This window comes from Rattus norvegicus, chromosome 9 (assembly GCF_036323735.1).
Source record: "Rattus norvegicus strain BN/NHsdMcwi chromosome 9, GRCr8, whole genome shotgun sequence".
Lineage (NCBI taxonomy): Eukaryota > Metazoa > Chordata > Mammalia > Rodentia > Muridae > Rattus > Rattus norvegicus.
The window spans coordinates 91,262,088-91,550,445 of NC_086027.1; the positions used below are offsets into that span (position 1 = coordinate 91,262,088).

The 288,358-nt window shown below is 43.5% G+C and overlaps 5 protein-coding genes and 3 long non-coding RNA genes across 39 annotated transcripts; 4 read left to right on the forward strand and 4 right to left on the reverse strand.

Annotated features, from left to right (window-relative positions):
- Positions 1 to 15,053: 15,053 nt before the first annotated feature.
- Positions 15,054 to 54,296, forward strand: LOC120094721 (uncharacterized). Of its 2 annotated transcripts, none has more exons than XR_005489243.2 (3): positions 15,054 to 15,255; positions 17,316 to 17,373; positions 49,178 to 54,296. It is a non-coding gene; the product is annotated as an uncharacterized LOC120094721 (long non-coding RNA). The 2 variants fall into 2 exon arrangements; XR_005489242.2 differs by lacking the exon at positions 49,178 to 54,296 and adding an exon at positions 45,283 to 46,655.
- Col4a4 (collagen type IV alpha 4 chain) lies at positions 19,237 to 61,490 on the reverse strand. Its single transcript, NM_001008332.1, has 7 exons — positions 61,401 to 61,490; positions 47,745 to 47,901; positions 46,177 to 46,219; positions 40,609 to 40,686; positions 23,389 to 23,523; positions 20,675 to 20,719; positions 19,237 to 19,840 (listed from the first exon to the last, which is right to left on the reverse strand). The coding sequence occupies exons 2-7, from the start codon at positions 47,789 to 47,791 to the stop codon at positions 19,709 to 19,711; spliced, it is 480 nt and encodes a 159-aa protein (NP_001008333.1). The 5' UTR covers positions 47,792 to 47,901; positions 61,401 to 61,490; the 3' UTR covers positions 19,237 to 19,708.
- Positions 61,491 to 61,902: 412 nt separating this feature from the next.
- Positions 61,903 to 191,001, forward strand: Col4a3 (collagen type IV alpha 3 chain). Of its 3 annotated transcripts, NM_001413988.1 has the most exons (52): positions 61,903 to 62,144; positions 117,453 to 117,509; positions 118,879 to 118,968; positions 122,574 to 122,618; positions 123,873 to 123,917; positions 124,853 to 124,915; positions 125,536 to 125,589; positions 126,311 to 126,337; positions 127,207 to 127,284; positions 128,968 to 129,030; positions 129,140 to 129,175; positions 130,859 to 130,900; positions 131,066 to 131,143; positions 133,599 to 133,661; positions 134,174 to 134,233; positions 135,514 to 135,558; positions 136,195 to 136,248; positions 137,888 to 137,929; positions 139,689 to 139,776; positions 140,075 to 140,110; positions 141,664 to 141,828; positions 142,309 to 142,401; positions 142,750 to 142,845; positions 143,878 to 143,948; positions 145,098 to 145,280; positions 146,403 to 146,571; positions 148,356 to 148,448; positions 149,052 to 149,153; positions 151,103 to 151,200; positions 151,637 to 151,787; positions 152,101 to 152,214; positions 153,227 to 153,394; positions 154,663 to 154,752; positions 155,085 to 155,219; positions 160,838 to 160,936; positions 161,747 to 161,836; positions 162,155 to 162,294; positions 164,255 to 164,381; positions 166,423 to 166,503; positions 166,835 to 166,933; positions 167,860 to 167,907; positions 170,649 to 170,834; positions 171,331 to 171,461; positions 175,616 to 175,688; positions 177,790 to 177,861; positions 177,949 to 178,074; positions 179,062 to 179,160; positions 184,541 to 184,753; positions 185,292 to 185,469; positions 185,592 to 185,706; positions 187,062 to 187,234; positions 187,850 to 191,001. In NM_001413988.1, the coding sequence occupies exons 1-52, from the start codon at positions 62,058 to 62,060 to the stop codon at positions 187,932 to 187,934; spliced, it is 5,016 nt and encodes a 1,671-aa protein (NP_001400917.1). In that variant the 5' UTR covers positions 61,903 to 62,057; the 3' UTR covers positions 187,935 to 191,001. The 3 variants fall into 3 exon arrangements, 2 of the variants coding, with proteins under 2 accessions (NP_001400917.1, XP_038939825.1); XR_005488938.2 differs by lacking the exons at positions 171,331 to 171,461; positions 175,616 to 175,688; positions 177,790 to 177,861; ... (5 more) ...; positions 187,062 to 187,234; positions 187,850 to 191,001 and having other exon boundaries at positions 62,008 to 62,144; positions 166,835 to 166,982; positions 170,649 to 170,738; XM_039083897.2 differs by lacking the exons at positions 61,903 to 62,144; positions 117,453 to 117,509; positions 118,879 to 118,968; ... (19 more) ...; positions 142,750 to 142,845; positions 143,878 to 143,948 and having other exon boundaries at positions 145,143 to 145,280; positions 146,403 to 146,575; positions 187,850 to 191,000.
- Positions 191,002 to 193,843: 2,842 nt separating this feature from the next.
- Mff (mitochondrial fission factor) lies at positions 193,844 to 222,084 on the forward strand. Of its 29 annotated transcripts, XM_063267014.1 has the most exons (12): positions 194,002 to 194,039; positions 196,170 to 196,274; positions 197,027 to 197,196; positions 198,202 to 198,422; positions 200,055 to 200,224; positions 205,097 to 205,185; positions 206,751 to 206,825; positions 211,379 to 211,537; positions 215,065 to 215,097; positions 216,652 to 216,711; positions 220,250 to 220,334; positions 221,263 to 222,080. In XM_063267014.1, the coding sequence occupies exons 3-12, from the start codon at positions 197,159 to 197,161 to the stop codon at positions 221,392 to 221,394; spliced, it is 1,062 nt and encodes a 353-aa protein (XP_063123084.1). In that variant the 5' UTR covers positions 194,002 to 194,039; positions 196,170 to 196,274; positions 197,027 to 197,158; the 3' UTR covers positions 221,395 to 222,080. The 29 variants fall into 29 exon arrangements, with proteins under 29 accessions (NP_001258213.1, NP_001263330.1, NP_001034104.1 ...); XM_006245206.3 differs by lacking the exon at positions 215,065 to 215,097 and having other exon boundaries at positions 194,003 to 194,039; XM_063267015.1 differs by lacking the exon at positions 206,751 to 206,825 and having other exon boundaries at positions 194,003 to 194,039.
- A 2,675-nt stretch (positions 222,085 to 224,759) lies between these two features.
- On the reverse strand, positions 224,760 to 238,658 carry Tm4sf20 (transmembrane 4 L six family member 20). Its single transcript, NM_001109618.1, has 4 exons — positions 238,429 to 238,658; positions 232,814 to 232,879; positions 228,069 to 228,220; positions 224,760 to 225,849 (listed from the first exon to the last, which is right to left on the reverse strand). Exons 1-4 carry the CDS (start codon positions 238,609 to 238,611, stop codon positions 225,570 to 225,572), a joined length of 681 nt encoding a protein of 226 aa, NP_001103088.1. The 5' UTR covers positions 238,612 to 238,658; the 3' UTR covers positions 224,760 to 225,569.
- On the forward strand, positions 226,221 to 234,672 carry LOC120094722 (uncharacterized). The gene is made up of 2 exons (XR_005489244.2): positions 226,221 to 229,638; positions 232,856 to 234,672. It is a non-coding gene; the product is annotated as an uncharacterized LOC120094722 (long non-coding RNA).
- Positions 238,659 to 242,293: 3,635 nt separating the features above from the next.
- LOC134480597 (small cysteine and glycine repeat-containing protein 6-like) lies at positions 242,294 to 242,728 on the reverse strand. The gene is made up of 2 exons (XM_063268163.1): positions 242,650 to 242,728; positions 242,294 to 242,562 (listed from the first exon to the last, which is right to left on the reverse strand). Exons 1-2 carry the CDS (start codon positions 242,726 to 242,728, stop codon positions 242,294 to 242,296), a joined length of 348 nt encoding a protein of 115 aa, XP_063124233.1.
- A 17,218-nt stretch (positions 242,729 to 259,946) lies between these two features.
- On the reverse strand, positions 259,947 to 267,111 carry LOC120094723 (uncharacterized). Its single transcript, XR_005489245.2, has 3 exons — positions 266,990 to 267,111; positions 265,098 to 265,183; positions 259,947 to 260,549 (listed from the first exon to the last, which is right to left on the reverse strand). It is a non-coding gene; the product is annotated as an uncharacterized LOC120094723 (long non-coding RNA).
- Positions 267,112 to 288,358: the final 21,247 nt, after the last annotated feature.

The window sequence follows — 288,358 nt, forward strand, 5'->3', positions numbered from 1 at the left end:
GTGGACTCTAACATAATTAAACTCATAGAAGGAAGAGAAAAATGGCCGTTGTTAGGGAAGAAGGAAGTGAGGAGTATGGACGTGTTGAACCAGGGGACAGAGTTTCCGGTGAGCTGACTAAATCATGGAGATCCACTGTATAGCATGCAGATGGTGGTGAACGAGCCACACTGCGTACTGGAAATCACCAAGAGGACGTTTTTGCCTGTGTCTGGATTACTTTACTCAACATTATGTCTACCAGGTTCATCCCTTAACAGCAAAATCTCGTTGGCAATTTGTTGACACTCGTATTAAGTTCTTAGATTTCTTAGGTGAAGTGTGGTGATTTTGACAATATTAATCCTTCCAATTCATGAGCATGGTATCTTTTCACATTATACTATATTCTTTAATTTCTTTTTTTTAATCTTTTGAATTTTTATTGCAGTCATTTACATCTGGCTCTTCCCCCTCACCTCCCATTCCAAGAGGAGAGATGTTAAATTAAAATCCTCCTTCCATCCACATGTAGACACACATGCACATGAAGCAATAATGAGAGTGCAGGCATGGCCAGTGTGTTAATCCACTAGACCTGGCTGTGTGCAGGACATTGAGCTGTCTACTTTACACAGACACAGTTTTAGATCCATGGGAAGTCAACTAAGCTTCAGAGGGAGAGAGAGAGGAGGTGAGGCTTGGGATATGCAAACAGAAGAATCACAGTTTGAGGCTAGCCTGGGCTACAGAGAGTTGTAAAGAGTATTGACTGGGAATAGTTTACTGCCTTTCACTATACTATGTAACAAGGCCACTATACTATGTAACTTGATCCAAATAAAATCAGACCAAAAGCCCTAATTTTTCTCAAGACTGAATGCTAGCTAAAAAACAGGAGTCATGCCAGAATAATCTGAATAAATTGTATTAAAGAAAAAGAAGAGCGGGATACAGGAAATAATAATAATAACAACAACAATAACAATAACAAAGTTGAGACAGGAGAGATGGCTCAGTGTTAAAGAACACTTGATGCTTTTCAAAGGACCAGAGTTTCTAGAACTCACACCAAGTGGCTCACCAACGCCTATAACTCCAGCTACAGGGGACCAAACATCCTCTTCTGACCGCTGAGAGCACACACACTTACACACAAATAAATGATAAAAAATCTTTTAAAACTTGACTATCCCATATACCAAGAAGCATTTCTGCCTTTGAAAGAAGCTGCAAGTGGAAACACACACAGGAATTGAGGATCATGGTTTCTTACCTTTCTCCCATTCTTTAGGTTTACTGGGACCAACATATTTCACTTATTTGAAAGTACTATGTTTTTCAATCATTCCACCCTACTAACTCATAAAATTGATCCTAGCAAATCTATTGGATAAAATATCTGCTCTCTTAATCATCTATGTAGGAGAGATCTTTTTTTAAAAGCTCTTCTAGGCACACACACACACACACACACACACACACACACACGCAAATAATGACTGTGTGTGTAACTAATGTGTTCATTTGCTGGATTGCAGAGATCACTCCACTATGCCATCTATGGTAGGGCAGATGCAGATAGCATCAGTAGCAGTAATGGCAGCCCATACACTGATTCTTTACTGCACATCAGGTTGGATCCTAAATCCTGTACACATACCACATCTTCTAATCCTAACAAGATCCCACCATGGTATAGATGGTAAAACGGAGGTACAGGGAGGCACAGCAAATGTCCAAGAAAACACAGTACTTTGTAGAGAGTATTGACTGGAAATAGTTTACTGCCTTTCACTATACTATGTAGCAAGGCCACTATACCATGTAACTTGATCCAACTGCAAGTGTCTGCATCTGAAACCCACTTGGTCCATGCTAGATACAGTGGGTAGCTGTTAAAGAAAACAGTCCTATGTACCCTGGTATACTGACAGCAAAGGGAAGCGCCTCTGTGACTTGGATGTCATCTATCTTCCTACCCTTCCTGACCTGCCAGAACTCTCCACAGTTGTTAAATAGCCCAAGTATTACCTGTTTCTTTGTCCCATACCAGGAACAATACCCAACCCTCTTCAACAGAGGCAATGGACTAGAATATATGACACATCTAGCTTGGCCACCCGACAGCATCACACAGAATCAATTAAGTAGGCTAGTAATAACTTGGTCTTTTTTTTTAAGAGTAAAAGAATGGAATAGAAAATAGAGCATGTCATGTCCCAAAATTATCCTGTGAAGTTTGAATTTTAACAAGTGTAGATATGTGTACACACTTGCATAATGGGATATGGATGCAATGCAAAATAAAATGTATGTCTCGCTACGGCCCATATTCAGATTCAAAAGTCACTGGGTTAACTAGATTTCTGTGAATATGTGTCTCTGTGCAAACGAGGGGGGTCTCATGCAGGTATGTGTGTATGCATGTGGAGGCCAGAGTTCAGCTGGAGGATGTGCCCATTTCGTTTGAGACAGGATTCCTTACTGGCCTGGAACTCAACAGTTTAGCAAGGTTGTCTGGCCAGTGAGCCCCAGGGATCATCCTGTCTCTGCCTCACCAGCCCTAGAATTCTAAGAGTGTATCTCCATGCCTGAGCAGGAACTGTGGATTGAATGAACTCCGTCCCTCTTGCTTGTATGAGAAACAGTTTCCTGACTGAGCCACGTTTCCAGCACAGGATTAATTTATTTTTCCAAAGGAATTAAGGACATCACTGTATATTTGAATATGTTGTTCCCAGTAGGTTTTGATTTCAATCTACTGGAGATATGATTTTCTTATAAACAAGCCCCAAAGGAGAAAGCTAAGACTGGAGTTCAATGTTTTCTGACCAAGAGAGTACTTTGCCTGGCTTATATAACCTTGGGTCTTTTAAACCCTGACTGCAGTTTCCTTCTATCTGACTATCCATACAAGGCTTTTTGACATTGCTGTTGTCAGACCCTAAAAAAGGAAGAAGCTTTATTTGTGGAGAAGTGAACAAGAAGTTGGTGGCTAGTGGTTAAGTAGCTTACCAAACTTCTTACACGTCCGGTAAATACGAGAGTCACTGACTGGGCAAAATATTTACTCAAGTCCATTCTTCTGGGTTCACAGAATAGAAAAAGGCTTCAAGGAGCTGAAGGGGTTTGCAACCCCATAGGAAGAACAACAATATCAACCGAACAGACCACCCAGAGCTCCCAGGGACTAAACCACCAACTGAAGAGTACACATGGAAGGACCCATGGCTCCAGCCGCATATGTAGCAGAGGATGGCCTTGTTGGACATCAATGGGAGGAGAGACCCTTGGACCTGTGAAGGCTTGATGCTGCAGTATAGGGGAATGCCAGGGTTGGGAGGCAGAAACGGTAGTGGGGAACACACTCATAGAAGCAAGGGAAGGGGAAATGGGATACGGGGTTTCCAGAGGGGAAACTGGGAAAGGGCATAACATTTGAAATGTAAATAAATAAAATATCCAATTTTTAAAAAAGAAAAAGGCTTTAAACTCCTATTCCTGATCTCACTGGAATATTGACCAGCACAAAGGGGTCCTTGGTCCTAGTGGCATCAAGATGCTTCCCTAGGCTTCTGTCAAATGACCTATGCCTTCCTTGATTGCCTTTTTCTTTGGGTGGAGGAGGAAGAGCCTTCACTTTAAGTAAGGTTTTATCAAAGGTTTTTTAAAATCATTATTTATGCCTCTCACATAGACTATTAGGGCCTAGGTAGATGGATGAAATTTTGTAAGTAGATATCAACTAAGAGAATCTTCCAGAACAATTGTACTACTAAGTAAATACTTCAGTCCTAGCCAAAGTTTTGAATCCTTTCTGCAAGTACAACTCTGATGGAAGGCCTGTCACACAAATGCTTGCTTCGTGACAGTTCTGATTGATGGAGATAGTGTGAGTTCGTGCATGTGTATGTGCATATGCGTATAAAAAGGAATGTATATTCCTCCCCTTGGTTAGTTTGAATTTGAACACATTAAAAACCCGGGGCTGTTGCTATGACAGCAGAGCTTATCGTTGTGGGCCTGGTGTGGACATAGGTTACTGTCTTTCATAAACCCTCTTAAGGATACCTCCTGATCATCTAGAAATGAGCATTGCAGCTGGTGTGCATAGGTACAATGCAGGAGATCCACCATAGCACATGGTACATTCATACCTGGACAAGTTTCCCCTGGTCTGCCTGGGAGCCCTGGAGGACCCGGTAATCCAACATCTCCAATCTCTCCATAGTGGCCAGGGGGCCCTGGGTCCCCTGGAACTCCTGACAGAGGCAACAACAGATGTAATTAGACAAATGCCCGCACACATCTTGAAATTCGGGAATCTTTGTGAGTCTTGGTAAAGTCCAAGTAGGAGACAGGTCAGCAGTGTCTTGACACATTTAAAATGGGAGATGTCAGACTAGGGCCCCTTGTCTCCTCTGCAAACACACAAGCCTTGAGCATAGTTCTCTGACATTGATTTAGGCTTCTCCTTTTACACGCATCTTGGGAGACGTTAGTCAAATGACCTTACATGCCCCTCTTTAACAGTTTAAAAAAAAAAACCTCTACTTTCTGAACGTTTAAATAATAAAAAACCCCACCACACAGTTACATTCTAAAATAAAATTTGATGTCATGTGCCAATGGGACATAAACCAGGACCCAAGGTTCTCCCTCGATATTGAGCAACATCGTCACAGTAACTTAGGGCTTGAAGCTGAAGTGTCCCTCGTGCGTGTGAACACTCCAGCTCTGGTTGGGGTCACTGGCTTTGGAGGTTGCCGAATCTTTAAGGGGCAAGGTGGCGCACATCTTTAATTCCAGCACTCAGGAGACAGAGGCAAGTGGACCTCTGCATTCTAGGCCAGTCTGGAATATAGAGCAAGTTCCAGAACAACAGGGGCTACACAAAGAAACCCTGTCTCAAAACACCACCAAGAGGGAGAGGGAGAAGGAGTGGGAAACGGGGGAGGGAGAGGGAGAGGGAGAGGGAAAAGGAGGAGGGAGAGGGAAAAGGAAGAGGGAGAGGGAGAGGGAGTGGGAGAGGGAAAAGGAGGAGGGGGAGGGAAAGGGGGAGAGGGAGAGGGAGAGGGAGAAGGAAAGGGGGAGGGGGAGAGGGAGAGGGAGAGGGAGTGGGAGAGGGAGAGGGAGAGGGAGAGGGGGAGGGAAAGGGGGAGGGAGAGGGAAAGGGAGAGGGAGAGGGAGAGGGAGAAGGAGTGGGAAACGGGGGAGGGAGAGGGAGAGGGAGAGGGAGAGGGAGAAGGAGTGGGAAACGGGGGAGGGAGAGGGAGAGAGAGTGGGAGAGGGGGAGGGGGAGGGAAAGGGGGAGGGGGAGGGAGAGGGAGAGGGAGAGGGAGGGGACCAAGATGGTGGAAGCAAAACATAAGGGAAGAAACTTTGAAGAAGTACACAGCCTATGCCTGGTTTACGTTACTATCAGCTTTCTAGAATGGTTGTGTTATGCAGAGCTCTGCCAAAGCCTGCCCCATCACAGAGTTTCCTGACCACGCCTTCCCTAGCATCGCAGAACCATGAGCCAAAAGAAACCTGCCAGGGATTTTGTCACAGCGATGAGAAAAGTAACTAAATATCAATATTAATGTTTTTATCCTCCCCGGCGTGCAAGTTACAGGAATACTGGACCAAACTAATTTTTTTCTGGACCCGTCTAGTCCATTTTGGTATAAATTCTGGAGGAACTAGATTGAACACAAACCTTTGAGTGGTGGAGCTGGAGTTACCAAAATGCCTGGTGGTCCCGGGTTCCCGCGATCTCCAGGATCCCCCTGAAATCATTCATTTATTTACTTTCCTTGGAAATAAAGACCCTTCCTGGCATTAAGCTAAGGTTGGAATGCTGCGGGCACTTTCATAGGGGAAGTGAAGACAACTGGCTGAGTAGAGAAGTGAGGCGGTCAGGGAGTTCCAGAAGGAACCACACTGCACCTGGCCTCTCACCTCTCACAAGTAAACAATGGAGGGACAAAGCTACAGTGAAAGAAAAGCCATTGACTGCAGCAAAATTATTACAACGTGACCCTAGCTGAAGGATCGCGTGAGTTGCCCGGTTTCTTAGCAATACTTTGGACATAGGATCTAGCGAGGCAATCCAGAACAAACGTTTATTCACCTTGTAAGACCTGAATCTGCATTTCATTATAGCAGCAAAATGCTGTCTCTCCTTTAATCATGCCCCCTGAGAAGCTGGGCTTGCCCTGAGCAAACACTGAGTGTCAGGTCCCAGAAGTTAGAAAACAAAGGAAAATATGCTACAACGCTACAAAAGCAGATGATCTCAAGTCACATGATCTCGTGAGTGCTTTGAAACTCCCATTATTATCAACTTGCAAAAGAATTGCTTCTCAAATATAAGCATAACTGTGCTTCGTGTGCTACTTATAATAAGGGCATGAAAATATACCACTCATACATCATACACAGTGTGCATTAAAATAATATTTCTAGTATTACATCTGTCATCCTTTGAGAGTTGCTTTGTTTGGTTATTTGGAATAGTCTAAAACCTTAATTTGATAACAGAATAATCTAAAAAAAATTTCTGGCATTGGCTCGTGTTTTTACCTTTGGACCACGAAGTCCGAACAGCCCAGGATCTCCAGCCGCTCCTTGTATCCCCTAGAAACAACCACAGACAGGCTTCAAACAGCTCACTGTAGCGGGCTGACAGCCCCTCACTCCCATCTAATGTGACCAGCACACACTCACGGAGACTCTGGGCATGGGCATGGATTGTATCAGTTCTGTAACTCAGTCTCAAAAATCAACAACACAATCCTGTACACTCAGTGGTTCTCAACCTTCCTAATGCTGTGACCCTTTAATACAGTTCCTCATGTTGTGGTGATCCCTCACCCCCAGCCATAAAAATCATCGTCATTGCCACTTCATAACTATAATCTTGCTACTGTTATGAACCATAATATAAATATTTTTGGAGACAGGGTTTTGCCAAAGAGGTCATGACCCACAGATTGAGAACCACTGCGTGATTCATCAAACGAAAGAAATCTGAGCCGGGTGTGTAACACACACTTGTAATCCTAGCACTTAAGATGGAATGGAGATCATATCAGGGGCTCAGGGTTCAAGACCTATCTCAGAAAACCCAATAGGGGACCCGAAGGGACAGTGTAGTGGTGTGGAGCATGTATGACTCTCGCACAGGGCTGGAGTCAGACTCCTAGAAGCCTTGTTGGGTGGCTCACAAAAGACAACTGCTGATGCATATATTTTTAAATTATATAAATATATGTTTAGATAAGTGATATCGTTTAAAGTTTATAAATACATGTTTAGACAAATTACATAAATATAATTGTAAAATATAACATTTTCTATAGTATATAAATTTTATAAAAGTATTATAAACATACAATTAAACTATCTATAAATTAGATATATAATAAATATTTTTCTAAAAACTAAAACAAACAAAAAAAATATACACTTGGTTTAAATGAAAATGGCCCCCATAGACTCGTACGGAAGGCATTATTGGAGATATGGCCCTGTCGAAGTAGGTGTGGCCTTGTCACTGTGGGTTGGCTTGGAGATTTCAAGGCTCTTTTCTTTCTGCTGGGGATTTGAATATAGAATTCTCAGCTACCTCTTCAGAACCATGTCTGCCTGCTGCCACACTTCCTGCCATGATGATAATGGTCTATAAGTCTCTAACTATAAGCCAGCCCTGATTAAATGTTTTCCTTTTTAAGAGTTGCATGGTTATGGTGTCTCCTCACAGCAATAAAACCCTCACTAAGTCAGGATGAAGTGACTCAATGGGTAAATGTTCTTGCCACAAAGCCTGAGGGTCTATCTCCAGAACTCAAGCAACAGAGAAGAGAACAGACTCTCTCAAATTGTCCTCTGAGCTTCATGCGTACACACATGCATGTGCACGAGTGCACACGCACACACACTCACAGACACATCACAAATAAAATAAGTAAGTGTAGTAAAAATTAATTTAAGCGCTAAAAAAATCCCAAAGAATTCATCTGTCTTTCCGATCCCTGTCAGCATTCACAAACAACAGTACCGCTTCTCCACGGCGCTAAGCCCCCTTCACTGTTGAAAACACGTTTGTTACTTCTGCTGGGATGTTTACTTACCTTAAATCCTGGAAAACCTGGAGATCCATGGGAACCAGGCTCACCCTAATAATTACAGAAAATCCACAAGCAGAATCCCAACGTCAGGCATGGTGTTTTCAATCTTGGTTAACCTTGTTGTACTGTTACGCAGTTTGATATGCATTAATATGTAGTGGAGTAATAAAAGGACATCTCAACAGGCACTGATATTCAACAGAACAAAATGAGATAAACATAAAATGGGTTCACACGGACTTCTGCCACTTGCCATTCTCCTTGATCTTTTAGTCCTATTCAAAAAATTCACGTTTAATTAAGACTGTGCTTGCTTTGGCTATTTCTATTCTTCCCGTTTAAATTATTTAGCATGAAGCTAGCACCAGGTCGGATATCTTTAAAATCTACAGTGCATTCATTTGCATGGGAATGAGCACTTACCCTGTGCAACCTTAACAAGAAGAAATGGCACAAAAGCCAATAATGGACCGTTCAGTACTAAAACGAGAGTTATCTAAGCCTACTGGAAATTGGCATCCCCGGGGATCCCACGGGGCATGCCATTACTGACATGTGTGAGATAACATCTAGAGGCTGACATGGTGCTTCCCTGCTAGGCATCCTTACATAGACACCTAATTTATGAAATAGGTTTAAACTAACAAGCACACGCACATACCAGACTGACACTGAGCTAACAGGCACAGCGAGGACGCTGTCACCCACCTCCCCCACCTCTCCTATCGTGTGCACGCTTGTTATATCTAAATGACATGAATGGGAACACACCACCCCCCAGCTCTTGGGCAAAATAGATTACTGTACGTGGGGCAGTCTCTGCGTTTTAGCTCACGGGAATGCAGGCATAGTCTGCCAAGTGTGTGAACCAGTAATGCTTCCAAACCCACAGATGCTTAGGGCTTAGGATCCTTACCCGGGGTCCTGGGAACCCAGGGATACCTTTCTCTCCTTTGACGCCGATACCAGGCTCTCCCTTTAAAAGATGACAGTGTTAGAAGGGTTTAAGGAACAACATTCGCTTAGTCTGGAAAGCAACAACAAAATGAGAAGCAAAAACGTTGGCAACAGCTTAAAGAGAGCAACTTCCTTAGAATGGAGGTCTATAAGATTCTAATGGAAAACTCCAGTAGTAAATGCTGGCTGTTAAACTAATGATAAAGCCACACAAAAACAATTAGGTGAAAATACTACCTTGCGTCCTGGAGGTCCTGGGGACCCAATCCTTCCAGGAACTCCTTTTACACCCTAAAAATTATGATTGACATAATGTGATTACATAGTATTCATTGAATTCCATACATCTCATAAGTCATTTCTTTGGACAACCGGTTTCTCATTAGACTTGTTTTGTTTTAAGTAAGGGGTCAAGTCAGCAGCTATGACCTGAGTACGTCCTTATCCCCGGCATTATTTGGGTCAGTGCGAGATGCATATGAAGCACAGAAGAGAGCTATGGAACCAGACTGCAGATCCAAGGTTAGCAACATGGCTATTGAGAGAACTAGCTTGTTGTGGGAAGGTAGGAGGATGTAAGCCATCATTTACAAACAACTTAGACTATGCATCGGGCATTGGGAATGCCTATTTCGGAGGTGGATAGATAAATTACTATTTCCCCAAAGTCTATCAGATTTCCAGCTCTACCCAATGTGTCAGCTTTTTCAGTTCCCAACAGGCAAAGCCCACTCCTGATACTGAAAGGACAACTGGATTCCCCATGGTCTTTGCTGTCCACACATCAGAACAGCACTCTGAGGTGCTGTGTTCTGGAGGACTTAGCTCAGCCCGTGCTGGGTCTACCACTCAGCAGCCGAGAGAACCTGAGGACACTGTAAGGCTCTGAGCCTCATCACCGGACGGAAGCGTGAGCTTCAGACAATTGAGGCAGCCTCGAGATTCGCATGCTGGGCCAAGGGAGCTCAGCCTTGCACAGGGAAAGATTCCTATTGTGCTTCACGGGGTGACTTGGAAGTGACTGGGTCTTACCTTTTCTCCTTTATAGACACCCAAATCAGGTGGCTGTACCAACAGGGTGGGTCCAAGAGGGCCATGCTGGCCAACTTCACCCTTTGAAAACACGGAGAAGATAGGAATTTCACTATAACTTGTGCTTTGAAGCACAGAAATTTTCATCCTCAAATAATACAGTCTTTCTAATCCCATGCATCCTAAATTGAAAATAAAAATAGTGGGAAATATATTATGCAATGAAAAATTATATTTATTGTTTCTTATGAAATATGGCTTGAAACAAAATTTTAAAAATAAAATGATCCATAATGTTGCTATCCAGGGATAACCTGCTGAAGACATTTGGGGGAGTGCTTTGTGGTGTTTATTTATGAATGGCATGCACACAATGTGTGCGCACACACACACATGCCTGTTCATATACAAGTGGGCAGCAGCTTGTTAAATTCAGTTGTAAAACTATAATCAAGATGAACACTATACATCTGTCATCTAAGCAAATAAGGTGGTGAGGCAGGAGAATCACAAGTTTGAAGCTAGCATGGACTGCCTAGTACAGGTCTGTGTTTCTGATAGCTGGTATTTCTTTATTAAGGATTATCGCTTCAAGTTTACTGAACATAGTGTGACTAAGAATCCCGACTCTGCTCAGACACTAGGAATGTTTAAGGCTGTTTGTCTTGCATCCTGCCAGCTAACAGTGTTATGCATTGACTGCATCATTTTGCAAATAAATGATTGAACAAATACACAAACAGCACAGGGGGAGCAATGTGCACTGTTAATGGTAACCATTCTTCGCCTCATAGCTGAGGTCCAAATGCAACCTATACAGACCTACCAAAAGGAAGCATCTTCAAAACTGGGCCACTACTATCTTCTCATATTATAAAAAGTATCACATAGTTAGCATGGTCAAACCTGCTACAAAGAGAAGCCGGAAGAATAAAGCGTAAAAGATCCACAGTCACATCTCCCACAATACTTAGTAACAAACACGAAGGGTGCTGTTTCCATTTCTATTGTTTTATTTTTATTTTTAGACAATGCTGCGAGTAGCCCAGTGTGTCTCAATTGTTAGGCAGCCAAAGAGTAAAATGGTCTTGAAATCTTAATCCTCCTATCTCTACTTTGCTAATGCTGGGGTTAAAGGTACAGACCACCTTGTTCAACTTTTCTAAGAAAGGGAGAGGGTTGACCCTCTCAAGGACTGGGACTGCAGGCATGAGGACTGGGACTGCAGGCGTGCATCCCCATGTCTGACAGAAATACTCTTCATCCTCTCTTTTACAAACTAGTATGTCCAGCTCTGTAAAGGGCTGTTACAGTAACTAAAGCAGAGGAACCGGTTCCCAAGCGTATACTGGCAGTCACGCTCTCTCATGGTTCCAGCTCCAGCGGGCTATAGAACAAGCACTAATTATCTCAGCGGTTCCACACTGCCCCCGTCTACTTTCTGACCCACAGTCTGTGAGCCATTCCAGCATGGAACCCTGTGAGTCTGCCCTGCCCTCACTCACAGCTCTCTTGGCTGGTTTCCATCACGTCAAGCATACGTATTCCAATTCCATGGCAGGCCAGTGCATCTGGCCACCCACTCTCTTGAACTCAATTAGGTTGCTACATGAAAGAACACATCACATGATATCCTCTGCTCCAATTGATAAGATATAATTTGCCCATCTAGATAACACAAAATCCTGTACACACCCTTAAGAGTAGTCATAACGACCTGTAACTATGCACAGAGGAGAATCTTAACATCTGCCGACATGTTCTCTCAGCTGCCTTCCTCTCGCTCTGGCCTCCTCTGCCTCTCTAAAACTTTTTTCCTGCCCATCCTTCCTTCTTGCCCAATGACAGGCCTCGCTCTGTCCTGTACCTGCCTTCACCTGCATAATGACATCAACCTGCAGCTGGCCTTTATGTTTGATATCATATCGTGATCATTTCCTACAATGAAGTCTTCCTCTGTATTTCCAACTCCTGTTAAACAACTGCGTTGTAACTTAATCGCTATGAGACTCCATGTCAGCAAGGCACATCTTGCTAATGTTAACCCTAACCCCGCCATGGAGTAGATGCTCAAGAGCTGTTTCTCCAGTGTCCTGAAAGAGCAGCCTACCTCCTGTTGGGTCTTCAACTGAAATCCAGAGAAGCCACCACCTTAAATCACTTTCCTAGAGCATGCCACCCATGAAGTTACTTTCCTAACCCTCATATTACGTTTTGTCAGAACTGTGATTTTTACAGCTAAGGGTAAGATGATTCAGCAAACAGAAGTTATGAGCTGTGAGGTTTGACAGTGTCTACACAATAAATACAACTGATCACTCTAGTCTCTATGACTGGGAAAGGCACATGTCCTAACATCCATTCTTCTGCACAAGGAACCCTTACCGGTTCTCCCTTTTGCCCTTTCAGTCCCATGGCAGGATCTCCCTGAAAGGAAAAGATTATAAGTCAAATTGCTTTTTAGTTTTAAAAGGGCAATGACAAGCAATTAAAACTTTTAGCCATGCAACTCAGGAAGGTTTATTTAAGTGGGAAGACTCCTAAGAGAGAATCTGTGACTGACACTGTCGGTGATCTCACCCTTGGGTGGGCGCTTATAATGTACGCATTCAGAACTTACCTTCATCCCAGGGCTCCCAGGATGACCTATAGGTCCCTAAATCAATGGGAAAAAAAGTCAACTGTAGTCATAGTCATCAGAACATCTCCCTAGGTCGCCCAAGTTTTAATTAGGAAACGCTTTTGATTGTAAGGTTCATTCCACTGCTCTTGTTCTCATGAGGAAGAGAAGCATTTGATCTCATGTGAGTAAGGGGAAAAACTGTAGTTACCAGAGACTGAAAAGGCTGAGTAGGAAGAGGGGTGTGAAAGAAGTGCTAGGAGATGATACCGCAGATACTGTTAGTAAAAAGAATTTGAGTTCTAGTGGGCACAGTGAGGTGACAGTCAACAAGTCACTTTACAAAATGACTAGCAAGGATGCCAATGCTTCCAAGATGAAGGAATGATGGGTGTTACAGGTGATGATCATGCTAGCTATCCTGCTTTGATCACTGCACATTAAGCATATGTGTCCAAATATCATCCTGTACCTCATGAATACATACAATTATGTGTATGTACAAGTATGTGTGTGCACATGTGGTGTAGATGTGTGTGTGTGTGTGTGTGTGTGTGTGTGTGTGTGTGTGTGTGTGTGTAAAATCTAAAATCTGGGGCTCACTCATTAGGCTAGGGCAGAGAGCCCCAGAGTTCCACCCGTGTCTATTTCCCTGGGACTGGAATTAGAAGCATGTACTGCAAAGCTTGGATCTTTTATGTGGGTTCTGGGATAGAACTCAAGTTCTCAGGCTCATGTGGAAAGCTCTCTCTTTGGCTCTGTGCGTACTGTTATGGGTCACCAACAATGAGAAGGACACACAGTACACTTTTAAACATGGATGGGCTATCTTTCTGTGTGGACAGCGGCTTCTTCTGGGAACCTGTGCATCAAGATAGGTTCCTGCCAATTAAGGTGGTTGATCAGCCTGACCCGAGGATGCAGTTTTTGTGTTACTGCTGCACTGTTGGCTACAGAGGGACAGCATCAACAGCTATACTCACTGCTAGCCCTGGGGTACCCGCATGCCCCATGGGCCCTGTTGATCCTTGTGCACCCCTAGATCCCTAGAGAGGAAGAGAAAGAAAGAGATCAGCACGTTTACTGTGAAAACCGCAATTACTGTTCACAGAAAAGGTGGCATGTGAGCCCAAGTAGATAGAAAACCTGCAAAACAGCCCATCCCCCTCACATATGGTCAGTGAGGAGTTAGCACCAGGCCAATACAGATGACACACTCTGTTGTAGGGCTCCCTTCAGGTCAAGAGAACAATCAACACCCCACAAACAAATCTCGTAGTCATAAAAACCACAAACAAGAGAACTTCATTAGCTCTTCCCAATTTCAACACAACTTTATGCATATCAAGATGTCTTTTCAAATATTAGTCTTGGGTAATGTGCATATTTAAAGATATTTTTATTTATGCCTATGACCATTTGCCTGCACGTATGTCTGTGTACCTCATACATACAGAGGCCAGAAGAGAGCACTGAATTCCCTAGATCTAGAGTCTTAAACAGTTATGACCTCCATGTGGGTGCTGGGAACAAAGACCGGCTCCTCTGAAAGAAGAGCAAATCCTTTTAACCACTAAGCCATCTCTCCTGCCCCTGTATTTAAATATTAATGTGTTCGTACTCTTAAAAATATGACTTAGGAGACCAAAGTGAGTAAAACACTATCCCCAGCTCAGGATCAAGATGATCCAGACTTAAGTAATTATCTGTAAGCCAGCATCATGGCATACCATCACCAGCACAGGGTAGGGATGATGGCTGGGCAATCCTGGGAAGGTGGAGAGAGCAGCTCCCTGCTCTCCAGCTCACATCAAAAGACTTCTGAGTGTGAAGCTCTGCCCTCTTTAGGGGGTGAACTGGCATTTGTTGTAACGGTGACATCAAGAGCATCTCATTTATTGCGTGGAACCAAGCTTCTGCACAGTTGGCCGGGGAGAGTGACACTATGGCTGGCTGGGAGCCACAACACAGAATCGCAGGTTAACTGCTGGGAGGCAAAACTGCTTTCACTTTCAATCTCATAGACACTGATAAACTAGAAAGGCTAACGTGATCACTGAAATACAAACTCCAGAGAGATGAAAGTGGGGTAAAATAGCAATGAACAGTTACTAACTTGGCAGGTAAAAATGTGCAGAAGTGGCACAAAATTCCATTTGCTATAATTATGTAGGAGGAGATGTGTGTGTGTGAGTGTGTGATATATATATATATATATATATATATACATATATATATATATGTGTGTGTATTTCTAAAAGTTAATTTCCCACAGGTCTGCAAGAGCTTAGCAATGCTAAATGATTATGACCAGACAATGCGTGTGTGGGCATGGCATAAGAGGCAGCTTGCTGGGTTCAGCAAATGGGTAAACTGGAGAACCACAGCACATGGACTCAACACCCTGCTCCTAGTAATATGAAATTCTTAATGTTTGACAAGCAATCACATTTTTATTCTATACTACATGGGTCCCACAGGTGCTGTAGCTGGTCCTGTTGGGTTTTGAAGAGAAAATGGATGCCCACGGTCTTCTCGGGAGACTTACTGGTAAGCCGAGTGGTCCTGGGTCCCCACGGTCTCCCTGCAATGACATCATTATACTGTTTTACAAGAGGAGGACATTTTTCTAGGACACAGATGACTCCAAGGGAGGGAAGGACAGATCTGTACTAGGCCAGGCAGGTAGCCTATGCACTTTGTCACTATTGAGACACCAACCGCGCAAGGGCTCTGTGGAATGGCTTTCTTTCTTTATTCTCTGTCTAATGGAGGCCAGAACAAGGCTGGCGGAGTCAGAACATAGAAGAAAGAAGTGGGTTGCATTTCTGCTCATCTTACCACAGCATCTTGTTGTAAAATTCCTGTTTCCTCCCACTACACCCACCATCTCTGATCTAGGCCTCACCTGACCTTGCTCTAGAACGTAGTTCTCAACCTGTAGGTCTTGACCCTTTGGGGGTCACATATCAGTTCCTGCATATCAGACATTTACACTACAATTCATAAGAGTAGCAAAATTCCAGCTATGAAGTACCAACAGAATGGTTTTATGGTTGGGGGGGGGGTCACCCCAACACGAGGAACTGTATTAAAGGGTCGAAGCATTAGGAAGTTTGAGAACCACTTCTCTAGAGTGACAGGAAGGGATCGCAAGGAGAGCCCCTCCCTGCCAGGGCTTCCAGATCTAACAGCCAGCTTTGTGTTGACATTTGACTGCTTTGCATGACGATCAGTGTGTATATGCTCTTAGATGCAAGCTCTTTCTGAACACAAGCTACACTTAAGGTACAATCTAAGATCTTATCCATGGTTAAGTATTGTCATTTCTGTGGTATTAGTCTCACATTGCTGTTCAACCAAAGCCCCCTCGAGGTTCTCAGAGCCCTGCTATTCTCCATAGTAACTGACTATCTGGCCCAAGTAACAATGACGATGAGCCCAAGGGACCTTGAAATGGATGTGTCCTTCTAATTCTGATGTGTAGGAGGCAAGGCCATCTGCAGCCATAGGGACAAAGGCTCATGCCTTTCGACAAGAGGAACAGAGCCATCTTGTTGTGTGAGGTTAATGGGGGGGAAAATCAGTACATTCAATAATACTTTGTAAGAAATCCCTGCCTGCGTGTTCCCTATTGGGAAAATGGCTTTCCTAAACCCACAATGGCTGTAAGACTCACCTGAGTACCTTTAACGCCACCGGAAATGTACACCGATCTTCCTTTTTCTCCATTTTCCCCAGGCTGACCCTGAGAAGGAGACATTCACTTAGGAAAAAAATTTTCAATATTTTCTCTTCTATATGAAATATTAGTCACCAGTAAAAAGCACTGTAGCCATTTCACTGGGGTGGACTTATGGTTTCCCTGATTGTCATTGGCCGGAGGTCCAAGGTTCTCATACACCTCTTCTCAGCATTCAGTTAGGCAGACCACTCACTAACGGTCAGTGAGTTTCTAATTATGGGGCAGAAAGACTACTCTTTTCTCATACTATAACACAAGCCATTATTCTTAAAAATTAAGTAATTTTGCAATTTAATTACTTTACCCATGTCGGTATTTGTATTAAAGAAGAGCTTATATTATTTTGTAAGACCAAATTTCAAACTTTTCAGCAGCTCCCCTTTTGTGAAGCCGCTCCCATTTTGTTTGTTTGGTCAGTTGGCTAACTGGCTGGTTTTTGAGACAAGGAACCACTATGCAGCACTGGCTGACACGGAATTAGCAATTTAGGTTAGGCTGCTCTGGAGCTCACAGGGAGCTGCCTGCCTCAGCCTCCCTACCAAGTGCTGGGATTAAAGACATGTGTATGTCGGCACTGTTTAAAGCATTTTTTAGCCAGTAAATGAAATAGCTCAATGAATTCCATTGTCATTCTCCTATAGCACAACTTAAAAATCCCAGCTCATATCTCACATGCATTAACTTGCTTGCATCAACCCAGGATTTCTGCCTTCTTCGTATTATCAAGCTCAGAGAAGGAATGTGAATTTCCAAGTTGATCCCACTCACAAAAGGGCTTGCCTTGGTTTCCAGGGGGAGACACTCAGTAGCTTCCTAGCAAGTCATTATCAACGGTCTCCTTGACTAATCAGCTTTGCTTTCTCAGGTAGCTGTGTCTTCCTACGGATTCAGCCTGTGCGGATTTCAGTTCCACACCGAGTCAGGTCAGTTACTGAGTTAAATGGAAATGAACTGAATCGTTGCACAAAGGTTAGAGCGGAAACTTGGAGACAGACTGCTTGTCTGGCAAACCTGGGTTTGATCGACAGATTTAAATAAATAGATAGATAGATAGATAGATAGATAGATAGATAGATAGATAGATAGATAGATGGATGGATGGATGGATGGATGGATGGATGGATGGATGGACAAACAAACAAATAAGTAAATAAGTAAATAAATAAAACCTTCACTGCTAGCTCCTTGATCCACAAATCATTTCGTGGATATCAGACTGCTCATGACCAGTGACAAATCATGTCATGTGTTTCGAAGCTTACCGTGACTGAGCATGGCAGAAGCCTGCCGTGATTGATCACCGCACTTCTCGGTCCATTTCTAATTTCTTTTTTATTTTAATGTATTATTAGCATATATTAATTATGCATAATAAGGGCTTTTTGTCCTGACATTTTTATACATGTGCATAAGGTATCTCATTCATAAGTCACCCAGTTTCTCGTGGCTCCCTTCCACTTCTGCTGGTCTCCCTCTTCCCATGTAGTGTCCCTTTGCTGTTGTATAATTTTGTGTGACCCAGTGAGTTTCAGTAAGGTGGTCTACAGGAACATGGGTGGGCGTGTGTCTGCAGGAGTGGACGGAACATCTTTCATTCAGACATGTGTATGTACACACATAGGGAACAGCATAGCAAACAGGTATGCTGCTTCCTTTTCTCTGACATATAAACCCAAGTGACATTTTATAAAAATGGCTTCTTGAGAGAGGGAATTAGTCTTCGAAGATGAAAGGGAAAGAAACACAAGAGAGGCATTTGCAATGTTGTCAGTGAAACTCAGGTAGGGTGTAGGTGGAGTTGGAGAAATCATGGCCGCCGCAGCACGTAGGGAAGATGGAGTCAAGCACAGAGACATAGTGACTGTGATGGAGATATTTCTCAGAAATGAAAACTGGCCCAAACATAGAAAGAGCATGACATTTTGTCACAGGATGAAAAAAAGGTTAATTTGGTATTATATATTACATGATAGGGAAAAAGAAAATCCCATTCAAAACAGCCTAGAAAATTTTTTTCTTCTAACTATACAACTCAACGCTTTGGTTCTCAATGCTTCAAATCACAAAACACTACAAAAATATTTGTTCCATTTTTTTCACTTATACATTTATAAGTGACAGCAAATTTTTAACAGATTAATGAAATACTAAAAGATCACAAGACAGTAGTAACTTTCCCCATCAGTGGCTGAGTTGCTTTGGGAAGCTTTAGCATTCTGGACAGCCCACTTTACAGGCAGGGGGTCAGAAGAGATAAAGGAAAGAATGCTGCTTAACAAAGGGACATCCCAACCCTGCTATGGCAAAGCTGCCCCTGAGAGCCCCTGCCTTCTGAAATGCCTGACTCAGTAGAAGCAGAAAGAGCTTCCTCTGCGTGTGTGCATTCCTCTCACTGCACGGGAACTCCAAGGAGGGAGTGCTTGCTTGAGAACCTTAACCCACAGATGATTTATACATGAAGGTGCCAGCCTGGAATTCTCTCTGAGTCCTAAGTTCAGACCAGTTCTCCTTCAGTCCAGAGCACAGGGAAGATACACGAAGACAATATGGAAGGCTCTGGAAGTGCTAATAAGTAACCTCTTGGGACGGTTTAAAAAGAAATATTTAAATAGCAAAGGAGAAAAAGCTGAAGTACAGGCAGAGAAAGTCAAGTTGTTTCTTAAGGGAAAGAATGTATTTATTTATTTCTATTATTTATTTATCTAGTATACATATTTAAATTTTTTATATTTTATAAATTACATGTTATATAGAAGATCTATAAAGCGTATAAATTATAATTTAGATAAATAGTAATTTTATTTTTTATTTAAAATTTTCTCAATTTTTATTAGTTCTTTGAGAATTCCATACAGTGCATTTTGACTCAGGCAAAACCATATCTGATTTTTACTCAAGTAAGACAGCTGGAAAGGTGGGTGGTGGAAATAAGAGATGTCCCTTGCTGAAACTATCTTTAAATACAAATTCGCCCTGAATGGTGGGGTTGTAAGATTTGGTAAACTACCTCCTCCTTTAACTCCTTGATGAAGCCAGTTAGTTCACACCCCTTCTTAATACCCTCAGTATCTTCCCTTTCCACCGCCCATGAAGCCCCTAAATGCTCTGGTTCTGCCCACCTCGTCTCCCCCTCCCCCAAGCACCCAGTTTAGTTGTCCTGCTGCAGGCAGGCAAAGGTGCAGTGAGGCCATTCCCGAGTAGACCAGCCAGTTCCTGCTGTACATAAAGTCTTTTCACTCAGGACCACTCTAGACTGTGCTAATGGTGTCTTACAGGGGGGCCGCCAGGGCCAGGAGCTCCTCTCTCTCCTGGATAGCCCGGATCACCTCGTGAGCCATTGTAGCCGTCCATACCAGGTTTGCCTCTGGGTCCAGGAGGCCCTGGGTGACCCTGGGGAGGACAAAACTGTGATTGACATATTTCTGCAAGAAAACCCCAGCATGCACCACCAACTACAGACACCATGACCCACTTGTTTACTTGTTTCATTCTGTGAGGCACCCCAAAAGTGCTACCTGGTAAGATTACAGTTTTAATCCATTGCAATGTCCATTGCAAGTTAATTTAGCATGAGTTATTCTCCTGCTTCGGAGGCATCTGCTGCATTCTAAAGCTCCCCAAACCCTGCTTTCCTTTTTCACTGGCCTTCTGGTCTGTGTGACTCTCAAAAAGTTACTCGAAAAACTGAGACACATCAGAAAATAAGGCTTCTCTTATGAGCGGGCACACATCTCATTCTAGAGCACACTGTGCGCGATGTGACAGGAATATTTACTGTCTATTTTGGGCTTGATTTCTTCCTCACTAATTTGTTTGAAGACTTTGCTCTTTGTGTAAAATGTTTTGGGTTGAGACTTATTACACAAGATTGAAGAATGAGCACTCTGATGATTTTACAAAATTTAAGAGTAAGAACTAATCATATATATTTTTTGAATATCTATCTTTCAGGGGCTTTGTTTATGATGGTGTTTGTTTTCCTTTTTCTTTTTTCTTTTAAGACAGGTTCTCATTATGCAAACTACTGGATGGCCTCAAATGCATAATACCTCTGCCTCAGCCTCCCAAGTACTTAGATGCCGTGTGTGTGTGTGTGTGTGTGTGTGTGTGTGTGTGTGTGTGTGTGTGTGTGCATGTGCGCACCACACTCTGTTTCCCTTTAAAGCTTCCAGTGACTGCTTCTTCTTTTCTTAAAACAATGGAGCAAAGTGTGAGGACACTTACAGGTACACCATCCACGCCTGGAAATCCGGGCACACCAGTTGGACCCTAATTCCAAAAATATAAAACAAAGATATAAACATGACTATAGACAGGCAAATCCATTTACTTGGAACTATTAACAGTTAGTGATTCCAAACCAAAAGCCCTTCACAGTCACTGTCACATGCTGTTCACTGATTGGTCAAGACCCCAACGTTTGAAAAGCATCCTTTCACCCTCTGTTTGATAGACCTAGGAAGGCAACTTGGCAGAATGAATTAAATATTTGGCATGCTGCCAAACTCCTCAGACTCCTTCCCAGGACACCAGGGCTTTAATGTGAACAGCAGCAACTGACAGAACTACATCCTAGCTTATACGGGGTTATGAAATAATTTCATATTTCCAACAGGAAATAAGCTAAGGTTTGACACACAGAATGGCATACATATTCCATGGTATTTTCTCAAGACAGAAATGTGGGTTCAGAAATTAACACAGGATGCTCTCTAGGATAAAAGGTCCGGCCTGGCACACATAATGCTCCATTTGGGTTGTTCAGAAAGCAGACGAACCCTTAGCAGTCTTCCCCAGGCACATTTAGAGGATTACAGAAATGTTCTAGAAGGGCCTGCTCCTCGGGAGATGGGCTGAGATAAAGACGCAGGACTCTGTGTCTTAGTTTTCGACCATGTGCAGTTGTGCAGTACCCTGAGCCTGAGTGTTATAAAGAGATGGGTGGAATAATTTGGCCTTTAACGAGACAATGTCCTTTTCCTTCCCAGAATCCCACAGTGAAGCAGCTTACCAGGCTAGGGTCGTGCAGCTTCACAAATCTGCCCAGTGCCTTAAATTATTCAGAATCGTGGCTTTCTATCTTCCTCTTCGCCAAGCATGCTTCTAATGCTTTAGGCTTCCCCAACAATTTCAGTTTCTTTCTTTCTTTTTTTTTTTAATTAATTTGAGTATTTCTTATGTACATTTCGAGTGTTATTCCCTTTCCCGGTTTCCGGGCAAACATCCCCCTCCCCCCTCCCCTTCCTTATGGGTGTTCCCCTCCCCACCCTCCCCCCATTGCCGCCCTCCCCCCAACAGTCTAGTTCACTGGGGGTTCAGTCTTAGCAGGACCCAGGGCTTCCCCTTCCACTGGTGCTCTTACTAGGATATTCATTGCTACCTATGAGGTCAGAGTCCAGGGTCAGTCCATGTATAGTCTTTAGGTAGTGGCTTAGTCCCTGGAAGCTCTGGTTGCTTGGCATTGTTGTACATATGGGGTCTCGAGTCCCTTCAAGCTCTTCCAGTCCTTTCTCTGATTCCTTCAACGGGGTCCTATTCTCAGTTCAGTGGTTTGCTGCTGGCATTCGCCTCTGTATTTGCTGTATTCTGGCTGTGTCTCTCAGGAGCGATCTACATCCGGCTCCTGTCAGTCTGCACTTCTTTGCTTCATCCATCTTGTCTAATTGGGTGACTGTATATGTATGGGCCACATGTGGGGCAGGCTCTGAATGGGTGTTCCTTCAGTCTCCGTTTTAATCTTTGCCTCTCTCTTCCCTGCCAAGGGTATTCTTGTTCCCCTTTTAAAGAAGGAGTGAAGCATTCACATTTTGATCATCCGTCTTGAGTTTCATTTGTTCTAGGCATCTAGGGTAATTCAAGCATTTGGGCTAATAGCCACTTATCAATGAGTGCATACCATGTATGTCTTTCTGTGATTGGGTTAGCTCACTCAGAATGATATTTTCCAGTTCCAACCATTTGCCTATGAATTTCATAAAGTCATTGTTTTTGATAGCTGAGTAATATTCCATTGTGTAGATGTACCACATTTTCTGTATCCATTCCTCTGTTGAAGGGCATCTGGGTTCTTTCCAGCTTCTGGCTATTATAAATAAGGCTGCGATGAACATAGTGGAGCACGTGTCTTTTTTATATGTTGGGGCATCTTTTGGGTATATGCCCAAGAGAGGTATAGCTGGATCCTCAGGCAGTTCAATGTCCAATTTTCTGAGGAACCTCCAGACTGATTTCCAGAATGGTTGTACCAGTCTGCAACCCCACCAACAATGGAGGAGTGTTCCTCTTTTTCCACATCCTGGCCAGCATCTGCTGTCACCTGAGTTTTTGATCTTAGCCATTCTCACTGGTGTGAGGTGAAATCTCAGGGTTGTTTTGATTTGCATTTCCCTTATGACTAAAGATGTTGAACATTTCTTTAGGTGTTTCTCAGCCATTCGGCATTGCTCAGCTGTGAATTCTTTGTTTACCTTTGAACTCCATTTTTTAATAGGGTTATTTGTCTCCCTGCAGTCTAACTTCTTGAGATCTTTGTATAGTTTTGATATAAGGCCTCTATCTGTTGTAGGATTGGTAAAGATCTTTTCCCAATCGGTTGGTTGCCGTTTTGTCCTAATCACAATGTCCTTTGCCTTACAGAAGCTTTGCAACAACTTCAGTTTCTTTCATCTTTCCCCAAACTTCTCTTGCCTTTCTGCCATGTGTCTCACCTCCATGTCCATCCCCCATGCCTCTGTCCTTCCAGGTCAGCTTAGCTGCATGGGTCTCCCCCTTCGTTCTCTCTCTGACTCCTTTGGGCAGCTACAGAGATTTACAGCTCCCCTATCCAGGACCAAAGTTTTCTTTTAAACACCAATATTATCCTCAGACTTTAAAACAGGCAAGCAAATAAACAAGCCCTGAGCACTAGAGACTGGTAGGACGCAAAATGACTCACTCACCTTGTCTCCTTTCTCTCCTGGTGGTCCAGGCAGGCCGCTGTCACCTCTCAGTCCTTTTTCTCCTGGAATCCCAATGGGTCCTGGGGGTCCCAAGGGCCCTATTGGTCCCTGTGGTCCCAGTGGTCCTGGGTGACCCTGAAATGGAAAGGAGACCCAAAGAAGCTGTGAATAGTGATTCTAACACAGGCATGCCCTGTGAGTACAGAAAAATCAGAACACTAAAGCTGAGCAAATTCTAATAGAATCTCGGCTATTACAAGTAGTGTGTATAGCATTGCCTTTTCAAGCGGATTTAAAGCTCTGTGATAAGTGTCTATTGTTGTGTGTGTGCACATAAATGTAAGTGTGCACGTATGCATGTGTGTATGCATTCATGTGTGAATGTGTCCATGTATGTGTGTGCAAGTGTGTGCATATGTGCATATGTGTGTATGTATATAATGTTTGCAAATATGGGTAGATTAAAGCTCTATTATTTTCCCACTGCCAATTACATTTGTAGGTCTTGAGATGGCTTATGAATTATAGAACTAAAAATATCAAATCCTTGCTGAGTGAGGAACATGGTACGCATGGAGGAGAAGTGCCTGCTGTACTTGAAAGAGGCAATGCCTTTTATGCTTGTTGCTGCCCTCCTCCTATGCCCCTGTGCAGTTCATGATTTTGAACTTGGAAAAAATAATTGTATCAAAATATAATTTTGATTTTTCAGAAGTCCAATCGTTAATGTCTTTATAAAATTATCAGCCTATGGCAACAAAGAAGCTATTAGAATGGACTCAGAAATATAGACTCAGTTTGTCCAAATGACACCGTGTCTCAACGTCCTGTCCATGGGGTGGCCAATGTACTCAGCTTGCTTTGCCACCGCATAGCTCAGCGTGTGTTATGTCTCGTTAGAATTATAACATTCCTCAGATTCATTCAAAGTTGGGCTACAGGGTTTTGTGATTCTTCAAATTTTCTAAAATCCATTAAGAAAAGAGTAGTTTAGAGCCTCTTGCCCCCAACATCACTCACAACTTCATCTTTTAAAAATGAACATCTTAGCTGGGAGGTGGTGGCACATACCTCTAATCCCAGCAACTGGGAAGCAGAGGCAGGTGGATCTTGGTGAATTCGAGACCAGCCTGGTCTACAGAATGAGTTCCAGGACAGTCAGAGCTACACAGTGAAACCCTGTCTCAAGAAGCAAACAAACAAACAAGCAAATAAATAAATATTTAAAAATCATTTTATTGCAGTATGTGTCTGTGTGTATACGTGTGTGTGTCTGTGTGTGTGTGTGTGTGTGTGTGTGTGTGTGTGTAACATGTATGCCCCAGAGATGTGTGTCAAGGTTGGAGTCACCTCCCCACCTCTAACATGCAAGTCCCAGGGATAGAACTGAGGGTATCAGGTTTGACAGTAAATGACTTAACACTGAGCCATCTTACTGCTCTCTAACTGCATTCGATGATCAAATATGTCTTGCTATGAGGTCAGAAAAGTTTGATAAATTTCAGCCACTACATGCTAAGATCATGTCTCTTAGATTTCTAGAACAAATGCAGGATGGTCTTAGAGATATACAGCATTCTGGGGAAAATATTTCTTGCAGAGTCCTAGCCATATAAATACTCTGAAATACCCCAAATCAAGATGTTAGCCCCATTCGTTTTGGGTACCTTGTCTTGTGTGATCCCATGAAGGAAGTATTGTGTGCTGGCAATTGGGAGGAAGGGGGAGCCCTTCTAATAACCAGATGCTCCCCTAAAGCAAGCTAGTCCTACCAGACTAGCACATAGCCATAAATGCCTGAATACCTTACATAATCACACAGGAGAGCACGCCAGTGGGAAGAAGGTGCAGCTGGGACCCAACTGTTTCCACACTTGAACCCTGCTTAGATAGTGATGTGACTTAGGCAGGCCCAGCTAAGCAGAGGGAGATGGCACAAAAGATTGAACTGGGACCTGGTGAGGCAGCCACAATGATTCAAGACAATATCATTTGGATAACAGGAAAAACAGAGTTGTGAACATCCAGGAGCCTGAGACAGGGTGAACACATTGTGTGACTTCTAACAAGGAAGCACAATTTAGAGCCACTCACCTGAGCTACTAAGTATAGAGAAAACATGGAAGGCAAGCAGCCTGGTAGGTAGCAGAGAGAGAGAGAGAGAGAGAGAGAGAGAGAGAGAGAGAGAGAGAGAGAGAGAGAGAGCGCAGTGAGTGATGTAGGTAAGAAAGGCAGCCCAGGAAGAAAGAAAAGGAAGATATTCATCCTTGGTCAACAGCTAGAAGAGCCCTTGACAGGAGGGCACGGGTCAGTTGCCCAGCCTTGGGCTGAGAGAACCAGGGCAAGTCTACCCTGAAGATGAGGTGTTGACGGAGGGATGAGGATGTGGACAGCTAAACTCCCCTGAGCAAATGCGAGTCTTCAGTGAGGGTCTGAGGAGAATGTGCCACGCTGACGGCATTTACAAACAGCCATTAGAGAGAGCAAAACAGGTGCACTCTGACTGGCAGAGAACATGAGGAAGACAGTGACTAAGGGTCCAGGCAGAATGTTCTGAAAGCACAAGGCCACACTTACTGGCTGTGTGTCCTTGAGTACGTTTTTTTCTTCTAAAAATATCTCATCAGCATATATTAATTATGTATAATAATGGGCTTCATTCAGACCTTTCTGGACTATATCCCTAACCTCTCTCAAGCACGGCAGCATCTTTGTCAATAGCTTAGAGCGAAAACAAATAAAACCTGTAAAGCTGTCTAAGAGAATACCCGTTGGGGTAAATGCTATCCACCGTTATGGTACACGATTGTGACAAATGTAAAGCTGTTTAAGAGAGTACCCGTTGGGGTAAATGCTATCCACCGTTATGGTGCACGATTGTGACAAAATGTGTAAATGACAAAAACAAGCCACAGAACGGTATGACATATGCTCCCAACCCTCAAGAAACAGGGCAGAGCCAATGGCTCCCTATCTGTTTACAAACGAAGGCTTCTAGAATGGTATGCAAGCTAAGGAGAGGCTAAATACAAGCCAGGGCCATGTCACCTCCTGGTGCATCCTATGATCAGCACCCGTGACCTTTGTAATAGAGATGAAGTGTCATCTCTGTGTCACGATTGGGTCACTAGCTCCACAGCATTACTGACAACCTTTAACACCTACCCAGGAGGTGCAGCTGAAAACTGTTCCTTATGTGAATTTCCCTTTTTCTTCATGTTCCCCATCCTCTACATAAAGGCTACAGTTGATTGAGAATTAGCAAAGCTTGGAATTGCTAAGAATCCTGGTGTGTGTGTGTGGTGTGTGGTGTGTGTGTGTGTGTGTGTGTGTGTGTGGTATGTGGTGTGTGGTGTGTGTGGTGTGTGTGTGTGTGTGTGTGTGGTATGTGGTGTGCGGTGTGTGGTGTGTGTGTGTGTGTGTGTGTGTGTGGTATGTGGTGTGCGGTGTGTGATGTGTGGTGTGTGTGTGTGTGTGTGTGTGTGGTGTGTGGTGTGTGTGTGTGTGTGTGTGTGTGGTATGTGGTGTGTGGTGTGTGATGTGTGGTGTGTGGTGTTTGTGTGGTGTGTGGTGTGTGTGTGTGGTATGTGGTGTGTGGTGTGTGATGTGTGGTGTGTGGTGTGTGGTGTGTGTGTGTCTGGTGTGTGTGTGTGTGTGTGTGTGTGAGAGAGAGAGAGAGAGAGAGAGAGAGAGAGAGAGAGAGAGAGAGAGAGACCAAATAGTGGCAGTGATAAAGCAGAACTGTGAAACTTTGGGAACGTGGGAAGGTAGATCAATTTACAGTGGACAGCATGTACATCCCAGACCATGACCTGAAAGGACCTTCTTACCCTCTGTCAATTAATCTTATATCTAATATTAACCTTTAAATGAGACTGAATGACAGACATTTAAACGTTCTCTTTCTTTCCTAAGTATGAGAATCAGAAAACAGTTGCTATTATGGCAAGTTTGGAATTAAAGTGCCTCTCCATCCTGTAAGCAATTTGTACATCGCCTCCCAGTGATCTTCTCTGAGTACAGTGCTTTACGACAATGTGTTATTGAGAACACAGCGAGAGGAAAGCTCACATAAAAGGGAAACTAAGAAAAAGACGGAAGACGGCCAATTAACTGGCCATAAATCTCTTCAATGTGATTCATTTCAAACACGCAACCCTGAATCCAGTAAGCTAATGGGACTTTGCTGAGGCAAAAACGGGGGTGGGGGAGTGGAAATGTTTAACACCGTGGTAAGTCTGATGGAATTCCATTTAGTATGCTGTGGGAATGGGTCCTGATTAGAGAAAGAACCATAAAAATACTTTGAAAACAAACAGCAGACCAGAAAAGAGCTGTTTGTATTACCGAGGGAAAGCCAACCTTCCTCCAAGGTCCCCCTGCCCTGACCTGGGCATGCGCACCGACTTCTGGCCTTTCCCGGGAATCTCTTGTTTTCAAAGCTTTGAGCATTCGGTCTATACTCACGGATGAGGACCCTCCCTTCCTCAAAGTTGACAGTCTCTCAAAGTTCCCATGGAAAGACCACCTCACCCTGACCTCCAGCCCTTGCCCTTGAAAATAAAATGTCTTCCCAGGGTGCCAAAGAACACGCTCACCCATTTCCACCAACCTCTTACCCGTGCCCTCCCTCTAACCCTACACTCACTGAACCGAGACCTCCTGGGAGACAGAACATAGGTGTCCACGGCTGTGCTGGCAAGAAAGATGGATTGGTCAGCCTTTTGTTACTACAATTACACTACCCAGAGGCAGAGTGACTTATAAAGAAAGAAGCTGGGCTGAGGAAGGGGCTCGATGGTAGAGCACACACCGGGCATACGTGAGGTTTATTCTCCAGTATCACCAAGAAGAAAACCCCCAAAACAAACAAACAAAAACAAAAGATGAAACAAAGGACAGAACATTTTATTTGGGCTCATAATTATGGAAGTACAAGCAAATTATAAATGCCATGTTATAGGCTCTGTCCAGAGGCTAGGAAGCTATGCCACACAGTGAGTGATTGAGTAGGGGGCAGTTTCTTCCTCATCCTCAATTAGCCATCCAGATCAATCATGGGAGCTCCGCTCTAATACTCTAAGCTATTCAATTGACAGAGGCCCCACCTCTGAGCATTACGGTAATCGTACATTTCTTAATACCCCTTCATACAACTAACACATGGCTTTGGGGAGTGAGCCCCAGCATGAGTTTGGGGGAGAGAAAACACACTCAGACGATAACCGCAGAGGACAAAAATTGTTTCACAAAATAAGGTGAGCCCTGCCCCACCTCAAGGAAAGATGGGTGCAATTACTTCCTTGTAGCCCCAAACCACTGTCCCCAGAACACTGGCTTTCAGGACATCTGTAAAGTGCTGAGACCCTTCCATGGAGCTCTGTACTCTGGAGTACCACGCCACCTGCTGAGCAGCAGGCCAACTGCGAGCCTGCTGCAGTCTTAGCAAACTGCTGGCCGTGAGCCACTAGACCTGGATTCCGACCTCCCCACACAGCCACTTTGTAAGTGGAAAACTCACATAAAATGTGGAATGTCCCCTTTTGAAAAATGAACTTAATGACTTCGTTTTCAGTGCTTTTTAATATTATTGGTTATTTTATTATACGATAAAATTTTCTAAAAGAAGCACATTAAACCTTGGGTGACTGCACTAAGTCTGTCTAAAAGCTGCTCACAAAAAAAGAACCCCAGACGTTCGTCTTTGAAATGGTGGTCTGCCATTTCACTCAATTAGACTAAATAATTTATCTGTGGTAATACAGAAAGAATTTCTATTTTCATTAAATCTGTTCACATAAAAACGGGTTCAGGGAAAAAGGCCTCCTTGTAAGTAATATTGAGGCTTGCTTATCTCTAAGGTTCTCATAGAATAGACGGAGTGAAGAGAGAAAACTAATGGTTCACGAAAGTTAGTTTTCAAAACTAGAAAATGAATCATCCCAAGACTTTCCATACATATATTTATATATATAATATTTATATATAAATAATATGTATTTATATAAATACTATTTACATATAAATAATATGTATTTATATATAAATACCATTTATATATAAATAATATATATATATTTATATATAAAATTATTTATTTATAAATTTATATATATTTATATAAATATATAAAATATTTCTCCATCTCTATCTGTATCTGAATCTCTATCTCTCTCTTTCTATGTATACCTGATTCTAAGCCCTAATCCCCACTCACCAACCATGACATGATTAAACTAGGTTCTACACAGAGTCCTGCAACTGAGTTTCAGATTGAACAGCTGTGTGCAGAACTTACTCTGTGGTTTGTGATTTTCATTATAAGACAGTGATGTCACTGGGTGCAGAATCAAATGACAATCACTTTGACCCTGGGCAAGTTGGGTCCACCTTGTAAAACCACCAGGTCGCCTCCTTCCCTCTACTCCAGGGCCAAGCTGACATGGGTCATCAGAAGGGTCCTTCCAGCAGCCCAGGCTCCTGGCTCTGCTGCTCAAAGGAGGGAGATCAGAGCCCTCGCAGCGTCTCTCAGAGCTCAGGACATTTTTTTAGGACTCTGTCCCTGGTTAACTAAGTTAGGAGTAAGAAAATCACGTTTGTTTTGCAAGGTAGAAGATGGTCAAAAGATGCAAAATTATATCTTTCTAAGGAACACAAATCAAAATTTCAAGTTAGCTTTTTTTTTGGCTGCCCCTGACCTGGCTACTCTGAGACTGGAACCCATGAGGGGTGATCAAAACCACAGCACTCTTGTGATTTTTAGCAGTTTAGTTGCAAACTGATGACTACAAACATATATATGGGCGAAGGAGATGGATCACCCTGTAAGGTCCTTACTATGCAAGCGTGGGGACCTGCTAAGCTCCAGAGCCTGTTTTAAAGCTGAGGTGGGAAGGCATAGGTTTGGAATTCCAGAGTTGGGGAGGTGGATACAGGCAGATCCCTTGCTTGCTTGGTGAGATCGGGCCAGTTAAGGGACCCTATTCAAAACAGGTGAAAGGGCTTCAGAGATTGGCTCCTGGCTTCACACACACACACACACACACACACACACACACACACACACACACACACACACACACACCCTCCATTGCTACCTCATAAGATATAGCCAGTAACACTGAAAGTTGTGCAACATTGTCCCCACACTGATAGATAAGAAAATTACCTCAGGATCACGACTTACTCAACCCCATATCCTTGCTACCTTGAATTCTTACCTGGATGGTCAGCCCCTCTCCAGACCCCTCTGCCTCCCACTGCTTTACTGGCATAGTGTAGGGTTTCACTAATTCCTATGTTGTCTGCAGTGAGATTTCAGGGTTTTCTCCTCCCCCCTCCTCCTTCTCCTCCTCTTCTTTCTCCTCCTTCTTCTTCTTCACCACCACCAACAGCAGCAGCAGCAGCAACAACAACAGTTTTGGGGACACAGGGTCTCACTCTGCAGCCCAGGCTGGCTCTAACTCTATGTAGCTGAGTGTTGAAGGCTTGGGACTCTCTTACCTCTGCTCATGTCTGCCCCCTGGCTTCAGTGCTGAGTTACAGTCACAGGCCACCCTTACTTATACTCTTCACTCATGATGGGGAGGGGACAACAGCATTTGAGGAATGCCAGGTAAGCTCTCTAGTCTGCTTGTGAATCTCCCCAAACTCCCTGTTTCTTTATAAAACTTCCCTGGGTAACAACATTTGACCTAATTTACTGCAGAATTCTCTTCCTGCAGGCCTCAAAATCATCTAGTTCCAGCCCTGGTTGCCAGCTCTCTTCTAGACACTCTCTGGGGTCAAAGTAGGGCTCCTCTCTTCCAGGCTCCTTCCCAGTGCCTACAGATGGTGACTGATCTACATTCTGCATCCCGTGATCCCTTTGGACTCACTGTCTCTCCCTCCCATGACCTCATCTGTCATGTAGTCCTTTAAACTCAATGTCTGCCTTACATCTACTGCAAAACCCCAAGTCATGGTCACATCATTTGTAGCACAGGTTATCCAAATGTCAGTCTCCCTCACTCCCTTGACCCCAGTTTTCTCCCCCAACATAGCTGTTAGCTCCCTCCAGCCTGCCGTTCCCTTGGGTCATTGCCTAACCTCTGACAAGACATTTTCCCTCACCACCCCAACCCGCCAGTCCATGTGTCCCACGTATTCATGCACCATTTATACTTGTATCCCAGAAATGACAATAGCCTTTCTTCATCTGTCACTCAAACCCTACCATCCTCTCATCTGATGAGGTTGGAGAGATAGATGGCTTAGTGGTTAAGAGCACTGACTGCCCTTCCAGAGGTCCTGAGTTCAATTCCCAGCAACCACATGGTGGCTCACAATCACCTGTAATGGGCTCTGATGCCCTCTTCTTGTGTGTCTGAAGACAGCTGCCATGTACTCATACATAATAAATAAATAAATCTTTAAAAATATGTTGGCAGCAGGGACATTAATAACCAAGCTGCATGTTCCAGTCTCTGTCTGCTCTAAGCCCTGGTGTTCTGTTTTCTTCTTATGAGCTCTTTAAAACAATAGGAAGCAGAAGGCCACCCTCGTGTGCTTCCTCAAGCAATGTGCTTGAGGCCACACAGACAGGACCTGGGGAAGTAGAGCTCTGAAACTCAGACCTTCTGATCTCAAGGTGTCTGCTTGCTTTCCATTCCAGACCTCACCAACCTCGCTTTCCTCAAACCATCATTTTTACCCGACAATAGCAGACAGATTCACCTCTTTCATTTCATTAATGTTTTGTGCTTAAGCAGATATTAAGAATGTCTTTAGAATGTCTTTGGGACCAGAGATCCATTCCCAGGACCTTGGCTACTGTCTCACACAGTACAAATAATAAGTGTGTGCTCATGCTTAATGACTACTTCTGGAACTGAATTTTACAGATAAACATTGTATCTGAGACACCTCTTCCTTTGCTGCATTTATTTATCCTGATATAGTTCCCTTTATAATGTCCCACTTTTAAATGCTGAAATGTAATTCAGAAAAATTGCCACTAGGTGTCACTGCAATATCACAAACACTCTGACACTGTCCAGCATGTGAAGCTGGCGTCCTCTAGGCACAGAGCACCTTCAGAATCTCCCCCCCCCCCCAACACACACCCATTACTGTTGGGGAAAAGAGGGATCTGGACATCAGGAAGTGTTTTAAAACCAAAGAATGAAAAGGTAGTGAACTGTCCAAGGATCTTGGAGTGCAGTAGCAAAGAATGTTCTTGCAACCTAAGATTGCCTCGTCTGTTAACAACTGGCATGGTCAGTCTGTCTCGGGGAGCATCAGGGACTTTAGTTATGCTCTCCAGAGGCAATATGCAGGTACAGTGGGAAAACTCTGCACAGAGAACCAAAGGAGAAAGTTTAGCCATTTGGACAACAGGGTCACCTCTTGGAGCAGACCCTAATGAACAGTTCTCCCGTTTTGTGCTGGGAACACCGTGACATTATTTATGTGCTGTGGGGACCTAGGACACCAGGTAGGGTTCTTTGCACTCTGCTCCTGTGATTTTTCCCCTCTTTCCCTCCCTTCCACCTCTCCCTAGCTCTATGTGATCCCCCCCCAACTGTGTCTTGTATGGTTCCTCTTTCTACTGTGGGTGGGGGTGACCCTGGAGCTCCAGTGGGATGCCTTGACCCCTTCTTACCTTCTCTTGATGGGGGAGACTCTGTATTTCCATGGAACACTCTGTATCCACAGTCAAACAATTCTCCCAGTCCCTTCTCAGCCAACTTCTCCTCAACACCTTCTACATATGCAGGGGACCTCATGCTATACAAGTTCAGAGCTGGACCTATGCCATTCCCTTAAATGTGGTTCTGGTAATATTTGTCACTCCACACTACCTACACCTTCAGAGGTAGCACAGCACCCCTGAGCACTTGCCCAACAGCTCCCAGGAGCCTCCTTCTGCAGTCAAGCTAGCCTTGAGAATATTTCTGAGCCTAACCACCTACCTCCATATCTACTCCTTGTTAAGACTCTGTGACTCCTCACCTGGCTAGTGTAGTAGCCTGTTAGCAGGCTTTCCTAATAACACCCTGTCTTCCCCAGAGTCTTGACCCCACTGTCCCTAACCCTACTATGGGCATAAGATGACGAGAGATGAGGTGCTGTTAGGATCTTATCCTGAACTCAGTTATCATAGGTTGCCCAAGGGCAGTTCTAAATGCCCTCCCATGTCTGCCTCCTTATGTGAGGGTGAGCTTCAACACCACTGAGAATAAAGCAAAGAATAAAGCAACGTGAAAGAAGCTGGTGCAATGTGTCTAGGACCAGAAAGAGAAACACAGAGGTTGGAGCAGATTCTCCAGCTGGATCCTGGCAGCGCCTGTCCCTTGCCTTTGAACATCTGGTCTGAAGCATTTGTGGAAGCATGCACTTCTGTTGCCGCAAGCCACCAAGCATGTGCTAATTTGCCACAGAAGCTGTGGGTGTTAATGTGACTCTTCCTCCATGCTGGGGCTGGCTGCCCTCCAACTCCAGCAAGTCCAAACTCAAGGGCATATCCAGTACCCTGTGTCTGTCATCCACGTGCTTCTAGGCAAGGCCAGCCCAGGACACCAACTTAGCCACCCAGGGAGAAGCAAGGGCCTTTGTTGTATCCTCTATCCCATAAGGCATGTCGGTTTCTCCTAAGGACAGTGAAACTTCCCAGTCACAGGGACTTTCTTCTTTATCACGTGGTCTTGCCCTCTGCCGGACTAGTATTTATTTGATGGTTATTTGTCCAACAATTGAGAAAGCAGTACTATTACTATTAATTGCAGTTAAGACAGCACAGCCAAGTGACCAAATTAGCACTTGAACTCCTCATAGGGAGACGTAAAGCCCCCCTGAAAATCACTGCACTGAAGAAGACGAAGGATGTAAGCAGAAACATGGAACCCACCATCAAACACGCACTACACCTGAATCCCGCAGGAAGTCCTGTTACATTAGAGCCACGTGTACCCCTGAAGGGATGGGGAACATGTGGCACACTGTAGAGTGTGGGAGGCAACTAGTCTGTTCCCTTCTCCCATATACACAAATGCCAGGTGTCAAGGGGATTTGCCGGCATCCCAGACTGATGTTAATTACCTGCAGCAATTCTTCACATAGATGCCAACTGCGGCCACACTGTAGGCAGGCCAGAGCTCTGATAACCACAGACCCCCCCACAACCCTTCTCAGAGATACTCAACCCCAAGATGAAGCAAATTACAACCTGGAAATGTGTCCCATCAGCTTCCGCAAGTGTTCTGGTGTTCAAAAACCATGTTAGCATTTCTGAAATAAACACTTGAACAATCTAAGCCAGCATGGCAACCTGCAGCCTGACAGCTGGAATCCACCAGAAAATACATGTTAACAGTAGGGCACTAGCCTCAAAAACATTCTGAATTTCCCTGCTTCTGCCGGACAAAGGCATGATCCGGCACCTCATGTCTATCGATGAGAATGCTCCCAGCTATCTGACCTCAGGTTACCTGGTGCCCCTTAAAGTGCATCATACATATCACTAATCAGAGAATTGTCTAGTGATAAGACATCAAGCCCTTGGAGGAACAGGGTGAAACAGGACAAGAAAGCAGCTCCAAAGCCAAGGAATGGATGACAGACTGGCTTTAGCCACCTTCAGTTGTCACCGTGTGGTGTTTCAAAGAAAGAGAACATTATTGACTACTGAGAATTTGGAGACATAAAATTACTTCATGGAACCATTTGTCTGGCTGAAGTTAGTGTCCTAAATGCAGCTGTGTGAGGGATAGAGTCTGAAAGTTAGATCTGTGTGTGCAAATCAGTGACATGAGAAAGACTAAGAAAAATTGAAATTCCCCAAGTAAATCCTACTTTTTAATCACAGGATGCAGGTTGATAAAGTATAAGGGCTGGGTGAGTGAGAGCACAGGGCTCTATTGTACTAAGCATAGTCAGGGATCTATAATCCCAAAGGAAAGAGAGACTCATTAATATTTGATCTGGGTTCCAAACTAAAACCTTGAAGATGGGATGAATTTAAAGGCATTTGATGCCATACAGAAAACCACATCATAGAGCTTTGTTGGTTTCATGGCTGTTTCACTTCCTCAGATGATAAAATACATTCACCTATTTTTAAATAAGCTACAGGAAGATTAAATTATTAGTATTATCCCTCTACTAGCGGGAGACATGGGACAAGGGAGGCCCCCAGGAATCTATGGGGACCCTAGCTGAGACTCCAGTAGCCAGGCAGGACTTCCAGTGAAGGGAGTGGGGCATCAACCCACCCATAAAACCTTCGACCCAAAATCTGTCCTACCTACAAGATATGCAGGGATAAAGATGGGGCAGAGATTGAGGGAATGGCCACCCAATGACTTGGCCCAACTTGAGAACCATCTTATGGGAGAGAGCCAACCCCTGACACTATTAATGATTCTCTGCTATGCTTGCAGACAGGAGCCTAGCATAACTGTCTCCTGAGAGGCTTCATCCAGCAGTTGATGGGAATGGATGAAGAGACCCACGGCCAGCATCAGCTGGAGCTCAGAGAGTCTTGTGGAAGAGTGAGGGATAGGATTGAGGGAGCCAGAAGGGTCAAGGACACCACAAGAAGACCCACAGAATCATCAAACCTGGGCCCATGGGGGCTCGCAGAGACTGAACTGCCAACCAAGGAAAATGCAGGGGCCACACCTTGGACCCCTACACATTGGTAGCAGATGTGAAGCTTGGTCTTCATGTGGGTTCCCTAATAACAGGAGTGAGTCTGTCTCTGACTCTGTTCCCTGCCATTGGATCCCCTTCCCCTAGCTGGACAGCCTTGTTGATCCTCAGTGGGAGAGGATGAGCTTAGTCCTGCTGCAACTTGGTGTTCCAGGGTGGGATGGTACCCAAATGGGGCTTCCCCTTCTGTAAGGATAAGGGGAAGAGATAATGGGGGACGTATTTGCAAGACTTGGATGTAAAGTGAATAAATACACAAATTAATGAAAAATTACATACAGCTCCTAGTCACTAACCCAGAACTCATAAAAGGTCCAGTCTGGTTCCTAAGGACATGGCTTCATCTTATACACAGACAACCACTAACTACACGGAGCTGCTTCCCTGGAGACTAACAAAGACTAAGGTATCCTACCCAAGGCTATCTCACCTCCTTACAGAGAGGTTAACAGCTAGTGTGGAGAGGAGGTGGAGAAGCATCATAGATTATGTAGGTGAGCGAGTCAGTAGCTATATAGTCACACCTCACATCCTATAACCAAGGGATACTCTGACCCAGAGGAATTGGTTTAATCCTCTAGACCAACCTTTTCTCTCTGAGATTGAGCTCGAGTCTGCAAGCCAGCCAGCCAGGGGACACTCCTATCTCTTACCCTGACCCCAACACCACTGGCCTGGAAAGTTCCTAGTGCCACTGTGGTCAAAGTTGTCCTGCTCTGAAGATGTTCATCTCTGGCCACATTTGAAGGTCACGAGGATTTGAACTATGAGAGCTCACTCACTTCCTAGCAGTGCCAGTGTGAGATAGGAAGTCTAGGGACAGAGGAGAGACTCACGATTAACTGTGTTCTTCTCTCTTGGAAACAGTCACCTTGTGGATTCATAGTGGCCGCAGCAGAGGCTTCTGAATTCTCTCTTGGCTAGAGTCTGGGTTTTAATCTATTGACTGATGTATGCAGACTTTTTACTTGCTCAAATCAGTGCAATGGAGCACAGGCTTCCCCTTCCAAAGGGGAAGCCAACAAGCAACAGCTCGTCCCTCTAAGGTATGCACTGTGAGCCCAGGGGCTGTTTACACGACCCTTGGGAGCTAATGACGGAGTTTAGGCACAGCCATACTCAAACTGATTGAGAGAGGATACTGGGCCGCTACATGTATCTGTCCCTGCTTTGCCTCACTATAGCTCCAGACTCAGACAACAAGCTAATAATCACAGCTATTCTCAAGAAGCTAGCTTTGCTTGTCAAGAATTGCTTTAACCCCCTGCATGGATGGATAATGTTTCTCCTGAAGTCATAGCTGTAAGGTGAAAAATCTAAGTGCTTGGTACAGGTTGCTAACCAAGGATGGGAAAGGGTTCATGATGCCACCACTGCTCCTCTGTAAGGAACTGGTGGCAACTAACAGTTGTAGGGGAGGTGTCACTTTCTTCTGTGCTATATTCACAGAGGAGGGAACACTGCCTTGGTAACAGCTTTCCACACATGCTCATACAAGCAACCCTAATAAACACAATGAGTCCCACATGATTCACACCACACACACACACACACACACACACACACACACACACACACACACACACACACACGGTGAAAGACAAGTGAGGGGGGAGGGAGGAAGGGAGGAAGAAGAAGAAGGAAAAAGGAAGAGGAAGAGAAGGAGACTTGCTGAGAAGAAGAAAAAAAGAAAAGAAAGAAAAAAATTTCAGTTAGGAATGTAGGGAGTGGTAGAGGGTCATGGTGGTTTAAAATGACCAGAATTCATCTTGTGTTATCAAGGAATAAACAGTAATTAAAAAGGACTAACTTCCTTCTTAGAGTCACCAGCTTTTCCCTAAATGGGCTGAGTAGCCTTAGGGAGACACCTCCAGCCCCTGGATTCCATGTCAGCTCATTATTATTAGTCAACAGTCCACCTGGAGCTGCCACTGTAATGGAGAGCTGGCTAGATGCTAAGGACTGAGGGCCCACATCTCCACCCCCTCCCAGTGACATATGGTCTTCCTCCCACATTTTCTGCTGGAAAATGACACCCCCACCTGTGGCCCTCACAAGGAGATCCTAGACATCAGGAAAGGTGGAGGTTGCTAGGGCTGCACACACAGTCCCTTTGGCCACCCAGTACCAGGGACACACACGTAGAAGAGAAAAGCTCAGCTTCGGGAACCCTGGCAATCCACAGACAGCCTCGGAGGCCAAAAAGCACACTCTGTACACAGTCATTGGCTTGTGATCATGGGGAAGCTCAAGAAAAGGAAGCAGGATCCAGGTAGTAAATGTAAGGGCTGGGTCTCAGGAAGGGCTCACTTGAGCTCACACAGTGACAGTAGACCCAGGTGTTGGAACCTGCGTGTAATAACCTTTCCATGCTGGTGGAGCAAGTGCTGGAGGTGAGGCCAGGCACCTGGATGTGGTTTCTGGCTCTGATTTGGGCTCCTTACACCATCGGATGGAAACACAAATAATCACACACAACCCACAGAGCTGTGGCGGTAAGAACAGGCCTTCTCTAGTCTGTTGATGCTGGGGACTCTGGTGTAAATGTATCCTGCACTACAAGACACTGAACTGTATCATTGACCTCTGCCCACTAGACACTAGTAGCTCCTTCTACCCAGCTGTGATGACTAAAACTTGTCTCCACTGTCAAGTGTCCCTAGAAAGATGGGTGAAACAAAAAGATCCCCCCAGCAAGGAAACGCAGAACTAAGAGGACTGAGATTTCTAAAGACACATGGACACAGCGATGAAACCATGAAGTGGGAAGAAGGAAATGTTTTGCCCTGAAGACTGACTACCAGTCAAGCATGCACTTTGAGTATCATGCCTAGCCCAGCAGGGTTGATATGATGGTGTTTGGACTGAATGTTTCTTTAGGTCCCCTGTTCATGTGTTGAAATCCCAAGCTCCAGTGTGTCAAGAGTAAGAGATGAGTTGCCTGGGAGATGACTTGATCACCACCACCAAGCCCTTCTGAGAAGATCCTAGAGAGTTTTCTCTCTTTCTCTCCACTCCTGAAGGGCACTATCCTCAAGCCAGGAAATGGCTCTCAGTAGCCACAGGCTTTGTGATCACCTTGAATTTGGCTCCCCAGCCTCCAGAACTGTGAGAAACAGATTTAAGTTAACCCAGACCCTGTACTGCCTGGTTTTGTGTGTAATGTTGCCACGGAGAGGAAGAGCCTCAATTGAAGAAACACCTGCATTAGATCCAGCTGTAAGGCTTTTTATTCAATTAGTGACCAATGGTAGGGGTCAATCCCATGGTGGCTGGTGGTCCTGGGTTCTATCAGAAAGCAAGCTGAGCAAGCCATGGGAAACAAGCCAGTCAGCAGCCTCCCTCCATGGCCTCTGCATCAGCTCCTGCCGTCAGGTTCCTGCCCTGCTTGAGTTCCTGTCCGGACTTCCTTTAGTGATGATTAGAAATGTGGAAGTGTAAGCTGAGTAAGTCCTTTCCCCCCCAGGTTGCTTTTTGGTCATGGTGTTTCATTGCAGCAATAGTAACCCTGACTAAGACAGGTCCCCAGTGCACTATATAGTTTCAGTAGCCTGAACACTATTTAGTTAAAAAAAAAAATCATTGTATTTTAACCTCAGAATTATCCAAAGCTTAAAAAAGACAACCAACCTTAACCTTTCTTGCCAGTCTGTGGGGAATATTTCCACAGTGGTCTTTCCCTCACCACTTTTAACTGATACACAATTATGTGTATTTAAGGTGTAAACAGTGATATTTCAGTATACCGCTACAAAAATTATGGCAGGATTCTGAATCTAAGAGTCGCCTCATCTGAGCCTCAGTATTCATGAATGAACGAGCTGTTTATTATAGTTTCCAGAGTGCAGGGACCTGTGCGTGAGTTCCCAAAAGGTAGTGACCAATGTGGTCCCCACACTTTACCAAATAGATAGTTGCCAACAGAACTATTCCGGGTGGCCTTTGAACTAGAAATTGGCCTCCGGCTCAGTCCTCTGCACAGCAGAATTGGGACATGCCAGATGAAGAACCAGAGAGCTAGATAAGGCGTTTTGAGCACATAGAGCAGTCAAGGCAAACATGGACCATGCGACATAGAACTGTTGCCTTAACTGGAATATTAAACTTCTTTAGGGTGCTCTCCAGGAAAGGGCATCGTGGTCAAGTGTCCGGAAAGATGACTTGAAACCAAGTTAAAGGTTTTTTCTTCTTCTTCACACACTTCTCAGAGCCTTTAAAATACCGATACCGCCATAAACCTTGGACAAGGCGAGCCAGTATGAGAACCTACTGGGGCTTTCCTCATACCGGGGAGCCATGACACTAGTGTTGTATAAAACACAAGTGAACTGCACGGCCCAGGTTGTCTTCTCTCTCCGGCTTCACTGAGTCTCAATTCGTGGCAGACCTCTCTAAGAACATGGAGAGTCTGTTATAGGCAACACTGTAGGCTCACAAGTCAGGCAGAGGACAGGAGGATAAGGAAGGCTAAAAATTCTGAATGGCTCAGACCCCAGGCATGCTGTCAGTCTTGACCTCTGTTTCACTCACCCGAGATCCCTTTTCAGGGAAACACTGGCAGACAGAGCAGTTTCTTCCTCCACAGGGGCTGCCATATTTCTTGCTGCTCTGGAAAACCAAGTCACATGTTCAGTATATTAAGCCTTAGGGATTAGTCAAGTTCCTTGAATATACAATAAAACAAGCCCAACATGTTCAAACTTCTTACCTTGGATCCAGGAAAAGCAAATACTAATTAATTTAGCTTGAGACAATGTAGCCAGGGTGCACTTAAACTTTTGATCCTCCTGCCTCAGCTTCACAGAGTCACCATCACACCTGGCAGCAGATTAGTTCTGACTAGTGAAAGGGAACCTTCACTTTTTTAAAATGACCGTGCGTGTGGGTTTTTTTTCCTGTTATACATTTGTGCTGCCCATGTATCTTGGCACATTTCAATAAAATTGTTTGTAAAATAAAACTATTTGCTGGGGAGAAAAAAAACCAAGGCAGAGCCCCTGCTTGGTGGGTGGCAGGGTAATCAATCTTAGGGGGAACTGATTACAGGGGTCAGACCCTGAAATACAGAGGACACTAGAGAAAAAAAGGAGCCTTGTTCAAAAGCAGCCAGAGGCAGAATCATCTAGAGCCTTCGTCTCCTATGAAGACTGCGTTAGTAAGCTGTGAGCAGTCAGGAGGTGTTTATAAGTGGTGCAGTTAGTAAAGCTATGCACAGACAAGAGTCTATTCTCAATGATAAGCTTGACTTTCTCTCCTTGGCCTCCTTGCTGTGCCTCCCAGATCAGCCGGGATAGGTGACCCTCACCAGACAAATCCTTCCTAAGGCAATTCTCCAGAAAAAGTCTTTCAGTTTGGATTTAATTCTTTTCTTCCTGCAATTTGGTGGTTCTCCAAGGTGGGTTCCTCTAATGCTGTGGTTCTCAACCTATGAGTCACAACCCCTTTGAGGTCACATATGAGATAATCTGAATATGAGATATTTACATTACAATGCTTAACCATAGCAAAATTACAGTTATGAAGTAGCAACGAAAATAATTTCACGATTGGGGGGGATCACCACAGTATGGGGAACTGAATTAAAGGGTTGCAGAATTAGAAAGATTGGAAACTGCTGGGAGTCTAATGTGTCCCTCAGTCAGACACTCCTGAATCTGAGTCATTTGGGCTCTTCCCTGCTTTAAATACACACACACACACACACACACACACACACACACACACACACACACAGTCATATATACACAGAGACACATACACACAGAGATACACACACAGACACAAACACACACAGACACACATGTGCATGTACTGTATACACACACTGTATATATCAGCCACTTCAGTACCAAGTGTAGTCTAAGAAATCCAAGCTCCACGTGTAGAGTTTACAATCATCAGCCACCTCCAAGCGTTTACTTTCAGTCACCACTGAGACTGTGGCTCAGACGGGAAAGGGGAATTAGTTGGATGCTAGAACTACCAGCAGAGATACGATTACCAAGATGCAGCAGAAATAAACTTTGCCTATTCCAACCTTGCCTATTTTTATAATAAAGGCAATGAGCATAAATTAATGTGAAATGAAAGAAATAGAGAAGTGCTTCCCATATAACCGCAACATTCAGGAGGTGCAGGCAAGGAGGTCAGGGCAAGTTCAAGACCAACCGAGGATACATGACGCATTGTCAGAAAAGAAAGAAAAGGAAAGGAAGGAAGGAAGAGAGAGAGACAGAGAGACAGAGAGAGAGATAGAGAGACAGAAAGAGACAGAGACAGAAAGAAACACAGGGAGACACAGAGAGAGAAAGAAACAGAGAGAAAGAGACAGAGAGAAACAGAGAGAGACAGAGACAGAGAGACAGAGAGAGACAGAGAGAGAGATAGAGAGAGAAACACAGGGAGACAGAGAGAGACACAGAGAGAGAGAAAAAGAGAGACACAGAGAGAGACAGAGACAGAGAGACAGAGAGAGAAGAGACACAGAGAGAAGAGACACAGAGACACAGAGAGAGACAGAGAAAGAGAGAGAGAGAGAGAGAGAGAGAGAGAGAGAGAGAGAGAGAGAGACTAAGCCCATAGCTATGATCCTGGTGAAAGACTGGTAAGTAGATACAACACAAGTTAGTATGTATAGTACATATAGACACATTCATAAGCACACACAAATACATGCCTATGTGCACAAATGTCAGTGAGGGTGAGAAAAGACAAAGGGTCTACTTAAAAGTTTGTTTGGTTTTTTATTCACTCAGTCTAAACTTCCTTTAAAGGGCAGCATGGTAGTTTAAATGAAAATGGCCTCCACAGGCTCCTAGGGAATGGCATCATTTGAAAGGATTAGGACATGTGGCCTTGTTGGAGGAAGTGTATCATTGGAGGCGGGCTTTGAGATCTCAGATGCTCAAGTCAGGCCCAGTGTCACCCTCTCTTCCTGCTGCCTGCCAATCCAGATGCAGAACTCTCCGCTCCCTCTCCAGCACCACGTCTGCCTGCACACCACTGTGCTTCCCACCACGATGATAATGAACTGAACCTCTGAACTGTAATCCAGCCCCAACTAAGCGTTTTCCTTTATAAGAGTTGCTGTGGTTATGGTGTCTCTTCACTGACTAGGCAGGAACATTTTCAGGCAGAATCAAAGAGAAAATATCCTTAAGCATTAAATGAAAAGTTTTGAAGAACTTGAGGGCTTAAGGGGCTAAGACATGGCTCAATCTGTAAAGTGCCTACCATGTGACCATGAGTATTTGATATCTAGTGTACTCTGTCAACCACACATACAGTTGGGCACAGCATTGCATGTCTGTAATCCCAATGCTGAGAAGGAAAAGGCAGGAGAACCCCCTGGGACTTGCTGGCCAGGTATGGATGAATTTGTGAGCTCCACAAACACAAGAAACTCTGTCTCAATTAATGGTGGAGAGCAATAGAAAAACACACTCAATGTTGACCTCTGACCTCCCTATACATATGTGTGAATCTATACACACACTATATAAGACACACATAAGTGAGCTTGAAATTTATGAAGTATATGACTCTTGACTTTTGATTAAAGTAGTTATCTGTGAATGTAGGAGTTCAAAATCCTGAAGCATTAAGAGTTAAATGCCCAGGCCCTGAGTACTTGAATTCATTTAAGGTCAGAATTCATTATTGTGCTCAGTGAAATACCCAAAATAGCAAAAGGGGAGTCAGTAGATTAGCTGCCTTGATAGCAAAGGAAGGTTGTTTACATGATATTGTTTGTTTTTGCCAAGCATCACTGAGATGTGTGTGGCAGGGTTACATTTCAGGAGTCATTTTGAAAAAGATTAGCAGATTCTAAGAAAGAAGCATCCACTGACACGTGAAATGGGGCTGTGAGCTTGCGAAGGAAGAACGTGCACTTGGTAAAGACATACAGGATGAGGGAATACGGAGTTTGACACCCAGTCCCCTGGTAAAGTTACAATGTATGGCGATGCAGGCTTGTAGCCTCATCAGCAGAGAGGCAGAGAAACTACCCGATCCCTAGGGCTCACGAGGCAGCCTGCTTAGCCTACTTGGTACATTTCAGGGCAATGAGAGGCCCTGTTTGTAAAACAAACAAGCAAACAAACAAACAAAAAAGAGGCAGATGATGTCTAAAGACCAACATCTGAGTTTGTCTTCTGGTCTCCTTACTCAGCAAGCACATGTGTGCTCATTTGAATACACATGGGTTTGCACAAACACACACAGAGAGAGAGAGACAGAGACAGAGGCAGAGGCAGAGGCAGAGAGAGGGAGAGGAAGAGAGATCTCATGCAAAGCCCTTGAAAAAGACAAAGACAATACTATACAAAATTAACTGTCCATAGCCTGAACCACAATCTCTGGGAAGACACCCATACGCAACTCATTGGGAACACACGTACACTCACACACTTACTGGAAACACCTACACTCACAACTTCAGTGGAAACACCTACACTCACACACTTACTGGGAACGCACCTACACTCAAGCCTACTTATCTTTCTCCTAAGGTAAAACCAGGAGAAGCTACCCTTCTTTACCTCAGATGTCATAAGACACATGCTTACTGCATAGAAAGTTAAAGAAGGTAAAACATGAACTCCTATAAAGTTAACTCTGTCATGTATCTGTCTCCAGATACAAAACTGAATAATACAGATACGCAACCAAAACATCGATTTGTATAAAAGAGGAATAGCAGTCACTTTCTCTTTTTGTCCTGGCTGTGAGAGGCCCCAACTCTTTAGATTGATATCTAACTATTAATGTAAATACATTTACCACATGCAACCCACACTGTTGGTGATTTGGTTGTTTCATTGATACTCAGGTGTCATGCCTCCTACTACCTGGCCATTTCCACCTAATCACTGTGTTCACATTTACTCTGGCACACTTCGCACAGCTGTCCGGTTCACACAATATCAGAGCTGGTGCGTCCACTCCCTTCTGAGGAACACTTAGGTTATTCCCTTTCTTGGCTGCTGAGCACCGCCCTGTGGTTAGTCTTTGCTCGGGCCAGAAGGAAAACATGTGACCAATTTCTTTTAAAAAATGCATTCCAAAGGGATCGTACTTTTAAAATCTTGGTAGATAATGCAGGATGCCTTCTATAGGTACTGTTTCTATTCACACCTCTGTCTTAAACCCCAGTTATCATATGGCTACTCCCTGTATGAAGACTCTGAAATCTCTCTGCAGCACAAGCTGATGGGTGCACCCATGATTGACTTGTCTTCAGTTCGGGAATCATGATTGCCCACATGGATGTAAAGAAGAGGGGGAGTGAATTTCAGGAGGATGCAGACTTTTATAATAGAAAAAGTAGATGAATATTATATGAAAACCAAGCTTGGCAAAATCAGGTAAGAGTGACTAGAAAAACTCTCTCAAAGGAGCATCATGGGGAGGGGCGTTCTCTAATGCATGTGGACTAAAATTGGCAAGTCTTATTCTCCCTGCTTAACAGACACTGATTCTTAGCTGAGTTAAAGAATAAGGGACTTGAGGAAGCCAAGAAGCAAGGGCTTCCCATCCTTGACCCAGGTAGTAAGAGGGAGTAGAGATCATTTGCAGTTACTTTCCAAAGGTCTCTGACAATCAAGGGACTTGGATTGGGTGGATCTCAGTCATTCCAGTAGTCTTCAGCCCGGAATGGCAGGCAGCCCCTTAACAGGACACCTTTAAAACTTTTGAGGCTGGGTTCATAACTTAGATTCTTCCTTGAGAGAGCAGGAGAAAGAAGGTTTGTTACAGGCTGAGATTTCTCTAGAGCTAAAAAGCGTCCAGATTGAGTCTTACATTTCTTAGTTTCATCTTGAAATATCTCAACTACTTCTTTTCTGTTCCAAATAAAAAGAATTTAGGGAAGGGCTGTGGTTCTTATAAGATAAAGACCTCTCCAACACCCAGGCAGCTCTCTAAGCAGCTTTGACTGCAAGGATATCAAAGTGGCTCAGATTGTGTTTTATTTGAGGACACAAAGGCTGAACCCCAGAGAATAACATTTAAACATTTAAACACACAGACAACTTCAATAAATTATATGTACAACAACGTGAATTTTCCATGTACAGAATGAATTAATATACTTACCCCATATTCATATTGTATGGTAAAGAGGATAAATATCAGTGACCTATGGAAAAGCAAAAATATAGGCTAAGTGTTTGCTTTCATGGGGGACAACCTAAACAGAGTAACAGTACTAATACCAGAAGGCTGACTCTTGATTCTGATGGTTAACACCCGTTACAGTCAATATCATGTTCTCTCTATGGCTGCCACTGTTGCCTCTCTTCTATCAGTCGAAGAAGGTATATTGAAGGCCTTCTGTGTGGGCATACTGGAGGCCATGATACAGGAAACTTTAGGGGCACTAAGGGTGAGATTGAGGCTTGAATGGACAGGTGAGTGACGAGAGAAGAAATGACTCTCCATGAAAACAAGGGGGTGGGGCAGTTATGGTCAGGGACACATCTGAGCCAAGTGGCATCCAGGGTGTCACTTAATGGAACCAATGCAAGAAGGAGTGTTAGCTGGAAAGCTGAATGAATGAGAGGAATGGATGAGGGTGAGGGGGAATAATATGGAATCATTAGGGAAGAGCGAGGTGGCCCACAGCCTGACTCTACCTAGGGCTTTGCCATTATTGTAAACAAATTTCAACAGAGTAGGGGTGCAATCAAAAAAGGCCCAGCAAACGGTTGCTGGTGCTTCTCTCCATCAAAGGTCTTCAGTGCACATCATCTCATCTGGTTCTTGAGCCTTAGTGGTGAGTTGGTGCTCCTGGTCATATATCCCTATGCCTTATCCCCACACTCAGTGTTGGGAGAATGAGAGCTAGGCCTTGGACTTGGTTTTACGTACAGCCTTTTCCCCTTTGGAATCGTGTGCTAAGTGAGCCTTCTTTCTTTACACTGTACTCCTTTCTCTTGGAGAAATAGAATTAGCATAGACAGTGACAAAGGATCATCACCCTGATCAAGAGACCAGAAGCTGGGGGAGGTTACTGGTTGACACCAAGGTATTTGGGGGCTGTGTTCCTGAACACAGAGTCTGATTCTTGCCTTTCCCCGATTCTAGAATTGCCCATGTTCCTTGCCTCACAGTCTCTTCTTCCTTCAAAACTAGTGCTCTCTGGGTTCTGCTTCTTTAGTGACATCTCCTTCACTAATGCTGCCTTCCTTCCTCCCCTCTTTCATGTTTAAGAATAGCTGTGATGACAGTGGATTACCCAGATAGTCCAAGATCCCCACCTCCTGTCTCAAGATCACCTGATTGACACCCTGAATTCTATTTGCAACTGTAAATTCTTTCTCTCATGTAAATAACATAGTAACAAAGATTCAGATGTAGACATCTGCGAGGTCATTGATCTGCCCTTTGCATTTTGTGAAAGTACTTTGATCTCACTCCCCTAGTTTCAGGAACCCCCAATTCTGGGCATTTAATACTTTTGCTATTCAAATCTAGTAATTAAGATAGCAGGAATGGGATGGGGAGAGGGGAGGAGTGCTGTTATTTGTATAGAACAGCTTCACATTTGGTCATGATGTGAGTGCATTATGGGAAAGATGTTGGTATTTAACAGTCAGGATGGGTCCTATATGGCCGCACGTAGACCCGCCTTCCCGAAAGACACACACACCAAGGACACTCACCAGGGGCCTGTGCCGTAGGACTCGGTCCATCTGAAAAAGCACCTCATGAAGACCTTGAGCACTAGTGCCTTCAAGGGATGACCTCTGTGCCCAAAATACTCCTCCGGCCTTCTCCTCTCTCCCAGAAGATTCTCATGGACAGTTGGGAGTCAGTGCCCTGTGTTACAATGTGCATGTGTGAAATATGAAAGTCATACTTATGGCTTTTACAACAGCAATATGCCATAAAATTGAGAATAATGGCTTCTGTTATTATGTCTGTGATGGAAACACTTTCCAAACAACCCCAAATGGCTTTTAACATAGCAATCTTTTCTTGGTACTTGTTATGCTGAATAAACATCCTTAGAAATGAAAAAAATCCTACCAAGGGCAAGAGGGTATGGTGGGAAGGGACAGGGACATCGAAAGGAAGAACAGGGTGTAGTGAGGGGCAAGGATGGGGCATGCGTAAAATGCTGTAAAGAAACCCGTGACGCTGTAGGCTATCTTAGGAAAGGTTTTTCCTTTATTTTTATGTCTGTGCATATGCATGCAGTGCCCAGGGAGGCCAGAAGAGGGAGGCAGATCCCCTGGGACTGGAGTGAAAAACAGTTGTCTGCCATCTTGTGGGTTCTGGGTATTGAACCCAGGTCCTCTGAAAGAGTAGCTAGTGGTCTTAACCACTGATCCAACTCTTCTGCCCTTGTAAGTAAACTATAAAAGGTAAAAAGAAATAAAACAAAAATTGGAATATTCTCAAATGGAAATGGGGAAGTACAGAGTTATTTTGGGGATGATGCAATGTTCTGGAATTAGAGTAGACATGGTGTGCGTCATGATTGCATCTGGGACTTCTCATTTACAAACTTCAGGAGAGTTAAAATGGTGAGTTTTGCTTTTTAAATTTTATTTGTAAACAAGAGAAAATTTATTTTTAAACTTGACTGGAAGAACTCTTTACTTTGATCTAAAATCTCTTTGGCATAAAGAATGGAGATGTCTCAATTTTAAAAATTTGTTTCTTCTGGGCCCCTGTCCTTACAGGGACTACTAAGGAGAAAGAAACCAGTCGTGTATCACAAGCTATTTTTAAATTTCTGTGTGAAAGCTGGGCAGATGAATTCAACACCATGTTTTCTGATGAGTGGTGGGACCACCTTCTGAGTTCTTTCAAAACCGAGGACAGAAAAATACAATTATGGAGAACACACTGATTTCTTTTCTATCCCCGAATTGACCACTTTAAGTAGCTTTTTCATTAAAAAGTTTCATTCTAGAAATGGGCCTCAATAAAACGAATTATTATTTTGGAAAGAAAATGCAAATTTCTTTGAATCACTTAAATTTTACTCAATATTGTAAACAAGTGAGAAATTGCCCAAAATTATGGAAAATTGGAGATATGTATATTTTGAAAATAATTCGTGCAATTTACCTCCATACTCATGTAGGCATTCTGTGAAGAAGTTTTCACAGAGGAGTGCTGCCACGCTGCGGAAGAAGGATGCCTGACTACTGTGCTAACATCTGGAGTTTGACTACTATCCTAATGAACATCTGGAGTTTCTCAATACACTTGGATGGATGATTTTTGGAGACGTCAAAATAAAACTGTATCAGCATCATTTTAGAAATACCCAGTGTGTCTCAACACCCCACTGACAGCTAAAAGCATCGTACAAATACTCATTAACAGAAATTTATAATGCTCAGTGTTTCTTATGAAATAGTATTTACATAATGTTCATCTCATATGTACTCTACTGTTTGTGTGTGCAGCTGCATATGTGTGTATGTGAAGGTTATAGGTCAAACTCGTGTTGTTCCCCATGTGCCATGTACCTCACTCCTTGAAAAAAGGGTCTAGCATTTGCCTGGAGTTCACCAAGTAGCCTTGACTGACTGGAGAGCCCTAGGGATAGCTGGGATGCTCTGGGGACCAGAGTAACCTAGTTTCATTCTTGTTGTTGTGACAAAGTATCTTGAAAAAAATAACTTTAGGGGAAGGGCTTATTAAGCTTACAATTCCAGATTATGATTCATCACTACAGAGAAGTCACAGAAGCAGGACAACTGGTCACATCACATCTGCAGTCAAGAGTAAAGAGAATGAACGCATTTATGTTTCCTGCTCCCTTTGAGCTTCTCCTTGTCTTATACAGTTCACGATTCTCTGTGTAGGGAATGGTGTAGCCCACAGGGGGCTGAGTCTTCCCACATCAATTAATAATCAAGATAACCTCCCTAGACATGTATACAAGATAACAAGATCTAGACAATTCCTCAAATAAAACCTGTAGAATGATGTCATTATGCAGGTGAAGGCAGGTACAAGATAGAACGAGGCCTATCATTGGCTGAGAAGGAAGGATGGGCAGAAGAAAAGTTTTAGAGAGGAGGATGTTATGTGCAATCTATGAGGAATTTCTCTTTTGCAATGGTCCAGTGTTAAGCACATTAAAGTGTTTGCTTTGGTCCAGTTTCCAAGTACATAAAAATTTACACTATCTCTCACAACAACCGCCCTCTAACTTAACATCTTACCTCAATGCCTGACGTTGTGTGGTATTAGAGAGACAGTATGTTTCTGTTTGAGTGTATCACTGCTACAAACATCACTTGAGTAGCCTAAAGTGCTAAGACACTACAATAAAGGCAAATAACATTAGATGATCTTCTACATAGGCAAATTCTGCTGAAGTTACGTGGCTTCAGAAGGAAGTGCTCTGCCACTGTCGGCTGATAAAAGGAACACTCTCCATGGTGGCATCAGGGTCTCTCCTTGAGCCCCATGAGGGTATGGCCAAGTTTTCTATCATCTGATCCCATCTTCTCAGTGACATGGAAAGAGTCCTGGATTCAAGGCAACCCAACTGAAAGCATGTCTCTATGACAAAGAACTCGGACTCTGAGCTCAGAATAGTACAAAGAGAGACTCTCTGGAGAGCAGAAAAAAACACACTGAGATGAAAAGTCATGGGGGAAGAAAGATGCATCAAGAGATGCTCAGGTGAAGAGAAACCTTGAATTCAGAGGAAAACAAATGTACTTTGTCACACAAAGAACTGTCAGAGAGAAAAAAAGCAGCGAGTTCATCTCCTGACAGAACAGAAGCCGCCCCACTCCTTCCTGTGGTTTCTAGGGTTGAACGAATGGATCTGTGCAGACCAAGTCACTGGGAGCCCTCTCCTTCCTGTGGGTTCTAAGGTTAGTTCATGCTCATCAGAAACTCCCTCCCCCTCCAAGAGAGGGGACGCATCCCAGCACTGCAGTGCTTCAAGCATTGGCTCACGGGAGACCTCTCTTAGATCTCCAGGCTCTTGCCCCCAGCAAACAAACAGAAGTCCTTCCTAGCACATGTAACTGGCAAAAGCCACCTTGCTATCTTCTAACTCCTTGTGATTGTTAACCAGACTTCATTTATTTCGAAAGGAGAATTCTTGGTTTCCAGTTCCCCCCTGGGATGGTTCACACATCTCTGCTCGATGTTTTCCAAATGTTCCAATCTTGCTTGGGATCAAGATCCAAGATCTTCCAGATTTCCATGGGTCCCACCATGGGAAATTTGTTTCTCTGCAGCAGGCTCTTGTGTTGAAACACACCCTGCTGTGTTCTCATCACTGTGGGCAGGTGGCCAAGGTTTGGGACCAGATAAACAAGAGACTGAAGCTTGGGCTTTTCTATTCATGAAATTCTTACAGCAGTTCCTGTCTTTTCCTCCTCTGGTGCCACTAAATCTGTGAGCTCTGTTAAACACCCAGGTTTTGTGCTTTCTGTGAAAATTTTTTCTACTTACTCAATGAGTGCATGTTCTTTCAACACTACACGACTATCAGAATGTTCTTTCCCATGATAAATCATCCTGATTGTATAGACAACGATCTTGTAAACTTTCTTTTTCCAAACTAGAATTTTCTATGCTTACGCCTTTATCTTTAAAGGAGGTTTGAGAGGCACTGAAGAGGTGGCCCAGTGGTTAAGAGCACTGGATGCTCTTCCAGAGGATTGGAGACCAACTTTGAGAAGCCACAAGATGACTCATAACCATCTGCAACTTTAGTACCAGGGGACCTGATGTCTCCTCTGGCCACCGCAGACCCTGCATGCATTGTGCACAGACATGCCTTCAAGCACTCATAGACATTTTTTTTTTAATTTAGAAAAGGTTCTCAGAGATTAGGAAACTGCTACCAGTTATGTGTAGGGAAGCCTTATTTACCCCAGTCCACTGGAGAACTTCCTTTAAGGACCTACACCTCCCCTGTTAAGTATTAAGTGAAACAGGACTGGGGTCTATGCAGTTCGCTTGCCAGAGTGCTTGCCTCACTTGCATAAAGTTCTGAGTTCAATCCCCAGCATGGCATAAGTGGGATGTGATGTGCATTTCTGTAATCCCAGAACTCTGTATGTGGAGGCAGGGGGACCAAAAGGTCAAGGTCCATTTTGATGGCATGGTGATTTCAAAGCCAGTCTGGGGTACATGAAACCTATATCAAGATGTTAGATAGATAGATAGATAGATAGATAGATAGATAGATAGATAGATAAGTAGATAGATGACAGACAGACAGATAGTCAGGGATGGATGGCTTAATGGGTAGAGTTTACTGTTCTCCAATATACAAGCTAATTACTTGTTCCTGTTTTCATTAAAAAAAAAAAACAACTTAGGCTGATAAGATGGTCCAGTGGCTAATAGCATTTACTGCCAAGCCTAATGGCCTGGATTCAATTTGAGAAACAACATGATAGGAGAGAACTGAGTTCCCAAAACTGCTCTCTGCTCTCCAAAGACATACAAAGGCACCCCTCTACACACACACACACACACACACACACACACACACACACACACACACACACACACTAAATAAATAAATAAATAAATAAATAAATAAACAAAATGTAATACAATTTTTAGATTCCGATTCACCTTCACCGATAGAATTGAAAACATGAAAGTAGTGTATGTCAATGAGGAACTATGTCACACACACACACACACACACACACACACACACACACACACACAGCGTGATTTTAAATTGGGGAAATCTCAGTCTCCTCAAATATGTTCTCATATATCATTTCTTTATGTTGAAGGTCTGCAAAATGCATTGTTGTGATGTTTCTTTTTTTTCCTTTTATTGGATTTTTTATTTACATTTTAAATGTTTAAATGTTTCCTGCTTTCCCCTCCAGAAACCTGCTATCCCATTCCCCCTCTCCCCCTGCTTCTAGAAGGGTGCTCCCTCACTCACCAACCCACACCCTCCCACATTCCCCTACACTGGGGCATTGAGCCTTGGCAGGACCAAGGGCCTCTCCTCCCATTGATGCCCGACAAGGCCATCCTCTGCTACATATGTGGATGGAGCCATAGGACCATCCCTATGTACTCTTGGGATGGTGGTTTAGTCCTGGGGAGCTCTGTGGGGGTCTGATTGGTTGATATTGTTGTTGTTGTTATGGGGTCACAAACCCCTTCAGCTCCTTCAGTCCTTTCTCTAACTCCTCCACTGGCAACCCCATTCTCAGTCCAGTGGTTGGCTGCGAGCATCCACCTCTGTATTTGTCATAATCTGGCAGAGCCTCTCAGGGACAACTAGATCAGGCTCCTGTCAGCCTGCATTGTCGTGTTTCTAAACAAACAGGGTATGGCTCTCTCCTGTCACTCAGAACGTCTCACTCTTGTCACCTAGGACCTACCACCCACTGACCAGCCTCTTTCCATCATCTCATTGTCTCTCGACTTTCCCGACCCCCACTTTCTGCCTCAAACATCTGTGAAATCCACTTCTTTCAGATGCCGTACACGAGTGTGGTAGAGCATGGCATGAGTGTTCCTGTCTGGCTTATTTTGCTTAGTATAATGAGCTCCATCCAGTCCCATTAATCTCATCTATTTAAGCTGACTTTACTCCAAGAAAACACACACACACACACACACACACACACACACACACACACACACGAAAAGGTTTATTTGAGTTCTTTAGCAAAAAAAAAAAATCACAGTTGACCTCATTGCACACAAGATTTTTCATGCGGGTCATGAATCTGTGTGGTCCAAAGACCCTCGGAATGTGGCTGCAGCTTCTTGTTCTCTGAGAGGGGAAAACTTGACAAGTGCTCAAGTACATTCTTGAGAGCTATCTACATTCCAGCTGGAACAGAATGCCCCTGGCCTGGAGCCAGCCCACCCCACCTCTCCTACCCCATAGACCTGGTTGGAGTGTATAAATGCTGCAGTCCTCAAATGACACTGGAAGTTGGGTCTGGTAAGCCAGAGCCAAGGGCTCCCTATCTCAGCTCACCCACTAGTTTGGCAACATGGGTTTCTATTATCACTTCCTTTCTGAGGTCTCCTCCCAGTATCAACAGAAAACTTGACAGTAACCACAATAATGTCACATCTAAAAACAATACGATACGTGCTATAAAAGTGCAGGGCTAGCCTTCAAAGTCACACTGGCTTCCTACCTCGAAGTTCAGGGTGGCATCTTAGTTCCTAATGCTCTCAGATGTGTTGCTGAAAGTGCTACACTCCGGCTTTCCCTTGTCTATTTCTCCCTGGCCCTGGCACTATGTTGATCTCAGCTCCCTGGACCTTTTAGGCTTCTGAGCTCTGCCTTTGGAATGAGCTTCCGGCAATAACATCAGCTGATTGCTTGGGCAGGGCTATCCCTCCGGGCAGTGGAAAGCCTCTGTGGTTCCTGAGTAGAGAAAGTCTGCTTCCCTGCAGGCCAGCCTACCGATCGATCGTGCACTCACCTAGTCAGGAGATGACTGTATAAAGGCTGTGGTTCAGATATTCATTACTACAGATGGTCAATGTGTTATGTAATTAAAATGTTCATAGTATTACTGTGCAAGTCTGTAATTCCCTTGGGTTCAGGATTTCTCAGGGTGGAATACAGATATCTGAGGGGCTCAAAGTGAGTCTGAATCAGTCAGTGCCCTGGGCAGTGCTTGATTCAGTAACTGTCCCCCACTCTCTTCCTTCCTCTTTCCCTTCCTTTATCCCTTCCTTCTTTACTCCCTTCTTTCCTTCCTAATTTGTAATAGAGACCAACTCCACACACACACTCACACACAATCTATCACCACCAAAACAAACCCACAAAACACACACACACACACACACACACACACACACACACACACACACACACTACCACCACCACAAAACAAAAACAACTTCCCAATATGTTGGGTATAAAAATAGAATGTGGAGGCAGAATAAAAAATTATTGGATTTAAGGAAAAGGAAGATCTGGGGGTACAGTTGCTTTTAGATGGAGAATGGGGAGTTGGGTAGCTGGTTGGTTAGTTAGGTAGTTATTTATTTAGTTAGTTAGTTGGCTAGTTAGTTGGTTGGTTGGTAAGAGATGGGATATTGTTATTATATCCAAGTTGATCTCAAACTCCTGAGATCATGTGGTCCTCCTGCCTCTATCTGCTACAGAGTTGAGTCTGTATGTCTGTGCTGCGGGTGGGGGTGAGGAACTTTTCAAACATCAAGGAAAGGTAATCATTCAGAGGGGTGACTCTTCAGTGAGTGTGGAACAAGAAAGCATACTGTGGGATACTTCTAGGTAGGATTACAGAGTTAGCTCATGCTGAAATATTACAGAAATAGCTCATCCTGAAAATACAAAGAGAAGACTTGGTAAGGGTCAGGGTGAGACTGCTCTCACGCCTGTCTTCTCTTACTCGCTGCACCACTTTCTCCTCTTTATCCTTCTTCTCCCTCCACCTTTCCTTCCCCTCTTCCATTTCTCCACCATCGTCACTCCCATCTACCCCACAAAAACAAATAACATGATCGGGACTGACTGAGGCTAAACGTACAGTAAGTTCTAGGCCTGTGTGCTCTGTGCAGACTTCATATGGTCCCTGAAAGTGTTTCAGGAAGTCGATCTCTGGGAAGAAAGACTTCAGGAGCACAGAAAATCAATGATAAATGGAGTGGCTCAAGGTCACAAGAACACACTGTTCCCTCTGAATCTCAGAAAGCTAGGGTCTTCCTGTACAGGCTTTTGCATTTGGAAGCCTAGAAATCTGCATGTTCTGGAGGTCAAAGGGGCTCTCTCTCCGAAGAAGAGAGAGGGGACGTCCATATTTAAGTGTTTAAGCAAAAAGAAAGATTTCATAAGAAGTCTCCAAATGAACTCTAAGGTAAGGCAGATGCTGAGGTGGGCAGAGTGTCCATCTGGGAGACAGCAGGAAAGCTTTATGTTGGAGAAGAGGGACTGGGCTCCCACGAGGTCTTTTCTTTCCTAGGAACTCCACTATCGACTTTCCCATGGCTATATCCTGCCTTCTGCCCAGCCTCTAGGTCAGCCTGGCTTCCTGTGGGAGTTGATCCCTAGGGGTCTGGAATCCCCAATCATATCTCTTCCTTAAAGACAGGACCTGGCACAACACTCCACACTGTATGGCTGTGCCACTCAGGGATGTAACAAGAGATTCAAGGGCGTACCTCAAACCTGGGCTTCAGAGATGAAGAAGACTCACCGGGTAGATGAAATGAGCTGTCCACTAAGTCTGATGGTCTGAGCTTAGTCTCTGGAACCCACAGAGTGGAAGAAGAGAACATTTAGCAACTTGTTCTTGAGCTCCAGACAGGCACTGTGGCATGCCCCCTCCCCAGTACATAAATGTAAGCAACAACAACAACAACAAAATGGCTTCAGAGTCGTGGATTTCCCATGGTTCACTGAGCATCTTAGCATCACTTTCAGTATGGATCACACACAGTTGTCATCACCCAGCAGAGTCAAGGGGATGCTCTGTGTATGCACAAGGCTACCAGGGGACAGCATGGGCCAAGATAATTAGCAGCTAAAACTATCATCAGAAAAGGGCTCCATGGTTATAATTAAAGTAAGTAAGCTTGCTCTCTTATTATGAGCTCCGGAAATAAAGAACCTAGGAAAACTTAGACAATAAAGCCAAAAAGAAGTCTATATCCCATTTTTACAGTAGAAATAAATAAAAGCAAAATATTAAATCTAGTTTGTATATAACAAGAATGAAGAATGATGTGTAAATTAAAATAATTAAGTATAATAGGCCATGAAAGTATGAGGTAACTTTCTGTAAATTAGGTTGGCACTGATGACATTTATGTCTGGTATCATCTGCATATGCTTTAAATTCCATGTAAATATCGATGGTTATTAACTCAAGGAGTATCTACTTGGCTTGTTTGCACTAAGTCATGCTATACATGATAGAGAAAAAAAAGGAATTGAAGTAACTATAGGTTACTGTTTGTCTGTCTTCTATGGCTCATATTTTATAATCTTTTACTTCTTCTATGGCTCATATTTTATAATCTTTTACATGCATGAAGTGTGTGTATGAGTGTGCATGTATATTCACGTTTGCGTGCTTGTGGGTGCCTCTGTAGCCCCAAGGTTGATATCCGGTCTCAATCGTCTCTACCCAACATATGGGAGTAGGATCGCTTGCTGAACCAGAGCCCACAGTTTTGGTGAGGTTGTAGCCAGCCTGCTTGCTCCAAGGGTTCTGCCACACCCACTGGCTTTTAAGTAGTCTCTGGAGAATTCAAATTCCACTCCCGGGCTTACATGGCAAGCATTTTAACCAGCTGAGCCGTCTCTGCCGCCCTGTGTGCAGTTTTAAATGGCTGCTTTGGTATCAGCACCAGAGGTCGATTTCACAGGGCTTCCAAGAGAGGAACCCAGCTAGAAGGCATCCACAGTCTATGGATAATAAACGTGGATACCGGTGCAGGAGTGGTGAACCTAGAGCGGCAATCTGAAAGTGAGGAGAAGAGGATGTCCTGGTGAAGAGGTGGTGACTGAGAGGGGAGTTGGAGAACTTAGAGAAGGCTCCATGGGTGACCTAACAGAGCAAGAGATATTGTTTAGTAAGGGGAAAAAATTGCGGACAAGCATGAGGCCCTGAGTTCAAATCCCTAGCATGGATGGAAAAGCCAGACATATACATCATATACATATACATATACATATACATATACATATACATATACATATACATACACATACACATACACATACACATACACATACACATACACATACACATACACATATACATGTATACACACACACATACACACACACACACACACACATATATATATATATATATATATTTATATATATATACCTGCAGCCTTAACGGAGATCTCTAGAGATCAGAAACAGAATTGCTGAGGCTTGCTGGCCTCCAGCTTTGCTCCTGGTTCTGTGAGAGACCCTGTCTTAAGGGAACACAGCTACACAAGATAGAGCAGGATACCTGACCTCTTCCTCTTGCTTCAGAATACAGATATGTGCACCTGCACATGTGCACGTGCTCTTGCAGGTAAAATATTTACACAGATGAAATAAATCTTTTTAAAATCTTTAAAATGAAAACAGAAGAGACATGGTATTAGTTAAAATGTTAAAGGCAGATTAAATAATTATATAGAGTTGTCAAGAGTACTGACAATTGTATTCGAAACCTCCATCTAGTATCAAGTGTTAAAAAAAAAATCTTGGACAAAAAGAACCACTTTTTTTCTTTCCTTTTTGTCTTAGTCAGGGTTTGTGTTCCTTCACGAAACATCAAGACCAAGAAGCAAGGTCGGGAGGAAAGGGTTTATTCAGCTTGCGCTTCCGCATTGCTATTCATCACCAAAGGAGGTCAGAATAAGAACTCACACAGGGCAGGAACCTGGAGGCAGGAGTGGCTGCAGAAGCCATGGAGGAATGCTGCTTACTGGCTTGCTTCCCCTGGCTTGCTCAGCTTACAGAACCCAGGACCACCAGCCTGAGGATGACACCACTCACAATGGGCTGGGCCCTCCCACCCTTGATCACTAATTGAGAAAATGCCTTACAGTTGGGTCTCCTAGAGGCTTTCCTCAAAGGAGGCTCTTTATGATGACTCCAGCTTGTGTCAGGTTGACACACAAAACTGACCAGTACACTTCCGTTTTTCATATTTTTAAGAAGTAAACTATTCTACATAGTTCTCTTGATTTTGATTCTGTTTTCAACTCATGAGCTCTAGTTGAGTCCTGGTTAATTTCAACCATAGGTGAGCAGAGCACCAGTGTGATAAAGTGTGTGTGAAGGGAAAAGTGAGGAATAGATGTTTAAATCTGGCTTCCAAACAAGCCACTCCTTCATGTTTCACTTGCGAGCGAATCGGCTAGAAATCTCAGGTCTTGGACCATGAGATTCTGATTCAGTCTGACTGGCTGCTGAGAATGCAGCTCCTTACAGCTCCTGGGTATGCCAGTGCTGCTTGGGTTGGGAAGGGTTCTAAGTCTTTGAACGTGTGCTGATCTGGAGCTAATATGGGGCTTTGCTTGGCTCTTGTTCATTTGCATTGAACTCAGAAGAGCATCCCTGAACCATGTCACCACTGAGCCACCATTTCTCGCAGTGTCTGTCTCTTTTTCCTTATGCAACTCCAGTCAGAATACAGCACATGGTGCTTAGATGAACGTCTTGTTCAAAAGACTTGTGAGGGATTATCAGAGTCCTACAACACCCTGAAGCTGGTACCATGATTAGTCCAATGTGACAGAGGGTAAGAGTCCACCCCGGAGAAGTTAATCCACACCAATATGCACAAAAGGATTCAGGATCCAGGGGTAGTCCAGATGCCAGCCTCTTGAGCATCCGTTTCCTCCCTCCTGTGGAACAACTCATTTTCTTCTGCTGCTGCATCGAAAATATAAGGCAGATGACTGCTCTTACCCTCCAATGCTGATAATCTCAGTCTGTCCTTCCATCAAAACTCTAGGGCTCTGGGCCGAGGCTACAGCTCAGGGAGTAAGCGGTGCCTGCTGTGGAGGTGAGGACCTGAGTTTCCATCCCAGGATGTGTGAAGAGCCAGTGTGTGTATCTGTCAACCCAGCACACCTAAAGCAAGACAGAAGCTATAGGCTGAGGAATCCCTGGAAGCTCACACACCAGGAGGGGGAGAGGCCCCAGAAGAATGGAAACTGAAAACCAACTCTCGGGGTTGTCGTTTGACCGTCACACTCACTCTCTGACTGGTGCTCACCCACCCAAGGATAAGCGCACAGATGAACATGCTCACACAAATATACCAGACATAGAGGAGAGATAAAGAATCCACGGGGCCTTGGGAAAAGCCATCTAAAATTTAAATTTTCTATAATCCTGCAAGGGGAGAAGTATTTGATATCAGGACTGAGATTTAAATTTTTTCAAGAAGCAGTATCAATTTATAAAAGACAATCATATGCCTCTCCAGGCCTCTTGGGCATCAGCAGAGCACCTGACATCCTACCCACCTCCCCATCCCACTCCACAAAGATGACAAACTTTCCCCAAGAACTTTCCTAAAGCCACTATGTGACAGATTACATTTATGACCTGGGCACAAACTCCACAATGTCCTTAAATCTTAATAAAGATTTTAATGACTGTCTTCTTGTTATTTTACCAAAGAGACCCTAATTACAGTTAACCAAAATGATTGTGGTGGGGGTGTAATGTATGAGAGAGAAAATATAAAATAAAATAAAATAAAAAATAAAATAAGTGACCACAATGCATGTTTGCACAAAGATTTCGCAAAAGGCTCTACCATGCAGCAGCTAAGTTTGTCCTCTAGATAGTCTGATACAAGTGGTTTGGAATTCATTGAGTACTGGAACTTTTAAATATTTCTCAGGAGACTCTAATGTACAGCCACGGTTGTGCATCATGGAAGATGCCCCTTTCACTCTACAATCTGAGGTGGTGGGGAGAGAGGACAGGGAATTCAGATGGCCAGTAAACCTGCATTAGAAAATGGAGAAAAGTAAATGTTCGCTGCTTCTTCAAGGAAGCTGGCCCTTTCTTTCAGTAATTAACATCCGTTAACAGGCTACCTAAGTGCTGATAGCTGAGTTTGTACCCACTGATATGTTTATGACGTTTGGATGGTTATCGTCAGTCCTCCTCAGTTACCACTGTGATGATATTATGGTTGTTTAATGGGAGCCTTGTTGAGCTAGCAAAACCATTCAATTGTAATTCTTCGTGCCTGTTACTACATCTCTTGATCTCTGAGGTGATGGTACCTAACTGAAACTGATTTTACTGTAGCCTATACAGTTTAAATGATTTACCTCATTCAGTGTAGTCTGCTGCAGAAGATAGCGTTAAGAGCCTTGCAACAATGTATCCTACCAAGCCAGAAGTGACATTTGCATCGAAGGCCCTCCCAGTCAGGGACACCCTGGACCAGAGTTGGCTCTCATTTTCTCCTCCGTTTCCGCAGATAAGGTTTAGCCTGAAAAGCAGTTCAACTCAGAGAATAGGATGCGCTTTCTCTTTCCCCTCAGCTGCCTCTTGCTCTTGGCATTTTGGAATGCCGGGACTGCCAGGACAGTAACTCGAGCCTCCAAATTAATCAAAACACACAGTGCCCAGTTCAAGCCCTGGCAAAGAAACCTGGGAGCCAGGCAAGCTCTCCTCTGCTGACCCCGAGGCCACAACTTCCCCAGCCACCACCCCTTAGATGCCACAATGCTTCCGCTCCCAGGCAGGTGCCCTGGCACTGGAGCAGTGTCTTCCTGAGGGCGGCTTACCCGGGGAACAAACAACCCGGTAACTGAACCGCGGGAACTGCGGGAACTGCGGGGTAGCAGGCAGACCTAACACGCACCTCGAGGTTGTGGCTGGAGGTAATCCACCCGTGACCGTGTTCCTCTTCACAGCCTGTCCAGCCTCAGGTCTGTGTGCTGGCTGCGAGTTGAAGACCGGCAGCAGATGGGCAGCCCCTAGAGCTGCCAGCAAACCCGGCCTCCAGAGTCGCAGACTCCCGCGCGCCTCCCGCTTAATCTGGGCAGGGCTGCTGGCCACTCCCCCCACCCTGTGCAGCCACCTCCCTACCGCACACCCCAAAATTCCTCACGCTGACCTGCACCCGCTAGGCACCGGAGTCCCAGGATCGTAGGGACATCACCTCTTTCACCCTGACCCCTGGAGCTGCGCCCACCTGCCTGCTCTTCGGACGCCCAACCCTTTCTCACTTCCTGGGCACGATGCCCGGTTGAAGGGACAGTGCCTGGCGAGCTGGGAGGGAGAGGGGACGAGGGCGGGACCTCAGCCACTTTCTTCCCTCCCTTGGTGTAACAATCAAAAGCTTGGGTGAGGACAAACAGACCGCAGTGGGTCCAGCCCTTACGAAACTCGTCCCAGTGAGCCAGCAAGGCGAGCTTCACTGCGGGATTTCTCCAATCTATGCCCCGCGGGGAACATGGAGGCCTGAGAGCCCGTGGATCCCATAGGTCACTGAAAACACCAGGGACCGTCGCCCATCATGCACTCAGAGACTGCTCCAAGGTTCTTGGCGCTCCTGCTGCCTATCCTGTTGCTGCTCCTGGCTGCCCCGCCTGTGGTTAGCAAGGTGAGTGACTGAAAGGTTGTGCAGACCCCACCGCTTGGCAGAGCTATCCCTATCCCAGCCTGTGGGACAAGCCAGTCGCACTGACTAGGGCTCTGTCTTTGAGTCACTATCTGGAGGGTTGCGCAGCTGCTGCAGGCTCCCCCTGAGTCATGGGATGGCAGCACAGGGAAAGGAGCAAGCAGCTCTGAGGAACAGGTGGAATTTGCTACACTGGAAGAAGCGCAGAGTCAGTCAGTGGTCCAGGACCCCAGGAGTCCCGGATGGAGGAACAAAGCTCACAGAAATCAGTAGATGGTTACCAATAAATAGGTCATAGACAGACAGACGATGGTAGGGATGGATCTAAGAGAACTGATGATGATAAATATAAGTGATATAAGATAGTTACAATGGTGATAAGTAAAAAGACAGAAGTAAGAGGTAAATAGATAATACATGGACGGACAGATAGATGAGTTTGGTAGAAGATGATGGATGGGTGGGTGGGTGGATTGATGGACGGATGGACAGATGGACAACAGACAGACAGACAGTGAAAATAATGGCCGAGGTACTGGAGATGTCAGGATGGTAAATGAACAGGTGGCTTGGTTGGCTAAAAGTTCACCAGCCTGGAAGGAGAAGCCCCTTTGGAGACTCAGCCCTGCTCCTTCCAGACCTCATCTTGACTCTGACTTCCCTGGGGTTCAGTGTTCCTTTGGACTCTCAGGACACAAAAGCCATCACAGCTAAAAATAAAAAATCAAGACATAGAACTTATATTAGGATGGATTAAGCAATATCAGGTTGATTTGGTTTTTATTTGGAATTTGGGTCACCCTGTGCTCATTTGAATCTTCTCCATAATGTTTGGGTTTTTTTGCCACTAAAGATAGAAATCTCCTTGAAACTATGAGGAGCCTAGAAGGGGCTGGCTAGGTTTCAATTTGTGAATCAGAAATTTAACTTTTCAGATGCTCGACGTTTGTTGACTTGGGTATGGTGAGCTTCATTTCCAGTGATGAGCAGGTGCCTCGGTCTTACAGGACCGAGCCTGTGACTGGAGATTAGTGGTCCCATATGCGTCACCGGCAAACACCTTAAGGACCTATGGCTGCATGTACTCTACTAGTTTCCACTGTACATACCCTTTAAGGAAGGCACGGCCGACAACATAGCTAGGCTAACACTCCTCTGGATCCCATTCCTCTAGATTTCTGATTTCCCACAAAACCCAGATCCAGTCTTTCATGGTGTTTCTTTCCAATTTCTGTGCACTTAGATCCACAACTATGTACCCACAGCAATATAGAGCTGTATTTTTAGCAGGACTATTTTCAGATTAAATGTGTTCTTTGGCAACTTGCAGGCCTGTCTGCACCTGAGGTTAAGTCTTCCTCTTCTAGCTCTTCACTTTGTTGCACAGCTTTCAACAAAGGGCTAAAGTTAATGGATCTGGTCGCCCACCTTTCATTCATGTCTTAGCGTCCTCACCTTTATACTCTAAAAAATTTTGTAACCTATATAAAGTGGCTATAACAAGACCATATTTATCAGGGTTAGTGAGGTGGCTCAGTGTATGGAAACTGGCAACATTGACTCAACTCTGAAATAGCATAAGAGAACCAGCTCCTGAAAGTTGTGTCCTTTCCCTGCCTACACTCACAAAATACATACATACATACATACATACATACATACATACATACATACATAGGACTGCCTGACCTAGGTGACTAAATACTGCCGGGCAGGATGGCTACAACTCATGTAAACTGGGGTGGATTCTCTAACAGCTTTAGCAGAAACCAGAGAATCATGTTATACAAAAGCCTAAGAACATTCTAGAACAGTAATCATCACCATCACCATCACCATCGTATTTCTAGACTCAGAAGAAAAGCAATGAGATTGTGAGGGGACCTCTACTCTTGGAAGACTCAAGAGGTGAGCCAGAGCTGAGGAGATGGCTCAGTGATTAAGAGCAGTTGTGGGTCTTGCACAGGACCTGGGTTTGAGTCCCAGAACCCCTATGTTGATTTACAATCATCTGTAACTCAAGACCCAGGGATCCAGTGTCGTCTTCTGGCCTCCATGAGCACAAGCACATACATGATCACATGCCTACATGCAGAGAGAAGAGTCCCACACAAAACAAAAATAAATAAATCTCATTTATAAAATGTGGTAGCCTGAGACCACAGACCCTCCAGTCGTAATCACATTGTGACGTTTGCTTGCATCTTACAAGTAAAACTATTTCTGTTTTGAGTCTGGAGAGGTCAAAACATTACAATTTAAGTTGATGACTGCCACAGTGAATCCTTCTGTTCTGTGTCTATTGAAGCTTCAAGTGAGCCTTTGTTAAAAGCATCCAGAGTTATCATTTCCACTGCACCTTCTGAAGGGAACAGAATCAGTGTCCCCAAAGACTACCCAGGAGGTCCCCAATGAGCCACATTATAGAGAAAAGATATCTCAACTTAACTGGTACCTGGGCGACATGTGCCAACATGGCTGAACCTACACGTCAGCTGTGACCTTGAGCAAGGCAGGCAGTACTCTGAATCTCAATCTTTTTAGCCGTGACCTGGGAGAGTTGACACCCCTCCCGTAGGCAGCAGGTAATAAGTGAGGTAGTAGGGGAGGGGACATTCTTCATGTCCATCCAGCTGTTGACAGCCTGGAATTCCAGCATCCTTCCAGAAGAGACGCTAGAAATCTAGCTCTTAGTCATAAATGTCTTGTATTAGCAAGCAACTGAGTTTGATTTAACACCAAGCAAAAGAACAAGCAGGAAACAAGCAAATCATTTGTGAGTCAAACAACCTGAAAGTGAGAGATACGTTCAACGTTTGGGCTATCGTGTGTCTAATCTCTGTGCTATGTTAGCTGAATGTCTCCAGTTGTACTTTAGCATTTCCCCAAACAGGAAGCGAGCAGCAGTGCTGACCCTGAATGCCCTGCTTAGCCAAGGTGGAAACTGCCTGCTCACACAGTTTGTCCCCAAGCACCCAGGGAGAAGGACTTTGCTGCTTGACTGAGGAGCCAAGGGCCACCCAGCTGTTCGCTGTACCTACAGGTTTACGGCTATGTTCTGCTCAGTTCACCCATATCAAACTAGCAAGCCTTCTGTTACTATTCCAGGCAATAGTGAGGAATAGAGGTGCCTATCTCTGCTCCCTGGAGAAGGTAAACGTCACTGGCAAAGTTAGGATTCTCTTAAGTTCTAGGAAGAACTGCAAGATGCACATAGCACCCAAAGACACTTTCTCATCTGAATTTATTTTCAACAATCAAAACCCAAAAACTTTCGTTGAACTAGTTATCATCTCAAACAGACAAAAAAAGTAGTGTAATCTAATAGCACAGATTTATCTATCCCTGAGATTAAACAAATATTAATAAAACTTGGCTCGTTGTCTCTCAGACTCCCTGTGTTAGGGGGAAAAATACAGAATGTCATCATACTTAAGTTCTTAACTGTGTTCCAACCCAGGAGGTCTGTGTATTCCGTTCTCATGGAAGATTTTGTGTTTATTGTCCACACAAAGGAGTGTGTGTGTGTGTGTGTGTGTGTGTGTGTGTGTGTGTGTGTGTGTAGTCTCCTTAAAAATAAATATCATTGTTTCATGGTTTTTCAAATATAATAGTTTCATATTACACACTTGTTTTTTTTAAATCATTGACTAGTGTGTCATTGGATTTTATCCCTATTGACATATTTTTTTGGTAAAAGAACCCGTTTCATAGTATCCTGTAATATAAAGTCCATTGTTTTGCCAGCCTCTTCCTTACAATGGAAGCCAGGCTCCACACTTTTATTTTACAAAGTTGCCGTGTGTGTGCCTCTCTGTAGGTAACATTGTGACAACAGGAATAGGAATTCCTGGGTACATAGAGAAAAGTTTGTTTGTTTTATTGTTACAGTAATTGTTCAGTATCGCTACATTACTCTATGTGAGGTTACATCATGCTTACTTTTCCCTTCATCAATGGCAAAACTTGATGTGCTTGGATGTTAGCAAGCAAGAGAGACCTTGTTCTAACAAGTAAGCCTTCATCCTTGATTGCGTCTTTATACTTCCCCCCACTGTGAACTGCATGGACCACTTTCTGCTCCTGAGTCTACTGCAAACTTTGCCTTTCTCTTACTAAAAAATCTGAAGGGAAGTGTGTACTTGGATATCAAACTTAAGCTATTTAAATGTATTGCAAGAAGGTGATTGTAATCTTTGGTTTACCTCTTTAGCGATGTCCGAAGGTATACTATTTCATCCAACATAACTTCAAATTTACCCATGTTTCTTCAACATTTTGTCTTCTGCTCCTTGTCAAAGAAATCCTTTCTTGGAATTATGAAAACATCACTTCATATTCCTTCATTTGAAAAAAAAGAAAAGCCTTATAGTTTAAAAGTCTTTATCCTGGAACTGTCTTCGATTTACAGTATATGGATTCATTTTCACCCATATAGATAAATTATGCCATATTCTTTCTCTGGTGCATTTTTCCTGCTTCCCAGATACGTCTGTAAACACATAAAGCATGTAAGCTCTCTGTCCGATCGCACTCATCCTCTGCCGTTCTGTTTTGTTTTATTCTCTGTGGCAATAGCACGCTGATTTTGGCCACTTTCTTTGTTTTCAAACTACATCCTCTAGAGCCAGTCACAGACATAGTAGTCACGCCTGCTGTTACTATTGTCTTTAAAATTCTCACTGCCATTTTTCTATGTCCCTCTCGCTGAGGGCTGGCATCCACTTAGCAAAGTTCTACCAACAATCCCTGATAGAGGCTGATATGCATTGCATGTAACAGATGGGTTGTAAACGTGTGCCTGTCTAATACAAATGCTACTGATTTTAAAGCTTTAATGGGGGTCTAGAAACCTTTAATTCTCTTACTATTTCTAATAGCTTATGCATTTAGATTTCACATGTAACGAGTCATATGATCAGTGAATAATAACTTTATTTCTTTCTAACTTTTATATATTTTGTCCTCTCTCCCTCTACCTCCCCATTTCCCGCTCCCTCCCTCACCCCTCTGTGTGTGTGTGTGTGTGTGTGTGTGTGTATTTGTAGGGACAGAGGCTCTTACACATGTGTATGGAGACCAGAGATCAACATTTGGGTGTCTTCCTCAGCCTCTCTCTTCCTTACTTTTGAGAAAGGCTCTCTCCCTGATCTTTAAATTCACCAACTAGCCAAACAGGATGGCTAGCAAGCCCTTGGGCTCATTCTGTTTTGGCTTCCGCGGTGTTGTAATTGTAGTGGTGTATGTCTGACTTTTATGTGGTTGCTATCGAGTGAACTCCAGTCCTCATGCACTCTGCTGAGTGAGCCATCTTCCCAGCTCCTCCTCTCCCTTTTAATACTGTGCTAATTATAATTAGCACTTTGATCTTGTCTCATTACTTAGATTAAAGGGAATGCTAACAATTCATTGATGCTAGGTCTGCTGTATAGTTTTAAGATAGTCTGTCAGATAAAGAGTTTCCTTCTCTCATGAATCTATGGTTTCTATTTTATTAAATGAATCTATATTAATGCTATCACTGGTCTTGGATATAAAATAACATAATCTTTAGTTAGCTGATACAGTAAGTCAGTATGTTTTGAATGTCAAACCTTCCTTGCATTACTGTAGGATGAACTCTTAATAATGTTTCTTAAAATACACTAAGTATTGAAGATGACACAGACCTGAGAGAGCACACTAACAAACGTAGAGTGTGGTCGGCCACCAGTTGATAAACATCAGTAAAGGCCATACTGATCAAAGACCAGAGCATTGCCAGGACCAAAGAGTCACTCCTCCAGCTCTCTCTGCTGGAAAGACACTAAAATCTGCTTTCAAGTCATCGCTTCTTTCCATTTCTTAAGACTTAGCATCCAAGCGCTCACCCCAGCCCTCACTGCCACTTTGCCTGCGCTGAAATTTCCGTATCTAGAGTCACAAGATATTATTCCTTTTTGGGCTTGTCATGTTGTTTCCTTCTGACTTCCATTGTGACCAATCTCTTGGAGGCTTGGAATGGGATTTCACTTTCCTTGATGGGTAGTGTTCTGAGGTTTGAATAAAAGCAGCATCTCTACCTAGGAGTGGCTTCCAAATTGAGGCCATTACAAGTAATGCTACCACATACATCTTCATTTATGAGGCCCTGAAATATTATTTTAGTTTTTTGTTTTCTTAATATTTAAGTATTTTATGCTCCTGATGCTACTATATACAATATATTTTAAATAATCTGACTATTAAGAACATAATAAACCCAGTTGAATTTGGTATTTTGATAGTGAGGAAGTAATTTGAAAAGTTCAAATGGATTGAATGGAAAAAAATGTCCTGCCTTCATTACACGACAAAAATTTAATTAATAGCATTTTAATATCATCAATCACAAAACCTTTTAAAATGTTTTTGCAATAGCTTTGCCATGTGGATTATCAAATGCTATTTCTTAATCATCGAATACATTAAGGTTTTCCTGGTTATATTATTGTTCTTAAATTATGGTGCAAGTTAGAGACTGATTTTTAAAAATTTTTGTGAAGGTCAAACCTTTTGATCATGCCATTAAATTGTAATATGTGAGACAGGATCTTGCTATGTAGCTCAGGCTGGTCTGTAACTCAGAATCCTGCTGTCTTAGCATCTCAAGTGCCCTGACTACACATGCAATGTCACCACCCTAAGATCACTATGTTTTAATATTTCCTCTCCTTCCTTTCTCGAAATTCAATGTTCTCATTAGTGGTGTGCTTGGCCTTACTAGGTTTCCTCCTTGTTCTTACTCTTTAACAATGATTAACCCACTTATTTATTTTGCGTGTGTGTTGGTGCACACAAGCCATGGCATGCCTGTGGAAGTCAGAGGGCAGACTGCAGGAACCACATCTCCCTTCAGCTTTTAGGATCCAGAGACCTAATTTGAGTCATTGGGCTTAATGGCCAGTGCCTTTCTCACGGAGCCACCTCACTAACCCCAACTTCATCCTGACAAGGAGATGCTTTGCTAATCAAACCTTCATGGCCTCCCTGAGTCTGTTATCTTTATCTTCAACCTCGCAACCTCCAGTCACCCCCAACATTACACCAGCTTGTTTTCATGGCTTCCCAAGGCTTTGTTCCACTGCTTTGCCATTGCACCTCAAAGTTAAAGGCTTCCGTGTCTATGGAGCCAATCTTTCTGCAGTGGGCAGTGGGAGATATGGAATAAATTCTCTTCTATTCAGAGAGCCTCACACAGGTCTTCTTTGTAGCCCAGTGAGAATCAGTCTCATTTATACATATGCTGTCTCCCATGCTACTTCTGGAGGAATCAAGGCCAAGATACTTCTTCTATTTTAACTTCCTTCCCCCCGCACCCCACTGAACTGGGAAACTTCCTTACATTCACACTCCAGTTCTCTAATTCTCTCTTCAGCTGTTTTTAACTTTCAGAGGATTTTCCTCCACTGTAATTTCTCTGTACTAACCATGAATTTGATGTATGGCATGCCCATTAAAATCTAGGTCTAGAAATTACTACCTGTAGTTACTTCATCAGCTGCTCATCTTAAAATGGAGGCAATAGGTTTGAACGTTAAGACTTTATGGAGCCTGGTTGATTTAATATTCATGCTCTCCTTTGCATGTTGTTAGCCATTCCCCATACATTAACTGTTACTATGCTATTCACCATCTCTTACTTTCAGAGACCACGTGAGTCTCTAGTCTCTGCATGATTTCCATTCTTATTTATCTGTCTTTCCCATGGCACCTTTTGCTGCATCTTAAGCATTTTCTACAAGTCTCTACATTGTCACCCTAATTCTTGGTCTTTATTTCAAGATCCTGTGTCTTCTGTTGGCTGACTCTCTCAGGGGGAGAGTGTGAGGAAGAGCATATGGGGCAGCGTCTCCTCTCATCACTCAGCCTGTCTCAGCCATTGAGAGCTACAGAACGAAGTAGCTCTCCCAAGCCAGATGTTTATGTCCCCCTCAAAGCAATAAAGTAAAACCTTGCCCCAAGGTGATCGTGTTGGACAATGGGCCTTTAAGAGAAGATTTACTTATGAGGGAGAAGCTCCGGAGTGTGATTAGTGTCCCTTTAAAAAGGAGGCAAGCCTGCTTTCTGCTGTATAAGACACTATAAGGCTTTGCCAAAGCAGAGAGCAAGGCCTCCCCAGAAACCGAATCTATTACCATCTTCTTGTGGAACTTCTCAGTCTCCAAACTGTGAGTAATAAATTTTTATTATTTACAAATTACCAAGACCAAGGTATTTTATTAAATCAGTCCAAATAATCTAGGAAGGAAACAAACAAGCCTCTTTTCATGTTCCCAGGGTCACCTTCCTCCAGCTCCTCCTGCTGCTTTTTCCAAATATAGCAGGTTTTTGTTTGTCTAGACAGAGGTCAAGATCAACACAGCACAGCCACCCACTCTCTCCTCATGTCAAGCCAAGGGTCTTTCTCCTTGAGGACTTTTCTGGGGATAAGCAGTTGGTTGGTTTTTGAGTATGATCCTAGGAAAAGCAGTGAACTGAATGAAGTTTATCTCCATACTTCTATAGTTTTGACTGTGTTTGCCAGTGCGCAATATGAACTTCCTGATGTTTAGTGTGAGATTAGCTCTACTCAGTAAGGCAGAGGACTAAGGTCCCAAAAGTTTTAATCAGCGTACTCTTCCAATGCAGGGCTGTGTAGCTGGAGAACGCCCTGCATTCCTGCATCCCTTTGGAGCTGACCATACTTGCACTGTGGCGTTCAGCCAAACGAGCAGCCATCCATCAGGGAGTAAAAAACTTCCCGAGCCCTGTGAAAACACACAGTGTGTAGAGTATTTTTGTTCCACAAGGTTTATATCTGGCTTCTGCCTAAACTCTTAATCATAACATACCCTTGCCATAGCTCTTTTTACCTCAACTCCATTTCCACTTTAAGAGGAAGCTAGGATGATGACATTTTAACAGAACAGCCGTCTTCCTGAGCGGCCCTTTCAGAGTGGCCCTGAATTTCTACTTAAGCACTCAGAGGGCCTCTAGCTCTAAAAGTCACAGCGGCTTAAAGGCTGTGGTGAGACTTTGAGACGAACGCAGGTGAGCTCCTGATGCCATGATCAGTGAATAAATACCCTGGCCACACATGGAGCTCACCTAAGAGGTATCTGTGGTGATCATGTGTTGGTCCTACACGAACCTATGCATACCTATAAAGAATGGGAAGCCTAACATGAGAAAGGGATGGGCTGAGGGAAAAGTCACATTTGCAATGTCTTCGTGTTTGTAGAATTCATCTGTCTCTGTATGCCTTATGGGATACAGAGACATGGGATACTTTGACAAAATATTTTAGGTATTTATTTCTCATAGTTCTCAGAGATCTTAAGTCCCAGATCTGAGTACGTAAATGGTTAAAGGATGGTGAAAGCCCCACCCTTGACTTGCAGACTGCCAACTTCTTGTGTCATCATGTAGACAGAGCAACGTAGCTGTCTGCATCTTGCCAGGGTACTTGTCCTATCACAAGGACTTTGCCCTCATGGGTCAAGCACTACCAGGTTAAGGGTCATGACTCTAATGCATAGACTTGAGAGGGGGGATATAAAGGTTATCCACAATACCTTGTACCTTGTCTGAAGGTTTCTTGTGAATAGAGTGTGCCCTGAGCTTTGACCAAACACTTGACATTGGGGAAAAGCTATCAATGATGTTTAGAGGGTGGTGAGCCTTCTGCAGCAATCAGAGTGTATAGCCTTAGCTTTACACAGTTTCTATAACAAAAATTCTCAGTGTTACTCATCACTAGGAACTGGGAACTATCTGTAACGAGAGTCTCTGTGTTTCAGGAAACAGTTTGCTGACCTTAGCGCACAGCATCCGGCAAGCCTGACTTTCCTGCAGTGAAGTGTGTGTAGATTGGTTAAGGCAGGCTTTTACTCTGAGCTCTGCCTTTATCCGTGTACTCACTGGTTGTTGTCTTCTTCGTGAAGCATCTATAGCAAACTTTTCCTGCTTCCCAGAGTTCCCCCTTAGCATCTGCTAATTAAGGTTCTGGCTTCAGGTGTTTGTTCTGGCCGAGACTGAACTAGGCTACATTAGCTCAGTAAGTTTCCACTTCACACAGGATGAGAACTTCAGAGGCATAAACATCTCTGTGTCTGTCACACCATAGGAACATGGCGTGAGCCATTACCTATGAGCCATGTAAAACCACGCTTCAATTTTCCAAGTTTTATTTAAATATCCAAGGCAACACAAGCTAACTTTAACATATATCTCAATGCATGCATATTATCTAAATATATAATTACTATAAAAACATTGATGAGGTTTTTTTTACAGTGTTCTTCTTCATATCAAAAAATGGGAGTAGGACACATTGGTTGGGACAAGTCACATTTCTATGTGTAGCCACTGACCTGGGGAGTGACTTCTGTGCACGTTTTCCAATGGATCAGGTAGGGGTCAGTCCATATAGTCATAGCCATGGGAAGAAAACTGATTGTTTTCTATAAAAAGTCATGTCAGAGTTATAAATCAAGTTTCTATGATTAATACCATTACTATAAGACTGGGGATTAAATTCTCCTATGAGTTCTGAATGACAGACCATATCCAAACCCTAACTTGGTAAGATAAGTCCACAGGGCTGTGCATGGCTGGTTACAGATAACATTAATGTTTACACTTAATAATTTGGCTTTTTAAAGATACGACGAAGAGCATTTATGTGGCAGACACAATACCTATTGAACTACCCGTGTCTAGCAGAGCGGCTTCCGGGTGAGCCACACACAGAGTACCCTTCGTGTGTTCAGCTGACCTATCTCTCCATGCCTATAGACATTCAGCCTCATTGGGAAGGATCTGAATTTGCTGGCCATGGCACCAAAGCAGAGAGGATGGAAGGCCATTAGAGAGGTGCGAGGGAGTAAAAGGCATCTTAGAAGCAGAGGAGTAAAGGAGAGGTCCTCTAGATCAGCAGAACTTAGCCCAATCTAGTTCTGCTTCTGTACCCCCTGAAGCTAACTTGATAAGCATTACATACGGAGAAAAGAAGTTTAAAAGCTCAGCTCTGCGCATTTAATATCAGACTAAGGAACGTATTTGCACAGAGGCTGGAGAACTGGCCCAACAGTTAAGAACACTGAATGCTCTCTCAGAAGACCTGGGTTTAATTTCCAGCACCCACGTGATGGCTCGCAACCATCTGTAACTCCAGTTCTAAGGGATCTGATTCCCTCTTTCGGCTTCTGTGGAGACTAGGCACACATGTGGTGCAGAGATGACCACACACTGATACACATAAAGCAAAAATAAAGAGTATTTCCGTATGCTATAATAGGTATTGTATATGATACACACATATATGGGGTGTGGTTAAAGAATTATTTTCAGTATGTTTTCACTGCAGCATGGACGTGGTTTTAAAATGTACAGTCTTTGGGGCTATCTGAAATATAAGATTGGGGGGATACAGTTCAATTGTAGAGCTCTTACTTCCTATGTTTCAAGCCCTTGGTGCGATCCCAGAGCTAGAACAAACAAAGGAATGAATAAGTAGTTATAGCCATAAAAGTGCTTCATCGTCAGGTTAGCAGGCTGGGGAGTGTGCTGGCCAGTTTTATGTCAACTTGACAACTGCAAGAACTACTGGAGAAGAGGAAGCATTGATAAAGAATATACCGCTGCAGGATCTGGTGTAGACAAGCCTGAAGAGCATTTTCCTAATGAGTGATAAGGGAGCGCCTAGCCCACTGTGGGTGGGGCCAGCCTGGTGGCTGGTGATGCTGGGTTCACCAGAAAGCAGGCTGAGCGAGTCATAAGGAGCCTGTCAGCAGCAGCCCTCTGCGGCCTCTACATCAGCTCCTGCCTCCAGGTTCCTGTCCCGACTTCTTTCAGTGACTGGAGTGTAATGGATGTGGACTTACAGGCCAAACAAACCCATTCTTCCCTAATTTGCTTCGGTCATGATGCTGCATCATAGAAATTGTAACTCTCACTAAGACAGGGAGTAAGTCAGAAAGTTTCCAGTTTTAGTCATCAAGATCTACATTTCGTTGTCATTATTATTATTATTATTATTATTATTATTATTATTTAATCGTTTTTTGCAGTCCAGTCTTTATCCCCTTCCCAGTCCACCCTCTGACTCTTCCACATCCTCTACCTCCTCCCACCTCCAAGAGGATATCCCCACCCCCGACCCCATCACACCAGACCTTCCTACTCCCTGGGGCCTCAAGTCTCCTGAGGGTCAGGTGTATCATCTCTCACTGAGTCAAGACCTGGAAGTCCTCTGCTGTGTATGTGTTGAGGGCATCACATCAGCTGGTGGATGCTGCCTGGTTGGTGATCCACTGTCTGAGAGATCTCAGGGGTCCAGGTTAGTTGAGATTGCTGGTCTTCTCCTATGGGGTCTCCCTCCTCCTCAGCTTCTTCCAGCTTTTCCCTAATTCAACCGCAGGGGTCACCAGCTTCTGTCCACTTCTTAATTAGCTTGTCTCTCCAAATTGGACTCTCAGACAACCTATTCCACTGTTTAAAAATGAGTTCGAGTGTGTTTAGAAACACTGGGGAGATTTGCCGTAGTATAGACAAAACAGTCAGGTCCCTGGAACTTTTTTCCCATCATGACGGTTTTTGTTGCTGTGTGAACTTCCCAAGAAAAGGATTCCATCGGTAGGAAGTTGAGAAGTCTGTAATCCTCACCCTCTGGATCAAATGACAAAGTTTTCACGGGGAGTCTAAGTAACAAGGCAAGATGTTTATTTTCTTTGTTTGACCAGGGGATCATTTTATGCTGTGTGTTTATGGATAATATTGGGAAAGTCAAAGAGTTTGCATATTAGATTTCAAAGTAAGTGGGATGTGCTTAAAAGGGAGAACAAAACCACTGTAATCATATTTTCTGAAGATGACATTGCTAATAGTTTGGTGTCTTCCTTTCCAGACCCTTTCTTTGCCTACTTTTCCATCCAACAGTAAACTGGTGTACTTTTTGGGTTGTTGCTTACTATGGAAACCATTTTTATATGTCTACAAAAGGCTTGATTGTAGACTGACGTCATGTACTAAGGGAGAAAGATATCCCTCTGGGCATACTGTGTGTTTCCAGTTATTTACCAGTAAGGGCTACAGAAATAGCTTTAGCTGCAAAGTACTCACTGTGCAAGCATAAGAATGCAAACTCCAGCCGTGTGAACCACCTAAGAAAGCCAGGCATGGGTGCATTGACAACCCCAGCATGAGAACGGCAGAGAAACGTAGATTCCTGGAGCTCACAGGCCAACCACCCTAGCCTAGTGGGTGGACTACAGATCAATGGAAAGACCACGTGTAGCACATCAATGTAAATGGCACCTTGCACTGGAGGAACCATGTCTGGGGGTCACCTCTGGCCTTCACATGCACACACACACACACACACACACACACACACACACACGGTGGGGAGAATGCCAAAACGGATGTGAAGATAAACCTTTAATAAAGTCATCCTTTAAAGATGGCCATCATTTAATAAATACTTAGAGGTATGCCAGGGCGTTGAGGTAGGAGTGGGTGGGTGGGAGTGGAGCATCCTTATGCAAGGAGGGGGAGAGGGTATGAGAGGGGGGTAGGGGGTAACATTTTAAATGTAAATACATAAAATATCCAAGGAAAATAAAGTTAAAAATAGATACTTGCTTGTCAAGTGCCCAACACCATGTCATGTATTTCTGACAGCCAGATGGCAAAATAATATCATTTCCGATTCACAGACAAAAGTCCAATCCAAGAGCATTCTCGGTTAATAGAGGGAGTGAGTGTACAATGGGGACATCTGAGGATCTTTCTACATAACCGAAAAGGAGCATCAGACACTACTGTTTACTGCTTGATTAACTGCATGGCGTTTGAGATAAAATAGTAATTTATAATGCTTTGTTATTGAGGTCAATTATTCCTGACACCATTTCCTCCTTTTAATCAAAATCAGGAACCAAATCCTTTTATTTGCTGAAATATGATTTCTCTCTGCAGCATAGAGGGCTTTAACCCCTTCCACACCCCTGTCCCACCTCCTTGAAGACAGGTGCCATGTCTTAGCCATCTTGATGATTTCAGCTCTTAGCTCTACATCTGGTATTTCTGGCCTTCAATGAGCTGTTGTGGACCTGGCCCACTATTCAATTAAACGCTCAAACCAAAATATCAGCGAAGAACAACCAGTTCCCCAGATCCTTTGGCATTTAAGAGAACTATGTTTGTCAGACGAACAAGCCGTTTATTAATTCAACAATTCAAATACTTCCCCGTATCTTCACCGGGTGTTAGACACCGTGCTACATCCTAGGAACAAAGATAGAGTTTTAAAATGTTTCCCCGTCATCCTCCTGGAGTGTGTGCCTAAGAGACAGGCCCAGATAAGCACCCAGACAATTAATGATACATTCCTAGAGAGGGTAAATATAGCAAAGTACAATTGGAGGAGAAATTAGAAGAAAGGATCCAGTGAAGGTGGAATTCTGTGAAAAGAGCAGCAGCCTGCTTAGTGCAGGAGCCAAAGGTAGGAAGATTTCACTGACTTAAAAACTACAGTGTACCTCCAGAGTAAAGTGCGTGAGGGTTAGCGGTGGGTTTGGAGAGAAGGAAGCAGCCGTCCGGGGCAGCACTTGCACCTCCTCCCCAAAGCCTGAGCTCCGGCTCCAGCTCATGCCCGTAGCTCATATACAAATGGGCTGGATCCCCTTATTCAGCCACCAAATGAAGATAGATTGCACAGTTCCTTCCAAACCTTTAATACTAGGGCCTTGGAGTGTCTGAAACCTCATGAAAGAAAGAGCTCCCACTCACAGAAAGACCGTACACGTATTCCAGGTAGGCGCTCCGTAATAGTTGGTGGAGACCAGCTTGTGGATTTCTTGAATACTGTATGTACCTGGGGTTGGACCCAGGGGCTATTTCCCACTCACTGTGGCCTACTCAGGCCTACAGAACACAGACAGCATGTGACCTGAACGTGCTACATCCCCAGACCTACAGAGGCAGTCATGCATGTAGAAGCATCCAAGGCACTGTGTCATACAACCCAGGCAGCATCCAGCCTTGAGAAGAGTCCTTCACGAGGTACCAGGAGGGGAGCACTGTTCTGATGGCTTTGGGCAAGTCGCTCAAATTCCAAGGCCCTCCATTTCCTCAATCATAAAACATAGCACAGATAAAAACTTGCTCCCCGCCCTTATCTACAGAAACACTGCAGTTAAGCGCACTCTGTGCCCTGTCAAGCATTCCACGGATGCCAGGTATTGCCGAGACAAGAAAGCTTCCATGGGTCAGCACTGTCTGAATGTGCTACTCAAGCTCCTGAAATGCCCCTGTGGTCTTGTGACCAGGGCTTCCTGGAATGTATTAAGGAGTTTCTTACTTTGAAAAATATTATCCAGTGCATTCTACACTGCTGGTATTTTCTAATAAGTTCCTTGGAAACTGTCAGCAGAAACAACATCCTCCCTGAGCGCTGTCCCCATTAAAAGTGAGAAGTGTACTGACCTGACGCCATCCCGTGCAAACAATGTTGCTATAAAGTTCCGCCAGTGATGTCATCACTTCCACGGGTTTTCAAATACTTCAGCTAACATACTTGTTAATTATAGAGCTATTCCTGCCTGATAGCTAATGTTGATAATTTGGAGGCCTGGGAGATGGCTTAGTGGGTAAGAGCACTAGCTATGCAAGCACAAGGACCTGAGTTCAAATCCCGAGCTCTCATTAAAGAAAGACCTGACGTAAGTGAGCATGCCCATATGTACCTGAAATCTCAGTATGTGAGCTGGACACAGACAAGTCAGAGAGAATGACAAACTGCTAGGATGGCCAGCGCTGAAAATCAGTGAGCTCTGGGTACAATGGGAAACGCTGCCCCAGGAGAGTAAGTAATAACGCAGGAGCCCCAGCAGCCTCCTCTAGTCTCCTTAACCCTTCACATGGGCATGTACAGCCTCACCCACACAGAGTTCTCAGGTACACACTTACGCACAGCCATCACATGCATATATATCATACACACCCAAGATACACATCATACCTACACACACATCACATGTCACACACCTACACATTTAACACACACTGACATAGTTATCATACACAGTTATCACACATCACACACACACAAACACACACAGACACACACCAACAGCCATGCAGCTGTCACAGACATCACACATACACATCATACACACACACACACACATCTCACACATACACCCTATATATTTATATCACACACACACACACACACACACACACACACACACAGACATACACCAACAGCCATGCAGCTGTCACAGACATCACACATATACATCATACACACACACACACATCTCACATATACACCCTACATATTTATATCACACACACACACACACACACACACACATTATACACCCCACACACATCGTACTTACACATTAGATCACATGGCATACTGCATTTAGTACCCTGATTTTTTTTTCTGTAGTGTTGGGGTTAGCAAGTAAAGCCCTAAGTCTTACCTTTTTTGTGAGTTATATTGTATTATGAACATTTTCTCAACATTAAATATTCCTTAAGAAGAAATGTATCATTTTCTATCATGTTTATACACTAGTACAACTTATTCAAATCTTCTGATATTAATAGCAATACCAACAATAACTGTTCTTGCTTCTTGTCTGCTTTTTGCAATAGATTCATATAGTGAAAACCATTAAGTGCAACTAGCACAAAACCTTTCATGCCACAAGTTGTATTTGTAAAATAATAAAGTTTTAGTATGGCTAAGCAAAAATAGAATGGAATTACTGAAAATCCTATTTTGCAACTATAAATAGCTAACATTACACATACACATAGTTGATATTCTTTTTATGTTTAATGAAGAATGTGAGTGGCTGGGAACTGACAGTTGAAACTTTCTTTTTAATTCCCAAAATAGACATAGTGAGGTTCAGTAAGTAAAGAAATCCTCCAGTAGCCGACTCGTGTAATAGTACTTCTCAAATGTTCTGTCCATCCTTTTATTTTTTTAACTTGTCTCACTTCTGACCCAAAATAAGCCAAAGAAACCTCTTGAATGATGCCAGTGTTTTCTTAGAACATGGTCTCGAGATGAAACACACATCTCAAGGCCACGGATAAACATGGACCCTATTTACTAAGCTCTTTTCTTAAGATCAGGAGTCAGCCAAGTATAGTCAGAAAGGATGCTTGAGACAACTGGGAACTGGGAATGGGTCAGACTCAAACCCAGCATCGCCTCAGGATGGTGGTGTTGGTTCTAGATCCTTCCAGTAGTCAGAAGAGAATTTTCAGTGTTTCAACTAGCAATTTCCTCTTTTCCTACCCCTTTCATCTTATCCCAGCATGTTCTCCTCCCCCATCTTTGTGATTTCTAGCTGGACACAGAACCTCACACTTCTATCTAGAGTTCTTTAATGCCGTCCTGGGGTAAGTCCCGTGCATATGCCAAGACGGGCCTGACTTCCTTACATCACGCTGCACAATGAGTTGAGAGTATCTTAACCTCAGAGGTAGTTATGTGATGGCTGCGGTATAAGACCAGAAGCGAGAACGGCGAAAATCAACAGACAGAGGAAAGTGTGGGAAGTCACGACTTGTCCCTGTTGAAGCAAAGTATCAGTCAGACCTCTCTTGAGGTACCACAGATACAGGCCAAGAACTCAAAGAAGTTGGCATGAACATATATCCTCCACCTTCTGACATGAACTCAGAAGGCAAATGCCAACTGCTCTGGCATGCACCAGCTGGCACACTGTAAATGATTTACTTGGGAGTCCGCTCAACAAAGTTCACCTTCAATAAAGCCATAGGGAAGCTTCCTTGAGTTCTCCCCTGCTCTCACCTGTGAACCTGCCAGGATCTTTCTCTTGGTCTAAACAGAGCAGTCTCTGCTTCTTTAAGTGGTTTCTTGGCCACTAATTTCCCTATTTATTCACTATGAGGGTGGTGGGTTTTGTTGCTAAAATCGAATGACCCCACAAACAGAACATCATGGCACCTGCTCCAGTTAGCTTTAACTGTCAGTTTGAAATAGCTCTGTGTCATCTGAAAGGAAAGACTCCATGGCAAAGCTGCCTAGATCAGACTGCCTTGTGGGTGTGCATGTGGGGAATCTGTCTTGTTTACTAATTGATGCAGAAAAGCCTAGCTCACTTAGGGCAGTGACACACCTAGGCATGAGGTCCTTTGCTTTATAAGAAAACCAGTCAAACACAAGCTAGAGAGCCATCGAGAGAGTAAGCCAGTGTCTAGCATCCCCTCCACGGTCCCTGCTTCAAGTCCGTATTTCAGCCCTGATTTCCTTTAGTGATCAACTTTGACCTGGAAGTACAAGCCAAACAAGTCCTTTCCTCCTATAAGTTGCTTTTGGTTGGTGTTTAATTACAGCAGTAGGAAGTCTAGGATGGTGTCCAGCCTAGCAGCAGTGCAAATTACACCTCTAAATCTTGCTCAGTTGTGCTTTAGAACACAAGTGAGGGTGGTTAATTCTGCTATTTCTCCTCTGAACTCTAAATCCATAATTTTTATCCTTTTTAATGAGAGAACCTTCTACCTCATACCAAAGGTCTTTTTTATGGATATAAGTTGTTTTAATGAGATACTTAGAAAGTTCATCCCAGACCACTCCACAGAATGGATGACCTTTGCCAAGCTGTTGAGCACTGCCTCCTGTACTTGTAAATTATACCATCAGCCTATTGTTGCCCCGAGGAAGTCTTTAGCACCGTGCCTGTCCCATGCCAGGGGCTCAGCTGATGCCACAGAGGTGTACAGCTGTGTTTGGGAACAACTGACAAACCCTCACCTGTGCTGAAGAGATGGCTTAACAGTTAAAGGCACTCAGTACTCTTGTGGAAGATCCGGGTTTGGTTCACAGCCAAAGGGAGACTGAGACAGGAGGATCTGGAACTCAAGGAAAGCTTCAGCTACACAACGAATCAGTGCCAGCCTAGGCTGCAGAAGACCCTGTCTCCAACAGCCAACCAACCAAACAACAGCCACACACAATCCATTCTGCTAGTTCCTATCCCATAGTCCTCACAGCCCTCCTTATTTGGGGGCTGGCTTGTTTAGCATTTCTTCAATATCTGTGGACCACCCGCTCCCCCATTTCATTCAAATAAATTCCTTTTTAAGGAGTCCTTTCGTGAGCCTGAATCATTCCTATTCCTTACACTACATACAGTAGCAGAACGGGAGCAGAAAGCCATACAACAGTCTGAGCAGTAGGACTGTCGAGCCAGCAGTCTTCCACTCCTGCCAGCAGGTAGCTTCAGGAACAACAAGCTCGGAAAAGCAAGTGCACACGGGTGCTGGGAAAATGGCCTGTGAGGTACCCAGGATGGACTAGGGAAAGTTTAAAGTCACTAGCTGCTTACCACCTGTGGCATTTTCAGGTTTGCATATGTTAGTAGAAGTGCTGGCCCTGAAAAAAATTAATCCTATATCTACAAAACAAAATTAATAAGGCATGACAGCAAAATCTGGGTATGGCTAAAGTTCATACGCATGAAGCGAGGGCAGGACAAACTAAAGAGTGATTTAAGTGTATGTGGGAGTGGGGTGTAGGGGTGGGGGTTAGCTGTGGAACACCACCTACTAAACACACCTCTGAAAAACTAAAAGCCCCACGTGTATTTTTATGTCGTGGCATACGTGGTACTGAGGACAACTTGGAACCCAGCCACTTCTCAAGTCTTATTTGTTTATTGACTTCCACAAGACAAGCAACTCGCCAGCCATAGGCTCATGCCACAATGTACCATCTCCCCACATGCCTAAAGCAACAGGGTCAAACGATGGCCTAAAACTGCCGAAACTCCTTTCTTAGCTCTAAAATTCAAAAACGACATCTATTTCAAAATCTTATCATTTTCTTGGGGTTACTTCTTTCTTTCTCTCTTTCTTTCTTTCCTTTTTTTTTTTAAAAAAGGTTTATTTATTTTATGAGTACACTGTAGCTGTCTTCAGACACACCAGAAGAGGGCATCGGATCCCATTACAGATGGTTGTGAGCCACCATGTGATTGCTGGGAATTGAACTCAGGACCTCTGGAAGAGCAGTCAGTGCTCTTAACCACTGAGCCATCTCTCCAGCCCCAGGGTTATTTTTTTTTCTTAGTCTGGTATTATTTACAAACAGAGCTTGAGGCTGAAGAGAGACCCCATATAACCCACTCAAAGCTCGGTGATCGAGTGAGGCATTGGCTTAACCCAGAATACTGTTACATAGCCCAAGCCACCAAGGATATCCGGCCGACTATTTTTAAAGCACTCCTCCCCCACTCCAGCTCATGTGGCGGAGTTAAAGCTGTTTGCTTACGAAATTGGCACCATTTCTGTGATTCATGAGATCCAACTTTGAATGAAATATTTTAACTTATCTGAAAGTAAAACTGTTTTCCCAAAGCTGTCACAAATATACACAAGCTGAAGAGACCTTTCTCTTACTATATATGTGGTGTTGCACGCTGGATTAGTTAACTCATTCAATGACTATTCACAGAGTAAGGACTGTCTGCCAAATGTTGGGTTATAGCAGGAGACATGAGGGTGGAAACACGAGGGGACATGTTCTCTCAGAGCACAGAGTCCAGTAAAAATTAAAGACTAATCAGCAGGCAACTGAGTGGATGAGAACATGGCAGAAGGATGCCTGGGAAGGAGCAGGGGGTGGGGGTGGGGCAGATCAGAGCGCCTTAAAATGCAAGCTGAGAGGAGCCAAGGGAGGAGAGAATCTTTCAGATAGGGAAAACAGCAAGAGAAAAAAATATTTTTGTATCTTCTTAGCTGTAGTCACTATTGGTCAATAAGCCGTGTTGAAACACTCACCCGATCAGAAAATACTGAAATAGATTCTTCTGAATGTGTATGTGTGTGTGTGTGTGTGTGTGTGTGTGTGTGTGTGTGTGTGTGTGTGTGTGTGTGCAGGTATTCATGCATGTATGTGCACGAGCACTGGAAGGTAAGAAAGTTCATCAGGTGAACACCTCCATTGCTCTCTACCTGTTATACTGAAGCAAGGTTTACCCTTGAGCCCAGAGCTTGCCAATTTGGCTAGTCTGACTAGACAGTTTGCCCCAGGGATTTCTTTCTTTCTTTTCCTTTCTTTTTTTTTTTTTTTTTTTTTTTTTTTTTGTAATTGTAGGGGAGGAATCCAATCTTTATTACTAAATGGTGGAAGCAGGCATAATTAGTTTTGGTTTTTGAAGAGTGATAACAACAGCAGTCTTTGATTAAAAAAAATTACCAATTGAAGCTCTGTTCTAGTCCTAGTTTGCTAATGGTTCCCCCCACCCCGCCCTGGAGCTGAGGACTGGAACCCAGGGCCTTGAGCTTGCTAGGCAAGTGCTCTACCACTGAGCTAAATCCCCAACCTCCACTAATGGTTTTTTAAATTGCATTTTTATTTACATTTTAAATGTTATCCCATTTCCCGGATGCCCCTCCAGAAATCCGCTACCTCCCCCTGCTTCCCCCCCCCCGCTTTTCTATGAGGGTGCTCCCTCACCCAACCATCTACTCCCTCCCACCTTCCTACCCTGGCATACCCCTATACTGGGGCATCGAGCCTTGACAGGACCAAGGGCCTCTCCTTTCACTGATGCCCCTGACAAAGCCATCCTCTGCTACATATGCAGATGGAGCCCTAGGTCCATCACCAGGGATTTCTTGTCTAACCTCCAGAGTGATGAGATCATAGGTATGTGAGGGTGGCAGAAATGCCATGCCTGCCTGAGTTTTCTCTGGGTGCTAGGGACTCAAACGCCTGTCGCCATACTTCATACACTGAGTCTTTTCCCAGTCATAGAGTCTCAATGTTTTGACAGAAGTTGAATGCAGGTCCCTCTGGAAAGAGGCACAGTGGAGAAAGAACTTCTCTGCGCTCCATCATGGCTACGAGCTCAGACACTCCCTGAGTATGGAAGCATGGAAACTCTCAGTCCGAGATCTCGCCCCTTCAAAACATGAGCAGAAGTGCCTCCTTCTTCTCCTATTTGTATCTTTCTGAAATTATGTATGATTCAGAAGCCTATGTATATTGTTTTAGACTAAAGAATAAAATTATTCTTTTTCAACGGATTATTATTATTCAACGGATAAGTAGCTTCCAGGTTTTGCACGTTCCTTAAGGATATAACACATTAGGAACATATTTATTTAGGTCTAACTATACTGGTGATATATGATAAAAATAGCACGTGCTCATTAAGGAAAATGAGCAAAGGCTGTAAAAACAGAAAGAAATCCTGGTTTTGCTATATAAAGGCAATATCATTAATGTTTCCAGGATTTTCTCTTAGCAGTTTAATTATATAAATGTTTTTTTAGAATATAGATATAAGGTCATTTTATATACAATTCTATAACTTTTTCTTACACAAAGACATATAGATGACATAAATATTTATATGGTCTTGTAAATAATTTTTAATTTTCAAACTTTATCAGTTTGTGCCATTGGATATTTAGAGATTCAACCTTTCTTGAGCATCTCTTTAACATATTTTACATTTGCTTTTTGGTGGAGAAGAGGGACACATGCCATGGCACCCATGCGGAAGTCAAAATACAAACCAACATCCTTGTTCCCCTCTGTCTCCGCATGGGGCTCTGGAGTCAAACTCAGGTTCCCAGGCTTCGCAGCAACTGCCTTTATCCACTGAGCCGTCTCTCCGACCCTCGACCATTGCTATTCTAGGTATTTTATAGATATCTGGAGCATTTAATTTTTTTTTCTTTTAGCACCTGTCTCATTTTGTAGACCAGGCTGTCCCAGGTTCACAATCTTCCTATCTCAGTCTCCTAGTGTTGGGACGGCAGCAGCATGCCAGGAAGCACAGCTTCATCTTTCTTTTTTTTTTTTTTTTTTTTTTTTTTTTTTGTCTTGTTAAAACCGCTATAATCGCATTTGCATATGACGCTGTGCTTCGAGTACGGGATTCTGTTTCCGCATAGGTCCGCAGAAGTAAAACTTCTGTGTCAGAGGAAACAAAAGTTGGGCATGCTGTGTGTACAAATGACCCATTTTGTGAATTCAGACGATATGCAAAAAACAAAAACAAAAAAAAAAAAAAAAGAGGAGGCGGAGATTTCAGGAGCGAATGGGTAGCAAGTATTTCGCAAAGCAGTCTACAATGTGAGAGCCATCACAGACTGCGGGACAGCTCCACACAAGATGTATTTTTGGAGCCATGTAGCACAAGAGCAAAGGACACGCTGTACGCCTGCCATCCACAACTACTCAGCCAATCAGGTTGATTGGATTCCAAGGTCTGCCAGATAACTCATTCCGGAGCTAGATGTAGCTTGAGTGTTACAATGACCCCCCCCCCAACTCCAAGAAACCCCAATACAATTCTAATGGAAGCCAACTGTGCTTACAAGTACTGGGAAAGTCTCAGGTTACTTTGAGCGGAAATGGCTTTTCTAGTCTGGTCATTAAAAAGGCTAAAAATAAAGACTTTTGGCACGGTTAACTTCCAGAGCGCCAATAATAAAATATTTAAAGTGTTCTTCTAAAGCACAAAAATGTCTGGGATAAATCTGCTAATTTCTTTTCAGGGCAAAGAATAACGCTACATGACACGAAACGTGTAGCCAAGTAGTTTGTTTCAGACTCACTCAGTAGAAAGCTGCCCTCTCGGGTTGTGCTGAGCGCGTAAACTGTTACATCAATTTCTACGCTTATCGCACCACTGACCTGGGAGAAACTGAGGCACACGGTTAAAGGTGCTCTGGCTCGGAGGACCTCGCTGGCAAAGCATCATCTAACATCACTGTGCCTGTCTCCCATATACAAACACAAGTGTTCCTGGGCTCTCAAAGAAAATTTATAAAGATTCATCAGAATGATCAGGGCAAGCGAGGAAATTCTGCAAACTGAATTCACTGGTGGGATTGAAGAAGCAGACCTATTGAGAGTGCCCCGGAGTCAGAAGGAACAAGGAAAAGACTACCAACATATTTTAAATTTTTCTCCTAAATAATTCTCAGTTTAAGGAGACACTCAAGGTCACTATGGCAAGACATTTCAAGAATATAGATGAGAAAAGTGGCAGTAAGACTATACTAGCTACGTTTAACTATTTCCTATGGGCTGGGCCCATAGAGCAGTGGTAGAGCACCAGTCTACCATACATGAGGTTCTGGGTTCAATTCCCACATCTGAATGTAGCACAAACAAGCAAGGTGTATTCTACAGAAATACTTACCTGTTGTACTTACTGGCATCTCACTAAGAAAATGTATGGCAAGGCTGGGGGTGGTGACTCATACCTGTAATCCCAGCACTCATCGAACAAAAAGATTATTGCAAATTTGAGGCCAGCCTGGGATGTACAGAGAGATGTTGGAAATGATGGTATATGTGCGGGTTCTTAATAAAATCAAGAAAAAAAATATATACTGTGAACAATCAACTTGGGATACTTTTTTAAAATCAAAAGGGAGGGTGTTAAAAACATAGAGACTCAATGCAAAAGGAAATGGAGAAACTATACATTTACAGATACAGTGGATATATGTTTGGAAAATATGTGTAAGCAGAAGAAAGCTAGCTCTCCTGGTCAAAGAAAAACAAAAAATATATAAAACAAGAATGTGGTCCCAGTGACTCACATGGGTGTTAGCAAAAATTCTGCATACTCCATGATACTGAATTTGGAAACATGAAAAATTATGATTTTTTAAAGATAGAATAAAATAGAAGACAAAAATTTAGAGAGAAAATCTAAACAAGGCAGGAAGAAACAAAAGAAGCCACTGTTAAATACCCTTTAGGAAAATCCTTGTCTCAGAGTTGTCACAAGTGATATTTTGCCCATAGATTTTAGCGACAGTTGTTTTGGAGAATTAAATGGTTCACCTACATAGGAAATATAAAATCTGGGTTTTTAGTGGCTGCTTTTATGATTTACAAGGGATCAAAAACTACTTCTGAGACCAAGGAAGATAATGTAGAAAAATATTGTAACTCAACCTCATACATGAAAATGTTCTGGGTAAACCATCAGCAGAATGAAATAAAAGAATTAAAAATCTCAGGATATTCAAAGAGCAAAACGACCCAGCCAGTGGTATTAGTCGAGAAGTGCAAAGTTGTCCTAATACTTTTACTTATAATACTGAGTATGTTTAAGTCAAAGGAGAAATTACAATTTACATTTCACATTACTAGAAAGCATTTGAAAAGTTTCTTTACACACACACACACACACACACACACACACACACACGCACTCACATGCACACGCGCACACACACAGAGTTAATCTTCATTGTCAACCTAGTCAGGATTTAGGTCATCCAATAGACGTAACTTTGGGTATAATTATGATGGTGCTTCCAGAGATATTTACCTGAGGAGGAAAGATGTAGCCTGAATATCAGCATCAGCATCAGCATCTCATGGACTTCAGTCCCAGGGTGACATTAAAAAAAAAACAAACAAACAAAACCTGGAACTGAGGTCCAGCATTCCTCTCACTCTGCTTCCCGACTACAACTACAGCCATTCTTGCCATCATACCTGCAACATTGTACCCTCAAACTGTGAACCCAAATAAAACTTTCTCCACTAAACTGCTTCAGGATAAAAAACATAAAATATAAATGGAAAAATAAAATAGAAAATTAAGAGTGTAATTGCAGTGGTTAAGACATACTGAGCCCAGCGGTGGAGGTCAGCATTTCACAGGTTAATGAGAATGCCCTCGACACTCTCACAGGGTAGGTGACAGTGACTGGCTCATGATACTAATAAACAGCAGAGAAGATAATATGAAGTTCAGGTGAATCTCGGTTTGGTGGGTGTAGAACTGCGGTTTTCATCTGGCCATCTGGTCCTAGAACTCCGAGGGTGACCCCTGAAACGCGTAGTCTTTCCTGGGTCCTTTGCAACCAATGCCAGTCACTTTCATGCAGAGACAAAGAAGACTTGAAATGCTACTTCCCTTAGAAGTGACCAGGCTGGCTCTCCCTGGGCATCCTCAGGACCTATGGGTTAGCTTGTGGCTTGGGGGATGCTGCATTTTCCTGGTGGTTAGAACTGAGTGTATTCAGAGCCCAGTTATCTATGTGGGTCATCTGCTGTAAGCGATCTCAGGGCAGCTGTCAGTACTGTATAGGCTTGGAGCCCTGGAGCCAGACACCATTTCCTGCATCAGGGTTTAATGAACTCAGATTTGTGAAGGCCGCTAGGGTCTGATTAGAAGGAGGCCTTAACCTCAAATATCTTCTAATAAAGCAAGAGCCAATACAGCAAAATGGTGTCGTTTCAAACAGAGTATGCGAGATACAGTCTTTAAGATAAGCATGTCCAACAATTTTTTCTTACACACATTCTACTTTTTTAATAAATAAAGTCAGAAGCAATGGGTGAATCATGTTTACAGTCCTAGAACTCAGTGGCCGAGAACAGAAGCACCTGGGTAACATAGAGAGAATGTATTTGAAATATAGAATGCATGTTCCTTATATACACATCTAACAGAAACACTAGATATCAAAACGAATAGGAGACGACCTCCTTGACCTCAAAATATTCCCTCCAGAGAGGTAGATACAAATGTTTCTAAACCGGTGGTACATTGTTACCATGAGGTGACTCTGACAAACTGGGATAGAAGAGCCTACAGGGGAGGACTTGCCTATCTTTTCTCTTCTTCAACTTCAAAACATTTTAATTTTGTATGGAAGGCAAGAGAAGGCCAGTGTGGACTGCTACAGGAATCAATAGTTTTGCATTTTACACAAGTCATCTGGCTAGAAAGAGAAGAGAGTGGTTCAGAGACAGAACAAAGTAGGATGGACGGCCTGAACCCAAGCAGAGTGCCTAGGACATACCCCACCACACTCTGTCACTCGGACATTACTGCAGGTAGCCAGAGCAGGGATGTGTCAAAGCCCTCCCTCTAAAATAGTAGATTTCCACCTTCCTAACCTTGTGATCCTTTAATACAGTTCCAGGATGGGGTGATTATTTTTGTTATTACTTTGGAATTAAGTTTGCTACCGTTATGAATAGTAACATAAAAATCTGCTTTTCCAATGGTCTGAGGCAACACCTGTGTAAGGTAGTTCGACCCCACCCAAAGGGTCACAACCCAGAGGTTGAGAACCACTACTCTAACAAAGAGATTGAAAATAATATTTGCAACACTTGAAGCTCTCAGGACAAACCTGACAGGTTTTATCACATCAGTGTCTGTGGTGCAGAAGATTTTTTTCTCCGTTTGTTGATTGTCCAGTGGCAAATGGGTGTTGCTTTCACTCTGGACAGAACACCCAAAGGAACAAGAGACATAAGAAATGGTGTGACTTAGGTTAGGCACAGACAAGCTCTACCAGCAAGTGAAGGTTGGTGTTAGCACTTACACAGCAGAGTCTGTGACCAGACTCCTTGACAGTTCTCATACACATAAGCTCGTACGCGCCCGCCTTGGAAATTGTCTTGTTTCTACCATAGACACCACCTCGTAAGCCTTGCCTCTGGAAAGCCCTCACTCTAGAAACAGAAATATTTTAGAAATTCAAATACAACCAGGTAACCCCAGCCTGTTGTTTGCTCTGGCTCTACGGGCCTGTGACTGGATCAAACAGACCCAGGATTTGTTTCTAAGCTGAAACATTCCTAAGAGATTGACTTGAAATTGCCCTCAAAGTCTCTGCAAGTCCTCAGCTTGACAGGGACTAAGAGTCAGGATTTACTTGCTGCTTTGGTATTCCTGAACTGTCACCTGTGACGGACCCACAGAAACCACCTGACAGAACCGAAGCATTCAGATTACCGAGAGGAACTCAGACTAAACATTCACATCCCTGGCTCCTGCTCAACTTTCCTGACTCAAAGCAAGGACAGGTGGTGGACAGGGGAGCTGCAGATGGTGGCTGCTTTTGGCAGACTCCCTGGGTGACTCTTTCAGGTTGACTTTGAGGTCTGGGGAGGTCTGTTGTGTTGTTTTTGTTCTGCTGTTTCGTGTAGCCCAGGGTGACCTCGAGTCACTTTGTAGCCAAAGTTGATCTTGAACTTCTGATCCTCGTGTCTCTTACCTCCCAAGGAATGCTGGGATAACGGGAGTATGCCACCATTTCCAGTTTCTATAGTGTTGATCAAGCTCAGATGTTTGCCTACCCAGAGGAAACACTCCCAACTGAACTGCATCCCCAGCCCTGCCCTGGGTAACTCTTAAGTACATAAAAACGTCAGGAAATTATTATCCAAAGAACAGGCCATGCCTTTGGTACTTTCTAAGAGAAAAGAGAGGTCCAAACCAGCATTTAATAGTTTGGTTTTCTATTCTAAATATTGGCTTATGTTTTATGTTTATAAGAAGCCTTGGATATACTTCGGGGCACGTGCATGGTTTCACCTCCTCATAGAATCTAAAAGCACAAGAAATCGAAAAGTGGACAGAGAGAACTAAAAAGAATCTTTTAGTTGCACACAGTTAACTTCCCAGGGTCTAGATGTGGACTGTTGAGAAAGAAATCATGTTATGTTTCTGTGGGTGCACTGCCACACAAGGGCTTTCTCTGCAACCTATGGTTACTTTCCGTCAGAGCACTCTTCAGCCCCACTGTATTCAAAATCCCCTTTGGATGTCATTACTTGGGCCACTCTTCCTCCTCCAAACTCCGGGACAGTATCAGTGCTCTAGGCTTGTAGGCCCTGAATGTTCTCATCCCTTTCTGTTCTACACCATTAGCTCCATGAACACACAAAGGGATTTTCCATAGTCCTTCTACTGTGGCTCTCCACAGCTGATGCTTAAAGAGAGTATCTGAGAGCACTCCACCCCACCCCCGTTACAGGAAACGAGAACATGCTGTTGGAAGTTTCTAGAATGTTCTGGAACTAAGACTCACAAAGCTGCTCAGTGGTTCTCTGGTAGCACAGCAGGGTGGAAGGTTTTAGTCTCCACTGTGAGTTCTAGAAGCTTGTGAACAGACTCCCAAAGCAGGCCTCTGAGTTCTCAACTCTTTGCTCCTATAACCTGCTTCTATTACTATTCACAGTAAAGTTCATGCCTTTGTTATCTTTCGGGAATGAATGTCAATCTCTTTACCTCTCTTAGCCTGTTTTTTTTTTTCTTGGAAACCTTTTAGAAAATATGTTTTAATTGGGTTACAATTTTTCACTCATAAATCCTTTTAGGAACAATCAACCCCCAGAAGAACCCAGGAAGGAAGAGTTAAGCAACAGTTACTTAGTCTCCTTGTGAAGAACAAAGACTATTTTCTGTGAGGGAAAAAAATGCTTACTCACAAGTTCAGGAACAGTTTTAGGGCATGGAACTTTTCCAGTGAGAAACAACAACTAAAAAATTCCTCTGTTGGTAAAATTTTACAGTAGCTTAACAGGACTTGACCCAGTTTTGTGGGATCAAAAGGCAAAAGGCAAAAACCAAAAGCCAACATGTTTGGGGCTGAAAAGGAAAATTTGTTAGATTCCAGACTGGAGATGACTTCTCAGTTGTCAGTCAGTGACTGTACCTAGGCCTACAAGTAGGAAAAGAACAGGAGGTGTGTGTATTTCCAGATGACCTTGATTTCAATAGACTATGAGATCCAAGGTGCGAGGTTGTGTGTTTAGTGAGACAAATGGTTCATTCTGAAATCAGAGGGATACCTCATGCTACTGCAGACCCCAACCAGAAACTACCCACCTTCCAACTATAAAGGAAGAAGGCTTCTGAATGCAACCAGAGACTACAGCGCTCTGTGAGACTCGGGCTCCAGTTGTGTGTGTTAGTGACTCTTGTCTATTGGGGATAGATAGCCATAGCCGGGGATATTTTGTACAAAGTACCTCTTAAACGCATTGGTCTAGTTTTTCCATTACTTGTTTTGACAGATCCTTTAGACATCATAGAAAGATGTATTATTAACTAAAGTACTAAATGGAAATTATCATACGCTTTAAATGCCAACTCTTAACCATTAACCTGAGTGCTGGAAAAAGGACTTAGGCAACACGCCGAGGCACTAAGTCCCACTTAGCAGCCTGATTTCAAGGTTGGTCAGCGGCATGAAACTCCAGGTGCAAAAGTCCTTTCCCGAATCCCTGGAATTCTATGGAAAAAAAAAATGAAGCTCAGTGGAACTTGTTGTTTCCAATGCACGGCAACAACACGGCATCATGTGACCTAGCTGGCTGGCGTCACCTGTGATCAGAGGACCGTGGAGTGAGGACTCAGCCCTCGCTTCCTCGTCTTCACTTCTTTCTTTTTCCTGCTTCATTGTTGTTCCCACCAAATATGCTACACCTTGTGTGTGCAGAAGCCCCGCCTTCTATAACGATGGCTGTCTTCAGCACCCAAATTTGTAATACACTGTAATTACATTACAGTTGTAATACTCTATCGATAGATAGAGATAGATAGATAGATATAGATATAGATATACAGATATAGATATTATATATATTCCTATAAGAGCAAAGTAAATTTTTATCTCTTAGTTCACTTTCAGTAATCATATTCCATAATTATTAGACACACATCAAGCACATCCCTCTACAATACAAACCTTATAAAGCATGAAACTCTATCTAAAGTTCTATATTCTAGCCCCAATATCAGGACTTCATACCTCAACCATCTTCTATCTAAGTAGGCCCTGGGCCGGGTGTGGCTAGAGTCCCCTAAACACCAGATGTTGAATCAGGAGGATGACATGAGTCAAGGAAATTGGGGCCATCCTAGGCTACACAAGGAAACTATTTCCTGCCTTGATTTCCTTGACATGGTAGATTACTATCAGCTGGGATCGTGGGCCAAGTAAACCCTCGGCTTCCCTAGCTGCTTTTAGCTGGATGTTTCGTCATAGCCATGGGAGGAACCTACAGCACCCGCCCTGCGAGTGCTCGGCAAACCCTGCAGCTCTGCCTGGCGCTGCATCTATTCTCCCCTCTTACCCTTCCCTCCACGCCCATCTTAGACCTTGCCGTTTCAAAATCCTGTTTCCTCTTGTCTCCTTTACCACAACCCTCCGGGAACTCTCGCAAACATCACTGAGTCCTGGGTGTGTTGTGGACCAGCTGCCTGCAGCTCCACAAACCTGGTTGTCTTCAGGCCAAAATTCTCTCCGTTTCTAAAGACAAACCAACAGAATTCTTTGTTGGTGTTTCCCTGGAACAGGCTCCTTTCTTAGCTTAATCCTTAAGCCCAGCAACTGCTGAGCTGCACACGGGATCAAGCAGCCAGGGATTTTCCAAATTCTATCTCTGGTTTGCCTGGGCCGGCTCCCCTAAGCTGCTCATGTGTAGCTTCCTATTTAACCAAGAAGACCTAAGTGTTCCCACAGTGGGTTGTGGGTTCCTCAGAGCAGCCATCTGTGGTATCAGCCGTGCCTGTGCACGTGTGCGCTTGTGAGACTCCAGAATCGGCCGGGTCCTCATCATTTCTATCCTATGTGATGATCCCATGCATGGAAATATACCCAGGCATGTACTTGCACACAGCTGTGACACTGTTGATGAAACATGGACACACTTGTTCTTTCAGTTCGTTTTCAAAGATGTGTGAGTGGAAATACTGGATACATCGAGTTACATCCACATGAGGGGCAGAATCTCTTCAAGCGAAAATGTAAACCTTCCTATTTACAGAAGGTGCGTGATGCCTCCACATCCTACAAAGGTGATGGCCGACACCTTTTCCCTTCTTTCTTCCGGTTCGTTTGCTTGCTTGTTTGGAGACTGTGTCTAGCACAGATCAGGCTGGCCTTAAACTCACTGTGAAACTGAGAATGGGCTTCTTAGTTTCTGGCCTCCTGTTTCTACCTGCAGAGTGCTGGGGCTGCAGAGAGCTGCATGCCACCCTGCCTGGTTTATGCGCTGCTGAACGTCAAACCCAGCTCTTTGTGCTCACTTGGCAGAAACTTTATCACTTGAACTATATCCCTAGCCCCTGTTTACAGTTTTGAGAATTTTATGTGTACATGTGAGATAAATGTTACCAAAAATATGAGGTCATGCAGAGCCACTCCACCATGAATACATATGCATACACGTCATGCTACACATAATAAGCACGGATAATTTGTCCATCAAAAACATGATTTAAAAAGTCAGTTGGATACAGTGTTGCATGCCTATCACCCAGGAGGCTAAGTCATGAGGGTTTGAACCTGTGCTAGCAAGCTACGGAGTGAGACCCTGCCTCCCTAAATAATGAAATGAAGATCAATGACAAAGATCTGTTATCCCAACACGGCAATCTCTACAGAAAACAAGCATTGTGTTTTTTCCCTTGTAAGAAAGAGTTTGGTTTAGAAGGTGGAGGAAGAGGAGAAGGAGAAGAGGAAGAAGAAAAAGAAGAGGAGGAGGAGGAAGAGGAGGAAGAGGAGGAGGGGGAGGAGGAGAAAGAACTACAACAACAACAACAACAACCGCAATAATACAACAATTGGAGGAGGGAGAATCGTTCTTCTTCTTGGGTGTGGCCATTGGTGGGTTGTGTGTGCTCCAAAGGATGATCCCACACCCTGTAGGTATGATGAACACTAATTGGACTTATCGAGTTATTAAAAAATAGTACGAGAAGATTAGAGGAAGATATGTGTTGAGGCAATATGGTGGGATGGGTGAGGAGAAGAAATAGTGGTTGGATATAATCATATTTTAATTGTATACATGTGTGAAATTCTCAAGAAAAATGAGTTCTGAATAGAAATACATGTGGAACTGCAGAAAAATTTTAAAAAGGGGAAAGAGCAGGATGAGGAGAAGAAAAGGAAAAGCTAGTGTAGCTCGTTGCTAGAACTTTCCTGGCACATAAAGCCATGAGAACCACTTCCAGTGCTCCAAAAATAATGACATAAGAGAATTTATTTCCAATGCCTTGGGGCACACAATATTTTCAATGGTACCACATCGCTAATAATTGATATTTTATATTGGAAATTATGTCTACAGTTATAAATAATCCCAGACCTCTGTACGATTTTCTTGTCCATATGGTTTAAGGCTAAAGTTGTTATTGGTTAAAATTTTCAAGGAACTAGAAACAAATAAATTGCACCAAGATATTCATTGAAGCTGAGGGTCTTAGAGTTACGATTACCATGATGAAGTGCCATAACCAAAGCAACTTGGAGAGGAAAGGGTTTACTTGGCTTACGCTTCCACATCACTGTTCATCATTCATGGAAGTCAGGACAGGAACTCAAGCAGGACAGGAACCTGGAGGCAGGCACTGAAACAGAGGCCATGGAGGGCTGCTGCTTACTGGCTTGTTTGCTATGGCTTGTTCAGCCTGTTCACTTATAGCATCCAGGACCTTCCGCCAGGGATGGTACCACTCACAATGGGCTGGGCCCTCCCCTATCAATCATTAATTAGGAAAATGTCCTACAGACTTACTTGCAGCCCAATCTTAAGGAGGCATTCCTCAAATTGAGGGTCCCTCCTCTCATACGACTTTAGCTTGTGTCAAGTTCACATAAAATATCCAGTCCTCTGAGTATTAGCTGTAAGTACCTATGATGCTAGCACTACGGGTAAGTAAGTAGGGATGGGCAGGTCCCAGCCAGTCTAGATTAGACAGTGATCTTGCAGCTCAGTAAGAGAACCTGACACAAAGCAATAAGGTGGAGAATGATAGAAGACATCTGTTGTCCTCCTCTGATCTCTGTATGCGTAAGGACAAGCACATGTACCGATTTATCAATGATAATACTGAATTCTCTCCCACAATACTTGAAACACAGACAGGGATTACATGCCTGCTCCACCAGGGCTGGCTAGGTATCAAAGCATACACAGATTTATATAAGCAAGTGTATCTTCAAATAGTCCTCTCTCATCACTTATTTCTCTGTGTCATCTCTCTTTGCTATGATGCCCCCGTACTCCCACACTTGCATATAGGGAAAGAGGCAAACACGGACTTCTAGAAGGAGGAGTAAGGAACAGAGTAACGTCAGAGCTGGGGCTGGAGTGACAGCTACATAGTTGAGAGTCATTATTGCTCTTACATGGGACTCGGCTCTGCCTCCAGAGTCTACATCAGGTGGCAAACAACTACCTTCAACTACCTTACCTGCAGGGGATCTGATATGCTCTTCCAACCTCCACAGGATCCTGCATGCACATGGTACACATAAATACATCCCAAAACCACACACACACACACACACACACACACACACACACACACACACACACATTTTTAATGTAAAGAAAAACACAAGGGCACAGGCTGGAAGCAAAAGAACCTCCATGCACCTTTCCAAATGCATGAGAATTAAGTTTCAAAGATTTCACACAAAACTGCTCTCTAAAACAAGAATAAGAGAGAGAAGAAAAGCATACATCGAAGAAGTCCCAAGGGAACATACACCACAGTAAATGCAAGCGCTGGGAATCGGTAACCTATGCCAGTCATTTCATCACAAAGCATGACCCAAGAAAGAACAATTCTGCCCTCTGTGATCATATGCTTGGGGCATTAAGGGAAATCCCGTAAGCACTGGGGTCCTTGGGAGTTTATCCTGCGATAATCCTAGGGGATTTCTTCTAGGACGCAGAGGCTGTATTCAGCTATGTTGGGTCAGTGTGATTCAGACAACACGTGTCTGGGTTTTTCCAATCCATTATCTACTACTCCCTCTCACCCCTTTTCTCCAGCCCACCTGATTGATTGCATGCACCCTTATCACCTCCAGCCTTTACTGACCTGCACCCAGACATGCCCACTGTCCAGAGTGCTGTCTTTCTTATCTGTGTGGGTGTGGTGATGCCATCTAAGAACTCCAGTTCTTCTGACTTGAGACTTTAGATGATGCAGCCTTACCCAGGCACTTCTCCCTACCTTTTTACTTGGATGTGTGCCAAGAAACCCTCATGAGACCAATAGAATGGGTCTGAATGAGAACGCTGCTAGACTAAAGTGTCATTGGGGGTGGGGGAGCATCAGCTTTTTTTGTCTGTTAACTGGTAACAATCCCACTATACACTTGAAAAGCAGTTGTAACTCAATTGCTACATGCTTGCCTAGCATGCCGGAAGCCATGGGTTCAGTCCTGAGCACTGCATAAACCGGGCACAGTAGCCTATGCTTGTAATCCCTGCACTCAGGAAGCAGAGACGAGAAGATCAAAAATTTAAAATCACCCTTGGCTATGTCATGAGTTCAAGGCCAGCCTGGGCTATATTAAATCATGTCTTTAAAACAAAAGGCTGTATACGGATCTAACGAGTTGCTCCAATACTCCGTGTACTTCCTAGCAATTCTAGAGCATACAGTATGCGTCTGGAGCACAGTTGAAACAAACTAAAGCTGATATTAACTTTCGTTACACAAATGGGGTGTCTCCAAAGCACTGCCACAGACCTCTGCTACAAACACCACAATGCCACCCCTGAGCAGAGGGCGCAGCACACACAGCATATTTTGAGCACACGAGAATGCAGAGCACAGATGTTGAGGTTTGATCTATTGCTATGCATTCTAATGCTAAAGTTTGGTATCTCATTTATTTGTAAGCTAGTTGGAGATAAGCTGAGGTTGGATGGACTACACATAGATCCCACCCGTGTACTTGAAACTCCAGTGTGCACTAGAAAACTGCCTTCCCTACCCATAGGCTCCCCATCCCCAAAGGCAATTTGAAACTATATGCTAAACTATGGTCTTATCCTCGTTATAGTTAAATTTCATTTCTTTACCCTTAAATAAGCATACATATTAATATGAAATGTATATTTATATGCATATGCATTAATATTTATTATTGTTGACTGTTTTCGAATTCTGCATCAACAGAATTAGACTGCTTGTGCTTATGGTCAGCCACTCTCTGTAGCCCAAGTACTTTCATTATTCATATAGAGATGCTATTTATAATCTTCACCATTGTATAATATTCCATTCACCTAACAAATGCAACAAAACTATTCTATCATTGAAGTAATAGAGTTCTTCAATTTTTTGACATTCCAGGTTTCTGTGAACATGTTTGTGTGCTCACACTTGCCCACAGGTGCCAGGGTTTCTCTAGGAAATATTCTAGATGTGGCAATTGGTATGGGAGGCAAGGACTTGTGCCATGACCTTTATTAGGAAATAAATTAACATCTTGCCTGAGGCACTGGGAGTTGCAGTCTTTTCTCACCTTCACCAACCTTTGCTCTGCCAGACACAGTGTTTGCCAGTCTGGAACTTACTTGGAATCTTCACCAAAGTCACGTATGTCAATTTCATGCCTGATTCTAGGTTAAACATGCTGGGCTCCTTCAATTTCATTGTAGATGTGATTTAAGAAAGAACTTGAGTAGTTTCAAAGTTAAGGTCACTGGGGTGGTTTGAATGGGAATGGCCCTGACAGGCTCAATGTTTGGTCAAAAGTTAGTGAAACCATTTAGGAAGGATTAGAAGTTGCAGGGGGTATGTCACTGGGGTGGACTTTGAGGTTTCAAAAGCTCACACCAGGTCCAGTCTCTCCCTCTCCCCCTCCCCCTCTCCCCTTCCCTCCCTCTCCTCCTCCCTCTCTCTCCCTCTCCCTTTCCCTCCCCATCTCTCCCTCTCTTCCCCCCTCTCTCCCCAACCCACTGCCTATGGATCCAGGATGTAGCTCTCAGCTACTTCTCCAATGCCATGGCCACCTGCCGCCATAGTCCTCCCATGATGATCATGAACTAAGCCTCTGAAGTTGTAAGGAATTAAATGCTTTCTTTCATCAGAGTTGCCTTGGCCACAGCGTCTCTTCACAGCAATAGAACAGTAGCTAAGGCAATCACCCTGCCATGGCCTGAGTGAAGACGATAAGCCTATTGAAAGAGATACTCAACTCGAGTGAGTTGCCTGAGAAAGGGTTCTTCCCTCTGTCATCGTGACCTTGACCATCCACAGACAGCTCCTTCTTAGACAAATTGTTTGGTTTAACGTTTAAGAACTTGTAAACATAATTACTAACCTTCATCCTGACCCAAACTGACCTCCTCCACCAGAAACCAGTGTCATAGCATTGTTCTTCAGAGCTGTGACAGATTTCAGAGGACTTCTTCATGTAAGCTAACAGGCTCAAATGAAATCAAAGGGGTTGTGTGCGTGAGCGTGTATGCCCAGGGCACTTACTAACCCAGTGTCATACATTCTGGAAAATAACTTGGGCCTCTTTATAATCAACCCAGATCCAACATTTCCTCTTCTGTGTTGCTGGAGTGGCAACATTTGTCTGGAATACTTAACAGTAGCTGTCTTGACCCTTGTAAGCCCAGTAACTGTAGCAATTCTCTCATCAGGTAACACTTAACAGTCTTGATTGACATGTCATCATTTAAAGACATGGGTCACTCTCAGCTCAGGGACCATATGGACAAACCAGGTGGGCAAATCAAATGTCCCCAGCACATGTTAACTTAGCGACCCCTGTTGGAACCCATGTTTTGGAGTGGGAAATTCTTGTTTCTGCATTTTGGGTGATAAAAGGCAGAGGAAAACGCAACACATGGAGAACCCCCACCATAGCCGCAGGTTCTGATTACAGATTAGGAGCAAGTGTTTCTAGACAGAAACTAACTGTGCTGTAGCCAGCCGTTCAAGGCTCAGCTCTGAAGGTGGCTTGCGAACTTCAGAGTTCCTGTGAGAAGGCTGTTCTCTTACAGGAACTCTGGCACCAAATTGCAAAGAAAGGGATGGGAACTACTATAAGCATTCTCAATAATGAGGTGAAACACCACATCAGTGTGGATCCCCCAACACAGGCATCCTGGGAGGACAGAATTAGGAAGATGCCCCATTTGTTCCCTGTATGTGAAGACCCAAAGCCCTTGCTGTAGCTCTTGGGGCTTCTGACAACCCAGGTAGAGTGTGGCTGAGAGAATACCAGGGTTTAAAATTCCAGGTTCTAGGAGAGAGGTTCTGTTCACCTTTACCTTTCCTGATTTACATTGTTTGACTGACATTTTGATATTGTGCTTTCACGACTTAAGCATGTTATCTTTCCTACTTCCTGTTCTAAGCACAAACCACTAATAATATGACCATAGCCATGTCTTTAAACTATATAACATTTATTTGTGTGCATGAGTGTGTGCGTGCGTGCGTGTGTGTGTGTGTGTGAGAGAGAGAGAGTGTGTGTGTGTGTGTGTGTGTGTGTGTGTGTGTTCGAGAGTACATGCATGCACGTGTGGATACATGTGTCATGGTAAGCATGAGAAGGTCAGAATACAATTGCAGAAGTGGGTGCCCTCCCTCTACCGTGTGGGTCATGAGAATTGAAAGGCTTGGCGGTCGTCAGGATTGGCAGCAAATGTCTTTTCCCTCTGACCCATGTTCTCTGGCCTCCTGCCCTTTCTTTAAAATCTGATGGTCACAATTCACAAACCCACTTCACACCTCCCCGCAACCCCTTGGGTTTCCACCTGGGCCTCTATTCTTTAAAGATCTGCATGTTCTGAGGTGTAGACACTGGCATTAGAAAGTGAAGAACATTTCAGAGATGTGTGTGCCTCCAACTTGAGACTCATTACCCAGCCATTTGAAACACAGACAGCTAGGCACGCTAGCTACTGTCTCAGTGACTTTTGTGTCCCATATTCTGAAGAGGCTTCTTATAAACTCCCAGGCTTCTGGGGCCTGGGTGTCTGTCTGGCTTAAGAACACTCCTCTTATCACATCTTTCTTTGCCCGAGGGCTACCAAGGGCAGTATTTACCAACTCCACAAGAATAAAGTATTCCTGAGGAGGTTCTCAGCCTGGCTCATTTTGAATGTCTGACGCTTGTTTGAGGTTTTGTTTAGTTGGTTGAGATCACAGGAGCAAGATGAGAAATTAACCCTAACATATGCATTTATTAAAACATTTTTTAAAAATTTTACTTATTTAATGTATGAGTACACTGTCGCTGTCTTCAGACACACTAGAAGAAGACATCAGATCCCATTAAAGATGGTGGTGAGCCACCATGTGATTGCTGGGAATTGAACTTAAGACCTCTGGCAGAGCAGCCAGAGCTCCTAACCACTGAGCCGTCTCTACAGCATGCATTTTTATCTTGCACTTTTATTGACTCGCCAACAGCCTACCACTCCATCATTGTCCCATGTCCTTCCTGGCTCATGTGAGATATTTAGCAATGATAATGTGATTGGCACTTAAAGCAATTAAAACAATTCAAGAAACTACAATAAAGTTCATTATGAAAGTCAGCAAACTCCCCTTTCCAGAGACTTCCTAGCCCATGATAGAACCTTGCCATTTCTTCGGAGTTAAGATGTAGCAGCCTTAAAAGTTGTCTGCCATTGTGGGTTATGCGTGCAGAGAGAAGTCTGCAAAAGAGACACTGTTTGCTAGAGGGTAGAGAAACTCTCAGGGCCCAAGTGAGAGTCACAGTCACCTGCTAAAATATGCATTCCAACTCTCAGTGCCCAGAGCATTTGGACAGTCCAGAGCAGGACTGCAAGTTTGCACAGACCTCAGCACTGAGACATTCGGCAGCCCTGGTGTCTGAAGGCCAGAGCGGGGGGCGTCCAGCCAGTCTTTACAGATCAGCTTTCACGAACGATTCTGATGTTTAGAATGTGCCCTAGTCACTAGCGAACCTAACCCACGCTAAAGGTCTAAGTGCAATGGCACACGTGGAGAGACGTCAGGTAAAAACACGGCATATGTCCTCAAATACGACAGAGATGGCATCTCTGTGGTAAGACGACAACTCGGTTGTTGTTTCTGGAGTGCGTCTTCCAAAACTAACAGTGAAGCAAGCAGCCTTAAGGCCTAACCTTCTGACCCTAATAACCACCCCATTTTAGCAATGACAACAAAAATATTTTTATATTAAGGAAAAAGTAAAGCAAATACATGGGAACATGAAAATACAGTCATTCCAGAGAGCTCCCAGAGAGAGGCTGCGTGTGGAAAAGCCCTGAGACCGGAGGTTCAACTGTTTGGTGTTCTAAATTATCTGGAGGGTTTGGGCTTTTTGGTGGTGGTGGTGGTTTGGTTTGGGTTGGTTTGGGTTGGGTTTGGTTGGGTTGGGGTTTTGTTTTGTTTTGTTGTTTTGTTGTTCTGCCTACTTGTATGTTTTGTTTTAAACTTCAAAGTTGATTTTTAAAAAGATGCCCCCTTTCCAAGGCTCAGTCTGTAGGAGACCTGAATTCAGTCACTCAGAGTCCGTGTAAAAATCTGGGTGTGGCAGTATGTCCCTGTGATCTCAGCCCTGGGGAGGCAGCACCAGAAGGATGCCCGTAGCTCACTGACTAGCCGGTTTTGCTAAATCAGTGAACTCCTGGTTCAGTGAAAGACTTGTCTCAAAAACCAAGGTGGCGGTCAATAGAGAAAGACATTCAATATCACTACTGGCTTACACACACACACACACACACACACACACACACACACACCATACACCACACACACACACCACACACCACACACACACACCACACACACCACACACACACAAACACACACCACACACACACATACACACACACACCACACACACACACATACACACACAGACCACACCACACACACACACACACACCATACACACACACCACACACACACACCACACCACACACACACCACACCACACACACACACCACACACCACACACACACACCACACACCACACACACACACCACATACACACACCACACCACACACACACACACCACACACACCACACCACACACCACACACACACAAACACACACCACACACACACCACACACACACACCACACACACACACATACACACACAGACCACACCACACACACACACACACCATACACACACACACCACACACACACACCACACCACACACACACCACACCACACACACACACCACACACCACACACACACACCACACACCACACACACACACCACACACACACACCACACCACACACACACACACCACACACACACACACACCACACACCACACACACACACACCACACCACACACACACACACACCACACACACACACCACACACACACCACACACACCACACACACACACCACACACACACCACACACCACACACACACACACACCACACCACACACCACACACACACACACACACACCACACCACACACCACACACACACACACACACACCACACCACACACCACACACACACACACGTACACATAGCCACACAAGTGTGCGCTCATGCATAGACATACTCTATATCCCTCTTCATTTCCTTTCGTATTCCAGCAAGACTCCATAATGCAACGTCTCTAATCTTCCCAGACACAGCTGTGGCATGGAGCTAATGTGTCCTGTGACTTCTTGTTGCCTTCTTATTGCCTTCCCTACTGACTGCCTTCTGGCTTGGGCATGGCTCTTCTCTCACGATCGGCTATCGATACTGCCCTGTGCCTGCCTTTGCCTTTCTTCTCACAGCTACCAATCCTAAAGACTTGCTTCATTTCTTCCCTGGACTTTCTCTTCTTCTGCTCTGAAGATTTCACTGTCTCGGTATCAATCATCCGGATGAGTAGCAGAAATAGCCAGTCAATCATCCAAATGTCTAAAATACCCAACTGTGCGTTGTTGTTGCAGAACTGTTGCTCGAAGCCAGGCACCCCACACGGCTGCTATCTTGCTGAAGGGTTTCCTTCTGGTCTGTTCTCAGCACCGTGGAGCACCACCGTTTTCCATCCCACCTCAGTTCCAAGTTTCATCTTTTCTTCGACTACTTTAATAGTGGTTAGATACTCTGCATATCTAAATAATAACGTTCCACAGTCTGTCTCATGTATTTAGCACCGATGACAACTGCTTTTTCTCATAGCCATCCTTCCAGAACCTCTGTATCTGCAGCTGTGGCCTTGATGGCAGCCTTCCCATCTGGTGAAGACCACATGTTTCCCCATGATTTCTGTGTGTCTCTAGGCTGATATTTTATCGGTATCTTCTCCCTTTGATTTTCTGGGGTTTTGCAGATCAAAGTTCGCCAACATCTCGTGTTTCATAACTGCTCTTTCATTAGCGGGTCTGAGTGGGGTAGAATGCCTCTTGGTCACTCTCCTTTGGTCCTCTCCTTAGAATTGGGCAATCTTACCTCATAGACGTAATCAGTGTGGGGTGTTGGTGACATTATCTTGACCACTCTCAGTACACAAGAAGATTCGTTTAAAATATTGGCACTCATAATAAAGGATGGCCTCCGTTTCGTGTTCTCGGAACAGTTGCCAGGTATTTTGAGGAGATAAGCACTTTTTCCAAACCAGAACTGTGGGCGGATGTCATTCTAGAAGTCTTCATTATGTGCTCTCTGAGGTGAATAGTCCTCCCCGGCACAAAGGGATCAGCAACCCCAGCAAGTTAGCCATCTAATCACTACTCCCTGCACAATACCACTCTTCACCTTGGCATTAGCAATCCTGCTCGCTCTCGCTCTCTCTCTCTCTCTCTCTCTCTCTCTCTCTCTCTCTCTCTCTCTGTCCCTGTCTCTCTATTTCTGTCTCTCTCTGTCTCTCTACTCTCTCTACTCTCTCTCTGTCTCTGTCTGTCTCTATCTCTCTCCTCTCTCTTCGCTGTATCTCTCTGTCTCTGTCTCTCTGTCTCTGTCTCTCTACTCTCTCTACTCTCTGTCTCTGTCTGTCTCTATCTCTCTCCTCTCTCTTCACTCTCTCTCTCTCTCTCTCTCTCTCTCTCTCTCTCTCTCTCTCTCTCTCTCTCTCTCAGCACCCACCCTTATTTCCATCTCTGACCCTCTGAGGAGACAATCCTTTGACATTGCCCCTCCTCACACACACTCCCACACTCCCCTCCGCACTGCCCCCTCCTTTCTAGTGTCCAGGTCTCTTCTTCCTTGTAAACTTTATCCCTCACTCAGTGAACCATCAGGGTGCTCATTAATATGCACCCTCCTCTCTCTCTCTCTCTCTCTCTCTCTCTCTCTCTCTCTCTCTCTCTCTCTCTCTCCCTCTCTCTCTCTTTGCTACTCTGGCAAAATAAACTTGCTCAAATTCCACAATCTCCATGCAGTCAAATGAGGCTGCCTCTCTCTGATCCTTGAAAACTCTGTACTCTACTGGAATGTCTCCCAGTCTGCCCTCCTGTTTCATTTCCAGCGTCCCTGCTGCCGTTTTCATTCTCAGTGACTATGGCGAATGCGCTATACCCTCTTTTTGTCTGTTGTTTTCTGTCTCCTGCTGGGATAAATTATGTGTGCGCCTATGAAAATATTCCCTATCACATAAACGCATTCAGTAAATATTAAATGAATGAGTGAAGATGTTGCTTCCAGATTTGTTGATGAATGTAAAGTCAGAAAGTAGGAAGACATGGGTGTGTGTGTGTGTGTATGTGTGTGTGTGTGTGTGTGTGTGTGTGTGTGTGTGTGTGTGTTGTGGGGAGGGCAGGTGCTTTTAGACTGAGAAGATGTATCATCAGGTCAATGGTCCAAGCAGGTGATTTCTTCCAGGATCTTGTTTTTAAACCCCCAAAGCACCCTCAAGCACAGAGAAGATCGCCTGCCAACCGGATTCTTTCGTGTCTCACTGCCCAGCTTCTCTCTCTGAGGCCACATGTATTTTCTGCAATTCCCGTCCACTTCTACACAGAACACATTACACATTCCTCAGCCAGCTCTCAAGATGAGACCCACCCCCACCATCCACACTGTGTGCCAGGGTCTCCCTTGCTTAATTCTTGGGCCCATGAACCTGTGGGAGCTAAGCGGATGGTTTCCTCCTGGGAGAACAGTCCGTCTTTCCCGCATGCTGGGAAACTGGTCAGAACGTAGAAGGGTGAGATGTGACCTCCCTGAGAAGGTGAACTGAGTCACGCAAAGAGAGAATTGCAGTCAACACGTGTATGTTCTAAGCGCAGTTATGCACCAAACAACATAGGGGTTAGCAACTGCTTTGAGGATTTCAAGAAGAAAGGGGGGACCTAGGAACAGCTCCCAAACGTGCGAACTTATCCAAGTGAAACTAGACAGGGTGAAGTGGCCACAGCAGCCAAAGTACCGTGTGGAAAAGCACAGGAATGTGGACAAGCAAGCAGCATCTGTGGGTGGGAATAGCACACAACACTCCACTGGGGACGCAGGCCACCAAAACACTAACGCTCTAAGTTTATGAGTGCAGACGTGGCACTGACAGGCAACCGTGATAAGCAGATATGCTCAACTGAGGAGCGGCATGATTCAATCGGAAGAGCTCGTTTTGGGTTCCTTACTGTCTCCAACTGGGCTATGCTTTTCAAACTAACTTCTGTCTCATAAATATCACGGGAGTTAACAGTAATGCCTTTTGAAATGAAGCCGTCTGTTCTTAATACTTGATATGTCAAGGATTTTACCAAAGTGTGATCTGGGAGAGCCCATGCAGGTGAATATTTTAAGTATTTATTCAAGTGTAGTCGTCAACCTGCTTGTTGTGGTGGGGCTCTGGAAGAGTAAAGTTACCACAGCTCAAGTATAATAAGACTGAGAGTAAAACAGGAAAGAGAGAGCCTTTGCTAAGTCACGGTTCTATATGAAGCGATGCATCTTACTATATCTATATAGTTCACACACTAAATCTATATGAGCCAACGCTACCTTACAACCGTGTTGCTTAGAACAAATCAACCAGGCCTATATCACATATAATAAAAGGCAAAATTTAGAGGATGGGGATTTAGCTTGCCTAACAGGTATGAAGTCCTGGGTTCCGTCCCCAGCATTACATAACTGAGTGTGGGAGTGCACAGGTGTAACCCCAGCCCTTGGAAGGTGGAGTTGGTGGGTAAAGAGGTTTGGGGCAAGCCTAGAGCACACAAAACTTTAAGGACATTAAAATGGCACACACACACACACACACACACACACACACACACACACACGTGCACGCACGCACACACACATAAAAATTTTAAGAAGTTAATCCAGGGTTTCTTGTCCTTTATAAGGAGTGATTGTCACGATTTCTTGGCTTATGCCCAACCCCACACAGCCTCCGACTCAAGTGGCATCATCTATTCTATTTGGGGAGAAGAAGTTTTGCAGAGTAGTGAACAGCGTTGGTGGGGCCCAGTTTAGGCACAAATGTACGTTTGCACCCTGGGTCTCCACACAGGCCAAACCCTGGTCAGAAAAGTCAATGGCTCTCCAAAATCTCCAAACTTCAGTGTGCTCATTTCCCAAAGACAAGAAGACCCAGGCTCCAAAGGAGATCTGTGCTGGTCCTGGAATGAAAAGGGGATGGGAGAAGCCAAGACAATCTTAGCATCTTATACCTCAAAGGTCTGCCACCAGCAGCCACTGAGGGACCCCTCAGATTTGAGGTGTCTATAGAAATCCTCCAGCTTTAAGGCTTCTTCATCAAATGCCTTTAAAACTTTCCTCTGTTTACTGTGACTTATGGTTTTTTTTTCTGCAGGGAAATCAAAGCTAAGTTAGTAGTTTTCCAAATGGAGAGAAATACCCTCTAAGAAGAACTTAGCATGTCTATTCATTTTTAGAAAACAATAAACTATGGGAGTTCAGATGTGAAGTAGAAGACATATTCTCTATTTGAGATGAACATGAACATTTTATTATTCTGGGCTTGCTTTTGGAGTGCTAATTTTGATTTTCAGAAAAACTATCCTAGATGGACTTTCTACTTTTATGGTTAGCTGTTAGCAAAGTAAAACATGCACAGAGTAAAAACATAATAATAAAATACCCTTAACATGAAAAGCTGAGAACCAAAGCACACTCCTTCTCCTGGCTGCTCCTTCCCAAGTTCTGCTCCAGAGGGAAGCCAGCTTCAACTCCACAACAGCTATTTACCTCCATTGATTCGTTCTCCCTCTCTCCCTCTCTCTCTCTCTCTCTCTCTCTCTCTCTCTCTCTCTCTCTCTCCCCACTTATCTGTGGATAAACCCTCAGAGGGGGTGAGACCTGATGAGCCACTCTCCCTTCCATGACAGGGTGTTGACAAGGCCTCTGTGCAGCTCTTGTGTGTGTAATCACAGCTTCTGTACGTTCAAGACTGAAAGACCTGCCAGGAAGTCAGTGTTCCACACCGTGCCACACCCTACTTCACCCCACTCTTTCATTCCTTCTGTTCCTTTCTCCATGATGTCCCTTGAGCCTTGGAAGGAGCAAGATAGATGCTCTGTTTACGGTGGCGCGTTTAACAGTTACGCATTCTCTATATTTGACTTATTGTAAGTCTCTGCATGCATGGCTGATCACTCTGACCAAAGGTGACAGCAAAAACATTCTGTAAGCATAAAGTTGGTTGTCCATAGGCAACTGATCAGCCGCACCATGTCCATTAAACAATAACATTAGCAGTTTCCCTACCTGCCAGGATCTGTTATCTCTCAAGTCACAAGCTTAGGGCTAGCTCTGCAGTTCTGGATATGAATTCTTTCTTCTGGAGTGGACATAAAATCCAACCACTAGGCAGCTGGTCACCACCATATCAGACTTGCTTCTGTGGTACCAGGGGGCCCATCCTGCTTGGCCAGACAGTATTACTGCATACAGGATCCACCCCTGAGGAAGACTGATGGCGTGTTCAACCTTTTGACATGATGTTTTCATGTCTAAAATTCACACTGGAGAACTGTACAGCCAGGTTAGCAAACGGGAGCTTCAACAAGCTCTCACAGTATAGGAAGCACATTTGTGACTTTGAATCAGGTTGCATGCAGCTTGCAGGCTGTGAGCTGGACACACCTGTGCACCTGGACACACCTGTGCACCTGGACACACCTGTGCACCTGGACACACCTGTGCACCTGGAGCGTCTCGAGAACCTCAGATGCCTTAGTCCCGGTCAACAAGCCGGATGTTTCCTCAGCAACTGACCAGAGCAAAGGAGCACACGGCTTTCGTGTATAGCATGATATACTTTTTTTTTTCTTTTTCTTTTTTTTCGGAGCTGGGGACCGAACCCAGGGCCTTGCGCTTGCTAGGCAAGAGCTCTACCACTGAGCTAAATCCCCAACCCCACATGATACACTTTAAAAGATTAAAGAGCATTGTTTAAAGTATTTTCTGAAAAAGCTAAGGAACCAGGATCCCCAGAAATCCAATTCTGAGTTTGGATTTTCTACTGCTTGGTGCATTCAAGGAGGTTTTGTTGTTTTTGGTTTTTGTTTTTGTTTTTGTTTCGTGAGGATTTACTGATTCCTGAAAACATTGTCAGTAACATGATAGATTTTCTTTTAATGGACCTAATAGTACCTTTCTTTTACCTCTTAAGAAAAAAAAAAAACTCTAACAGATGATAAAGCCCACAGAATTTCACAAGGAGAACTAAGGAGGAGAGAGAAAGCAGAATGATGGACCCCTAGACTAACCTGGATTGGCCAGTGAGACTTTCTCTAGGCTAAGGAAAATGAGAAAGAAACATCTGACACGTTGTACTACAGATTCTGCTCGCCCACCAAGAGTGCCTAAGATCAAGAAATCCAGTGACAGTCACTGATGCAAACATGGGAAGAATTTCAACTAGTTTAACCATTATGGAGATCGGCACAGAGGTTTGTCAACAATTAAAAACAGAACTACGGTAAGGAAGACCTACCCATGCCAATTCAGAGTGTATACTGCAAAGATTGCATGTCCTACCACACGTGGGCTTGCAGATCCGTGTCTACGGCTGCACAGCTTGAGATACCAAGGAAATAGAAAAGAGGGACGGACCCTGACAGGGTGGCGCACATCGGAATCATCTTGCATTGCACAAAGGGATTATATTCATCTGTGTAGAACATTGAAATCATGAAAATGGCAGGAAAAAGGATGGATCTAGAAAGCATTCTATTAACCAAAGCAACAGGCTCAGAAAGAAAAGCATCTACTGTTTTCTCTCATATGTAGACCTGAGTTGATATTGTTCATAAGCCTGAATGCAAGTGTGTGTGTGTGTGTGTGTGTGTGTGTGTGTGTGTGTGTGTGTGTGTGGGATATGGACATAAACCATGAAACTAGGAAGGAGCTCAGGAGAAGAGATTTGGGGAAAATGGTGAGACCTATAGGGTACAGGAGATGTGAGAGCAGAAAGTGGGGGGTGGGTAGGAGTAGACAGAGCAGTACTAGGAGAGGGAGGTGACAGAGGACAGGGAGGAAGGGACACGGAATCAACAAAGACGTTTGATTTAAAAAAAATCACTGCAAAATGTATGCTAGTTAGAAATTTTTAAAAATTGAAACTTAAAAAAAAATCTTATAACTTTTAGGGGAAAGAGAAGCTGGAGTCTGTAGTAACAACACACACCTCACTCCCTAGCAACAAGGAAGGCAGGACGAACATGTTTTTACCAAAGTGTTTGTTTTCCAAACACACGGGTGAACTCAGATAGCTACCTTCTTTGTCAGAATCAGTCATCTGCACTCTTGCTGTCAACCAGAAAATCCGAAGCGGGTGCCTGGGTTAGCTGTCTAGACTAGAGCTATCTCCCTGGGCAGGAGCTGAAAGATGGGAAGAGGGGCGGCTTCAGTGGTGATGGCTGTGGGCGGGACAGGCAGCCACTCTCTAGGTCCTTCTTTACCCAAGGGCAAGCTGCCAAGGCTCCGGGTCACTGGGCGGAGGCCACATTGCAGAGAACAGCTGGCGGGGGCCTGTCTGGCACCGCTTGGCTTGCACTTCCTCAGCTCTTCTTTTCACATACAAACCCCGTTGCCTCCGGCCATTGGCCGGGCTCAGAGACTGGGCAGGGTCAATAATTTTAATGCAGACTCAACAGCCCTGCTCAGTAGAGTGTGAATCAGCTTCGAAGATGCCAACTTCCCCTCCCACTGACCCAGGGTAGCTGGATGCTCAGAGAGACAGAGGCCACCTCCATATCACGAGCCAGCAGAAAATGAGGCATGCCGTGTTCAGAGACTAGGAGGACGATGGTCTGAAAATTCTTTTCTATTCATGAAAAGTAAAAATATATGTGTTAAGGGCCTTTCAATTAACAGTAAGAATGTATGCGGCTCATTAGATCTCTTGTTTATTATTTTGTCCCTTACGTGTATGACTGTGTGGGTGAGCACCACATGCTATGCCGTGCTGGCAGAAGACTGAAGAGAGTAGTGGGTCTCCTGGAGCTAGAGTTCTGAGTGGTTGTGAGCTGCCCAGCATGGATGCTGGACAGAGAACTCGAATCCTCTGGACGAGCAGCATGCACTCTTAACCACTCAACCATCCATAGGTGAACGCTGTGAGTGGGGGTCGAAACAGAGACCATCCAAGCTGCCTGCACAATAGCCGAGAAGCAATTGCCTCTTGTATATTGTCCGTGTGCTTTGCCACCAATCAGCATGAGCGTTGAATACCACAGAGATTTCTCTTTTATTAATTAATTTATTTATTTTACATCTCAATCAGAGCTTCCCCTCCCTCTCTCCTTCCAGTCCCTCCTTCTCATCAGCCCTTCACTCTATGCCCCGCCTCCTTTTCTCCTCAGAGAAGAGGAGACCTCCCATGGATGTCAAGATTCCCACTTGGCATATCAAATTGTAGAAGGCATATCAAGTTGTAGTAGGGCTAAGAGCCTCTTCTTCTATTGAGGCTAGACAAGGTTGTCCAGTTAGGGGAAAGGGAGCCAAAGGCAGGCAATGGAGTCAGAGACAGGCGCTGCTCCTGCTGTTAGCGGTCCCACGTGAGGACTAAGGTGTACACCTGTTACATATGTTAGCACAGAGATTTCTATCGAGCATTTTATTAAATAGATAAAATTTTATAGTATCATGTAGAAGTCATAGGTGGCTAATCAACTAACATACTTGGTGCGCTCTACGGGTCCTGCTGGCAGACGCTGTAATTCAGTTGTGGAATTAACAAAGAATTTTCAGTCTCATCTTTATTCTGGAAGTCAAGGCCAGTGCTCTGGCACTGGATAAACTCGGGAGGAAATGTCTGGAAGGAACATGGCAAGTTAAGACCGACTGAGGATAAGACCAGACAGTCACGTGGCTGTCCTTTGGCACAGAGTCTTGTGTTGAACAGAGAGAGGGGAAGTCCCCAATGCCTGAATCCTTACTGAGCGCACAGCCATCTGCGGCAGCCTTTGACTGATCCGTTTTCCTCAATGCAAACCACCACGAGGCGGATCTTTTCTCCTTTTATTCTTTGAGATCGTAACATAACTATATCATCTCTCGCCTCACTTTCCTCCCTCCAAACCTTCCCATAGACCTTTCCTTGCTCTTTGTTCATTAATTGCTACAGGGCCCCGAGACATGCTTTCCTCTTCAAGCAAGGCAACTAGGAAGCGTTTGGCAATTGACCCAGAACTCTAGTTAGAACCGGAACTGATAACCAACCACAGGACATACATGTGGCCATGAGATTCTAAATCTTTTATTCTTCACTGTGAATGTTTCTCTTGCATTCTGAAGCCATTAAGAGAATGATTCTCGGGGTTGGGGATTTAGCTCAGTGGTAGAGCGCTTGCCTAGGAAGCACAAGGCCCTGGGTTCGGTCCCCAGCTCTGAAAAAAAGAACCAAAAAAAAAAAAAAAAAAAAAGAGAATGATTCTCTCTGGGTGAATTATTTAATATTCGAACATGCTAAAACATAACTTTGGCAGCGCTCTGGTTCCGAGGGAGAGAAAGTATTACTGAGAGCTTCCTGCTCTTAACTTGCTTGAGGTTCAGGAGGAGGCCCCTGAGGAGCACTTTGCTGTTGAAAAAGAGAAAATCACAAAAATGTTGCATGAGCAATAACCGTCACCTGTGTTGGTTTAATGATGGCCTCTAGCCACAGGGCTTTTGAAGGTCTTAACTTCTGACTAATAGTTGATGGGTTGTATCATTAATGGGGTCATGATGTCTCAAGAATAGGTTCAAAATGAGTATAAAGGAAACTATGACCTCCCCATCCTTTAGTCCAATAATCTTATGTTCATTGACTGAAACATTCTTGAAAATTTTAAATTGTATTTGAGGGGAAATGCCCAAAGTGAAAAGTCTTTATACCTTGCATGCAACAAGGTCATCCCTGGAGGTGGGGGGAGAGCTTATTTCATAAGGCCCCATGCCAGGCCCTCTCCATCACCACACAGGCCCCTGACGAGCTGCCAGAGAGCTGCCCTTCCTGTGGTGTTGAGTTCACCCAGTCGGGTGGAGAATCCACTAGTTGGCAGACTGTCACGTACTCCGAAGTCCCAGCCAGCACGATCATACACACGTAGGCAGGACACACCCTGACCGTTTGACGGATTCTGGAGTAGTTCTGATACTCTAGGCGGGAAGAGACAGCTGTAGGCCCAGCTGTGGAGACACAGCCACAAGCAGACAAGAGTAGGGCGGACACATAAAGAGAGGCTACAGTGGGCTCACGTGAAACGCCTGTCCGTTGAGTTGGCTCCCAGAAAGCCTCTCCACACCTTCTAGTCAGCAGGCCAACTGAGACTGCTTTTATAACAGAGCAGCAGTGTCCATCTCTGAGTACAAGGATGGCCAAGAGTACACCACGCCAACCCTAGTCTCTGCCTGCAGCGCGCAGAGATGTAATGAAGTAAAGTTAATTAGATGTAGGGGAACAGCCTGGTTAAAAGAGCAGACACAAATATATTTCTATGAAAACCATATAGGAAGCTGTAATGAAAATAAAATTGAAGGGCGAGAAGAGTGGCCCCATCCTAGAACTCAAGACCCTGGTACCATCCCCCACACTGCAACACCACTGGAATAGTCATCATTAATATTGTTTGTATAATATTATTTAGGTAATAATTTCGTTGTTGAAAGAAAGTTGCTTTTTCCAAGAGACATGTTTGAGACAGCTTTTTAAAAGTTAGAAAAGAACACATCAGTGGAGATTAAATCGTAGGGCTGAGGAGATGTCTCAGTAGTTCAGAGCACTTTCTGTTCTCCCAGGGGACCCAAGCTCAGCTCCTAGCACTCATGTTGGGGCCTCACAGCCACCGGTAACCCCAGCTTTGGGGAGTAGTTTTTTGGCCTCTGAAGGTACCAGCATATGTATAGCATGCATACACATGCACAAACATATAGAAATAGCTTTACCAGCACATGTATAGCATGCATACACACGCACAAACATATAGAAATAGCTTTTTTGTAAGTGATGAGATCTCTACTATAAGATCGAAGATTTCCTAGATATTAAACAGCTTTTAACTTTCTACCATCATTAAGAACCTTTAATAGAGGCTGAAGAGATGGCTTGATGGTTAAGGGCACTGGCTGCTCTTCCAGAGGAGCTGAGTTCAATTCCCAGCAACCACATGGTGGCTCACAGCCATCTGTAATGGGATCTGATGCCCTCTTCTGGCCTGCAGGTGCACATGCAGATGGAACGCTCCTATACATAAAATAAATAATACTAAAAAAAAAATGAACCTTAAATACAGCGACGATATTCTAACAAGCAAGTATGCTAAAATGACATTCATTTTGGTTTCTTACTTTTAATATTGCAATTAGATAAAAATATGTGCTCATTTTGAGGTAGCGTGTCAGCCTGAATTCACTCTGTTTTTCAGTGATTTGGTGGGAAGTGTGTGTGTGTGTATGCGTGTGTGTGTGTGTGTGTTATGTGTGTGTTTGTGTGTGTGTGTGTGTGTGTGTGTGTTGTATATAGAGGTAAAGAAAGAGGAAGAGAGCAACAGAGCCAGAGGAAAATGAAGTGTATGTGGAAATTATATCAACAGCTAGTAAACTTAAATGAGACAGTGTAAGACAGTTTATTGTAATGCCTTTCAACTCTCACGTGGACTTTAAATGCTACAAATAATTCAGTTTGTGTCAGTTTCAGCATGTTACAGTCTCAGAAGGCTCTGTCTTCGCCTTAATCGTAATTGCCCATAAACCACACAGGCGTGGAGCCCCTTGGTCACAGCAGAACCGTAGGCTTCCGTCCGATCGGCCCAGCATTTGTTCAGGGTATACGGCACAATTAAGACATTGACATGAAGGACGCTGGACAGTTCCTTCTCCCCTGGAACATACAGCCATCAGGAAAATATACATTAAACATGAAACTACAGAAGTTCCATGAGAGGAGATGTGGCCTAGACTAAAGGAGTTCAAGGTGGATGCAGTGTTCAAGCTACAGTCGAAAGGTTTCCAGAGTAGAGACTGAACGACTCTTACTCAAAACAAATAGATAACTGACAACGGGGTCCCCAAGGAGGAGTTAGAGAAAGGACTAAAGGAGCTAAAGGGGCTGCAACCCCATGAGATAAACAACAATGCCAACAAACCAGAGCTCCCAAGGACTAATCCACCATCCAAAGAATACACATGGGCAGACCCACGGCTCCAGCTGCATATGTAGCAGAGGATGGCCTTCTTGGGCACCAATGGGAGGAGAAGTTCTTGGTCCTGCCAAGGCTGGACCCCTCCCTCCCCCAGTGTAGGGGAATGTCAGGGCAGGGAGGCAGGAAGTGGGGGTGGTTGGAGGGGAGAATACCCTTATAGAAGAAGGGGGAGGGAAATGGGATAGGGGGCTTATGGACAAGAAAGCAGGAAAGGGAATAGCATTTGAAATGTAAATAAAAATATCCAAGAAAAAAAGTTCAAGGTTAAAAAAACAAATAAATGAAGATAGAAGGATGGATGGAAGGACTCATGGATGGATAGATGGATAGATAGATGATATAGAATAAACAAAATAAAATTGAATTAAGCCTGCCTTGTGGCCCCATATAATATTCTTATGTTTAGAGGATAACCATGTCCCCCACTCCCTTTCCCTAAATGAGATGTTCAGGATCCAGTCATCTATGGTTTGAGAGAGGCAGAACTTCATGCTATCGATTGAGGACAGGGGCTAGGGCTGTCATGCATACTCTAATTGAGTACAGTGGCTTGGAAACCCCATGTATACGATGTCAAGTTCATGCAGAGACAGGGTTCTCAGCTGTGAGAAAGAAATCACTAGCAGCAAAGAGGTCTTGATGAAAGGGATTCCCGAGCGCTAGTCCAAACGCTTCTGACTCAGTTGTGGGACGGAGATGAGAATCTGCCCTCCTGACAGTTTGTCAGATGACACGGATGTTCAGGGAACCCATTGTTAAGAAGAGTGCAGTTAATTACTTGACTGATAGGAATATAGACTGTTGAGACAACTAGGATGGGTCCTTACCACTACAGACACCTGTGACCTGCAGACTGGGTACCTCAGTCAGTACTTCCGGTTCACGGGATCACAATGCATGGAAGGAGTGAGGGCGGGAAAACCATCGCGCACCCTCTTCCATGGATGGCAGAAAAGTCTCCTGTTCTCACCCAAGGAAATACATTCAGTTAATTAGATTTTTGAGACTCTTTTCCTTTCAGCTGCACAAATAGAATTTCGTTTTCTTTCTAAGTTCCCTTCCGGTTTCCTCAATTTCTTAGGTCATCAATTACCATTGATATTGTCAATTATCAATTATATTTTTTTCTATAGAAGCAGTTAGTATTGACTAAAGGAAACAATGAAGGAAAAGATTCATGTATGACTGTAGAATATATCAGGTATATAAAAGTACATATTAAAGCGACTACTTATGACTGTTTTTATTCTTCTTTTCCTGTAGGTGGGTAATATTTTTTAGAGTTGATTTGTATGTGCCAAAGGGTCATAGACTAGATAGACTAGAAGGTCCCTCACTCAAGACAGGGTTTCTCTGTGTAGCCTTGGCTCTCTTGGAACTCACTCTGTAGACCAGGCTGGCCTTGAACTCAGAGATCTGCCTGCCTCTGCCTCCGGAGTGCTGGGATTAAAGGTGTGCCCTGCCTCTGCCAGACATCTGGACATTAATATTCTTATACCAGTCTTGAATGCTAGTTCAGGGAAGCAAAGCTTAGAACCACATGGAGAAAATGGTACGCATTCAATCATAACATAGGAGAGGTGGTGCACACAGGAGAGCCAGGATTAAATATGCATTGAAGCCAAATCTGTCTGTCTCTCTGTCTGTCTGTCTCTCTGTCTGTCTCTGCCTTCTCTCTCTCTCTCTCTCTCTCTCTCTCTCTTTCTCTGTCACACACACACACACACACACACACACACACACACACACACACACACACACATTCTAATGAACCTAAAAATACACCAATGTTAGACCAACCACTTCCCACCTACATCAATGGCAGTTTCCTATAATTCAACTTTTTATTATCATAGAAAAGGGAGGAGGGTTGACCACCTTCACCCTTTCCACAAGTAAACCGCCTAACTTCCTAGGTCTTAGTTGAAAAGAAAAAAAAAAAAGACACTTCTATGTCATTTGACATTTCTTCTATGATTTTTTTTCTATTCCTTTTTATTGAAGTGTTGCCACAATGTCATGCGGATCATGGTTCAGGTGTCCAAGGTTCAAAGATCAGAAGAGTTTGCTATCCATCAACTGTCCTCTTTTGCTCTTCCCAGGGCTGTGTCTGCGAAGGCAAAGGAAAATGCCTCTGCTGGGGAACTAAAGGGGAGAAGGTAAGACAAGAATTTCCTGCTGCCTCTTCACAGATGCCTGAGTCTGCCACACTTTGCCCTTCTGTAGTGGAGATCATCATCCAGTCCCCTAAATCCACCTTTAAAGTAATTGTATATAAACATTAACCTTAAACAATGTTGAAAGCCTTCTAGGAAAACTTCATCGCCCCCGGCTACCTTGGGTAAATACTGGCAGCCAGACTGTAACTCTCTTGGCTGAATAAGTAGCGAGTTGGCAGCAAAAGAACATTTTTATGAAGCCTCCCTAGCATACGCTATATTTATAATGTTACTAAACACGAGAGAAGAAATTAAAACAACTTAATTCTCTCGCTTCGATGTAAACATTGAAACCCGCAGACTCTGGGCTACAGCACTGGAACAAGACCGCCCCCTGGTGGCGAAATCGGCAGCAGCCCTCTAGTTAAAAATTCAAAGCTCCTTTGAAGAATGCAAGGAAAACGAAGGCTGCGAAATCTCATCAGTTTGCTCCATTAACTCCCAATTTATGGTAATTAAGACAGGGGCAGAGCTAAAGTATCTTCGTTTGTTTACCAACCTCTTTTCTCTCAGAGATATTAATTAATGGCTCAACGATATTGAAAAATAACTATTAAAAATGCTTCAAAGAAAGCACATTTTGAGCTGTCTAAATATTTATACATGCCTATATGATAATTACAATGGTAATTTTATCTGTATTTTGTTTGCCAATTGTTGCAAACTTGATCGAACTAACTAGTAGCCTTGACTGTTGAAGACTGTTTGCAGTATTCTGGTTCCTGGGAAGGTTTTTGTTGGTGAAATTCTATTTTACTCACTCTACCGGACGCTTCCCCATAGCGTCATCCAGCCCTACCTACAAGATCATTTAGCTCACACTTTGTGCTGTGCTGCTCTTGATGCCTCTCCTGAAACTCCATGAAAACAACCGGCTGAGAGACTCGTTCCTTTTCATCAAAAATGCTTTTGAGTTCACATCTCCATGGTATTCTGTTTTCCTTTCATCTTTACTAAGAACTCAAAACACACCCTTTCTCCTCATCTTTACCGTCTCCACCTCTTAATAAACACATTCCACTAATCTTGACTTTCTATCAAGACTGTCCTTTCAATTCTTGGTCCCTTTCCCTCTAACCTCTGTCCTGGGTAGGTCTAGTGTCTGGGGAAAGTCTCTAAAGGACATGGGCACCACTCTGCAGCCTATGGACATACATTAGTAGACGCTGGCTACCCTCGGAGCTGCAGTGCTAACTTGCAACCCCTTGATACAAGAGAAGAGCATCATTGCGAAGAGAAGGCTGCCCTCTGGCAGCGCGTGTTGCTGGATAACTGCTGCTTGCTTCTTGATTTCTTTTCGTTTTAACAGGGGGAGATCGGCTTCCCTGGGCCCCCTGGATTTCCTGGCCAGAAAGGATTCCCAGGCCCTGAAGGCTTGCCTGGACCACAGGGACCCAAGGTATGTCAGCCTGCAAGCTTGGTAAATCCTCTGCCCACCCAACCCCTCTCCACGCTCACCCTATGGGCCATTGAGACTGTATAGATTCCCCACCTGGCGACTATAAAACAAGTTCTTGGTTTCCTCTCTTACCGAGCTTTCACCCAGCTCATCCACCCAGGCCATGTGTAGTTTCTGCCCATAAATGTAGCCAAGCTTCTCTTACATGGGGGGAGGAGGACTTTTCCACTTTCACTTGTGCCTGACCACTGGGATTCCATTAGTTCGGGAGCATCTCCTTTCTAAAGGATCTTGGAGTTAATGCTCTCGGTATTGGCTTTTCTATCTCAGGGCAGAAACATACAAGTTTTGCTATGCTGGCACACAAATTCGTCTAGATCTTTGCAGGTCCCCTAACGACAGGATTTTCATCCTCTCCTTGTCTTTTCTTTAGGTCAGGCTCTTGGAGGAGTAGGTAGTGTGGTACCTGTGGGTCTCCCGCTCTTCCTCCCTTAGCCAAAGCCACTTTGCGTTTGGATTCTTCCCTGAAAACATTCCTGCAAATTTCACCAGTGACCTCCAAATGACCACTGTGGAGGGTACTTTTGGATCCTGACCTAGCATGAACCTCTGCTTTACTTCCCATCTGGAAACATCTGTCTGCCTTTGTTTTTGGACGTCCCCTATCCCTGACTCTATTCCTGTCTCCCCATCACCCGTTCCTTTGTGGGGTCTGGTGAGCATTGCGCTCCTCAGGTTTGAAGCAGGGGGCTGCCAGCTTACCATGCAGCTTCATCCTAAAGGCTGTGGTGATAGTCAAAGGCTCTTGCTTCAATAAATACCCAAGAGGAACTACCAGATAACCGTGAACCACTAGATCTGCCTATTATTCCTTCCCTGGGGACATCAGCTAGCCACACACCTGGGCTGTCAGGCATACAAACTCATTCCCCTGACTACTGACCTCCAACAAGCTGTGAGCTATAAGCTATGAACGATAATTATAAGTGATCTCTGTGGAATCTTTTAAAATCCCATACTGTATTGACATACACTAGAACACTTAAACGGTGCATTTTCCCTCTGCCAAGCACTGCCCCAGTTACTCCTCCCTGTGCTTCATTTTCTCTTCACTTTGACCCGGTAATGCCCATACACAGAACTCCAGGGGACCTCTCTGTGATTACCACTTTATTGTAGAGGATGCATCTGAAGAGATAGACAAGAACACAGGATTCATGAAGGTCTTAGTGCAGGCACCTCCATTCCCCGGAAGTGAAGTATCTCACTCTCTGGACACACAGATCCCCTTCAGCCCAACTGAACCTTAGGCTAGGGATTCTTACAGAGGCTTCCTCTAGGAGGCAGGAGCCTCCCCTAAACCAGACTCTAGCACCTTTGCTCCTTAGACAATGGGTTGCAGCTAGAGTTTCCAAGCTTCTAATCATGGCTTGACCTTTCTTGTGATCATCCCCACCCCCACCCCCAGCCAAGAGTCTATCAAAAATCCCTTCATCCAAAGACGTGTCTCTTGATGTGATGATGAATCCCAAGGGATTTGGGGACTGTGTAGGTGTCAACCATTAGGACTTGGTGCCCTGATCTCTCTGGAAGGATGAAGGAGCTTAGGAGGAATAAAGGAAGCTCTGAAGACAGAACCGAGAAGCCATTACTACACCGAGGGAGCTGAACCTGCACTTGGGGTTTGCAAAGCAAGTCTGATTCCCAAGCACTCTCCATCTCTGTCTATCTCGCCCACGGCACCGCCCTCTTTCTCTTTCTCTCCTTCTGGTGCCAACTTTGAAACAGCAAGGATGGGGAGATGGCTCAGAAGGTAAAGTGTGCTTGCTACACGAGCAGGAGGACCTGAGCTTAGATCCCCAGCAAAAGCCAGGCACAGCACTGCACCTCTGTAACCGCGGGGATGGGAGTCCTGGAGCTCCTGGCCAGCCAGCCTGCGTCAATAAACTTTCAATTCGGTCAGAGATTCTGTCCAAAAACACAAGGTGAAGAGGGACAGAGGAAGACACCCCTCCCGCTGCCAAATCTGACTTCCACATGTACACACACACACACACACACACACACACACACACACACACACACACACAAGCATGCATGTATCCATGCATACACATGCACACTTTTAAAACACAGAGTATGGGCTGAGACTGAATTTTCTACTATTTTCAGTGATTGGGCTTGGATTTCCCTTTATTTCATTAGTAAACGATTTCGGACATGGGAAACCTACAGGTGGATTATCTGAGAACCTGTTTTTTACACAATGTTTTTATGTAGTCAGACCAGGCTGGCCTGGAACTCACAGAGATCCACCTGCCTCCGCCCCCCAAGTACTGGGACTAAGGTGTGTACCACCAAGGCCCAGCAAGGACTCCTCTCTTGTTTTATTCTCCATACTTTGCTCGCTTGCTTTCAACACGTCTTTAGGAATGCTGGTTGCAATTACAATTGTCCTCACTGTGGTGCTTCCCATGGATCACACAGTGTGCAAACATTCCATAAAGCCAACGCAGAAAACACCTGCTATGTCACGATATCTTATTTTCAGGCATAGCTAAAAATACTCCAAAGGAGTGGCTGGCCAACGGCAAAACTCAGAGACCATTAAAAACTTGACAAAACATTTTCAGATTTATAAGCTTCCGTTCTACGTGATATTTTCTGCATGAGAAGATTTACAGCAGGGGGGAGTAAATCCTGAAAACCTGTCTACTTTTCTGCCCTCTACATAACACAAAACAGCTCCCATGGAGGGAGGGGCTGGAGTGGGAGAAGAGACAGCCTTGAATATGGCCTTGCACCCAGGAATTCCACCTCAGAAAGGAATGGCTCACTTTGGCCTTGATGGTCCAATCTCAGAAGTCTCTGTAACAGCCTTTCCAAAAGAAAAGAACAAAGAAAAAAGAAGAAGAAAAAACCCCTGAAACTGTGGAATGATGAAAATGGCTTTTGAACGATGGTGCTTTCACAGCAAGGAGCTTAGTTAAAATATTCTCCATTTAAGGTTATTCTCTATAAAAAAAAAAATGGGGCCTCAGACCAAGATTCATTGTGTGCTGGAAGCAAGATTGTCTCTGGTGCAGGCAGCCCTCACTCTGTTGTTTATTTACCGGAATGTGTCTGGCACATTGTGTTAGGAAGTGCTTCTTCAGCACAGAATCTCCAGTCTCCTTTGCTATTGTAACTCTGGCGTTCTTCCTTATCAGACCTCAGCAGCTGCTTGGCTAACGTGGGTCTTTTACAGGCCCACAGTACTTTTCCCACGAAGGAGAACCCTGGCAGGATCCTGTTGAATCATTGATTGTGAATCAATATACCTGGGAGGAGGATACGGGGTGGGCTGTTTGAGACCGTCTTCCTTGCAGCAAGCCCCCAGGTTGACACTAAGTCTCTGCTCAGTGGTCCCTAATCCCACTCAGAGTAGCAAAGGTTTCCATGCAGATTTATCTGTCCCTTCCTATTGTCTCTTGATTAGAAGCAGCAAGTGATCAAATCTTATTAACCACAAAACAATCACAAAAGCAAAACTGTTCACACGGAGATAAGACTGGGTACAAAGGGTTTTTACGGGACTGATTCTTTCTCTTTCCACTTGGATCTAGGGCTCCCCAGGACTTCCAGGACTCACTGGCCCCAAAGGCATCAGGGTTAGTAGTTCAACCCATCCATTCCGATTGTTGGCTGAACGTTCTTCTTCTAACGGTAAACATTATTCAAATGTCAGGGAAGAGTGAGCGCATCGTGTTCAGCTCCGTAGATAGAGTTTGAGAACAGCAAAGCTAACCCACTGGGTCATGGTCACAATAATGGCCACTACCTTAGAGACACATGTGAACTGATGGGGGAAGGGTGCAGAGAACTGTGAGGAGAAGAGGGTGCTGTTCCTGATCGATGTGGGAGAACTTAGGAATTAAGGTAAGTATGCCAGCCATGATGGTAGCATCCCAACCCTCTAGTGACAAGGCAGGAGGACTGAGAGTTAGGGACAGCATGACTCCAAGGAAGGAAGGGAAGAAGGAAGGAAGGAAGGAAGGAAGGAAGGAAGGAAGGAAGGAAGGAAGGAGGGAGGGAGGGAGGGAGGGATGTATATAATATATATAGAGAGAGATAGATATAGATATTTGTCCCCATGCTTTTTACAGAAGACATAAACATTTTACTACATGCAAAATATACAGTAAAAATGAATTTCAGCCAGGTGTGGTGACTCACACCTACAACCTCAGCACTCAAGAGGCTGAGGCAGGAGGATTGCTATAAGCTTAAAGTTGGGCGCCTAGTGATAGTCCCAGACTAGCCCTGGTTATATAGAGTGAGACCTTTTCTGAAAGAACAAATAATAAAGAATCCCCCACAACCAAAGAAACCCCCTTTCAAAAAGTTCTATAAAGTAAAACTTTTCTCAGGAGAAAGTGCTTGAGGTGCTAGTCTGATTACCTGAGTGCAATTTGAGGGAGGAACCGGATAGATAGATAGATAGATAGATAGATAGATAGATAGATAGATAGATAGCCTGACTGACAGATACCACACATATGTGCACACACAGAGACACACCTAGAGACAAACACACAGACATACACACTCACCAATTCTAGAAATAGAAGGTAGGGGCATAAAAGCCAGCCTGAGATATGAACATAGTGCGTTCGAGACCAGCCTAGGCACGTACAGAGCAAGGCTGGCTGTCATGAAACAAAACAAAAATTTTTTAAAGTTTTGTAAAGGTAAGATGTACAAGATTTGTCTAGCCATTTTGTTTCTTTTTCTAATCATTTTTCTATATGCAGTCCATACTTGCTAACAAATGATTACTGACATAGCAAATCATTTTATATTTATAGGATGAACATTTTAATTGTTTTCTCTTTCTACCCCCTTCTTATTTTGCTTACATTTAGGGAATAACTGGATTACCAGGGTTTGCAGGTCCTCCTGGACTTCCAGTAAGTGATGAGAAATGTGTGTGTGTGTGTGTGTGTGTGTGTGTGTCTTTGTGTACCTGTGTGTGTGTAAGTGGGTCTGTGTATGTCTCTGTCTGTGTGTCTCTGTGTGTGCATGTCTATGTATGCATGTGTGTATATGTGTCTGTCTGTATGTAGTATTATGTATGTGTAATTGTGAATGTATATGTGTATGTATGCATGTATGTGTATGTGAGTATACATGTATATGCATTTGTGTGTGTTTGTATGTGTGCAATGTGTGTGTATAATATATGTGTGTATGTAAACATTTGTATGTATATATATGTATGTGTGTGTGATGTGTGTGTATAATGTGTGTGTATAATGTGTGTGTGTGTGTGTATTCTCACTCACATGCTCATTTAATAAAGACATTAAAATAGTCACCCAAGGAAACAGTCTTGACACACTCTTTACAAGAAAAAGCTACACTGGTCATGGCAGAGTATGGCTTTGTGTGATATCTGGGCAGACTGAGTAGAAACAATAGTACAAAGAACAAGCCTGTTAGTGGCATAGAACAAAAACATCCCTCACCGGTGTGTCTGTCTCTCCAGCCCTGCCCACCAATCCCTCACTCAGAAGAGTATGGCATGCAATTCTGTTTCCTGTTTTATCTAAAATATCCACATCTTAGCCAACAATCTGTACCATAGCTAATATGTTTTATTTGCTATGATATTTAAGCTATATCTAAAAGTCTATGATTTAAACTTGTATCTTAGCTAATATGTTTTATTTGCTATGATATTTAAGCTATATCTAAAAGTCTATGGTTTAAACTTGTGTGAGCATTTCTAGCCTACAGCTGTTTCAAATCATGCACCATTTCCCTTGATCCTGACGTTTTTGCTGGATCCTGGACCTTGTGATGCTACCTCTGTCTTTGTCAGTGACTCTTCCTCTTTTTCTAGGGCATCCCAGGCTACCCTGGGCCTCCTGGGCTGGCTGGTTTACCAGGATGCAATGGCTCTAAGGTATGTACTGCCTGCCCGGAGGATTAGTGAGAGTCTTGCTGAAAGAACAAGTCAAATTGGAGCTGCACTGAGATGGAAGTCGACTTTCCCAAAACATTCTTTTAGTCAGGACCCACAGCATGATTTTGAGTAGAAATTACTTCCTTTCCCCTTCCGTACAGTTTTAGGGGAGTTTCCCAACAGTTCCCACAGACTCTCAACTGCTTCCATCAGGGGTCGTAGATATCAAAATCAGAGACTAAAGCTTTGAGTACAAAGTTAGTGTCTAGAAAGGAAAATCTGAGATTGCAGGGCCCACTCGCTACTTTTTTTGTCCTAACTGAGCCCTCCTTTCCCCTAGAACATGGGCCACGAGAGAACTAATTACCAAGAAGCAGCAATTAAAAAGTTCTTGGCACAATTAGGTGGCCATTTATGCACAATTTGAGAAGCGGTAGACCCCAATCTTATTCGCAATTAAGATAACGGGTTTCTGGCCCTCTGCCTTCTGATCAGTAGCCATGAGGAACTTGAACTGGTTTGCCTAGATTTGTCACTGCAGGGTTGGGGGAAGAGACAGGGATAGCTATGAGCTATTCTAGCACAACTAAGAATTCTGACAAACTTCCCATGTCTTCTAGGGTGAACAAGGATTCCCAGGCATTCCTGGCACACCAGGCTATGCAGGGCTCCCAGTAAGTTTGCCTCTCTAACTCCATTTCACAGACATAAATTATGAATGAAAGCTGTCCATTCTATATTCTATGAACAATATCTCTCAGGAGACTGAAAAGAAAAAAGAAACAAACAAACAAACAAAGGGGGAGAGGAAAAATGAATTATAAGGTCAGTTTAGAAATTAAGACTTTGTCTTACTTTTGACATATTCACGTAAAGATGTATATTAGGCATACCGACTGGAAGTGACGATATGAGGTCAAGAATCTAGCAGTTCAGAGCGAGAGCAAGAAAACAGGGATTTAAATGTCAGACTTTATTCAAGCATGTAACTTCTAAGTCAAGGCAAATGAACAGAGAAAGGAGAGAAGGCCCTAACAGCAGAGAGAAACCAGTAAGAGTATGGAAGCCCTGAGGAAGATTTACTTCAAGGAAAAATGGGACAGCCCGATGCTGCCAAAAAGTCTAATAATACTAGGAATGGGGTCTTGTTTTTAGCAACATGAAGAGGTTGCTGACCTTGGAAAGCAATGTTTCCATGGTAGGAAGGAACAGGGAGGCATATCTGGAGCTGAGAAATAAGTGGGAGAACAGGATGCAAATTTGCAGGCAGGATGAGAGAGAGGTTGGTTGTGTTGGATGAAGGCGGATGATGAAGAAACCATGACATTGTGGAGACAAGGTCAAGTGTATGGATTTGTTCAGCTTCCAGTGGTTAATATGTAGCCTCTTTCCTAGGGTCCTGATGGCTTAAAAGGACAAAAGGTGAGTCCTTTGTCAACTACTATGATGGGAGTTCTCTAACCATACATATAAAAAAGGACTCCAATTAATTAATCAAATATAAACATTTCAAACAGACATCATAAACCAGGCCTTGGTATTAATAATTCAGATGCTATAGAAATTAAAACACAGCACTTTCTCCTCTGGCTGTTGTCATAGATGGGTCTGTGGGTCAATTACATCATCTTTTAAGGAAGGAGGATCTAGCGGAAGGAAGCTGATCTCATGTTCCAGACTCCATGTTCTTGGGTCAAGAATTGCTGCCAATTCAGGTGTCTTGGGAAATGATCTATTATTCCTAATTCTTCCCTCCCATCACAATAAATTGTTAGTTTTAAAAATTAGTACAAGAGAGAGGGGAGGGGCTTCTGAAGCCCCACTTCTAACTGAGGTAAGCTAATGGTTGTTGAGGAAGGAGAGACATTTTCTTCGGTAGGAGTTCATGCTTCACACACACACACACACACACACACACACGCACACACGCACACACGCACACACGCACACACACACACAGGGAAAAGAAGAGAAAGACATGAAAGTATGGGAGCCCTATGATCTGTAGGGTGTGAGAGAGATGGGATAATGAGGAGTAAATATGAATTGTATATGCATTATTTATACAAGTACATAAATGCCATAAAGAAGCACATTATGTATAATTTATACGTTTTAAAGTCTTTTTTTAATTCTTTGAAATGGAACAATTGCACATTTTTAAGACACTTCTCCAAGCGCATACCTCCCAAACCCTCTCATTTTTAAGGAAGTTTGACCTTCAATAACGTTTATGGGGGGTTTTGAAACTATAAAGTTAATTGGTATTGATGACTGTCTCTGCCTTTAAGGGCAAGCCTGCTCAAGGAGAAGACGGAGAATTCAATGGAAAAGGTGACCCTGGTCCTCCGGGGGCTCCAGGCTTCCAGGTACAACACTCCCAGAAGGAGTGTTCAGTCATCTTCCTCTTCATCCTCAAATTCTCTCTCCCTCTTCCTTTCTTCCCTTCCACCCTCTTTCTTGCCTGCCTGTTTTTCTTTTTGTCCTCTTCTCTCCCAATCCATACTCTCACCTCAGCTGTTATTCTAACATTACCTTGACCTCATTAGGAGAAGGAACATGTTGTTTTGCAGAAATGACATTGTGTTTGTCTTTTAATCCCTTCTTAAGTCTCTGTCACTCAGCTCCCGAGCCTAAGAATCTTCAGAAAAAGAGTTCTACTTGCCCTGTATTCACTGAAACCAAGGACGGGCGTACACCATGCATTGACTACCATTTAAAACTGGATGGTTAAAGAACACCCTGGTTTCAATACGCGTTATTTTTAAGAGCTCTGTTGAAGCGTAGCTCCCTCCCCTTGAACACTGCATGGTTTGCTTCACTAGTTCATCTGTAGCTAGCCTGGAGGTATTCAATACCAGATCCAGTGAGACACAGCTATTTGGGGGTCATGTGTATTTCATGATTCAGAAGAGCCCTTAGATAGATATAGGCTATAATTGCTAAATTTCAGGCCAATTAGCCAGAAGTAACTTAACATAGCTCAGAATTAATGGTGGAAATCTCTGAGAAGAAGAGATTTGCTTCAGTGAATCAGTTTGAGTTGAAGCAGGGGATGTGCTCACATGGTGACTGGGGCTAACTGAGGGTGAACCGTGACTTCTGACTAGGAGTAGAACAGTCATAGGAATGTGGCTAGGGGCTGGAATAGGCTTCTGAGAGAGGCAATGGAAAGGGATGGCTCTTGATCCTTTGCTTAGGAATCAATCATTGCGGAAAGGAAAGTAGTGACCAGAAACATGGGTGGCTCCTGTGCACTCTATACTGGACAGTGGGTGGCCGAAGACATTGCAATGCATTTATGTAAGGAAGGTTTCTTAAATGCCAGTTGTATGGAGGGATTATTTCTAGGCGCTAGGGTCTAGATCAGCCAAAATACCAGTTCTGAAACTTCTTGTCCTCTCTACATTCTAATGAGAAGACAGAAGCAACATCAATCAATAACTAACTATACCATGTGTTACACGGTAATAGTAATGAATGCTGATCAGAAAAATAAGTCAAGGAAGTGGGGTAGAAATATCAACCAGGAAGAAAACCTTTGGATAGACTGAGAGGGAGCCCAGGGTTCCAGTGGCACAGTCGGCTAGCTGGAGGCACTGGTCCATCAGAGAGGGCATCCTTCTGAGAAGGTCAGCCACAGAGATAGGAAGGGGGAAGAAGTAGGTCATATAGGTAGAAGGAAAACTAGGCAAGAGAGCTGCAGGTGGGGACAGCTCTAAAGGAGGAGAAGAAACACAACTGCCCAAATACAGAGAGGGAGGGAAAGACAGGGAGGAGATAGAGAAAAGAGAGAGGAAAGAAAAACCCTGGAAATTGAATTGCCCAAATCAGGAAGCATCCCTGGCCATGCCCATGTATGCAGTAGCCTCAGATGTTTTAGGCATTTGTATCCTACAGTAATGTGTTTGGAACTCACTGTAGTCGTTTGCAGTCACTTAGAGGGGAGGCAGTATGCTCTTGTGATTTCCTTAATACATCACTATGTCTGACTTTGGCATTAACTGGCAAGTGCATTAAACTCCCTCTTTTTCCTTTTTTCTAACTTCAAGGGTTTACCAGGACCCCCAGGTTTCCCAGGGCCTGCCGGCCCACCAGGGCCCCCAGGATTTTTTGTGAGTATGAAGTCAAGGCAGCTATGCGCATCGGTGATAGCCCATGTTTTAGAGCATTCTCTGGCTGGCTGAGATTCCTGCTGTAACTTTTATTTATGGCCTTTTCTAGGGTTTCCCAGGAGCGATGGGACCCAGAGGACCCAAAGTAAGTCTAACTTCCTAATTTGTAATAGTCAGAGCGCCGTAGCCAGTCCAAAAGCCTAGCTTACTTCTTTGAGCAGACCACTGTGGGTACCTCCCAGGGGATACAGGAGTACCTGCAGGAAAGGGGTCAGGGCCAGCAGTAACTTAATCCATGACTCAGAACAACAGAAGAAAGCAGGAGTTTCTAACATATTGGTTTCCATTTCTAGTAACCCTGCCTCATCACATCAATTCTTACAGTGGGCTGCTTTGCAAAATCCACATGACCTATGTGGCTAGATAAAAGCCAAGTCCATTTGGCCTTCAATCTGGGTGCTTTGGGTGTTTCTATTCAAAATTCAAGCTGTAGTTTCAGGATAAAAATATTGAGTGGAGCTGAGCCTCACCAAGGAACTATTACTAAGCACAGTGGTTCTAACTAATATTGCTGACCTAATGAACTGGACACTTCCCAGTGGGCTTTCACGATTACTACTTCATCGTTAGATGCACACAAGCAGTCTCTCTGTCTCTCTCCCTTGTATTCCACTTTTGGCTTTTCTGACGTTAATTTCAGAAGCTTGACATTCAGTTACTCACCTCTCTTATTTTTAGTGTGACAAATTAGAGCATCAGAAAGCGAAGTGACACAGGAAGTTAGGTAGCCAGGAGTTAAGGGCTCACCAGGAAGTAGCCAGCCAAGGAGATCAAAACCAGACAGTAGCTTAATTGGGAAAATTCTCTCTGGGTGGCTTCCATTCCTCGTCCCCAACTCTTGTGTCATCCATTGTCCTCAGTGAGTCTTCTGTTTCCTGTATCTTGAAACCACCACATTTAACAGAAACACATTGCTAGTGTGTAAAAATAGCAGCATAACTTCATAATTTCAAAACTAAGATGAAACTGTAAGTCTTCCCTTACAAGGACTAGAATTTTAGTGAGCTTCAGTTATTCATATTTATTTTTAAACATAGTGGCTATATATATAAAGGGGTGCAGTAAAGAAATTGCCAACAAGGCTGCTCCATTATTAGGGGGCATATTTATTCTGCATAACAGAGAAAATTTATCCAGAGGCGTCTGAAATAATCCAGAGTGGAGGAAAAAGGACTGCAGGCTAGAGAGCTCTGGAGAGATTATGGATACAGTAAGACAGCAGGAGATAGATGGAAGGGTCTGAGGGAGGGAGAGAGGGAGGGAGGGAGGGAGGGAGGGAGGGAGGAAAGGGGGGAAGGAAGGAGATTAAGTGGGGACACAAAAAATCGGTAAGTCTATAGCTCTGTGATTGTGGTTGTGCCTTTGTTTCTGGGAAAGACATCTTCCTGATCCTTTCTTTCTTTTACAAGGGAGGGAGATAGGAGGGAGGGATAGAGGGAGGAGGGAGGGGCACAGGACACTTTGTCTTTATAGAAAGAACAGGCATTTGGGAGGAGGGAAGTCTGGGGAGGTGAGAAGGGCCAGAGCTATTGTAGGACTTTGAAATAGCAAGTACTTATGAGGAGGGACTGAGGGAGCCTGAGGCATGGCTGATATGAAACCAGGGCTGCATGTCAATGAAGCCACATGTCCCTGCTGGGGAAGTGACTCCTTTGGGGGACATTCTCGGCTACCTGAGGGATGTTGGCTTCTGTAGTCCAGCTTGAACTCATTTTTAGACATAGGGACTTCCTGAGACCTAACAATGGCATCTCATGTTTTCTAACAGGGTCGCATGGGCGATAGCACGATAGGACAAGAAGGAGAAAAGGTATGTTCTAGTGGGCCAGAAGGTGCGAGCCTCCCCCACAATGCATTTGGTCTGCTGTGTGTGAGGCAGAAGAGAAAACAGACCTTTGAGGGGGAGGGGCTGATGTGCTGATGAGGCTGGGGCTGCTACTGGGGACCTCTCATTCTCTACTGGGCTTGTCTTTAGGGTGTGAAAGGATTAACAGGACCTCCTGGGCTGCCAGGACCAGTGATTTTTACACTCCGACACCCATACAGAAAATCGGTAAGTCTGTAGCTCTGGGATTCTGGCTGTCTGTGCCTTTGTTTCTGGGAAAGACATCTTGCTGATCCTTTCTTTTCTTTTACAAGCTCCATCATGAGCCTTCTTGATCCCTGTTTCCCACTCCTGGCTGGGAGAAGGATTAAACCATGTAGATTGATTCCTCCCACTTCCTTTGGGGTGAAGGGAGGATAGAAAGCTTAAATGAGGAAGCCAAGACTGGTGGCTACAAGGCACAGGCCTGATGTCATTCACCACTCTTCTCTCCTGTTCCCTCTCATTGTCCCTTGTGTGGAATGTGTGGCTTTGACCCAATAGGATGGCAATGGCCTATCGACAGAGTAGAAGAGCACTGCAATCTAATGGGACCCTTGGCATGGCCACTGTAGCCTCAAGGACACACAGTCTTCACCAAGACCACTACTCCATGTCATTTTTGACATGAACTGCATTTTGTTTCTATAGCAAGATGGCCAAGAGGACCAGGATATGGAGTTGCTGAGCACTTGGGAAATGAATACACAGTGCCACACACCAATTCAGCCATTAGCCTGCACTTGGAAAGTCTGGGAGGGGAAATAAAGAATTCAAATAGTATCAAATTAACAGAGAATTATACTTAATTACTTCAGATGATAATTTAGCTGCAACATGATTTAAATATAAAATATGCTCTTTCAAAAGTATACCCCATGGGTTTTAATTATAACTAGCCTTTAACAATTTTTGTAGCATAATATACAAACCATAATACTCTCTCATTTATGATCAACTCGGTGGCTTTTCAATGTTCAGTGAGTTGGACAACCGTTACCTCTGAAAACCTTAGAATACTATCTTTATTCTAAGAAGAAGCCCTACAACCACTGTCCACCTGCACATAGTCTAAATGACCAAAACAAAACTCAGTGGAGTTCAGAGAAAGCACGGTGGAATATAATATGGAAAAAAAATCACATCGAAGACTGGGAAAATGGCCTGAGGAAAATAAGTGAATTCTTCAGAGACCATTAGCAAAAAGTAAATCAGTGAGATCTAAAGCATCATTGTCTAAAAAGAATTGAATACATTTTCATGTTTACAAAAATTTATATATTAAATATTTGACCTGGGAAAAATAAGCTGGAAAAACTAGGGTCCTCAAAAGAATACAGATACTGGGGGAGGTGGGAGGTGACCAACTAAATGGGACAGTGGCTCACATAAGCCTGTGTCAATTCATCATGAGGGTGCCTGAACAGGAAGGTGTTATTCCAATCAAGGCAATTTTAATTTTTAGGCATGAATGTGTCTATACTAGAAATTTCTATACTAGAAATGAATGTTCTATAATAGAAAGCTGGTTCGGTAGGTAAATAAATATAATAATGTAATTTGATCCAAAGGACACTTTTTTTTTTTTGCATTCTCAGCCCACACTTTATTGTTAAAAGCATGCACAGAGGTACAGAGATCCAATTCTCATAACAGTTCCTTTCCCAGGGGATCAAACTTCTTCCCTGCTCCCCAAAATGCGTAGATTAAGAAGCCGCCTTTGGGGGTTCAGGATTTAGCTCAGTGGTAGAGCGCTTGCCTAGCAAGCACAAGGCCCTGGGTTCGGTCCCAGCTCTAGAAAAAAAGAAAAGAAAAAAAAAAGAAGCTGCTTTTGGAGTGCTTCAAATACTCAGTGAAGTTCTTTCGACATCACCTTGTGCACCCTTGGCACCAATGGCAGAACAGAAAGTACACAGAAAAGCACCCAGTGCAACCCTGCGCTTGCAGGCAGGAAACAGGCTACCAAGTGGATTATTTGAATATTCTTGACCTTCTTCATTACAGAGATGGGTGGGTTTAAGGTTAATTCTCAGACTAATACTGTTGTTTAAGGGTTGATGACACATTGACAGAATACTTGTCTGATCTTTGGGATGGGACTGCTGGTGCCAAGGATTGGATCCAGGGCTCGGGTCCTCTCCAGAGTTACCTCACAAGCACAAAAAATCATTTTAATTAAGGACATAACACAGCTTCCCCAAAGGTTACAAAATGTTTGAAAATCAAAACTAATCATAACTACACTCTGACCTTAAAGAGTGTAGAAGTCTGGGCTCTACGAAATACCATATGATGTTTGGTTTTCTTGTGCTGTCCACTTCAATTTACTCTAGTGGATGATTAGGGGCAGGGTTGCGGACACTGACCTTAGACCTTTATTGGTTGGCAGATGTAACAGTAACTGACAAGTATATTCCTATGGGGAAACACAAAGGATATTTCTTTTAAAGGTTACAACAGTATTACTGTGAGTTCATGCATTAACTGTGAATCATGAGAACAAGAAAAACCACTGGGCTGTTGTCATGAGACCAGTGCTGGTTTTCAGGACTCATTTTACTGGACAGAAGGTATTTCTAAGTGCGACTGGTCTCATCTTATTCAGTTGGTTTGTGATAATGACCTTGAACTGTATTTATGACAGGACTTTCAGGGACAGAAAGGCGATGAGGGAGAGAGGGGTGAACCTGGACCTCCTGGACCCTCGGTAGGTCTTTTCAGTCCTTTTGTTCCTATGACACATAAAGCTTAGTTCATATTGTTAGGGATATTTTTATCCTTTGACAATTGTATGCACTGATACATTTTGTCTCCATTATATCCACCCAGACTTCCCTCCCTACTCCTGCTGCCCCTCTGACCATGCCCCCTACCACCTTTATACCTCATTGTTTATCAATAACACACCCAGTTCAGTTAGGTCAACCTTCAATATTTTGATGAGTGTTCAACCTTTAAATATTGATGTTCACTAAAACGCAAAGCCCAGGAATGTTCTAGAAGTATTTCGCGGCCATCTCTAGATGAAATCTCTGCACTATTTTATATGTGTGACCTGCCAATACCAGCAGCTTTTGAATATCTATTTAAAGCTAATTCTTAGAATAATTTGTCTTTTACATTATTCAGTTTTAAATATGGCCAGTAGGAGAAACAAATTATTTTAATCAGTTTAAAAAACAGTCATTTCTAAAGCATTTCATAACTCTAATCGTACAGGGACCACCTGGAGACTCCTATGGATCAGAAAAGGGTGCTCCTGGAGAGCCTGGTCCTCGGGTAAGGTGTTAATTCAGGAGCATGTGCAATCCAGGAGAGGCAGAGCTTGGACTCTTTGGGTTACAGAGTAAGATGCTTCAACTAGCTGGGTTGCTTGTTTGTTTGTTTGTTTTAATGTATTTAAATTTTGGTGCGATTTATTTTTTATCTGGAAAAACTAAAACAAGCATCAGGGACTTCAGAAGCTGAGAGTTGGAGCAGGAATCTCTCCAGCTCACCTCTGCTCTTCTCTGGGCACCAACCCTATTCTGTCCAGCAAAGGATGAGCATCAGGGAAAGGCGGGAAGAATGAGATAGCACCCCAGACAACTTCAGGCTAATGACATCGAAGAAAAAAAAACTACAGCCATGTGCATGTGTGTGTGCACACATGTAGGCAGGCACGCACGCACGCGTGCGCACACACACACACACACACACGCACGCACGCACACACGCACGCACTCACACACGCACGCACATGCACGGGCGCGCGCACGCAGAGATTCAAGATCAGATTGACCTAGCTTGCTCTTTTGTCTCACTCTGGAACAACAGCTATGGCCACAGCAGAAAGGTCTTTGATTGGCTAGTCAGTGATCTCCTGTGAGTGACAGCTCATCAGAACCAACCAGATTGAAGACAGAACAACAGGGGATAGTGTGTCTCTAAGTGGGATGCTGAGAACACAGAAGCAGCGGGGCCCAGTTCCCCCACTCAGCCCCATCTGAGAAGATTTAAACAGACATAGCATGTAGAAACTCTAAAAAGCAAACGTTCAGGAGGAGAAACTGGAGTGGGGGTATTCGAGGAAAAACAATTCAGCTTGCCGGACTTTTACTCCTATCAGAAAGGGTCCATAGCATAGGATTTCATTAAGACCACATCTGCCGAGAAACCGCAATATGCTTTAGATACTTATGTATTTTAATATTCACTAGGATTTAAGAAAGTGCATTTCAAAGCAACATGTTGTAAACATTCTCTTCTTTCTAACTTATTTACCTCTCTGCTTGGTGCTTCCCTGGTTCCCTTTCCACGATGGACATGAACTCAAAGCTTAACTTCTCTCCCTCATTTTGACTCTAACCACTGATCCTGCCCGCCTTCCACCTTCTACCTTCCCTGGTACAAGATGCCCATTGCTGTTCAGTGACTAGGAGTCTTACTTTATAAAATCCAACAGTCAGTGAGGAAGCTCCCTGAAGCTTTCTTGTCCCGTGTTAAAAGGAGACTATAGCATGGATGTTTTCTGTTTACTAAAGTTAACCCGTTTATTAACGTTAGTGTTTTTGATTTAGGGAAAACCTGGAAAAGACGGTGCTCCCGGCTTCCCTGGCACTGAGGTAGGACATGCCTGTTGATAATCGTGGAAGAAGCAGCGATAGCCGATGAAGGTTAGCTAAGGGTCCTCAGGCAGTTTCAGCTTTTAAAGACTACATTGGGTTCGGCAGCCCCACTGTGGAAAGATCAACTGAGCACGCTTAAAACAGCAAGTACTGCTCGATCAGACGCGGTGAGCATAGAAGCTGTTCTCTCCGAGACAGTGTGGGTGCCTGCGGCTGAGGGGGGTGGTTAGTTGGAAGGACAGGAAGTGGTTAGTCTGTGAGTACTTTAAATTTACTCCCAGGCACCGTCTCACAGTAAGGGAACTATAATCGGCACTGGTGTATTGCCTACTTAAAAAAATAGCTAAGGGGGTTTTTAACACCGTAATGAAACCGGGGGTGGGTATATGCTAGTTTCCCGCCCTGCTCAGTACACCAAGCACGCAGCCTCGTAGATACAATGTGATTATATCTATCACAACCAGTGCGATCTGGAAACATCCATTGTATACCAGATACACAGCTGTTACATGTTGATTTTGAAAATAACTTTTAAATATTTAAGAGTTAAATAAGTTCCGACTGCACGTGCTTCGACACAAACACAATCGCCTCATGTCTTTAGATCTGCTGTCCTTTTATCTTTTTCTGCAGGGAGCCAAGGGAACCAGAGGCTTTCCTGGGTTGAGGGGTGAAGCCGGCATTAAGGTAATATCCCATCTTTAGCTTTTTCCAACAGGTTGGCCAATGCCTACGCTAGTTGACATTGAGTAAAAGTAAAATCTCCAAGTCTGTCTCCTGAGGTTTGAGCATACAATGAAAACTGTTGGCATCACTAAGCTGAATGCCCTCAGATATTCCTACCTGATCCCAAAGTTGCTCCTGGAAAATGGGCGCGAGTCCCACTTCACAGACGAGAAGGCCGTCTTCTTCTTCTTATGGGGTGCCTATCACACACCAGGCTTTTGTGGGTGTTCCTCCTTCCTTACCGATCCCTTCCAGGCTGTCTGATCCATTCCTGTCTTAACCAGGAAATTTCAGTTTCCTGTAGATTTTGTTGTTGTGTATAACGCTTTTCATCTCACTTTTGTTTATATATTGTGGAAAGGCACATGAAACAGAGCCTACTTGCGGAGGTCAGAGGACAACTTCCACACCACGTGGGTTTGAGGACTCAAACTTGGATAATCAGGCTTGGTGACAAGCACCTTTTACCCACTGAGCCATCTCGCCTGCCCATATGTATTGCTTTAAAAAAATATATTATCATGTTTTTGTTAACCAAGTATTGAGATTAAAAGCTATGACTTATTGGTGGGGAAATCTAAGAGGATTGTCAAATGAGATGTTCTCAGTTTCCGGTGATGACTCAATAAATATAGGAAGTAAGAATTATTGACAGGGCCCAAGCATTCTGACAGTCCTGTGGAAAAACACTCCTCCTCTTGGGTCTTTTCCTCTGCCTCTAACAGTGCTGGCTATCAGGGTGATGTCTGTGCACCTGTAAAGCAAGCCTCTTCACTCCTGTGTCAAACAAAGATTTCTCCATGGAGTAATGTAAACTTACTTGCTTGATAATTGATAGTAGTAGTCTGAAAAGAAGTGACAGACCCTTGTAATCTTTTTAAATATTACATTTTTTAAATGCTGGGAAGCTAAACAATAATAAGAAAACAATTAGCTGTTCATTGAAGCTGAGGCTGGCTGGCTCAGGACTCTCTGGTGAAGTATCACTCCCTATGAGGAAGTTATGAGAAAAGGTTCACTATAGCAGGAATCCATCTGGTCATCTGAGGCCAAGGACCTCAGCCTGGACCCAGGAACCTCATCTGGGTCATGTGTCTCTAAAAGGTCACAACCGACTAGTTGTATAGTTCCATACCACTTGCTTCTGTTGCTGGAGGTGTTCACAGATAATTTACATATGCCAAGATGTACATTCAGGTTCAAAGTTTGTCTTTTAATAATATTCCTGGGAGAATTTTGGATTGCCCTTTTGAAACAAAGGAGGTTGGGTACACTGGTCTTTAACTGACCTGGTTATCCCACAACTACAATCTGTGTGACAATGTGGCTGTGCGAGGCACGTGACCATATGGCGGAGGTTTAAAGGAGAGCTAGAGAACAGGCAAGCTAACATTCACTACTTCCCAGCCTTGTCAGACAAAACTCCTCATAGATAAAGGATCTCCAGGAAGTTGAGTTCAAGGCAATTACAAACCCTGTAATCTGGCTTGCATATTATACCAAAAGGATACTACCTCGACTAGTAACTTACATTGCATTTTGTTTATTAACTATGCTACTCTGGGCTTGCATACTCACCTGTAACTATCTTTCTATTTAGGGATGGAAAGGAGACATTGGCCCCCCAGGATTTCCTGGTCCAGTAAGTGTAACTAGAGATAACAATGTCAGAGTTAAGTTCTTCCAAGTACTGAGCAAATTTTAAATCACGATATCTCATTAATGTTATGATGAATATGAGAGCGTTTACAGTTACGTTTTGGCAAGGCAAAAATTAGTTGCGGTCATTATTTACCTATTTGACGATGCATAAATATTTGATTATGTTTGGTCCTTAAAATGCACTAATACAGCCCATCTCGAACTGTGAACAAGAAAAATAAGCAAACAAAACAAAAAGGAAAACAAAACAAAATAAAACATGGCCTAGAGTCAGTTTGCCCAAGCTGACACAGTATTCTCAGTGTGGAATAAAATGGCTGCGACTGAAGACAGCTAGGGCACTATGGAATTAAAGAGCCCGGTCCTTTTGGCATGACCCACTTTTAACAGCAGGCAGCCGACGCTCAGACCTGATGCAGGTCATCAAGAACCAGTCCCTACAGCCCAAGTGCCACGCGCAAGGAGCACTGCCCGGCCTAACACAGATAAGAATCTGATGACCCCGCAGGCCTCCTCAAAAGAATGAGAGAGGCTGCCAGCTCTCAGGCCTGACATCTGCTCATTTCTCCAAAGCAATTGGTCTCATAGCCAATGTGCCGAGCAGAGTTTCTGCGTCTGGTTGTACAAGCTGTAAAAATGGCCTAGGAGGCCATGGGGTACATGTTGTGAAGAGTGTAGTTCTCAAGGCTAGAGAGATGGTTCAGAGTTTATGAGTGTCAACTGTTCATTCAGGAAACCCGAGTTCAGTTCCTAGCACCCACACTGGGTGACACATAATCATTTGCGACCCCAGTGGCAGGGGTTCTGAACCTCTGGCCACTTTGGGAATGTGCATGCACACACACACACACACACACACACAATCAGTAAGTGAGCTGCTGTGAAAATGGCTTAGCAGCTATGAGCACTTGTCCTTGCAAAGAACCTGGGTTTGTCATTGGTGACTCCAGTTCTGAGGGATCCAGTGTCCTCTTCTGACCTCTAAGTGGTGCACATACAATATATGCAACAACTCATATACATAAGATTAGTCTTTTTAATGCAGTTCTCAGACCCCCTCCCCAAGCTACATAACATCACTCTACATAAGCGAATGAAGGTGAGTCCCAGAAATCTGTATCTTAATGTTTCAGAGGAAAGTCAACCCAAAAAAGCTTTTGTGGAACTGCTAGGAAATTTTGATGGGCTGCTTTCTTCTGCGACATCATAAATTATAGCAGAGTCAAATACCCCATGGGTGCACGTATGACATTGTAGAATTTATGATCATCACTATGGCCTTGTTACTGATAATGTTGTAGATTTAATGAATGAGGTTTGAGTAAAGGTTCTTTATACTTTGTTTCTAAGTCAACAAATTTAAAAAAAAAATAGGCCAGTTTAGTCACATCATTTTTAAAATGTACTTCTAGGGCTAAGAACATAGCTCGGTGGACCAGTGCTTGGACATAAGGCCCTGATTTTGAGTCTCATCCAGAAAAAAAAAAACAATGTAATTAAATTAAATATAGTTTCTAGCTGAAAGCTCATAAAATACATGGTAGTATCAGAAAGGTCATCTTGGTCTATTCATCTATTCACTTGTATGGGCATGACTACGGGCTACCTGCTACTATAAAAGCCTTTGAACTCAGGTAAATGAAGAAATTCTCTTTTAGGCCAAAATAAAAAGACTGAAGTAAAGGACTCGGTCCCAGCCATAGCTCTGCTTCCTATTCATTCTCTGCTTCTCCTTTAAGACAGAAGAATGTTATGATGCACATCTGCAAAAGGGAGATAAAGGAATGCCAGGCCCGCCTGGGCCCAAAGGAGTCCGTGGCCCACGGGGTAAGATACATTTCTTCCTTAAGCCTTTAGCACCACGGTTCTTTCAGGGTGGTGAGAGAGCGTTCACAGAACTATGGCAGTTTCTGGGTAAGGGAGGAAGAGGAAGTCCTCCTTTACATCAGTGGAGATATTTTTTGTTTCCAATTTTTGTGTTTTACATGAGAATTTTGTAAGTGGTATACCACCTAAAAAAAAAAAAAAGAAAATTCAATGGCAACTAAAATGACATCGAATTCAAAAGTGGGCAGGGGGACACCTATAATTTTGCAAGCAATTAACTGACGTGGTATATTCCCAGGTCCCAGTGGTCCCCCTGGAGTTCCTGGAAGTCCTGGTATGTCTCTGTTTCTTTGAATACTGTTCTTGTAAGTTCATATTACTTATAAAAGAAATGTTTTCATTTATTGACACTAAAAAGAGTTTCTAGCTTCTTGCTTTTTATCTTTGTGGCCTATGTGGCCTATGTTGGAAAAGTTTCAGGCATTGAAACAAACTGATAAAGTGACTCTCGATGGTTTTAAGTGTAAGCATATGATCTTGGGGGATGAGCTGGAGCCCTGGTCCTCAAAGGTGGCACAAAGATACAGAACACTGATGTCACAGCAAGTAGACTGGTTGAAAACAATCGTTTTCACTATATAATACAAGGCCTACAAAGATACCTAAATTATACTTTTTCTGTAAAGCTGCTGCTGCTGCTGCTGCTGCTGTTGTTGTTGTTGCTGTTGTGTTTCATTTGGTTTGGTTTGATTTTTCAAGAAAGCGTTTCCCTGTGTAGTCCTGGCTGTCTTGGAACTCACTCTGTAGACCAGGCTGGCCCAGAACTCAGGAGATCCACCTGCCTCTGCCTCCTGCGTGCTGGGATCAAAGGTGTGTGCCACCATTGCTGGCACTATTTCTGTAAAGTTTTATATTTTCATCTCTGAGCCATTTTAATGTTCACTTTCCAGGAGATTAAAAAATAGCATTAGATGCGGGTTCTTAAAGACCCATCCCCAGTGACTGTGCCAAGTTCTTTTTAAAGGAAGAAAATCTAATAGATACTAAAATCAACAAGTCTTGTGCCTGTATATATCTGGTACACACACACACGTGTATAGACTCACGTATACACTTTAACAGTAGGTATCACCCAAAGCTGGAGTGAGCAACAGAGTACTTTTTAGACATCTGGATGAAGATTCAAGACTTCCTTCTCCATTCCAGGCCCCTAAGGAAAGCATAGCCCCCTTTAAGAAGGCAGTGAAGAGAAAGTCACAAAGTTCTGAAGCAGCCAGCCGTCAGAAGGGTTTGGCTGTAGGCCCCACTAACAATCCCAGCTGGCTTCTCAGCTGTTATGGTGGTGAGAACTCTCCTTGTAACAGTTGGTTGTTTATGAGGCAGATGTTCAAAATCGAAACATCGCTGACCTAGGGTTGGGTCTGTGCCATCTAACTCAGCATGTGCCCGCAGATACACCTGCCTTTCCCATCCTTTCATGGTGGGAATACGTCTGAATTACAACTTGTTCTTTCTCATTTGGGAGTGCCAAAATTAAGCATCCTCTAGTCTCTAATTGAAATAGTAAATCTACCAAATAGCACCCATGCAAGAACTCCTCACAAGTCCTTGAACATAAAGCCTACAGCACATCCCAGACTCAGTCTTCACTCCTTGTAATAAATCACATGAGTCATCCTGTCAGAACGTTTTCACACTCTCTCATAATACAATGTAACAAGGCTGAGAAAGGAAGGGTATTCTCTTTTTTGGTTTGTTTGTTTTACATGCTTTGCATAGTTTCCAACTGCACAAGTCCTGTAAATAAGAATTAATCATTCTATTTTGAACTAAAAAAAAATAAACGTATTCATCAGAAGAAAAATTAACAAATGACTTTCTTCCAAGGACCGTCAAGGCCTGGCCTCAGAGGACCTGTCGGATGGCCAGGCTTGAAAGGGAGTAAAGGGGAGAGGGGACCCCCTGGGATAGACACCGTGGGCCCTCCTGGATCCCTGGGATGTCCTGGATCACCAGGTCCACCAGGCCCACCAGGACCTCCAGGACGTCCAGGTAAAGATATAAAATGGGTCTATTTGTGTTTCTATGATAGCCCCTCAAAGAACTACATCGAGCCCATGTAACCTCGGGCACGGGAGCACAGGCCCGTAGAATAATCTTAGGAAGTAGAACAGAAAACAACAATACATTTTTGTAAGAGCTGGTCAGCATGTGTCTTCTCAGGTGTGGATAAACTTCTAAAGGCTCATCTCCCACCAGAAGAATGGAGCAGATGCGTGTAAAATCATATGCATGTTTAAAATTGGCTTTTTGAAAAAACGCAAATAAAAATTAATGGAGTGTGTCTGTATGTGTGTTGCGGGGGTAGTGTTGGGTTTTTCTGTTCGTTGGCTTTGTATTTTTTCACTGTTGATAACTGAATCCAGGACCTCATGTATCAGACATACACTCTAACCACTGAGCTACTTCCCCAAATCTCCTCCCAACCCCCCGCCCCCCAAAAAACTGATCTCTGATGGTGTCTTTTCCTAGGTGACACTGTTTTTCAGCCAGGTCCACCTGGTGACCATGGAGCACCAGGCGATATAGGACCTCCAGGAGTTCCAGGAGTCGATGGACCCAAAGGTAAAAGCCTTTTCTGATTTTTTTCCCCCTCAATCAAAAAAATGACTTCTTTTCCAAACAAATTACCTAGAAGTATTCACTTATCTGTCAAGTGGTAGCCCATTTAACATGCAATGAATTGCTGGCCAAGCCTAAAGTGACAGCCTATCCAACTTGCCTAGGGAAAAACTGAGACAGTAAATGCTTGGACTTTTCTCTCTCAACAAGACAGCGTCGTACTGAGGCAAACAGAGATTAGTTTCACAATAACAACAAGGAAACTATGTACATAATGGCTGGTAGGTAGAGAGGACCTGTCCTTTCTGACCACTCTGTGTGGCAAGCAACACATGTCCTGTCCCGCTGCAGGAGAACCAGGCCAACCTTGTACTGAGTGTCACTGCATCCCAGGGCCCCCAGGAGTCCCAGGAGTTCCAGGATTAGATGGTGTCAAAGGAATCCCAGGTACGGACAACTTGCGTGAAAATGTAACATTGCATGGACAGAAAATAAATGTACTGAGACATTTAAGAGGGTATTAGGATGCCTAGATGTCATAATGAATTTAAAGAACGAGTTCTGAAGGCCCTATGCTACCATGAAGTTGGCCAAAATCTCCTAAGACTGCTATTGTTTCCTTTGGGCAGCTGAATTCTTGCAAGTCCACCTGGGACTTGTAAAGAGAGTCCTAGAAGGACTTGCAGATAAAACAAGGACACTACCTTGCCAAACACATGGCTCTTCCCAGCCCCTCTTCTGAGACAGTCGTGTACATGTGACCTATAGAGTATTCTAGAGCACACTGAGGAGCCTGCCGGGCGCTCCCTTCTAGCCTATTGTACTCCTCCATATTGTAAGTCCTTTCTCATGAGAAGGACTCTTATTTAAAAGATCAGGTCGTTTTATTTGACATTAGGTGCTAAATCAACTTTTTGAAGGGGAAACACATCATCAGCCGTGTTAGCTTTCTGTCTCTGAGAGAGAAAAGGCGTGGCATTTGGAGAGCTAAAGACCTGAAGAAGCTTGCTTAGCCTTGATGGCAATGGCTGAAAGTTGAAAACGCAACCTAGAAGTCTAAGAGCAACAGTTAGCTAAAACACAATGCACAGTCTGGCCGGATAATATTCAAAGAGATTTTGAATTGAATCTATACATCTACATTTATCTGCATGTATATTGTATGGTTCCAAAATAGTATCTACATGAGCCTTATAAGTTTATGGATGTAAACATGTACAGTGTATACCAGAATCGAGCAAATATCTTTCTGCAGGTAGATTTACAGTTTTCATTGCCTGTATAATTTTCTTTCAATGAGCATATATAAGATTACAAGGATGGGAGGGTTGGGAAGCCAGAATCTAAATGTTCCAGTTGACAGCTTTTGGCTGCATGGATGTTTTAGGCTGGAAATTGTCTTTTTGTCCTCACAAGGAAATATATTTTCCCATACGCTGCATGGCTCTATTCAGTAGCTCATAATAAATTGCTTTGCAGGAGGACGAGGTGCGCCTGGTGTGAAGGGAAACCCAGGGTCCCCAGGAAATGCAGGTCTCCCAGGATTTGCAGTAAGATTTCATGGTTATAAACTTTAGCCTCAGGTTGGAAAGCTGAGTTGGGTGTGGCTCTGGAAATGTGACCACAGCACACCTGAGTCTGTAGTCCACGGCAAAGTGTAGGTCTGTAACTCAGAAATCAGAAGGTGCTTCACTGGGTATTTGTTGACTAAATGAGCAAATTAGTACATTTCTTTATCCATATGACATTTTTAATGTGGCAGAGGTAGAAATATGATCATTGTCCAGACTGGCTGAGGAAACAGGGGTTGACCTCAGATGGATTTGAGGGAATCTGGGGAGCAGTGAAGATGCTTCGATGCTAATTATGGTTGATATCATTGAATATATGATTGATTTTATGGTATGTAGTTTATACCTCTATATAGATATTAAAATTACTAATCATATGTCATTAGACTATATTAGATATAATCGCTATTAACCCTATTATTATAGTGAATAACTAAGGGATGCATGTAAGAATTTATCAATGCTCAAACAAGTCTGAATCATGATAATGGTGTGGCGTGCAGAATTTCTCCTACTATGTCACACTGAAGTTATTATTATTTATACTGTGTTGACTCTGACTGTCTAGCTTGCTTCTTTTTTAGTTTGGGAAGTTAAAAAAAACAAATAAGACGTTTGACATGCTATTTGTGGGACAAAAATGTTTACACTAATAGTTAAGGTTGCTTGGCTTATGCCTGCAATCCTCGCACGGAATATTTAGGATTTCTGTGTCTTCAATGTCAGCCTGGTCTACAGTTTGAGACCCTGTTTTAAAACGCAGTTCCCTCCACCAAAGTAATATATGCTAAGAGATATCCACATTCTAGTATTAACCTCTAGAGCAGAAGAAAGACTCAGAGACTAAGGAGGGCACGCGGGAAGTCTCTGTGGAATGGGTACTGAGCTGTCCACTCATCATACAATAGCTAAGCAATTTCTAACATGTAAATAGTATGTATATAGTTTATATTTATATTTTATATAAACATACAACTGTATCTGTCTATCAACAGATAAATATTAAATATACTTAGGGGGAAATCTATGTTTATAAAAAGTAAAAAGGTCTCATTGATAATGTTTTTAAGGCTGACCAAGGACAGTTCTACCAAAACAGCAGGCTGACTCATTTTTGTATCACCACAGGGATTCCCAGGCGACCAAGGGCATCCAGGACTTAAAGGGGACAAAGGGGACACACCTCTACCCTGGGGACAAGTGGGCGATCCAGGTGATCCTGGACACAGAGGCCTGCCAGGGAGAAAGGGCTTCGATGGAAGTCCTGGAGGTCCAGGAGCAAAAGGGCCACGAGGACCTAGGGGCGAACCGGTTTGTATTTAAGATTTCTTTCCTGTTTCCCACCCTGTCATAGATGCTCAGAAATTAGGAGATAACCTGATTGCCTACAATACATAGTTTTTCAATCTAGACAATACAAGGCATCTTCAAAATAACAGTAATAACTCAAACAAACATCCACAGTATTTTGATGAAGTAAAAAAGCTCCTTTTAGTGGCTTAGCCCAGTTGAGGGTCTACGCTGACTCTGGTTCACAGCTCATATCTCAATATGTAGATCAAGTATGTTTGCAGAAAAGAGCCCCCCAAAATCAGAGTGCTGTATGGATCCCTCCAGCACAGAGGAAGCCCTGGATTTGATCCTCAGCAGTGAACAAACTGGCCATGGCTGTGTAGGCCTATAATCCAAGCACCAAGGTTGTGATAGCAGAAGTGCACGGTCATTATCAGCTACATGGGAAGCTCTAGGCCAACATGGGCTATGTGAGATCCTGTCTCAAAAAAAAAAAAAATAAGAGAAGAATGTGGCTGAAAAGGAGGAAGGGGAAAAGAAAGAACAGAATTTGACTAACAAGGGAAATTTTTTAGAAAACACTTCTGGGCTCATTCCTATTCTTCTAGTAAATGCATAAAAGATACAATATTTAAGGCTATGGTCAAATAAAAACATAAAATGCTCAAGACGTTTCAGCTTATGCAAATTTTATTCTTTTTTGCCATATAGAACTTCTCACTCATCCTCCTGAAAATGTCATAGAGTGACAAACCAAGCTTCTCACAGATGGGCCTGTGAGAAGTTTTGTCCAAATGGATTTACAAAATGCCAGCTTTTCCACTTTTCTAAAATATTAATCAGATTTATCTAATGAAAGGGACCCACCTAGGACAGTTTGGGAAAACTTGGTAAGCAAGTTGAAGATACACACACACACACACACACACACACATACACACACACACACACACACACACACTCGTTTGCAGACTCTCTAACACCTCTGCATGGAGATATGGTAAACAGTTTTTCCTGGTACATCTATAAAGTCAGGGGCTCCCAGGCATCCTCTCCAGTCCCCCTGTTTGAGTTAATATTAATTGTGTTAAGAAGATACTGGACTGAGGCATCACCAAACACCTTTCTGTTGTCACACAGGCTCTGAGTGGAAGGAAAGGGGACCAGGGACCTCCAGGAGCTCCTGGATCCCCTGGACCCCCAGGACCTGCAGGACCAGCTGGACCACCGGGCTATGGACCCCAAGGAGAGCCAGGTCCAAAGGGAGCCCAAGGAGTCCCTGGAGCCCTGGGACCACCAGGAGAAGCCGGTTGGTTAGTTTTTTCCAGTCTTGCTGTTCTGTGAAGTGGGGTACAGTTCTTACAGCCAACACAGCTCCTTCAGAGCTAATGAACATACGTGCAAATGTGTTCCTGCCAAATATGTCTTCCCAGAGACTGAAAGGACAAGAAAGATGTGACCCCCCCCCAAAAAAATCCATCTCTCCCATCACAGGCAGCTCATCTGAAACTTCCTATAATCCTCAGTTTCTCTGACTGATAGCAGCATAGAAAATGAACCCATCCCAAGGGTTGAATAGAACTCTATGACGAGACACTCGAGGGAGGCACAAAGCTAACAATTTGATCTAAAGAAGTATCTTCCCTTGCCCATGTGACTCCAAGTTATCAGCAAAACTTGAAAATATCTAAGCTCTATGAACAATCATTGATAATAGCTTTAAAGTCCATGTGACTTTGGGGACCTACAACGACTGAAAGTAATTCTCTGTCCAGGAGAAATAGGTCCTCCTTGTGGAGAGTTTTCAACAAGTAACGCTGGTCATTTATCCCCACAGTCACTTTAAACAATGGTTAGCAGGCTACCACACTCTCTATTATACCAAGATTGGGGTACCGTTCTGTAGTGTTCATATCTGTCGACAGTCGAATGCTTACTTTTACCCACATGTATGTAAAGCTTATTTTATGATACTTGCTTGTTTTAGTTCTTCCAATGCACTACTATAAAGGCTGTTGTTTTAATACAGGGATTTAGCATGCTGTACAGAAGTGCAGACCTAACCCGTCAATGCATTTTATATGATCCAAAAGTTAAGAATGGTTCCAATGTTTTCAAACAGTTGACAACATTTTTAACAATTTTTAACATGTTTTAAACAACTTTAACAACATTCTGCTACACATTAAAATTTATGAACTGCTAATTAAAGTGTCCATACATGAGGTTGTTGGAATGTAGTCACACTCTGTGCTCTCTCTGGCTGCTCCAAATGGCAGAGTTAAGTAGTTGTAACAGATCATAACTACAGAACCCAAATTATTTACTGTCTGGCCCCGTGTGTGTGTGTGTGTGTGTGTGTGTGTGTGTGTGTGTGTGTGTGTGTTTTACTTCATTTAATCTTTCATTCAACCTTCTTTACTTCTCTCTAAATATGAATCTAAATGAGAGAGCTCATTATCATAAAATACATTATCAAATTTCCCATCACATACCATGAACAATAAGGGTTTTTTAAAAATAAATATATGACATAAGACTGTGAGATGATTAATCATAAACATGGTTTAATACTGGCCACTGTGTTAATATTGCCTTCAATATGTGTCTGCCAAGTAATTGTTATTTCCACAGGGACAGATAAGGAACTTCTCAAAGAGGTTGAGAAATGTGTCCAAACTCGTGAAACTTGGAAACATCAGGGACAAACTTCAAACCCGGGCCCAGTCTGCTGAGTCACATTTGCTGTTTTGTTCAATGGACCACACTAGCTTTCCATGTTACCAACTATCCAAAAAACTAATACCTTACCACTATTCACCCACTCCATGCCTATTTATGGAACAATATTTGATTCAATCGACCAGCCATCTAGTTATTGCGAGGCATAAACAGATGCTTATAAATATTTGCAGGCCAATTAGAAACGTCTCTGCAGACTGGTTACCCCAAACTACTTTTGCATTCCAGAAAAACAGGGATTGATTTCATTTTCCTTGGGCTGTGTTTATAACTCCCTCACAATACTTCCTGCCGCTGTGAAAACACACGGTAATGCTCAACCCAAACGTACAATCGTGTTTTCTTTTTAAGGTCTTAAAGGAGAATCCAGTGCATCAATACCAGTTCTAGGTCCCCCAGGCCCTCCAGGGCCCCCTGGTCAGGCTGGCCCCAGAGGTCTACCTGGTGAGTACCCCAGTTGGAAAATAGTCTATGACATCAGATGGCACTTACTCCCCTGAGAAAATATGACTTCCATTGTAAGGAAAAGAGTACATTTGTTGGATCCAGAAACGAGTACAAGTGGGAACCACCCTGAAACTCCAGCTGGCACTGGGTTTTCTGCTGTCCTTGGAAGTTGTCCACACACTCCCCTGGTGCTCCTGATCTAACAGTTCCAAAAGAGAGCGGATACAGTCCCTTGGAGAGAAGAATGATCCCTATGACGGGATCCTTCTGGTAGGAGAACAAGCAATGACTCCCCTGATGAATCAGGGTGTTTACCTCAGTAACTTCATTTGAAACTTGATTTCTTTGCCAAAGTGATTGGAAATGTAATGCTGTACTTTCGAGGGAGGCATAGAGGTCAGAAGAACGAAGTTATATCTTTAAAATCCATAGCAGCTCCTAACCTCTGGTCCACTGCATAGGAATGGAGAGAAAAGCTAAGGTTAACATTATTTCATGATTTCCAGAACAGGCCAGAAGGACACAGAGAACACAGACATTTCTTTTGGAAACAGATGAAGGAAAGTCACTGATGTGCACGTGTATGTGTGTGTTTTTAAGGTTTGCCTGGACCTGTGGGAACATGTGATCCTGGTCATCCTGGACCTGATGGTGAACCAGGAATCCCAGAAGTTGGATTCCCAGGGGCCAGAGGACCTAAGGGTAAATTAAAGACCATGCAATATGAGGTTCACTGTGGATGTTTCAAAGCTATAATTATGAATAGTGAAGAAAATAGGAAATACCTATGATAGGCTGCCAAAATGATGCTCTCCGTGAATCTTCAGAAGTCTTAGGACAATATCAGCCGAAAAGACAGAATCCCTATTGATTCGTGGGACAATATCTCAATCATACTTTTTTTCTTTTTACATTTTAACTCATTTGTTTTGTGTGCCGTCGGGGATGGGTTTGTGGAAGTCAGAGGATACTTGCAGGAGACCACTCTCTCCTTCTACCATGTGAGTTCCAGGGATCAAACTCAGATCATCAGACTTCATAGCAGGAAACTTTATAGACTGAGTCACCACACAGGCTCATCAATCATACTTTAAAAAAAAAAAAAAGAGGAAGGACATTACCAAAAAGGTAATAACAATTCTTTCTAGTCAGAAGAAATTTTTATTTAAACCTATACTTCTTAGGTCTGTATATTTCTGGACTTCACACATTTTTCAATAAGAAATTAACTACTAAATCGCAAATCATCAGGCTGGGGAATATAGTACAGGAGTGTGCGTTTAGCATGAACAAGAGCTAGGATTCGTTCCATAGCATCAAACAAAACGAAAATGTAGACTTCCCTGTGAGCTTGAATATAAATTAGAGAAGTTATTTTCCTTTAATAAAAGATGCTAGGGGTTGGATGGGGGCGGCGGTCCAGATGGCTGAGCGTATATTGCTTTCACGGAGGACAGGAGTTTTATACCCAGAACAAGTGTCAGGCATCTCGCACCTGCCTGTAACTCTAGCTCCAGTGAGATCTGGTGCCTCTGATCTCTGTGGACATCGGCACTCACATGCACACAGTTGACATGCATGCACACAATTTTAAAATAATAAAACAAATATTTTTGACAGGAGAAAAAAAAAGATGCTGTTTTCATCAAAAAGGAAACATTCTAAAAATTCCAGTTGCAGATGTTGCATAACAGCTGCAGCTGCTCCTCTGATTAGCACACCAAACAAAATCCTGTCCAGGATTTATATTTAAAAAACGAAAAACAAACCTCAGGGTATGGACTATTACATGAGACACCGTGAGCTTTATGAGAATGGGTTTGTTTCTCCATTGCTTTAATTGTTAAAATATAATCAACATTTTGACGTTTTCTTTCATGTTAACCGTTTTCTTTCATTGTTGGCCATTTAGTGCACTCGTTCACGTGAGCAAGCACTTGGTAAATGAAAATGAAATCCCAGAAACAGCTTTGACATTCATGTCCTGGTTTCCTTCCATATTTTATCTAGATCAGTCATCAATAACTACAACTTGCACGCTAGTTTTGCAACTCTGGATTCACTTTCTGGACAAAAGCTACAATCTATGGGAAGCAAAACTAGTTTAGGAGCTGGAGGACCAGGACATTATGTTGTAGATTTATCTGCTGGAACTGGGCTCCATAACTTACACTTTGATTGGTTGAAGTTTGTCCTCCCCCCCCCCCTTTGATAATTGAACCAAATTTCAAAGCCAGTATAATTTGACTTGAAACTCAATTTGGTTGCTTGTTTTGTTTTGTTTTGTTGTTTTTTTAACTAATTCATCAGTTGGTTTCATCATCATTCAAACTTTTATACAAGTTATCTCTCTACCTGGATACCTCATAAATGTAATTAATAAAGAAAATATTGCTCAGGGGCTGGAGACATGGCTCAGTGGTTAAGAGCAGTGACTGCTCTTCCAGAGGTCCTGAGGCCAATTCCCAGCAACCACATGGTGGCTCACAACCATCACAACCATCTGTAATGGAGTCCAACTCCCTCTCCTGATATTCCTTAAGATAACGACAGTGTACAGTGTACTTACATAAAACAAATACATATTGCTCACAAACTTTTTGTGAGACCGATCTCTAGTGTTTGTCGCTCTTGCTTTGTGTTTTCTGTAGGAGATCAAGGTTTCCCAGGAACAATAGGATTACCTGGTTATCCTGGGGAAACGGGAAGACCTGGCTATCCCGGGGAGATGGGCGTCCCAGGAGCCAAGGTAAGAAGAGACTAAATGACAAACTGATTTCAGGGAGAAGCAATTGCATTCAGGAGTTGCAAAACCCTTATCAGACAAGACACTTGGGGATTAGAAATTGTAGTATATTTGTTAATAAGATATTAATGCTTTTAGTTTATTTGTAGACACTAATTTTTAAGTTCCCATGGAAACTTGCATTTCTCTCTCTTTATTAATGACCTCATAAATGTTCAGAGTGTATTGGGGCACTCCCTTCGGTGGATGTGGACTGCGAATCCTGAAGCAGCATTAAGCAGCATTTGGTACCAAAACTGTTGACCAAACTTGAAAGGAAAATGTTTGTTGAACTCTGATGTCTAAGCACACCCAGCAAGACAGACACAGAGCGCACCTAGCAAGTAGAACTGAGAAACATTCCGTGGGAAACACTGCTAACTTAATGTCTCTGCTACAGGGAGAACCATCAGTAGGCAGGCCTGGGGAGCCAGGAAAACCAGGCTTTCCAGGAGAAAGAGGCAATTCTGGGGAAAATGGAGATATTGGACTCCCTGGACTTCCAGGCCCCCCTGGAACTCCAGGAAAAGACGGGTTTGACGGGCCTCCAGGTACAACAAGTGTGATTACCTTCCTCCTTAGTGAGCTGTACTGTGGGTGCTCTAGGGGGGCTCTAGGCATTTGCACCTTGGTGAATAAATCAGTAACAAGGCCTAGTTCTTTTCTTTTTTACTCAGTGTGGCTGTTCTGTGTTCCTTCTGCCTTCCATCTTTCCTTTTACATGAGGGTCTATATCAGCATGACGATGGTATCAAGTATAGGCTGGTTTGGAAAAGTGAAGTTACAAAAGGATGAAGAACTAGCAGCTCTGGGGCCTTGCTTGGGGTTTGGTAACTGAGCAAACTCCCGGACTCTCTACTGCAGGAGACCCAGGGCAGTCTGGACCTCCAGGAGCAAAAGGACCCCCAGGGAGGTGCATACCAGGACCCAGGGGCACCCAAGGACTTCCAGGTTTAAATGGATTGAAAGGACAACCAGGTAGGAGGAAAGTTTCCCATCCAGGAACTAGGTAGACAGATGATGAGTCCTCTGGCTCTGTTTTGCTGTTTAATGTGACAAGTGTACAGCAACAAGTCCTGACTACTGTCCAGACAAGACATGTTGTTCTGGAAACATAAGTCTGCATTTTATGGCTAATCCAAATAGCTGTGTCCTGGTTATAGGAAGAGACTCAAGCCCAGTATAGTGAGTTGATTTGTTCATTTTACATAAGGAAATATGAACTCCATCAACAGATTACAAGATAAAGTTAGATTGAGTTAGTAATATGCATCCATATCCATAAACTTTCTATCAGTATTTTACTTTTGAAACTTCGATAAGATAGTAACTTTATGATGATTAAAATGGAGACGACGTACACGAGGATTCCTGGTTAGCAAGTTGTAAGTGCAAATGTGTAGTTGATTACTTCATAAGCGACATGGAACTAAGGTTTATGAAAATAAACTTAAGTGAGTCAGGCTGCTGTGAAACACACCCTGCCTATTTGGACCCTTTGAACCTGACCTGGTTTTCTGGGGAAAACTCTTTAGACTTCCATTAGTGTCTGGAGACTAGTATCCTGATTATCTGTCATAAATAAACTCTTGGCCAACACCTTAGTCATGGCAGTGGCGCTGTTTCCAGAGCATAATGGAGCTCACTTCTGGGGAGCTGCTATGTAGGTCTACGGTGAAAAACTGCGAAACGAGCAGAAAGCACAGTCCCAGAATGCACCTACAGTACCCAGAATGCACCTGCAGTACCCAGAAATAGACATAAGTGCTCTGCCTTCATCACTGCAGGACCTATGAAGTGGGTAACACTAGAGCAATAGGGATTTGGGGATTTTCTAGAGGAAGACAGTAAACAAACGCCACTGAGTGTGCTGTTTAACCCAACATCATGTAGGAAACAATTACACTAAAATATTGCATATACCAGTTGCAGTTGGTAGAGAAGGCATTTGTTCAAACAATCATTTATGTATCTGTCTTTTTATTCATAGGTAGAAGAGGTGATACCGGGCCAAAAGGAGACCCTGGCATCCCAGGGATGGACAGATCTGGAGTCCCTGGAGAGCGAGGACCACCAGGAACACCAGGTCTTCCGGGTGAGATGGGACCGCCTGGCCAAAAAGGATATCCAGGACCTCCAGGATTCCCAGGGTTACCAGGTATCCTTCTGCCATTGTCTTCTTAAGTCTCCTTCCACATTGTTCCTTTCAGGCGACCCTGCATGCTATATGCCTTTTCTTTAGCTAGTATATTTTTCCTCCTAAGTTAACTTTAAGAGAGCAGGGATCACCGGGGCAGGAGGGTGTGAAAATAGAACCATTACATTTTGTACTTATTTGGGTTATGGCTATTTTTGCTGTGAAGTAATTCTTGTATAAGATATCAACCAGTGTCTTGTTGAGGTTTTTCACATTTAAATTCCCCAGGAACGCTGGTCGGTAGTTTTCTTGTGATGGCTTAATTCTGTTTGGGTCAATGTTGGCCTTGTAGAGAACAGGCCGGGAATGGGTCCTCCTTTAGTATTTCCAGGAAGAGCTTATGAAGAATATTGCTACTTCTTGACCACTTGATAGAACTCGCTAGCAAAGTCATCTGGGTCTGGATTCTTTTGTGGAAATCCTTTAGTTTATCAGTTCGGGGTCTAGAGAGATGGCTCAGCAGTTAAGATCACTTGATGTTCTCCCAAGGGACCCACCTCAGGTGACTCGTAACCACCTGTATTAACTCCAGCTCTGGGGATCTGCCATCCCCTTCTAGCCTCTTCAGACACCCATATACATAATTATCAGTTCACAATAGTTTATAGTGTAAATTTATAATGATTAAAAACAGTCCTCCGGGGAAGAGACCAGGATAACTGCTTAACCGACACATTACGCTTTGGTTCCTGGTCAGCTCTAATCCTGTTACTAGAATCTATGGCACTTTTCCCATAAGAAGTGAACAATCAAAACTACACGTTAAAACCAACCTTAGGGTGAATGAGGGCAAAGTATGACGACCCCCATAAATGAAAACGTCAGACGAAAACTGTATCACTCGGTATGCCACATTAAACAAAGGAATAAAAACTGAGCTCAACTAAGGGCTGCCAAAGAACAAATCAAAAGGTAACAGGAAGAAGGAAAGAGGACAAATGTCCCAGGCATTCGGGGCACTCTGTTTTCAACCACAGTGTCATTTGCTACAATGACATCCAGACAGATGAAATTTTAAGTCGCCAACACACCTCCTACACAAACCTGGTTATTTTCCTATTTACAAAAAAAGCCATCCACTCCCAGTTTTCTCTGTCTACATTATTTTATTTTCTGGAATGTTTTGGGTTTGTTTTTTGTTTTTTGTTTTTTGTTTTTTTTGTTTTTTTGTTTTTTTTTTTTTGTATTCTATATATCACGAAGTGCTTTGTGTTACTTTGTTGCCATAGGAGAGAAAGGAGAGGTTGGAATCATGGGCTATCCTGGAACCACTGGCCTTCCGGGGCTTCCTGGGAAACCAGGCTCACAGGGGCAGAGGGGTGAGTGAAAAAAGACGTCTTTCTCGGTCATGTGAGGTATGGATAGTGTTCACTTACCTAATCACAAAAGAAACTGTGATTGTCAGGAAAAAACAATTGTCAATGAAGATCGCGTTTGCTTTTCCTGTGGTTTGTATTATTCTCTTCCCCGGTTTGACTGGATCTTATTTTCGCCCTGCAAACCTACGCCAACACTGTCAAGCGCTGTGTGCTCAGGGACACTATCAAGTTCGAGGTTCTGGTCACACTTCGGTTCTATATCATATGCATGTTGCTAACCTTTGGATTCTGCTGCACTGTAAGGACCTGCTGTGGTTACTCCTGTCTATCAGGTAACCTCGGAATCCCAGGAGTAAAAGGGGAAAGAGGACGCCCGGGAGTCAAAGGCGAACGAGGCGAGAAGGGGAAACCTGGGCCTCCCCATGCACCACACTTAAAGGGGGACAAAGGAGAGCCTGGACTTAAAGGTAAAGACCTGTTCCTGTTTAGAGTCGGCCGATTCTGGGACTACGAGACTATGGGAGCAAAACCCTTCAGTTGACTGTGTTGAGCCGCCTGCGCGGTCACACAGCCATCTGGAAGGTGCACGCATTCATTTTTTGTAATAATTTAGTTTTATATAGCGATGCTCCCTGCAGCATTAGTTACAGCCACAGCTTAGGTGTCCTTCAACAGAAGGATGGACATACAAAACCTGGCGCGTGGGCACAGTAGATTTATTTCCAGAAGATGAGAAAGAACAAAGTTAGGATGTTTGCAGGAAAATGGATTCAACCAACAATAACTAATTCACTAATTCAGTCTCAGACGTTGTTGAGCCTCAGGCATTGTTGCGGAAAGTACTTAATCTCAGACCAGGGGTTCCTACTCCGCCTTTGATCATTCAGTTCCCAGATAACACACACACAGCTTTTATATTTATAATAAGCCTTCCTCAGCACTACAGTTGGGCAGATATCTACCCTCTAAGCTATTAGTTTTTACCTCCTTATCAATAACAACGAGTTATGACTTGCCGTGTTCCGCTTGCGTCACTCTTAACTCCAAGGGCCAGCTCACGTGGCTGGTTTTTAGCATTCCCTTACCCCATGGTGTCTTCCTCTCTCCTTCCTCTCCTTCTTCCTGCTCCTGGTGATCTCTCCTCAGACCCAAGCCCAGGAACCAAAAGCTCCGCCTTTCTCAGTTCTGCCCAGCTATAGGCTGAAGGCATCTTTATTGACCAATCAGGGATAACTGGGGTCAAGGTTACAGTGTCCCTTGGGTCTACCTTTAGATTTTATCATCCCTGGGGACAAGTAAGCCTTAGTGGCCGGTATTTAGCATTACACTACATTGCAAAAGACCAAACCCCAACTACCATATGTTTTCTCTCATGTGCATATTCTAGATTTTATACGTATAAACACTATCATATAGTGCATATAAAAATCAAAGTACAAAACTGTCCAAGGAAACAAAGACCAATAGGAGCGGGGGTGATAAAAAGGAGAGTGTGGTGGGGTCTGGAGGGGAATCTGCTCAGAGTAACTTAAATTCTTGCATGAAAATAACCTTCTGTAACTCATTATAGGAAAATAAATATCATTTTCTTTTTTAAAATGCTCTGAGCCATCGAAGTGACCAGATGTAATAGCATAAGCCTGCAATTTCAGCACTCAGGAGGCTGAGGCAGGAGGATTGTGGGTTCTAAGGTAACCTGGACTACAAAGTAATTATCTTGTAGCAAAGAAAAAAAAAAAGCTAAATTCACAGCAACAAAAACAGTGTTTCTGATGGAAATGGAAACTTCTGCTCCAAATTCTACTTTATTCTATTAACTATCGGGATAGATTTTTCTGATTGCTTGGAAAAGCATCTTCTCATGTTCAAAGTCCTTGGAGAATAACAGTCTCCTGTTGACAGGACAACATCTGTTGTCCTGAACTTTAGCCTTTCGGCATATGGTTCCTTGTTAGGCGTGACTATTGGAATAAAAATCAAATCCATTCAAATCATTTCAAATCACCTGCCTTTTTGCAGGTGCTTTTGTTATACAATTTATATGACCGGTATCAAGCCAACTCTTAAGAGGGCTCAACTCTCGTCCTCTTCATCAGATTGGACCTCAAGCAACACTAAACAAACAGAATTTCAGGGTAAAGCATTACCGTTGAGGATAAACTCTCACCGAAGAGAAAGCATTAAGAGAATACATAGTTGTTTCAGAGCCACATAAAATACTATACTCCATTACAGTGGAGAAAGATCTCATGTGGCTTTAGAAATCAGGTATTCATCAATATCGTTGTGCTTGGCACATAAGCATTTATTTACTTAGGAGACAAAGGCTGCCACACCTTTGAATTTAAGGCCAGCCTGCTCTACACAGCAAGTTCCAGGCCAGCCAAGACTACCTAGTAAAACCCCAACTAAAATCAAACAAAAGCAAATTCTGCATAGCCCATGTTAGAGAGACTGAATAGAGTCTTTCCGGGCATACCAAAGAGCTTCCTGAAATTAACATGTAAATTGAAGAGAGACCCAAATCTAAGAATTTTGTCAACAAAGAAAATGAACGATCTTTGGGGGAAAAAATTAACTTCTAGGACATACTTATTTTTGATACAGGAATGGTAGGAAGTAGTAGTTATCATCTACTAAAGTGAAAAAAATGTACTCAAGTAAAACTGTATGGTGTCACTTAATCCTGATACATAGTGAGGATTGCCACAGATTGAATGACAAAAGGGAGTATGTCATCTTTTGAATATCTGCATGGTCCACGTGTTTTAGTATAGTTTTGACATAGGATCTCACTATATAATCCATACTGGCCTTGAATTTGTTATGTAGCCAGGCTGGTTTCAAACTCAAGATTCTCCTGACTTAACCTCTTGAATGCTGGGGTGCCATGACACACCCACTTTTTCAAGAATGTGAATTTGACACACAGAGACATTCACTCCAGATTTGGAAGAGATATCAAGGGTAAAAATCGGTGGTAATCACTATTACTTTGAAACGTCTGAATGGGAACCAGACATATCTACAGAAAACCATGAACAAATGTAAAGTATGAATGAGAAATAGAATACTATTTAACGAAGGCCTACGCAGCACCATGTCCAGGTACTATTGCACGCTTGATAAATATCAACCCAATCTCACAAGCCAAGGACTGCTAATCTCACAACCTACGATTGCTAATCTCATTTCCTACATAGGCATTGAGAGATCAAATTGCTTACCCAATGGAACTGTGAGAGGAGGCAGCTGGCACCAGTGGTCACACTTGTCCTTCTTTTGATATACTGCCAGGTGTCTAGGCCACAACTCCTAGAGAAAATAATTCCCAGGAGCAGAGAACTCAGCAAACATGATAGTCAGAGGAGCCTCCATGACTAGGGTTCAGAAAAGCTCTTGGGTCCACGGCGTTCTGAGGCTCCCATTCCTACTGGCAGTTGGTGGCCACTGAAGGAGAGTGTTCTAGTTTACTCTGAACAAAGGCAACTTGGGGAGGAAAGGGCTTACTCTGCTTACGATTCCAGTTCACAATCCATGATTTCGGGAAGTTAGGGTAGGAACTCAAGAAGAGTCCGAAGCAGAAAACATGGAGGAATGGTGGTTACCGGCTCTTCTCTGGCTTACATAACCCAGGCCCACCTGTCTGTGGTTGGTGTCACCCACAGTAGGCTGAGTCCTCCTGCCTCAGACATAATCTCTGACAGACATAGCTGTAGACCAGCCTGATCAAGGCAGCTCCTCAGTTAAGGTTCCCCCTTCTCAGGTGCTCTAGTTGTATCAAATTGACAATGCCAAGACAGAGGGCCAGTTAGGTTTTTTCCCCCCAATAGTGTGGCCCATGACGGCTTGCCCATAACCTAAGGTATGGAACCACACACCCGTGCATGTATGGGCGGCACTAATTAGACTCAAGGGATTGCTTTAAAAGGAAGAAAAGGAGGAAAAAGAAGAGGAAATTGGGAAAGAGCTATGCAGGGAAGGGTGTATCCAGGAGGAGTTGAAGTGAGGGATAAAGGATAATGTCTAAATATATTGTATTCATACTTGAAATTAAGAAATAATGAAGTGTTAGAAAGAACTGGACCTCCTTATACTGTATACATGTCTCCAGCCACATGCAATGCGTGTGCTCAATGCCAATTTTTTAATGTCTGTGGGTTAGGCATTTTATTATGTCCTGAATACATATGTATCACTTACTGGTCACAGTGAAACTTAACAGTTTGGTAGGGAGAAGAAACATTAGTGGGACCTAAACACTGTTTCAATCCAGGCAGTAAATGTCAGGTTTTATGGGCCATATGAGGTCTCTATTGTATATTTTTCTTTGGCTTTCTTTGTTTTTATAACCCTCTAAGGATTTATATAGGTACACTGTTACTTTTTTTTTTTTTAACAAATCAGCCTTTGCTCTAGAGCCTTATAAACTCAAGCCAGGGCCTGTGAGATGGCTCTGTGGATGGAATAAAAGTGCTTGCCGCGTAAACCCAATGACCTCACTTCATTCTTCAGTTTACATGAAGGCAGATAAGCCCCACTAAGTACATACATGAATGAATGGATGAAATCAAGCTATACATGGCCTGCAGGCTAGAGCAAATGCGTGCGCTGCTTAGATATACACGCTTAGATGCTGGCAAATGGAAAATCAAGGGTGAAGAACAATCTTTCACCAACCCTTTCTCTGCATGGGCTGTTGTCTGGAGATCCTGTCTTGTCCTATGCTTTCTTCATCCAATTGGCCACATATCTGTGAGGCTGAGCCACAAAACAATCTCCCTTCCAAAAATCCCCCCTCGTGTCTCCTAGTGTGCCCGACTGTACTACAGAACTTATCTCACTGGGTGGCAATTGCTGCTCGACTGTCTCCTTAATTAAGCATGGAAGGATTGGGCAAGGGGAACGTGACTCATTTTTGTTTCCAGAGCACAACACCAGACCTGGCTGTTAATTAGACACTTAATCCATATGTAAACAGGTGCATGAACAGGAGAAGGCAAAAACCCAGGACAGACTGCGGAATGTTCCGTGTAGTCGGGCAAGTTTGTAATTGATTGCTCGTAAAGGAGTGTCCATGGGTTTAAACTAGCAGGAGGATAAATCAATCAGAGTCAAGTTCTAGGGATAAGAGAGTGTCCTGGGGTGTTAGTGAACTTCCTCTCTTTTCTTTTCATTTTTTTTTTAAGATTTATTTATTTTATGTCTGAGTACAGTGTTGCTGTCCTCAGACACACCAGAAGAGGGCATCGGATCCCATTACAGATGGTTGTGAGCCACCATGTGTTTGCTGGGACTTGAACTCAGGATCTCTGGAAGAGGAGTCAGTGCTCTTAAACACTGAGCCATCTCTCCAGACCATTAGGGAATTTTCTAGCTATGCAAGACTACTTTGAAATCCTGGCACTGTTGCTGATCGACAGTGTGAGTCTAGACAGGGTCTTTGACTTAGCCAATGCCTGATAAATCTTAAGCCATAAGAAATGGACTGAGAGTGGAATTGTTTATATAAGAATAGTGTCAGGGTTGGGGATTTAGCTCAGTGGTAGAGCGCTTGCCTAGCAAGCGCAAGGCCCTGGGTTCGGTCCCCAGCTCTGAAAAAAAGAAAAAAAAAAAAAAAAAAAAAGAATAGTGTCATACACTGCTTTACTCCAAAGAAATGAAGAGATATTTAGGCTGCTAAATCTTAAAATGTCTTGTGCTTGTTTGCAGTAGTCTCAGGGACTGAGCCCAGTGCTTTACACATGCTAGGGAAGAGATCTACCACTGAACAACAGCGCAACCTTTCAAATGTTGCTTGAGTGCACCTCATGACGAGAGTTGCCTGATTCGAGCCATACCCTGTGCTAATGGTTTCTAGACTTCAGTTCATTCAATTCCTCTAACAAAGACAGAAGCCTACACCTCTCCGTGCTCATGATAAATATGTGACACTGTACTTTGGCAATAACTCGTCAGTTTAGACCAGGGTATGAATGAGTATGATAAGCTTTCCGGCTGACACTCATGGCGACATGAACTTTAGACATACACTCTACCGCAGAGCCGTATCCCCAGCTTCCTAATGTTTGCTCTTTACCTTTAGGGTTCGTAGGAAATCCAGGTGAAAAGGGAAACAGAGGCAATCCAGGGTTACCAGGCCCCAAAGGCCTCGAGGGAGTGCCTGGGCTACCAGGATCTCCAGGTATGGCTAACTCTCCCAGAGAAACTTCATGCTCTAAGCTTTCCTACACGTAAATGTAATAAAGCTCACTGCTAGCTTCATTAGGTCAAACATAAAATCTGCCTGGAAAGTGTTCCAGGAAGAATATGTTCTAAATTAAGCCAAAGTATATGTGTTCAGTAGCTGGCATCGACCGACTGAAAAACATCCTACCCGCGATTCTGCTTTTATACTCGAACGTTTTCTTTTTAACATGTCAGAGATAAAAAAAAAATTAATGCTCTATTCATTTTTGCTTTTGTGTCTTCCTTTGGGAAACAAGTTATTGGGTTTGCAAAGCAGTTTTAAGCTGTAGTCTCTTATCCCAGCCACCTCATTAGCAAAATAACTTACAGGGCAATTAACCTTCAGGCTGCTGACAGACTCTGCTGCAGTACAGCCAGTCAGAGGAGCCACTCTTGTCTGCTGATGTTGGTCTGAGGGTGGCTTTGAACAGGCCTAGTAATAGGACTCTCACCTTACTCAATTTTCCACATCCTAAGACCCCAGTCCTATGGTGAACCCTAGCTGATGGTGAAAGAAGTTAACCCTTAACCAGCTAAACTAGGAGTTCTGCACTTACCTACTTCTAGGGAACACATGTGGGCCACTTAATGGCATATTGTTCTTATGAGCCCTCAAAATCACAACAGCTGTAGACTTCCTGTGCTTTGGGTTATTTTGATTTTTCATTTAATCGAAAGTTCTGTACCTATCTACCCGTGAGAGCAGAAGAGATGTGTTGCGCACATAAACCCAGGAACTGGTCATGTGACTCTGTTTCTTCTCAAGGCCCTAGAGGAGATACGGGGAGCAGTGGGGATCCTGGAAGACCAGGACCACAAGGCTTGCCAGGAAGCATGGGGAACATGGGGGTGCCAGGTAATGCTATCATCCTGTATTATGAGCCAGCAAGCTCACAAGTCAGAACTGGAGATTTTCTGTGGTTTTCTTTCTTTCTTTTTTTTTTTTTTTATTTAATAGAAAGTTTATGTCAACCAGCTTTGCTTTTAGACAAAGGTTCTGTGTGGAACCAGAACCTGGGCAGTAACAAGATGTTTAACAATCACGTGTTATATAGCCCAATATTTATGACTCTGAAAAGCCATCTTCTTGGAGAATGATTCAGACAAGCATCAAGATGGGATGCCTCCAGATCCCTCTTTCTCTTCTCTTACCTGATATCTGTCCTCACTGCAGGCCCTAAAGGGAGAAAAGGAACTTCAGGATTTCCAGGTGTAGCTGGAAGACCAGGCCTGCCAGGGATCCCTGGCCCCCAGGGAGATAAGGGGGAGCCAGGTTATTCAGAAGGTGCAAGCCCAGGACCACCAGGACCGAAGGTATACAGACCACTGACACAGTTACATTTCGGCAGAGGTGGGGAACCTTAAGATATCAACAAAGACCAGACTCAGTCCAGGAAGAAAAAAGAGACATTTCTATCCATTCAGGCAGCTATGTTTTGGGGTTTGGCAGTGGTATTGGTGTTGTTTATTTGCTTGTTTGTTTGTTTGTTTTAAACACATTCCTAAGTATTTTCACAATCGAGTCTATTTCATGTTCTCAATTTGGAAAAATCTATCTCAGCCACCAAGAAATGTCTCTGTCCCTGCCACTTAAGTGTGCTCACACAGAGGGCGGTTGGTGACAGGCCCCCAAAACTGACAGGGCAGGGTTTCTTTCCTCCAGATATAAAGTTTTTTTGTTCTCGATGTTTCTCACCCGGAGATTTTGCATTCTATATGCAAAACCCTTTGTCTCGTTAAGATGAAATAAAAGGCATGACTAGAACAGCTCTTCGACATCATTAACAAGTAAACCATGTGACCTTTCAGTGGCCTTGGCTCCTCTTCTAAGTTCATTTCCTACAAACCTTTTTTTCTGCACATACCCTAAGAGTCGGAGGTGTGCAAGTACAGAGTCGTTAACAGACATTCCAGGAAGCAGGACTTGTTCTTTAAGATTTTTTATTATGTACGCAGTATTCTGCCTACATATATACCTGCATAACAGAAGAGGGTACCAGATCTCTCTATAGATGGTTGTGAGCCACCATGTGGTTGCTGGGAATTGAATTCTGGACCTCCGGAAGAGCATCTTAACCTCTAAAACCATCTCTCCAGCCCCAGAAGCAGAGGTTTTAAACAAGGGATTTCATGTCCCCCACCCCCCCAAAGAAATGTAGCATCCTGAGTGACCCATTAACCTAAATTGTATGTAAAGTCCTTGGGTGCATGTTTTTGTAAAGGGAGCAGATAATTTTCTATCAGATGTCCAAGGGTTTAAGGATTGGATTCTTTTTTTAATTAATTTATTTATTTCATGTATATAAGTACACTGTAGCTGTCTTCAGACACACCAGAAGAGGGCATCAGATCTCATTACATCATCTGGTTGCTGGGATTTGAACTCAGGACCTCTGGAAGAACAGTCAGTGCTCTTAACCACGGAGCCATCTCTCCAGCCCCAGGGATTGGATTCTTATTCAGTCCATTACCAGCTCTGTCTAGAGTCAGGTTTTCACAGGTGACAACCACATGAAGTGTTTAGAGCTCTGCATTGGCCACAGGCCCATTTCTCTCAGGTTAGGAAGGCCTGGTACGAGAATAGTATATTCCAATCAGCCTTGATGGAAACCGTGTAAGTCACCATCAGCCATGCATGATCTGAATTATCATTAATCTGAGATACAGATGAGAAGAATAGTAAAGCAGCCAAATTGGTTTAAACATGTGATTGGTAGACATGGTTTGTTTGGGTTTTTTTGTTTTTTGGTTTTTTATTGTTTGTTTTGGTTTTGGTTTTGGTTTTGGGGGTTTTTTTTGTTTTGTTTTGTTTTGTTGTTTTTGTTTTTGTTTTTTTTATTAGCGTTGTATCTACAGAACACTTATCTGTTTAGCCTGCTTCTTATTTCCTGTCACTCACCCCAATGTTTATGATTGTTAGATAACTCTCTCCCGGCTGGACTCTGAAGTCCATGAAAGCTGTGTGCATCATATATGGGTTTCCATTCTGTCTTCACATAGACCCAGTGCTGTCTGAGATCCCATCTTGGCTAAATGTCCTGCTCTTGTTCTCTTAAAACCCTTTCAGTGTCTGCATTTCCATCTGCACTGGGCCTCACAAAGCACGAGGCTAATCTACTCCTCACACATTTCATGGTGCTGGCCCGTAGCAAATACACAGCAGGGATTGATAAGTCAATAAGAAGTTGTTTTTGTTTCGTCTCGTTTTTTTACTTAATCCTAACTACATATCCTGCTTATATGAGAACTTTAAAGGTGTTTGACTGAATTTAAGGGTGATCCAGGATTGCCAGGTGACAAAGGGAAGAAAGGAGAGAGAGGACTACCTGGGCCACCTGGACATTCGGGGCCTGCTGGACCTGACGGAGCCCCTGGGAGTCCTGGGAGTCCTGGCCACCCAGGTCAGTGTAAGAGTAACTTTTATTTGCCTGATGTAATTGTCACCTCCAAAGGCTTACTGCTTCTGTCCGCTAACCTACGCCTACTCCTGGAAGCTTCTAGACTCTGTACAATGTAGACTCTGTACAATGTGTCTAGGCCTAGACTGTTTTCAGCCTCTGAGAACTGCTGCTGAATCAGCTCACCCGTTCCTAGTTCTTTGTGATCTCTGACTGGCTGGTTCAAATCAGCTGTTTGGCCTCAAAGCTTCTGACTCCTCTACAAGCTGGCTCCCCTCTTGGCCTCTGACTTTTTTTTTTTTTTTTTTTTTTTTTTTTTTGCTCTGCATGTCCTCAAACGAACTTTAACAATCTGTTCTCAAAGGTGGCAGCAGTGTGTAGGATGAGCCTTACATTTTAGAATCGCCTTTGTAAACAGAAAGCTACAATTTCCGGTGTGTGCGGTTGTTTTGATTCAGCTTTGAAGTTGAAATTCTGGAACACTAAAAGATGGTGACTTAGTTAGGAAGGCCTCATTCTACCGCTCAGCAGACTGAACTCTAAACGCCGGCTCTTGTAATCAAGATGTCTGAAGTTCTGCCTCAACAAATTCAGCCTAGAGGCCTGAAACAGTTCTAGTCAAATCTTAGGTTAGAATGATATAGCCAGGCTTCTAGCAAAAGCACAGACTGGGTGACATAACAGATGCTTGTTTTCTCACAGTCTGGAAACCAGAACCCTGAGACCAAAGTTCTGGTAAGCCTGGCTCCTGGGAGACCTCTGGGCTTGGCTAGAGCCTTTTCTTCCTGTCTCCCCTTGTGTTTGCATCCAGATCTCGTACAAAGATGCCATTCGTGTTGGCTTAGAGTCCTTGCTTTCATTTAACTTTAAAAAGAATTTTCAATACAGTTTTTAGCTGTGTGTGTGTATTTATTTATTGCATGGGCATTTGGTGTGTGGTATGCCTGTGGAGGTCAGGGAACAACCTGCAAGGACTTGTGGGAATCAATGCACTCCTTCTATCAGGTGGGTCCTGGGGATCAAATTCAGGTTGGCAGGCTTGGCTGCAAGCACCACTCCCCACTTAGCCACCTTGCCATCCCCAATTTTTGACAACCACATTGCTAAACACAATGGCTTTCTGAAGCACTGGGGGTTAGGACTTTAGTCTATAAATTTATGACGAACATAATTTCACCTGTAGTGCTATTTTAAATCTTTTTCTTTCCTGGCATATTTCTGATCTGGATCTTGCTATCCATGTTAGGTTACAACAAGTGTTCTTTTTGTTTTATTAAAAACAATTGCTTGACTGGAGATGAAGCTCAGTAGTGTAGCATTGCTTCATATACACAAGGTCCTAGGTTCAATTCCCAGCCCTGGCAGGAGGAGGGAAAGGTAGAAAAAAATGTATTTTTTAAAGATTTATTTACTTATTTTATGTATATGAGTACACTGTTCAGACACACCAGAAGAGGGCATTGGATCCCATTACAGATGGCTGTGAGCTACCATGTGGTTGCTGGGAATTGAACTCAGGACCTCTGGAAGAGCAGTCTGCCGGTGCTCTTAACCACTGAGCCATCTCTCCAGCCCTGAAAAAATTGAATTTAATAAATCTAAAAAACAACAACAAGAAAAGCTTTGCTAAACTATTAGGTTACAGCTGCAGGCTTACCTCAATATAATTTAAGTGGGAGATTCGATAGATTTGCCGTTAGCTCCTGAGTTTAGCAGTTCCTCAGACATTGAGCAATTTGTATAGGGATGGAACTTAGGGTGTCAGGTTTGGCTGCAAGCACCTTTACCCACTGAGCCATCTTGTTGGCCCTAATTGTTAAAAACCACCTTGCTAAATACAATGGCATTCTTAGTAGCTGTGTGTTAGAACTTCAACATAGGATCCTTCCCAGGAGAAATGTTTTTCAGAAGAGATGTGTGAGGTGATCTTTTGGGGATTTCCCTAAGGGCAGCTTGAGCAGGGCTGACAGGAGCTGACTGTTCAGTGGATGATGTAACTACTTACACTTTGCTGTTCTTTTCTCTCCTCTCTCTGGATCTTCAGGAAGACCAGGTCCTGATGGTGATTCCGGTCTTAAAGGACAGAAAGGTTTCCCCGGCCCTCCAGGAAGCACTGGCCCTCCAGGTTTCAGTTTAAAACTTATTCTACCCCTCTGTGTGGAGAAAACACACTTTCTAAACCACTACTCTATCCCTTGCAGAATAGTGGGGTTGATAACACTACCTAATGAAAGTGTCTGCCTGTATAAAATACCACGGTCATCGTAGGATAGTATTAATCTAGGCATAGGTTTTTGGGGTTTGGGGAAGGGTTTGTTTGTTTTTGTTTGTTTACTATGAATGCAGTTACACATAACTACAGTTCTGAAAAATCAGTACCTTTGAGCACTTTCCACCAATCTCCCTGGAAGGGGGCCCAGTCTTTGAGTGGCATGGTTTGTTTCTGTTTATTTCAGGCCCTCCAGGACTCCCAGGACTTCCTGGACCAATGGGTATGAGAGGCGACCAAGGACAAGATGGAATTCCTGGTCCTCCGGGAGAAAAAGGAGAAACAGGTGCAGCCTGTCCTTCATCTGCATATACATATGAATGAGTCATATATATGTATGTGTGTATGCATCTATAAACATATGCTTATACTATATATTATATATTAATTATATATGATATATTATTTATGTATTATGTTTTATGTTTTGTATATTAAGTACTATATATTATATGTCATATAATATGTAGAGTATATATAAGTATATATAAATTATATAATCTATGTTATATATAATTTAATATATTAATATAGAATTATAGAATTTTATATATGATATATAATTATGTAGAATATATTATATAATATGATTATAAATAAATTAAATTTATAAAATATAAAACATAAATATATTATATAAATAATAAATTATAAATAAATATTATATATTATATAAACATATTATATTTGTATTTTATTGTGTATGTGTATATTATTATACATATATATTGTATTTTATAATATATTATCATAGAGTATAATTATCATAAGATATATGTATATTATATGCAATTATATATAATACATATAAATATACAATAATTACATGTAGAATTATGTATATGTAATATATAGTATTGTACATATGTTTATGGATTCATTCATGCCATAGTCATTTTGTGGAAGTCAAGAGGATGGTCTACAGGGGTTGATTTTCCCCTTTACCCCACATGGGTCTTGGGGACTGAGTTCAGGTCATTAGTCAGAGAGGTCTGAGCCTTTATTTACAGGGCTGCCTCCCTGACCCTTGCCTTTAATATTTGTTCTACCCATGGATTTAATAGCATTTAATTCCATGAGGCTCTAGTAAGTCTTCACTGACAGAACGGGTGGTCTCTGACACATCCTCTGCATGCATCAATCGTGTTTGCTTCACATGTAGGACGGAATGAGGTTAATCAAATGTTAATACATCAAAATTACCTCTTCTAGGCTTGCTGGGGGCCCATCCAGGCCAAAAAGGGAGCCCTGGTGTACCAGGTAGGCATTTCTTCTTCCCTGACCTTAAATGCACATTTCCAAGAGCAGAATCTACTTCTCTTGATTTGACTTGTCAAACAATGTAACTTGGCAAGTGAAAGGTGTCCCAGTGATAATACTACAGTCTTAACAGTCAATCAAAGCTATCACCACAATAAAGGACACGTTTCCAAAGCTGTGGAAACATGCTATCGGATTTTCTTCTATGCAAGCTTTTAGACATTTATATGTATTTGTTGTTGCTGCTGGTATTAGCTGGTTATGGCAATGATTTGACTTGTGCAAGAATACAGGTGGCGGTGGCTTCCCTGGGACACTCGTTGAGTGTCCTGCTGTTGAGGTATGGGGTAGTTCCATTTCCCACTTTGATTCCAGCCCTTTTGGTTCATGTTCTTGTTTGTCCATGGCTTCCCTGAACCTCTATCAACCTCGGAGACACCACAACTTATCCAATATATTCCTCCAAGTCTACGGGTGTTTCTTGGCCGGCCTCAGGTGTACCTTTCTCAAGCCAGTGCCATAGGAGAAGCAGAGTCTTTGAACACTTTTCCTTTCTGTAGAGGAAGAAAGCAAGAGAAACAGCAGATTGTTTGCACCCTTCCATGATCTTTATTATCCTGGCACCCTATGAATAGGAGTGTTTCAAGATAGTAATTACGCTTTCTTATAACCAATGATGCCATGACCCAGCAGAAGATGAGTAGATGTTGGAACTGGTCCTCGCTGGAGCTGGAGTGTGAAGCAGGCAGGAGCTGCTCTTTCCCGTCATTTCTTAATGACTTGATTGTCCTTTTGGTCAGTCTCAGTGTTTGCGCACTGAGCCTTCCATACCCTACGAGTATAGAGCCTTTCCCTATCCCAGTGCCTAGTTGTAGAACAACATACAAAAGAAAAGCTTCAGTTCGTGTCATTAGGCTAAGCTCAAAACTCACTGGAAGGGAAATGCTGTGTCTGCATTACTCTGCATTTGACTGCAAATAAAATTTCAAAGGAAAAAGTCATACCTTAGACCAAAATCAACAACAACATCAAAAGCTTTAAAAAAAAAATCAAATAGTCCAGTTATGGAAGTGACCGCACACCTCAATGCCCCTGCGATAACATACCATGAAGCATTCATCAAAACTTGGAAGATATGGATTGGTTTGATTAGTTTATTCTCCCAGATCCTTAAGAGAATACATATTAGAGAACAAAGAATGAAATTTTACCAAAAATGTAATATAAAACCCACAACATGACATGAGTACATGAGGTCATTGCTGGACAAAGACAGCACTACAGAGGCAGGCACTTCCTTTAACAACAGGAATTACAGGCACTACAAGACTAAGGAACGTGAAGACACCGGGGACAATACCAGAACATTCGACAGTTTCCCTTTCTCACTCTAGGTCTTTGCTCCCTACCTGACAGAGACCCTGCCCACAACATTCCTTCAGCCAACAGCCTCAGCCTCACTCTCCCCTCTCCTATACGCATACCATTTACTCTCACAAACAACACAGGTTGGGGGTGGGAAGGGTAGAGAGATGGCTCAGAGGTCAAGAGCTCTTGTTGCTCTTGCAGAGGTCCGGCATGCAGATGCATGTGGCGTACAACCACATCGAACTCCAGTCCCAGGGGATTTAGTGCTGTCTTCCAGCTTCTCTGGGTACCAGGCACGCACACGGAACACAAGACACACTCACACTTATAAAATAAAATCCATAAGTCATTTTTTTAATTAAAAAAATCATAGAGATGGGAAAGAGGAGAGGAGATTGTTTCCAGTCAATACTACAGTTTTCATCCAGGAATTTCACAGCACAGTTTCTTGAAGGTTCTCTGAGATGACAAATGATACCTGGTACTAAGCTGTGACATTTGGGGTCTTCTTTCAGACCTCTTGCCATGCTTATCCCCCCCCCTCCGCTCCCCTCGGTCTCACAGATGTGGGAAAGATTCAGTCAGGAGACTGAGCAGGATGGCAGCTACCTCTGTGTCTAACCGGGTACCAGTTCCAAGCCCACATCACGACCCTGAAGTTTAGCTTCTCTCTGCTCTATTGAATTATCTGTAAATAAATAATGCTGCTATAAAGTCCACCAAGTAGTAACTGGGACTTACATATGCACCACACTTTAGATCTTATAGCGTGCCCTTTGTCTGTAGCTTAGCTGAACAGCTGAGCTGTGACAGGGATCTCTTTACTTTTAAAATAAGACAATGAAAGACTGGAGGGATGGCTCTGTGGTATGAAGCGTACATTATCTGTAACATCAAGACTAGGAAAGCTCGGGGTTGGGGATTTAACTCAATGGTAGAGCGCTTGCCTAGCAAGCGCAAGGCCCTGGGTTTGGTCCCCAGCTCCAGAAAAAAAAAAAAAAAAAAAAAAGACTAGGAAAGCTGAGACATGCAGATACCTGGAATTTAATAATCAGCCATCCCAGGCAAGTTGATGATCTCTAAGTTCTCTGAGTGAGCATTTTTCAATAAATAAGACAGAGGAGCATGTACCTACACACACACACACACACACACACACTCACACCAAGTAAAATCAGACAACAGATGTGTAAAATGTAGTGATTCTGCCTAGATCAAATGCCTACTCAGAGGAAGACCTATAGATCTGTATTTTTGTTCTCCAACCATTTTTTTAGAAAATTCATTATGAATCTTAACATTTCCAAAGAAAGTGCCTATATTACAGAAGCTAATCACAAACTGTAAACCCAGCTGAGCTTCCTTCCTTGCAGGTGTCAAAGGAGACAGGGGAGTTCCAGGCTTGTCTGGCCTTCCTGGCAGGAAGGGGACCATGGGGGATGTTGGACCTCAAGGACCCCCAGGCACCACTGGACTCCCAGGTCCACCAGGTCTGCCTGGGACCATTGTCCCTGGCCCAAAAGGAAACAGAGGTCTCCCCGGCTTACGAGGAAATCCAGGTAGAGCGCTTCCTTTCACAAGTTGGACTGGAAGTGGCATCTGAGATCAGATGTGTTCTTTCTGTCATTACCTCGTGGCTTCTTGTGCTGTCCCCAGTCTTCTTCACTCCTTTCATATCCCCGACTGTCATACACAGTGAGTTAGTGTGAAGTGGCAGGACAGCGGCCCGGGTGGGTAAAAGATTAGTACATTCAATTAAGAATTCTAAAGGCAGACCTCTGTGGTTGAACACGTGCTATGCATCAGGCTAGATGTTTCCCCACAGACTATGCTCAGGGAGATGTGGGTCCTTTCTACTCCCCCACCCCCACCCCTGTGTTTCCCTGGCATGCTCTCTCTTAGATATCACCATGAGCCTGCCTCCCAGCAGCAAAGAAAAGAGCGTTTGGGACAATAACAAGGGGTGGAGCTTTTGTTCCATTAAAAAAAAAAATCTGTGACAGAACTCTCAAGAATCCCTTCCTGGCAACTCTGATGGACTCTTTGTGAACCCAGGTGAGCCAGGTCCCCCTGGACCTCCAGGACCTGTCGGAGAAGGCATAAAGGGTGACAAAGGATTTATGGGCCTCCCTGGCTCCAGAGGTCTGCCTGGAATGGTAGGGGACACGGGTGCACCAGGTCAACCGGTAAGTGTGGAATGTTACTAACACAGTTCTGCCTTGCTGCCGTTAGGCTGCAGTCGTAGTGTATATGTCGGCACTGGTCACACTTGCTCTCTACCACTGCATGTTAACTCTGGAGAACTGACAGCTGTGTGTGAGCAGCTGCAGCTGAATGCAGCACACATCCACTCCTTGTGGTACATCGGTGTACTGATGGGACACACCTAAGGTCCCACAGAGCCCAGGAAATCAAAGAAGCTTAAGGGCTGCGAAGATTTCACCTCTATAATGCGTCTAACACATGGGTGTGTATGGGTCACCTATGACTCTTGCTCATTTAAACTCTGAGCTATTTCAGCTGGGGAAAAAAAATCTAAGTACCTAGCAGTTGATAAATGTCCTCAAATAGCCTCAAAGAATAGTCATTATGCCCCTCAATTTGCTATCTTATAAATATGTACATACACACACACACACACACACACACACACACACACACACATCATCATCATCATCATCATCATCATCATCATCATCATCTAATAACATAACTTGAATTTCTTCCTATTATTATGTACCTGGTTCTGGCAGGCTCAGTTTCCTTGTTCATCCACCTTACCTCTCTAACAGAATGTACCCCCGTCTGACAATACTTCCCTTTAAAATGAAGCCAGCAGTAGAACAACTTACAGAAATAAGAGCTAAGCACCCTCTGCCCCCAGCGAGTATCTAAGGGAAGGAAGTGTCACACTGGCTGAATACTGCCATTTTAGGACTTCATCCTAAGTTTCCCTTGGGCCACTCAGCTGACTCATGACCACAGTGGTAAGGACACACTGTGCTTAGAGTCAGCTGTGCTTACAAGCCTTTTCTTCATAAAATTCAACTTTGTTATTGTAGAAATAATATGCCTTCCCAGTGAGCAGTAAGCTCTTTAATAGCGCACATGCAGCCCTGGCTAATACCCAAGAGAAGCCAGCCTCTAATAGAATGTTTTACTATTTTATATATACCTTAGGCTTATACACTTCACATAGGCTATGATCCACCCTCCCCCCAAACAAACCTGGTAGGACCTGGTTCCAGGTTACATTTTGAACAATTTAAACAGAGACAGGAGGACTATATAAATCTAGCCAGTTAGGCAAATGGGAGATTTTCACAATGAAGACATTGCTAGAGTTATTTTAAGCACACCTGTGTTGAAATTTTTCCAGCTAGTTATTTCCCAGGTTCATCTTGTCCAACAGGCAGAATTAAGCTTCCCCCTTGAAGAGAACCAAGGGCTATATGGCAGGCCAGGACTTAAACCTCTGTGACCCTGTATGCCCCTGCGAGCATCCTGTTGGAGGCATCTTTCTTTGGCAACAGGCCTGATAGCTGGTCAATCCTGATGAGCATTTACATCCTCGCCTTATAAACTTTGCTCTCTCTGTCGGGCCTGGCTAGGAAGTGCTGGAGACAACACTTCCTCAGCTAAATTCCACTTTGTGTAAGCAAGTCTATTAATAAATCCTCCATAACGCTAAGTCTATTACTGGGAGTTTCTCTTACACCCATTTTTCTTCCATATTTTCCTTGTCCAGCCATCATGCCGTTGGTGTTTGAGATGTTAAGTGAGGAACTTTCAGGTTTCCCTCCAAGGATGCCATCCTGTTCTTGTAGGTCCAGACTCCCAGGATCGCAGCCCAAGACCTTTCCTTTCTTAGTCTCTCCCTCATCCTCTACCACCTCTCCTGAATTCTCTTGGAAACAGATGTTGAAAAGATATGGATGTGGTTCAAACCTCATTCTGGGGTATCCGCCCTGTCCCAGGCGGTACGGTCCTTTACTCTCAGAGGGCCTAGTCTAAAATGAAGGAGACAAATACTGAGATTCATCCTTCTCATGCTGTAGGCTCTGAGGAGAGGTGGGGGCTGAAGGAACACAGCAAGGGCATCTGTTTTCTTTGGTGGAATGTGTTCAAGGCCTGAATCAGAAAAGATAAGTATCAGTTTTCCAGGGAAGCAAAGCAAGATGAAGCCTGAGAGAGGAGTTCTTGAGACCCTAAAGACTGACTGTGTATGTGTGTAAGGGGTACAACTGGAGGCTGAGGTTGTATGAGAACCCATCTAGAGGAGACCAGATGGCTGAAAGGAGTTCAGGTCATGAAGTTCTCATTCTTTAAAGAAGCAATACATTGCAGCTGGAAAGATGGCTCGCTGGCTAAGAGCGCCTGCTGTTCTTCCAGAGGACTAGGGTCCCAGTGCCTACATCATGCAGCTCATAATGTCCCATAACTCTAACTCCAAGTTATCTAACACTTCCCGTTTCTGATAACACCTGTGCTCATGCGCACGGGCGCACACACGCACACACACACACACACACACACACACACACACACACACACACCCTTAAAAATTAAACCTAAAGAACCAGTATATTGCTTCTTCACTCATGGGTGCTTGTCAAGTTTCCTCTACAAGTTAAAATTAACCCTCTATATGGCTTGCCTTTGTTTTGACCCCTCGCCAAGCTTAAAACCTATTCCGATTGCCCTATGTACCAGTCACTGTGCCCACAAAGACATGGTGGAGAGAGCCCATGAAAATACAGACTCTCTATGACCAGCCCATGAGTCCACCTCTAACACCAGGGGTAAATATGCGTGACAGTTACTAGGAGGCATATTAAACTCTTTTCACCTCCTTGTGGTTTGATATCTAGAATCTACTTTTTGAGATAGTGTCCACCTCCGTCCAGTCTGTGGATGTCAGTCATGTAACTTTCTAGTGCTTTGGGAGTTGTCCTGACCGACCTCAGGTGCTTTCATGGTCCTTTCCAATGGAAAGATGATCTCCTTGATGGATGTCCTGACCTGCCCTCTTAACAACTCTCTTTTGCATAACATACCTCCCTTTCCACCCAAGGGCTGAACCTGGCGTCCGACTTTCCATAGTCACCTTTCTCTGAAGAGAACAGATGGTTACCAGAGGCTAGACAGGCTGATCAGGTGGCTCCCTTTCCTTTCCCTCTTCTTCTAATCGCATTCCTGTTCATCCCGGCAATTGAATTATTGTGTTTTTCCTTCAGTGGGGGCTGTCTCTACGGCAATCTTTGTTATTCTTGGCACCTTTATCATCATGATTTCTTATTATTTTTATTTTCGATAGCATTCTGTCCCAATCCCTAGTAATGGTGTGAAAGTAGATCTAAAGTATTGATCTTTTTGGAAGCCCTGATCCCTCTCTTCTCTCGTGGCTGTTCTTGAGTGTCTCAAGGCTCCAACAGCAATTAATGTGAGCACCTCCCACTCAGTAGGCTCAACCTCTTCCCTGCTGCCCTTTTTGGTCCCATCTCTAAACTGTAGTTCTCCCACCACCCTCACCAGGAGTAATTTAGAACTCTGCTAGCTCAGCAGAATGACAGTGGGATTCAACAATGACTCTACGGTCTTTGCAACAATTACAGGTTTATTCTTCCTGAAATGACCCAAAATACAGTGCTGTTCCATTTAAACACATTCAAAGCTAAAACAGTATACACTAACATTAGGGGGCAAGTTTGCTTGTGCCCCATGATGGGGGTGGGGATGTATGTGTTTTAAATGGTCCTATGAAGAGCTCTCAGGAGCATAAGAGCTAAAGGTAGGCAGATTGTTGAACTGACAGATAAAAGTGATGTCTGTCAATTTTACCTTAGTCTTATCCAATATTGTCTTAGTCAGGGTTTCTATTCCTGCACAGACATCATGACCAAGAAGCAAGTAGGGGAGAAAAAGGTTTATTCAGCTCACACTTCCACATTGCTGTTCATCACCAAAGGAAGTCAGGACTGGAACTCAAGCAGGTCAGGAAGCAGGAGCTGATGCAGAGGCCATGGAGGGATGTTACTTACTGGCTTGCTCCCCTTTCCTTGCTCAGCTTGCTCTCTTATAGAACCCAAGAACACCAGCCCAGGGATGGCACCTCCCCACTTGATCACTAGTTGAGAAAATGTCTTACAGCTGGGTCTCATGGAGGCATTTCCTCAAGGGAGGCTCCTTTCTCTGTACTAACTCCAGTCTGTATCAAGTTGACACATAAAACCAGCCAGTACAAATATGGAGTTATATCTTTTGATTAAAAAATAATGTCGTGAGAATTTCATTTTTAAAACTTTGTGGTTCTGCTCTTTTCCCTGTACTCAAAATACAGGGAGCACCAGGCATCCCCGGTCTTCCCGGTGTCAGAGGTGATCCAGGATTCCCCGGGTTTCCAGGTGTAAAAGGTACTATTTTGACCCCATTGCTCTTATATATAAATACAGTAACTGCCACTCAAATCACATTGTAAAACTGTATCTGACGTTTGATGAGCTCCTGTGGCCACCAGAGACAACAGTAGGAGCGGAAGAAACAAGACCTCAGTGTGACAGGTTTCAGTATGAGGCTAGAGCACTGAGCCCTGTGCGTTCAGATGAAAACCGTAAGATAAGAATGAAAACTGTAGGACAATTAGAGACCATTGAAAGTATTACGTTTGGGATTTTAAAATGTATTGGGATGGGGCATGGCATACTACAGCAATATGCGACCGAATTATTTTTAAGTTTTGGCTATGTGCATTTAATTTCATAATTTGGAAAATTTCATAATTTGGAAAGCTACAAAAAAAAATCTTAAAGAACAGCTTCCAGCCCATTAGTTCTGGTAAAGTGATTTTTTAATTCACAGATTTATACATTTGTGTTTTATGGGGTTTATTTATTTGTAGCGAGAGGGACCGAACCCTCTCATAGATGCTGGACGAATGCTCTAACATTGAAATGCCTGCCATTGTTTTCTTGATGTTGAATGGAGTGTGATCTATCAGGTTTAGAGAGCACTCCTGTAATCCCAGCGCTTGGGAGGCAGAGGCAAGAAGATCAGTAGAAGTTCAAGGCCAGCCTGCTGGGTATTGTGAATTCCGGGCCTTTCAGAGCTGCGTAGTGAGAGTCTGTTGTGGGACAGGGGAGTTGTAATGTAATGCAAACAGATTTTTATTAGAGTCATTGTTTAACTGGTCACTCCCCTCTTCTGAGTTTTGTAAGGGTAGGAATCTCTTCTCACAGCCTATAGAGATACTAACTAACAAATGTATCCAGTGTGAACAAAACCAAGTTTTCCAGGAAGGAAAACTGTTTCTACATTTAAAGGTGATTTTAAAACATCCTTTTCAATTTCTTCAAGCATGAGCTTTTTAAGGAGCTTTTAGCTGAAAATAAAGTGGTTCTGAGGTCTCTCACTGGACGTGGGGCAGGCGAATACAGGCAGGCTGTCCTGGGCCAAGTTAATGACACCATCTTCCCAAGTCTCAGACTAAAAACATCAACAGTGTGAAAAGCAAATGAAGGCTGTACTGAAGAAAAGCATTCTTTAATGCGTCTAAATGTTTAGAAGTAAACAGGGGATTCTCACAATCAAGCCCTGCAAATATCCCCAATGGGACCCAATCACTTAGATTTCAGAAGAAAACCCTTGTCTTGGATGATGACCTCATGTCTGTAGTTGGCAAATATTCCATCGCCAGATATTTAGATTGCTTCTCACATTCATAGATAAACAGTCATACCTTTTTTTCTGGTCCTCAGAGTAGTTGTCAGTTAACTTTTGGTGTGGTAAATATTTTGTTCTGTTTCTTTTATTTCTTCTCTGTTTTGATTTTTTGAGACAGCCTGGAACTTGCAATCCCCTTGCTTCTGTCTCCCAAGTGCTGGCATTACAGCCCTGCGTCACTAAGCCAACCTTATTCTTTTTTAATCTATTGATACCCTATTTAATATTCAAGTACTTTAAGTAATTATATCTAATGTCTATGCAATTTTTTGTTTTTGTTATTGAGACAGGGACTCTCTGTGTAGTCCTGAATGTCTCTATGTAGATCAGTCTAGATTACAAATCACAAAGATTCACCTACCTCAGCCTCCTGAGTGCTGGAATTAAAGGCATGAGCCACCATGCCCAGCCATGTCTATGAAATCTTAATACTCTGAAAGAGTATTGCTTTAAATCAATGGCTATTTCTTGGTAGCCTTTTTATCATCTGTAAAAGTGAAATGTTTGCCACTTTGTTACATAAATAAATTTATATGAAAACTCCTGATTTAAACTCTGGGTTGTCTGTACATTTGGGACAACAAAAGAAGAAGAACGTAGTTAACTGAGACAACTAAATGTAACAGCTCATCAAAGGGTATTAACACTGGGTTCAGTGGGGCCTCATAATTCTCAAAAATTCAAAAAGTAATTTCTCAGAAACACTTCCCTGTGAGTGCTAAAATATAATCGTATTTTTTTTTTTTTTTTTTTTTTTGGTTTCCTCCTTACTCTTCCTCTTACTTTTCTTCTTAGGAGAGAAGGGTAATCCCGGATTTCTTGGGTCAATTGGACATCCAGGACCAGTTGGGCCAAAAGGACCACCAGGTAAATAGATCTATTTCTCGATTGTTGTTCTCTATAAAGGAAGAGTAGTTTTATGAAGTCATCTTCTCATTGTGTTTAAATCAATAGGTCCACAAGGAAAACCTGGCACACTTAAGGTCATCTCCCTTCCAGGAAGCCCAGGGCCTCCTGGTGCACCTGGACAGCCAGGAGTGAAAGGAGATCCTGGACCCCTGGGACCACCAGGAATTCCAGGTATGGTGACATAGTTAACCTAGATCTTTAATAAAGGGTGAATGAAGAAAATCGGTAAAGTGTTTGGAAGCAGATGATAGAACTCCACAGAAAACCCAAAACATTGCCATGTTTTGCACAGCCAATCTGGGGTTGGGCTCACACACCCTGACCAGCAGGGATAAAAAAAAGAGCTTAGATCCTTGTAAAACATCTGGACATAGTACAGAGTAGGAGAAACACATGCTGTGTTTCATTCTTATTAGGAGAAAAGTATCTCAGCCATCTCCTTTGGCAGAATCAGCTTTGGTGTTCAATTTTTAAGTGAATGTCTGGCTATAACTGACTTCTATAGATGTGGACTCTTCTAACAATTTGCACACCAAAGTGTTAGGGGAAAATGACTTTAAAGTCTTTCCGGGGAAGAGAGAGATGGCTCAGTGGTTAAGAGCACTGACTGCTCTTCCAGAGGTCCTGAGTTCAATTCCCAGCAACCACATGGTGGCTCACAACCATCTGTAATGAGATTCAATGTCCTCTTCTAGTGTGTCTGAAGACAGTGACAATGTACTCATATAAATAAAGTAAATAAATAATTATTTTAAAAAAAAAAAGTCTCTCCAGACTTCTGATACTTGGAAAGTGAACCTCACCCTTCACATAGTCTTAGCAAACTGAAATAGATTTATGAATAGGACTTTTGTTCTTTAAGTTCACCTGAATCACATGAGTGATGAGAGGTATTACTTCCTGGTTTGATCACTTCGTGGGCATAGTGAATTCTGGAATAAAATATAGCAGCACACACTTTCAGGTAGTCACAGTCTCTTAAGGCCTTTGGGGGAAGTTAGTGGACAAACATGCCCGTTAGCTTAGGACTAACGGCCTTCCTGGGATGTCTCTCTTAGCTGGTAAAACTGCAGACATCCCGTGCTTACTCGGGTGGGTGACAGCCTGACCTTTTATTCTAACTTGATAGCGTGTAATACAAAAGTGCCTTTTGCCTAGGGCCCTGTGGGCCAAGAGGTCAACCAGGCAAGGACGGAAAACCAGGAGCTCCAGGACCACCGGGAGTAAAGGGCAGCAAGGGCTCGAAAGGAGAACAAGGTAAGCACCCAGCTTGCCTCCCTTGTTGAAAAATTCCCACGGCTTGCTGGGGTACACTTCTCACAAACCCCTGCTGTACCGCGATACCTTTCTGTGGTAATCAGCTGAGTTGCCGCGTGAAAGAAAACACCACGCAAGTTTAGAATCAACAGGTAACACAGTCGTTGGGCACAGCAACTGGCATCCTAGTTTGTAAGCTATTCAAAGTTATAAATCCTCCGGTAGCGGATCCGGAAGGATCCGACACCTAAAGTGGGGACTTCCCCTACAAATATTGTGTCCTCCATGATCTCTCCTGTCCAAAAGTTGTATCTTTGTTCCTGCTTCCCCTCTTACCTGGAAGTCCCGCCTACCTGCCCAGTGATTGGCTCCTTGAAATCTTTGTTCAATAGGGCATTCCCGTTCTGCTATGGTATTGTTTTCAGTGTCCAGAAGGGACTCGTTTAGACGTGTGATCATGTGACTGCAAAAAAGAATGATTACTCTGGGTTTTCCAGTTAGTTCTGTTGTTCAGATTAGAACAAAGGCAGGGTACCAGATGTTCGTTTGGAAGAAGGAGGAGTCACAAATGACGGAATACACTGTTCATGCTGCCCTGGGCAGATTTTAATCAAGGCAAAAATCTTTGGCTAAGGAGCACCAGTTATTATCCTATTTTCAGAAAGGCAAGTTGTGTTTTAATTACCTACAGAAGTTATGTTGGCTAACGATTTCTTATAGGAACAGTAGGACCTGGACTAGCAAGTGGTTCTTCAATGACAGAGTGCTAAGTGGGAGGGCCAGGGGATCAGAAGAGAGGAAGATAGAAAATTTGGGATCCGGAGAGCTTGTATAAACTATGTCTTATCTAGGCAGGCTTATTAAGAAGTATGGCATCTAATGTAATACTTGTAGGGGAGAGATGGGACAGTGTCAGTGGGAAGGGATCATACAAAAGGAGGAACGGGGGAAGCTAACCAATCAATATTGTACAAAGAAAACATGAGGTATCTCAAGGGTATCAAGGACTGAGCATAGGGTAGCCCTAGGACTGATAGCCAAAGTCCCTTAGAGTGGGAAGAATTGGGGTCTCAAGATCCTAAGCCACCGCTCCTCTATGGCCCTGGTCCCCAAGCCATCATGCTTCTGCCAAGCATTTAACTGGTTTTAGAGAAAAAACTGTGTTCCTTCCCCATATGGATGGCTGGGGTGCACCAAAGGTGGGGTGAATCAGGGTGGAGACTTGGCCCTAGGCAATCACAGACTCTGCCAAGCACGTTTCTGGTTTAGAGAAGGAGCCACGTTCTTTCTCTTTACATCAGCTTCGGGGAATGCTTTGGCTTGGTCTAGCTCTCAGCCATGGTACCTCATGAGTGTGGGTTTTGCTGCTGTTGTTGTTGTTGTTATTCTTGTTTTTGTTTTCCTTTTTAAATACTACCCTGGGGTGAACAGAACAACTCTGCTTCCTTATTTAAGACAGATGAACTACTACTTTTGCATACAAGTCAACAACTCAGGTGTACATTCTATAAAAAAAGCCTTTTAAATATAATGTGCTATTTGGAATATAAGCTGTGCATGTCAGTTTGGTAATCTGGATCTAAATCTGCCTTCTGCAAAAGTCTCGAAACTCCCCTCTGGGAAACACTGGAATGGTAACTGCCTGAGGTTACTGACTTTGTTAAAAAAGCATAACTTCCAGGTAATCATTTCCCAGCTGGGTTAGACATGTCAATTCAGATATGGTACTGTATGTAATATTAATTGTAATATTAGCCGTGGGATTACTTTTGATTTAGTGTTATTGGGACTCTACATTAGAGGATGACTACCCACTTGATTTCGTTCCTAATGTGCTTTTGTTAGTGGCTCTATTAATGTATACACTTTAATGACTAAGGCTGGATAGTATAATGAGGTGGTAGCAAGCACAGGATACTACAATACAAATTGTGTTGGGAACTGATTAACACGTAGTCAAATGCTAGGGAGGCCTCATAAGAATGATAGAGGGGTTCAAGCTTAGATCCATAGCAATGCCCCATGGTTTCGCAGAGTACACATGAGCGTGAAACCTTGCCTCCAATTTCTATCCCGATCAGCTAATCATTTTATAGTTACCATGGAGAGACCAGAAAGCATCTGTTGCTTAAGGTCTGTATTAGTTATCTTTGCATTGTCCTCACAAGGATAAACATCCCCAAATGGAGCACCGTAAGGAAAGAGAGCTTTGTTACCACCAGGAAAGGCCCAGCAGTGACAGCAGCTGTCTGTGACAAGAGAAGCAGCTGTCACCTCTTGGTGGGTCAGTGAGCAGAGAAAGCTAGAATTCCTGGCAGGTAAAATCTTCAAAGGCCAATGACCACCCCCCCCCCTCCAGTGACTACTTCTACCAGCCAGGGCCCATCTCCCAAGGACCCACAGCCTCTAAAATTCCTCCACAAGCCAAGGAAAGACTGAGCGTTCAAGGCATAAGCCTCTGAGGAACATTCTGGTTCAAGCCATCACAGGGCATATTACAGCCTCTGTGGATTAAAAGTAGAGGCTGGGAAGAGTAAAGAATGTGTCTGCCTCCTGTGTGTTAAAGCCAAGGCAAATGTGGACTTCTGAGACTCTGAAGAAGAGAGGAACGAACGAACGGGAAGAAGGAGAAAAGAGATAAGTTATTGAGTCTTAAAGTGACAAAAGAGGATCGGCCTTCTCCAACTGCACAGAAAAGGCAAAGCGTAAATGTCACTTTGTTTGCAACTCCTGCAGATCAAGGAAACAACACCCCCACCCCCACCCCCAACCCCTCCCACCTCCAACCCACCCCCTACCCCCCTTTAAACTAGAAGTCTTTGCCTTGCTAATGGATCCAAAACTGCTGGGGTCCAGCCCCCACACAGGATCGGGGTTCTCAACTGGAAGCAGGGTTATCTGGAAGGCGCATGATAAATATACACAGACTACTCTCTGGGTACAAACTGACAGGCAATTTCAAGGCTTAAAGTGTCTCTCTCTTTCTCTCTCTCTCCCTCCCTCCCTCCCTCCCTCAGCTTGAGGCTGCACACACTCTGCATTCTTTTGTGCACTCTGCTTTTTTTATTGCAGTTTTCTTTTCTCGAACTCTCACACTCATGCACACCTCTGTTCATTACCCTTTCATTCTCACACGCACTCTTCATACATACCTCACACACACCACGTGCACTCTCCTTTCACTCACACACACAGTCTTCATACACACCTCACATTCTCTCTTCACTCACTCTTTACATCCTCTTCTCATGCTCTCTCACTCGCTCTCACATTTTCTCCCTCATGTGCTCTCTCATTCACTCTTCACATGTTCTCCTCACTCACTCTTCACATGCTCTTCTCATGCTCTCCAGCCTTTCTCTTGCCCCAGTCTTTTATTGATAATTCAAAAGTAGGTAGAAAAAAGACATTGTATAATCATTGCCAAGTCAAATTCAAAAGAATAACCACATCCCACAAAGAACTAAGAATTACAATTGTTCCCCAAAGTTTCAAGCTTCCCCTATTCCCAGGCCTGTGACCAAAATAATAATAATTGTAAACTTATCATTATTTAAACTTTAACTTTTAACTTATTATACTTCAGAGCTCAGAGCTCCGAGGTCAGCTACTTGTATTTTCCTGGGAAGCTCTAATGCTAAACTGGCATGGGCAAAGCTGCCAGACAGTGGCCAGAAAGAATCAAGTTAACCCTTAACTCAGTGGTTCCGCTAGCTTTCTGTTCCTTGCACACAATGACTCTCATAAGAGTCCCAGTATTTTGACTTAGTTTACTAGTATATAATTTTATACTTTCTTATACTTTTATACTTTCTTATCCAGGAATCACTCTCAAATGTTATGTAAAACTTATTTCCTAACTTCAATAACTTTTTCCTTTCTAGGGTCCCAATGTTGACTCTAATTCATTTTCTAATAATTTCTTTAAAGTTTCTTTGCAAGTCGAGCATTAATCTGGAACTACCGTTGTGCAATCATTACGTTGTTTCCAAGATGAGAACACACAGCATGCACCTGGGCCATTAGGACTGTGCTGTGCTGCGCCCCTGTGCCTCAGTTTCCAATTGTTTAAGAATCATAACATCAAGGAACATCTAGTTACACAGAATTCACCAGAGCAGAAGGAGAAAGAATTAGGAAAGTCGGATATATGCACACCAAGGCCAACTGAAATGCAGTCTTGCACAAATGAAATCTATGCAGCCATTGTCCAGGGCTAAGGTTAGGAGAAATGGGAACTAGTCTTTACAAAGAGCTGCTGCGGGCTACTGAGATGTCTCTATCCCAGCCTACTGCAGACATCCTCTTATTTCAGATGGTGGGTCCCCTGGAGGGATGTTTCTCCTGCTTCTCAGGGTCCCAGATACCGCCCTACTTTATAAGGAGCTGCCGAAGGCTTCTGAGATTTCTCCATCCTGGCCTACTGCTGGCAGTCCCTGTCATCATATGTTGTCCCCAGCACAAAACTTCCTTCAAAGTTTGCACCTCTAGAAAAAGCTTCCAAAGTTTTACATAATTGCTTTCTGAATTTACCAAAGCTTAGTAATTTTTATTACCTACCAACATCTTTATAGGTTGTAGATATTTTATTTGATTCTAGCCACCCCCGCATACACACATTGTAAGCCAAGCCATTCATTGACTCATAAAAAACATACATGAGGCCCAACAAATCAAATGCAGGACACCATGCCAGGCATCCTAAGGGAATTCAAAGATGAGGAAAGACCTGATCTCAAAATAATAACAAAAATAATAATAACAACACACAACAATAATAACAATGATGATGATATAAACTGGTTAATATTTAATACTATTTTTCCATTGTATCATTTATGTTTGTGTCACTGTGATAAAACACCTGATATAAATAATGTATAGGAGGAAAATTGTATTTTGGCTCCTGGATTCAGAGGGTTCAGTCCATGGTTGTTTGGCTCTGTACTTGGATGCTGTGATGTGGAAGAACACTGCTCACTGCATGGAGGACAGAAAGCAGGGAAAGCCATATAGTCCAGGGCAAGATACAGAATCCAAGAACAAAACCCTACTTCCTACTTCTCACCAGCTTACAATAAAGTCATTATCTATGAATCCACTAAGGAATTAGTCCATTCATTAGGACAGAACCCTCATGATCTAGTCATCTCTGGAAAAGCCTTCACAGACACACCCAGGTATGTCTTACTAGCCTCCTAAGTGTTTCTTAATCCACTTGACAATTAAAACATCATAGTCATTTTATAGCCCGTTCTTTCTTAAGGTTCCTTTTCATATTCGAGGCTTACCAGATACAGAAACACATTTAAGTTAGTACTTTAGAAAACAAGTTTGAGAGTCTGGGCATGTTGCAACCTGTATGATTTGTTTTTCAAAGGCCCACCTGGTCTGGATGGATTGCCAGGTTTAAAGGGAAAACCTGGAGACAGAGGGACACCTGCCAACGGGACAAGAATGAGAGGCTTCATCTTCACTCGACACAGTCAAACCACAGCCAATCCTTCATGCCCTGAAGGAACACAGCCACTCTACAGTGGGTTTTCCCTTCTTTTCGTACAAGGAAATGAGCACGCCCATGGACAAGACCTTGGTAAGGTTCTAATTTCCAGGCAGTTTATGACGCAGAGTGTAGAATATGTGGATGGGAGCTTCCTCTGAAGGTCACCATAAACAATGTTAGCATCTTCTGGTGCATTTGAGAGAGCAATTGTGGTCCAAGGTTGAGCTTTCATCCCGATGTATAAACTACTAGAGGAAACGCAGCTGGATTCAGCCATCTATCTTTTGTTAATCCTCAAATTAATCTTAGCCTCTTCTGCTTGTATGCTTTTATAAATATCTGGAAGTCACTGAAGCAAAGACATTGTCCCAAATGAACAACATGAGGTCCCACGTTCTATCCAAGGTTAGAAAGAACCATAGAAAGCATTCTCAGTAGGGGAGGGGTGGTGTGCCCATTTGAGGATTTGACTTCCATCCAAAAGCTTTACATTACCACAGAATTCTTTTGTGGTTTTTTTTCTTCTTTTTTTGCCACAGGTTATGTGATAATTAACCTGTTTCTAAATGATAATAGTCGGAGTAACTATAATTTCCCGGGAGTGATGCTCAGCTTCGTGTTTTATTAGGTACTCTGGGCAGCTGCCTACAGCGATTCACCACAATGCCATTCTTATTCTGTAACGTCGATAACGTGTGTAACTTTGCATCACGAAATGACTATTCATACTGGCTGTCGACACCAGCCCCGATGCCCATGGACATGGCCCCAATTACTGGCAGAGCTCTCGAACCCTACGTTAGCAGGTAAAAAAAAAAAAAAAAAAAACTCAATTCCAGGTGTTTTACAAGAGGATCAGGTGAATCACTTAACCCGTGAGGAATGTAATTGTAGAAAGTGGTGTCATACTATTGGTCTCGTTTTACAGATGCACCGTCTGCGAAGGTCCTGCAATGGCTATAGCTGTTCACAGTCAAACTACTGCTATCCCCCCATGTCCCCAGGGCTGGGTTTCTCTCTGGAAAGGTTTTTCCTTCGTTATGGTAAGATGAAAAAAAAAACAAAACAAAAAACAAAAACAAAAACCTTAGCCCGTTTCAAGTAATAGATAATGCCTACAGTATCTTGGGCTGTGTTGAGAAAATACGGTCCCTGATCTGGTAATATATGTAAAGTGCGATAGATGCTTGGAGATCTAAAAATACACTTAAAGAGCAGCATTGAGGCTGGGCATCAATTCAGTAGTGTTTACGTAGCACGAACAACATCCTAGATTCTGTTCCCCAGCAGTGCATAGGAATGAGTGATCTCAGCATTCAGAAGGTAGGAGGAGCAAGTTCAAGATCACCCTTTGCTCAAGTTTGAGGCCAGTTTGGGCTACAAGAAACCTAGTCTCAATAAATCAAACTACTAAAAAAGAGACTGACAACTTTGATGCTATTGATGAAGCACTGAATAAAAGCCAGCAGGATGACTCAGAGGGTGAAGACACTGCCACCAAGCCTGACTGAGTTCAGTCCCTAAGACTGACATGGTGGAAAGAGAACCAGCTCCTCCAAGTTGTCCTCTGACCTCCATACTTTGCTGTGGCATGCATGTGCACGCGCGCGCACGTGCGCACACACACACACACACACACACACACACACACACACACACTAAGTAAATATAATTTAAAAATTGAAAGATTCCTCTGATTTCTCACCAATCCCTGACTGTAGCATTCAAGAGAGAAGTAGCTACTTTGTGACAGAGATGGGACGTCTCTTTGCTCATTTCTGTGATGGCTTCTTTGCCTACACTGTCTGTAATGTTTATTATGATAACCAGAGGAATGGTTTTAAGCATCTGTGGATTCATAAATAGAAACAGAACTATCTTAGAGTATCACATTTACGAAGTGACAAGTGCCTTGTACCCTGCCCTTCTGATGTTCCTGTGGGGAGGAGTCTCTTTTAAAAGGTTCTGGCGTTAATGCTAAGTTCAGGGTAGAGGCCGGCCATCCCCAGTGCTGACTGTTGCATGTGTCATTATTTACACTCTGCATATTTATGCCTTGTTAAGACATATTACCCCCTCTTTGCACACAGCTGTCCACTCAACCATTAATTAATTTAAAAGCTATTTATTTAGCACCAGTCATGAGCCCCAGCAAGTCTGGGTAGTAAGGCTAGCAGAACCTCATTCTTCTCATGGGGCTTAAATCCCAGTGGTAAAGAGAGACAATAGCCTTTGGATGACTGTGTCTCTTCCGAGAAGATGCCCTGAGTGTTACATCTAGACAGAAAGGAGGACATCTGTGTTCTCTTGGCTTCTCTTTCTTCCATTGCTTTATGGGAAACTTGTATTGGAACTCCAATGGGCAGCCCTTTTCATTGAGATCTTTTTGTTGTGATAGTTTACAAGTGCAGGCTCTGAGGGTGCTGGACAAGCACTTGCCTCGCCCGGCTCCTGCCTGGAGGAATTCCGAGCCAGTCCGTTTATAGAATGCCATGGACGAGGGACCTGCAACTACTACTCAAACTCCTACAGCTTCTGGCTGGCTTCACTAAATCCAGAAAGAATGTTCAGGTAACTATACAATGTCAGCCTTAATCTGATGACTCAACTACAGAACCACTCAAAGGATGCGCCTACCTGCATTTTATTTGTACCTCTCCTCTGTGTGAATGTCTTAACTCTCTCAGTCCTGACAATAAAATCCCATCTACCTTCATCCTCCCAGGTTAGAGGTATTTTGAAGTCAAGAAGTAGAGTCTATTTCTCACTGTGTCAGTAAAAACCAAATGTACACACAATTTTGTTATCACTAAGCACATTCAACACATGTATTGATTTATAGTAAAGTACTGAAAAAAAGTCACTAGCTGATGTGCTGATCTTAAAGTAATGTATCAGAAGACTTAGGAGTATTTAAAGGGAAGGAATAGTTAAAAAATGAACTGTAGACTTGCAGGAAAGCCTATGTTCTATGAATTCTGATGAAATACACTGAAAATATAAAATACCGATAAATGTTTATGTATACAACCATAAAATTATCTTTTCAGAAGTTCTCCTCTTCTATAAAGAGGGGTGATTCCAGAATAAACTAAAATTAACTATATTTATTAACAAAACCCAAAGCAAGTAAGTATCCTATTTTACCCACAAATCAATGAGTCCTTTCATTTGCGTTCATTTCAGAAAACCTATTCCATCAACTGTGAAAGCTGGAGACTTGGAGAAAATCATAAGCCGCTGTCAGGTGTGCATGAAGAAAAGACACTGATGAAATCTTTTGCTCCTTCTTAAGTATCAAAATCATGACTTACAACATGCATTTATTTAGGTCTTTCTCTCTAACCTTAAAGGCGTAGTAGTGCAAAGTTTCACCACACAAGAAAGCATTTCATTCAAGTTAGTCTGTGGTGTGGGCAACGCTTTCCACAGAATATTACTGATATCCCATCCCAGCTGTGTCTAACGTACTGACTAAATGATGATTGAGTGAGGCTTGAACTACAAGCTGAAAGAGATCTGGTCCTGTGGATCCACAATGTGTTCCTTGTCTCCCACTCCTGAGAGAAGGAGTGTGTTTCCTTCCACCTCCTTCCTGAGACCTCAGACTTCAGCTAGAGAAGGAGATGGGGGCATACAGAATTCAAGCACCCTGTGAAAAGAACTGGAGGGTCAGAGCTGTTAAGTGGTTATGAGGGCTAAAAACACAGGATAAAGGTGCCAGGACTCATTTAAATATGCCCAAAGCTAGGACCAAAGGAAACTTCCCAGAGGGAATCATAACATGCGTAGATATATGGTTTCGTTCTATGTTTTGTTGACTGTGTCCATTTGCTTCTTCACGGAGCTCTTTTTACTATGTCAGTAGGCTCAAAATGGGTAAAACGTTTACCCTTAGGGAACTAATCTTTACTAGGATGACATACACATCCATCGAAACATTTCTCTTTATTATTTTCAATGTACTTACAAGTAACAAGGACACCACTTAACAAATGTGCACTTTATCCCCACTCCTATAAACACTGACCTTAAATAATTTCACCAGGAAATAATGGAAGGTACTTGCTGGTTTATCAGACTCAAACCATTCGTGGGTTTACAGATTTGTTCCTTTGTTAGTTTTTTAACTTCTCCTTTAGAAAACACACACGTACCCCCCCTGTTTTTAATGTTATATATTCCTAACAATCATATGGAGAGAAACCACTGGGTAAAAACCTTACCGTACTGTACACAGCTGCTCTATGTCTTAAAATGTGGTCTTAAGTATATAGATACATTCCAAAGTTACTTAATTCAGCTTAAGTTATTTTCTTCAGTACCAAAATGTGTCCCCATATACTGTACTGGGGTTGAGGGTATGTGCAGCGGGTAGTGAGAGAGACTTGCTTCTGATCTAACCTCAAGGGCAACAAACTTTGTTTGTAAAGACTGTCACATGTGCAAGACACCCATCCCCAACCTCTTCCCGGTCTTCCCACACCAAAACCAAAGAGTCTCATATATGGGTGTGGCTCTCCTGCTTTTGCTTTTCCTTTACCACTGTCTCTGTGTTTCCTCACAATTCAGCAGCCTAAGAGAAGGTTTAAAAGTACCTGTTGCTCTTTAAGCAGCCCCTGGTTCAGTTCCCAGTACCCACACTGGTACTGGTTCACGGTCTCCTGCTCCAGATGATCCGACATCCACTTCTGGCCTCTGCACCCGCACTCAGCCAGATACACAAAAGTTTTAAAATTTTTAAAATAAGATCTACACCCAGGCTAAGTTCAAGACTTCTAACTTCTCTTCGGCACCCCAGAAGCCGATGTCTGGAAACTATTAAGAAATCAAGACTATTTTAAAATCAAACAGTGTGGTACTATTCGATGACTCAGAGGGTCCAGGCACTGTGAGGCAAAGCTTTGAGTATATCTCTCTATCCACTGAAGTGGACGTGATGGTGCTGATACTTAGGTCCAGGCCGGTGCTGTAAACTCAACTGCTTTGTATTGGAATGTGTGGCCCAAGAGCACAGACAAAGGTGGTCACGCTTCGACACTCCTGTGACTGCAACGAGACATTCTCACACCTCAGCTGAGATGTGTAACATCTCATTACAAGGATGTGTTTCGGCTAACATTGAAAAATATCCAACTGTCCCAGATACATTCCAGTAGTGAAAACAAGGGCTTGATCTCCTTGGCCAGTGGGATCAGGAGTAGGAGCGGCAGCCACGGCACCCAGGAGCTTGTCATAAACGCCCGTTCGAGAGCATTCTAAACCTGCGAAATTAGAAGCCGTAATTAGAAAACAGATATCTGTGTTTTGTTTCGATGAGAAGCATCTCACTGTATAGCCCAGGCTGACCCCCAAATCACCACAATTTTCTGCCTCAGACATCCAGAATTTTGTTTTAAATGTTTTCCTCATCCTCTGGTGTTCTCCACTTACTAGGCACACACCCAAGAAACTGGCCACAATCCTTTCACCTTTGCCTCTTAAAAACTCACCGGTGGCTGTCAGGGTAATCTGTTTCACCACCAGACTGGTGCTAATGTCAAACACCTGCCCTTCATTTGGCCATTGGCCTCGTTCTTCTCCCGTCCTCGTATCAGGATCTAAGGCACGTAATACTGAACACCTTAATGTCCAAAGAAGCCATTACCAACAATCAGCCATCTGTACTTCTAGGGATGACCAACAAAATGCAGCCCATGCATATTACTTCCCAGATGTTTATGAGTAAATTATAATTCTAAAATTCAACTTCATATGTGACTGGAAAAATTTGGTTCAGTAGTCAAGAATGCTGGCTTCTCTGCAGAGGACCCAAGGACAGTTCCCAATACCCAGGTCAGGCAGCTCAGGACTGCTCAAAGGGATCCAACTGGCCTCCAAGGACACCCACACATAGGTGGCATTCGCTAGCTCAGGCTCTGCCACATGAATAAAAATAGATCTTTAAACATCTTTAACTGATTTACAAAACATTTCTTTCAAATTTGGTGCTTCAGCTTTGGAAATTTCACAGTGTGCTAAAACAACCAACTTGTCAATTGTCCTCTTTGGCGAGATAAAACGTTATTAATTTATTTATAAAAGTATTAAAAATGTTTAAATTTGAATTTTATTGCTGATTTTACAAAGTTTTTCTATATTTCAAATGTAACTTACTACCACTAAACTTAATTTAATATTTTTCTCTATAACCACTTGAAATTTATTTAAAATATATCGAATATTTTATACAGTAATATCTTGTCAAAATTATGATATATTATAATGTACTAATATTTCTGTAAATATAACTAAAGTTCTATTGTTTTGCCAAAATAAAATAAAAGGAAAAACTCTACCATATCTTTGGAGATTTCTTTTTCCTAATAGAAAGTTTATTTTGTACTGTAAAAATAATAGTCACTATAAAACAACAGGCCAGTTTGAAATTAAGAAGAATATCAAAGCTGCTACTGTTTAATATTCGTCTTCACCAAAAATAACCATCAAATAAACATAGTAAAAGATAACCTTAGTATTCTGAGTCTTGATGCCTACAAACAGTAATCTTGCCATGAATGAGAAACAGTAACTGAAGAATGTCTGAATTGAAAAAGGTAAACATTTTTAAATGTTAAACCTATTGGGGTGTAATTCCTAATGGTAAACACAAGTAGCAATTGCTAGAAGTCATGCATCTGGATGAAGCTAAGCTGAGTGGATGAGGTTGTTTGGATTTATATATTCTGAGGGTATAGAAAACGCCAACAACAAACTAAGCTGCAAACAGAAGTGCCCATGTCAGTGAGAGAAGGAAAGGAAGACCCAGCATGAATCTGTAGCACACAGGACACAGGAAGGAACAGCCTTTCCATACGGTGGGGACACAGCACCCACCATTCATGCCTCATATCTTTTGTTTGTTTGTTTTGATGACTGTATCACACACTATTAGGTGCTCTGACTTTCTGTGAAACACTGTCTTGTTTAATAGACTCACATGATGTCCGAAGAAAAACGATAAATCGGGGTTACAGGAGAAGACCTGGGTTTAATAACTGAATTATGGATCTTCATTTGAAAGTTATTTCAAAACTTTGGAAAGAAGGGGCTAGGGACAAAAGAAAAAGCAATCTGCAACATTTAAGAAGTGTAAGGGTTAATGGAAGCAATAGGACACTTGATAGTTATCTCTCGGCCGCTATTGAAATGAACCAATTTAAGCCAGACTGGATTATATTAAAGGCTGGTTTATTAGGAAGCTGCTCTCGGGTGGGCGGGTGAGTTACTGGCCCCAAGGACTGAGGCCAGGGAAAATGCCATGGGAGAGGGAAAGAGAGAAAGAGAGAAAGGAATGTGTGCAGGGAGAGAAGGAATGGGATGAGGAATGAGGAATGGGAGATGAGGGAGAGGTATGAGGGATAAGAGGGAAGGATGAGGGATAAGAGAGAAGGATGAGGGATAAGAGGGAAGGATGAGGGATAAGAGAGAAGGATGAGGTATAAGAGGGAAGGATGAGGGATAAGAGGGAAGGATGAGGGATAAGAGAGAAGGATGAGGGATAAGAGAGAAGGATGAGGGATAAGGGAGAAGGATGAGGGATGAGGGAGAGGGATAAGGAAGGAAGGATGAGGGATGAGGGAGAGGGATAAGAAATGGGGGGTGAGGGAAAGGGATGAGGAATGAGGGAGAGGGATGAGGGATGAGAGAGAGGGATGAGGGAGAGGGATAGGGGATAATAGAGAGGGATGAGGGATAAGGGAGAGGGATAAGAATGAGGGATGAGGAATTAGGGATGAGGGACAGGGAAAGGACACTTTCCCACATGGTGGCTCACAACCATCTGTAATGAGATCTGGTGCCCTCTTCTAGCCTGCAGGCATACATGCAGGCAGAATACTGTACACATAATAAATAGATCTTAAAATCTTTTCATCTGATGTTTATGTCAATTTAATTGGGGGCTCACTGAGACCTTAAGAAGGTAAAGGAAAATTTTACTTATCTTACACCAATATTAGGAAGAACACACAAGAATGAAATTCAGAAAGCTTGATACATTATTTGAAAGGAAGATAGTGTTTCTGGGGTATCATCTGAGGTTTTGTTTGTTTGGGGTTTTGTTGTTGTTTTGAGACAGGGTCCATTATGTAGTGCTGGCAAGCCTGAAACTTCCCCTACCCTCTTACCTCTGGTTCCTTAGTATTGTGGTTATAGGAATGAGCCAAAGATTGGCTTTGGAATATTTTTAGATTCAAGACTATATCACTTGAGTACATAGTCTTCCTTTGCACAAGAGAGTGAGAAATTTATTCCATAATCACAGCTCATATCCAAATCTACATGCTTACATCGCATACAAAATGGCTCGATGATTGCAGGTAATCTCTGCACATCCCCACAAACACTTAAAATTGTCTCTAGATTACATATATTTAAACCAACATAAATGTTATACTCTCTTAGTAGGAAAAACCACAAGGAAAAGAGTGTGTGTGTTTGATATAGATGATGACACAAGCCATTCACTTACTACATAGCTGAGGCTGGCCTGGAACTCCTGATCCTATAGCTTCTACCTCTCAAGTCCCCAATACTGGTTTTTCTAGGGTGTGGCACCAGGCTCTATAATATGAATAGATTGTAAGAAAAAACTTCTTTAACCGTGGTTGGTTGACTCCAAGGATGGGAAACAGTGGATGAAGTTGCTAGGTTATGAAAATTGAGGGACTCGTGGTATTTTCTTATTCGGTTTCTAGTCTATCCTTCTGTGAGCAAGACTGGTTCTTGATCTCCAGCCCTGCCCTTGCACAGGGGAACCATAAGGTGGTGGGTGTTTAGATTTGAAAGAGATTTCTGACCCCTACTATCTTGCAATCCAATTCAGCTTCCTGTTTTCTCGGATTCTTATTTTGTTTTAGGAAAATCAAAATTAGAGTGCTAAAGAATTACTTCCAATATTCAGTTACATATGCAAATTCTCGAGCCACTGTAAGAATTTTTATTCAGGCGTTCCTTTAAAATAGGTTATTAGTTTACCTTGCCAACTCGAGGTTCTTAAAGATCGCAATGTCTATAAATCCCCTCAACAAGAATCACTTGAGGAAAGAATACTTTGCCCACAACAAAAATGGCTGCTCGTCGACGTCTCACGAATTTGCGTGCAACATCCGCCCTTCTCTCGTCACATGACCAGGAACCTACTTCCGCTACGGCTCCTGGAAGGGGCCAGTCCTGGCCGTTCTCGCGTCTGTCCCGGCCCGCCGCGGCCGCTCCGCCGCTTCTTTGCCCGGGCGCCTCGGTGCGCTCGGTCAACGGCCTCTGCGAGCGCTCGCCCGAGCGCCCCGGAGCCGGCGAGCGGCGGCCCTCTCTCCGGGGACTCTCCAGCAGGCCCAGGGTGAGTGCTCTACTCCCCCTAAGCAGGGCTCCGGGCCTAGCGCCGCGGCAGTGACACCCCCCCTCCGGGCTGGGCGGAGTGGCCCGGGCCTTGGCCGGTCCGCAGGGCCCTGCCCTGCAAATATTTGGGGCCGGCCTCTTCACCTTTTCTACCTCGGCACCTTGTTCTGTTGAACAAAAATCGAATTTTACTCACAGCGAAAAACACCTATGAGTTCGGGATTAGGAAACGGAAGGAAGCCTGTGAACTTGGATCTGGGCTTTTTCGGGCATCTCTTCCACGGGCCCAAGCACCTCGCAGTATGACCTTGAGTCTGTCGCATTTAAAAGCAACTCTTTGTTTTGTGTAAAATCCGTGTAACTGTAGAGAACTGCCTTTGGGAGGCCCGGGGCTGCCCATAGCATCGTTGCTCGTCGGTGGCATTGCGGGCTATCCCCTGCACCCCACCGTGACAAGCTGGATTCCAGGTCCCCCTATAGCCCCTGACCTCCATTTGCTAAAAACTTGTCATTGCAAAACAAACAAGCAAACAAAAAAAGGAACCAGCGTCCCAGTCCCACTAGCACAGGAGCAGGGCGCATTCTCTGTGAAAAGCATCGCTGTCTCCGAATTGGTGGCGCTCTCTAAATTCCAGAAGAATAAAGCTTGTGCCCCAGTAATGTAGGCCTCCCGCGGGGAGCAGGTGAATGGGAATGCCCTTTTTCCCTGGTGAGAAACATTTGCTCTCCCTCAGTCGCGTTAGCTACTAATGAGATTCCCCAAAGAAAACCTTTTGGGAAAGTAGGACGATTGAGCCCTATTTAGTATTTTGAGCATGCAATTAGATTGTTTGATGAGAGGTGGGTGGTGTGTGTGTGTGTGGGGGGGTGGTCTAAGTTTTGGTTTCGAGGACTTGTGAATTAAGAGCTTTTCAGTGGTGTTTCTGAGTGTATGCTTTTTTTACTACTGGGAGGAACTGTTTGCTCCCTTCCTGTCTGATAGGGCTGCCTCATTTTAGGTGTACAAGGTTTCTTCTGTTACTCTCCTTACTGTTCTGACATTTTTTGTTGTTAATAGATAGAGGATTGGGGTTCTGTTTATTAAGTTTTTGAGTTGTTTATAAAATTCTGGATATGAGTCCCCTGCCAGATCTCTACCCAACAAAGATCCTATAGAATCCCTCCACTCTTAACTTCTACAGAATTTTTTGTTTGTTTGTTTTATTTTATGTGATGCCATTTGCCAGTTCTTGCTGTTGTTTCCTGAACTTCTTGGAGCCCTTTGCAGAAAGTCCTTGCCGATGCCTAGCAGACTCAGAGTTCCATCATTTCTTACTGTTAAGCCTTTGATCCACTTTGACTTAATTTTTCCTAATAGTTTTGGATTTGTTACATATGGTTACATGCATACAGCGAGTTCATGGTTCTAAGGTAGTTATTAAATATTTTCTTAAAAATGGATTTGTGTTTTTAAAAACTCGAGCCAACTTAAGGAAGAAATTGAGTGTAATGGATGGGATCCTGACGAAATTGGAAAACATTGCCGGTGTTCGGGTGTGGCCTAGAAAGTGGATCTGTGGTGTCAGATAGGAGTCCGACGTAGATTTACCTCAGTTTATACAGCAAGCAGGTAATGACAGAAACTGTGGGGTTAAAACCTCAGCCCCAAATTCAGTTTATTTGTTACAAAAGAATACCCAAAGTATCATAGTTTACTGAGAAAGAAAAACAATTAGGTCCTCATCTGTTTTATTGAAACATAAAATCTAAAAACGGAGGCAATAGTATTAAGTCAATGTAGTCCTCATGTTGTGGTAACCAACTATAAAATTATTATCATTGCTAGTTCGTACCTGCAGTTTTGCTATTGTCATGAATTGTAATGTAAATATCAGAAAAGTTACCACTATGACAGTCACTCAACAACCATGGAGGTTGAGACCCTTGGATCGAGAACCACAGCCTTACATGGTGATTAGTCATAGAGGCCCTGCTCTAGGACATAACAGTCTGGTACATTTGAAGTTCTTTGTTTATTCTTTTGTTTCTTAGTGTAGATTGTATATCTCTGTGGCTTTTGTTTGAAGGTTTTCCAGCTAAGTTCCTAATAATGGTCTCATCTAGTTTCTCAGTCACTGTTGTTCTCCCTCAGGGATAAAGGTGACTCAATCTGGCACATGCGCATTGGAGCAGTAAGGAGTTAGTATGAAGCCCAGAAGCAGATAGTGCCAAGTAGCAAGCCTGCTGTTTCTCATTTGTAAGTAAGACTTGCCTTGTCTCTGCTTTCTCAGTCTGCAAGCCATCTCTGTGTGTGTGTGTGTGTGTGTGTGTGTGTGTGTGTGTGTGTGAGTTCCTTGAAAAGCAGACATTTGAGCAAAAAGAATAAAATAAGCTAGTTGACAGTCACAGTCCAACTAGGCTGAGTGCCCAGTCTCCGAGGAGCACCCTCTTACACTCTTAAGGCATAGAGTATGTTTCTGGCTTTAAAAAAAGAAGTGATGAAGAAATCTGGATTGCTTTCTCCCTAGTTTACAGAATAACTGATTACGACATTTATACTGTCTTCGGTGCTGTATTACTCTCAACTTATAATGTGCTTTTAATTTAGTATAATTTGGCCTCCTTTTCAGGAAACCATCACTTACACATCAAATTTTTAGGCAACCTCAAATTCGTTTACGTTTACACTTGTCTTTTCTTGGCAACTTTTATAGCCTATGGGGATATGGTTAGAGGGGTTTTCTGGTGGCCATCCTTCTCCCCATCTGATGTCACATTTGTTTATGTAATGGTGGAACTTTCATTTACCCTGATTGCAAAGTCATGAAATGGGGACTGTGCTTCAAACCGTCTTTCTGATTTATGAGGTGCCGCTTACGAGTGACTGCTGAAACATTTGAAATAAGGTTTCTCAAATGGAGCCATGTTAAGTAAATGATTACCTGTATTCATAGTTCTCTGATAAAATGGATTGTTGAAATACTGATTTTTATTCTTTCTTTTTTACAGCTGGAAAAGCAGTGTCCGTGTTGTTATGTACACCTCCAAAAACAGTTGAGATCTGTAGGGAAGTGTTGTGTAAAGTAAACACCACAGGGTAGCAGTGCCCATAGCTATTGTAGACGTGTATGCTCTGTTAAAATGAGTATGAAAACGGGCAGTGAGACATCACTAGGAAGGTCAGTGACTTCTTCTTCAGTTGAGCTGGTATTAGAGGTTTGACAGACAGTAGCTTATAGGCTGCTTGCCATACGACAACCATACTTTTTTATGCTTTTCTTAGCATTTTTTATTTGGGGGCAATCATTCTTTCAACTATATCTTCCTATACTCATGGATCCTTCTCCAATTTAGAAGCTCACTCTATGCATTTGTACTATTTTTCCCTCAAAGATATTTGATGCTTCTCAAAACTATGAGTATAAATATGAAATTAAATACGGGTTAAGAATATGAACGTTTAACCACTTGGAATTAGTGCAATTAAGGGCTAATTGATATAATCTGTGCATTTAGTATCCATTGGCTCATCAGGTTCATGTGCAGTAAGAAGTTTTGATTTGCATTGTGTGGTTTTGAAGGGGCTATCCTTTTTTGTTTTTGTTTTTGGTAAATTGAGCATTAGCCTTATTTACCTTATTTACCTTTGGAGTCTGGTTTTCATTGATGAAAGGCTTTATTTCATGCATGATGGCAGTTTCTGATTGCATTGCTATTAAGTCCAGGCAAGATTCTTCCACATGATTAGGATTTTTTATTTTGCAGTTTCACAGATTGAACCAGGGCTTTGTGCATGTTAGGCAAGAACTCTACCTCTGAACTGTGCTCTTAGTTTCCTGATTAGGAATTTTTAATTTTACTTCAGGCATTTTTTAATTATAAGGAGCATGCATATGTGCTTGCACACAGAATGTTTATGTGTGTGTGTTTGTATTGCATTTGTCTCATACTTAAGAAGTTTGCTCCTAATCGATATCTTCAGGGTTCGTTTTCAGATGATAAGTCAGAAGCTTTATGTTGAGAAATGTGTTTTGTTTGATCTTTTATTTTCCTTTTATTCACAAGTGATGAGAGGGTTCCTTTTGCTCTTTCTGCTGTAAGGTATTGTCTTCTGACATCGCTGCATAGAGAAGATTGACATCTTAACACTCAGTTATCCTGATCTTAACATTTTCCTTCTGTAGGGTGAGTGGGGCGGCATTTCCTTCTCCCACTGCTGCTGAGATGGCAGAAATTAGTCGAATTCAGTACGAAATGGAATACACTGAAGGTATTAGTCAGCGAATGAGGGTCCCGGAAAAATTAAAAGTAGCACCACCAAATGCTGACCTGGAACAAGGGTTCCAAGATGGAGTTCCAAATGCCAGTGTGATAATGCAAGTCCCAGAGAGGATCGTGGTTACAGGTATCTCACACTTGATTCAAAGTCTCCCAATAAACCTTTGTGTTATTTAATTTTATAAACATTTTAGGTTTTCCTAAATATTATTGAGAAAGATATTTTCACAAGTTTTAACTAGTGTCTGTAACCCCCACAGTCCAATACAGAATGTTGTTGTCACCTCAGAAGGCTTCCTGTAGCAGTTGGGATCTTCTGTCTGTACCTGGACACTGGATCTGTCTCTCCGAATCTCCTATAAGTGGAGCCCCACACTTGACTCTGCTTCAGCTTCTTTTGCTAAGAATAATTTTTCTTTATTTTTTTTCTCACCTGATGGGCTTTGAAGCTTGGATCATGTGCGTTCTTGGAAAATACAGCCCTCTCTGTATTTTTCGTTTATGAGTTGGGGTTTGAGTTTCCCACAGTGCCTTTGATTGCCCTGTAGAGCTTGCAGACTTGTGCCTGTCATCCTCCTGCTCTAGCCTTCTCAACTGCTCTGGATACAGGCCTGCCCCATCAAACCCAGTATAACTTTTCATTTTGTTTTCATGCTGGATGGAGACATAGTGCACTCGAGTGGCACTCAGGAGCCTCCTGCCTTAGCTCCTGAGTGCTACAGTTGCAGGCTGTGCTTGCTTGCTTGACTAGGTGATGATTTAAGATTATTTCACATTTTTGCAAGTATTATGTGTTCCTTCCAGCTAACTGCTATTAGGTAGTAATACACTGTACAGATACACTACCGTTGGTTTATCCATTCACCTAGAGGACATTTGGATTGTTTACTTTCTGAGATTCGTAGTTTGGCATGCATATGAATATTTGTGTATAAACTTTTAGGAGGACATACACCTTCATGTCTCTAGCAGTGAAACGGCTATATGATAAGTTATATTTAACTTTATCAGATGTTGACAGGTTATAAATGATGTGCAATGTTTATTTTCTGTCAGTGACATTTGAGAGTTTTAATTGCTTTATATCCATTTCCCTGGGAATTGATAGTTTTGAACTATGCTTGTGTTTTTCTGTTTAGTTATTTTTCTCTTACTATGATAAAATACCATGACCAGGCAACTTACAAAAGGAACGATTTATTTAGGCTTATGGCTCCAGAGGGACAAGAAGTCTCTCACTGTCATTGTGGGGAGGCATGGTGGCTGAAGTAGCAAGCTGAGAGTGCATGTCTTGAACTGCAAGCCCAAAGCAGAGAGGCAGAGAGAACAAGAACAAGAGCACTGGGACTGGAATAAGGCTTTTTATCATAAAGTCACCTACTCCATACGTCCATCTCCAACACCACTGCATCCAGAACTTCCCGAATAGTGTCTTCAACTGGGGAACAAGTGTTCAAGTGACCAAGACTACAGGAGACATTTGTCATCCGAACCATCACATTTTGAAGCATCTATTCAAATGTTTTGCCAATTTGAAATGTTCAGTGTTATGAGAATTTTTTATAGACTTAGAGACAGGTTGCTTGCATTGTTTTGGACACACACATATGATAGTTTCTGGACCATGGTATTAAATAATTGTGAAATACCAAATGTCAGAAAGAAACTATTGCTGTCAGTAGTTTGTAACACAAATCTGACAGGATTAAAAACACCATTGTGAAATCCCCTGCACCCTTTGTTTCTTTCCTTTTCCTAGGAAATAATGAAGACATTTCCTTTTCAAGACCAGCAGATCTTGACCTTATCCAGTCCACTCCCTTTAAACCTCTGGCGCTGAAAACACCTCCACGTGTGCTCACACTGAGTGAGAGACCGCTAGATTTCCTGGATTTAGAAAGACCACCTCCAACTCCTCAAAGCGAAGAGGTAAGGAGAGTTACCAATGGCTTGTATTTGAAAGTTAAAGAGTTCAGCAATGAAGCATACATTAGTCTTAGGTGATGGAAGCTTTCCAAATGGCAATATTGGTGTTAGCTGATTTCAGTTACCCAGAGAAGGTCTTATGGGTGTGTGTGTGGGTGTGTGTGTGGGTGTGTGTGTGTGTGTGTGTTTTCCTCATAACAGTTATGTGGTGGGAAAGTGAAAATCTTGGAGCAAGTATTGCAACCATTCATACTGGTGAATGAGACTGGCAACATTCATAGACGTGAATGGAAAACAGTGTGACTGTCAGACCTGCAGTGCTGCAGACAGGACCTCAACATTTCTGTTTTGTTCTCTGTAGTGCTGAAGATTGAACCAGCACTTGAACATCTGGGAAAATGCTTATTGCTATGTTCTTGGGAAAGGAAATTTTGTACTAGGAAATAATGAATGTGTCTTCCTATTATAAAATCATCTAGCAAACAAAGCTGAGAAAACTGTTTTCTGCTGACACTGCCCATTCCTGCTGTTTGGTCACAGGTTCCCACTGAGTTGGTGACACTGATGTCCCTGTTGATGTAAATTGGTGGTAAAGTAGATGTAAAAGGCATCAACAGTGGGATTAAAGTCTTGAGAGTGCCACTGATCTGAGACCAGTATTGAAGTCTCTGAAAACAGTATGCAGACTTGCATTTATCAAAACTGGCACTCTCTGTCTGCTTTGGTTTTTACATGTAGTCCTTTCCAAAGGTAGTAGGCATGTAAGTCAGGTTAGTGCAATTCCTAGTAGTGTCATGCCGGTTTTTTTTTTTTTTTTAAAGTTTAGTTTCTCCTTACATAATTGGAGTGATGTATTCATAGGTGCCAATATGAAAATGCTGAATATTTGCCTATAGAAAAACCACTATATTTGAGTGTTAATTATGGTTAAAAATTGTCAAGTAACTTGTACATTATTTTTTAACTTGCCAACCATTTTTTGAGATTCTGTATGAGAAACACTGCAAGAAAAAATAAATCATACCCTGCCTGGTGGAAGTTTTCCATCTGCGTAGTCTCAGAAGGACAATGGGATGAGGTGATGAGACGACATTGATGCACACAGGAAGAGAACAGTGGACTCTTTCCATCTGTGTGCTTGCTAACTTTATAGTAGCGAGCCACTGATTAGAGTCTTCTGACAGGAGGGAACTTCAACTGAAAAATGCCTTCAGAACCTTCTTAAGATTGAGCCACAGGCAAGCCTGTCGGGCATTTTCTTAATGATCGATGGGGAGGGCCCAGCCCATTGTGGGTGAGGCCACCCCTGGAATGGTGGTCCTGGGTTCTATAAAATCCAGGCTGAGTAAGCTGTAGTGAGCAGGCCAGTAAGCAGCACCCTGCATGGCCTCTGCATCAGCTCCTGCCTCCAGGCTCCTGCCCTGCCTTCCTTTAGTGATGAGCTGTGGTGTGGAAGCATGAACTGAACAAACTCTTTCCTCTGCAACTTTCTTTTGCTCATGGTGTTTCATTACAGCAATAGTGGCCCTAACCAACATAAAATCATGGCTTGTAATTCTCTGTACCGGAATTAATAAAGAGCTGGAATTAATAAGCCACATGAACAGGGCCTGAAACTTTGTACCTGAGTCATGGCCGTTCTCAGGGTTCTTAGAGTAGATTTGGCGTGTGGCTGAGGAGGCAGAAGCTCTAACATGGATGCTACATCTGAAAAGGTAGATGTTACTTCCCTGGCAGCTCAGGCCGGTGTAAGCTCTTTCAGAAGATGTGAAGAGAAAGCTACAAAAAAAAGAGTTAGAGAGTTTGTCTATACAATTTTATACCTCAAAAAATATGATGGAGCTAGAGATCAAGCTATCTGTCAAGCAGCTGTATGCTTTGTAAAGATTAGCTACAACTGCCAAAAGCTTTTTGGAAACTTCACTGAAGTACAAAGAGAGACCAGACCCTATAGGACAGGTTGTAATAGCTTTTGCCCAAATTAGCTATCCCTACCTCAGAGAAGAGTACTATAATGTCACCCATTTGTAAAATAAACCAGAAAAGCACTGAACCCCATATGTAGCCAGAAGTGCCAGGTGATCCAGAAGGAGCAATGTCAGTTGGCCTGTGTAAGCCATGTCCCAATTTTGGAAGACAAGAAAAGAACTAATGTTTTTAGAAAGGGAACCAGCTTAAACCTAAGTGGTCAAGTGGCATCCACAGGTGACAAGTTCTACGTCAGCCTTGTGCAGATGTATAGCCAGAGAACTCAAGGACTAGGAGAGACTGTATCCAGCTAAAGCAGACATAGACACATAAAAGGTAGTGGCCCTGGAGGCTGAAGATAGCACAGAATGTCTATCAGAAGCTATGGATGTCTGTCAGAAAGGTAACCTAGCAAGCAGTCGTTATCAATATCCATGGTATAATTGATAAAACCATTCTGAGAATGAGAAGCAGAAGACCATAGCTGACCTGAAATATATATTTACAAGCCTCTCTAGTATACCCCTGAACTGACTGATGATGAAGACTCCCAGGTACTCCGTAAATGCTCCAGTATGTCCTGTAGTGGCTTAAATAAAAATCAGAAAACTCATGGATATGAGTTTCTCTCCATAGAAAGAGGAACTGGAAGTGCAGGAGCAGAAAGGAGGATTTTAAAGAACAGTCTTTGTGGTTTTTATATGTGTATATACTGTACACATATAAACATGGATGACACATTGGTGTACACTCACATTCATTGTTTAACTACCATTCATGCCCTTGTCCTAGAGTTTCTCTTGCCATAATAAAACACCATGACCAAAACTAACTTGGGAGTCAGGACTTTTTCATTCACAATCCCATATAACAGTCCATCATCGAAGAGATCAGATCAGGACTTGCCAGGAGCAGATACAAAGACCATGGACTGTGTGCTGATGGCTGATTTGCTGTCTAAGCCTCACTTAACCTGCTTCCTTGTAGTATCCAGGACCAGCAGCCCAGAGTTGGCACTGCCCACAGTGACCATCGGTCAAGAAAATGCACAATAGGGCAGTCTGGTTGGGGGATTTTCTCAATTGAGGTTTCCTCTTCCAAAAAAGCTCCAGCATGTGTCAAGTTGTCATAAGACTAGGCAACATACCCTTCTTGTCATAGGCAGCCGTGACACATTGTTCATGTTTCTATCCCGTAGCCTTAATCATTGTCTCAGCTGTTCTCTCTACTGTTGGTACTCTGAGTTTTGGAAATTGATCGTGTTTGGAATGGGGAGGATATCCACTCCAATCTCCATGCTATCACCTACATTTCCCCTTTGCTCCAGTCCAAGACCCAGCAAAAGCAAGAATTATGCCTGGAGTGGGTAATATACACCTATAACTTTAGCATTTCACAGACTGAAGCAGGAAGATCACAAATTCCAGGCCAGCTTGGGCTATATTATCTTAAAACAAACAAAAACCCTTAAAAAAGAGTATGGGGTGAATGTTAAGATATGTAGATACAGATATATAGATATACACACACAGAAATTTGGTTGTCAATCTTTTGTCATTTATTGTTAACTGTATTGTCTGTTTTTTTTTAACTGTATGACTGCTACGTCACTTGTACAAACCATTGCTCTTTTAAAATAGTAAATTACCATTTTAAAAAAATTAGAGATTTAAAGTAGTGATGAACTTAGTTCAAGTCTACAGAACAGTGAACAGAGGTATAAAAGGGCTTTTTGTTGTTTGCAAATAATCACATATAACTCGGAGCTTAAATCCGCTGTAGGGACTATTAGTGTATGTGTGCGTCTTCTGTCCAGTGCTGTGTGCTGTGTAACTAGACACAAAACAACTTGTGGCCCAGCCTCCTGGAAGTAGCCTGGAGCTAAGGAACTTTTCCTTTCCATGCTGCCATGTGCAAAAGCTATTCCACTTTAAAGAAAGCAGCCATGACTGCTGCCGCAGGCAGGCAGGCAGGCAGGCAGGCAGGTACCAGTCACATCCTTATCCACCTACTCAGCAGTACTCGCTCTGTATAAATAAAATGGACTTGATCCTGGGGTGTTACATTTTCTTATTCTTGGGTTAACTTTAAAAGGGTCTTGCAGGAGGCCCCAGACTGACCTCTGTGTTATCAGACAGACTCCCCTCAGTGTTGCTTTAACACCCAGTCCTTCCTTGCTGTTTACTTGTTCCCTGATTGTGTGTACTATGTAGTCAGACCTTGAATGGCTATGTCTGTACTAAATAGGTACAGATGTTTTTCTTGTCATCATTCCCTAAACGGTAAGGTGTCGTACCTATATACACACCTTGTACATCCTTATATACCATTAGTATATATCGTAAGTATGGAGATGTAGGGAAGGATAAATAAAATATTATACCATTTTGCATAAGGAACTCAATGAACATCCTATAATTAACTGTGTCCTGGGAAAAGTTTTCTATAGACTCAGGGAGAGAGAGGACAGTTTTACCAAAACCAAGATTGGTGCTTACTTGAAAGAAACTAGAATAGTTTTTATTTAGAAGTAAGCAGACACTCCTGTTTATGAGCATTATAATGAGTATGGACCTGTGGCTGGGGAGAGGCTTCCTTAGTAAAGAGCTTGCTGTATACGCAGGAGCACCTGGGTTTGAGCCACAGGACCCAGGGCTGATCTCCACACACATACATGCGCGCGCGCACGGACATACATGCGTGCGCGCACACACAGTTGGGGGGAGAAAAATTAACAAGGCTTCAAGTCTTACCTGTCTATATTGAGTAGGCTTTGCTTCTGGGTTTGCTTATCTTAGCTCCTTATAGTTTTGTGAGTAGCCTTGAACAGGGACTTTTGTGGTTTTTATGCAAAATAGCTTCTGAGCTATTTAATCCTGTTCTTTCCCTTTGCTTGCACCTTAACAGATCCGAGCAGTTGGCAGGCTAAAAAGAGAACGCTCTATGAGTGAAAATGCTGTTCGCCAGAATGGACAGTTGGTCAGAAACGATTCCATGTGAGTAGAACCGTGGCATTGTATCATTATAGATTTTCTTCTGTATCTTGTCTGTACATAGCTTTTCTAAATCACTCTCATAGTTGTTAAAATTCATTTTACAGTGATGGAAATCACTTTGTACTTGTACTTTCTATAATCATAAAACTTGGTGATTTCGTTCATTGTGAGACTTTTTCTGTGTCTCTCTTCTATGTGTCTGGCACTTTTATGTAAAGTGAATATTCTTTCTCATTCACTTTTGGACAGTTTTCATGAATTCATTGGAAACGCGTTATGATGTCAAACATGTTAGCTTCTCTGGGAACTCAAAACATCAGGAGATGACAGTCTCCTTTTGAGAACTTACAAAGTAACAAGAACACAGGACAATTATCATTCTTGCAGGGTACCATAATTCAGTTGTAGTTTAGACCTGGCCTAGGGTACAGTGGTACAGAATGGGCTCTTAGGGCAGCAGGGTGTGAATACTCAGAGGTGAATGAAAGAAGCCTACTGATGAGCACATTCACTGGCATCTGTAACCAATCAGTGAGGTTCTATCTCAAATGGAAAGTTTTGCTTGCTTTGTTCAAACTCTGTTCTCTTATGTTGGGTGCAAGGGAAAACTGTGAGGGCTTTGACCATGCGGAGAGTCTCTCACAGTAGCTGCAGTCATTCTGAACGATTACATAGGAAGAAATTGGGTTAACATGAATAGCTGTCTCCTACATGAAAGACTGTCTGAAAGGCTCAACCATTATTAACCTGATTTTTTTTTTTAATGATTGAATGTATGTTTTCCTGAGGTTTCTAGATGCCAGATGTCAACAGACCCATGAAACTTGATTTTCTAAAACTGTTTCCAGACATACAAACAGTAAAAAGACTCCACAGTGTAGTCTTATGGCTAATGTGGGTAAAAAAAACAACAACAGCTCTAATTCAATATTTTCTACTTGTAATGTGTAGTTTGTAGGGCAGCAGAATCTTCTAATAGGCTTTCCTGCTATTTAAGTTGTGACTTGCTGTTTAGGCCCATAATTGACCTTCTATATCATTAAAGTGAAAGCATGGTTACTTCAGTATTGTATCACCTTTCCACAAAGTACATAGTATTGATGACTGAGTTTGGATGGAGGTAACGGAAAAGGCTGTGTAAGTTCTTAACATCAGAGGTTGATAGACACATGGTTTTCTTTTTTTCTTTAAATTGCCTTCCTGGTGTTTGCTAGATGTCTAATAAGAAAGATCTTAATATTAATGAAGGCTTGCCCATTCTTCTCCTACCATTGTTAATTTTATAATTAAATTTCTATTTAAAGCTTTCTGACTTCTAGATTGATTGTGGACCGTCATACATGAACTGTTGTCTGCCTCCACTCTAGCTTCTTCTACAGCTCAAGAAGAGAAGTGCAAATGAGCAGGGCCACGGGCCTTGTTTTCTTAATTACTTTAAAGAGACAATGAGGTTGATTGTTGTCGCCTGTTGGCACCAAAATGAATTGTGACAGTAGAATCGTGTAGCATTTTAGTTGTTATAAAAAAAAGCTGAATATGTAAAAGAAGCATAATTATTATTTAAGGTGGCACAGATCAGATTCTGCCCCAAGAAATAAAATTTCAAGGTTCCAGTCATCGATTTCTGCACCGGAGTACACGTAAGATTTTATCTGCTCTACTTTTCCCAAGTAGGGTTGCTTTAATTCTGCAGGCTTCTGTTAATACTAACCCATGTTACCGTGTGTAACTGACACATAATACCCTAACTCTCTGCTCCAGTTCTTTTCAGGACTTCTCACACTGTCAGTATATATATACTCTATTAAATGGGGCTGGTGGAGCGCCTGAGCAGGTCTTCTATGGTTTGGGATATAGATGAGAGGAAATTGAAACAATTTCTGCACACAAAGACCGAATCCTTTTTCCTTTTCTGTATTTTGGTTTGGTTGGCCCCTGAGTTCTCTGCAGACTACACTTAGCAAGGGTCAGCAATCTAGATCTTGTTTTTACATTCAGCATTTTTTCTTACTTAATTTTAATCCAGAGAAAAATAGTGTTAAGTGCAGCTTGTCATCAAAATTGGTTTTGTTTTATTTTGTTTCCCTGTAGAAAATTATGTTTGGAGCCATCTTCTGAGATCACTAAACCCGTGTTTTCTATCAATATGACAAACAGGGTGTGAAAATGACTGCCTACTCCTGACAGTGGGACACTTTGGTATGAAGTGTAAAAATTGAAGCAGCATATGCAAGCCTCTAGGGTCAGCACACAACCTGCACAGAACATGCACTCTGTCTTGCTCTGGTCCATTCTGTGCTGCTAGGACTCACTGACCTGCCGCAGCGATAGGACAGCAGGTTCCAGGTGCCTAATGGTTAGGGCCCCAGAGAGGCCAGGTGTGCTGAGCACACATTTAATCCAGCAGATGGAGGGGAGGAGAGCTCTTGAAGGCCAACCTTGCTATGTACAGCTAGTTTCAGGTTAGCCAGGATTGTATACTGAGACATTGTCCACGGGGAAAATTGGAATAAATACACGAATGTCCCAGAGAAATGAAGAGTTTGCTTTTCAACAAAAATGGTTCTTGGCTTTTTGTTTTGTTTGCTGCCTTTTCAGAGGCTAGTTCTCAGCAAAGGCTTTCAGCTCACAGTTTGAGAACCATCATTCCTACGAAAGCCTGGGGAGAGAGCTCTCTTACTTTGAACTTTTCTCTTAATAGCTTGTGCCAGTCACTGATTTTCATTGAATTCTGACTTTGCTGACTTTGAGTAGCCACTGTTTACTTAACCCTTATGTGGAGTCTGAGCATGAGGCAGAACTGTTACTAATGAAATGCCATGGTAAGAAATTGTTAAACTATTTAAAAACTAAACTTGACATTTTGCTGTTTATAACAGTTTTCACTGTTTATAACAGTGCCTTTTTATTAAGTTATGTATTAAGACCATCTCCAATTAAACAATAGCCTTCAGTGCCTTGTATTATGTTTTTATATTTTACAATAGTTAACTTGTCAAAATTAAACAATAGAAACTTTGGTATGGTAATGAATAGACAGAGGTTAAAAACCCAGAACCTCTCTCTCCCTCCACTGTTAACTCCATCTGAAGACTTGACTTCTGTTAGAGTGCTTACATTGTTTTTCTTTGTTGTTTTTTTTCTTTTCAATGAAATTTATTGATTAAAATGTGTATAGGAGTACCTAAAGTTGCTAAATTATTTTCCTAATTTAGATAAAATTACTAAATTGTTGTCTCTATTTAAGATAATTTTGTCACCTTGCAGTATAATCAGTTTATAGGTAACCCCTCCTGTTCTGTTTTTGCTGTGTCTAGAGGACTGCTATGTAAATGAGAAAAAACTTAAATTTCTTACCAGTCTTTGAAACTTGAATTTTTTTCTTTGATCAAATATCTTTAAGAGATTGATACTGATGACTTGACGTCATGATCTGGGGGCTATAGCTCGATAGACGATGGACTTGGCTTGGCATATTTAGTCCCCTGGGTTTTACCCCTGGTGCTGGGGGAAATTCTTTTAAGGTGTTTTGTTTTGTAGGACTTAAAGTCATTCTCTAATGTTGTACATAAATATTTCTATTAAGTTAAGGGTTTATGGCAGAGTCAACATTTCATATGATCATAAAATCTTAGAATTTGAAAAGATACATAGATTTTTTTAATTTTAAATTTATTTTTATTGATTGATTTTCCTGATATGCATTAAAATTAATCATTAGGAATATAATGAGTACTTGTAGATTATTTTAGAATCCAACCTTACGTTCATTCCATCTTGAGCATTCTTTGCCGTTTATCTGAAACTAGTTTATGTTTATTTTAGAAGATGGCCGCTTCATTTCCTGTGTGTATTTTGAGATTCTTTCTCCTCCTTTCTGTTTTGCTTTTTCTTTCCCTCCCTCCTTCCATTCCTTCCACCTGCTCACCTCAGGCGTGCTGAGTAAGTACTTTCCAGGGTCCTCAGCCTACTATTGGAATTTAAATAATAAATAACTTTTTTCTATTTTAATGGACAAAAATCCATTAAACTTTAGTATAAATTTGGAATTTATCCATTGTTGCTTTAAGATTCAAAATACTAAAAATGAATAATTGCTCATTCTACAGCTAGGTTACTTGTTAATATGATACTCAAAAACGCTCATTGTGAACCCCAAAATCAAAGAAACAGTACTAATTTAAAACTTGCTTAATGAAATCTATCCAGTTTTGCTGATAGCTTTAATAAAAAGTGTATTTTTCCCAAACCTGTAACATTGGAATTTCCTTCCTCCTTTATTGCAGTTTTGGTCTGTCTTTCCATCTTTGTCAACCTGTCTGTCCCCTTGTTTCAGCCCCAAAAGGGAAGGGCGACTTGACTACAGGTTTCTCCCCTGTGAGCTTCACCTCACCCCCTTGTCCCACTCCCCAGTATCTCCAGAATGCTAGTGAATAGTGACCCAGAACTGAAGTTTACAATCCTGTCCCTGGTGACATATCACAAGCATGAGGTCAGCCTGGCTTCTCACACACAGATGCTTCAGGTCTCTGCTCTTCTGTCTAAAGGATATGCAAATGCATGCCCCACACATGGACTGCACTCCAGCCACTAACACTTCACTGTTTGCTGTGACTGCCCCTTGCCCCCCAGCTATTTTATTTAGGGTGTTTATTACAGAATTCGCCAAGTCCTATGGATCAGATTATACACTAACTTTTTTATATATGTATGTATACATTTTTTTATGTATGTGTGATTATACATTGACGTGTGTGCATATTGTGTATGGAAATATATATATTCCAGAGGATTGTCGGTCTCTAAACACTGTTTGTCTTGACATCTTGAAGCTCTGTTTTAGAATTTCTGTATGTGCCAAGATTTGGCTTAGATTTTTCTCTTCTACATAGTCTTTGGAAAGCACAGTTTTTATATTTATTGTACCTTTCTCTTTAGATCATGAAGACACTAAAAGTTATTCATAAAGTTAGAGATTTTGCTTCATTTTTTTTTAAACTGAGGCTATTAGGTGACAATAACTATCTTTTCAAAAAATTCCTACTTTTTAAAATTTCAGTTTCCAGACTAGTATGTGTTAGGGGGAAGATCACGTAGAAGACTTTTCATATGTACAGCTACTCTTCAAGGTTCTGCTTTTTTCTTTTGAATATTTTACACAGAAAGTAAGCTAGTCTAGCCATGGTGGTCCATGCCTGCTGAAGCAGAGGCAGGTAGATCTCTGAGTTTGAGGCCAGCCAGGGTTACATAATAAGACTCTGTCTCAAAAGCAAAACAAAAATCAAAAACTATTAGCCTCGTGCTTGCTCCTTAGAACAATTGAACCGTCATCTCAGAGTCATGGTCTTCTTTCTGTAGTAAGGAAACATCTCATGTCCTTGTGCCAGTTAATGTCTCAGGCTTCAATATTGAACAACTCTCTAAAGATACCAACTGTGCAAACTGTACAAATAGCCTTATCTAATGTGGTCAGTGCACCAAAAGAACTTGTGATCTTAGCTCTTACGTGAAGGAATAATCAATTATTGTCACTCAGACGCTAAGAAGTAGGTACTCATCTGCCATCATGATAGCTTAAGTGCCCTTGTCTTTCTTCACTGTATTCTCAGACCTGGGAAGTTTCATGGTTCAGAAATTAAGCTAATTAAATTAAACATTCAAAATGTAACGACAGTTTTCTGAGATTTTAGTTTATCATTTAATTCATTTCCCATAAACTTGCCTTGTTGTCTTTGTGAAGTATTTGAAATGGTGTCTTGATGAAAGCATGCTGGATTCGTGTGTTTAGATGTTAGTATTTCAGTAACCCACTGAATTCAGTATCCCACTGTGTCACCCATAAGTCATGTGATTCTTAGGCGTTTGCTTTACTGAATTGCCATGTATGTATAACACTGACTAAACAATGCCTCCTCTCTCCATACCAAGCCCTGAGCACACTCGCTGCTGGATTCTTTTCCTCTGAGTTGTTCCTTCTGCTCAGATTGATACTTAGAATTTCAAACCTACAAGTGTTATATATAGCTGCTTTTGAAGAACAGAATTTTCTAACGTCTTCTGTTTGACTGTTTCTTGGGCTAGATTAAGGGTGGGAACTGTGGGCAGGAAAAGAGATGACAGACTGCTCTGCTGAAGTGTCATGGAAATCTGACTTGAGTGTTTTTCTCTTCCTTTGCTGTGCTTATGCGAACAGTGTGACACCATCACCGCCACAGGCTCGGGTCTGTCCTCCCCATATGCTACCTGAAGATGGAGCTAGTCTCTCCTCTGCCCGTGGCATTTTGTCGCTTATCCAGTCTTCTACTCGTAGGGCTTACCAGCAGATCTTGGATGTGCTGGATGAAAACCGCAGGTGATTGACTGGTCAGCAGTGGCCTTGCCACGTTGTTGCTTATGTTTTGGCTCCTTATTTAGTGGACTGTGGTGTTGTCTTTTTTCTTTGCTCCTTTTAGTCTCTTTCTAAGATGCAATGGTTTGAAATGGCTTGCTTGCTTTCTTTTAATTTGAAATTATTGTCCAAAATTCACATTTCACAGGGTTATAGCTTCCTTTCAGTTGTGGGAGACACTTAGTCTGTACATAGGAGGTGTAAGTACATAGGAGATTTAACAGCCTTTCAAAGGTTTTGCTGACCGATTCTAAGTGCTTGCCTCCACATGGAAACATGTTAAAGGGGCTGCTGGACTGAGTGTGGCATCCAGAACTAAAGCATAGTACTTGTCTTCAGTCTTAATTTAATTACCTAGACTAGCGGTAGGTAAAGCCAGTAAAGCAGGCAGGAAATGTTGCAGTTGCTCCCAATACACTTCCCCGTCCACTGTGGAATCTAGGTCCGTGTGAGAAGTTCTGTGTTCTATTACCATTTTTGGATAATGCTGGTATTTTTCAGTATATTCATAGATAATGCCTCACTATTGAACATCTTTAAATAGTTTCGTTAGAATTACACTTCAGCTTGTTTAAACAAGCACTTTTTTTCCAGTCACTTAAATACTTTTGTTCTTTGCTTTATTACCTTACAGTGTTTTAAAAAGACAGAGTCCCTGAGCTTTGTTGAAATCATGTGGGGAAGTCAAATAAGCTTCACTCCAGCTCTATACATTGGTCTAGTGGCTTTGAAAGTCAGGGGTTAAAGTTTTGTTTTCTTCTTATTTAACTGTTAGTGTTCTCATTTTTCAAGAAATCCCAATAAATTCAGGGTTTTTTGTTTTTTTTTTTTCCTTATTTGACGGTTAGTGTTCTCATTTTTTAAGAAATCCCAATAAATTCAGGGTTTTTTTTTTTCTTATTAGACTGTTAGTGTTTTCATTTTTCAAGAAATCCCAGTAAATTCAGCTTTAATTTCTTAATTTGCTGCATCTCTGGCTCACTCTGAACAAATTTGTTCTTGTGCCGTTAGTCCTGGCACACACAGCTCTTCACCTGCACCACAAGTGTCTGCACTACTCATGTTGTTGAATCCAGGGCCTTTTCTGTCTCTCTAGGTGAACATAACGGTGTATATTTGGGCCATTGAACATCACACAATAGTGAAAAAGGCTTTGAGGCCCATGGATCAAAGGGGAATATTAAGAACTGGACATGTTTATGTGTGTATGCATGCATAGATAGACTTTTATAGTTGTGGTTTGTTTCTTTTCCTCCAAGGGCTTAGAGTCCCTTTTTTTTTTTTTTTTTTTGCTCTCTGAGGCTTCACGAACTCTGGCTGTTTGAAAGCAATAAGCAGGAGCAGGGTTCAGAAGAGACAGTGCAGGCGTAGGGAATCTCCAGATTCATTCTTGACTCCTCCACTAAACAGCTACCTGCATGTTAGCCTCAAGCATATAAACTGTGTCTTTTCTGGGCCTCCTTTTCCTCATCTGTTAAGAAGATGAGAAGGACATTATGCTTGGCTGATTAGATTTTTGAGAAAAGCCTTCTGCCCTTCACTGTTATTTCAGACGTGAGCTGCTGTTTCAGATGGTTTCTTGGTATAGTTGGAAATCCTTGGAGGTAATAAGCGGAAAGCACCTGGCCCTAGGAGTGAAAATTGATAAAGACTGTTTCCACCTTTCTCTTTCAGACAGTTTTCCCCCACCAGATATCTTCTTTAACTTTTTTGTTATGGTCACTCCTTAGGAGAGGTCATGTCCGATGCTATTATAGTGAAAACACTTAAAGGAAAACACAGTGTCTCCGTGCTCTGTAGGTGAAGTGATGGCTGGATGACAGACACAGTCCTCAGTTACTGTCCTGCCTCCTGCCAGCACACCCACAGCTCAGATACAGTGATATGGAAGTGGCAGAAGTGTAGGTTTGAGGGTTTTTCCCCTGTATGGTGGGAAAAAATGTCTAAAGTTCAAGCATTCAAATTCCAAAAGCTTACCAGTGTAAAATTTGTATGCCTTTACAATTAAAACCTTTTGGAACACTAGGTAGGTTTTTTTTTTTAATTTTTACATTATAGTATCTTAATGACTTTGAATTTATCATATTAACCCAAATAAATTTTCTGAAATCGAAGAAAGAGCTCAGTGTGGTGGTTCACACCTTGCGCCCAACACTTGGGAATCTGAGACAGGAGACTTGCTTTGAGCTGAAGGCCAACCTGGAGGATAGAGTAAAACTTTGAATCACTTTCATTACTGAAAGAGTTTGCTTTTGGTTTCATGTTTTGTTTTAATTGTACAAAGTTTTATCAGAATTTTAAAATTCAAATCAGTTTTTGATTTTACTATGGAGAAGTTTGGCCTGAATTTTCAGAGAAGCTGGAATGTGAAATTTGGATAATATTCTTGCATGAGTATAAACTAAGACTGCTCTACGGTCCTCAGCGCTTGCGCATTCCTTGATGTTCATCTTTTCTTTTCTGTTTTATTGCTCTTGGCTATCATGCTTATGCAATATCTTTGCACTTGGGGACTGCACATTAAATACAGCAAGTTTAAACCAAACTATTTGTTGGAAAAAGCAAGAGTTTTCTGTTTGTTTTTTTACTGTAAAATGATGCAGATTTCTAGTTTCTCAGCATAAGAACAATTTTTAGTGTGTAGGTCAAGGAGCACTGTACACTGCATTGGATTTTCTGTTTCTCTGGTGAACTTGGTTAGATAATCTAAACAGAGTTCGTCATGAAAACCAAATGACTTCTAGGTGTTGTTACAAAGCCCATGCATACAAATTAGTGCTATATATTGAGAAAACTGACCAAAAAAATATCAGGAAGGAGTTCTTTGCCCAGGTAGCAGCAGTGAAGCACGGTTAAGATTTGTTCTTTGCTGGGCAGAAGTTGCCCATCTCGTCTACAGTTGCTAGAGCTGCATATCTCATACCATTGTAAAATACTAACATCTAGAGCAGCTTGGTCTGTTGCATGTAAAACAGTATTAAGCGCTAATATATGAGTTGTGCAGAAGCTTTATTTGGAGAGAAGGTTGCTTGATTATTTTTAGTTTTTCATTAGCAACTTACACTAGTTTTTGAATGAGTGGAATAAGAAGCCAGTGTATGAATGGTTTATATTTTTGGCAAGTATCCATAAAATATGTAACAAGGAAGACTACAGTTCATACAATATCTGTTATAACTTCTTAAAAATGTTTAATTCTCGGCCCTCCAGTCAACCTGTTTAATTACTGTAATAGTTGATAACTTTGTAGAAGAGAAATGCATTCTTTTAATGTAGATCATTTACTTAAAAATGTCAGTGTACAAATTAATATGAAAACTGAGTAGCCTTATATTTTCTTCCCTTTTGTGATTCTAATTACAAAATAAACTATTGAATGACTTCTTTTAACATTAAATCACTCTTATGGTAGAAACTGGTGCTTGAATGAAGTTTCTATTTTTCCAAATACCTGTCTAATTTACTTTTATATTATATGTATCAATTGCCAGTGTGAGAAGACAAAATGAGATACGTTATGAAAGGTAACTGTACTGTTTTCTCGCTCTGCATTTGTAAAGGAAATCTCTGTGGTGGAGTACAGTCAACGTGGCAGATCATTCTGGCCCTGTTAACACACACTTAAAAAAAAAACTTGAAGAAGCACAAAGGAATGACTTCATTTCATTGGCCATTCTCATATTTTTATAACTTTAGTAACTACAGTGTATAGTTTTCCTTATTTCACAAACTAGACGTTAGTAAGACTTTAAAACCTATCTGAAAAATCTGCAGTTCATCCATGTCCTACCGCAAGCAGGGTGAGCCAAACTGCTCTCGCCTCAGGTCTCTTCATCCCTTGTATTCTGGGCTCCAAAAATATCCCAAAACACCGACAGTCACTTTAGGGCATGGAAGAGCTCAGTGGTAAACTTTTCCTCTACTAACCGAGTTTGTTTGTTCTAAAGTCATTCTTAGGGCTAGAACTGTAGCCAGGTGAAGTGCTTGATCAGCACTGACGAGGCCCCTCTTCTGCTTTGACCCCAGACCACAGGAAGTAGGCTGATAGAGGCAGAAGGCTCACAAGGGCCAGAGTCTTCCTCAGTTCCACAGAACTTGGGACCAAACTGCTAAATTTGACCTTGTGTCAAAAGAAGAAAGGAAAGAATTAAAAACAGAAAGGAAAATAGTCGTTTATATTCTACAGCTGTAACTGTGTCAGAAAAAGACAGGAATGTGTCTCCAGACCCTGTGATGATGGTCATTATACTTAGATTGAGGCAAACCTGATTAGGTATTTAGAGAATATCCCGCTCTGAACCTTCTCATCTTTCTGATCAGTAAACATTGTTATTTTAAGGGAAGTTAACTGGTGAAGATTTAGAATCTGTTTCTTGATTTTTGCAAATTTAATTGGAAGGGTTCTAACTGAGCCATGTAGAGAACTGATTGTCCTCTCACACCAGGGCGTGTGTTGAGACTAAATGACGAGCCCCACAAAGTTTTCCAGTGCACCTTGATCCTCATGCAGCAGCCCTGTATGCTACTCGTGGTTGTCTCACGCTCCACTCACTCACAGACTGACTACACATCGGTAGCCTCACCACCCATTCTCAGCTCAGTGCTGTGATGAGACACTGCTGCATTAAGACAAAGCTCATCTGACTAACCAGAATCCATGAAGCAAGGGAAGGAGCCTCGGGCAGCGGGTGTCCCTCTCAGTGCCTGGTTTATATTTATGAGCAACCATGGTCATGCAGGTGCTACTAACAGGGTCTCCATATGCTTTTAAAGTTGCTGGTGGGTTTAGTTTCCAATTGGAAATGAGGAATTACACCTTTTAAGCAGCACCATAGAGAATTACATGTGGGTGCTATTCTGACATGTTTTTTCTCTTTTTAAAATTATGAAGTGTTAAAATTATTTAAAATGGGGAGGACATATGAAACAAGGAATTTCAAAGCATTTGAGGGATATTATATTGTACTAAAGCATACAATATAATCCTATCTGACGTTTATTTGTCTTGTTTTTGCTTTATTTTTGTACTTCTCTGTTTCCTGATTCTGTCTTGTGTCTTCTGCAAAAACCTGCCCTAGACCTGTGTTGCGTGGTGGGTCAGCTGCCGCCACTTCTAATCCTCATCATGACAACGTCAGGTAACTTGGAGACTTTGTGATTACCAAAGAACATGCAGACTTGATGGAGCTTGTATTGTGCAGGACATCATGATGCATGCCAAAGCCATGTTTGTATTTATGTATACAGCTTAGGCCTTTGTAGCTTTCTCTTAGGAGAAATGTTGTGCTTTACTAAGAATGGGAATGATTAGTACTGACATTAGCCCACCAAAGTATGAGGACATTGTATAAGTAAAAATGATGGTCAGGTATTGTGGCCCATACCTTTAATCCTAGCACTGAAGGGACAGAGACAGGTGGATCTCTAGGATTTTTGAGGCCAGCCCAATGTACAAAGTGAGTTCCAGGCCAGCCAGAGCTACATAGTGAGACCCTGTCTCAATACCATCCCCCTCCCAAAATTATGCCGTGATGTGATAAGAACATCCAGCATACTTATAGCAATATTTTAGTAGCGTTATAGGGGATCATTTTATGTCCATTAACTATTTTTACCACCTGTTGCTCTGAGCCTTTGTCTCTTGTATTTGCCCTTTCCGTGCTATCAGATGTGCTCAGCCTGAGTCATATGCAGGACAAGGAGTGGCACGTACAAGTGTGCTCTCAGAGCCAGACCTGCAGGTAGTTGCCCTGTCTCGTACACGGCACACACTGCTAATCGCTGCCGTCACTCTTAACTTCAGGCCAGCTCTAAGGAGACTTGGGTTAACTGTCCCTTGGGTGTAAAATTGGCAGTCTTGTTTCTCTTACTGAGAAGAGGCAGGCACGTTCTTAAGTAAGAGAAAAGGAGCCAGAGTTTCTTGTTAATCTCATCCATGTTGCATTGATGGTCCCTGAACACGGCTTACTCAGTTCTTCTGCATCGTCATTTAGTCCACACTAGTTTCCCTTGATAGTTTTTTCTTTTTTAATCCTTTTAACTTTCTGTGAAGGTGTTTGTAGTGAGTGATTTTTGCTAGAGTTTTTAGTTCTGAGAGATAGAATTTTTGTTTAAGATAATTTCATATTTTTGTTTTAAATTGATGATAAAATGTGTGTGTGTGTGTGTGTGTGTATCATGACAAATGATTCTCTAGATTTCTAAAACCTTGGGTGATTTGGTATTTAAATGGTAACTTTTCATGTATGCTTTATTTCTTTGTTAAAGCTAGTTCTCTTCGTGCATGTATGTGTGTTGATGTGTATGAGCATCCCGGTTCCTTTTCCTTTGTGTATGATGTGGTGGGGTGGGTGTATGGGTGCACGTGCATACACATGAAAACCCAAAAGTCAGCCTTGGTATTCCTCAGGTGTTATCCACCTTGATTTTTGAGACAGTCTCTGGCTTTGCTTGGAACTTGCTGGTGGTGGTAAGTGGGCTTGTCAGCAAGCCACAGGAATGCTCCACCTTGCCCAGCCTGTCTGTTTTTAACGTGGATTCTGGGAGTTGGACTTAGGTCCTCTCCCTTGGGCAGTAAGTGTTTTCTGGCTAAATGTCACCCCAGCCTTCCATTTGCCTTGAGGCAATTACTAGTATTCTTTGATAACCCCTCCCCCAGCTATTCCTCTCATGTGTAAGCGTGGGAGCATAGAGAATGCTTGATATTTTGAGGATAAAACATAGAATAAAACGCTTTAACCCATAGTTTCCTCAAATTTAATAATTTGAGGTGCAGGCTGAATTATTATGGCTCTGGGGACAAACTCAGGGGCTTGCAAGTGTTCTGCCACTGAGCTTAAGCCTAATAGTTCTATTTTATTATTTATAAGAGTAATTTGCTCAGTTTATAAACTCACAGTTCCAGCATTTACTTATGAACTGACTTTATTTCTCCTAACTTATAACATTTATTTTTATTTTGAGTAGTTCAAGACACATTGTTTCTAGGAGGAAGGCATGGTTAGTGTAAGCCATCTGACCTAGCCAGAATAGAAAGTGCAGGTCAGAGAAGGCTGTGGATTGTCTACCATGGGTGGCTGCCAACTATTATTTAAATTCCCCTTGACATGCTCTTTAAACGTGTTTTGAGGTAGTTTTAACATTTGAAACAATAGAACTTTGTGAATCAACATATTAGTAAGTGTGAGGGAATGCATATTCTCCTTCATGTCCCTTTATGTAAGGTTATGTGGGGTTCCTAATGGGGAGTCACTGGGAATAGTAGACTGATGATCCATGTGCCAACCCTGTGGAGCTTACATAAAAGGAACTCAATTTTATTTACATTCGGCTCATGTAGAAAGATTACCATGTCATTTCACTAAATTAACCATATAGAATATAAAGTAGATATATGTGTAAATAAACTGTACTGTGTATAAATTATGTCTCAGTGAAAGTGTTCTTCATTAAAATGAATTTTTAAATATAGAAACCTGGCGCTGCAGAGACGGCTTAGCAAGTTAAGAGCACTTCTGGCCGTCCACAGTTGTCATGTTCAGCTCTTAGTCACTCCAGCTCGGGATCCAGTGCCCTTTCCTGGCTTCCTGTGTACTCGTGTAGAGTCATGTATCCACACACTCATACTCTTTCCTTAACAATGTAGGAACCTAGACAAATGGAAGATAGAACATTTCTACATTTTTTTCTTTTTAATTTTTATGCCTGCAGGCAAGCTTGGTGGTACATGCTTATAACCCCAACACTTGGGAGAGCAAGGCGGGAGGATCAACAGTAGATGGCTGTCCACTGCCACATAGCAAGCTTGAGACCATTCAAGTGAGACTCCATCTCTAAATGCCACCATATCCCCGAGTCAGTGCCCTTTTAGAAGAGAGTGCATTTTAACAAAAGTACCATTTAATGTACTTTGCTGCATTGTCCTGGTGGTTTTCCAGCGTTATTGTTTTAAATGCAGCTTCCTGTTGGTTCCTGTTGTATTGAGACAGTTCTGTAGCTAAGTGTAGTTGCAAATGATTTAGAAACTCGTGTACTCACTTTTGTGGGAGAACAGAGAGAACTAGAAATCAAAAGTAAGGAGCTGGAGAGATAGCTCAGCAGCTAAGAGCACTGGCTGCTCTTCCAGAGATCCTGAGTTCAAATCCCAGCAACCACATGGTGGCTCACAACCATCTGTAATGGGATCTGATGCCCTCTTCTGGTGTGTCTGAAGATGGCTACAGTGTACTCCTATATATAAAATAAATAGATCTTAAAAAAAGAAAAAGAAAGAAAACAGAAGTAAAGTAAAAATAGCAAAAGAAAGGCAGGCAGATGTGGAAGAGTAATAAATGATCCGATTTCTGTTTGTAGTTTACTTAGCATTTCCTACCATTGAGTCTCTGCCTACAGAAGCACATATGGACATGGTTCATATTGATTTCTTGTGTTTCATATGTATGTTCCATAGTAGCAGTTCTCTGGCCCGTTCAGACAGGGCCGGTTAACATTGTTGCATTTTCTGGCTTGAAGAAAAGCACCTAGTAAGAGTTCTCCTCAGCCCTCCCAGCATTGCAGATAGCCATCTTAAGCTGCTTCTCCTTGTTGTTAGGGATGAGTCTTTGAGTAGTATACAGCACAAGGCGTGCCTTGACTGTTGCTTAGTTCTCACTTGTCTCTCAATGTCTTGTCTGCTAGGTATGGCATTTCAAGCCTAGATGCAGCTGTTGAAGGAGCGTCAGAGGACATGTCTGTGGTAGATGCGGCTTCATTGAGACGTCAGGTAACCACTGCTCCACATGAAACGTGACCCAAAGCTATCTCTGTGAAATATTTCACATTAACAATAAACCATAATTGATTTTTCTCAGATTTATTAAAAATTTTTGAAATACCATCCAAATGATTTTGATCAGCATAGAGCATTACTACCAAAATTATTGATATAATCTGGCTAGTGTCAAAGAATCTTGATGTATTTACAAACCAATCTAGTCCCAAGTTGTGAGTTTTGGTTTTGATATGTAGATAGTCACTTTGGGAACCTTTATTACTATTTGTAATTTTTTTTTACTTTGGAAAACATTACTTTGAATTTTCCCACTGCCTCTGCAAATCTGTTTCACGACACTACCCATCAACTCAGTCTGCAGATTTCTTGTGCTTATTTTTAATATGCTTTCCGTTTATCTTTACATAGAGGTCTTTGCCATGTGGGGAAGGCATATGTAGTATTCTGATTATGTGTGCCAAATACATAGCCATGTGTCTGGCATATCAGAGGGCCCACTACTAGTGGGGCTCACTAATTTGGAGCTCTCAGGACTGAGATCACAAGTTATGCAGGTCCAAGGCTGCACAGTTGAGACTCATGGAGGAAGCACAAAAAAGAGTAGGCATCCTGTGATCCTTCTGCTGTGATAGACCTGTCAGACACACTTCCTGTTTCCCACCAGAAAAGCCTAGTGCAACAGTGTCCTTATATGCTCTCCCTAATTCATATTTACAGAGTGGAAATGAAGAAGCATATTTAAATCAACTTAAGCCATCGTGGGTAGTATTTTGTTTTCTATTGATAGTTTTGTTTATTGTGATCCAAATGGAATTTTATGTGTAATAATTTCTTTGACAAGTTCATGTTCTACTTTTAAAAAATGTGTTTGCTGTATGCATTAGTACTATTTTATAATTTATGTTTGTCTTTCACTTAGATAATCAAATTAAACAGACGTCTACAACTTCTGGAAGAGGAGAATAAAGAGCGTGCTAAAAGAGAAATGGTCATGTATTCAATTACTGTAGCGTTCTGGCTGCTTAACAGCTGGCTCTGGTTTCGACGCTAGAGGTAACCTCAGCATTCACAGATATTGTCTCAACACCTGGAAATATAAAGGATTTGCAAACTTCATTGTTTCTGTCTTTGCATCGTCTGCCGTTTTTCTAGTCCAAGCCCTGACAATGTATTTCTTGCAGAATGCAGGGAAGGACCTGTCTGTAGAGTGGAGAGCTGACCTGTCGCTGACGGGCGCTCAGCCCGCTCCGCAGTGGCGCCTACACACGCTCCTTTGCATGTGCTGTAAATAGGCTCCAGGTTCCTTTGTTTGTTTCTAAAGAAAATAATTTTTTTGGCCTCATCAGTCTGTACAGCTAATTCTCTAAACAGAAATGACAGTCATAAAGAGCAAGTTTAGAAAACTATGTGTGAAAGAAAAGTGTTCTGTCCTGTTTTTCAGATGATTAAGCAGTTTCTTTGATAGATGCTTCTTGTATCCGCATCTCCACAGCAATGCGTTTTAAGTCCTAGTGTGGTGCAGGACTTAAGAGCAGTCAAACCACCTAACTCCATCCTCCCCTGTGCAGACGGAGTTTAAAGCTCCTAACAAGTCAGCAGTTGATCTGTGTGCAATGTGTTGTTTTGACTTTCATCTTAGTTTTCTATGAAGTATGTTTTTACCAAGTCCATGTGCGAATGATTTAAAACCTAAAGAATAAGGTAAAATGTAGTGTATTTAATAAACTGTCAACCAAAGCAATGTCTACGGAAAGATTTATTTCATCAAATGGGGCTGTGGACTGAATATCTTATCCAAGTCTTCCTGTCCCAGGGACAAGTAGTGAATTAGTAGCCGTGGGTCACAAGAGCCATCCTGGCACAGGGCTTGCTGGCACTGTAATTGGTTTGCTAATTTATTGCATCTATGAGAGTGATTCATGTTTATTTAAAAAAAAAAAACCTTTATAAAACTGTATCTTTTTCGATTGTAATGCTTGCTTGCTAGTATGCTAACTCATAAAAATTAAATATGAGTAAAGCCAAATTTTAGGAGCCTTTAGTATTCAAAAGTATAGTTTTTTCAAGAGCAGGTAGACTTCAGCTACAATATTCTTTGCACATCATCAGTTATCTTTATACTAAGATGTTGAGCAAAGTCCCAGGGTTTAATAGATTTCACATTACTGTTCTTGAGTCGCCATTAATTGAGGGGGAGGGGGAGGGTTCCTTCTTGTACTTAGATTATGTGACTTTGATAAATTAAATGTATAACTTATTTTGCTGAGCAAGCATAGAATTCATAAAAAGGATAGAAATAAAAGGAACTCTTGGGGGGTTAGTACGGAAGCTGTTATTTTCCCTGAGTGTTATACAAAGACCTGAATATTCTTAGATAGAATGTCTTACATTGATTAGGCAAAAGTTGCTAATTACCCAGGTGTGGGGGAGGGGCATGGGAATGGATATTAACAAATTCAATCCTTGTCAGGATAATCAGGAAATATTTTGTAGATACTTGAACAGAGACAGATTTTCAATAAGCAGAGAACAAAAGAAGATTCTGGGTCCTGGAGGGTCAAAAGGATACCATTAGGGCTAATGAACATCAAAGAACTAAGAAGAGCAGATATTGTACTTCCAGAATCCTAACATTTGTCTTTCTAGTTCTGGAACTATTTTAGACATGTTTTCTGTTCTTAAGGAATTGACAGATTAAGGGCAGTGGTGTGGTGAGAATGCAGCACACTAATGAGGACTCGGAGTTGGCTAACAGGTGAAGGTGCGATTGTCAGGCCCTGGACAAAGATAGCATTCACTCAGCAGACCAATACCTTGGCCCTACCTATACGAGGTACTGTGCTGTCCACTGGTTACACCAGGAAAAAGTAAAATGTATGTGTCTTGGCACCCATGGAGCTTCTGCTAGTGTAGGACAGTGCAGTCTAGCAGTGTAAGAATCACACAGAAGGAAATACCAGCACCAGGACTGGAGAGATGGCTCAGTGGTTAAGAGCATGTCCGCTCTGCTTGAAGACCCAGGTTCAATTCCCAGCTCCCACATGGTGGCTCACCACCATCTGAAATGTTAGTCTTAGGAACCCATGGCCTTCCCTGGCATTGCATGCACACAGTACACAGACACACCCATGCAAAATACACATACAGGTTAAATTAGAAAGAAAAAATGCTAACAGTGTTTTGCTAAATTCTACCAAGAGTCATGACAGTTAGTGTTTGTCAGAATGACCTTGACCACAGCTAGAAGCACTTGGGAGGTGGGCCTATGGGGTTTATCTTGGTTGTGTTAAGTAATGTGGGAAAACTTTTCTTAATTGTGGGCAGGAGCCGTCCCCCAACCCAACCTTCCACATGGTCCCCTGGAGAGACCATAAAGTGGGAGAGAGGGCTGAGCAGCATCCATCAGCATCCTGCTTCCTTGTTCTCCTCAGTGATGGCCTGGGCCTTGAACCATGAGCCATTGTGTGACACAGTAACCCTTTCTCCATTAGGAGCTTTTGTCTAGGTATTATCCTCACAGCAACAGAAAAACGCAGACAAGAGGGCAAAAGGAATCCTACAAAGTCAGTGTCAAACTCTTTAAGAACCATGATGTGCTGAGGGACGAAAAGGGCTCAGCCAGAGGTAAGACAGGTCGGGGTAGCTGAGGATAGAGGGAGAGGTCTTACTGTGGAGCAGAAGTGGAGCAAGGTGATGAATGAATGGGTGGGAAGAAGAAGTTCCTGATCTTTTACATTCTGTGATAGACAGAAGGACCTTCACATTTGAGGAGAATTACTGGCTCTGGTAAGTGTTCACTTGGTTAGTTGTGATCACGTACAGAGGAAGATTCTTAGATATATCCTGAAGATCAGCCTTACATGTTAATGGGTGTGTAAGGAGGGGTGTTTTAGGGAGAATGTCTCCATGCAGTTGGGGCTAGAAAGGGGCCTGCAAGATCTTAATGTATTTACTTGGACAGCTATAATTGGTGTTAGAGATACCATCAAGATTGTCTTGTTTTGTTTTAAAGATTTATTTTTATTTTATGTATTTGACTGTTTGGCCTGCCGTTTAAGTGAGTGCATGTGAGCCTGGTGCCCAAAGAGGCCAGAATAGGGTACTGGGTCCCCTGGAATTTGGGTTACAGACAATTGCAAGCCACCGTGTACATGCCGGGAACTCTGCAAGAGCAGCAAGTGCTCCTAAGTGCCAATCTGTCTGTCCAGCTCACTTCAGAAAACCACTTTCTAAGGTTGGTTTATTTGTATTTGTGTGTGCACAGTTGCCCTGCAGTCTAGAAGAAGGCCCTGACTCCCTGGAAGCTGGAGTTATAGGTCGCTGTGAGGTGCCTGTGTGGGTGCTGGGAACCAAAGGCACACTCTCGGCAGGAACAGCAAATGCTGACCCAACGAGCCATCTCTAGCCCGCTTTCAAATCATACGCCCTGTAAAATTGAGATTGAAATCAATTGTAGATTTTTAGGTTTTTCTACTTCTTAACATTTTAATACAATAAATACATTTTGTTACCTGTCTTTCAAAGACCAGCATAAATATAAAAAAAAAGCTTTTAAAAGGCTGATTCCCACCACCACCCCACCCCACCCCCCACCAAGGTATAGCCATAAATCGTGAACAGATACAAACGTAAGGAAGTAGAGTAGGACTTGCTGCTGTGTGCCTCTCAGTTAAATGCAGCATTTTCCTTTCACTTTGGGATGAGTATTTTTAAACCATGGTCTTCCTCCCTAAATATGTAATATATATTTCTTAAAGCTAAGACACAGACTTCTATAACCATAAGGTCAAACAAATGTCTTTTCAGCATAGACAGGGCATAAAAAGGCTTCTCTACGCTTCTCCCCAGTATCAACCACTGATGACTGTTTTCCAGAGTGGAGGTTTTCTGCACATACAATGTGCTTTATGTGAGAGTTTGATTTGCCATTCCTCTGCTTTTGTTTCGCTGTGTGGTCCTGGCTGTCTTGGGATTTGCTCTGTAAACTAGACAAACCTCAGATTCTAGATCCATCAGCCTCTGCTTCTGAGTGCTGGGGTCAAAGGCGTGCACCAGCCCTGCCCAGCTTGATAGGTTGGATTTTGGTTTTTTGAAAGTTGCTTCAGAGATGATTCTAAAAATCTGTTTGCACTAAAAGTCTCCGTGTTCTAGAAGATGCTTCATTGTTGAGATTACAATGCAAATTTTCAAATTATTCAAAGTACCAACATTCTAGTTTATTACCCTTTATACAATTTGTCTCCGTCGCTGAGAGACGCCACACAGACAGCCAAGGAAACCAATGAGTATCTGACTAAGCCCAAACAGGAGCTCGAGGATTCCAACAAGCAGGAGACTCATAAACACTGAGAAGTGGAAAATCCTGTGTCTGTCTTCTTCAGAGTTGGAGTTGGGTATTTTCAAGTTACTGACCATGTTGTTGATAGTGGGGTTTTTAAAATCAGTAGGAGGGACACAAGTGTCATTGAAGAACCACAGCAGGTTGAAGGATTCAGGACGAAAGTTACTGGAGGGAAAAGGAAAAGGATTAGATATGCCTACTAAGACAATAAAAACCCCAGCATAGTACAACCCAATGTACCCAGAAACCATAGCTAAGATCTGGTTTGCTCAGCACATTTGCATGGCCCTAGTGCTTAAAACCCTGGCTGATCTGAAGACGAGCCATCTAAGACTGAGGCTCTCTCATGTCAGCATGCAAATAAATACCAACAGCATCAGAGGTGTGAACCTGTCTGTGTAGCTTTTCTACCACACACACACACACACACACACACACACACACACACACACACACAGACAGACAGACAGACAGACAGACAGAGACAGAGAGAGAGGGGGTTGGGGGAGTGGGGGGGAGAGGGGGAGAGAGGAATTTTTCACATAGACCTGCTCTGAGGCGATATGTGATTAAAATGACGTATGACTCTTCTAGCATAACATAAGAAGCTTTTAGTCCTAAGACATCTTCTCAAAATGATTGGGGGTGGGGGTCAATAAAATGGAGTACTCTTAGGGAGACGCATTTCTAGATCCCAACAACTGACTTTGAACCTGAGAAAATAACAGTATTTGCAACACATGGCCTATGAGCCTATGGATTTCCCTGACACCACAGGAAAACACCTAGTCTGGGAGGGAATGTCTCAACCTGCTACCTACTACCTCAGTAAGCTCCTGTTATTCCATGAGTGTTAAATGTGTTCGGTAGCTGTGGTTGGCAGTTCAAATTTTCCTAACTATTAAGGGAATTTCTTTGGGTTTTATTTAGTCCACGGAAATGGCTGCCATGCAAATTTTGAAAAACCATTTTTTACTATAGGTGATGGAGGAAAACAGTTTAATAAAATACAAAAGTTAAATCTGGCTTTCCGGAACTAAGTGACTAATTAGAGGTAGCTAATAAATTATGTTGGTCTTCCCGTTTTTAAAATGTAGGCCTAAATTTAGACACAGAATTGTCTCAATGGACCATTTATATGTAACTTCCAATGCTATGTGTTACTGCATAGTTGAAATATTTTTATTCCTGTCTATAAATGTATAGCATGGCCACATGCATTTACTAGCTGCTGTTTCTTTTGATTGATTGATTGATTGATTGATTGATTGATTGATTGATGATTCAAAAGTAAAAAGGCTGGAATGGTGCTTCCCTGCAAACAGCACTTTCTGTGAAAGCCGGAGGGCCAGACTTTAGATCATCAATAGCCATATGAAAACCAAAGAGATAAACCCAGCATTGAGGAGGACAGCTGTCACCAACCTCTGGCCTCCTTACGAGTTGGCACATGTGCACACCTATCCACACAGCACCCGCAAACATTACCAAGGTGGGAACACCATACAGAGTATTTAAGCCATCTATAGTTCACAACTGATAGCATAGGTTCAGAGCAGATGGACAGATGTTTCAGATCACGTACTTCCAGAGGACCCCAGTTCAGTTCTCAATACCCACTAGGAGCACCTCACAACTGCCTGTAACCCCTGTTCTACAGGGGTCCATCCCCTGTGGCCTCCAGTACAAACACACACACAATAATAATAAGAGTCTAGAGAAATAGCCCAGCAGTTAAGAGCTTTTGTTGCTGTTGCACAGGACCTGGGTCCAGATCCCAGCATCTACATGGTGGCTCACAAACTAATCCTAACTCTAGATCCAGGGGTACAGTGCCCTCCTCTGCTTTCCATGGGTACTGCATACATGGGTGGTGCACTTGCATGCAGGCAAAACACTCCTTTTCTTAAAATTTAAACAAAAATTGTGCAGATTTGTAGAAAGTAAATGTTCCTCTCACTCACCCATTACTGTACCCCAAGGGTCTAAATGAAGTATATATTCCCAGAACTTTTAAGAAAGATGAATGTTGGGGCTGGGGATTTAGCTCAGTGGTAGAGCGCTTACCTAGGAAGCGCAAGGCCCTGGGTTCGGTCCCCAGCTCCAAAAAAAAAAAGAACCAAAAAAAAAAAAAAAAAAAAAAAAAGAAAGATGAATGTTTACAAAACGTGTAGAAGCCACCTGAGATAGCCAAGACCCTTCAGATGAGACCATACCAGAAGCACTCAGGACGTAGCAGCCACACCACCTCTTTGTGAGGCGTGAGGTATTGGTATCAGTTTACCAAGTCCCTACAAATGTTTGCCCAGTAGTCAGAACGGCCTAACAGTTATACACCATAGTTGGCCACAGCTACGGGAGACAGTGTGACAAGCTCGACTTACCTTAGGTTTTTCAATGAAAATTCACATGTGACAGTACTGTTGACCTGAGTGTTACAAACTAGAGGTCCTTCCAAGAGAGCTCGGATCGATACCAACATACAATACACGGCACCAATGACTGTGATCACACTCAAGAGTGATGAAAGAAACATCTGGAAAACAAAGCAGGGCGTTCACACACATCGCTGTAGGTCCTCCGTCTGTTTCAGGTTTTCCAGCAGCAGCCTGCAACACTTAGTCACTGCTCTCAGTCTGTGCTCCTACATCTTTTTCCCCTTATTTGTTGGTGTACATATGAGCATGGTATTGGTACATGTCTGTGTGAGTGTGTTCTGCACATTCATGTGTGTGTGTTCGTGTGCATGAGGGGTGTAAACCGGAGGCTGAAATCAGGTGTCTCCCCTTATCGCTTTCCATTCTCCAACTTGTTTTTGAGGCAGTGTCTGTCACTGGACCTGGAGCTGAATGAACCATTTCGCTACGCTAAGCCAGCTGGCCCCTGAGCTCTGGCATCTACCTTTATGCCCCTCTAACACTGGGGTTTTAGGCAGATGCCACCTCACCTAACTTTTATGTGAGCCTTAGGGATCCAAACTCAGATCCTCACACTTGTATGTCAGACACTTTACTGACTTAGCCATCTCCCCAGCCCTGTGTGGTCCTGAGACATGAGAGTGCAGTTTAATTACAGTTGCCAAAAGATATTTACACTTGTTGATGTCTCTGAAGAATCTCAACCTCTGTATTCCTGGGTTTATGAATTCCTTCTGGCCACTGAAATCTGGTTCCTCCTTTTCTATGGTATATAGTTCTAACTTACATTGAACCTCCACTAGACCTTAACTACCTAAACTTTTATTTCTGGACTCTTGGCTTCCATACATATTTGACTGATGTTGTAAGTAGTCAGTGGCCAACATCCTGAAGTAATCAGTCAGCAGCAGAGTTGAGAGCATAACTGCTCAGCTGGGCACACTGGAGGGGACGTGTTGCCATTGGGACCCATCCAAGGCAGAGTGGGATGCATCAGCCATCTTGGTCTCCACCCATCCGACGCACGTATCACTTTATTCTCCCAGTCCAGTGTGACAACTAAAAGCTATCTCAACAATGCCACATGTCCATTTGGAGTAGGGGTGGAGGCTCTAAATATGCCCATAGTTATATAACCATTGTAGTGGCTATTCCTGGTTATCAGCTTGACTATATCTGGAATGAACTACAGTCCAGAATTGGAAGGCTCACCTTTGATCCTGATCTTGAGGCTGAGAGATACAAGTTTCTAACCCGGATCTTGGTATGGAGATCTTGAGGCAAAGTGGCTATGACTCTAAGGCAAGGAGATCTCTGAGTTCAAGGTCACCTGGGACAAAGAAAGTCCTGGACCCAGGCGTGTTGGTACACACCTTTAATCTGGGATACACCTTCTGCTGGAAACCTATATAAGGACATTGGAAGAAGGAAGAGTCTCTTTTTTGCCTGTCTACCTTGTGGGACTGAGCCACCCTAGATCCTTGGACTTCCATTCACAGCTGCTGCTGACCATTGTTGGAGAGTTGGACTACAGACTGTAAGTCATCAACCAATTCTCTTACTATCTAGAGACGACCCATGAGTTCTGTGACTAGATAACCATGTTGGAGGGAAAGTGTGTTCTGAATTCAAGTCACACAAACGATGTGAAATTCAGCATGAAAAAACAAAAATGTTGAATGTGCCCCCCCCCAAGAGAGTTGTTAGGTGTTAGTTGTTTCACAGAGTTGTTAGTGATTATGATTATTTCAAAGTCAAAAATGAAAATAAGAGCATTTTTTCTTCCCTTATTAGCTCCTAGAGAGCTGTATACCGTGTGCTTCAGACCCTTGATGAATAGACAGGTATGCAAAGGGCATGTGGCCTCATCTGCAGTATTCCTTCAAGCAACCCTAAAAGACAGATCTATTGGTATTCTCATTTTGGAGAAAAGTAGAAAGGAAGAGGTTGACAGCTTGTCGGGAAACTCATCTAGGAAACACTCATGTTCCCATTCGTGTCCCTTAGCATCCTTAGCTGGAAGCACACGGTAACAGGAGTGAGGATCAGTTGTTAATCCTGGTCCTCCAACACCACTGTGATTTATACAAGTTGCCAAATTTACTCATCAAGAAGAGCGGCTGTTACCTCTGACCTGTTACTTCCTAAGTGAGCAGTCATTCAAGTGATTCAGCAAAATCTTATCATACTGAGAAACAAAGCAAAGGGGAAGGAAGGAAAGATGAAACCGGGAAGGCCCTGCTGACCCGTTCCTGCCCTGCTGAGAAGGGAGGAGCATTTTATGCCACCTTGGCCTTTTCTTGACCCAGAGGCACTAACTATAACTCGGACACCTGACTGCCAGCACTGGAAAGCTTTGCTAAGGTGTGTGTGTGTGTGGGGGGGGTTATGACGTTGATATAAGCAGGTAGTCACTATTTAAATGACTAGAACTATTGCTAATGGCATAAATAATGTTATAGAATGCCTCTGTGTCCCACCCCGCTGCCCCCAGCAGCCCTGGCAGATCCTCAGCTTCAAACAACCCATGAGTATGTGGAAGCATGACTGAATTATTTTCAAGACTGGTGTGAGAAAAACAACCTCACTTATAGCCAGAATCTACATGAAAAGTGCCTCTGTCAAGGATTGGAAAGACGGCTCAGTGATTAAGGGTGCAAGCTACTCTTCAGAGGACCCAAGTTCCGTTCCCAGCATCTACAGTTCTGCATCCTGTAACCCCAGCTCCAAGGCGTCCAGTGCCCTCTTCTGGCATCCTTGGCACTGCACTCACATGCACATACACACAGAGAGACAACCTAATTGGAAAGTGACAAATAGTTCCCATTCTGCTTGTATCCTCAAGGGAGACAGAACTTTAGGGTCATTGTTCACGAAAGGATACATGCAAAAACATTTTAATAGAAAGTGGATTTGAGGAAAGCTCAAGTGTTCAGATACTTTTCCAGTTCAGATAATCAGAAATAAACCAGGAGGTCTTGAGAACTTGTGAGTATCACGTAGAAGTGGGGTCAAGACAAACTGCGCCAAGCTATGGCAGTTTAGGAACGAAAGTGACAGTCAGTAGAAACCAAAGTACTAGGAACAAAGACAGACTACAAACACTGTGGTTAAAGAGACCATTGTAATCCTACATGAACAGAATGCCGGAAGCAGGCTCTGTTTAAAAACAAAAACAGGCAAACAAAAACCACACTTATTTTTTTTTTTTCTGGGACTAGAGAGATGGCTCTGCAGTTAAGAGCAATTGCTGTTCTTCCAGAGGACCCAGGTGCGAAACCCAGCCCTACACAGCTCCAGCTGACACCCTCTTCTGACTTCCACAGGCATGGACATAAATGCAGGCAAAACACCCATATACATAAAGTGATGATTAAAAAAGGAACCCCACAATCCACCTTCTGTGGACATTACTCCCTTTAGGACAGTGGTTCTTACCCAACTCCATGTTGGGATCACTGGGTGCTTCCGAAGAATTAAACACACAGAATCTTGGGGACCTCTCAGTCACTTGAGTTTTTTAAATCTCCGTGTGTGTGTGTGTGTGTGTGTGTGTGTGTGTGTGTGTGTGTGTGTGTGTGTGTTCCCATCTGATTGGGAACCATTGATTTAAAACCTTTATGCTGAGCTCAGCCCCATGTATTTATGATGGGTGGGTACTTGTATTGGTCTATCTCAGCCTTAGAGAATTAGACCCTCAGTGTCCTGTTCATGGCTTATATAGTATAAGGACTGGAAAATCAGAGGAGTCTGCTGGTTTAGAAAATACTCAATATGATTTTTTTTTAACCATCAGTGTTTTGGTCAGTAACAAGACCTGCCAGTCATGGTGACACATGCCTTTAGTCCCCATCACTCAGGAAACAAAGGCAGGTAGGTCTCTGCAAGTTCAAAGCCAGCCTGGGGGGGCTGGAGAGATGGCTCAGTGGTTAAGAGCACTGACTGCTCTTCCCAAGGTCCTGAGTTCAAATCCCAGCAACCACATGGTGGCTTACAACCATCTGTAATGAAATCTGATGCCCTCTTCTGGTGTATCTGAAGACAGCTACAGTGTACTCATAGATTATAAATAAATAAAATATTAAAAAAAAAAAAAAGCCAGCCTGGTGTACATAGTGAGTTCCAGAACAGCCAGGGCTACACAGAGAATCTGTCTTTAGATAGAAAGAAAGGAAGGAAAAGAAAAAGAAAAAGGAAACATCCCCCATCTTATTAATTATTAATTAAAATAAACTAAGATCTGGCTATTGCCCACATTAGGAGTTTTGAGGAATTAAATATGGTAGGTATTAAATGTTTCAAAAATACTTGTCTACTTTAAAAACAATCTGAAGTAATTATGAGCAATTGACCTGGCAAACTAACCCTCACATGCACACACACAACAAACAAACGAGCAAAAACTGAGGGTACATTTGTCCTAAGTATTATCTAGAACTCCAAACAAGATTTGAAATGGAATACAGTTCTGGATGCGACGCGAATTCTCTCTTGCAAAGCTTCTGATACTTTAGATGAACTGAAGGCTGAGGAAAGGATCAAAGGCTAGCTCCAAAGCTAAATGTCTACGAGAAAAGAAAAGGTCTCTTGTCACTGTCTACGTGACTATTTAACCACCCCTGACAGTGTTGCCCAAGCCTGAGGCCCAGCAGGAGCTGATGAGTGGGAGGGTCGACGTGCTTCTGCTCTCAAGCCCTCTGCCTCCTACTCACCCCGGTCTTGTTATTACAGCACGCTCTTTTTCTTGCTGCCAGGGACATCGCTGTTGCCGGGATGGCCTGGAACGAAAGTTTCGGGAAAGATGAGTACTATCTCTTCTCATCAGAGCGAAACCCAGTCATCACCGCCTTCCATTTATGACCCCTTGGGAAATTCCGGGCCCAGGAGAACTAAAGAGGAACTCTGATCTGGCAACATCGTTGTGCCGAGAACCTTCACATCAGCTTCAGCCCTAAAGACTGTCGTAGCAGTTAGGAAGCTTTCTGTCGGTGTTCCTGTTTACCATATCGGCTGCAGCCTCCAGGATTTCAAGTAGAGTGGGATGGCTTACTACTGCATGAGTTTTAGAAGGAATCTTAAAAGAATTGGTTCTGCCACCCAAATTTACCTTTTATTCTCTGTCTCCCACTCCCTCCACCTTTCTCTCCCCTGTTAGCTCTCCCCTCCCTCTCCTCAAGTTATATCTAATTTCTATATCTCCTCAGCCATATCTAATTTCCTGTAAATTAAACAAGTCAATCTGGGAAGAGGGAAATGGACAGTTTTGTTTGCTTGCCTTTGACAGGGACCAATTCACCACCACTCCCTCTGGTTAATCACTCTTAATTCTACACCCTAGACTACTATCGTCTTACCAGGGTTCTCAAGCCTTTTTTTTTTTTTTTTTTGAGAATGACTGTTGATCCCCCGTCGTGCCCTTCTCTGCTCCTGTATCCCTAACGAGTACTGATTATACTTTACACTGATGTTTCGCCAAGACCAGCCTTGCCTCTGCTAGACTCTCTACAGAGAGAGATGGCCTCAAACTCCCAGAGATCTGCCTGCCTCTGCCTCCTGAGTGCTGGGATGAAAGGCAGGCAGAAGTTTGGTATATATTGTATTTCGTCCTGCTGAGGAGAGCCGTAAATGATATCACATTATTAAGAGTTTTCTATTTTTAAAAAGAACTCTATCAGCTATAGCTAGAAACTCTTAACTAAGAGTTTTGTATCACTGAACGACAGGATATCAGTGGCTTTCCTTCCACTTACAAACTTGTAGCTGTGGTGGGTGCCGGTGCATCCCAGGTACCCTGGAATGGTTCTCCCACTGTTCTGCTCTGCTAACGAGACCAGGCTCTGTAACTACACACCAGGTGTTGGAACTTGACATGCTTTGGTCTGCGCCACCCTTGTAACAATCCTCAGACAGAGCACTGGTGCGTGGCCTGTTCCCCTCCCCCATGTTACCACTGCCAAAACAGGTGGTGTAAGTTTGAGGAGCTTACAAGAAAGTACGAGAGTTCAGAGCCAAGCTAGGCCCCACATTGACCTGAAATTCATAAAGCCACTCACTCTTTGCTCCTGGAACCCCAGCACCCTTGCTTATCTCAAGCTCCCTCCAATTGCCACACACACACACACACACACACACACACACACACACACACACACACACACACACACCCTCCTACCCTCCTTGTCTTCCATATCTAACTGGTTTTGCTAGAACAGATTTATGCCTCTCACAAAGCAGCTTTCCCCAGCACACGCCACCCGGTCTAATGGACTGCTGACTTCATGTCACTTCGTGTTGTTGCTTTGTTTATTCACTGAACACTGATACCTTTCCAACTCAGAAGCCACACATACATATGGATGTCCCAACCACCCCTGGGCCCAGCTGAAAGCCCAGAGGAAAGGGAAAAGAAATCTTTGCCATCATTTATACACTAAGCTCTTTTTTGGTTGTTCCCAGAAGACACTGCTTTCAGATCTTACATAACAAATCAAGTAGAACAGGAATCAGTGAGTGTGTCCTTTCCCACCTCTGTCACGTCAGTTTTATAAATAAAGTTTTATTGGAACCCTAACCCATTTTCATATTACCTGTGGCTACTTTGGTGTTAAAAGGGTTGAATATTCCTAAGCATATTTGAATGCTTGAGAGTCTGTAAAATTCGGTCTTCTCTTCTTTTTACAAAGAACTACAGTTTGTTTTCTTTGGCAGGAACCCATGCTTACCTCCTGTTCTAGAAACTGTACAGTTTCATCAAGGAAGCACACAGAGCCTTAATTAAAAACTGTGTTAGAAGCCGAACTCTGGGGAGCCCTCTAGGCTCTTGATCATGAAAGCAACACGCAAAGCCATAGCTCAGCATGAGCCTAGACGCTCTCTGTTTTGTAAAGACTTTGCATACAATCTTCCAATCTGTTTGACTGACAGCCACTTGTTTTCCACTAAGATTTAATAACTGGCTTTGAAAAATTACCCTTACATAATGGGTAAAATCAATAAAAAGAACGAGTTAGACCAGGCTTGTAGTTAACATTATATAAAGTAAGAGAGCCTTTCTGCTTATCGTTTTCAACAAACGTTTTCAAATGCTCTTAATGCTTGACCAAGTAACATTTATATCGGCATTCCCCCTCCCCTTAGTAGATAATCTTAAAGATAATTAACTACATGATGTTTTACTTGGTTACAGTTTGAAAAGATAAAAAGGTTCACCTCTGATTGGGGTCGGTCGTAAAGTCATAAAATAAATGACTTCATTCAGGACTCAATAATGAACCCCAGAGGTTGTGTTGTGCAGTTTCCTGTAAGATTCCCACCTCTGAAGGGTACTAATTTGGAATGTAGCAACTGCCCAGAGGTTTTAAGGACTGACCAAATGCTCGACACACAGTGACTCCTTCCTTACAAAGTGTCCTGCAGAAGTGAGAGTTGACAGATGTCACAAGGGATGCAATTCCCCAAGGAAAAGACTGCTTCATCCTTCTATGTGAGGCCAAGCATCGTGAGAACATGCTGGCCTTCAGAGCGCTGCTGTTAGCACCTTGTGGGGCTAACCTCCAGCCCGAGGGTCTGCATATGAAGAGCATCAGTCTTCTCCATGAGTGTGATGCTCTAATGATCTTTGGTTAATATTTATTGAGGGAAGGGAGATAGGCCAGACAAGGAGTCCAGATTCTCTGATGTGTTTCGAGGGTGTGTGGACTTTTCTATGACTCAGCTTCCTGGTCCTTTTACTTTATGGATTTTATTTTGACCTCTGTGGCCTGAGACAGAGATTGAGGACTGTGGTATTTAACTAGCTTTGGCATGAGGTAAATCTAGAACTTGGTTTCACACCCACTGTGTGACTTGGCCAATATAGTCAACCTTCTGTTTTCTGGCATATAAAGTACACGTGATAATTGCAGTCAAGATGATTATAGGACTGAAACCAGGCAGTGTGTAGGCTAAACTAGGCTCCCCAGTGGGACATTAGCAGATGAATGCTCTGTACCCCCTGTGCTCTTGGTCTGTTTACCTCGTGCTCTTGTAGCAGGTCTTTAAAATATTCTCTCCTGTGCTTTCGGCAATGCCAATTCACATCTACAGATAGCTGAGTTTTTCTAAATGGCTAGGAGCTTGGCAGAAGCTGCCAGGCTCAGATGCGCTCCGCAGGCTTCTGACTTTTGACACAAGGTTTAGAGGAGGCCAGCCCTGCAGAGGAGGCCCGCCCTGCTCACCTGCCAGGAGCCTCCTAGAGGACACTGGTCAGCCTGGAAGAGAGCTAGCGCGGCAGTTTGAATAGCCCAGATCTTTGCAAAAGCTTTTCCTGTGGCTGTCTACCTGGAACAGATGGCTAGATCGCTCCTGTTGGCAAAGGCAAAAACGGCAGCAGCCTGTGGGAAGACTCCTGGGATGACTACAGTGCCAATGGGCTCAAATCCAGGGGGTCAGCCGGAGGGCACGGATTTATATACTGTGGCCTACTAGGCTTAATGCTTAGGGTTTGAGGTTGGCTGGTAGCTGTTTTGGGTCTTTTGGTTGGTTGGTTGGCTGGACTTTTGAGACCCAGTGTCATTATGTAACCTGGGTGAGTTGGGACTTGGTATCCTCTGATCTCATCCCCCTCAGTGGTAGGATGCCACGTGTATGTCACCACGCTCCGCTCTAACAAAATTGTTATGTAAGCTGAGGGAGAAAGTCAGTAGCAGTAAACTGGTCTCCACTGAATAGCGACCCATAGGTGGGAAAGGTGCTCAGGGGTTAAGAGCACGTTCTGCTCTTGTGAAGAACCCAGGTTTAGTTCCCAGCATCCACATAAGGAGGCTCACAAGTGCCTTTAACTCCAACTCCAAGGGACCGTGTGCCCTCTTCAGGCCTCCACAGGCACTTATATGCATCATGCACACACACACACACACACACACACACACACACACATATATATGTATATATATATTGCATATTCACACACAACATATATTATACATATATGTGTATGCATATATATACATACATTACGTGTGTGTGTGTCTACACATATTATAAATTTGGTGATTCAAAGATGAGCTTTGTTCACCCATATAAGCTCATGAAGATCCTGGGTGTGGGTAAAGTTGGAGAGAAAAAAACGAGTGAAATGAGGGCGGGGATATGATACTTCTCCAATAAGTAAATCCAAGGAAGAACTCCTCTTTTATGTTCTGAGTTTCTCTAATACTTACTTCTGCTTCATTATCTGCAAAACCATTGTAATCTCTCTCTCTCTCTCTCTCTCTCTCTCTCTCTCTCTCTCTCTCTCTCTCTTTCTCCCCCACCACCCCCCTGGCACTAACTGTGCCCACTGGTGTCCCACACAAGTGATAGACAAACAAGAGCAGGATCCTGGGTGCTGAATTGTCAACTTGAACATCCCAGTCCCGTTTCACAGACAGCAAGCCAGAGCCCGAGGGTTAGTGAGTCAGTGACGGTGATTATCAAGGCGGACCTCTGGTCTTTCATGGTCTTCTGGATCTGAAAGTTGAATTCTACAAGTGTGTTCTACCCAGACTGGCTGCATCAGAATCTCCAGGAGGCGATGAGAAACCTGAGTCTGATGGTTCACTGTGAAGAACACAAGAATTCTGTGTTGTCCCACCCTGTGTCAGATTTCAACAAGGAACACCCATTCTCCACCATCAAACTATAAAACTGAAGCTTTCTGGGGTCTATGTAATCGTCAAAGCAAAGAGTCCTTGAGGCCAGACACTGGCTTAGTTGCTCTCCTGTTGCTGTGATAAAACACCATGACCATGGCCAAGCAGCTTATAAAAGAGACCCAGGATTTCCATCTCTGTCTTAGGGCCAACTCCCTTGAGAAGCAGGCTGAGGCTCACTATGACGTCTCCAAGACTGCTGTACACAAGAGTGCTTCTCATTCCCACAGAGCGGCTTCCCACTGCTGCCACCATGGGTCTTTATACCTAGAAATCAGAGTGGGGCAAAGGGAAAGAGGCCAGAGAGTATGTGAAGCCCCGAGTTCCATCCCCAGGACCATGTTAAAAAAAAAAAAAAGAAAAACTGAAATTCCTTAATGTTAAATAGTAAAGTTCAGGAGTGTCATCCTGCCTGTGAAGAAACGCTGTAGGTAATGACTTAACCTACTCCTGTCAACTTCTTGCCTTAAGGTCCTTAAGATGGACCATGGTCTTCTTTACATAAATTATCAATCTTTGCAATGTAACAGTATAAATTGATGGTAATCACATTCCTAACCGTGTCCTGTGAAGGTGGAGTGAAACTCAAGGCTGAAAGTCATAGTTAAAGGCATCTGACACCCTGCTCCAAATTAGTTCATGTAGGCATTACTCACCATCACGCCTGCTCCTATAATCCCCGGGAACCACCATTCGTAGCAGGAGATGGGGTTTTGAGAAACCGAGTCTGCCTCCACTAAGCTGATGCCCAGGGGGATACAATTGATAACAACTCCTAGCAGGACCAGAATGAGCAGGCTGAAGCCATTGCAGGATGTCCACCCCTCACAGCACGTCATGGCTTTCCTGGTTCAGTTAGAATCCTCCTCAGAGTGGCTGGGCTTGTGTAGTGCTGCCTGGCCTTTTATCCCCATGTTCTGGTTAAAGTTTACCACTTATGAAAAATGAGCTGTGGAAAGCAGTTCAGAGTCCAGTAGGGCAGGATGTTATTATGGGGATTATGACGGGAACCAATAATCATATTATGATAGGATGAGGGGGAACAGGCAGGGAAACAAATCTGTGTTTGCTGAGTGGCGAATTTATACATGAATGTAGTTGAGTTAAAAGTGATAAAAAAAAATGGGCTTGTGTGACATAATTCCTAAAATATTCCTTTACTGGTGAGCCTTGTAAAAAGAAGACAAAAGGTATATCCAATTAGATTAAACTACTTTTCATATGTCAATATTATTGGATAAGATAAGGACATTATATAAAGTATCCTTATTTTAGAGTTATTCAGTAAGAATATGAACATTCTATAAAATTAAGGAAAACAGTTCTCTCCAAGTATTCCCGATTACTCTAAATGTTCGTGTTTCCTTTCAGGCTGTTGTCTCACATACAGCATTTTTATCCTGAATTCTTCCAGTCTTATAAAGTAGAACATTTGTACACAACTAACCTACAACATCTGGGAGGTTTGGCTAATGGTACCAGAAAGCAGTGACCAAACATGGGAACTCTGATAAAAGCAACAGTAGGGAGACTGGCCGGAACACGATGCTGTCTGGCTTTTTTCAGACCTTGAACCATGTACCACGGTTTCTTTTTCTAGACTGTGACTCTATGCTCTTTTCCTCCTAGCACGTGAGCCCTCACGGAAAGACCTTATCAACTGGAAGAAGCTTCAGGTGCAAAAGTGCTCGTTCACACTGAGTGGTCACCATAGCCCACAGGAGGCTGCGTTGATGGGGGGTCCCCAAGAGGCGTGGCTAAGCATCTGAATCTAGGCCCCCATGTACACGAAGGCCAGGTTTGAAACTGCAGCTGCTCTCTTGATTGTCTGATCCTGCCTGCTGCATTCTGTTCATTCACTGGAAGATGAGTCATGGGGCCGTACCTGAGTACGGGTAGCTGGTAAGATTCAAATGAATACATCCTGAAGAACACACAGACATCAGCCAGCTCTGCCTACAACACCCTCCTTCTGCCCCCAGAACAGATTCCACAGATTCTGCTGCACATGATGATGATTACAGTAGTAGAGTCTGCTGCATTTACTGGGGGTCTGGTGAAAAACACGTGCGTGTGGAGAGGAGGGACCTCCCAGGGGCTTGCTATATCTTGCTTTTTACCTTACAAAGAACAACTGCAGTCCTGGCCTGTAATCTCACAATCAATTCTCCTTTCCTACTCTCTGGTTTCTGGGTTTTGTTTTTTGATTGGTTGGTTGGTTTTTGTTTGTTCGCTTGGTTGGTTGGTTTTTTTTTTTTTTTTTTTCTGCAACCAAAGGAGCTAAAACCAAAAGGTTTTTTTTTTTTTTTTTTTTTTAACGAAAACCAGTTATTGGAAAGTACACTAATTATTTGGCACGTGGCATGACAAAACCAGAGGAAGTTCAGAAGAAAGGAGGTTACTCAGACAGGCAGGAACCATTGTTCTGTTAGGCACTGAGAATGGTTAGAATTTGACAAAGGTGTGATGACAGAAACATTCTTGTAACCATGTCAGCCACTCACCAAAAAGGAAAAAAAGAATCAAAATTCTTGTGGCTGTGTTAAGTGAGAAGAGATGCAGTTGCGGGATTCTGTATGTCATGTTGAAAAGGCCGGAGGACAGGCAAGGGGCTTTGCTTGTCTGCAGGAAGCCTCCCCAGAACATAACTAGACTACTGGAGGAGAGCAGCAGCTCCTGGAGCGGTCATGTCCAAACACTGATTTAGGTGCAGGTCAGGAGGCCGCCGTCCCTGGTTTCATAGTGCCTACCCCACACTCCAGGCTGGAGGCAGAGCCTGGGTTCCACCTCACTACTGTCCTTACAACTGCATCTTAAGGTCTGTTGAACTGTCAAGGGAACCATGAAACACAGAAGGCTCAGTCTGTGCTGTGGTCCCTCTCCGCCGTCTAGTCATTGCCTCTCCAGGTTTCAGATGCAGATGGCCATGGGGAAATACCACTTTGTTTACAGGAAGGACAACTGGACAGACACTGAAATGCATAACAAAGAAGACAGAGCCGTCCTATTCAAGGATATGGAGAAGACTTTTTAGACTATCTAGGTTGCAACATTGGATCGTTTGAAAACAGTTTGAACTGCGTTTATGCTTGTGAGTCTAGAATGACGTAATATTCTCATGTAAGTCAGGCCTCCCCAGCTATCTGCTCAACCCTCCGTCACGAAAAGGGTTCACATGAGATAAGCCAGGTCTTACCCATGAAGTCTAACCGGTTGAACCAACCCAGCAAGAATTCAAGGGATATGAATAGGTAGTAAGGCTGCCTTAGCATGTCTTGATAAAGCATGAGCTACATATGACACACAGAGTACATAGCATAGGGGGCCACTGACATAGTGATATACATATATGAATATATATTTATGAATTTTCCTCTCATCTCCACACTTATTTATACATATCCACTTACAGTTAAGACCACGTGACTACTTCAAACCACTGGAAAGAGGGGGAAAGAAACCATGCCACTTTCAAGCCAACTTGCCTTGCAAGGACTAGGTCCACCCACCTCGTTTTCTGCCATAGACTGGAAACAACTTACCAATCTAAGAAGTCGTGCACTTACTATGCCCAATACCTTCTCCACCCCATCTCCTGAATAAATAAATAAAGAGCCCTTGGCCCACCTGAAACTAACCAGGATTGTTGACATCAAAAAAAAAATTCTGTTGACTCGGTATAAGTACATGTTTGTGTCTATTTCAGTAGCATTCACTTCCTTATTCTATTCAGTGTCAAACTCTGTCTCTCTTCTGGAGACAAACTCTCCTGGAGTCTGCAACCTGTCTTCCCAAATATCATTTCCAAAAGTCTGCAAAGTAATAACAATAATAATAATAATAATAGACAGTGAAACAATATTTTTTCATTGTTTTATTAATAAATTATATTGGGGAAAGAGGGAACACTTGAAAGTTAAGACGTGTGGAGTATACAGCCAATGTAAGCAGATATATAAGTTCATGCATTCCTTGAAGAGGTAAATGTTTCAAAATAATAGAACATATTAAAATCGCTTTCAGTCAGCTGAGATCATTAACGTGAATTTTCTGGACCTTCACAAACTCTGTCCTGTTTTCATTACAAAGCAGACTAGAGCTGGCAGTAAGTTCATAGCGGGCTGAGGGTGGGTTTTTAAAATATAAACACATTATAACGTTCCCTGTGTCCGTGTTACACATGTGACACGAGTGTCAGGAATCGTCCATGTTTGAAGGTGGAAGGGCCCTGAGTTCAGCTTTCAGGACTCCATAGATGCATATGCTATTAATGTGGAAGAGATTCCGAGTTCAAGTCCATTACTTCATCAATAAATGAGCAAATTCAGGGAGGCTGACTTACTTATCCGTGGTTACACAGCTGCACAGGATAGACTTGTTTTAATCTTCTGATGTGTTTCTACTAAGCCCTACAGCTTGGTAGGTGAAATGGAAAGGGTTATACTACATAGTCTAAAATCGAAGTATGTGAACCTCGCTCCTACCATCGCCTGCCCGGAGGCCAGGAGGCCAGCAGCCATGCTAGCAGCAGCACTGCTTCTTGCAGCCACACTTCTGCTGGCAGCAGCATTTCTGCTGACAACAGCCCTTTCCACAGCCGCAGCCACAGCCACAGGAGCCACAGCCACAGGAGCGGCGGCAGCAGCTGCGGCGGCAGCAGACGACCACAGGCCTGCAACAGCCACAGCAGCCACAGCAGCCACCACAGCAGCCACCGCAGCAGCCGACCCGGTAGCACCTGCAGGAGGTGCAGCTGCTACAGCCGCCGCAGCCACCGCAGCCACCGCAGCCTCCACAACCACCACAGCCGCCACAACCGCCACAGCTGCCACAGCCGCCACAGCCACCGCAGCTGCCGCAGCCGCCACAACCGCCACAGCCACCGCAGCCGCCACAGCCACCGCAGCCGCCACAGCCACCGCAGCCGCCGCAACCTCCACAACCACAGCAACCCATGGTGTCAGTAGAGAGGACTTGGATCAAGTGAATGAAAGAGCAACTTAGGAGAGGAGAGGATGATCTGATGCCGCCTTCTGCTGGGGGCAGGGCTTATATACCATCTTGGGGCAGGCATGACCCAAGCACGTGATTTCTATAGTTTATCTCGGCTTCCTCGAGAGAATTCTTCAGCACTTCAGGTTTCCTTCCTTCTTCGGGACCTTTAACCTCACAAACAGCTTAATTTTAGCTCTGGGTTTATTTGTTCTGAAAACATATTTACAGCTGGGTTCTGGAATAGCTTGCCTACGTACTATTGTCTACACAGCCAAGGAGAGTCTCCCTGGAGGAAGTTTTTATTTGAACCTAGCATGACTGGACTCGTGAAACCATCCCTTCCCCACGGCCTTTCCAGGTCATCACTGATCCCAGCAGAGATGATGCAAAGAAATATTTTCCGAGGACCTGCCAACCAGAGGCCTCAAAACTAATATTTCCAGAATCAGTGTGCACTTGGTCCACATGTGCAGTAGCTTGGGTTTGATCCCAGCGCTGCAAAGAATATTTAAATAGACAAGGTTTCTTGGTTTTTTGTTGTTTGTTTGTTTTTTTTTTTAAGAGAGATAGTGAAAGTCCCCTCAAAAGTTTGTCAAAAGAGGACTCTTCCAGAATTTCACGATACCTGGCTGCTGTTGTACTATCAGCCATGTGAAGTCTACCTGCACAAATGATGCCTATGGACAGCCCTTGGTCCTGTGCCTCCTGGTTGTGAGTGACACTTGTCCCCTATGGTGTAGTGCCTTTCTATGGGATCATAAATGGGACACTGGGAATAATAAGAAAACACAACAGTGTTAGAAGACCACTGAAATACACCCAAGAATGAAGTACAAATGAAGCTTAGTCCCCACCCCTGCAGAAAGCCACACTACAGCCATAGCATCTGTGTAAGCAGATAACTTCTATGCCGAGTGCTAAGCCCTATCTTATAGCCATTTGTCACAAAGTCAATAGCAGAAGTGTCCATGTGTTATGACTCTTCAATTATCAGAGACTGGGTGGTAGCTGAGGTGTTCAGCCTGCCGCTCTTTGTCACAGCAACCATGACCAGTTCTCCTGCTGTGGCAGTGGGCAAGCGGGAGGGCTGGATCTCCTGCTCTCCCACCCTCAGGGCCAGCTCTCCCATGCTCCTGCTACCTGGGCCAGCTCTACTGTGCTGTCCAGGCTTGGTGCAGGGGTGGGGTTGGGGGTGGGGGCTGCTCTCCCAAGTGCTGACAGAGCCAGCTCTCTCACTCATGCCCTGAGGGCCAGCTCTCTCAAGCACCCCAGGCAAGGGGTGGGCCTGCTCTCTGGAATGTCTGAGTACCAATGCCCTGGTGAGGTTCAGGGCAATTCTTAAGGCCTTGGACATCGGGATGGCACCAAGAGGAAGCCCTGGCAGGACGTCTGCATGGCCTCAGGTTGTAACATTGACACAGACCCCTATTACTACTACACAGCCATGGAGCCAGACATGGCCAAGACCTAACTATGGCCCCAGGTGGCAGCGCAGGCTACTCACATCAGGATGGTTGTCACCACCCTCTCTTGTCTCCAGTTCCTCCTCTCTTCAGAGAGCACACACGGTCCCCTTCTCTTCCTCTCTCACCTCTACACCACACACTTCCTTATCACAGTGGCACCTCTGGGTCTCTGCTGCCCATCCATCGCATAGCATGGCTTCCAAGCTCACCCACGCTTGCTCCCCTCACAGCTCCCTGCACAGGCACTCAGAGCGCAGCACACGAAGCCTCTCGCACCTGCTCAGCGACCAAGCCAAGCCTGCTGTGTGACAGAAATACTTTAAAGGTGAGGAGAGACAGGTGAAGTTGTCCAGTCCTTCCTAAAGCATGAGTAAAAACTGGCTGTTTGCGGCGAGCAGCAGCCAGAGCGGATCCATCCATCTGCCTGTGGCTGTAGACATCTTCTCTGTAGTTCTGGGGTGCTGCAGTGCCTATGCAGAGACCAGAGCTGCTGCAGGCCAGCACTGAGCAGCGCTCTGAACACGAAACAAGCTTAGATTTTTACTTAGATTTGCTCACATTAAAGTCTAAATATGGCACTACAAAGCAGACTTGTGAATATCATTTTTGAAAAAGGTGTATGTTTTAAAAGTGTGAATGAATAGTATGGATTCACTTGTGTAATTTTGTTTTATTTGAAGACTGAGCGCTCAGGGGTTGGGGAGACAGCTTGGTAAATAAAGTGCTTGCCATGCGGCCTAAGGACCTGAGTTTGGATCCCTAACACCCACGTAAAAAATTCCACACAGCAATCTCAGCACTGGGGAGGCAGAAACCAGGGGCTGACTGAGCAAGGAAGCCAAACCTAGACCAGGGAGCAGTAGGAAACACCTCACCTCACGGGGAGGAAGACATTCTGAAGTCGACTTCTGCCCTCCACACATGTCCACATGGGCAGGTGTGCCTGTACACACATATGTGTACATGCATACACCATGTATACATGGACACACAAAAAATTAATAGTAATTTGAACCTCTTATTTTAACCTTGTACATATTGGAAGCTTTTAAATTTCACTTTTTCTGTTTGTGTCTTTTTCTTCTCCCTTTTTAAAATGGGGTCGGTCTCATGACGACCCACCTGTGTCGTTCGCACACTCTTGAGCTCAAGCATCCTCCGTTCTCAGCCAGGAAGATAAGTGCACGTGACCACACTGAGTACAAAGGTAATTTTGAAGCGTGTGGCCAGCACTTTCCTTTGTCCTCTTGACAACTTTATATCGTTTAACTATTAATTTGGTTTCATCAGTTAGGTCGAATGATGTTGGGGTACACAGGTGAAAGCATGTTTAGCAAACTATGTTGTGAGAGAATGCATGATGTTTAGAAGGAATATAAATATGACAGGCGGTGAGAGCGCGAGCGTTGGTTTGCCTTGCTAGTCTCTGCTGACGACACACGTGTATTGGCTCATCTTACATTGCGTTGCCGAGCTTTGCTTCTGGGACTTCAAGAGAGAAACCCGCCAAAGAACTTCTCCTGAGGTTCCCACAGCTTCTTGCTGCTTCCGAGATTCAAGCCAATGGGCCAGCCTCATGGTTTCCTCGGGATTGAATGGCAGTTACTGGTTTTGCCAAGTACACTGACTGGTCTGCAGGTGCTGGTTTGTGCATGCATGTGTGTATGTGTGCATGCATGCGTGTGTGTGTGTGTGTGTGTGTGTGTGTGTGTGTGTGTGTGTCTGGTGAGTAGACTCGACTGAAGAACTAATTCATGTGCGGTGTTTGCTAGTGGACTGGACTGAGAACAATGAAGATTGGAATCGCCCCAAAGAACTATTTCTAAACAGGACCATTGCCCCAGCACCCTAATAACCTTTCCTTTCCACCACCTCTGGTGGGTGGTGCGCTAGAGGGGAGGTTGAACTCTTATTAAAATAGGTTATGAAAGATACATGTCAACAGGGCAATGAGCTACCACACTTAAAAGTTGTCCATGAGGACAACCCCAAGATGCTACCCTTCTGCGGAGGAGTGGAAGGGGTGGTCTGGGTAGGTCAGCTCAAATCTCACCTTCATAGAATTTACCCCTGTCTTAGAAAACGAGCCCTGGATTGTTCTTCCCTAAATCATCCAAGGCAAGAACAGACTAAGAGGATAAGAGAGGGAATTCTTTAAAATGCAGTGTATAGCCTATTTTTCTTCTTGTTTCTAGGATGCTATAAATAGAATACCATTTGGGGAGGTGTTATTGAATGTGACATCGAGAGGGATGACATGATTTTTTTTAAAAAAATATAGTGTGGTGCACCCCAGGGGAGCCCCCACCCCACATTCAACTAATGGTTCCTAGAGGGGCTAGGAGCATGTATCTCAGTGGTTAGAGCACTTACCTAGAATAGAGCAGGCCCAGGATCCAACCCACAGTAACACACAGGATTATGTAACAGGTACCAGAGATACGAGGGTTAAAGGGACACATGTCCCTCCAATACCTGTCCCATGGTCCTGTGTTAGACTCCATATTTGCTTTTCTGTGGACATTTCTTATAAAAACCAGACATGGCTTGTTTTAATTTATGATATTTCGGTCTATATTCAGCAAACCTTGCCTTTCACCATTTCTTGTCTTTCAAAAATGCACAAATCTACACTCAAGCTCAAGGAAAATACACACACACACGCTGGGAAACAAAAATATAACTCTGGATTAGAGTGAAGAGAAAGCCAAATGAAAGAGTCATTTGGCCTCTTGTGGCACAGCAGGATGAAAACTCTGAAGCAGGGAGGGAGGGAGTCCCAGAGTCTCGATTCTAAGAGTCGCTTTTTACCTATCCACAGTAAACCGTACTGAATAAAATAACAGCCAGTCACCTCGACCGTCGCTCACGAGATTGCTTTCCATGCACCATCTAATCCATTGAGGTGGAGGGTTTGCTCTGAGGAAACATGCCCAAGAGTTCCCACAATAACGCTCAGGACCAACTGTGAACATTTCTACATCATCACCAAACGAAGCACGGCTCACAGGTTAATTTACCTCACCCAGTGAGCATTTATTGAGCGTCTACTGTGTAGTAGGCCCTTGATATCAGGGAGCAAATTCTGTACCGGAAGCTTCCACAGCTCATTGCCTGCGGAAGGTGCTCACAGAAAACAAACACTGCTCACTTTCATTGATGAGATTTCAGTCCACTGAAAGCCTGGCTGTCCCTGAAGCTTCTGTACCCACCAGAGAAAACAGGAAACGCTCTTATCTTAAATGTTGATGTGAGCCAGTTCAGTGCAAAGCAGCACCGGGAAACAGGAGGCTATGGGTGGCTTTTCAACTTCGAATGGAAATCTCATCTGTACTATGCACTCCTAGGCAGCTTCTTAAAAATGAGACAAAGGCATAGAATACAAGTGATTAGTTGTAGATGGGTGAATTACAGAACAAGAAGGTGTTTGCAAGGGGGAGATTCTGAAAGGAGGCACAAGCTGCACACCCCAAGACCAGGTCCTGCAAGGCAGGCTTCCTATCTCAGAGTACCCCAAGACCATGGGACCATTACAAATAGGCTGGGAATTCCATTTTGTCCCAGAAGATTTGCCCCCAAGTCCACCTCTCACCTAATTCCGATGTCCTCTGAAGCCATACACCTTCTGGAGAGGTGTCTGCCTGTTCCTCAGTCCTCCGCGCCCACATCTGATGAGCACAGTTGTAGTAAATGGGCGATCCTCTTCTATTTCTTCCCCAAGGGCTACCTTTGTCCTCTGAGCTGTCTCTGCCTTAAGAACTTTTTCTTCCGTTTTAACCTGGATTTCTAAAGCCTTTACACAGAGAGAAGAAATGACCTTGTTTACCACATTTGCTGGATTGAAGAGTGTGTGTGTGTGTGTGTGTGTGTGTGTGTGTGTGTGTGTGTGTGTGTGTTACATGAAATCAGAATTAAATCAGAGTTGAAAAATGATTGGTTTTTGTCCATCCCCTGTCTGTTCTCATAAGATAGTAGGATGCCAAGAATGGAAAGTTGTTTTTGCCTGTCAAGTGTGAGGCAAGACCTTAGGAGAGCTGACAAAACCCTCCAGCATGGAGCCTGTTGTCAAACACTGGCCAAATACTCGGCCACAGATCTGAGTCGTTCTTCCTTCTAAAAATGGACAAGCAAAAGGTGTCATCACAGCCTACGTTTTATCGACTACAAAACAAAACCTTTATGTTTTTGTCTAATGTTTAAAGATGGGATTTTAGTCAAATGTTGCTCAATGATGTGCTATGAAGCTTCAATCCCTGTTTAAATTAGAGTCACTTCTGTTTTTAACAATTTGGTCATTTGGTTACCTGTACCCATTTTCCTCAGAGACGGATGACACCAGGATTCGATTTATTGCTGGCGTAGTTTGGCTCATACACCTGTAATTCTATCACTGAGGAAGCTAAGGCAGGAGGATTGCCATAAACTCAAGGCCAGCCTGGGTTACATAGTGATTCAAGATCACCCAGGGTTACCGACGAAAAGTGGGGAAGGAGAGAAGAGGAAATGATGATGTTGGGGCTGGAGAGATGGCTCAGTGGTTAAGAGCACTGACTGCTCTTCCAGAGGTCCTGAGTTCAAATCCCAGCAACCACATGGTGGCTCACAACCATCTGTAATGAGATCTGATGCCCTCTTCTGGTGTGTCTGAAGACAGCGACAGTGTATATATATATATATACACACACACACACACACACACACACACACACACACACACACACACACATATATATATATATGAGTAAAATAAATAAATCTAGAAAAAGAAAAAAAAGGAGAGAAAAGGAAAGAATGACTTTGATTCTGAGCACTTTTATTTGCTTCAGGTCTCCCAAGTCGTGACTGAAAACTGAGACTCTCTGCCAGGTTGAGGTGGCCCCAGGGGACTGACTTTGTTTATTTCCCTCATGAAACCAAGGGAAAGGCTCTTCTATCTACTCTGTTGCTTCACTTTTTTTTTTTTTTTTTGGTTCTTTTTTTCGGAGCTGGGGACCGAACCCAGGGCCACTGAGCTAAATCCCCAGCCCCTACTCTGTTGCTTCAAACCGCCTCTCCTTTATGTTTCCATCTGTTCTCTCCGTCTTGGCCTCTGACTGTGTTTAGCTGAGGACCTGCAGTAGCATTTCAGGCCTGCTTTATGGACTTTTACTTAGAGAACAAACCTCTAGGTCCCCCGAACCCACCTCCACTTATGAGACCTGCTTCAAAAGCCCTGCTTATTGCTCTAGGCTCATAACCAACAGGCAACAGGCATTAGAGCTCATGCCTTGTGCCCTGACCTCATGATAACATTGAACATCTTTTTTTTTTCTTTTCTTTTTTTTTTGGAGCTGGGGACCGAAACCAGGGCCTTGCGCTTGCTAGGCAAACGCTCTACCACTGAGCTAAATCCCCAACCCCCGACATTGAACATCTTGACATAGAAACTTGGATCTGGCTAGCTGAGAGCCTGAGTCAGCAAGAAGGCCACTCTCTTTGCTTTCCTGATCACTTCCTGCCTGGAGCTTCTGAATCACACATACATCACATGTTCACTACGTGAGCTTTTAAGTACAATGACGACACACCATTTACAGCCTTGTCATTGTAAACACAAGTTTAATGGGCTCATGACAGCGTTAAATGGAATATATGGAATATATGCACTCTTTGTTCTTCCTTGCGCTGAAGATTGACTATTACACCCTTTGAGGATGTTAGACTATCTGAAAACACAGAAGGTAACCGACAAATAGCATTAGAAGCAAGGCCCAATTGCATACTGATATAAGACGAAATTACCCATAACAGGTTTGTGTGTGTGTGTGTGTGTGTGTGTGTGTGTGTGTGTGTGTGTGTTTCTGCATGTTGTCTGTATGCTTTTTGAGAGAAAACCGTGTTTTGCTATTCACACCAGTCTGTCTTGGTTCACAGTGTCCCTGCCTCAGATTACCAAATGTTGGGACTACAGGCATGTGCCACAGCTCCTGGCTAGTGATAGGTTTTGAAAGAAAGGACCAAATGCAGAGACTTTGATGAAAACCAAGTTAATGGGTAAGACAATATGACTGCTCTTCACTTTAGCCAGGACTCAGAAAGGCTCGGAAGGTAAGGAAACCACTGAGGCCATCACAGTAGCCTCAGCCCACCCAGGGCCAGGCAAACCACTTAGCTAGCAGGGTCCATCACTGAGGGACGTCAGGACAGGACGGCTAAGCTGGCTTCTTTATGGCACCTTAGACCACCAGCCCAGGGGTAGCACTGCCTGTCCCCAGTGGGCTGGCTCCTCCCCGATGATCACTAATTAAGAAAATGCCCTACAGGCTTGCCTATAACCCATCTCGAGAAGACATTTTCTTAATTAAGGTTCTTAATTAGGTCATCGTTCTCAGAGGAGGCTTGTGTCAAGTTGACATAAAGTTATTTCTTTGACTATTGCAAGGACACTACCTCAACAGACCCTGACCCTGCAAAGTAAAAAACAAGAGCAAAGCTCATCTGGTGTTTCTAGTTCAGCATCTACTTTCCTTCCCAGATGCCTTAGTGTGGCCTACCCAGCCCTTCCCTGGAAAGTATACCTGGGGCTCATACACCTCTTTACTAGTAGCTGCAACCACAATTCTTTTTATTCTTTATTTCTGCCTTCCTTCACCGTGTATAACTATAGTAAATAGCAAATTTCTCACAGCTGTGAGTCCTGTACCCACAGCCCCAGTGGTCCCTGCACCCCAAGCCATGGTACCCACATGCTGTTAGGGTCTCTGCACCCACAGCTATAGTGAAATCTGAGTTTTTCTCTGTATGTCCTCAGAAGGTCTTCATTGCAATGGTGGCTCACCAGGAACATTGCTCATATTTATGAGAGTATGGAGTGGATACAGAAAATGTGGTACGTCTACACAACGGAGTACTACTCAGCTATCAAAAGCAATAACTTCATGAAATTCATAGGAAAGTGGATGGAACTAGAAAATATCATCTTGAGTGAGGTAACCCAATCACAGAAAAAAGCACACATGGTATGCACTCACTGATAGTTGGATATTAGCCCAAAAGCTCAGATTACCCAAGATACAATACTCAGACCACATGAAGCTCAAGAAGAAGGATAATCAAAGTGCAGATTCTTCAGTCCTTCTTAAAGGGGGGGGGAACAAAAATATTCATAAGAGGAAATATGGAGACAAAGTTTGGAGCAGAGATTGAAGGAATGGCCATTCAGAGCCTGCCCCACCTGGGGATCCAGCCCATATACATACAGCCACCAAACCCAGACACTATTGCTGATGCCAAGAAGTGCAAGCTGACAGGAGCCTGATATAGCTGTCTCCTGAGAGATTCTGCCAGAGCATGACAAATATAGAGGTGAATGCTAGCAACCAACCATTGAACTGAGAACAGGGTCCCCATTGGAGGAGTTAGAGAAAGGACTGAAGGAGCTGAAGGAGCTGAAGGAGCTTGCAACCCCAGAAGAACAACAATATCAACCAACCAGAGCTCCCAGATACTAAACCACTACACAAAGAGTACACATGGACAGACTCGTGGCTCCAGCTGCATATGTAGCAGAGGATGGCCTTGTTGGACACCAATGGGAGGAGAAGCCCTTGGTCCTGAGAAAGCTCAAGTCCCAGTATAGAGAAATGTCAGGGAGGGGAGAGTGGGTGGTTGGGTGGGGGAACACCCTCATAGAAGAAAGGGGAGGGGAATGTGATGGGGGTTTATGGATGGGAAACCAGGAAAAGGGCTAACATGTGAAATGTAAATTTAAAAATATCTAATAATAATAATAATAATAATAATAATAATAATAATAATAATAAATACATGTTGGCTGGAGAGATGGCTCTGTGGTTAAGAACACTGACTGCTTTTTCAGAGGTCCTAAATTCAAATGCCAGCAACCTCATGGTGGCCCACAACCATCTGTAATGAGATCTGGCACCCTCTTCTGGTGTGTCTGAGGACAGCTACAGTGTACTTGTGTAAAATAAATAAATCTCTTTTTTTATTTCACTATAGCTGTGAGTGCAGAGACCCTAACAGCATGTGGATACCATGGCTTGGGGTGCAGGGACCACTGGGACACACACACACACACACACACACACACACACACACACACACACACACACACACACACGGGAGGGTGATAATTCCTGAAAAAGGAAACCCTACAGGTATATACACCTGTAATCGCAGCCCTTGAGAGGTGGAAATTCCTTAACTACACAGCAAATTCAAGGCCTAACCCTAACCTAGGCTGCATGAGACCCTGTCTCAGAAATCCAAACAGTAACAGTAGAAGCTCTAGCATTAGCCGGGGGAGCGCTGTGACCACGGGATCCTTATTGCCCTGCTCCCTCAGTGTTTGCTTGTTCATTCCTAGTTGGGTGTGTCTGAGACTATGTCGGTAAGATATAAATACCCTTTATAAGGAACATTGAACGGACTTCCAACTGGAGATCGATCGTGGGGACTTTCCAAGATGTTATTTATGGCTTCTGCTAACGCCCTTGGTTCCAGTCTATTCTGAAGCATTCCAGGAGGGAGCCCTGCCTGTTTTCCATCCACCACAACCACTACCTCAGCCACTGCAATCTTCCCTACTTCCCCCCTGGGATCCTGTCTTATTCTGTAATTCCTTCCTCCCCAGATCTACAGAGGTGAGAAAACTCTCTTGCAGGTGGGGCAGTCACCTACAGTTCTTGATCTAATCAACTCCTCCAAACACTTCATTTCCCAACAAGGTCTCAGCACTTGAAGGAAAAAGACCTTCCTGGCCTGGAGTTTGAAGAGCTGAATTAGCAAAAAGAGAAGTCTTTTGTACAAATAGGTGTACTCCTTATCAGTAACACTTTTTTTTTTTCCGGAGCTGGGGGACTGAACCCAGGGCCTTGCGCTTGCTAGGCAAGCGCTCTACCACTGAGCTAAATCCCCAACCCCTCAGTAACACTTTTTAAAGGTTCGCTTTGTTTATTTTATGAGTGCTTTGTTTGTGTGCACTCTGCGTGCACGCCTAGTGACTGAGGAGGCCAGAAGTGGGCACTGGATCCCCTGGAACTGGAGTTGCAGATAGCTGTGTGTCACCACATGAACCCAGGTCCTCTGTAAGAGTACTAAGTGTTCTGAACTGCTGAGCCATTCCTCCAGCCCCGATCTGGGTGTTGTTTTCTGTTCTGTGTTGTTTTGAGATGGGGTCCTGTTGTCCTAGAACTCCCACGTGTAGCCCACACTGGCATGATAATCACAACAATCCTCCTGCCTCAGTCATATGAATGCTGGGATAACGGGCTTCCTCCACCATGCCCAAACACAAATCATTCCAATTAATGAATTGATTAAGAGACACGGTCCTGTGTACATATCCCAGGCTGGCTTTGAAATGATTCTGTAGCCAAGAGTGACTTGAACTCCCTCCCTCTACCTCCTGGGATTATAGGCCTAGGCCATGTGGAGGACTGCTTTTATGTGGTGGTAGGGACGGAACCCAAGGTCACATGTATGCATGGCAAGCACTCTATCGACCGAGCTGCATCCTATCCCTAAAACTCATCATTGAAATGCCAATTCTGTCCTTCAAAAGATGCCTCAGCCAGCACACTTAAACCCTCCTTGTACCCTTCGGTTTCACGCCACCCACCCGTCCATCTTTTCCTCCTTGGCTGGTATGTCTAGGTGAGCACTAAGTTGATGTTGTTGCTGTTAATTTCTATCCTCTGTTTGAAAGAACACTGTGGTCCTCCCACAAGCATCCACTCAAAAGCTCCTTAAGATGGTCCTTAACTAAATGACCCTTCAGTTTAACAGTTTCCATTGTTTTTGGAAGATACTTGTGCTGAGGGTGGAGGGGAGATGAGAGAGAGAGAGAGAGAGAGAGAGGCCTGCCCTAACTGTCTATTTGGTTACATCATTAGTTTGGTTACATTACATCAGGTCAAGGAAGGTGTTCTCAAAAACACAACTGAGAGCTAAACAGGATCCAGCAATGAAAATGTAGGCACACAAGAGCATTCTGGTCAAAGGCAAGAACAAACTCAGAGACACTGAGGGAGAAAGGAGCCTCCGAGTATGTGAACTGCGGAGAAAAAGGAAGGATTGCTACTAAGACCTACGAGGTCTGGACATTGTAGTAACTCTAGACTGAACATTCTCTGTCAGGACTGAGAGGTGAAAGGGTTAATAATGGAGACGGAGACCCCCAGGAAGAGACTCCTAGAGTGGGCAGAGCTGTGATGTGAAAGAGTACATTTGGGTGTGGCTCCGAAGTTGCATGGAGTCAATGGCCTTGGTGGATATTGGCTGAGTTAAGCATTCATTCTGTCTGAGGCGTATGTAATGTGTACCTGTGGATGTATGTGCATGCACACATGTCCTGTAGGCTGCTGACCATCTTCCTCAGTCACTCTCCACCTTTTATTTTTTGAGACCAATCCTCTCATTGGACCTGAAGTTCTCCTACTAAGCTAAGGTAACTGGCTCCAGACATCTGTCTGTGTCTGGTTCTCTAGTACTTGGGATTAGAGCTGTGTCCGGCTTTTGGGGGGTGGGGGGTGTTAGAGATTTGAACTCAAATCCTCACAAGTATGCAGCAGTCCATTGCCCAGATGGGCCATCTCCCCAGCCCCCGAGTACATGCTTAGGAAGGACTTACCGATTGATTGGATGAGAGAGGACATGGGGAGAGTGGCAGTCAGCGCTCCAGGCTTTGGCTTGAGTGCCCAGGTGATGGAGAACCTTTTGGCTGCTAGAATTTGTTTGTGGCAAAGCAAGATGGTGATCTCAGGGTCTATGGCTTGAAGTGGAAATACTTGTGGGCATGCCCGTGGAGATGCCAGTGTGTGGTTAGGAGGATGTTTCCAGAGCTCAGGCAAGGGTGTAGAGGAGGACCACTCCCACAAATGAGCTTGATAGTGAGGGCAAATGTGGAAGTGCCCCACAGGCACTAAGGAAACAGAATGTGAGAACGGGGTATAAAGGAGAGGAGGCAGTGACTATAGCCAATCAGGGGCCCTGAGGCTTTGGGTTTGTAGTGAGGTGGTGAATTTGCTGTGACTGACCCAGGTCACACTGGGCTGAGCAGCAGATGCAACTGCGTGAGGTGGGAGAAGAACTCTTTCTACCAAGACGTCCTGTCATGCTAAGACAGAGGAAACCCCCCTGGAACCACTGGATGGAATCACAAGACGCCCAGGATCTGACTGGGAGGTCTCAGGGCTGGGGCTGACTGAACCTGAGCTCTTTGACAATGGAAAGCAAGGAAGCGTAGTTCCAGTCTTTACCTTTGGCCTCGCCTTGAGAGGAAACCAGAAGAAAAAAAAAAAAAAAAGAAGGTAACCAAATCATTTATCATGGTGCAAATCACAGCCCTGTGTGCTGCTTTCGTAAGCCAGACATTTCCTGAGGTTGTAGCTTGTGTTCTTTGATCTGGAGAGTGGGGAAAGCAAACAAGGAAAAGCTGAAGGGCCTTTTCTGATAGAAAGGACAGAGACACACAGAAAACGTGTTTATGGGGCTGATTAACGTGACCCAGTGGGGAAAGGTAGCCTGGAAACTTGAGTTTGATCCCCAGAAACCCCTATGCCAGGAGAAGAGAACCAACTCCAGGAAGTTGTTCTCTGACCTCCACATGCATACATACAAAATTAAAAAACTAAAATGTAATTCTGAGAAAAATCTAAAGGAAGCCTGGTTATGGCCTGGAGCCATAGTCACTTGGTAGAGGGCCAAGCGTGCCTGATGCCCAAATTCCACGCCTAGCACTGGGTGAACCGGGTGTGGTGGTGCAGGCTTGTAATTCCAGCACTCGGGTGGTGGGGGTGGGGAGGGATCAGAGGTTCAGACAGTCATCTTTGGCTACACAGCATTAGAGATCGACTTGGGCTACAAGAGACCCGGTCCCTAACAAAACGAAGCCAGGCTGTTGAAAGCCCCTCATGTTGTGATCGTGAACACAAGTCTGTAAATGTCTCTGTGTGTTTGAGGCAAGAAATTGGGCCTCCATTACGACAAGGTTCACACAAAGCAGAGAAGGCATTGATGTCATTAAGGAAAAACCGTCACTTATGGGATAAAAAGGTTGAAAAGTAATCTTACACAAGACTCAAAGCCCACAGTTGGGCCATTGGTTCCTTGATTTAAGAAGCCGTTCTTCCCAGCTGTTTGGCAAAGATGTCCAAAGTTGTCCACCACACATACCCTCACAGGAGTACAGAGTTCTATCAGTGTGGGGGCCTCCTGATGGCAGTTCCCTACACAGCTGCCTGAGATGCAGATGTGTAAACCATCCACGGAGGGCAGCCCTTCCTGTCAAGCAAAGTGTGTCTTTTTCATCCCTTCTTTGTCCTGCCTAGCCTCGTACATTGAGTGCTCGACGGCTCAATGGTTTTGGTGTCTGTGCTTTAAAAACCGGAGCATACAGGCTTGGATCATCTGCCTCATGAAGGCCACATCTGGGTCACTAACTATGATGAATGCAAACTTAGACCACAGTTTGCATCTTCCTCAAAGCTGGAGGGGGTGGGGCAGAGGCAGAATGACTGCTACCTAACATAGGTTCAGGTTTGAGCTTGCCAAAGGCATGGCCCGTGTCTGAGAGATGCTAGATAGAAAAAAAAAAAGTGGTCTTTATTGTAGATGTTTGTAGAGCAGGAGGCAGCCATGTGAACGTCCCCAGGACCGCCTTCCAAGGCTTCCAGAAAATGAGGGTGAAATTGAGAGCTCAGCTCAGAAGCCCAGCATTTCCTAGGAGCTCGTCTGACACATTCTGATGCTCTAGCTTTTAGATACAGACCCTTCTCCCCATGGTGGTAGTCTTTCATCTGGAGAGCGGAATCTTGGGTCTCATTGTGGTCACAATTCCAGTTTTCGGAATCAGTCCCCTAAAGATAGGTGTCACTATCGACTTCATAAAATCCTAGACTGGCATCCTGGGAAATTAGCATGTGAGTGTGTATGCTCTCTCCACATACAAATTCTCCCCCACCCCCACTCCTGCTCATTTCTTCCTCTGCTTCTGAGGCTTACAGCCTTAGGGCTGTGAAAGGCTTCAACATGAAACTGAAAAGAGACAAGAAAAGATAAGGATTAATTCCAAACTATACATGGACCCTCTGGCTTGTCATCTTAGTACTTGGGAACCTGAGGCAGGAGGATTGCCATTAGTCTTAGGGCAGTTGTGAGGCTGTCTCAGTAAAGCAGAAAAGCAGCCTGTGAAGTGTGTTGCAGACACAAGAGGGCAGTGTGTGCTAACCCGTCGATGCTGTGGTTCAGGCTTTCACTCCTGGAAGGCCTGGCTGCCTTCCTAGACCTAAAAGGAATTGATAAAGAGACTTTGAGACAGGTGTGGTTAGCCCCCAAGTCTAGTCACTGAGGCACAATGTGAAGTCAACATGTAGAGACATCTTGCCAGGAATGGGGAGGAATGTGGACACTCAGGTCCAGCCCAGGATCGAGCCTCATCATTGAGACTGCCCTGTGCTAAGGTGTTCTAAAAGGCAGATTTTGAGCCACAGAGAATCTGATCCTGGACTCTAAAAACCTTCATTTAGAGAAAGCCAATCGTTCACTGGAGGGGAATTGGTTTCTTGCTTGGTTGGACAGATTGGGTTTTGTGTTTTTGAAAGTTTCCTGTCGACCAGGCTAGTCTTGAACTCACTGTGTAAACCAGGCTGTCTTTGAACTTCTGATATTCCACCCTCTACCATGAGAAGGGTAGTATCACTGACTGTCCTGACCACTAGGGAGGACTTGACTGTGCACATGTGTGCTAGGCCAGGGCACATGTGTGCTAGGTCAGGGCACAGAATGTAGTCCCAGGCAACGTCAAAAGGTCAAGCCCTTCCTGGGGGTGTAAATCCACATTTCCTTGCCCTCTTCCTTTCCGTGGGAGCCTTCCCAGCCATCAGGCACCACCATCGATTCTTATTTAGGGAGGGAACGTGAGTCATACAGTTGGCTCTCTAATCATGGCTGCCAGCCATGTCTCCCAAAGGTACCATCTGCTTCCCGTTTATCCGACGATGGAGTGGTGAGTGGTGGTTCCAACTAAGGGTGTGTGCAGCTGAAGAGAGGGCTATGCAGACCATCTGATGCCTCTAGCCTGGCCTAGTCTCTCTCACTGATTTGGGGTTCCCACCAAGCAATACACAGCCCTGCTCATTGGAACCCTCCTCAGTCTCTTCAGTCGAATGCAAACTCTGACTCCTCTTTTTTTTTTTTTGGTTCTTTTTTTTTTTTTTTCCGGAGCTGGGGACCGAACCCAGGGCCTTGCGCTTCCTAGGTAAGCGCTCTACCACTGAGCTAAATCCCCAGCCCCGACTCTGACTCCTCTTAATCCCCAAACCCACAGCACAGTCGTGGGGACCACAAATGCCCCAACTACTGGACCACAGCACCATTTTACTCCACTCACAGATTTTCAATGTTCTAATACTTTGCCATTAACTATTTTTTAAATGGAGATTCAAGGAAGAAAAGAAACAGCTGTGTAACAAGCAAGACTCACCACACACAACATGCACACACACATACACACATGCATGCATGAATGTATATACACACACACATGCACACACATATACACAAGCGTGCGCACACACACACATGAATGAATGTGTACACACACATGCATGCATGAATGCACACACATACACATGCATGCATGAATGCACACACATATACACATGCAAGCACGAATGCACACATACATGCATGAATGTACACAAACATTAGCAAGCAAGCCTTATCATACACACACACATGCATGAATGTGTACACACACATGCATGCATGTATAAATGCACACAAACATACACATGCATGCATGAAGGCACATACACCACCCACTATGAGATGGTAACGCATATGTACCCATTTCATGAAAGGACACTGTCCTCTGGTTGTGAATATCACTAACATGGGCGAACAGCAATGTTTGATGAGTGTCTCCAGAGGAGTTCAAGGTCCTCAGAAGCTGGAAACAATGAACTAGACAGAGATGCACAAACCATAGGCAGCCTAGCAAGTTGTTCTCTAAATTATTAGGCTGATGCCTGTAGACGGCTGTCTGCTTTGGTTAGAGCGACTTCTTTCTACGGTGAGCAGGAGTAACTGCAGAGCGGTGGTTCTCAACCCTCGGGTGACGATACCTTTGGGGTGGGCCAACCCTTTCACGGGGGTTGCGTATCAGAAACTTACAGTATGATTCGTAGCAGTAGCAAAATTGTAATTGTGAAGTAGCGAGGAAGTAATTTCATGGTTGGGAGTCAGGACATGAGGACTGTGTTAAAGGGTTGCAGCACTAGGAAGGTTGAGAACCACTGCTACAGAGCCTTATGGTCTTAGGGCTTCCCCTGCCGACACAAAAACACCACAGCCAAAGGCAACTTGGGGAGGAAAAGGTCTGTTCCGCTTACACATTCTTATCACAGTTCCTTACTGAAGAAAGTCAGGGCAGGAGCTCAAGGAAGTCACAAAGGAGTTGCTTACTGGCTTGCTCCTCAGGAATCGCTCGGTCTGATTTTTTATACAACTAAGGACCTCCTGCCGGGGAGGGATGGCACCGTCCACACTTGAGTGGAATCCTCCCACATGCATCATCAGCAAAAAAAAATGCCCCACCAATCTGCCTACAAGGCAATCTTACAGAGGAATAGCCTCAATCAAACTGAGATTATATTCTCACATATGTCTAGGTTTGTGTCAAATTGACAAAAAACAACAAGCACCCTTACTCTATTTATTTATTTATTTATTTATTTATTTATTTATTTATTTATTTAATGCATTTAAGTATACTGTCGCTGTCTTCAGACACATTAGAAGGGGATATCAGATTCCATTACAGATGGTTCTGAGCCACCTTGTGGTTGCTGGGATTTGAACTCAGGACCTCTGGAAGAGCAGCCAGTGCTCTTCACTGCTGAGCCATCTCTCTCTAGCCCTGTACCCTTACTCTTGGTAAAAATTATGAGTGTGGGTGATAGTTAAATGCTTCCAGGTTCCTTGAGGGCAATTAAATCCCACACCGTGCTGGTGTACAGTCACTCCAGAGTGTTGCAACGTGACCCATAGTTTAAATGCACACCTCCGAGATTCAGGGGACATGATAGAAAAGAGGGAGAAAAGATTTTAAGAGCTGGAGGAGGGGTGGAATGTTGGGGCCCCTGACCTCTCAGTACAACCCGGCTGTTGCGCTCCTGAACTCACAGTACGAATGAATGCCTGCACAACATTTGCAGAAGACTGGACGAATCGACATCCCATCCTGAAGCGGTGGGGGAGGATGGACATGGGGATCCTCCCCTGCCTGAGGATCTATAGCCAGTTGATGGTTGCTGGGGGAAGAAAAGACATTTTCTTGGATGGTGTAGCCCCTGCTAAGGCGAACTTGCTCCTCCTGCAAGCAATCCTATTGAAACTGATTGAGTCACACACACACACAAAGACAAGTCATCAAAGTTAAAAGGAGAGGTAGTTGGGAGAGAAAAGATGAATGGGAGGAAGGCAAGAAAGAGTATAATCAAACCACACTGCATGTGTATGAAAATATAAATTCTTATACACAATTAATATACACTAACAAACATCTTAAAACTCAATGAACTGTGTAAAATATCATTCCTAAAGAGCCTAGAAGGGCGCTGGAGAGATAGCTCAGCGGTTAAGGGCACCAACTGCTCTTCCAGAGGTCCTGAGTTCCATTCCCAGCAACCACATGGTGGCTCACAACCATCTGTAAAGGGATCTGATGCCCTCTTTTGGTGTGTCTGAAGACAGCTACAGTATACTCATGTATATAAATAAATAAATCTTTTAAAACTAGTATTAAACACAACTTAAGAGTAAATAAAAGATATACCATTTCAAGGGAGGAGTAGGCTAGAACAAAGAGTGTTGATAGCTCAAATGGCTCCATGGAACAAGGGACAGGGCATTTGTGTGACACAGCTGGGGCGTTTGTACATAGGGTGCGGTTCGTTAGCTGCTTCGCTTTGCTTTGCTTTGAGACAAGGTCTTTTGTAGCCTAGGTTGATTTTGAGCTTACTATTAGCAGAGGATAACCTTGAACTCCTGATCCTCCTGTCTCCATCCTGAGGTATGCATTTAAGCTGTGTGTCACATTTCGTCACTCTGGGGTGCACTGCACCAGAGGTAGGTAGGAGTTAGTCATTCTTCTGGAACCTGGAGGCGTTTTGTGTTTCCAAGTCTTCCTGTTTGTCAGCTTTTTTCATTACGTTGATTTTTGTGGAGCTTTCCTCATTCCTCCTCCCAAGATCCTGCCTCAACGCCAGAATCTCTCTCTCTCCTGAGCCTTGCCCTACAGGGTATGTGATTGTCCCCTTGAGTCGGTACGTCTGGTTCTATTTGCGCCGATGTCTAACACGCAGGCGCAGTAAGCTCTCAACCAGGTGGCTGCACATCTGAGTCCTCAGTGTCCCTCCACAGTCTCGCTCCGGTAATCCTCGTTTCGCCCTGTCTCAGCTCATGAATGCACAAGGGACCCGAAGTGCATCAGGAAAATGAGCCCTGGCATCGCCGTATTCCTCAGTGTAAATGAACTCTTGAATGTTGTATCAGCTGATTCCAAGGAAATGAGAAAAGGCCCTACCACACGCAGGATGGGGATGGAAGCTGGATGTGATGGCTAGACTGCGCTTGGATTCGTCAGACAGCTGACAGTGAGCTCTCTCAACGTGCTTTGCATAATTGCTCGGGCTCAGTTTCTGTGAACAGTCCAAATCCTGTCAGACACGCATCTCTTCGCCTGTCAGCGCCCAGCCCCTTGCCAGGATTTCTCATTCTATCCATCAGGCATAATTTCCAGACTCCCTCTTCCCAGTCAGGAAGAGTTTAATTCTCCATTTTCTTCAGGCCTTCAAAGAATTTCTTACTTTAGAGGGAAGAGAGGGCGGTTATAACAGAAAAATAAAATTTCTGATTTATTTGGGAGTATGAGGGATTGATCCAGGCTTCATATGTTCTTGGAAAGTATCCCCTCCCTGAACCTATCCCCTACTTTCTTTTTACTCACTGATTTTTTTAATAGATTTCTTTTTTAAAGATTTACTTATTTATTTTATGTATATAAGAACACTATGGTGGTCTTCAGACACACCAGAAGAGGGCACCAGATCCCATTACAGATGGTTGTGAGCCACCATGTGATCCTGGGAATTGAACTCAGGACCTCTGGAAGAGCAGTCAGTGCTCTTAACCACTGAGCCATCTCCCCAGTCCCTATTCATTTACTTAGAGAAGAGGCCTCACTTACTCACCTGGACTGGCCTCACTGTCAAATAAGCAGTCTTTAAACTTGTGATCCTCTTGTCCCAGCCTCCTCTGTAGCTGACATTACAAACACCAGGATCATTCCTCATGTATACTATGAATAGCTGGTTTGGTTGTTCGGTTGTTTGGTTTTGGTTTTGTTTGTTTGTTTGTTTGTTTGTTTGTTTGTTTGTTTGTTTGTTTGTTTTTTGTTCTTGTGCACTTATGTGTGGTGGCAGCGGCAGCGGCAGTGGCGTGTGTGTGTGTGTGTGTGTGTGTGTGTGATGTATGTATGTATGTATGTGTGTGTAAATGTATATGTAGGTGGTGTGTGGTATGTATGTATGTATGTATGTATGTATGTGTAAATGTATATGTAGGTGGTGGTGGTGGTGTGTGTTATGTATGTATATATGTATGTGTAAATGTATATGTAGGTGGTGGTGGTGTGTGGTACGTATGTATGTATGTATGTATGTATGTATGTGTAAATGTATATGTAGGTGGTGGTGGTGTGTGTGTTATGTATGTATATATGTATGTGTAAATGTATATGTAGGTGGTGGTGATGTGTGTGTTATGTATGTATATATGTATGTGTAAATGTATATGTAGGTGGTGGTGGTGGTGTGCGTTATGTATGTATGTATGTGTGTGTAAATGTATATGTAGGTGGTGGTGGTGTGTGTGTTATGTATGTATATATGTATGTGTAAATATATATGTAGGTAGTGGTGGTAATGTATGTGTGTGTTATGTATGTATGTATGTATGTATGTATAAATGTATATGTGGGGTATGCATATGTGGTGTATGCTCACATATGTACCAGTGTATGTGCCTGAGCTTGCAAATACTGAGTCCAGTGTTGAGAGTTCTATTCTATTACATTCTATCTTACTCCCTTGTTACAGGGTCTCTCTCTGGGGCTAGGTCAAGTGACTAGTAAGCCCATGGATCTGCTCATCTTCCGCCCCACCTCCTCCACAGTTCTGGGAGTCCAGCAGCCAACAGTGTTCACCTTTTCACATGGGTTCTTGGGACGTGAACTCAGGTCTTCGAGTTCGTGCAGCATGTGCCCTCAGCTGCCACGCCACCTGCTCGGCCTTGTATGTACTTCTAATGTCACTTGTTTGTAAGTAGGTCACACACTTCCTACAAATGTCAAAGGCTTCGAACGGAGCGGGAAAGATGGCTCAGTGGTTAGGAAACAGCACTGCTCTTTCAGAGGACCTGGGTTTTTTTTCCCAGTGCCACCACCACTAAACAAATTCCAACTGCCTATAACTCCAGTTCCAGGGGATCTAATGGTATCTTCTGGCCTCTGGGAGCCCTCAAACACATGTTTCATACACTCACACAGACATACGTACACATACATAAAAATCTGCCGAGGTGGAAAGATGGCTCAGTGGTTACGCTTACATTGTTCTTTCAGAGGACCTGAGTTCAGTTCCCAGCGCCCACATGAGGCAGCTCACAGCTGTCTGGAAACTTGTTTCTATAATGGTTTAAATGTACAAACAGTGAAAATTCTCTGTCGTCTCTTCTTATCAGTCACCTGATTTCTACCAAAGGAGTCAACCATGCATTGCTGGGTCTCGCATCTTTTTTAAAGATTGTCTCTCAGTAAGTTAACGAACGTGTTAAGTGAGCATTCCATGACTGAACAAGCTCAGGCTGACCTTGAACACACAATCCTCCCAGTGCCAGGATTACAGACATGGCCACAAGACCCAACTTGCATATATATATATATATATATATATATATATATATATATATATATATATATATATATATATATCTTTGAGAACATCTCTCTGTCTAAATCCAGATGAATTCCTCAAAGCAACATATCAAATACACATCAATTTGTACTATGTGTATTAGCGTGTTTGGTCCAACAAAAGCCCTGGTTCTGGAGGTATTTGCTGAAGATCAGTCATCTAAGAGGATTATGGTTGCACTGTGACCGGGTTCTCTAGAGTCTGATACAGCATGTTTCTTGTCCCTTACGGTCTAGTTCCTCTTCTATGAATCATGTCAATTAGTCATTAGTCATTTCCCTTTTGCTCTAAGAAGGGCCACAGTCCTGAAATTGAGGGGACAGAGCTTTCTGTGCAAGGTCTTTGGTTATGAAGACTCTGCAAAAAGGGGGGAGGGGACAGTTGAAGATGCAGCTGCACATAAACCACTATGTGGTCAGGACATATTGGGCAGTCAGGGCCAGAAAGACACATCTGGTCTGTTCCTGTGGCTAGGAGCTGACTGGACCCACAACAGCCTGCGTGTGATTTCCTAAATGTTTTTACAAAGAGAGGTATGGTGTACAAGATACGGAAGCAGGAGGAGCTAGAGTTTGAGGTGCGTCTGAACTACATAATGAGCATATCAAATAAATAAGTAAATAAACAAATAGATAAATAAAAGTTCATCAAACAATGCAAAGTTTCTAGCATTGAAAAAGTTGCTTTGATTGGTTTTAAGAGCTTAGTGGAAACAAGACTGCAAATTTGACACCCTTGGGTGTCTGGGAGAAGAGTCTCCTTTCTTTGCTAAGGGATCTGCCTTGGTTCATGAATATCAGCGTGCAAATTCTCCTCTTGGCTTACCGAATGGGATCCATTCTTGTGTGTATGTCCCCTGCTGTGCTAGCAGCAGCTAACTGTTAACTTGAGGTCTGATGAACAATTGAAAGCTGTGTAAAAAGTAAAACAAAAACAAAAACAACTCAACTTCCTACATCTTAATGTATGACACCCTCACTAATTTTTCAACTGCGTTTCACAGTTGAGCCATTTGTCTGAACACTTTATTTATAGGTTGACAATCCTTGCTAGCCCCAGGCAGCCTCGCATGTCTCTTGCAACAGCAGGGACCCACCTCCTCCTTCTGCAAGCTGTTCTACTTGGAGGGCTTGTGAGGAGGGAAGGGCAGCCCTTGTGTTTGGGTTTATGGGCTCTGCAGGATGTCTGGATTTTCTGTGGGAGAGCTGTGTCATCTCTTGACTGCTCCTTCCTCCCCAAGGCCATACTGGAGAAAGTCCATGAGGTTTCTGGGAAGATATTATTGAGCCCAATATACTGCCTTTAGAGTTTTATTTAAGTCCAACCTTTAGGGGCAAGAACTTCAAGCAACCATTCCTAATATTTAAAGAAAAGCCACAGTACAGAAAGAGAAGAAGCTGGCTTTGGGACACAGGCCACTCAGTTACCCTATCTGCATAGCTTCCTTGGCCTGTGGGCACAGGTTTGTCAAGCATGATCCTTGATGTCTCCTTGTATGCTCTTATGCTTCTGGTTATTCCAAGTCTTTTGATCAATTCCCCCAAACCCATAGGCAGGCAGAGTAAAAACCCATTTGATAACCCCTCTCTCAAACCCATCAGAAAGAATGGGGGATTTCCTAGAGTTTCATTTTTTCCCCAGACACTGGTTCTATTACACAGAAGCACTTTCCTGTCCCCTATCTGGTCTCCATATCAGCAATTACAGATAAAGAAAAATAAACCCACAACCTTGACGCCAAACCCCCAGCTGGGTGGAAGTCATGTGCCTGTAATGGCCTGAGTCTCTTGAAGCTTTGGTGCTGTTTTCTCACAGCTCCCATCTAGACAAAAGGAGCTAGATGGGGCCTTCACAACCCTGGGAACCCCATGGGATAGCATTTCTATCTACAGAGGAGCAAAATGAATCCTCGCAGTTCCTACTTCCACTTGCCTTATATAGACCCTTCCCTCATCCCACATAGCTCGACTGTCACATGACCTGTCCTCCTTTTCTCTCAATGCTCTCACCTGGATTATCTCTAATGTCTTTTATATATATCACCAACCACCCAACACAGATGGTAAATGGTCTGAAGCTGTCTGAGCATAGAGTATGTCTGATTTGCTTACATATTACTAAAACATGTTTTAGGCATTATAAATATTTATTAAGGGCTGGAGAGATGGCTCAGTGGTTAAGAGTACTGACTGCTCTTCCAGAGGTCCTGAGTTCAAATCCCAGCAACCACATGGTGGCTCACAACCATCTGTAATGGGATCTGATGCCCTCTTCTGGCTTTTCTGAAGATAGGTACAGTCTCATATACATTAAAAATAAATAAATCTTTTGTAAAATGTTTATTAAAAACATAGGAAGCCTCTACCTCTGTGAGATCCAGTGTCAGGCCTGTCTACACCAAAACTGTAGGTAAGGTTCATGATTTAGCAAATAAACATGCTTTAGATTTACAGTTGTTTTCAACTGTTGATGGTTATGGGGGAATGAAACCTTGAGAAGCAGCTAAAGTTCAGAAGGAAGTCTCCTTGACACGTATACGTAACCGGAGCCCAGTTCAAACTGCTCAGAAGTGACCTGAAGCAGTGCTCAGCCTCTCGGAGGGTTTAATTAATGAAGGTTCTTCCTTTAGCCTGTTTGTTGAAATCCTCCTGCTGCATAGCAGAATCCATGGTGTGTTGAGGTGGGAAAAAAAAAAAAGACGTATGAGAGAAACCCACCTCAGATGTGTGGCACCTCAGGGAAGCACCATCCTGTAGACTGAGACCCTCGACCAAATGCTAAAAGAGAAAGCAAGCTGAGTATCATCGTCCGCCTCTCCACTCCCTGATTCCACCTCTCCACTCCCTGATTCCACCTCTCCACTCCCTGATTCCACCTCTCCACTCCCTGATTCCACCTCTCCACTCCCTGATTCCACCTCTCCACTTCCTGATTCCACCTCTCCACTTCCTGATTCCACCTCTCCACTCCCTGATTCCACCTCTCCACTCCCTGATTCCACCTCTCCACTCCCTGATTCCACCTCTCCACTCCCTGATTCCACCTCTCCACTCCCTGATTCCACCTCTCCACTTCCTGATTCCACCTCTCCACTTCCTGATTCCACCTCTCCACTTCCTGATTCCACCTCTCCACTTCCTGATTCCACCTCTCCACTCCCTGATTCCACCTCTCCACTCCCTGATTCCACCTCTCCACTTCCTGATTCCACCTCTCCACTCCCTGATTCCACCTCTCCACTCCCTGATTCCACCTCTCCACTCCCTGATTCCACCTCTCCACTTCCTGATTCCACCTCTCCACTTCCTGATTCCACCTCTCCACTCCCTGATTCCACCTCTCCACTTCCTGATTCCACCTCTCCACTTCCTGATTCCACCTCTCCACTTCCTGATTCCACCTCTCCACTTCCTGATTCCACCTCTCCACTTCCTGATTCCACCTCTCCACTTCCTGATTCCACCTCTCCACTCCCTGATTCCACCTCTCCACTCCCTGATTCCACCTCTCCACTCCCTGATTCCACCTCTCCACTTCCTGATTCTACCTCTCCACTCCCTGATTCCACCTCTCCACTTCCTGATTCCACCTCTCCACTACCTGATTCCACCTCTCCACTCCCTGATTCCGCCTCTCCACTCCCTGATTCCACCTCTCCACTCCCTGATTCCACCTCTCCACTCCCTGATTCCACCTCTCCACTCCCTGATTCCACCTCTCCACTCCCTGATTCCACCTCTCCACTTCCTGATTCCACCTCTCCACTTCCTGATTCCACCTCTCCACTTCCTGATTCCACCTCTCCACTTCCTGATTCCACCTCTCCACTTCCTGATTCCACCTCTCCACTCCCTGATTCCACCTCTCCACTCCCTGATTCCACCTCTCCACTCCCTGATTCCGCCTCTCCACTCCCTGATTCCGCCTCTCCACTCCCTGATTCCACCTCTCCACTCCCTGATTCCGCCTCTCCACTCCCTGATTCCACCTCTCCACTTCCTGATTCCACCTCTCCACTTCCTGATTCCACCTCTCCACTCCCTGATTCCACCTCTCCACTTCCTGATTCCACCTCTCCACTTCCTGATTCCACCTCTCCACTCCCTGATTCCACCTCTCCACTCCCTGATTCCACCTCTCCACTCCCTGATTCCACCTCTCCACTTCCTGATTCCACCTCTCCACTTCCTGATTCCACCTCTCCACTTCCTGATTCCACCTCTCCACTTCCTGACTGTCTCACGTTCCTTGACTTTCCTGCTGGGACGGACAGTGACCTCAAAACTTAAGTTGCTATTTTGGGTTTTTGTTTTGTTTTGTTTTGTTTTGTTTTCATCCAAAACAACGAGAGCATGGTCTGTTCAGAAAGGCCTCTAGAAGAGAATCTCCCAGTCTGTGGGCAGAAGCAGGGAACAGCAGCCACGGAAATAGTTTTAGATGGGAACTCAGTTTACCTTCGAGCTTTTAGTAGCCAACGAAACAGTAAATGGCCTGGACTTATTAGAGGAAATTCTGAAAGTACCCACTCCAGGAAAGGCAAAGGAAAAATGTCAGAATCAGGAGCTCATGGGAGGAACTATGGGCTCATCAGGCCTTAGTGTCAACACCGGAACCGTAGGTGAGATTACGAAAGGAAGAATTATCTGCCAAGCAGGAAGAAGCCCAGCACTGGCAGACTCAGAAGAGCTGGTGCCAGCAACGAGGAGAGGGAAGGAGAAAGCAGAGACGTGAGAAGCAAAGGAAGGACCGTGGCCACAGTGGAGCCCGGGCAGGAAGTCTCCTGTGCACGCCTGGAATCCCAGCCCATGGCTTGGGAAGATAGATGGGGTGTGCAGAGGTAGAACATATGCGCTCAGACATTTGAGACCAGCCTGCGGCACAGTGAAACTCCATCTCAAAATAGAAAAGAAAAGCAATAGTCAGAGTCTGGAGACACAGCTCGGTGGTGAAGGGTGTGTGCTGTTCTTCAAAGGGCTCCGGTTCACCTCTGGGCACCCACATCAGATGCACCCAGTGTCTGGAACTCAGATGCACAAACTGCCTGTAACTCCAGCCCTAAGGGTTGTCACCCTCTTCTGGCCTCCATGAGCGCCATCTCTCCTGTGTGCACATCCACCACCGCCATCATACATTTATACAAATACATTAAAAGTCAGGTGTGAGCTAGGTGAAGGAGTATGGGAAGGCGGGAAAGGGAGGCTGCCAGCCTGCAGTCCATACTTCAGGACCCGCAAGGCTAGGAAGCCTTTAGGTTTGTTTCGCCACTCCCATGGGGGCCTGCTTTTGTCAAGTTTTACTGGAACAAGTTCTACGCATTCTGGTACACACTGTGCAAGAAGCTGAACTATGTCCTTGCTCTGTCCGGCATCTACCAAGATGAAATGATTCCACAGTCATGTGAATCCATGCTTCACAGAGGTGGAAGAAGAGCCGACTGACTGTCCTCTTAACAAATGTTCTGTGTTGTCTCCGTCTGCTTTCTGTCACTGTAACAAAACGCCCAAAGCTCGGGAATTTATGAAGAAAATGGGTTCAGATTACTCTGTGGTGGTAGAGGCAGGAAGTTCAGTGTCACCGGCTCAGCATCTGCTTGGCTTCTGGTGGGGGGCTTCCTCTTGTGTCAGCAGCATGACGAGGCAGAAAATCGTTGCACAATGGTGACACAGCAAACATATTGGGTAGACCTGGCTTGTGTAACAAAGTCACTCATTCCTTCAATGACCCATTGACCCACAAATGTACTAATCCATCTAGGAGGGCAGACCTGATCAATCTGACCAAACGCCCCATCTCCAAAAAGAACTAACATGAATTTGGGTGATGGCGTTTCCCACACATGAAAATTAATGGGGATGGGGGGTTGAGGTGATAAAAGTCAGTGCTAGAGTACTTCCCTAACATGGTCAAAGTTCTGAGCTTGATTCACAGCATAACAAGTTTATATGTAAAGTATGTACACACACACACACACATATATATACATATTATATATGTGTGTGTGTACATACACATACATATATAAAAATGTTTATATAAAAAGTCAAATCATAATATATCATTAACTCAGACATTTAATAATAAGTTGAGAGATGGGGCAGGCGATTGAGACTGGGTTTCATATAGCCCAGGCTAGTCTTAAATACATTGTGTAGTTTAGGATAACTTTGAACTCATGATCCTCCTGCCTCTACCTCTCAAGTGCTGGGATTGCCACCAATGTCTAGTTGTTTGGTACCGTTGTTTTTGTTTGCTTGTTTGTTTTGGTTTTTGTTTCTATTTTTCAAGACAGGTTTCTCTGTGTAGTCCAGGCTGTCCTGAAACTGCTCTGAAGATGAGGTTGGTCTCAAACTCAGAGATGCACCTAACTGCCTCCTCTGAGCTGGGATTAAAGGCATAGACCACTAACACCCCGAGGTACGGCTTTGTTGTTTTTGTTTAAACACGTATGTAATGGAAGTCATCTGGTGAAGAGATCAGTGGGCTGGGGGTGTGGCTTAGTGTTAGAGTGCTTGCTTGATAGGCAGGGACACCTGGACCACTGAAATAGGAATGTAACAGGAAGGGGAGGCCTTTGGGGGCCAATGGCATTTGCATGACCGAGGGGTGGTCAGGCTTTGTGGTGAGCAAAGCTCTAAGTGTTCCCCAGATAGCCCTTCCCACCACAGGCTGACTTCTGGGTAAAACGACTATCTCAGGTCATATGGCTGGTACACTCCAAAGTCAGGATTTGAACTCAAAAGGACACCAGAGCATCCTGTACTCTACCCTTCCCAGGAGCTTGCTGACTGGCCTTGGCCACGAGTGCTGATGTGCCCCGGGTATAGCCAGCCTGGCTCTTTTATTTCCTTCCATTTTGCTCTGACCTGTGGGCAGCTGCTGCAGGGAAATGCCAAGTCATAAATAATTCTTACACTAATGCCGAGCGAGGCAGCTGAAAGGGAAATGTCACTAGGAAATGGTGTTTCAAGTAAGTACAAATTTCATAATTTAGCCATTTCTCATAACCATGTTCCCTTATTTTGGGCTTATGGTAAACTGGTCATCACTCATCAATGTGGGAGAAATGTACCTTAGCTTGGACACTTGGCCCAGAGAAACATGTGACATAAAAATGAAGCCATTCTCCTGCCCTCGAGTGTTGGACAAGTAGAGCATAGGAAGGGGAGGAACAATCAGTCTTATTTATAAAAACGGACACTTGTATCTTGAAGTCGCCCAATACAATTATGGTATTGTGACACTCTCTCAGCTTATAATCGCAAGGCTCCAGGAAGCTTGGTCCCAGCTAACTGGAATGTTCGTTTATTAGTGTAATTTCGTTGCCCAGGGCAGCTCTCAGCATCAGCGTCTTTTGCAGCAAGGCCCCTTCTGGGTAAAGCAACTATTCAGTCTGATAGTTTAAAGTCTGTTAGGAGGAGCGGGCTTCTGCTGCTGTCCCAACCCACAGCCCCCAGTCTGCCCATTGTGACCAGCTGTCCCCAAGCCTTCTGCTTTTTCACAGGAAGCCAGAAATCCAGATTGCATCAGAAATTTCCTAATCACTAAATCTTAGCAACTAATTCAATTTTTAGTTTTCTGAGACCGGGTCTTATGTAGCCTAGGCCGACCTCTAACTCATTATGTAGCAGGGAATGACCTGGGTTTCCTATTCTCTGGTCTCTACCATAGATGACGGTTCCTAGTTTGGTGCTGAGGATCAACCCCAGAGCTTGGTGTATGCTAGCCAAGCATGCTACCAACCGAACTACACCTTCCACCCGATTCCACTCAATCTCAAAAATAAAATACACCTAGGGTAGAAAATACTCTGTATGAGACAATGTTCGAGTCATGGGCCCCCTGTGGTGACTCCTGCTCTGGTCAGGCCACACTGTCAAGTTGCAGGCTCAAAGGATTTGAAGGAAATCATGTATAGTATTAAACAAGTGCTGTATGATTTCTCTTTCCTGTGTGGTCTTCATTTTGAGGGTCATTTTGATCTTCTTGCCTCTATCTGCCAAATGCTAAGCTTACAGATATGATATGCTTTCTTGTGTTGGCTGATGTGGCTGATACTATAACTTTCTTCTTCTTCTTCTTCTTCTTCTTCTTCTTCTTCTTCTTCTTCTTCTTCTTCTTCTTCTTCTTCTTCTTCCTCTTCTTCTTCTTCTTCTTCTTCTTCTTCTTCTTCTTCTTCTTCTTCTTCTCCTCCTTCTCCTTCTCCTCCTCCTCCTCTTCCTCCTCCTTCTCTTTCTCGTCCTCCTTCTCCTCTTCCTCCTCCTTCCTTTCCTCCTTTTCCTCCTCCTTCTCTTTCTGCCCCTCCTCCTCATCTTTCTCCTCCTCCTCCTCCTCCTCCTCCTCCATCCTCCTCCTCTTTCCCCATTTGTGTGTGTGTGTGCATGTATGCATGTTGTATGGTTTATGTATGTGTGTATGTGTTTTCATGTTTGTAGGTACACATGTACTTGTGCGCATATGCATATGCACGTGGGGGCCTGAGAGTACCATCCTCCAATGCTCTTCCACATGATTCATTGATCATTTGAGGAAGGGTCTCTCAGTCAAACCAAGAGCTTGATGATTCAGCTCATCTCCCTTGCCGGCTTGCTCAGGGGATGCCCTCTTTCTGCTTTCTGTGGCTGAAATTACAGGCAGGCTGCCAAGACCCACCTGGCATTTAGGTACATTCTGGGGATCTGAATTCCAATCCTCCCATGGGAGGGGAAAATGTTTTAGCCATCGATATGTCCCCCTAATGTCAGTCTTAACATCTCCTCTTTTGTTCCCAGGCCTCCTAAGTTGTCTGGGTCAAGAGACCTCAGGCTAGACTTAGGAAGCATTAGGGGTATGGCTGTCTGGCTCTCTTCCTGCTGACCCAGCTCATGCACCAGTTCCTGGTTGGAATTTACATGTTCAAACTTGGCATTTCTGGCAACAGTGACTTCAATAACCCCAAGAATTCCAATATCTTAAAGGGAAGAGAATTGGGCCTGAGTTTTTGTGGTTCAGATATACATCATGCTTTCCATTGGATGTCAGTAGCTCAAAGTGTGGAGACACTTGAGAGAATCAAGAGAAGGCAGGGCTGTTCCCTAATGAGTGAGAGTGAGATGAGTCCCCTCCCCTCACCCCGTGACAGAAGCATGCCTGGCTCAATAGCCAGGAAACAAGGTAGTATTGAAGCCTACATCCCAAAGATATCCTTACCTTACCCAACATGCATCCAGGGGCTCTCCCAAACTATTACAAAGGGAACAAAGCAAGAAATGGGGGCTAAGTCCAGATTCAACGATACACGTCTCTAATCCTAGCACTGAGGCTGTAAAGGCAGAATATCAGGAGTTCAGGGCTACATGTGACTCCGTCCAGAAAAACATCACAAAGCAAGCAAACAGCAACAGCAAAACATATCTGTAAAAAGGAAGGAGGAAGGAAGGAAGGAGGGGAGGATGGAGGGGGGGAGGGAGAGAGGGAGGGAGGGAGAGGGAGGGAGGGAGAGGAAGAGGGAGGGACGGAGGGAAAGAGGGAGGGACGGAGGGAAGGAAGGAAGGAAGGAAGGAAGGAAGGAAGAAGGAAGGAAGGAAGGAAGACTAAAGCTCCACAGGACCGTGAGTAGGAAGGGTAGCACATTTGGATCTGATCCCAGCCGAGTCTAGGCACCAAGCAATTGCTTCAGCCCCAGCTCTCGAATTCTATATTCCGCTTTGCGACTCTGTGGCTGGGAGACTTGCAACCCGCAGCTCTGCAGCGCAATTGGTTCCCTATAAGGCTCTGTCTACAGAGGGCTACCCGAGAGTACAGGACACTAGAGTGGAAGTACAACGAGGAGAAAGTCCCAATCCGGTCTTCATGCTTTTGGTTCATGGCACCCGGCCATACTTCGTCACCTTACAGCCGCAGGTCCTCCCTGTGGCCCAGGCGAGTCAAGAGGACCGCACTCCGCACATACAGAACCAGCCGCGGCACTCCTCCTTTGTAGCATCCGCTCCGATGTCTGGCGCTCAACTCTTGAGTCTGGTTCCAAGCCCTCCGTACTATCCTTTCCCAGTATCACGTTTTCTATCTCGGCCTGTTCTTTTTGTTTCCAAGCCCTCGAGGTGAGTGGAGGAGATGGGAGCCCGCTTTCTATACCGGCTGTCTCTGAGTTTAGGATTACCATCCTAACTGTGACTTTAATGCTTTCGATTGAAGCTACTGATGCAGCATCTACGGACTGGACCCTGCCAGATGCACATTTAAAACTGGCACTGTTTATTCATCCGACTGCGGGACCAGTTTATTGAGTGCCAAGATTCCTGCCGAGCGCTGGGACACAGTGATGACTAAGGCAGACAGACTCCAGGTTCTCCCAGTGAGGAAGAAAACAGCAAACAAGGAGAGTAAGGTCTCAGCTCCCGCCTCCACTGAGTGCACAGAGCGACTCCTGCTCTGAGTGAAGCGCTAATGTTAACAGTTAACTCTCTTCGACTTCACAGTAGGTGGCTAAGGCCGAAACACCATCATGTTCTTCAATACCATCATGGAAAACATTGACCCATTCCTGGTTGGCCAATGCCCCAGCCCCAGAACAAACTGCTTTTCAAGGTGAGGCCCAAACTGATCAGAAATCCATGGTGTCCCAATCCTGTTTACCATTTATACCTCTGACTACATTATTCGTTGAAATGGTATCAAATTCAATTTGATGGTCGCTGAAAGATGAGGATAGTTTCCTTTAAAAAAAAAAACATTACAAGAAGGTCATTATCAACAGTGACACAAGCAGTCATCGTGTGCTTAGAAGGGCACTTTGTCTCTTGTCATATCCTCTCCAAAAGTTGTAACTTGAATCTGATCAAGGCAAAAGTGTCTGATAGCCCTGCATTGGAAGACATCCTATAAGACGCGGTCCGTGTTCCTCAAGACTTTCAAGGCTGTTAAAAAATAGTCAAGAAAACCTGTCCTTGGCCAGAGGATTCTCAGAAGACAGGACAGGTAAGTGCAGCAAAGCACTGTGAACCAGTGTTGTTTGCGCAGTCTTGACGGCAGAGCCCTGGGAAAGTCTGTGGTAACATCCAAGAGGCTGGGCGGGGGTATCCAGAGCTCAGGTCTAGTTCTGTAATGTATGTGTGAATCTAAAATTGCACCAAAATACAGTGCTTGTTTTTAAAAAAGGAAAGCAACTAAATTACACGCTTTGAGAGATTTGGTAATTATAGCTTGCTTTTCAACAATGCTGTGAAATTAGGCGTGGGCAAAGACCTAATTGTAAAAGATAAAGGAAAAAAATTGATTCTTACTTTACAGTGTTCTTTATATTCAGTCCCTACTTCAAGAACACTTAAATCAAAAATTGTTGAAGGTGCCCTATGGTTGCAATTTATGTGGGGAAAAAAACAAAAACAAAAACAAACCAACAACAAAAATAATGGCGCACGCCTTTTAACTCAACGACGCTTAGGAGGTAAAGGTAGGGAGATCTCAGAGAGTTCCAGGTCAGCTTGGTCTACACGGTGAGACTTTGTCTTAGACTAGAACAAAAGATAGTAGGCTCCCATCCACAAACTCATATTCATGATAGTGTGTGTGTGTGTGTGTGTGTGTGTGTGTCTGTGCACACGTCCGTGCGTGCACACACATGTGTGGGGAGAGCTCAGAGTTTCAGGAATCAACTCATTTCTTCCTTCCCTCAGGTAGGATCTAGAGACTGAACGCAGGTGCGTTGGAAGCACCTTTACCCATTAAGCCATCTCCCCAGCCCATGTCCAGCTTTTTCCTCTACGTCTGTGGGCTCTGGAGGATTGAACTCAGCTCCTCATGCCTCATGCTTTGCACTTGAATGACTGATCCATCTCCTCAGTCTGATTCTTTCTTCTTTGAGGCAAAAACTATTTGTTCCTGGGCTTTAGTTCAAGACAAGCACTTTCTAGCTTTGGAGTCCAGGTTGGGCTTAAAACAACCACCTTTGTCATAACGTGAAGGGAAGCGTGTTTTGAAACTAGAGCTTAAGGTAGCTCTCTGGCTGGGCCGGTTCTCTCTGCTCATACCTGATTACAATGTAAGCAAAGAAAGTTTGCTTATGGAGCAAGCCATTTTTAAACCCCTGACTTAATAATTTGTCAATGGTGATGAGAGAATCTATAGGCTTCTTCATGCAGAGCTTTCCTCTGACCACTGTCCTCTAGATCCTTGAGAAGTTCCTCAGAGTATTGTGTGTGTATGTTGTACATGTACATGTGTGTACATGTATGTATGCCTATGTGTATGTGTTGGGTGTCTTTACCAATCTCTCTCCATGTTATTTGGGCGGGGGAGTGTTTCATTTTAAAATGATTGATTTATTTTCCTCATTTGATCTTATGTGTGTGTGTGGGGGGGGGGGGTGTTTTGCCTTCATGCAGGTCTGTGCACCATGTGTGTGAAGTACCCATAGTGGCCAGCAGGGGGCGACATATCCACGGAGCACGGAGTTACCGAGGGTTCTGTTGATTCAGGCACTGTGGCACTGATTTTGTTGAGTGCTGATTTTTTTAAAACGTGTATTTTAATTTCATTTATGTGTATGTTTCTGTGCGTGTGTGTGCTCGTGTTTGTGTGTGTGTGTGTGTGTGTGTGTGTGTGTATGCAATATGAGTACATGAGTACCCTTGGAGGCCAGAAGGAAGTGTTAAGTGACCCTGGAGCTGGGTCCTCTGGAAAAGCAGACTGTGCTCTTAACTGCTGAGCTATCTCTCCAGCCCTGAGGCAGGGTCTCTTACTCAACTTTTGAGCTTGCTCTTTTGACTAGACTAGCTGAGCAGAAAGCTGCTGTTTGCAACCCCAGCACCGGGAGTGGGGAGCTCACCGTGGGGCCCAGCTCTTTACTTGGGTGCTGTCGATCCAAACCCATATCCGCATACTTGAATAGCAAATACTTCACTTGGCTGAGTCATCATCCCAGCCCCGTCAGTATTTTTATCTACTAGATGTTTCTGTGTCTATTATTGGACGTGCCTTGGGGAGTTTTGTGATGTTCCCAAAAATAAGGTAGAAATAAAGAGACATTTGTATCTCTTAGTAAGCAAGACCCGCAGTGGAAATAATTTACATATTTCCTCATAAACCAAGAATGTCCCATGGAGAACACTAGACAACGAAAGTCACAATATTAGGACATTTGGAAACGCTGGGGGAAAGAACCAACAGAAACTGTGGGTTAGGAAAGACCTATGTATGCACATCACGACCCCAGGATTCACTGAGGGAACCACGGGCATGTTAGACAGACAGACAGCCCCAAAGATGTAGGCTGGGGGCATAGCTGGGTCATTGGGCATGGATGGCAAGTCTCTTCTACCACTGAGGCATCTCGCTGGCCTGAAGGGCCTTTTGAGCTAAAAATACCTGCAGCTGTTTAAAAAACAAGCGAGATGCACAGGAGACTCCATGAGACGTGCTTCAGGCTGCTCAAAATGGATGCGATAAAATGGCGAGTCGTGGGAGACCTGGGCGTGTAACAGTCCGGCGAAAATCCATCGAATTCCGTGTGTCGGCTAGGCAATCAGCCAACCGATAAGGAATATTAAACAACGTTCGTAAAACCTGTGTGTTAGCTTATGTTATGTCACATGGGAGGAGGACCCGTATTTCACGGACCAAGATACACAAGAGCAAAACGAACGTTAAAAACAAGTCTTGTGAGGTTGAAGAGAGATGACTCGGAGGTTAAGAGCCCTTGTTTCTCTTGCAGAGAGGACCCCAGATTTGTTCCCAGCTCCTGGGCAATCTAACTTTTTTTTCCCTGTCTTCACACACACAGAAACATACATAAATAAAAACAAGATACGCATTTTTTAAAAATCAGCCTTTTTTTGAGATGGACTTATAAACAGTAGCACGCATGCCTTGAAGTTCAACGAACTCTGACAACCGTGTGTTTCCATGTAACTCTTAGAGTCGTCACCGTAATCAAGACACAAAATGTTTCTATCAGTCGGAACTCCTGTGGTGGGTCTGGAAAGATGGCTCGGAGGTTAAGAGCACTTGCAGAGGACCCAGGTTCGGTCCCCAGTGCAGTGATGATATAGCAACTAGTAACCGCCCTTAACTTTAGATCCAGCGGAGCTGATAACCCTCTTCAGGCACATACCTGGAACATATACATACAGGGAAAAAATATTCAAACACATTTCAAAAAAAAGAAAGGAAGGAAGAGAGAAAGAAAGGAAGAAAAAAAGGAAGGTCTCTGATTGGACGAGTGTGACAGCTGGCAAAGAGAGGGACCCAAGCCTGATGTTTGATGCCTAAACCTCAGGCAGTAGAAGGCACTGACCCCCACAAGGAGTCCTCTGACTTCCACGCTTGTACCTCGGCACTGGTGCCATCCCTCCCCACATAATCGAATAAATAGAAACAGCTCATACCAGCGCTTGGGAGCCTGAGACTGGTGGATTATGGGAAAATAGAGATTGACCTGGGCTACATAGACAGGAGCTTCAGCCCAACTAGGATGGAGACCCTGTCTCAAAACCAATAAACAAACCACTGTAAGCTGTAGATTTGATGATGTTTTATTCATTGAATATTGTTTGCATTTCCTAAAACCATGAATTTTCTTATATGACCGCAGGACAGTTACCAAAACCAGGGATTTACTGTGAACAGTCCTATCCTATTTTCTCCAGGTCTAATTAAATCTGGTCAACTGTCCCAGTGCTATCTTTTATAGCAAAAGGAACCCAAAATTTCAATTCTGAGGTCTTGCCTCCCCGCTCCTGGGATCCAGGACAACTGAGTCCCTTTCTCACAACTCGGGTGGGTACTTTGCACACCAGCCCTCAGCCCTGGGTTTGTGTGTTCACTAAACCTGGGCCTGAAAATGAGTCTTTGGATAGGAATGTCAAGAGTTTGTCTGGTTCTTCTATTAGGAGACACCTTCAGGTGACAGGTCACAGTACTGCACGGTTATCTTTGGCCATTTGAATAAGGTGGTGTCTACCGGGTTTCCCCATGGTGAAATTACCCCCCCCCTTTTTTTGGGAGCTGGGGACTGAACCCAGGGCCTTGCGCTTGCTAGGCAAGTGCTCTACCACTGAGTTAAATCCCCAACCCTACCCCTTTATTCTTCATAATATCTCTCTCTCTCTCTCTCTCTCTCTCTCTCTCTCTGTGTGTGTGTGTGTGTGTGTGTGTGTGTGTGCGCGCGCGCGCACGTGCGTGTGTGTTGAACTCCACTATCGTCAGCATCTGTATTTGTGAGCGTTAGTCTTCTATGAGAGAGAAATAAACAAAACATTGCCATTGGCCAGAAACAACTAAGTGGAAACTGGAAACTGGCCTCTGCCAAATGCTTTGTCGTTCTCTACGATCTGATGGAAAGAGACTGACAAGAAATATTTCAGAGCTGGCAACAGGACCGTCTGACTCCAAAACGGTTTTCTGGGGTCTACTCTGCCCCCTCTGCTGACAGCTACTGTGGTTGGCCGGGTATCGCTGGAGTTTAGATTTCTCAGCCCTCGGGGATTAACTCAGATGTGATCATTCTCAGCTGAGGAATTTAGGGAGGGTTAGTTACATTAGTAAGAATTCCAACAAAACACATTAAAGTACTGAAAAAAGATGAAGAAGAAGCAGCTCTCGTTCCCTAGTAAGACTTAAAAGCTGTCTGCTTGAGGCTCTCTAGCACATAACAAAACCCATTCTAAATCGATGACAAATGTGTTTCTCCCATCCAAGGGACCAACCAGGCAAGATAAATCAAGATCGGGTGCGTTTGGGGTGGTATGGCTATAAACTGGCAAACATATTTTGAAGAAACACAGCCATTGCTCATTTACGTCAGTTTTGACTGGGTGTGTTTTTATCCCACATTGACTATTTTACTCTTGTACAATGGTGACATGACTGTAATAGGCCCTTAGTTTTTGACCGTAATAATTTCCCTTCTGGGTTAACTAGCGCTGAGTGAACATTCCAGACAGCAAGTCATGTGATAAGCAATGGGTAGGAGCTCTGTTCATTATCTAAACTCATCTTCTAGCATATCTGTTTCTTTTGTTTCTCTCGAAGTGTGGGAAAAGGTGCCACACACATTTCTCAGTGCCGGGCTGGTCACACTCAAAGTGGGAGGGGCGGACTCCAAACACTTAGTCAGCACTGCCAAGGCTTTTGAATCTTTACATCTGCGGAAGCTTGGGACCTTCTGGTGCCAGATGTCTTCAGTCTTTTACTTTGTGCAGAAGGGAATGAAGGCTTGAGCAGATTCATGTGTGATCAGTAGGTCTCATTGAGTCTGTGGCTTCCTGTTTATTCACATTCATGCACAGACCAGAGCAAGCAGAGGAAGTCCACCTGGTTGCTCTTTTCTTCTTCCTTTCCTTCTTTCCTTCATTTTCTTCCTTCCTTCCTTCCTTTTTGTCCTTTTTTCTTCCTTCCTTTCCTTCCTTCCTTTTCTTCCTTTTTTCTTTCTTTTCCTTCCTTCCTTTTCTTCCTTCTTTTTTCTTTCTTTTCCTTCCTTTTCTTCCTTCCTTTCCTTCCTTCCTTTTGTTCCTTCTTTTTTCCTTCCTTTCCTTCCTTCCTTTCTTTCGTTTTATTTTTATTTTTATTTGTCTGTGTCTGCTTGCCTACCTGCCTGCCTGCCTGCCTGTCCGTTGTTGGGTATGTGCACATGAGTGTGGGCATTGTTCCACTTAGATCAAATCTTCTTTTCTGTTCCTGTGAACTATTTCTGAAGAGTCTCTTATCAAGATCTCCATCTTGGTGCTGCCCAACTGGAGTGTGATTTATTTCTGCCTTACAGATGTCTCAGGGAAACCTTTCAAAGGCTTCATGTACCTCAGTTAATCTGCTAACACTGCTGCATGTAAATCTAGAATTCTCTCAAAGTCGGAACATATTTATTTATTTATTTATTTATTTATTTATTTATTTATTTTAATACAAGGTTTCGTGTAATTCAGGCTGTCCTCAAACTGGCTTGATAGCCCAAGATGATCTTGAATCCCTGATCCTCCTGCTTCTTACTTTGAGCTGCTGGGATTATGGGATGTACTGCCAAGCCCAGCTTTGATGTTTAGAAAAGGTAGTATGACAGTATTTAGAAAAGTAGCTATGTCCATAAGCATCAATTCTACACTTTTCTGAACTCTGAAGTATGGTATTACTTTATGAAACAAACAAAAGCTCAGAGCCCGATACAGCAGCAATCCCAGATCTCAGAAAGTGAGGCAGGAGGATAACAAGTTTGAGACCAGCCTGGGGCTACATAGTGAGTCCCTGTCTCAGAGCAAAGCACAAAGGAAATAAAGTCAGACTCAGATAAAAGTGTCTGTTTTTACTCTTTTTACTCCTAATTACTCTTTTTAATATTTTCTTACATTTTGAAGTGAAAATATAATTGTATTATTTCATCCTTTCCTTCCTTCAATCCCTCTCATGTACCCCCTCTCTTTGCTCTGTCTCAAGTTCATGGCCTCTTTTTAATTCTGTATGTGTGTGTGTGTATCCCAATCCGCTCAGGTTATATGTTACTTGTGTGTATATGATTTCAGAGCTACCTACTTGGTACTGCATAAGCGACATTAACTACTATTTCTCAGCTCCTTCAGCACAGAACTGGAATAGAACATCCTATGCCAAGCTCCTTGGGCTTTTACATGTCTTCTAATAATTCCCACATTCATCAGAGTGCCCTGAATGCGACTGTTATTTTTATTGATCCTGTTCTTTTTTAAAAATCTTACTATGTCTGAAATCAGTAGGCAGGAAAAAAGAAAAAAAAAAAAGAAAAAGAAAACCCACAGAATTTGAGTCATTTCCTAAAGAAATAAAAAACCAACCCAAAACAAACACACCGCGCATTAAAGACGTTGAAAGAAACCATAATGGTATTGAAAAGTATCCACAGTGAGCTCCTCTTACAAAGAATGCCTTTGCCCAAAGGCACAAAATGTGGCTTGTGAAGTAGAAATTTGGTTCTCTAGTGAACTCTCTGTCGTTTCCAATGTCTCTAGTGTCCAGGAGAGACGCTGGACTCTGTTGCCTTTTGTGAAGTGAGAACGCTTCTTGGCTTAAACAGTAGCCTGTTGTGGGCAGGGCTAGGAATGACGAGATCCAGAGGCGGCAGCTAAGGGTCTTCCTCCCCTGCCCTTGCTCTGTCTGGGTGCTGGGTAGCAGCTATGGGCTAATAGCCACAGGAAAAGGCCTGGAGTCCTGGAGTGCCGTTGTCCTAAGGGAAAGACAGAGGCCCTTTCCTCCTCTGGCTTTCTCTCCCCCCCCCCCAGGACACTTCCTAGGAGGCCCCCAGAATGCCTCTCTCCTCTGAACTCAGCGGGCAACTGGGGTGGGTCTCATACAGCCTCGGCCTCAGACACCCCTGAGGAACTGTGGGCTGCCTGCATAGGAGGTGACTGCTAAAACCAGCTGGCCAGGGGCAATGAAGGCGGATCACGGAATCTGCAATGCCTTGTCAGCCGTCACTCGTAGGTGTGGCTTTTAGGTTGGCCTCTCTCTGCAAATCACGTGTATGTTGCTTTCAGCCTCTAACTGGCCTAAATTTAAGAAAAGAATAGAAGCTTCCATGATTTTCTGTTCTGGATGACACGGGCTAATGTGACAAGAGCAGTTAGGTGAGAATGAACAAATGACCACGGAAGGGGGTGACTTCCGGTTTGTTGATGACGTTGGCGGAACTCTCATTCTTGGAGGAAAAGCCAGAGAAGTGTGGAGCGGTAGTAGGAAGACTGACAACTGTGAGTGAAGTTGGTGGGTCTCTCCTTAACCAGACCAGAAGCCAGAATGCCTCTACCTCTGAGATCCTTATGGGCACAATCAGATGCAACAGCGTGTCCCCAGCAGGTTGTCCAAGAAACAAAACTTAAGCTAGCTGCGGGGCAGGAAGCCTGGCAGGAGGACAGGCCAGGGCAATGACATAATCCTACTGCAGGACTTGAAGACTGGTTAGTGCAATAGTTCCAAGTGTCCTCCACAGGCTTCTGTGACTGCGCTTGCTTCACAGCTAGTAGTACTATTCTGGGAGGTTCTAGAAAGATTAGAAAATGGAGCCTCATTGCAGGAAGTGGGTCATTGTTGGACGGGTGCCTTTGAAGGTTCTACCCCTAAGTCCCCAGTTCTGCCCTCTGCTCTGCTTCCTGCCCACTATGAGGTGAAGAGTCCCTTCCAGTGTCCTGGTGACCATGATGTCCGCCTCCGTACGGACCCAGAATCAACAGAACCAAAGACAGTGGATGGATACCTCAGTGTGAGCCAAGATAAATTACGTCACTGAAGACAGAACTAGTACAAGGAGATATCAGTCTACTGACGTAGCAGAGGTTCACGGTGAGGAGACCTCCACACTCAGTTCTGTGATCTTGTTGATATGCCAACCCACACGACCTTCAAACAATGGTTGATGTGCTTTATAAAGCCAATGATAGTTTTTATAGAGTCACAGATGTGTTTGGTAGAGCGAGGTATGGTGAGGTGGGAGGTGGGTACCTCAGCGGGCCCATGCTGAGGCATTCCTCACCACGAGGCACCAGCCAGACTACAGGGCTGGTTGGGGACGTGGAAGGGGAGTTGAGAAGGGAGTAGAGGCAGGGAGGGGGCGGGGTGGAGAAGTGACCTGCCATGAACACATGGAGGGGCGCAGGGAGAGAAAGGGGCCGGAGAGAGAAGATAGAGAGTGAGAGAGATGGAAGAAAAGCCCAACAATCCCTGTTATAGCAAACCAAACCTACCTGGATGTTGCTAGGTAACTAATTGTTGGGCAGAGCTGTTGGGCAGAGTGTAGAAGGAATATCAACAAAGATAATTTATTATGTTTTTAAACTGCATTTTAATTTTTAAAAATCTGATGTTCCTGTGTTTGTGTGGGGAGGTAGGAGTGCTATGGAATGTCTGTGGAGGTCAGAGGATGACTTGTGAGAGTCAGTGACCTCCTCATTCCATATGGATCCTGGAGAGCGAACTCAGGTCATCGGGCTTGGCAAGAGCCTTTACTGACAGCTATCTCACTGCCTCTGCCGAGGCTGGTTTAAGGCCTCACTTATTGCCAGGAAATTAAGCCCTCCCTTTAATCAGAACATTGTAAAGTTTCTTTTTTTAATTTTAATTTTGATTATTTTTAATTAATTTGTTTTTAAATTCATTTTAATAAACTTTATTATTAAAAAAAATTGGCCTTGGGTGGTGTTGATGCACCCACATCTTTAATCCCAGTCTTCAGGAGGCAGAGGCAGACTGATCTCTGTGAGTTTGAGGTCAGACTGGTCTACAGAGTGAGTTCTAGGAAAGACAGAGAAACCATGTCTCAAAAAACAAACAAAATAAATAAATAAATAAATAAATAAATAAATAAATAATCTTGCAAATAAATAAAACAAAAATGTCAAAGAACTTATGAATGGGCAGTAAAATCACAGATTTTGGGCTGGAGAGATGGCTCAGAGGTTAAGAGCATTGGTTGCTCTTCCAGAGGTCCTGAGTTCAAATCCCAGCAACCACATGGTGGCTCACAACCATCTGTAATGGGATCTGATGCCCTCTTCTGGTGTGTCTGAAGACAGTGACAGTGTACTTCAATAAAATATAATAAATAAATAAACACATATTTTTAAAAACTAAAAATAATAAATAAAATAAAATCACAGATTTTAATTAAACTCATTGAAGGTTGGCAAAAACAATTTGATTCACACAGAATAATGACCATCTCTTACTTTCCCTGATTGTCTCTCTAATTTCTTTGAAATAATGAGATATTTCTGGTACTGGCCTGGTAAAGGTACAATATAGATAGTACCATGAACTCTGGGGAAAAAGAAAAAGAAATTGGGGCATGGAAAAAAATAATTTTTCCATTCTTCTCTCTAAAAACTTGTAGGCCAACTTATGAGGGACTATTAATAGTGCTGAGTTCACAGCACTGGGGCTCTCATAGAGGAAAGGGAAATTTGACTTTTCCTACCACCCTGCATGACATGCATTAAAAATATGTACCGTGAACATATATAGTGGTCATTGAGACCCTGAGTAAAATAACGAAAGTGAGCTTATTAAACGTGCCCCATAGTTGATAAGGTTAGGTCCTGACTGATGGAGTCTGAGTTCTGCTGGACTCAGCAGGACTGTCTTCCCAGTGGAGAGCTCATGGGTGAGTGAGTTGAGACTTGGCGGCTCCATTTGGGTCTGTGACTGAGCCCAACTCTGAGGGACAGGCAGACGCTGCGGCGTGCTTTGTACAGATGCTTCGAGTACTAAATCTCACCACAAAAGTCTCCTTTAATCCTCAGCTGCACTGTTCTCAGGACACACCAAGAAATGGCCAAAGATCAAGCATAGCCACAACAGCTAGCACCCTAGGAGATGGACCCGCTCTAACAACGCCAGCAACAGATTTTAATTTAACTCAGTTCAGCAGCTCAACCTCTGACTCTGTGCGAGGGATGTGTGGGAAGACACAGACAAACACGATAACCTGGCAAGGTCTCCAGGCAGAGATGGCTCCGGCACAGGGCAGACACATTGTTTTTTCAGACGTATAAGCGTTATTTTGATAGCGATCGAGAGTTCAAAGCTACATGTATGCAAATACATCTAACGAAGATTCTTGGTGCACTTGGTTTGCTTCTCAGGGTTTTTTAAACCTCTGGGATTTGCAGCAACAGCTCTTTGGTCTTTGAGTATTTGCAATTACGGCTTTGGGAGCGCAGTGTTTCATCTGTACCCTCCCCCCCCCTCCATGTTTCATGTTCGCAACTGAAATAGACATTGCAGAAGGGGTCGAGGCCAGTGTCAAATTAGTTGGGGACAGAACAGATAACGAGGAAATCTTTTCAGATCTGCAAAGACAAAGCTTGTGTCTTTCTTTTCTTCTTCTTGCCCTTTTCTCTTCCCTCCCTTCCTTTGTTCTATCTCTCCATCCTACGTTCTAGTCTCTTTTCCTTTCTTCTTGAAAAAAGAATTAACGGTGAGTATGACAGGGGTAGCCACTCAGTTCTCTTGGGCTAGCGACGTGCCATTAGCAGCTTCTCAGTTAAGCCTTGACTTCAGAGATCCGCTCTGTCTATAGAAACTTAAGTTTAGAGAACTTGCTGCTCTTGCAGAGGTCCCCAGCATCCACATCGTGGCTCAGAGCATCTGCATGGTGGCTCACAACCACCTCTACCTCCATATTCTGGGTAACCAATGCTCTCTTCTGACCTTTACAGGTACCAGGCATGTACGTGATGTAATACATGCAGGCAAATCGTTCAATAAATCTCCGTATTTAGAAGAGAATTTAGTGAAAGGTCAGACGTGTGGCTCAGAGTAGAAGCATTCGCCCCGTGTGTGTAAGGCAAAGGTGGTGGTGGGGTAACCTTTCAAAACAACGTGTGCCCTCTATAACCATTAGGAAGTCATGTGGTGTGCTTTGCGCTAGGAAAACAGCAAGAGGAAAGGCTCCGGAGAAGGTAATCATGGATTCTCTGCCTCAGCACCACTGGTATCACAAGCAAGCTAGTTTTCATGTGTGGGGGCCATCCTGTGGCATATGGATACCCAGCAGATCCTTGGCCTCTGCCCACTAGAGACAACCAGAATCCCTTTCCCTGAGAAGAGACACCATAAAACGTGTCCAGATATTGCCACATAGGCCCAGAAAGGAGACAAATTACCTAGACAGGGACCCCAGCTCATCGGCAGAACCATCTTAAGATCCAGTTCCCTCTGAGTGGGAAATGTTTCCAAGTATTGAAAGCTATACAGGGTAAAGCTTCACACGACCAAGTTTTCCTTGGTCATTGAACTACACCAGCCTGTCATTGTCCCTCAGCGGGGTTGTGGCCTGCTCCCGAGGTGAACCCTGATGGTCTGATAGAGCTCTTCCCTGTCTCATATTCTGCCTTGTGACAGCATAATTGATGTGCTGATGCTGAAAGCTCACTGGGGACAATGGGGACACATTCTCCTAATAGGACACTGCCGAGTATGTTTGTCCACAAGGGAGAAGAACGCCACAAATTCAGTTAGAACAAAAAATATCAACCTTCAGAAAATGTCGTCTGACCTCTGCACACACAGGCACAGTACCTCCCTAATGAATACATGTAATTTTTTAAAGTAAATTAAAAATAGTCACCCTTGCTGCTGCATTAAAGCCCAGTGTACCCATATACAGAGGAAGCTAAGATATAGTTAGAAATGCAGAAAATTTAAGTATGACACCAGGCAACTTAGAAATCATGACCAAGGGCTGGTGATATGGCTCCGTGGTTAAGAGCACCAACTGCTCTTCCAGAGGTCCTGAGTTCAATTCCCAGAAACCACATGGTGGCTCACAACCATCTGTAATGGGATCTGATGCCCTCCTCTGGTGTGTCTGAAGACAATGACAGTGTACTTACATACATAAAATAAATAAATCTTTACAAAAAATCATGACCAAGTCTGCATACTCTCTGTGGCATATTCCACTCCCAACACCCTACTTCCTGTTTGGGAAATAAATCATACTATGCTCCTAGGGTCTACTGAGTTGTGAAACGTAGAATTGGAGACTTGGTCATAAAACTTGTTTTTTTCCTCCTCATTTCTGTTCTGTTCTATTTTCTCCCCCTTTTCTTGCCCCCACCTTTTCTTTTGGACAGTGTTCACACATGCATGAGAAGAGTTGACTCGACACATCTGGACTATGAAATAAACCACGAGGTGTGTGGATGGCTCCGTGCAAATATTATGTGCTGTTGACACTCGTTTGCACGCTTGAAATTGAGCATCTGCTTTAGTAAATTCTGGAAAGGAGGACAAGCCAGATGTTACTAGTGCCTCTGTCATCAGAGTGGTTTTTTAGGTCCTACTACCCAGGTCTCATTGGAAAGGCTCACCAGTCACTGTCACTAGTCTTTGTGTAAGTGGCTTCCTCTCTGTGTATTAACCCATCTGCTGGGCTTGCTCAGGCAGGGAGATCTGAACAATGCCTGGTTAATGGGAATTCATCCCATTCAAGGGCACTTAACAATGGCTTTGAAGCGTTGCTAGAAACCAGTAAGGGCTTTGTTCTTGCTGTTGTTGATACTTTGGTTACTGTATTTGAGACAGCCTCACCATATAGTCTAAGCTGGCCTCAAACTTGTAATCCTCCTGGTCAGCCTCCTGGGCACTGAACT

Excerpts from the sequence above, each read along its gene's own strand:
- LOC134480597 (XM_063268163.1), bottom strand. The coding sequence starts at position 242,728 with ATGGGTTGCTGTGGTTGTGGAGGTTGCGGCGGCTGCGGTGGCTGTGGC. Across the intron at positions 242,563-242,649 it reads CTGTGGCGGCTGCGGTGGCT|GCTGCGGTGGCTGCGGTGGC; the intron begins GTGGCGGTTGTG and ends GTGGTTGTGGAG.
- Col4a3 (NM_001413988.1), top strand. The coding sequence starts at position 62,058 with ATGCACTCAGAGACTGCTCCAAGGTTCTTGGCGCTCCTGCTGCCTATC. Across the intron at positions 124,916-125,535 it reads CAGGATGCAATGGCTCTAAG|GGTGAACAAGGATTCCCAGG; the intron begins GTATGTACTGCC and ends CATGTCTTCTAG. Across the intron at positions 161,837-162,154 it reads GGGGAACATGGGGGTGCCAG|GCCCTAAAGGGAGAAAAGGA; the intron begins GTAATGCTATCA and ends TCCTCACTGCAG.
- Mff (XM_063267014.1), top strand. The coding sequence starts at position 197,159 with ATGAGTATGAAAACGGGCAGTGAGACATCACTAGGAAG. Across the intron at positions 206,826-211,378 it reads ATTTCTGCACCGGAGTACAC|TGTGACACCATCACCGCCAC; the intron begins GTAAGATTTTAT and ends TTATGCGAACAG. Across the intron at positions 216,712-220,249 it reads CCTCATCATGACAACGTCAG|GTATGGCATTTCAAGCCTAG; the intron begins GTAACTTGGAGA and ends CTTGTCTGCTAG.
- Col4a4 (NM_001008332.1), bottom strand. The coding sequence starts at position 47,791 with ATGAGGTGCTTTTTCAGATGGACCGAGTCCTACGGCACAGGCCCCTG. Across the intron at positions 46,220-47,744 it reads TCCTACGGCACAGGCCCCTG|GTCACTGATATTTATCCTCT; the intron begins GTGAGTGTCCTT and ends GCTTTTCCATAG. Across the intron at positions 19,841-20,674 it reads CAGGCGTGGATGGTGTACCT|GGTCACCCAGGGCCTCCTGG; the intron begins GTAAGTGTCCTC and ends TGTCCTCCCCAG.
- Tm4sf20 (NM_001109618.1), bottom strand. The coding sequence starts at position 238,611 with ATGACGTGCTGTGAGGGGTGGACATCCTGCAATGGCTTCAGCCTGCTC. Across the intron at positions 232,880-238,428 it reads TTATAGGAGCAGGCGTGATG|GCCATCCCGGCAACAGCGAT; the intron begins GTGAGTAATGCC and ends CTTTCGTTCCAG. Across the intron at positions 225,850-228,068 it reads TTTTCATTGAAAAACCTAAG|TAACTTTCGTCCTGAATCCT; the intron begins GTAAGTCGAGCT and ends TTTTCCCTCCAG.